Genomic DNA, 255,429 nt, shown 5'->3' with positions numbered 1-255,429 from the left:
AAGTAGCGCGTATTAGATAATGAAAATAATGCATTGTTGCCCTGGTGCTGAATTTATCTATGTGTTTAACTTCCTTTGCAGTTGTTGAAACAAATCAATATATATGCAAGCAATAGTGAAAGAATAAAATGCTTTTTTTTTGCAATTTTATGTTATTGTAAAACCAACCTTTTTTTTTTTAACACCTAGTTTATTGCAAACTGTTATGGGGCTATAAAAAAGAATAGTTTGTACTGAATGTCCATTTAACATAAAATTCAAACAAAAATGAAGAGGGAATTTGGACAGAAGACCCAAATCTCAGCATCCCTGTGGATTCCAGGGCACTTGTATTTATAAATAAAATATTCATGTATCACATTTTGGGCCAGATAACGAGTGACGCGTTAACAGTTACGCGCAAACAAAAAGGGGTTTATTGTGAGTGTTTGCGCGTTGGGTTAACCGCTTGTATTACAAGTTGAAAGTAAACGCAATCACTTGAGCGCAGCAGAACGTTAAATACTGCTCTTTTTGTGCTCTGTCCTAAAGTAAAATATGTTTTCATGTTAAACTATTTACCTTCTTTAAATATTGAATGTTTTTACTTAACAGCAGGTTTGTTAAACCATTAATTAGTTTGTCTTGTTATTTCCTGTTCTAACCAACAGGACATCTTGCAGTTCATCTTGAACCAGAAGGAAGGAGTGAAAAGCCAAGTGTGAAAGATACAGGACCCAGAATGTGATGTTTCATGAAAAAACTGCCAGCAACGGACTCGTCAGAAGCAAAGATTGTGCGATGAAAAGCAAAAGGATAAAAACCTTCTTTTTAAGTGTTAATCACCAACCCATTTGGGGCAACCTGACACTTCAGTATAATAATAGAGCATGCTCTTACTAAAATGTTGTGTAAAGCACAAGCATATAACATTTGATATAAAATCATTACATCCAGGGAACATTCTGTACAGTCATTAACCCCCCTTGGCTGCCAAAGGGCACAGCAACTGGTTAGGCAAGTACTGCAATAGTAGCGCAACTACTCCAGAGATCAAACTAAAAGTTTCCTCTATTAAAACCGAAATACAGAAGCACAAACTAAATTCAGAGGAAATGCCTCCGAGGTAAATACCTTGCAAAGAACTCACTGGCTTTATTAAAAAATATGCACTCAATTCAGCCGTTTTTTTTTTACAGCAGCTTTGTTTGTTTTTAAAAGAAAAATATATGAAAGGAGCAAAGAACCACGATAGAGCTTTACTTTTAAAGTGGATTTATTTTGACTGTTGTCTCCCACGTGTGGGTATTTAGTAAATGGATGCAGAGTGAACGGAGCAGATATTATATTGTAAGTTGCATGGGACAAATAAAGTGGGTTTTATATCATTTTTTGTTTTTGTGTAACCTGGTTACGTTGCAAATCCTTTAGTCCGGTGTGCTGTATAATTTTCAGACCGCGTTACGTTATTCCTACCTACAGTAACAAGTACGGCCACACCTACATGTAAATCCCGCAGACGCAGAGGAAATAGAGCGGTTTCATATCCGCCATTTTTTGTTTCAAACGGAGGCTGATATTAAAATCATGATTGGATGGTTATATTTGTCTGTTTAGAGTGCAGATCTCACTGAAACATAAAAAATGAAAACATAAACACAAAATATTAGGTATGGTATTAGCTTGTGATGATAGCGTTAATTTTATAAATGTATTTTTCAGGCTATGTAAGAACAAATAGTTGAAACATATCTCTAGCCTGAAAAATAAATTTATAAAATTAATGCTATCATCACAACTAATAACATACATAGTATTTTGTGTTTATCTTTTAATGTTTTATATCAATATTTTAACATCAGCCTCCGTTTCAAACAAATATGGCGGATATGAAAGTGCTCTATCCAGATGTAGGCTTGGCCGTACTCGTTACGTAGGTAGGAAAACGTAACAAGGTAGGCACTATTACAGAACACCGGATTTCCTAAATGACCAATAAGAGTGGCAAAAAACTAAAGAGGACGACACAAGGAACCATCTTGTTTAGTTTCTCTTCTCGCTACGTTTTTCTATCTCTCTTCTCCATGTTCGTTTCAATTGTTCCTTCTTCTCCATCTCCCAATTTTATATTATTCTTTCTTTGTCCTCTTTACTTTTCCCTTGCACACCTAATAGCAGGTGCCCCCCCCTCTTCTTACTCCAATATCCACCTCTTGTTTTTCACTTGCTCTTCTTCCAAATTCTGTACTCCATTACCACTCTCTGATTATTTCCTTACATCTCTCATTACTCCTTCTACACTTAGAATACTCTTTTGTCGCGCTCATTACTAACTTGTCCCCTCGCACTTTACTATCCGTTGTCATTACTGCCCGTGGTATTATCTAGCTCTCTTTTGTCCCTTTCTCTTTGTTTGTTTGACGTTCTGTTCTTGCTTTCCCTTTTGTTGCTTGTTTCCTTCTTATTTACCATTCTCATTGCTCCCCGTTCCCAATGTCATAACCCCCATTACAGATCTCACTTCTCCCCCTTCGTCATCGCCAACGTCCCCAAACTTTATCTGTCTGTCTTGCCCTGTTTTCTCATTCATTCTCATCCCTCTACCTCTCCCTTCCTATTTGTACTTTATATTACTCTCTTACTACTCCATATTATATCCACTGCGTCTATCGCATTTTCCTCGCCCCTTCTTTATCCTCACTGCCCAACTGTCGCAGTCTCGCTCCGCTCTTTCCATAGTACTCGAATGCCGTGAAGCGTTTTATAACCGACAGCAGAAATAATTATTTTGGCCGGACATGACATTCATGCACATGGTAATGCATAACATTCCTACTCATCTGTCTGCAATATTGAGCTGCATTATAAATAAATCATGTGCCAACTTGCCAAGTGTGCCTACTTCATGCCTGGCCCTTCACCCTTTGTATTGTTGCATCATGATGTTAAATACTGTGATACCTTGCTAGAGCTAGTAAGTACTCAGCATGTGCAGTTAGCTGCAGACTCTGTAAATATGTGGTGACTGTGTAACACTTTACCAACTGTTTAAAATTGGCCCTCAATCCGGTCCAATCCGAAATAAAATTTATTTTTGAATTCACTTTTCCATTTCTAATAATATCTATAAAAATAAAAAAAGTCATGTGATTCAGCAAGAACTGTGAAATACAAGTGTGGTTTGTATACAATGACAGCTAATTAACTATTTTATTTTTAAAGAGCTGTAGGACATATAAAACTACTAAAAAATTAGCATAAATTAGCAAACTAACTAAATCTGTAAGGACTGATTTTTATATGATATATTATTTCAAATTAGATTATTGCATGCTTAGAACCCCATTTACTACAACAGGACCTTTATTTTTATATTTATTCTTTATTATTTAGACTAATCTGAACTTTAAAGGGATATGCCATAATAAAACTTTCATGGGTTTAAAAAGAGCATGTCATTTCAAGACACTTTGCAATATAATTCTAAATACAGGTGGTCAATTTGCACCGAATAACAACCTTTTTTTCAGTCATGTGACTGCTATTGAAAAGCATTGAGAAGCAGTGCATTAATTAAAATAGCCAGTAGGTGGAGCTGTCCGCTTGTGTTGCAGTAAAGATATGCAAGCAAGCTGAAATTAATCAGTTTAACCAGACCTGAGCTATTGAGCAGATTTCAAAGGAACAAGATCTTCCTGTCTATAAATCAGTCCAGATTGGAATGCATAGAAAGAACTGTTTGCAGAAAAATGAAAGTAAAGTCTGTGTTGTGTGATTATTTTATTAGGTTTATAATGCTGTTTATCAAATGTTTTTGTTCATTTAACTTAGTTTAATTATATATTCTGTATTTTGTGATTATTTTATTAGGTTTATAATGCTGTTCAGCATTTAAAGTCTTCATTTCAAAGCTTTAAAAATAATGTATTAGGTGTTACTTATGACAATTTTGAGAGGGGCCTGGAACCTATCTCCCTCACTTCCCATTGACTTACATTATAAACTGGGTTTCAATTTACAACAGTTTTGATTTACAACCATTCCTTCTGGAACCTAACCCCGGGCGTAAACTGAGGGCTACCTGTATTATATTTATTTTGTTTCATTGGTATCCTTTGTAGAAAAGCACATCTAAGTAGGCTCAGAAGCAGCAATGCACGACTGGCTGATGATTGGTGGCTGCACACATTTGTCTCTTGTCATTGGCTCACCAGATGTGTTCAGCTAGCTCCCAGTTGTGCATTGCTGATCTGTGTGTTTAACTCATTTGGAGTGGTTAAACTCATAGCTATAAACAAGCAATAGTGAAGTAATAAATGTTCTAACACATTAGAGCATTTTCTCTTTGCACTTTTATGTCCCTTTAAAACTAACTAGTCAAGCAGTTAAATGCCAGGGAGGTGACAACCCTAGGGATCCCAAACATATGACAAGATTCTAATCAATTTATAGAAGCTTGTGATATAGCAGCTGTCAATCAGTTTCTTGGGGTCATGTGACCATTCCTGACTAGCTCACCGATCATGCCCTGCTCAAGAGCCACAACTTACCTATTTTTTTTTAATTATAAACCAGCTTCATATTGGAGGGGCTGTATCTGGTTTGTGGGCAGGGCCAAGTTGGGAGGGGCTGGGTCAAGTGGTATAGGGGGGCGTGGTCATGGGCGTGTCTGGGCAGTTTGTGGGCAGAGCTATGGGAAATTCTGCAAATCAGGACATATGGCTTTCTCAGAGGGAAAGCGTAAGAGAACTCAGAATTAGCTCAAATAGGAACAATCGGGAGGTCTGCTATGTAATTCAAAAACAAATACATGAGTAAAATATGTGCACCAAAAATTGGATATGTGTTCCAGAGATCTTCTGTGAAAGTGTTACAGACAAGATCTATGACTCTTAAAGGGATAGGAAAGTCAAAATTAAACTTGCATGATTCAGATACAGCAGGACATTTTAAAACCCTTTTAAATTCACTTCTATTTTCAAATGTGCTTCATTCTCTTAGTATCCCTTGTTAAAAAATGAATACGCACATATTATACACTAGTGGGAGCTGCTGCTAATTGGTGCCTGCACACATTTGTCTCTTGTGATTGGCTAAATAGATATTTTCAGATTCCTGTCAGTAGTGCAATGCTGTCCCTTCAGCAATGGATAATAAGAGAATAAAGAAAATTTGATAATAGAATTAAATTGGAAAGTTGTTTAAAATTGTATGTTATATCTGAATCATAAAATAACATTTTGGAGTTTACTATCCCTTTAATTTAATTTAAAAACCCATGAATATATCTTTGACCAGGGAATAAAAAACATAATTTATGCTTACCTGATAAATTCCTTTCTTCTGTTGTGTGATCAGTCCACGGGTCATCATTACTTCTGGGATATTAGCTGCTCCCCTACAGGAAGTGCAAGAGGATTCACCCAGCAGAGTTGCTATATAGCTCCTCCCCTCTACGTCACCTCCAGTCATTCGACCAAAGACCAACGAGAAAGGAGAAACCAAGGGTGTAGTGGTGACTGAATTATAATTTAAAAAATATGCACCTGCCTTAAAAACAGGGCGGGCCGTGGACTGATCACACAACAGAAGAAAGGAATTTATCAGGTAAGCATAAATTATGTTTTCTTCTGTTATGTGTGATCAGTCCACGGGTCATCATTACTTCTGGGATACCAATACCAAAGCAAAAGTACACGGATGACGGGAGGGATAGGCAGGCTCATTATACAGAAGGAACCACTGCCTGAAGAACCTTTCTCCCAAAAATAGCCTCCGAAGAAGCAAAAGTGTCAAATTTGTAAAATTTGGAAAAAGTATGAAGCGAAGACCAAGTTGCAGCCTTGCAAATCTGTTCAACAGAGGCCTCATTCTTAAAGGCCCAAGTGGAAGCCACAGCTCTAGTGGAATGAGCTGTAATTCTTTCAGGAGGCTGCTGTCCAGCAGTCTCATAGGCTAAACGTATTAAGCTACGAAGCCAAAAAGAGAGAGAGGTAGCCGAAGCTTTTTGACCTCTCCTCTGTCCAGAATAAACGACAAACAGGGAAGAAGTTTGGCGAAAATCTTTAGTTGCCTGCAAGTAGAACTTGAGGGCACGAACTACATCCAGATTGTGTAGAAGACGTTCCTTCTTTGAAGAAGGATTTGGACACAAGGATGGAACAACAATCTCTTGATTGATATTCCTGTTAGTGACTACCTTAGGTAAAAACCCAGGTTTAGTACGCAGAACTACCTTGTCTGAGTGAAAGATCAGATAAGGAGAATCACAATGTAGGGCTGATAACTCAGAGACTCTTCGAGCCGAGGAAATAGCCATTAAAAATAGAACTTTCCAAGATAACAATTTTATATCAATGGAATGAAGGGGTTCAAACGGAACACCCTGTAAAACGTTAAGAACTAAGTTTAAACTCCATGGCGGAGCAACAGTTTTAAACACAGGCTTGATCCTAGTTAAAGCCTGACAAAAGGCTTGGATGTCTGAATTTTCTGACAGACGCCTGTGAAACAAGATGGACAGAGCTGAAATCTGTCCCTTTAATGAGCTAGCCGATAAACCCTTTTCTAAACCTTCTTGTAGAAAAGACAATATCCTTGGAATCCTAACCTTACTCCAGGAGTAATCTTTGGATTCACACCAGTATAGGTATTTACGCCATATTTTATGGTAAATCTTTCTGGTAACAGGCTTCCTAGCCTGTATCAGGGTATCAATAACCGACTCAGAAAAACCACGTTTTGATAAAATCAAGCGTTCAATTTCCAAGCATTCAGCTTCAGAGAAGTTAGACTTTGATGTTTGAATGGACCCTGAATCAGAAGGTCCTGTCTTAGAGGTAGAGACCAAGGCGGACAGGATGACATGTCCACTAGATCTGCATACCAAGTCCTGCGCGGCCATGCAGGCGCTATTAGAATCACTGATGCTTTCTCCTGTTTGATTTTGGCAATCAATCGAGGAAGCAGCGGGAAGGGTGGAAACACATAAGCCATCCTGAAGTTCCAAGGTGCTGTCAAAGCATCTATCAGAACCGCTCCCGGATCCCTGGATCTGGATCCGTAGCGAGGAAGTTTGGCGTTCTGGCGAGACGCCATGAGATCTATCTCTGGTTTGCCCCAACGTTGAAGTATTTGGGCAAAGACCTCCGGATGAAGTTCCCACTCCCCCGGATGAAGAGTCTGGCGACTCAAGAAATCCGCCTCCCAGTTCTCCACTCCCGGGATGTGGATTGCTGACAGATGGCAAGAGTGAGACTCTGCCCAGCGAATTATCTTTGATACTTCTATCATTGCTAGGGAGCTTCTTGTCCCTCCTTGATGGTTGATGTAAGCTACAGTCGTGATGTTGTCCGACTGAAACCTGATGAACCCCCGAGTCTTTAACTGGGGCCAAGCTAGAAGGGCATTGAGAACTGCTCTCAATTCCAGAATGTTTATTGGCAGGAGACTTTCCTCCTGACTCCATTGTCCCTGAGCCTTCAGAGAATTCCAGACAGCGCCCCAACCTAGAAGGCTGGCGTCTGTTGTTACAATTGTCCAGTCCGGCCTGCTGAACGGCATCCCCCTGGACAGATGTGGCCGAGAAAGCCACCATAGAAGAGAGTTTCTGGTCTCTTGATCCAGATTCAGAGTGGGGGACAAATCTGAGTAATCCCCATTCCACTGACTCAGCATGCACAATTGCAGCGGTCTGAGATGTAGGCGTGCAAAGGGAACTATGTCCATTGCAGCTACCATTAAGCCGATCACCTCCATGCATTGAGCTACTGACGGGAGTTGAATGGAATGAAGGACACGGCATGCATTTAGAAGCTTTGTTAATCTGTCTTCTGTCAGATAAATCTTCATTTCTACAGAATCTATAAGAGTCCCCAAGAATGGAACTCTTGTGAGAGGAAAGAGAGAACTCTTCTTTTCGTTCACTTTCCATCCGTGCGACCTTAGAAATGCCAGAACTAACTCTGTATGAGACTTGGCAGTTTGAAAGCTTGAAGCTTGTATCAGAATGTCGTCTAGGTACGGAGCTACCGAAATTCCTCGCGGTCTTAGTACCGCCAGAAGGGCACCCAGAACCTTTGTAAAGATTCTTGGAGCCGTAGCCAATCCGAATGGAAGGGCTACAAACTGGTAATGCCTGTTTAAGAAGGCAAACCTTAGATACCGGTAATGATCTTTGTGAATCGGTATGTGGAGGTAAGCATCCTTTAAATCCACTGTGGTCATGTACTGACCCTCTTGGATCATGGGTAAGATTGTCCGAATAGTTTCCATTTTGAACGATGGAACTCTTAGGAATTTGTTTAGGATCTTTAAATCCAAGATTGGCCTGAAAGTTCCCTCTTTTTTGGGAACCACAAACAGGTTTGAGTAAAACCCTTGTCCTTGTTCCGACCGCGGAACCGGATGGATCACTCCCATTAATAATAGATCTTGTACACAGCGTAGAAACGCGTCTTTCTTTATTTGGTTTGTTGACAACCTTGACAGATGAAATCTCCCTCTTGGGGGAGAGGATTTGAAGTCTAGAAGGTATCCCTGAGATATGATCTCTAGCGCCCAGGGATCCTGGACATCTCTTGCCCAAGCCTGGGCGAAGAGAGAGAGTCTGCCCCCCACTAGATCCGGTCCCGGATCGGGGGCCCTCGGTTCATGCTGTCTTTGGGACAGCAGCAGGTTTACTGGCCTGCTTGCCCTTGTTCCAGGACTGATTAGGCTTCCAGCCTTGTCTGTAACGAGCAACAGCTCCTCCCTGTTTTGGTGCAGTGGAAGTTGGCGCTGCTCCTGCTTTGAAATTCCGAAAGGGACGAAAATTAGACTGTCTAGCCTTAGCTTTGGCTTTGTCTTGAGGTAGGGCGTGGCCCTTACCTCCTGTAATGTCAGCAATAATTTCTTTCAAACCGGGCCCAAATAAAGTTTGCCCCTTGAAAGGTATACTAAGTAATTTGGACTTAGAAGTTACATCAGCCGACCAGGATTTTAGCCACAGCGCTCTGCGTGCCTGAATGGCGAATCCTGAATTCTTAGCCGTAAGTTTGGTTAAATGTACTACGGCCTCCGAAATGAATGAATTAGCTAGTTTAAGGACTCTAAGCCTGTCCGTATGTCGTCCAGCGTAGCTGAACTAAGGTTCTCTTCCAGAGACTCAATCCAAAATGCTGCCGCAGCCGTGATCGGCGCGATGCATGCAAGGGGTTGTAATATAAAACCTTGTTGAATAAACATTTTCTTAAGGTAACCCTCTAATTTTTTATCCATAGGATCTGAAAAAGCACAGCTATCCTCCACCGGGATAGTGGTACGCTTAGCTAAAGTAGAAACTGCTCCCTCCACCTTAGGGACCGTTTGCCATAAGTCCCGTGTGGTGGCGTCTATTGGAAACATCTTTCTAAATATTGGAGGGGGTGAGAACGGCACACCGGGTCTATCCCACTCCTTAGTAACAATTTCAGTTAATCTCTTAGGTATAGGAAAAACGTCAGTACTCGCCGGTACCGCAAAGTATTTATCCAACCTACACATTTTCTCTGGTATTGCAACAGCGTTACAATCGTTGAGAGCTGCTAAAACCTCCCCTAGTAATACACGGAGGTTTTCCAATTTAAATTTAAAATTTGAAATATCTGAATCCAATCTGTTTGGATCAGAACCGTCACCTACAGAATGAAGCTCTCCGTCCTCATGCTCTGCAAGCTGTGACGCAGTATCAGACATGGCCCTAGAATTATCAGCGCACTCTGTTCTCACCCCAGAGTGATCACGCTTGCCTCTTAGTTCTGGTAATTTAGCCAAAACTTCAGTCATAACAGTAGCCATATCTTGTAATGTTATCTGTAATGGCTGCCCAGATGTACTAGGCGCCATAATATCACGCACCTCCCGGGCGGGAGATGCAGGTACTGACACGTGAGGCGAGTTAGTCGGCATAACTCTCCCCTCGCTGTTTGGTGAAATTTGTTCAATTTGTACAGATTGGCTTTTATTTAAGGTAGCATCAATACAGTTAGTACATAAATTTCTATTGGGCTCCACCTTGGCATTGGAACAAATGACACAGGTATCTTCCTCTGAATCAGACATGTTTAACACACTAGCAATAAACATGCAACTCGGTTACAATTTTATTTAATAAAAACGTACTGTGCCTCAAGAAGCACTAAACGATTAAATGACAGTTGAAATAATGAACTGAAAAACAGTTATAGCATCACTCTTAACAAACAACACAACTTTTTAAAATCACAGTCACTATATAAGTCTCACAGCTCTGCTGAGAGAATCTACCTCCCTTCAAAGAAGTTTGAAGACCCCTGAGTTCTGTTAGAGATGAACCGGATCATGCAGAAAAACTGACTGGAAATTTTTGATGCGTAGCAAAGAGCGCCAAAAACGGCCCCTCCCTCTCACACACAGCAGTGAGAGAGAAACGAAACTGTCATAATTAACACAAGCAAACTGCCAAGTGGAAAATAATGCCCAAATACTTATTCACTCAGTACCTCATTAATGCAAACGATTCTACATTCCAGCAAAAACGTTTAACATGAAAAATACCTAATAAAAGGTTTAATGTACTTTTACAGAGTAATTCCGGTGAAATACCATCCCCAGAATACTAAAGTGTAGAGTATACATACATGTTCATTATAACGGTATGGCAGGATTTTTTCATCAATTCCATTCAGAAAATAACAACTGCGACATACCTCAATGCAGATTCAACTGCCCGCTGTCCCCTGATCTGAAGCTTTTACCTCCCTCAGATGGCCGAGAAACAGCAATATGATCTTAACTACTCCGGTTAAAATTATAAGAAAAACTCTGGTAGATTCTTCTTCAAACTCTGCCAGAGAGGTAATAACACGCTCCGGTGCTATTGTAAAATAACAAACTTTTGATTGAAGTTCTAAAAACTAAGTATAATCACCATAGTCCTCTCACACCTCCTATCTAGTCTTTGGGTGCAAGAGAATGACTGGAGGTGACGTAGAGGGGAGGAGCTATATAGCAACTCTGCTGGGTGAATCCTCTTGCACTTCCTGTAGGGGAGCAGCTAATATCCCAGAAGTAATGATGACCCGTGGACTGATCACACATAACAGAAGAAAGACTGATATGTTTTCCTGGCTTGATAAAACCAAATATTTATTAAAAGTAACTTGGGTATAAACAGCCTGCAAAGATGAACAGACCACGCTAAAATCAGCTAAAAGCGCTTAACACGCAGGCGCTAGCCAAAAGCAAACATGTGTTCAATAGAGTCCCAACCCTCCCAGTGACATCAGAGACTAATCGTCCAATAGATCCGACGTACGTTTCACCGGACAACCTCCGGCTTTTTCAAGGATGGACATATCCTATTTTTAGGTGCACATATTTTACACATGTATTTGTTTGTTTAATTTATTTATTTTTGTGTATTATTACAGATATATCACTTCCTTTCACTCTGCTATATAATACAATCTTTTTTTTTTTAATTAAGTGATAATTAAGTTATTTATTTAATTAACACATTTTATTTGTATAAAATAGAATGGAAAAACATTGCTTTTTTGTTATCCAATTGATTACCAAAGTAATATAGTTATATGATGCAGCATAATGCCACACACATCCATACTCCTACAATATAATGTAAACTGAATTAAAATGTTTTCAATACTGAAAATACATTTTCAATGCAGCTTAATAGTTACAGTAGTGTAAAATGTATTCAAATGATTATGTTTTTATATATAAAGGTCACATAATATAGCTTATTATTGATTTTTAAACGTCTCTTGAGTATATTTATCTTAGTTCCTGTGCTGTGGTCTGTTAGGGACAAATATAAGTGAGCTCCAGCACTGATTAACCAATCGCTGTATCATGTTACAGGGTAATTAATTGCAGAAAAAGTACTAAGGTAAATAAAAAAATGGGATCAGTCACTTTTCAAAACAATCACAATCTTATATAGAGAGTCAAACACAGCCAACCTTAATAGCTCCCATAGTATTTGATCTCCTTGCAACGGCACCTTAGCAACTGATAATGCCTGTCGATCACCAAAATAAATTGCAAAAAAAATACAACTACTCTCCAGGCTGCCCAGCCGCTCTCACCAACCGACTCATCCTCGTTCTTCTGGTCCAGCATTCTCTCCTCTCCTGACAATCTCCTCTCTCTCTCTCTGCATGTCCCAACTGTCGATATCATGTAGACAGGGTTTTTATTCCGGGTTTTTACATTTAATCAACAGTGATGTGTTCAGTATAATTTTTTATTTAGCGTGATTCAATCATCATGAAAAAGGGTCATCAGTGCTGTTGGCATGAGTAGAGCGTTATTTATCCATTGTGTGTAATTGGTTGATCTGTGGGTGTTGGGTAAGTTGATGCTGTCCCTGCATTCCTATGAGTGAATTTTCGGATATCCTATCCATTATTTTTCTTAGTTCCACCCCTGGATGTTGAGAAAGAGGCGTATTGTAAGCTGGAAAAACACGATCAACTAGATTGGAATCTACCCCAATGTTTGTAACAATGTTTTACATATAGTGCTCAAGACACGTGCACGCTCCTGAGCCTACCTGAAAAGGAGCTAACATTCAACAAAGGAGACCAAGAGACAGGTATATTTGAACTTTTTTTTAACCCCCTTGGGACCAGCAACGTACCGCTGCTTGCGGCTTGACATGCACAATTATTAGCAAGGAAACCCGTAATGACTGGCGACGTAAGGGGTTAAAGCACACACAGCTTTATGCAACAGGTACCTTGTTTCTTTCTTGGCCCAAAATTCTTGGACTTTTTTCTTAATAACTTTGGGCATCCGTAAATCTTTTTGCCACTGGCGTAATTCTTGGACTTCAGGATCACAGCGTACCTACAAAAAAAAAAACAAGAGGGAATGTGTTATTGCAAAGCAGCTCTTGTTTTGTAAAGGATTGTCTAAAACTGTACAGCATGTGCAGCAGATTAAGTACTAGAATAGTTAAAGGCACATAAATGACAACGCGCCACTTGTAATCTAGCCCTCAATGTACTTTTTGCATTATGGAGATCATGTATTCTTAATTGAAAGTTTTGAAATTTACTTCTAATAAAGGACTACAGTTTAGGGAACTAACATAAATGAAATACAATTGCATACAAATACAAAGATTTCATTATTGTCCTCTTTGTGTATCCCATGGCACAGTAATATCCATGACTTCGGTAGCATTACAAGGGATATATATAGGCAGAAAAGACAGAAATGAACCAATGTAGAGGAATTGTATTTGGTTAGGGATGTGGGGGCTACACACTGAAAAGACTGGAGAGCTGTATTCAATCATAACCTTAAAGGGACATTATTTAGCATAAAATATTTATGTATGCATAATTTAAAAAAAATTGCAATACACTTTTTATTATTTTTTATTTTCTTGTAATTTAAAGGGACAGTACACTGTAAAATTGTTTTTATATGAAAGTATTTTCAATAACTTGTTATACCAGCTGCAGAGTATAACATTTATGAGAAATTGCATTTTCGGTTTATTTGTGTATATGAAGTAGCTGGTTTTATGCTTTGAAACCACAGCCTATTACAATGGGTTGAGCTTCAGGTAATATCAGATCTCATTATGTTATCACTTTCATGTACACAGACTTGCTTCCTTATCTTATATTTGTCTGGAACACCAAAACTTAATACATAGAGAGAACAATGGAAAATTATCATTTTATTACTTAACTATCATGCCCCCCACTGAGAGTGTAATCTCTTATGCTGGCTGTGTATACTTAGGCTATTCAATATAAATACTCCAGTATAGAAACTTTCAGTATGGGTTGGGAAACCACAGGCTAAATCAGCTATTTCTGATGCAAAATTATGGGTAAAGGAGCTTCTTGTAAACAATTTAAAACACTCCAGCAGGTAAAATGAATCATTAAGAACAATTTAAAGGGGGGAAACATTTTGGGTGAACTGTCCCTTTAATGCTGAATCTTGTAGCATTTTCACTCCCCCTCCCCCCTTATTCCATGGAATACAGTACCCGGATATTTCTATATGCTGAACAGCGATTGGCTGACATGTGCAAGAGCTTGTTTATATCAGTCCCTAATTCACTACAGTGAAGAAAGTAAGATAAACAACATTCAAGAGGTTTGTCAAGAGGCCTGCAAAACAATGCACATTTTACTAATAAAATTACCATTTTAAATGGTTTTAAGACATTTATTTTTTGCAGATCCTTTGAAGTTGAGTGAATCTTTTTCTGATGCATAAGTAAAAAATGCAATGTTCCTTTAATAGGATATGAAACCCAAATTTTTCTTTCATGATTCAGGCAGAGCATGCCATTTTAAACAACTTTCCACTTTACTTCTATTATCAAGTTTGCTTCATTCTCTTGGTATCTTTTATTGAAGTTGCAGCAATGCATTACTGGGAGGTAGCTGAACACATCTGTAAGCCAATCACAAGAGGCATACAGGTGCAGCTAGCTCCCAGCTCCTGGGCCTATCTAGATACACTTTTCAACAAAGGATGCCTGGAAAATGAAGCCAATTAGATAAGAGAAGTAAAGTGGAATTTTGTTTAATTTTGTATGCTGTATCTGAATCCAGGGTTATGTCCCTTTAAGTTTACCTACATCTGGCACTGATATAACATTCTTGGACCCAGACATCATGGGTGGTGAGATCTCTGCCCACAACATCTTGGCTGCGAGACTGTGGTCATCAATCTTGCAGCTGAAATATTATGAACGGATACCCTCTAAAACAGGAACGTGTTTAATTATTTAGGGAACAACAAACATTGATTGTCTCATGCCCCAGATAAATCACAACAAACAATCATCTCTTCAGAACAAAAGGTTAGCTTGGTTAAATGTTCCAAAAATGGTAGCACCTCTAGCTAGCATACAAGGCGTTTTGCACAGATAAACCACACTTCATCAGGGATGATCATTTAGGGGGCAAAATATCTTTTGGGAGAGTGGAAAATCTATTTGGATATAAAGAGAATATTCTTAGTAGCAGACAAAACACAATTCCTCTGATAATTCAGTCTTAGTGCATTGCTATGTATTGCACTGACAAAGTGGAAACAAGGCTTTCGGAGCTGTTATATAATGCTCGCTGTCATAAATTACTCAGTGACCTGACAAAATTTCATTATCTATGCTCTACTAGACAAACTACGCAACGTACCCTGAACACTGCAGAACCCAATGTAATCTCCCTAAGAGGAAATACATTTACATGTTGCAACTGCTAATTATATAACACATTTCTGACCTCGTTTTAACGTTCTCAAAAGCTCTTTGTAAATAATTCATCACAGAGTTGTATTTCCTTGAAAATAGAATATTATAAATTGTGTATCTCAACTGTTCACTACAAAAACAGTGTAATCTAAAGATAATGTAACTGATCAGTCTTAGTTACAAAAACTTACCCTGTGGCGGAAATACAAATTCAGGTGCTTATGATATAAACCTGTGAGATACTGTATATACATAAATATATATATATAGAAATGAGCTTCACTTAGCAGCAAATCAAACCTATCTTCTGCTAATAAGCTCAAAACAGCTGTCCAGAAGTGGTTTTGTTTTTCCTGCACCTATTCCGCAAGGGGATCTCTGCCGTCAAACACTGCACTTGGAGCAAAAAGCATGAGATATTGTATAGCTAATTTGCATATCTTACCCAGAATCCACTGGTGCTTTGGTAACAATATATACAGAGAACTTCTGGGGAAAAGCAAGTGTTGATACTTGCCTAGATGTGCTAATTACCTATGCAAAAATTCTATAGGGTAGATTTATCAATTGTCGGGCAGACATGATCCGCTGTAGTGGATAATGTCCGCCGCACATCGATAAATGCCGACAGCATACGCTGTTGGCATTTATCATTGCACAAGCATTTCTTGTGAAATGCTTGTGCAATGCTGCCTCGTGCACATTTGCGGCCAATTGGCCGCTAGCAGGGGGTGAAAATCATCCAGATCGTATCCGATCGGGATAATTGCTGTCCGCCACCTCAGAGGTTGCGGATGAGTTAAGGAGCAGCTGCTTCTTAACTTATGTTTCCGGCAAGCCTGAAGGCTCGCGCGGAAGCAGCCGCATACGCTGCTTCATAAATCTACCCCTATGTCATTCATATATATATATATATATATATATATATCAATATTTATACTAATTTATTTATTTATACATATTTGGACTTAGCATGCATAAATGCACGTTCCCTATACAAAACAGAGACAAAGGTGCAATCTTGTTTCAACATCTTCTATGCAGAAACAATGTTAAGATGGAGCAGGTTCACGCTTTACAGGTTCAGTACTGTTAAAATTTAGTATAAGAAAATATCATAAGTCCATCTAATAGAAACCCGTAGTCGTCTTCTTCTTGTTGTCAGTTCATGCAACACCAGAAACAGTGCTTTAACAATCGATAAATGTAAAAAAAATTGACAACATATTGATTAGGCAATAATGCTTAGTGTGTCCATCATGCCAACATACAAATGGTATTCAAAGGATTTAGTAGTGGTGAGGATGGAATCGGATTGCAACAGTTTCCATCTCACAATTGTGTGACCCTGTTATAAAGGCCGGGGATGAAGATGCCAGTACTAATAGTGACAATCAGGACAGTGCAAGTGTGACTTTGAAACAAACATTAACAGAAAGGGAATGCTCCACACCAATTTTAGCTGTTGGGGTCATGATCTCACTTTTCCTGCAGATCCCCTTAGCAGTACAGGATACCACGTACTCAACACATATACATAAGTAAATAATCACATACAAATGTAAATGTGAGCCCTGGCCACTGCAGACAGACTATATAAATAGGGAAGAATAAAGATTTAATGAATCAATACCATGTATGCTAATACACCTCTAAATGTCTCCTGTGGCCATTTCAGAGTGTATTGCACATGTGCAACATAATCAGATGATTCCAAATAGTTTTGGAATACTTGTAAAGTTGTGCAAAATGCTGCTTCTGGGCTTTATCAGGCGCCTTGAGGTGTAGAATTCGAAAAGTCAAAAGTGGTCTTTAAAAGGTGTTTAAAAATCTCTTATAATGGATTATTTTTCCAAAAGGAGAAAGCACTAAGAAAGTGCAGACCACAAAAGAGGCTAACCAAGCCTGTCAATGTGAAGAATTCAAAAACCTCTAGCTGCTTAAAATGTTAAAAAGGAACTCTATTTCATAATTTCCACAGGGTCCAAAAATATACAAGTAACATTTCGGGCTCAAAACTACCATGACTTAGGGCTAGTAAAGAGCCCAAAACATTGTATATTGTTGGACCCAGTGGAAATAATGAAATAAAGGCCTTTTTTAAACTTTTAAGCAGTTGGAGGTTTTTTCAATTCTTAAAATAGATTGTTTTTACTTTTTGGCCCATAGTAAAAATAGAGCTTTTTTTAAGTGTGCCGAAAATGTAATCATGGGTGCGGGAAATAGAAACGCTACGGTGATCATGTTCGAAAAAGAGCCAAAAAGCCCAATAGATGTGATTGACCCCCTCAGTCTCTTATTATAAAAGCTGTGAAATCAATGGAAAAAAAAACCTTAGCTAATATGATATTTTTGTTTACAAATTCAAACTGATTAGAAAAGAGACATTATTTAGTAGATGTACAAACATGTCTTACTTTGTTTGTTTGAAAAAGGAATAACAAAGCTGTAATTTTTATCCCATATTCAGCCAACTGAACAAATTAAGTTAAACATAACTTTCACTTTAAAATACACAGAAAAGAAGGCACCTTCTTTTCTGTGTATTTTTAGGTGAACCATCATAGTGAGTAGACATCTCACTTTTGAAAAGCTGCCTGAATATCTGTTTTCATATCCTTCGGATTTTCCAGCCATTTATTGCCTAATCAAAAAGGACTATAAGGGACTTAATGGATTTATTTACCGTCTAATCTACTCCCAGAGACATTCCTTTTTTACTTGTACAATATTTATATTTTAACTGATTTTGTGTTTTTTTATAGTTTTTATTTTTTATTATTTAGGTCACTACCTATTATTATTATTATTATTTGTATTACTATTGCAGTATAACAACTGTTTGCACTTGTTATACAATTTCTGACCTGCAAACCTTTTACTGAATATTTGGCGCACCTATTTATTCACACAGTCTAGAGATAGTGTTGTTTTTGCATTTATAACTTTCACTTTGTTTCACTTTAAAAAATGTATATTCATTCATTCAGTTTTCTGTCGTAAATGACCAAATGCAAACAGCAGCTTCATTAATCGTTTTTCAAATAGCGAAACAACACATTTTAAGACTGGCTCCCATCTTGTGGAACTCTCTGCCTCGCTCCACGAGACTCTCCCCTAGTTTTAAAAGCTTCAAGCACTCCCTAAAGACTCTACTGTTCAGGGATGCATACAACCTATGCTAACCTTACTTTATACCAGTTCCTCTCCTCCATTGCTATCCCCTGAACCCCCTTAGCATGCAAGCCTAAGAGTCCAGCTGTTTGTAGATCACCTTCTTAAGAGTGGACTACAACAGTGCAACTTTTGGCAGGGCCCTCTACCCATTTGATCCCTTTAATTGTTTTGTTGTACTCCGTCTTTGTTTATAGCGCTGCGGAATCTGTTGGCGCTCTACAAATAACCGATAATAATAATAATAATTAAGACAATGCGGCCTATTTATGAAATGTCTGTCTGACCTGATACGACATTGCGGATCAGGTCTGACAGACATCGCTGAATGCGGAGAGCAATACGCTCTCCGTATTCAGCATTGCACCAGCAGCTCTTGTGAGCTGCTGGTGCAACGCCCCCCCTGCAGACTCGCGGCCAATCGCCCACCAGCAGGGGGGTGTCAATCAACCCGATCGAGTACGATCGGGTTGAATTCCGGCGATTCTTGTCCTTCTCATCAGAGCAGGTGGACAGGGTTATGGAGCCGCGGTTATGGAGCCGCCAGAAACACGGGCCCTCAAGCTCCATTCGGAAGTTGATAAATGGGCCTCAGAGCAATAACACTCTAAATTTCAAACAAGTGTAGATTTTTATTATGACCACCCCCCCCACATTTGCCAAACACCTGTATCATGTGACAGACATCAGCCAATCACAGACTAGTATATACGTATACACTGTGAACTTGTGCACATGATCAGTAGGAGCTGGAACCTCAGAAACTGTGCATATAAAAAGACTGGGCAAAATTTGATAATGGAATTAAATTGAAAGTCTTTTAAAATTGCTGCTCTTTCTGAATCATTAAAGGGATAGGAAAGTCAAAATTAAACTTGCATGATTCAGATAGAGCAGGTCATTTTAAGACACTTTTAAATTCACTTCTATTTTCAAATGTGCTTCGTTCTCTTAGTATCCCTTGTTTAAAAAAAAGAACACGCACATATCATACACTAGTGGGAGCTGCTGCTGATTGGTGCCTGCACACATTTGTCTCTTGTGATTGGCTAAATAGATATGTTCAGCTTCCTGTCAGTAGTGCAATGCTGTCCCTTCAGCAATGGATAACAAGAGAATGAAGAAAATTTGATAATAGAATTAAATTGGAAAGTTATTTAAAATTGTATGTTCTATCTGATTTATAAAAGAAAATTTTGGGTTTACTATCCCTTTAAAGTTTAGTTTTCACTTTAGTGGCCCTTTAAATGTTGTGTCGCTATCATATTCCAAAATGTTTGTTTATCAACCTGTCTCCTCGTGTCATTGGCTTGTTTTTATCAAGTTAAACAAAACAAAACCCATTGTTCATCGCATGCAAGTCACAATGCTTAAACCACGCAAACAAGATCTGGCTTTTTATAACACATCATCCTAGCTTCACAATGTTGAAAAATGTGTTGTATAATGAGAACAGATAGCTAACACTGGACAAAAACTTCTGACTTGACACTTCTACAAATTGTGTCGCAGCATATTTAGGACGTGAATAAAAATGTTAACATGACGACATCTGAGTGTTTTTCTGTGCAAATGATTATGTTGAACCTTTGTGTATAATTTTTTTTTTTTGCTTCTAAATATTTTTACATCATTCAAAGCAGGGGTGTCCAACCTCTACAAAAAAGGGCCACACTCATTTTTTACAAACGCACTTTACAGATTATTGGCCAGATTACAAGTGGAGTGCTAAATATCGATTTTGCTAAAGCGATATTTAGCACTCCGCTTTGTAATATCAGTGTATGCAAATGTGCACTGGTATTACAAGTTAGGTGCAATGCAAACGCGACCTCGGTCACGAGAGTGCGCTACCCTAGGCTCCAATGGGAGCCTCATTCTCATGCCATGCGACCCGACATGAGAACCTGGTGCAGCAAAGGGGGTAAGCGTGCAGCACTGGGCAATTATATATATATAATTATGTACATATATATTTATGTGTTAATATGTGTATATATAGAAGCATATAGATATATATTTATGTGTTAATATGTGTATATATAGAAGCATATAGATATATATTTATGTGTTAATATGTGTATATATAGAAGCATATAGATATATATTTATGTGTTAATATGTGTATATATAGAAGCATATAGATATATATTTACAGGGAACATAAAGTTACCCATACACCGCGATGTAAAGACAGTTTTCAGCCCACACACCCCAACTTTAACCCCTCATAACTGCTTCTTGCAGTTATTTTATTAACCCTTAGTGAAACATTGTAGAATGTATCTCTGATATCTAATATACAAGTTTACCTACCTATAGTGGGTGAAATATTTTACAATTGTACTTGTGTCTGAGGATTGGTTTGGCGTGTTGTTTCTTGTCTGTTTAGGAGATATTTATATACCTTATGGTTCTGTTTGGGGCTATTGAGGGATATCACTCAATGCCCTGAAGTCATATCAGTAAGAGAGTTAACTGGTCCCATACCAAGTGCCCATAACACTCTGCTTAATACATCCCCCGTCCATTTCCTGCCCATGCACAAAGGCTCCTCTTAAAGCAGTAGACGGGCATATGGTTCAGGTCAGAGGAAAACATTAATTAGCAGCTCCCAGGTGATCTGGCCCACATGGCTCAAATTAGCTTCCCTCCATCACCCCAGACATTGCCAAGAGCTTTTAAAGGGGCATCCCACTACAAATGATCCCGGGTCTCTATAGCTTCAGTAAAGTTTGCAACACAACTGTGAAATATACACTTTTTAACAAAAAGGCTAATTTGCCTTTTTTTAAACAACCACTGTGCTAATGTCAGGAATACACAGCCTCTGATTGGTGCATACACTCTAATTGACATGAGACACTAACATACAATTCATAATGAATGCCTCTGCCAGGCTCATCTTCCTTACACGTCGCTCTTCATCTGCTGCACCTCTCTGCCAATCCCTTCACTGGCTTCCTCTTGCCTCCAGGATTAAACACAAAATTCTCCCTCTGACATACAAAGCCCTCAACTGCACTGCTCCCCCCCATATCTCAGACTTTTCCTCCAGATACTCTCCCTCCCGTCCTCTTCACTGCGCTCATGATCTCCTCCTCTCCTCCTCTCTTATTACCTCCTCATACTCCCGCTTACAGGACTTCTCCAGACTGGCTTCCATATTGTGGAACTCTCAGCCTTGCTCCACAAGACTCTCTTTTAGCAAATTGTAAGCTTCAAGCGCTCCCTAAAGTCTCTACTGTTCAGGGATGCATACAACCTACACTAACCTTCCTAACTGCACTGCTCCCCCCTATATCTCAGACTTTGCCTCCAGATACTCTCCCTCCCATCCTCTTCACTTCGCTCATGATCTCCTCCTCTCTTGTTACCTCCTCACACTCCCGCTTACAGGACTTTTCCAGACTGGCTCCCATCTTGTGGAACTCTCTGCCTCGCTCCACAAGACTCTCCCCTAGTTTTGAAAGCTTCAAGCGCTCCCTAAAGACTCTTCTGTTCAGGGATGCATACAACCTATACTAACCTTCCTAACTCCACTGCTATCCCCTTGAACCCCTTAGCATGAGCCCAGCTGTTTGTAGATCACCCGCATAAGAGCCGATTACAACAGTGCAACTCTCGGCAGGGCCCTCTTCCCATATACTTTGATTTAATTATTGCTCGTTAGTCCAGGGGGATTCGTTTTTAGGAGAACGATATTCATACCAAATATATAGCAGCAGCGCTTCAGAGCCGCTTCCAGTCATCAATAATACAGAAGTGAGAAATTCTTCTGATCCTTTGAAGCCGCTATACTACTGACAGTGACGTTGCATGCCCAACTAATGCATGTGCATCGGTAAGTCCTCAGTGCGAGGCTATAACCCAGGTATACCCCCATGATAGGACCCACAAGGGGGTTTGAAAAAACTATAGCATTTATTATAAAATTATGAGATGATAGAGATTTGTAAAATTATGGTATTTGATAAAAAGTAGAGTTTGCATAGATCTTTACATTTAAAGGGACATTCCAGTCAAAATTAAAATGCAGATAGATGGAAAACATCTTGGAATAGAAACATATTTGCAATATAACTGTATTGGCAAAAATGCTTCTAGTGAAACTTATCACTGTTTTGGTGTTAACATTTTTCTCTGCACGTGCATGTGACGCATAGCTAGATACTCTAAGTGCACCAGCATTTTACATACGGCAGCTGCTCAGAGCACCAGTGGGGCTTGTATCTTATCAGCAATTAACAAATTGAGTAATTACCAGATGGTATAAGCCCCTTAGGCTCTCTGATCAAGTGCTGTGTTTATAATGCTGGTGCACGGGGCATACTTAAATACACTTTTGAAACAGCTATAGCCTTTATTAGAAGCATTTTTGCTAATACATTTATATTACAAAAATGCTTCTATTCAAAACTTAAATGCATCCATGTGAATTCAGTTTTGGCTGGAATGTCCCTTTAAAGCACTTTAATTTTTGATTTTCATATACCTTTAAATGCAAAGATGGGAAATCTTACTTCAATTTATATGGTTATGTTTGAAAATATCAATTAAATGGCTGTCAATCTAACTGTATCCGTTGTATTCAAACTGCTCATCCAATATGTTCTGTTGCAAGTGCAAGAAATTATAAAAGCTTCCTATTCCTGTCGGAAATTCCTCTGGGCAAAACCTAAAAGTCACTTCAGAGTTTTGGCAGCAGGAAGAAAATATTTACGCTGCCTTGTGTTGTTCAGCGCAAACTTACCTTACTGCCTTTGACGTTGATTAGCTTTGTAGTTTCCCCTAACACAGATGCCTGCAGTGGTATCGTCACTACTAATTACTGTCAACATTGGAGACTATGTGTACAAAGAGCACATGTAAAACAGATAATGTTGCGTCCAATGCTTTTAACCCTTTCGTGTCTTCTGGGTTAACGTGTCTACATCGGAACAACTAATCTGAAATCTCGCGATCGTGCACGTGATCACGAGATTTCAATGATGGGATCGCGTCAGGGGGGTGTCCCTATGATGCTAAGCAAGCCCTCCAGACCGCGATCCCATCAGGGAAGCACCAGTTGCTTCAGGAAAGCCAAGCGGTTAGGACGTTGTATTCCGTCCTTCGGCACTAAAGCCCAGCAAAATTCAGACGGAATACAATGTCCTAACGGTGTTAAAAGGTTAATTAGATGTCAATTCATATTTTACCATTAAAGTAAACAATGCAATGATCAGGGCTATAAAAATGATTTAAAGGGACAGTCTACACCTTAGTCATCTTAAAGTCTTACCTTAGATTAAGCAGCAAATAGCCTCATGCACCCTTTCTATATCATGCAGCAGTAACAGTAAAAACGTTATTTTAAAAAGACTATTGTTTCTCGCCACATTGAAATGGCTGACAAGCTCCACCCACTAATGACATCATGATCTGAGCTGCATCTACGCACTCTACTGAATAGCATTGACAGTCTGTTAAATCCAACTAGTGAGCCTTTTGTGATTGGACGCCATATGCATCCCAGATCGTTATTTATTCAGTAGGTGGAGCTTGGCAGCCATTTTAAAGTGTCCAGAAACACTATTAATTTTAAAATACCTTTTTTACTGTTCCTGCAGCATGATATAGAAAGGGTGCAGGATACTATTTGCAGCTTAATGTAAGGTAAGACTTTAAGAGACTTTTAATTTACTTCTGTTATCAAATAAATTTTGTTCTCTGTTAAAAAAAGAAGCATGCATAGGTAGGCTAAGGGGCAGCAATGCATTACTGGGAGCTAGCTGGTGATTGGTGGCTGCACACATATGCCTCTTGTCATTGGCAGATGTGATGTGTTCAGCTAGTTCCCAGTAGTGCATTTCTTCCCTGAATCTGAATTTAACTATGTGTTTAACCCCATTGCAGGGTTAAACACATATAGCATTGTATTGTTGCTTGCATATAACACATTAGAGGATTTTCTTTTTGCAGTTTTATGTCCCTTTAAAAAACAATAGTGCTTTGGGGATTATTGAAAGGGGCAGACATGCATTTAATTTTTTTTTTTTTTTTAATCCCAATGGAAATGCAAATTTGCTTTGTTCTCATTGTATCCTTTGTTGAAGAGTAAACCTAGGTAGGCTAATAAGAGCTGAGGAGCGTGCACGTCTTTAGTACTCTAGTAGTAGTGTTTCACAATGTTTGTAGCAAGGTTATACAATGTTCAAAACACTGCTGCCATAGGCCTAGGTTCCATTGCTGTTGTAAACTGGGTAAAGTGGTGGTAACTGCATTGACTTTAATTTTGAAAACTTAAATTGACATTCATTTTTATGCAAAAAATCTGCATAACACATTTAAGTTTATAACTCTCACTTTGTTAGCAAAAGGTGTATTGTTTTGCAGTCCAAAGACACACCCTTATAAAAGCCTCTTGAGTAAGTGTATCTTATCTCATTTGCTGTGGCCAGTTAGAAATAGATATAAATATCACACATTTTAGAGTTAAATTACAAAAAAGCAGTACTTTTTAAACAACGCAACGATTGGAGGGAGCCGCATTAGTCATCCATATGCTAAATACAGCAGGAGATGCAGTTATGTTTACCATAACGCAAAGGTAAATATTAAAAAAAAAGAAGTGTCTTTGTAAACGATACTGGGCTTTAATTCATTAAAGTTTACAATCACTTTAACGCTGATAATTGTTCGTTTTTTAAATTCCACCGAGTTCTAAGTAATGGGCGCCACCATGTTTTAACTTAAGTTGGCCTTTATCTGTTTCCTCTGCTAAAGACAATTAGGGACAGATATAAAACAGGCAATAAAAGAGAATGTCCAAACAAGGCTGTGTGGAGCATAGGCTAATCTAAAAGGGATTCCACACAGCTTTGTTTGCGCAGAGATAAACATAAAACTAGTTCATACATGAGGGTTCTGGTGAACTGCTTGTGCAATGCCACCCCCTGCAGATTTGCGGCCAATCGACAGGGGGTGTCAATCAACCCGATCGTATCCAATCAAGCTGATTGCTGTCCGCTGCCTCAGAGCAGGCGAACAAGTTAAGGAGCAACGGGAATCAGAGGCATTGGGGCCAATGCGGGGGTTGGAAAATCGGCCCCATGGCATCTCCCATTACTTTATAGAAACAAAAGTACATTATAGAAACTAAACCTTTACACTTTTAACCGTTTTACATCTATTAAAGGAGAACTAAACACAATAGAATACCATAATCAGTAAATGAATAATACAAATAAAATACAAAAGCATTTCAAATGAGCAGTAGATTTCTTTCTTAATTTTTTTTAAAGTAAGTTCTATTTCCCCCCCACTGCATCATGTGACAGCCAACAGCCAATCACAAAATGCATATATGTATGGTCTGTGAGTTCTTGCACATGCTCAGTAGGAGCTGGTCCCTCAGCAAGTGTGCGTATTTAGATAATAGAAGTGAATTGGAAAGTTGTTAAAAAATTTATACATTTTGGTAATAGCGTTCCTGGCGAAACAAGTAGGTTAGGGTGAAATGGGCAGCTGGGGAAATATTGGTGATAGGAGGAGACGCAGGATTATTGATGAACCCTGAAAGCAGTTGGTTAAAATTGTATTTATTTTATAGAGTAACCCATGATTATGGTTTACAGTTAAAATGTGCCCCTTTAAGAAAATAAAAATATATTTCATAAACAGCTGCAGATATTCAGACCTGTGTAATGTACGGATCATCATATTCTGGTTAGCTACTAAGAAAATGGTTAATGCTAAAAACCATCTCCCTGCCTGGCAATGTCACCTCATCAGATTTATTGCATGTGAATAGGATCCTTACCCGATATCCTCTCCAGAATGACTGTATAATTACGGCTGCTTCCTCATCAGACAGCAGTAATGACAGAGGGACAGGTGGCCTCGGGCTGAAAAATAATACCTCTATTAGAGATCTGTAAGCAAGAAACAAAGGGTGACATCCTAATAGACAATCTGCTATTTTCATTACTATAAATCAAACAATGAATAAATGAAAAGTCAGTAAGAATTTTACATTTAGAGTTTCGTCTAAAATCTCAGGGCAGATAGATATCTCCTATTGTGCACATTTAAAAATAGCTGCTACCTTCCCAGAACAATAACTTCACAATGTAATCTATATATTATGATCCCTTTTCTTCATCTCTGCTAAAATAATCACAGGATAGAGGAATACAGGTCCCATAATCACTTAGGGAAAGGTTTCTAAATCTTCTCCATGCACTAAACATACTGTAATATGTTTAGTGTCATAACGTGTGTGCATGTCTATATTTAATATGACTGGTACTTGGCTCCCTTATATACTTTGTTTTGCGTTAGAGACCTGCTGTTCGGACAAAATAGCGAACCCGTCAAATCAGCGAAACACGTCACAGGCATCAGCTGTTTGAAAAGTTCTTACCTTAATGTGCATGTGTGCCACGTCATAGCATTCCTGGTCGCACATGTCAGTGCTTCAGTTTCGCACACAGAGGTGTAGTTTGTATGTGTAAGGCATGATGGGTAATGTAGTTTAATTTCAAAGAACTACGGTACCTTTATTTATATTGCTGTAATATACAGTTATAACAAGTCACATTAATATTATTTTTGAGAAATTAATAAACTGAACCTTAAACAATTAGATGCCGATATTTTTAAAACAACTTTATTGAGAAAGATAAATACAAAACAGTACTTTTAAATATATAATGGAGTCTAATACAAATCAGTTGGCAGTATAATAAGAAATGCTGTTTTTGCCCTCAGTTAAACAAATTTCAGGATGAGCAAAAAGTGGTTTATCGCGGCTCTTTGTGCACATATAACGAGTTCAAAGTAAACACTCTCGCTTGAGTGCAATTTAATTTAACGCACATTGGGATAGAGCAAATTCAGAGCTCTGGTTAACTGTTACAATTGACTAAAAAGTTGCACATTTGAAAGTATTTTTGTTTATCATGTTTGCTGCTTTTAACGTTTAAAAAAAAGACTGTTTTTACGGATCCTTGCGTCAGCTTAAAATTTCAACTTGTAATATGCACGCTACCCGACACGCACAAAAAGCCTCCATCTAGCGAAGTTACTGTGCGAGCGAGAGCGCAAACTACCACTCTACACATAATCTAGCCCTCAATAAAAAGGAAATGGTGCTGTTGAAAAGTATCAAGAAAATGGATTGTGATTGCCTAGAAAATAACTGTCCCAAGTTAAAAATAGGGCCTTTTTTGATGAGTGCATTTTTGTATCAGACAAACAATAGCAAGTCCATGATTGTGATCGTCTCAAACTGAAAACTAATCAGCCGCCAAAAAGAAAAGTTACAAAAAAGGATACAAACAAAACAGCAATACAGTTACAAATCTCCAAATCCGGAATTCTAAAATCTAAACATATTCTGAAAGCCAAACTTTTTAATTAATATTTTTTTAAAATAAAATGATCAAAGATTACTATTTTTCCTGCCTATAAGTCACAATCTTCTCTGCCCGTGTCTTTGATTTGTATTTTGTGTTATAAAATGCAAATAATAAACTATATTTCAAACAACAAATATCACCTTTCTGATTACAGTACGGTACTATCTTTCTGAAGGTACTATGTGTACACAAGTATTATAAACTATATAAAACTGCCTGTAGGTTGCATGTATAATCTGTATTAGGCATATAAATATTGTCTATATGATACAAGATATCCCCTCTCCATAATGACCAATTTCACAGATGCATATATTCAAAAATCCAAAACTTTTTCGGTCCCAAGCAGTTTGGATAAAGGGTCTTCTACCTGTAACAGTATCATATACTCCAATCGAACATACACACACGTCACACATAAGATCTAAAACTATGTAAGTACCAGAGTGTACCTATATAAAAAAAAAAACTATATTATTATTTTAATTTGATTTTGTCAGTTTGTTTGAGCTTAAGTTGTTACATGAGAAGAGATTTACAGTTATTACAGTTATTTGTGTGATTTCACTGTTCCAAAATGTGATCTGGAGAGAAGACCTCAAATAGTGTGTCACACTGTCCCATAGTAGCATTATTATAAGAAAAAAAAGGAAATATGTATTTATATTTAAAAAAAAAAAAAACTCAGGCTCTGTGGGATGCAGTATATTTTAAGCTGACCATAATTGCAGAATAATAAGGGTCACATAGATGGATAAATGATACAAAGCTGAGAAGAATATAACCGCAGGCTACACGTTACTCTGATAAAGAAGAGGTTATTGTATAGAGTGAACTGTCACCGGGATATATCAGTCGCTTTCCTATGGCTGCTTTAAGGATCAGAACTTAATTCACCCCAGCTTGGTTTCTTTCTAATGCAAAATATGCAACCAGCTGCAGGTCAAATAAAAATAGAACGGTATGTGCGAAACGCCACTCATCAGAGAGAGGGGAATCTGTCAGTTAAAGCAAAAGGCAGCTGTCACAGCGACACATAGAATACCACGTCTAGTTATGCTAATATATCTTGTAACACAAAAACATGTATCAGCAGGCTGTGTATTTTTAAAGTCAGTTTTTTCTTGCCATGTTATTTTATTCTGCAGTGTTTTGTTTTTTGTTTGTTTTTTTTGGAAATCAGAAGTGTCTGTGCTGAAAAAAATAAATGATTTTATTTTGCCTGTGGGGTGTGTCACTCTTTACCAATATAACTGTGAGAGTTGTCCTTATCAACCAGTAGGTCATCTGCATTTCAAAATAAACAATATTAATGTAACCTTTTTCATTGGAAAATATATATTATATTGATACATTATTTAGCACCATAGCGCAGAAGTGTTTGCACACATTGTTACAAATATTGTTAAAAACACTGCTGCCATTTAGCACTCAAGAAACATGCGCATTCCTGCGCCTACCTTGGCATGCTTTTCAATAAAGGATACCAAAAGAAATAAGGGCCAGATTACGAGTGGCGCAAAAACAATTGCGAGCAGGTTTATCGCAACTGTTTGCATGCGTCGGAAGTAGCTTGCATATTACAAGTTGAAAGAAAACGCGTCAGGTTAGCACGACCTCAGAGCTCTGGTAAACTATTACGATCAAATAAAAAGTTGCACAAAAAACATTAAAAATACATTTAAAAGTACAGTTACACTCATAACAACACTAATACAATTATTTATTTTTTTAAAGGAAATAAAAAGTTGTAAGGGTTCAAAGATATGAGGTCTCAGGTGTTAGAAAAAAAGGCAGGCAAAGGGCTTTAACATTGAGATACATAAATATACATGTCTAAATATGTGTGTGTATATATATATATATATATATATATATATATATTTATTTATATGTGTGTACATGTGTATTTATGTATTTATATGTGTATATATGTATTTACAGACATATATATATATACATATATATATAAGTGCATTGGAGCCCTCTGCAGTTTTGTAGCTGATCACATGTAAAATCATTTTTAAGCAATATTCATATTTAATAAAGTGTGTAACTGTACTGTAAATATTTCACATTCTAATGCTCTTCATATAGACGAATATGTTCTAATTATTTTAAAATAGATATTACTTTATATATCTGTATGTATCTATACCTATATATATGTATATATATATATATATATTTAATCATATATATATATATATATATATATATATATATTAGACATGTGCGATTCGGTTCGGATCGATTCGGAAATTCGGCCGAATTCGTAAAATTCTGGATTCGGATCGATTCGAATTTCCGAATTAAATTAGTGCCGAATCTAACGAATAAATCCGAATTAGTTCGGATTTATTCGGTAGATTTGGATGGCCATGGATTACACTAGTATTGTACAGTATATTAGGTTATATCACTCTGCTATGGGTTACACCTAATATACAGTACATAATACTAGTATAATACACAGCACATCCCACCTAACACTTACCGAAATTCCGAATTTTCGAACCGAATCCGGCCGAATTTATTCGAATCCGAATAAATCCGAAACGAATTGATTCAAATTTTTCCGAATTCGAATCGATTCGAACCTAAATTAAAAAAAAATCCGAATCGACCTGAACGAACCAAATTTTTTCGCCATGCACATATCTAATATATATATATATATATATATATATATATATATATATATATATATATATATATATATATATACATCTCTCTCTCTCTATCTATATATATATATAAATATATATCTATATATAGATATATATTTTACCAAATAAACATCATATATATATAGAAATATGTATTTATGAATAGGTAGAACATATTCTGTTATGTGAAGAACATTGAAATGGGAAATATTAATATTTAATGTTGAGAAAATGTGATCAGGTTTGCGCGACTTGGCTTTTTTCCAACTTTTCACGCTCCATTGAACTCAACGGAAGAATACTTTAACGCGGTCGCGATTATGTAACTTTGGCTTTTTGTGCTCGTCGGGTTAGTGCGTGAGTGAAAACTTTTTACTTTTAACTTGTAATACATGCGGTATCCGACTTGCGCAAGCTGAAGTTGAGTGCAGTTTGTGCGCGAGAGGGAGCAATAAATAGCGATCCACTCGTATACTAGTCCTAAATTTGATAACAGAAGTCAATTAGAAATTGGAAAGTTGTTTTTAACTGCATCTTATGTCTGAATCACGAAACAATATTTTTGACTTTCATGTCACTTTAAGCACTTCATTGCAAAATATCTGCAAACAAAACATATTTATTAAAGAGCCATAATAATATAAAAAAAATACATGCTCTAATTCGGGTTAGTGCGCAAGTAGTTTTTTCCCCCACTTTTTTTGCTCCATTGGGGGATATTTATCAAAGGTCTGGCGGACCTGATTTGATAGTGCGGATCAGGTCCGCCAGACCTCGCTGAATGCAGAGAGCAATACTTGTGAGCTGCTGGTGCAACGCCACCCCCTGCAGATTCGCGGCCAATCGGCCGCCAGCAGGGAGGTGTCAATCAACCCGATCTTACTCGATCAGGTTGATTTTCGGCGATGTCCGTCCGCCTCTAAGCAGGCGGACAGGTTATGGAGCAGCAGTCTTTAGGCCGCTGCTTCATAACTGCTGTTTCTGGCGAGTCTGAAGGCTCGCCAGAAACACGGCCCTTCAAGCTCCATCCGGAGCTTGATAAATGGGCCCCATTCACTTCTATGGGGGAATAGGTTATCCCACGTGCGATATTGTAAATTCGGCTTTTTGCGAGTGTCGGGTTAACCAAAGAGCGATAACTTTTACTTTCAACTCATAATACGAGCGCAACCAGACGCATGCAAAAAGTTTACTTCTAGCACAATTAGCGCTCTAGCGAAAGTGCTAAATAGCGCTTCACTTGTAATCTGGCCCACTATGTGAGTTTAATATGCTTTTAATTCAGCTTTATGTAAAATAGGTTTTATGCATTCTTATAAAAAACATTTCATTACATTATTAAATATTCATTGAATAAATCATTGTATCCAACACAATTTTGTAACCTATTCCCTTCTGCCATGGTTCATCTACCAGTTTAATTTTAAATTTATTTTCTCATTACTGGGCTTCTTAGTATTCCAAATATTTTGGTCTAATTTAACCAGGGTCCCTACAAACTATTTAGAGATAATTGTCTAGACGTTTGTCTAACAAGGGTGTATTGTGCTTTATCTTACAACAACCAACATTGTGTTACCTGGATGCGCTACATCAATCAAAATTTAAATACGAGTTTAAGGTCTAGAATATTAAATTCATTTTCAGTCTCTGTATTTTACTGAAACTTGCATGACTACATGTGTATAAGTAATAGCACAGCCCGTCAGATATCTATACTGATACCTTGTTTGATCATGTGATTAAAGTGATATCATAATATTATTTTTAAACATAGGGCTTTATTTATAATATGGCACAGCATATTTTTCAAGTGTTTTCTCTTTTATCCAAGTTCTATTTTCACTAATTTTCAAAATGTAATGCAGGCATCTTGTTATATGAGCGAATGAGAGCGCTCGATAAAAAACAAGCAGTGTTACCAAGCGGGGTTTAAAAAAAACAAAATTTGGGGTGTATACTTTTAAGAGGTTTTCATATATTTTAAAGAGATGGAAAGGTCAGAATTGAAATGTGTGTGGGTGCATTTCAGTTTTACATAGAAACATTTTTGCAATATACTTCCACTAGTAAAATTATTATGGTTTTTAGAGGCATACACACATATGCTGTGAGGGGCTGTCCAGCAGTATTCAAACACCACAACCTCTCAGAGTCAGCAGTGGTTTGTATGGCACAAATGGAGTAATCACAGACACAGTACACACCAACGCCAGCTCTCTAAGCTTCAATACTAGTGCATGGACCCTCACAGCATATGTGAGTATGCCCTTGAAAAACAGTAATAATTTTTACCAGAAGCACTTTTGCTAATGGAAATATATTGCAAAAATTCTTCTTTATAAAACTAAAACACACCCATGCACATTTTAATGTATCCCTTTAAACTGTTTTTTAGTGTGCACTTGCTAATAAAAGATCTCTTTCATTATGGGAGCAGGGATCAAATCAAACAGACCTAAGTTACCAGTTCTGCCATGGGAGACGATTGCAATGAACTTTACATTAGATATTATTTATCTATTATTGTAGATTAGAAAATGATTTTCAGTGCAGACTGAATTCATTCAATATAAACCACTGGTTTTCAAACCTGCCCCCAGGCCTCCTTAACAGGCCAGGAGTGTGAGCAAGCGCAGGATTATGTTCACTTATTTTGTTAATGAGTTTTTAATTGCAAAAAATGACAGGATGATTATCATCTTGATAGATCAGCTCTCTTTTTAGATTGAAATATTTTTATTGAACAATCTACGCAATACAACATTAGTTTCTCTTCGAAGACAGTGTAACATATGGATAACAAATATTTACTTCAGTCATTTCCATGTGTACAATTTCCAAAATCTAATAACAATGTGTATCCTAGGTGAGTGCACCCATAGGTGCACGAGTCTCTCTTAAGATGTTCCTATTTTCATGTAAAACAAACATGTAGAACAGAAAAAACAAACAGAAAAAAAAAAAACAAAAAACAACAACAAATCATATCAATCAACAAATAAAGCAACTGTAACCAATTTGCCACCGCACCGCACGCCTCCATCTACTAATGTATCTTTAGACCTCACTTAGTATTTTACCTTGTTTTAGTGTTCTGCTGAGTTCATCTATATATCTTATCTAGTTGTGTCTTCCCTTGTCTTGCATTCCTTACAAATCCTATAAACACTTTTCGTTTAGTATCCAATAAAACCAAGTATCATTGAAAGATTCCACCGTACCCTGAATGTAGGCAGCCGTCTCACACATGCAGAACACATTCCTTATTTTTCCCAGAACCTCCCTCCATTCTGGTGCTCCCACTTTCCAATATTTAGCTATGGATATTCGGGTCACCATACATACTGTTCAAATGAATTTATTTACATGTCTGTTAAATCTCGGGTCTCTCTCATTCAATAATGCCTGCATGGGTGTTAATACTACTTGTTCATCAAGGATCACTGATATCATTTCAGAAAGGTTGAGCCACACCTTTTGCACCCTTGGGCACTCCCACCACATATGGAAATAAGTGCCCAGTTGTGTACAACCTCTATAGCATAGTCTGGTACCCCCTTTAACCATATGTGCCGTCTTCAGAGGTGTTAAATACCACCTAAACAGTGTCTTAATGCTGTTTTCCCTTAGATCTGCCCCCAATAAGCCCTTATTAGATTCTAGGAACAGGCGGTTCCAGGTGCGCATATCTAACGTTGTACCTGCATCTTTTTCCCATTGGAGCATGACAGCAGATTTTGTTATGGTACGTGTGTCCTCAATATGTATGTATAGTTGTGAGATAGCCTGTGTTTGTCTATGTGTTGCACTATACAGTTTTTCAAAAATAGTTTTTGTCGTGGGCTCGGTACCCTTCCTAATGTTAATGGCCGAGGCTATCTGTAGATATAAGAACCAAGGCAGGTGGATAGGGTCAATCTTTCTTTGTAGCTGGTTGTAGGTCAGAATCCTCTTATGTTCTAAGAAGTCAGCTATTCGATAAAGGTCCTTGCGTGCCCATTTATCTATCATTCGACTTAATTCCCCTGACAAGATATATTTTAGAGGTTTTATTAACGAGTTATCAGGTGGAGTCAAACCTCTTTTATCCGCAACTCCTAAATGTTTGATTGCCGTCTCTGTAATCGGATTCCTATATCCTATCTTAAGTTTATATCTATCTCTATTCCATAGTATATCATCTGGATCTCTATAGCCTTCTATCTCAGCCTCTAAATGAGGCCATAATACATTGTCTTGTTTCCTCCCCAGCAGGGAGTTTTGCGCCAGTCTAGCTGCTAAATAGTAGTCTTCCAGATTGGGGAGACCCACTCCTCCAAGTTGTCTATGATTGGTCAGGATATTTTGAGGGATCCGTGCATGTCTAGAACCTCTAAGGTATCTATGCAGATCTGTCTGGAGAGCCCTCAAGTCCGCTTTGTCTATTCTAACAGGTAGGGTCCGGAACAGATACAAAAGTCTCGGTAGTATGTTCATCTTGATAGACGACAACCTGCCATACCAGGAGAAATTATGTTTCTTCCATCTTTGCAGATCAGATCGTATCAATTTGAACATGGGTATATAATTAGCTTTGTATAGTTGGGTAGATTGTTTCGTCAATTTCACTCCTAAGTATTTTATATCGTCTTTCACCCATCTAAAGTCAAAATCTGCGTCTATTATCTTAATGGTTTGTTTTGGTATGCCTAATGAAAGTGCCTCGCATTTGTCCGTGTTTACCTTGTATCCTGATATAGCTGAGAATTGTTGTAAAATCTGATATATATTGGGGAGTGAGATAAGTGGTTTCGTAACTATCAATAGGACATCGTCTGCAAATAAAGCTATTTTGTGGTGAGTCTGCTGTAGTTGTAGGCCAGTCACATTTGATGAGTTTCTAATACTCGCCGCTAGCGGTTCAATGCAGATTGTGAAAAGCAAGGGCGACAATGGGCAGCCTTGTCTGGTACCATTACATATATTAAAGACTGCTGATTGGTGGCCCACTGCTCTGATGTGTGCTGTGGGATTTGAGTACAAACACCCTATTGCTTTCATAAATGGTCCATCAAACCCCACCCTAGTCAAGACTGTATGCATATATGTCCAGTCAACCCTGTCGAACGCCTTCTCCGCATCCAGGGAAAGGATCAGAGAAGGCGTCCGCTTGTGGTGCAAATAGTCCAGAACCGTAATCATTCTCCTAATATTGTCTGGAGCCTCCCTATTTTTAATAAAGCCCACCTGGTCGGGGTGAATAATAGAGGGCAGTATTTGCTTCAAACGATTGGCGAGAATTTTGGTCACAATCTTCAGGTCTTGGTTTATTAAGGATATGGGTCTGTAACTAGAACATAATGTTGCATTTCTGCCCTTTTTTGGAATGACTATAATCTTAGCCTGCAGGAGGTCCAATGGTATGGTATGGCCCTCCAATATATGATTTGCGAATTTAACTATGTGGGGAACTAATACCTGTCTAAACAATCTATAATATTCCCCCGGGAATCCATCGGGTCCCGGGGCCTTCCCTGGTTTAAGTTCTTTTATGGCTGTTACTACTTCAGTCTGTGTAATAGCTGCATTCAATTGTTCTTGTTGTTCTACATTTAAATGAGGCATATTCGCTAAATCTAGGAAGCTGTCAAGAGCTGTTTGCGTCTGGTCGTTTACTTTGACTTTATTCCCGTCATACAATTCTCTATAATATTCTGCAAAAGTATCCACAATTTCTTGTGGGTGAGAGGTTATGTGGCCTGATCTAGTTTGTATGCCTGGTATAGACGTTGATTGATATTCGTCTCTTATCTTTTTAGCTAAGTATTTATCAGGTTTGTTCGCGTATATAAAGTAATGTGCTTTTAGTCTTTGGGCTGCTCTAATGGAGGTATCATTCAAAATAGTGAGTAATTCTGACTTTTTCTGTGTTAGCGTTTGCAATGTAAGATGTGAATTATTGCTTTTATGCTCCTTTTCCAACAAGGAGATTTCCTGTTTCAGTTTCATGTGTTGGGCTTCTACTCTCTTCTTATAATATGTTTTTTCCTTAATTAACAGTCCACAAGCCACTAATTTATGTGCCGCCCATTCCGAAATTGGGTTTTCAGTCGAGTCTACATTTATGTTCCAATATTCACTCATGTCTCTCAGTAATCTAACCCTAATATCAGGATGTTTCATAAGCGTGGGGTCAAAGGTCCATGTTTTGGTTCTCCCCGGCTCCATAACAGAGCCCATTATGAGCTGTGTGATTGAGTGATCCGACCACACACATGGATGTATGTGTGCTTTATGTAATATGGGTTGCAAGACTTGACTAACATAGACGTAGTCGATTTCTGTGTAGCATTTATGTGCTGAAGAGTAATACGTCGTGTCTGTGGTGTCCCCATATAGCGTGACCCATGCGTCATGAATGCCGTGTGGTTCAATAATTTCTGTAATTTTTTGTGCTACCCTCTGTTGTCTCTGTCTTTTCTTAGTCTTGGCTTCTGTCCCTGCTCTCCCCATAGCCGCTAAGTCTATGTTAAAATCTCCCGCTAAAATTATCCGAGTCCTGGACCAGTTTGTTAGTAGGTCAGAGATATTTCTGAAAAAGTGCTCCTGTTGCTCATTTGGAGCGTATATATTACAAAAAAGGATTTCTGTTCCCTGTATGTTTCCCCTCACCAATATATATCGGCCCTCCTTATCTTTTATAGTGTCTGTATGTACAAAGTTCAAAGACGCGTGAATCAGTATAGATACTCCCTTAGTCTTATTCTCTGCAGTTGCATGAAAACTCTGAGAATATTCCCTGGCCCAATATTTGGGTATTTGAGTATTTAAAAAATGAGTTTCCTGCATGAATATAACATTTGCTTTGAGTCTCTTATAATGTGTGAGTGCCGTTCTCCTTTTTACGTCAGAGTTGAGGCCCCTCACATTGTGTGATACTAAATTAATTCCAGGAAAATTCATAAACTGAGCCATTTTATAACATCATGATGGTGGTGCGATAGAAAACTTGTCCTAATCCCTTCTGCCCTATCCTTCCGGCTCAATTGGTTATTGTCCTGACTATCATATAACCTCCAACCCCTCCTCTCATAGCTATGAAACTTAATGATCTGTTCAGCAGAGTTTTTAGGTGGCGTGCAGTGCAAATGGCACAGAGCAAAACAAGTAAAAAACAACCTTACACGAGAATTATCATGCATGAAAAAACAAAGAAAACAAAAAAAAATATATAACATATAACACAAACTTTGCATTACTATATATCGTAGAAGTTGATATTAGGTATCTCAATATTTTTCCTCAATTTACATAGATGGCAATGTCTAGCACAAATATATCGGGTAACAAATCTACTTTCAGACTAACAGTATTGTTAACAGTCCCTTATATTCAGCAAACATTTTTCGTGTATAAAGTCTGTGATCTCCAAAACATGGAATATTCCACGTTCAAGAGAGTATCTTACCAGTCCCTCATCTGCGAGTGGGTTTCCAGCTTGTTTCCGGTTAAGCTTAAGATCCTGGTCTGGATCTCTTGTTGTTTACCTTAGTCCAGTTAGATTTTTTGTAATTTTGTGAAGTAAGATGTGTCCCTGGTGTCTCTTCCTTGTCCAGCTCTGAGGGTATCTCTGGTAACGCCAGTCCAAAAAGCTTGCAGATTGCAGGTATTTCCGCCGTGGTCTTGATTGAAGTTGTCCTCCTGTCCTTAAGTATGTTGAGGGCAAAGGGGAATCCCCAGCGATAGGGTATCTGGTGCTTTCTGAGCAACAATATTAAAGGTCTGAGTCTGCCTCTTCGTTGTAATGTTCTCAGACATAAATCCTGGAAAAACTGCAGCACAGTTCCTTGAAATTTAAATGTAGGATTCTTCCTTGCCGCAGTTAAGATTTTTTCTTTGTCAGTAAATTTGAGAAATTTGATAATCACATCCCTTGGCGGCATATCTCTTTGGGGTCTAGCACGAAGTGCTCTGTGGGCTCTCTCGATCTGGTACTCAGTGCTCTCTGCATCCGCTGTTATTGCTTTAAAAAGATTCTGCAAATATGGGTGCAGGTCAGGGGCTGTGATGGATTCTGGGATACCCTTTATGCGAAGGTTCGACCTCCTGTCACGATTTTCCATATCCTCCATTTTATCTTGGAGGTCTACTAGTAGTTGTTGTTGTTGGGAAACAGTCTGCGACATGACACACACATTTTCTTCTAGATCTCCTCTGTCATGTTCTAACGCATCCACTCTGTTTCCTATTTCAAGCAGATCACTCTTAATTTCGGAGAGACTATTGGTGATTGTGGTATGAAGATTATCAATCTTGTCCCATAGTTTCTCAAAATTAGTGGCAATATCTTGCTTTGACACTAATAGATGAAGGTCTGCTTTAGTTGCAGGTGTCTGCGCATCTAAAAAGTCAGCTTGACCAGACTCCAAATCAGATTGCCCCTCAGCCTCCATTGTTGTAATCTCTGGTGGTTTCTGGGCTGTATTAGATCTGAGATTGGTATCCATAGGAGTCAGTTTAATAGCTTTATCAGGTTTCTGGACTCTTCTGGTAGACATCCTATTATTGTCTATGTTTACCATACAAGTAAGCTGTTTTACTAGCAATCATATAGCGTCTGGAGAGATATCTGAATAAAAGCTCAAAAAGCCTTCTTTTTCTTTGTTTTGGCAGTCTTTATTGTCTCAGAAATATCTTATGTGAGTGCTTCTCTTCTCAGAATAAAAGTGTGGTAGGCAACAGCTATTACATTAAGAGAGTGGATCTTGTCAGCCGTTGACAATCCCCAATTTATGTATATTAATATAGGCTCTGTAGTGGGGTGCTAGTGTGTTTTCCCCATATATTGTCCCAAGTGTACTTTTGTGGACTTTAGTTTTGAGTGTGTATGAGTTCCTGCGGCTCAGAGTTAATCCTGCTTACATAGGTGGAAGTGCTGGGAAAAGTTCATGCCTTAGGGCTTCAATACCGCAGTAAAAATTAGCCATGTGCTTTATAGAAGAAATGAGCTTCACTATCAACTCACCGCTACTATTATGCCTCTCCGGTAGTATTCTCCTTTATACCTCGAGAGTACACTCGGTATCTTCAGTAGTTGTCGGTGTTATGGCCATCCATACCGCTGTGTCCCCAATGCTCAGAAGCTGTTATATGCCACTCGGAAGAGAGACAACTTTGTCCGGCAGTTACCCTGTCTGTTATGTAGCTGCGTGATATAATTAAGATGGCGCTGGTTGCGGCTATCCCATCCTCAGAATGTTTCGTTTTTCTTTTGCGGTACCACCGGAACCTTCTTTCTCTGCTAATAAAGTTGCTGGGACTGTGCTTTGTCTCTAAGCTGGATTACTTCTGCCACTTATTGTGCTTTTACGAGGCTTTAGCCACCTTTTTGCTGTATCAACCTCCGGAGCTCCGGTCTCACACAGCCATCTCGGTGTGCTGCTAGGCTCCGCCCCATCAGCTCTCTTTTTAAAGGGACATTGTACACTATATGTTTCTTTGCATAAACGTTTTGTAGATGACCCATTTATAAAGCCCACCTGGGAGTGTTTTTGTAAAAATGTATAGTTTTGCTTATTTTTAAATAACATTGTGCTGATTTTCAGACTCCTTACCAAGCCCCAAAGTTTTAGATGTATACTGATGTATACAGATTCCTATTTTCTCCTGTTTGTATAATTGGTCTATTCATATGTAGGGGAGGGGGGGTCTGCTCTCAGCCCATTTCAGTGGGTGTCCCAGCCTAACCCTGCAACAGTGCTAAATTGGGAGCTTCTATGTAAGTTTTTAAAATGTTTTATACTGGATTTTTATATCAGTATCTGTGCATATTCTTCTATATAGTAGTTTCTATTACATGCAGTTAAGTTAAAATTGGTGCGCACTGTCATTTTAAAGCATAAGGAAAAGAATCACCACTGCTATAGGACCTGAATAGGGAACACAATAGTAGACAATTATCCAAATCTAAAAATACACCAGAGAGCAGCTTATAGAATCCATCACGTTTTGAGAATTTTAATGTTCATGTTATTATGTCAAATAAAAAAAAGTGATGTAGACTAAACACTGCTGGGCCAGAAAATAAGCAAAACAGTTTGGATGAACCTTTTGCAGGGGGTAACCAAGCTGGTCGCAATCTCACAGCCAAAATGCCAGGGATGGAGATGTTAATCACGATCTCGCTGGCTATTAAAACAAGGTATGAAAATGTTGATGGTTGAGGTATTGGCAGCCTGGGGTTAGGGTCGGCACTAGGGTTAGGACTAGGTTTAGGGCTCACTCATTGGATGTCAGAGACGGCAATGAGTTGCAGCTCTATTCAGTATCTAGGGGTCAATGGGAGTTTGCTCCTGAATACAATTCCACCTTTAATATTGCAGCAGCCACATTGTGACCATGATGACACCGTGGCTGTGATAATATGGTTGCTGGGAAATCACAGACAAAAACCACCAGTATTAGATGGCACACTCTTTTTTGTCATTAAAGGGACAGTCAAGTCAAAATTAAACTTTCATGATTCAGATAGAGAATATAAATCTAAATAACATTCCAATTTACTTTTAGCAAGTAAATAGGAAAGACAAATAGGTGGGGGGGGGGGAAATGAGCAGGAAAGACAAAGGGTAAACAGGAAAGAGAAATGATAAACAGGAAAGACAAATAGATGGCAAAAAAGTCAAACAGCTAGTGGGAAAGACATTTGGTAAACAGGAAAGATAAACAGTTAGTGGAAAAGAAACGGTAAACAGGAAAGATAAACAGATGGTGAAAAAGACAACCGGTAAACAGGAAAGATAAACAGACGATGAAAAAGACAACCGGTAAACAGGAAAGATAAACAGATGGTGAAAAAGACAACCAGTAAACAGGAAAGATAAACAAATGGTGAAAAAGACAAACGGTAAACAGGAAAGAGACACAGTTAGTGGACAAGAAACGGTAAACAGGAAAGATAAACAGACAGTGAAAAAGACAACCGGTAAACAGGAAAGAGAAACAGTGGAAAAGAAATGGTAGACAGGAAAGATAAACAGATGGTGAAAAAGACATTCGGTAAACAAAATAGCTAAACAGATGGTGAAAAAGACATTCGGTAAACAGGAAAGATAAACAGATGGTGAAAAAGACAAACAGTATACAGGAAAGATAAACAGATGGTGAAAAAGACATTCGGTAAACAAAAAAGCTAAACAGATGGTGAAAAAGACATTCGGTAAACAAAAAAGCTAAACAGATGGTGAAAAAAAAAATTCGGTAAACAGGAAAGATAAACAGATGGTGAAAAAAGACAAACAGTATACAGGAAAGATAAACAGATGGTGAAACAAACGGTAAACAGAAAAGATAAACACATGGTGAAAAAGACATTCGGTAAACAGGAAAGATAAACAGATGGTGAAAAAGACAAACAGTATACAGGAAAGATAAACAGATGGTGAAACAAACGGTAAACAGAAAAGATAAACACATGGTGAAAAAGACATTCGGTAAACAGGAAAGATAAATAGATGGTGAAAAAGACAAACGTTAAACAGGAAAGATAAACAAATGATTAATAAGACAAACAGTAAATAGGGAACATAAACAGATGGTAAAAAGGAAAAACGATAAACAGAAAAGATAAACAGATGGTAAAAAAGATAACCGGTAAACAGAAAAGATAAACAGATGGTGAAAAAGACAACTGGTAAAATGGAAAGATAAACAGATGGTGAAAAAGACAACCGGAAAACAGGAAAGATAAACAGATGGTGAAAAAGACAAATGGTAAACAGGAAAGATAAACAGATGGTGAAAAAGACAAACAGGAAAGATAAACAAATGGTTAATAAGACAAACAGTAAATAGGGAACATAAACGGATGGTAAAAAAGACAAACGGTAAACAGGAAAGATAAACAGATGGTGAAAAAGACAACCGGTAAACAGGAAAGATAAACAGTTAGTGGAAAAGACAACCGGTAAACAGGAAAGATAAACAGATGGTGAAAAAGACAACCGGTAAACAGGAAAGATAAACAAATGGTGAAAAAGACAAACAGTAAACAGGAAAGAGACACAGTTAGTGGACAAGAAACGGTAAACAGGAAAGATAAACAGACGGTGAAAAAGACAACCGGTAAACAGGAAAGATAAACAGACGATGAAAAAGACAACCGGTAAACAGGAAAGATAAACAAATGGTGAAAAAGACAAACAGTAAACAGGAAAGAGACACAGTTAGTGGACAAGAAACGGTAAACAGGAAAGATAAACAAATGGTGAAAAAGACAAACAGTAAACAGGAAAGAGAAACAGTTAGTGGAAAAGAAACAGGAAACAGGAAAGATAAACAGACGGTGAAAAAGACAACCGGTAAACAGGAAAGAGAAACAGTGGAAAATAAATGGTAGACAGGAAAGATAAACAGATGGTGAAAAAGACATTCAGTAAACAAAAAAGATAAACAGATGGTGAAAAAGACATTCGGTAAACAGGAAAGATAAACTGATGGTGAAAAAGACAAACAGTATACAGGAAAGATAAACAGATGGTGAAAAAGACAACCGGTAAACAGAAAAGACAAACAGATGGTGAAAAAGACAACCGGTAAACAGAAAAGACAAACAGATGGTGAAAAAGACAAACAGGAAAGATAAACAAAATGGTTAATAAGACAAATAGTAAATAGGGAACATAAACGGATGGTAAAAAGGATAAACAGGAAAGACAAACAGATGGTGAAAAAGACAAACGGTTTTCAGGGAAGACAAACAGTAAATGTGTGACAGAGAAATGACAAGTAGAGAAACAGAAGGTAGAAGACACTGTTCTGTAAGAAGTCTATCTAAGGGTGAATAAAAATATCTTAGAAATATCCTGTAGCATTACTGCTGCTGATGGTTGCACAGCCCTGTACATACTGTAGTCTTACAGTGTAGACAATTCCAATAAAAAATATTGCATACAGGTGCACTTAGCCCTGAACAAATCGTTTAAGTAAATGTGCATTATTTATTAAGGTGGACAAACAGAGCCTGGGTTCCCACAGGGCAGAAATGCCAGACACGCCACTTTGTATTTCTAAAAGCTTTTAATCAGAGAAATATAATCTGCACAAATCTAAGTAAGTGAATTATGCTGAATACAATAGAATAGTGAATATTTACAGAACGGCTCTGAGGCCTCTGCCAGTTCATTTAATTGAGCTTTATTGCATTAAAAGAGATGCTATGACTGGGCATTACATAATCACAAATGTTAATAGCGTCTCACACAAGGAAAACCATTATTTGCCTTCACTAACACTTTATAATATGTAAAAATATAATAGGTAAATGAATTGCAGACGGAGTTCAGCAGGTGAAATAACAAGAAGCATATATGTGCAGCCACCAATCAGCAGCTAGCTCCAAGCATTGCCTATCTAAGTATGCTTTTCAACAAAGGATGCCACCACGCAACTTTATACTTAACAATGTTAAGTATAGGAGCAGGGGGCATGCTGCTTAGAAGCCTGTATCTCAGGCATCTAAGCAGTTACAGACTCCCAAGACCCACTGCTGGAAAGGTAATCACCTAACCTTTCCAACAGTGTAAGTTTTGAGGGTCTGAAAAAAATAAAAAAATAAAAAAAAAAAGGTTAAAAAATGTTTTTCCAAAAAAATTAAAAAAAAACTTTAAAAATCTTAGCACTCAAAGGGTTAAAAAAAAAAACCTAATATAAAAAAAAAACCTAATATAAAAAAAAAACACCCCCCCAAAAAAAACTAACCCCCGATGATCCCCTTACAGTTTCTGAAGCCCGGACATCCAGGCGAAGAGGTCTTCATCCATCCAGGTGGCGTCTTTTATCTTCATCCCGGCGGAGTGGGTTCATCCTTGAAGAGATCTGCCGTACACTGAATCTCCAATACAAGGGAGCTTTTTCAAAATGGTGTCCCTTGCATTCCTATTGGCTGATTTGATTTTTGAAATTCAAATCAGCCAATAGGATGAGAGCTACTGAAATCCTATTGGCTGTTCAAATCAGGCAATAGGATGAGAGCTACTGAAATTCTATTGGCTATTCAAATCAGGTTTTTTAATTTGGGGGGTTGGTTGGGTGGTGGGTTTTACTGTTGGGGGGGTCTTTGCATTTTTTTTACAGGTAAAAGAGATAATTTCTTTAGGGCCATGCCCTACAAAAGGCCCTTTTAAGGGCTATTGGTAGTTTATTGTAGACTATGTTTTTTTTTTTTTTTTTTTTTTTTTTTTTTATAGGGCTATTAGATTAGGTGTAATTGTTTTTATTTTTGATCATTTTGTTTGTTATTTTTCATAATTTAGGGTTTGTTATTTTTTGTTTTTTGTAATTTTAGACTTAAATTTTTTTAGTAGTGTTAGTTTTTTTTTAATGTGTAATTAAGTTTATTTAATTGGTCATTTTAATTTTAGTATAATAGTTATGTTAGGTTAATTGTTAATTTAACCCTTTGAGTGCTAAGCACTTTCCCACCTGGGTGCTAAGGTTTTTAAAAAGGGTTTTTTATTTTATATTTTTAAAAATATTTTTTTTAAACTTTTTTTTATTTATATCAGATCCCCAACTTACACTGTTGGAAAGGTTAGGCGATTACCTTTCCAACGGTGGGTCTTGGGGGTCTGTAGCTGCTTAGATGCCTGAGATACAGGTTTCTAAGCAGCATGCCCCCTGCTCCTATATTTAACATTGTTAATGTTAAATAAAGTTGCACGGTAACGTCATCACGTCATTGCGCGTGATGTCACAGCGCAAAACATGAAACCCCGGCGATGCCTGTCACTATGCAGGCCCGATCGCCGGGGTAGGAGTCGGTGGGAACCCCCAGATCTCCCTTAAAGTGGGAAAGTGCTAGTGACGGCTCTGAGCCGTCATTAGCACATGACTGAGACAACTCAAGGGGTTAAAGGGGTTAAAGTTTTTATTTATTTTAAGATAGGGATATTGTAATTTTAATTTAAAGTTAGGGGGTTGTTAGGTTTAGGGGTTAATAGTTTAATTTCATTTTTTGCGATGTGGGGGGGCTGGCAGTTTAGGGGTTAATAGGTTTATTTAGTGGCGGTGATGTGGGAGGCCAGAGGTTTAGGGGTTAATAACTTTATTTAGTGGCAGCAATGTTGGGGAGCATCAGAATAGGGGTTAATAGCTTTATTATAGTGTTGGCGATGTTGGGGTGTGGGGGAATAGGGGTTAATAACTTTATTATAGTGGCGGCGATTTCAGGGAGCGGCGGAATAGGGGTCAATAACTTTTATTAGTGGCGGTGATGTTGGGGGCTGCAGCTTAGGGGTGTTTAGAGGTGGGGTTTATGTCAGGGTGTTAGGTTTAAACATAACTTTTTTCCCCCACAGACATCAACAGGGTTGCGTTACGGCGATCGCCATTCCGCACTACAGGTGTTAGTTTTTTTTCTAACACGCTCTCGCCATTGATGTCTATAGGGAAAGTGTGCACAAGCACGTATTCTCAGCCCTTGGATTTTGTGCGGTATGGAGCTTATCGCCACCATATCGCACGCACAAGGCGGCTTTTTAGAAACTTGTAATGGCAGCGCTATGGAGGGTGAAATAACGTAACTTTTGTGGCGTTCGTTTCGTACCCTCTATAGCGCAAAACTTGTAATCTAGGCGAATGTGAATTATGCTGAATACAATAGAATAGTGAATACTTACAGAACGGCTCTGAGGCCTCTGCCAGTTCATTTAACTGAGCTTTATTGCATTAAAAGAGCTGCTATGACTGGGCATTACATAATCACAAATGTTAATAGCGTCTCACACAAGGAAAACCATTATTTGCCTTCACTAACACTTTATAATATGTAAAAATTTAAAAGGTAAATGGAGTTTAGCAGGTGAAATAACAAGAAGCATATATGTGCAGCCACCAATCAGCAGCTAGCTCCAAGCAGTGCCTATCTAAGTATGCTTTTAAACAAAGGATGCCAAAAGAATAAAGCAATTTTGATAATAGAAGTTATTTGGAAAGTTATTTAAAATTGCATGCTCTATCTGAATCATGAAAATTTAATTTTGACTTTGCTGTCTCTTTAAATTCTTAAAAAGAAAAAATGTGAAAGACACATCATTCCTTCTGAAATGCCCAGAAAGTTGCATAGATATTTATTTGTTTACTCAGCTTCCAACTGTTGTGACAAAATAAAGGTAAAGGAGATATTTTTAAACAGATGAATGCACTCTAGCAGGTAAAATGGATCATTGTAAACACATTAAAGGGGAGGGAAAAAACATAATTTATGCTTACCTGATAAATTTATTTCTCTTGTAGTGTATCCAGTCCACGGATCATCCATTACTTGTGGGATATTCTCCTTCCCAACAGGAAGTTGCAAGAGGATCACCCACAGCAGAGCTGCTATATAGCTCCTCCCCTAACTGCCATATCCAGTCATTCGACCGAAACAAGCCGAGAAAGGAGAAACCATAGGGTGCAGTGGTGACTGAAGTTTAATTAAAATTTAGACCTGCCTTAAAAGGACAGGGCGGGCCGTGGACTGGATACACTACAAGAGAAATAAATTTATCAGGTAAGCATAAATTATGTTTTCTCTTGTTAAGTGTATCCAGTCCACGGATCATCCATTACTTGTGGGATACCAATACCAAAGCACACGGATGATGGGAGGGACAAGGCAGGAACTTAAACGGAAGGAACCACTGCCTGTAGAACCTTTCTCCCAAAAACAGCCTCCGAAGAAGCAAAAGTATCAAATTTGTAAAATTTTGAAAAGGTATGAAGCAAAGACCAAGTCGCAGCCTTGCAAATCTGTTCAACAGAGGCCCCATTTTTAAAGGCCCAGGTGGAAGCCACAGCTCTAGTAGAATGAGCTGTAATTCTTTCAGGGGGCTGCTGTCCAGCAGTCTCATATGCTAAACGGATTATACTCCGAAGCCAAAAAGAAAGAGAGGTTGCCGAGGCCTTTTGACCTCTCCTCTGTCCAGAGTAAATAACAAACAGGTGAGATGTTTGGCGAAAATCTTTAGTAGCCTGCAAGTAAAACTTCAATGCACGGACTACGTCTAGATTATGCAAAAGACGTTCCTTCTTTGAAGAAGGATTAGGGCATAATGATGGAACAACAATCTCTTGATTGAAACCACCTTAGGTAAAAACCCAGGTTTTGTACGCAGAACTACTTTATCTGAATGAAAGATCAGATAAGGAGAATCACAATGTAAGGCAGATAACTCAGAGACTCTTCGAGCCGAGGAAATAGCCATCAGAAAAATAACTTTCCATGATAGAAGTTTGATATCAATAGAATGAAGGGGTTCAAGCGGAACCCCTTGAAGAACTTTAAGAACCAAGTTTAATCTCCATGGGGGAGCAACAGGTTTAAACACAGGCTTAATTCTAACTAAAGCCTGACAAAATGCCTGAACGTCTGGAACTTCTGCCAGACGCTTGTGTAAAAGAATAGACAGAGCAGAAATCTGTCCCTTTAAAGAACTAGCTGATAGTCCTTTGTCCAAACCCTCTTGGAGGAAGGACAATATCCTAGGAATCCTAACCCTACTCCATGAGTAATTCTTGGATTCACACCAATGAAGATATTTACGCCAAATCTTGTGGTACATTTTGCTGGTGACAGGCTTTCGTGCCTGTATTAAGGTATCAATTACTGACTCGGAGAAGCCACGCTTTGATAGGATCAAGCGTTCAATATCCATGCAGTCAGTCTCAGAGAAAGTACATTCGGATGATTGAAAGGACCTTGTATTAGAAGGTCTTGTCTCAGAGGCAGAGTCCATGGTGGAAAGGATGACATGTCCACTAGGTCTGCATACCAGGTCCTGCGTGGCCACGCAGGCGCTATCAATATCACTGATGCTCTCTCCTGTTTGATTTTGGCAATCAGACGAGGGAGCAGAGGAAACGGTGGAAACACATAGGCCAGGTTGAAGAACCAAGGCGCTGCTAGAGCATCTATCAGTGCCGCTTCTGGGTCCCTGGACCTGGATCCGTAACAAGGAAGCTTGGCGTTCTGGCGAGACGCCATGAGATCCAGTTCTGGTTTGCCCCAACGGAGAACCAATTGAGCAAACACCTCCGGATGGAGTTCCCACTCCCCCGGATGAAAAGTCTGACAACTTAGAAAATCCGCCTCCCAGTTCTCTACCCCTGGGATATGAATCGCTGATAGGTGGCAAGAGTGAGTCTCTGCCCAGCGAATTATCTTGGAGACTTCTGACATCGCTAGGGAACTCCTGGTCCCCCCTTGATGGATGATGTAAGCCACAGTCGTGATGTTGTCCGACTGAAATCTGATGAACCTCAGTGTTGCTAACTGAGGCCAAGCTAGAAGAGCATTGAATATTGCTCTTAACTCCAGAATATTTATTGGGAGGAGTTTCTCCTCCTGAGTCCATGAACCCTGAGCCTTCAGGGAGTTCCAGACTGCACCCCAACCTAGAAGGCTGGCGTCTGTTGTTACAATGGTCCAATCTGGCCTGCGAAAGGTCATACCTTTGGACAGATGGACCCGAGATAACCACCAGAGAAGAGTATCTCTGGTTTCCTGATCCAGATTTAGTAGAGGGGACAAATCTGTGTAATCCCCATTCCACTGACTGAGCATGCATAATTGCAGCGGTCTGAGATGCAGGCGCGCAAATGGCACTATGTCCATCGCCGCTACCATTAAGCCGATTACTTCCATGCACTGAGCCACGTGGGGCGCGGAATGGAGTGAAGAACACGGCAAGCATTTAGAAGTTTTGATAACCTGGACTCCGTCAGGTAAATTTTCATTTCTATAGAATCTATCAGAGTCCCTAGGAAGGAAACCCTTGTGAGAGGAGATAGAGAACTCTTTTCTTCGTTCACTTTCCACCCATGCGACCTCAGAAATGCCAGAACTATCTCTGTATGAGACTTGGCAATTTGAAAGCTTGACGCCTGTATCAGGATGTCGTCTAGGTAAGGAGCCACCGCTATGCCTCGCGGTCTTAGAACCGCCAGAAGTGAGCCCAGAACCTTTGTAAAAATTCTTGGGGCTGTAGCCAACCCGAATGGAAGAGCTACAAACTGGTAATGCCTGTCTAGAAAGGCAAACCTCAGGAACCGATGATGATTCTTGTGGATCGGAATGTGAAGGTAGGCATCCTTTAAGTCCACTGTGGTCATGTACTGACCCTCTTGGATCATGGGTAAAATGGTTTGAATAGTTTCCATCTTGAATGATGGAACTCTGAGGAATTTGTTTAGGATCTTTAGATCCAAAATTGGTCTGAAGGTTCCCTCTTTTTTGGGAACCACAAACAGATTTGAATAAAACCCCTGTCCTTGTTCCGTCCGCGGAACTGGATGGATCACTCCCATTACAAGGAGGTCTTGCACGCAGCTTAGGAATGCCTCTTTCTTTATCTGGTTTACAGATAATCTTGAAAGGTGAAATCTCCCTTGTGGGGGAGAAGCTTTGAAGTCCAGAAGATATCCCTGAGATATGACCTCCAACGCCCAGAGATCCTGAACATCTCTTGCCCACGCCTGGGCGAAGAGAGAGAGTCTGCCCCCTACTAGATCCGTTGTTGGATTGGGGGCCGCTCCTTCATGCTGTCTTGGAGGCAGCAGCAGGCTTTCGGCCTGCTTGCCCTTGTTCCAGGACTGGGTAGGTTTCCAGGCCTGCTTAGATTGAGAAAAAGTTCCCTCTTGTTTTGAAGTAGAGGGAGCTGATCCTGCACCTGCCTTGAAATTTCGAAAGGCACGAAAATTAGACTGTTTGGCCCTTGATTTGGCCCTGTCCTGAGGAAGGGTATGACCCTTACCTCCAGTAATGTCAGCAATAATTTCTTTCAAACCAGGCCAGAATAAGGTCTGCCCCTTGAAAGGAATGTTAAGTAATTTAGACTTTGAAGTCACATCAGCTGACCAGGAATTAAGCCATAGCGCCCTACGCGCCTGGATGGCGAATCCGGAATTCTTAGCCGTTAGTTTAGTCAAATGAACAATGGCATCAGAAACAAATGAGTTAGCTAGCTTAAGTGTTCTAAGCTTGTCAATAATTTCAGTCAATGGAGCTGTATGGATGGCCTCTTCCAGGGCCTCAAACCAGAACGCCGCCGCAGCAGTGACAGGCGCAATGCATGCAAGGGGCTGTAAAATAAAAACCTTGTTGAATAAACATTTTCTTAAGGTAACCCTCTAATTTTTTATCCATTGGATCTGAAAAAGCACAACTGTCCTCAACCGGGATAGTGGTACGCTTTGCTAAAGTAGAAACTGCTCCCTCCACCTTAGGGACTGTCTGCCATAAGTTACGTGTAGTGACATCTATTGGAAACATTTTTCTAAATATAGGAGGTGGGGAAAAGGGCACACCGGGTCTATCCCACTCCTTACTAATAATTTCTGTAAGCCTTTTAGGTATTGGAAAAACATCAGTACTCACCGGCACTGCATAGTATTTATCCAGCCTACACAATTTCTCTGGCACTGCAATTGTGTCACAGTCATTCAGAGCAGCTAATACCTCCCCAAGTAACACACGGAGGTTCTCAAGCTTACATTTAAAATTAGAAATCTCTGAATCAGGTCTCCCCGATTCAGAGACGTCACCCACAGACTGAAGCTCTCCGTTCTCAGGTTCTGCATATTGTGACACAGTATCAGACATGGCTCTTACAGCATCTACGCGCTCTGTATCTCGTCTAACCCCAGAGCTATCGCGCTTGCCTCTCAATTCAGGCAATCTGGCTAATACCTGTGACAGGGTATTATTCATGATTGCAGCCATGTCCTGCAAAGTAATCGCTATGGGCATCCCTGATGTACTTGGCGCCATATTAGCGTGCGTCCCTCGAGCGGGAAGCGAAGGGTCCGACATGTGGGGAGAGTTAGTCGGCATAACTTCCCCCTCGACAGACCCCTCTGGTGACAATTCTTTTATAGATAAAGACTGATTTTTACTGTTTAAGGTGAAATCAATACATTTAGTACACATTCTCCTATGGGGCTCCACCATGGCTTTTAAACATAATGAACAAGTAGTTTCCTCTGTGTCAGACATGTTTGTACAGACTAGCAATGAGACTAGCAAGCTTGGAAAACACTTTAAACAAAGTTAACAAGCAATATAAAAAAAGTTACTGTGCCTTTAAGAGAAACAAATTTTGGCAAAATTTGAAATAACAGTGAAAAAAGGCAGTTACACTAACGAAATTTTTACAGTGTATGTAACAAGTTAGCAGAGCATTGCACCCACTTGCAAATGGATGATTAACCCCTTAATACAAAAAACAGATTAACAAAATGAAAAATATGTTTTTTAAACAGTCATAACAACTGCCACAGCTCCTACTTTTGAAGCCTTTTGAGCCCATCAGAGATGTCCTATAGCATGCAGGGGACTGCTGAGGGAAGCTGAATGTCACAGTTTGTAATTTTAACTGCACCAACTGTAACTTTTATACTATAACAGTGGAAAGCCTCTGTTTCTAGGCAAAAATAAAGCCAGCCATGTGGAAAAAACTAGGCCCCAATAAGTTTTATCACCAAAGCATATATAAAAACGATTAAACATGCCAGCAAACGTTTTATATTACACTTTTATAAGAGTATGTATCTCTGTTAATAAGCCTGATACCAGTCGCTATTAAATCACTGCATTTAGGCTTAACTTACATTAATCCGGTATCAGCAGCATTTTTCTAGCAAGTTCCATCCCTAGAAATATGTTTACTGCACATACCTTATTGCAGGAAAACCTGCACGCCATTCCCTCTCTGAAGTTACCTCACTCCTCAGAATATGTGAGAACGGCAATGGATCTTAGTTACTTCTGCTAAGATCATAGAAATCACAGGCAGATTCTTCTTCTAATGCTGCCTTTGATAAAACAGTACACTCCGGTACCATTTAAAAATAACAAACTTTTGATTGAAGTTAAGAAACTAACTATAATACACCACTCTCCTCTTACTACGTCCATCTTTGTTGAGACTTGCAAGAGAATGACTGGATATGGCAGTTAGGGGAGGAGCTATATAGCAGCTCTGCTGTGGGTGATCCTCTTGCAACTTCCTGTTGGGAAGGAGAATATCCCACAAGTAATGGATGATCCGTGGACTGGATACACTTAACAAGAGAAAACTACAGTGCGCCGTCCCTTTAATTGTTCACTTTACTTTTGTCATTTTGCATTGCCTTCATAAAAGTATATGCTAAAAATATTCGATTCTAGGGCAGTGAAAAGAATACTTACTGAATTCTCATCTGTTCTTGAACAAAGGGAATCTCAAAGAAATCTGTAGAAGGCCGTCCATTCCTTTTTGGATTTAGGCTGAAATAAAAAGTAAAATATTCCAACACCATCACAGTCTATTTCATTGTTGTAATGAAAGAAAAAAACACTAAGTAGTGGCTTATACTTAATATAAGTCATTGCAATTGATGTATTATTCATCATTTTAAATAGCTTAGACCTTTTCTTTCTTTTTTAAACCTCTTTTTTAAACCTCATCTGTGCAGTGTCCATTACTTCCTAATCAAAGTCCTACAATGGGGCTGGGGTCTCTATAGAAAAATGATCTAGCTTGATGCCGTAAAACTTCTAGAGTAACATGAGCTGGCTTACTATTAGGTATATACTAACTAGATAACCAGAGAATCGGATTTGCCCATGCTCAGACCAAGGCAGAATGCAGCCTAAGTTGCCAACATGTCAGCTCTCTTATCATCCTGTTGGCAGCGGCTACACTGACAATTTGTAAGTGCTCATTTTGCAAGAAAAAAAGCAAGATTTTTGCTGTTTTTTACACAATCTGTTTATTTTTTATGTTTACTTTGATTTAACATATTTGTTTTTACCAAAGGAGCACTGTTTTTTCCCTTTTAATAAGGAGTTTATCTTGCAGGATCCAGAGCTCTAACTCTGCAACATTGTACATAGTGATTGCTTGATCTGTACAAGAGTTCATTTTTAGCCGTCCCTAATTGGTCACAGCAAAGCAAAGGAGATAAGATAAACATATAAAAAGGGTACAAAACCTTGCAATTGTTTTAAAACAAAATACTGCTGATAATATATTTTATATGATATATGTTATACATAAATAAAATTACTTTAATGTGCCTTTAATTCTTAAAGGGACACTGAACCCAATATTTTTCTTTCGTGATTCAGATAGAGCATGACATTTTAAGCAACTTTCTAATTTACTCCTATTGTCAATTTTTTTTCGTTCTCTTGCTATCTTTATTTTAAAAGCAGGAATCTAAATCTTAGCAGCCAGCCCATTTTAGGTTCAGCACCATGGATAGCGCTTGCTTATTGGAAGCTTACATTTACCCACCAATAAGCAAGCATAACCCAGGTTCTCAACCAAAAATGGGCCAGCTCCTATGCATCACATTCCTGCTTTTAAAATAAAGATAGCAAGAGAACAAAGAAAATTTGATAATAGGAGTAAATTAGAAAGTTGCTTAAAATTGCATTTTCTATCTGAATCATGAAAGAAACAATTTGGTTTAGTGTCCCTTTAATATCATATTCATTTGTTTGCTGTTTACCTTTGAAGCATTTTATTTAGTTCTTATTAGAGTGAAAACCTGTTAAACAGTTATAGTATAGTTGTATAAGGCTGCACACAAATTTAAACTGCTTCTTTAGAATCTCTGCCACCTCAGAGTTGGTGAGATAAATCACCATGAACAAGCAACTGTCTATAGAAGCAGTTTCGACACTTGCTTGTTCGGGTGATTGACATGCCATGCTGTAACGCAGTTAGTTGCACGAGAGCAGGGGGCAGTATTGCACAAGAGAGCTCTTGTGCAATGTTAAATTTTGCCCTGTGATGCTGCATCATGAGGGGCAAATGCAGACTACTTGAGAACTTGTCCACCTGCAATCTTGATAAATTGTTCCCTGAGTATATATATGTTAGTTCTTTTGCTGTAGGACCAATATAAATCACTTCAGTACTTGTCAAGCACAAGTGTAGCAAACCTGAAAGTGTGTGACGAAATTTGTAATAGTCTTCTAAAGAATTCTTTTGAGTACCGATGGTACATTTAGCTACCAATCAGCAAGCGCTACCCAAGTGCTGAACCAAAAATGGGCCGGCTCCTAAGCTAACATTCCTGGGTTTTTCAAATAAAGATACCAAGAGAAAAAAGAAAAATTGATAATAGGTGTAATTTAGAAAGTTGCCTAGAATTGCTGCCCTATCCGAATCGTGAAAAAAATTTGCTTTTCATATCCCTTTAAATTAAAGACAAATAGGGGAAGTAACAAATGAAATACATAACAAAGTTACAATGTTTATTCACTGAGGAATTAAATTGGGCTTATTGTCCTTTTAAGAAAGTTAAGAACTTGGAATGAAATGATGCTGTATACAGAGGGGTTAAAGGGACTGTAATATAAAAATTCTGTAGTAAAAAAACAACTTTGCAAAATACTCTATTTATTTTAAACCCTTTTCCATTAATTTAACTCAAAATGGTGGTCATTCCCCTAAGTTATAAAGTGATGGGCGCAGCCATATTGTAACTTAGTTATCGCAGATTTAAAGGGACATTCAAGTTAAAATTACATTGCACATAGATTAATTATATCTTTGAATAGAAACATATTTACAATATACATGTACAGTAATGTATTAGCAAAATGATTCTAGTAAAAGTTATCACTGTTTTTGTGTTAGTTGGTGGGCCGTTTCTACAATTTGTTAAATAGGCCCCATTGTTTGTACACTTGAATGACTCTTTATATATGTCCCTAAATGTCCTCAGCAGATAAGATATGGGAAACCTATCAGAAATCCATTTACTTTATAGAAACAAAATCTTATTTCTTCAATAGTTAAACAACTAATATCATTTAAAAACATATAGCTACATACCATTCTGTGACCAATATGTGCTTGAAATATGTTATTATATGTAGCATTTAATTACTTTTTAGCGTCCCTTTAAGAATATCAGATGCATAGCGATGCAGAGAACAAAACAATAAAGATCACGTACAAACTGTACTTACTTGTACAGCCACTGCGTAAGAAAATCAAGCGGAATAAATTTTGTTCTTTTCCTCTGTAAAATAAAAATGTTGATGAATTATATTTCCATTTTATATACCGTAATTGACAATTTTGTGAATGCAGTGTATTATGGGTAAAAGGTTAATTGATTAAAGAGATATTAAAGCATCAAATATTTAATCAAATATCTGGAACGTAGGACAGAACCTCATATAACAGACACTGAAGCGGAGGAACCAGAAGTACTGTGTTCTTTCTGTGATTGGAGCAGGCAATATGTCTTGTGACTGGCTGTACTGTATAGCTCATATCTTAAAGATACTAAAGTCAAAATGCAGACAGCATGTACTTAAAAAAAACTTTCCAATTGACTTAGCAGTAAATTGAAAAGGTTTGTTTTTACATTGCTTGCTGTGCCTGAATCATGAAACTTTAATTAAAGGGACACTGAACCCAAATTTTTTCTTTCATAATTCAGATAGAGCATTCAATTTTAAGCAACGTTCTAATTTACTCCTATTATCAATTTTTCTTCGTTCTCTTGCTATCTTTATTTGAAAAAGAAGACATCTAAGCTAAGGAGCCAGACAATTGTTGGTTCAGACCTTGGACAGCACTTGTTTATTGGTGCTGTCCAATCAGCAAGGAAAACCCAGGTTGTTCACCAAAAATGGGCCGGCATCTAAACTTACATTCTTGCTTTGAAAATAAACATAACAAGATAATGAAGAAAATTTGATAGTAGGAGTAAATTAGAAAGTTGCTTAAAATTGCATGCTCTATCTGAATCACTGAAGAAAAAAATTGGGTTCAGTGTCCCTTTAAGTGTCCCTTTAGGGCTAGATTACAAGGGGTGTGCTAACTGTTGCCTGCGAGCAATAAGGAGTTTATCGTTGCTCTTTGCGTATGCCGGAAGTAGCGCGAATATTACTAGTTGAAAGTAAACGTGTTCACTTGAGCACAGTTTAAAAAGCTCTGGTTAACTGTAACACTTGACTAAAAAGTTGTACAAAACACATCAAAAATAAATTTAAAAGTACAGTTACACGTTTATAATAGCACTGTCTGATAAATTATTTTTTGAAAAATTACATCAAAAAAGTTATAAAGGCTCAAAGATATGAGATCTCAGGTGTTAGGAAAAAAATGCAGGCAAAGGGCTTTAACATAGAGATACATATACGTGTCTAAATATGTATTTGTATGTATATACAGGCAGCCCCCAGGTTACGAACAAGATAGCTTCTGTAGGTTTGTTCTTAAGTTGAATTCGTATGTAAGTTGGAACAGGCACTTTTTTTAGGTGAAACTCTAACCAAACATATTTTTAGTTTTGGAAAGCATAGGATAAAGTTTGTTTTGCTATCTGTGCCCCTGTTCAGGATTTGGAGTATTTTGGGTTATCCTGGAAAGAAGGATTGGCGATAAAGCTCTATTTTCTCCATTTAAGTACGAGTTGTACTTAAAGGGACATTATACACTCATTTTTTCTTTGCATAAATGTTTTGTAGATAATCTATTTATATAGCCCATAAAGTTTTTTTTTTAAATTAATGGATAGTTTTGCTTATTTTTAAATAACATTGCTCTGATTTTCAGACTCCTAACCAAGCCCCAAAGTTTTATGTGAATACGCTCGACTACCTACTCCAGCTTGCTCCTGTTTGTGTAAAGGGTCTTTTCATATGCAAAAGAAGGGGGAGGGGGGAGTGTCTTATTTCCCACTTGCAGTGGGTTTTCCAGCTACCTTTTCAACAGAGCCAAACTGACAGCTTCTAAGTAAGTTTTTAAACAGTTTTATACTGGATTTTTATATCAGTATCTGTGCATATTATTCTTTATAGTAGTGCCTATTACTTGCAGTTATATGAAAATGAGTGTATACTGTCCCTTTAAGTCGTCTGTAACCCGGGGACTGCCTGTATATAAATGTGTGTACATATGTATTTATGCATTTTTATGTGTATATTTGTATTTACAGACATATATACACATAAATACATATGTACACACATATAGACATATATATAAGTGCATTTGAGCCCTTTGCAGTGAAGTAGATGAAAACATGTAAAATCATATGTATGCAATATTCATTTTTAATAAAGTGTTCAACTTTGTATTTACTGTACATATTTCATATTCCAATGTTCTTCACATAGGGTAATATGTTCTAAGTATTTTTAAATAGATATTCCTATATACCGTACATATATATATTACAAACACTCACACATATATATATATATATTACAAACACACACACACATATATATATATATATATATATATATTACAAACACTCACACATATATATATATATATATATATATATATATATATATATATATATATATATATATATATATTACAAACACTCACACATATATATATATATATATATATATATATATTACAAACACTCACACATATATATATATATATATATATATATATATATTACAAACACACACACATATATATATATATATATTACAAACACTCACATATATATATATATATATATATATATATATATATATATATATATATATATATATATATATATATATATATATATATATATTACAAACACACACACACATATATATATATATATATATATATTACAAACACTCACACATATATATATATTACAAACACACACATATATATATATATATATATATATATATATATATATATATATATATTACAAACACACAAACATATATATATATATATATATATATATATATATATATATATATATATATATATATATATATATATATAAATATTTATTTAAGAATAAAAAGAACACATTCTGCTATGTGAAGAACATTAGAATGTGAAATATTCATGTCGGGTTAGCGCACTTGGTTAAACCGTGATTGGGTTTGCGTGCGAGTAAGGGTGTTAATTTTTTACCACTTTCTTTTTTCCCCCAATTTTCACGCTCCATTGAAGTTGAATATGTTAATTTAGTCGTAATTTTCTAAGTAAAAAACCACAAACTTTGCTATATACTTTCATGATTTATTTTGTCTCCTTTTCCTGTAATTTTACTCTAAAAAGTGTGCTACATATCTGTGCCTAATTGGCCACAGCAGCAGTGATAAGATAATGCAAAACAATGCAAGTTGCTTCCTAACTGACAGTGCTAGCCTTGTCTACTCAAGTGACAATTTAGAATTGACAAAAATTCATGTGAGAGAAGAATCGAAAAACTATTTCAGTAAGTTTTCATAATTGGATGGTATGTTAATTTATTACAACAATACAGACAAGCCTTGAAATTACAAGGTGTTAATGTCCCTTTAATGCATTTGTATTTAATAAATGTCACCTGGTTAATGCTCTCGCTACGGATATCTGTAATACTTGTAAAATACTTTCCTGCAGGAATGATAAATATTTCTGCTCTCAAGCGTTCCACCTATACTTTCAAGCACCAATTCTTGAATTTCTTTAAACTCTTGAAAACATTTTTGATAGTGAAATATTCCAAGACTTTTAGAAAAAAAGTCATCAGTTTTTATTTTTTTTATTTTCTGGGTTAACAATTTGTTCAGTTTCCAAACAGATATCTTTAAACTCTTTTTTTCTCAATCTAGATAGATCATTATGATCTACTGACATTATCCATCTGTATCATTGGAACAACCAAAGGAGACAGAGACATACTGGGAACTCTTGTCTCTTTTTGTAAAATAGGTAGCTCAAACAAAAACTTACTAACATGACCCCAAATATTTCTGGAAAGACTAGGGGCGCGATCCGATATAGATCGCAGTTTGCGGCGCAAGCGAGGGAACCGGCGTCGCCCGCAGTTTCAGCTCGCAACTCGAGCTATCCCATATAAGTCGCCGTCAGATGCTAACGTGCCGTAAGTCTCACAAACCAGCGATGTCCAGAAATCTGCGCAAGTACAAATTTCTGGCGTCGCCAGTGACTTGCGGCACGTTAGAATCTGCCGGCGCCTATAAAACCTGACTAAAGTTTAAAACACCCGCACTGTCTAACACGCCTCCCTAACATAGCCCGCACTGTCTAACACGCCTCCCTAACATAGCCCGCACTGTCTAACCCTCTATCCGCTATCCCCCCTCACTAGCCTAACAATAAAAAAGCTATTAACCCCTAAACCGCCGCTCCTTTACCCCGCCGCAACCTAATAAAGTTATTAACCCCTAAACCGCCGCTCCCGTACCCCGCCGCCAGCTATATTATATCTATAACCCCCTAAAGTGAGCCCCTAACACCGCCGCCATCTATATTAAAATTATTAACCCCTAATGTAAGCCCCTTACACCGCCGCCATCTCTATTAAAATGATTAACCCCTAATTTAATCTACCTACCCCGCCGCCAGCTATATTATCTATATTAACCCTAAGTATATTATAGTTAATATAGGTATTACATTATATATATTAACTATATTAACCCTAATTATATTAGGGTTAATATAGTTACTATAGTATTTATATTAACTATATTAACTCTATCTAACCCTAACTAAATTTATATTAAATTAATCTAATTAATTTATAAACTAAAATTTTCCTATTTAAATCTAAATACTTACCTATAAAATAAACCATAAGATAGCTACAATATAATTAATAATTACATTGTAGCTATGTTAGGGTTAATATTTATTTTACAGGTAAATAGTTAATTATTTTAACTAGGTATAATAGATATTAAATAGTTATTAACTATTTAATATCTACCTAGTTAAAATAATTACCCAATTACCTGTAAAATAAATCCTAACCTAAGTTACAAATACACCTACACTATCAATAAATTTAATAAACTACAAACATCTATCTAAAAATACAATTAAATTAACTAAACTAAATTACAAAAAAAAACAAACACTAAATTACAAAAAATAGAAAAAAGATTACAAGATTTTTAAGCTAATTACACCTATTCTAAGCCCCCTAATAAAATAATAAACCCCCAAAATAAAAAAAATTCCCTGCCCTATTCTAAATTAAACAAATTTCAAAGCTCTTTACCTTACCAGCCCTTAAAAGGGCCTTTTGTGGGGCATGCCCCAAAGAATTCAGCTCTTTTGCATTCAACAAATACAATCCCCCCCCCCCCATTACAACCCACCACCCACATACCCCTATTCTAAACCCACCCAAACCCCCCTTAAAAAAGCCTAACACTACCCCCCTGAAGATCTCCCTACCTTGTCTTCACCACACCGGGCCGAACTCCTGATCCGATCCGGGCGATGTCTTCCTCCAAGCGGCAAAGAAGAATTCTTCCTCCGGCGACGTCTTCCTCCAAGCGGCAGCAAAGTCTTCATTCTTCCGGCGGCATCTTCAATCTTCTTTCTTCGCTCCGCCGCCGCGGAGCATCCATCCCGGCCGACTGCTGAACTTGGAATGAGGTACCTTTAAATTACGTCATCCAAGATGGCGTCCGCCGAATTCCGATTGGCTGATAGGATTCTATCAGCCAATCGGAATTAAGTTAAAAAAATCTGATTGGCTGATTGAATCAGCCAATCAGATTCAAGTTCAATCCGATTGGCTGATCCAATCAGCCAATCAGATTGAGCTCGCATTCTATTGGCTGATCGGAACAGCCAATAGAATGCGAGCTCAATCTGATTGGCTGATTGGATCAGCCAATCGGATTGAACTTGAATCTGATTGGCTGATTCAATCAGCCAATCAGATTTTTTTAACTTAATTCCGATTGGCTGATAGAATCCTATCAGCCAATCGGAATTCGGCGGACGCCATCTTGGATGACGTCATTTAAAGGTACCTCATTCCAAGTTCAGCAGTCGGCCGGGATGGATGCTCCGCGGCGGCGGAGCGAAGAAAGAAGATTGAAGATGCCGCCGGAAGAATGAAGACTTTGCTGCCGCTTGGAGGAAGACGTCGCCGGAGGAAGAATTCTTCTTTGCCGCTTGGAGGAAGACATCGCCCGGATCGGATCAGGAGTTCGGCCCGGTGTGGTGAAGACAAGGTAGGGAGATCTTCAGGGGGGTAGTGTTAGGCTTTTTTAAGGGGGGTTTGGGTGGGTTTAGAATAGGGGTATGTGGGTGGTGGGTTGTAATGGGGGGGGGGATTGTATTTGTTGAATGCAAAAGAGCTGAATTCTTTGGGGCATGCCCCACAAAAGGCCCTTTTAAGGGCTGGTAAGGTAAAGAGCTTTGAAATTTGTTTAATTTAGAATAGGGCAGGGAATTTTTTTTATTTTGGGGGTTTATTATTTTATTAGGGGGCTTAGAATAGGTGTAATTAGCTTAAAAATCTTGTAATCTTTTTTTTATTTTTTGTAATTTAGTGTTTGTTTTTTTTTGTAATTTAGTTTAGTTAATTTAATTGTATTTTTAGATAGATGTTTGTAGTTTATTAAATTTATTGATAGTGTAGGTGTATTTGTAACTTAGGTTAGGATTTATTTTACAGGTAATTGGGTAATTATTTTAACTAGGTAGATATTAAATAGTTAATAACTATTTAATATCTATTATACCTAGTTAAAATAATTAACAATTTACCTGTAAAATAAATATTAACCCTAACATAGCTACAATGTAATTATTAATTATATTGTAGCTATCTTAGGGTTTATTTTATAGGCAAGTATTTAGATTTAAATAGGAATATTTTAGTTTATAAATTAATTAGATTAATTTAATATAAATTTAGTTAGGGGTGTTAGGGTTAGATAGAGTTAATATAGTTAATATAAATACTATAGTAACTATATTAACTATATTAACCCTAATATAATTAGGGTTAATATAGTTAATATATATAATGTAATAACTATATTAACTATAATATACTTAGGGTTAATATAGATAACATAGCTGGCGACGGGGTAGGTAGATTAAATTAGGGGTTAATAATTTTTATATAGGTGGCTGCGGTGTAAGGGGTCAGATTAGGGGATAGATAAGGTAGATGACAGCGGTGTAAGGGGTTCTAATTAGGGGATAGATAAGGTAGATGGCGGCGGTTTTAGGGGCTCACAGTAGGGGGTTAGTTTATGTAGATGGCGGCGGGGTCCGGGATCGGCGGTTTAGGGGGTAATAACTTTATTAGGGATTTCGGGGGGGGGGAGTGGATCGCGGTTGACAGGGAGATAGACATTGCGCATGCGTTAGGTGTTAGGTTTATTTTAGAAGATCGCGGTTGACAGGGAGATAGACATTGCGCATGCGTTAGGTGTTAGGTTTATTTTAGCAGCCAGTTTAGGGAGTTACGGGGCTCCAATAGTCAGCGTAAGGCTTCTTACGGCTGCTTTTTGTGGCGAGGTGAAAATGGAGTAAGTTTTCTCCATTTTCGCCACGTAAGTCCTTACGCTGCATATTGGATACCAAACTGCGCTGGTTTGGTATACCTGCCTATGGCCCAAAAAACTACGGGCGACGGCAGAAATATACGTGCGTAACTTCTAGGTTACGCCGTATATAGGATACCAAATCAGCGTAAATATTGGCGTCGCCGGCTTTTGCGGGCGACGCTTTATATCGGATCGACCCCTAGATTGCCAAGTGATATTTGTTTTTTCTTTTATTTTTTTCATGATCATCTTCCTTTTGTCTGAATTTATTGTAGCTCTGGGACAATCTAGAAAACATAATTTATGCTTACCTGATAAATTCCTTTCTTCTGTTGTGTGATCAGTCCACGGGTCATCATTACTTCTGGGATATAACTCCTCCCCAACAGGAAATGCAAGAGGATTCACCCAGCAGAGCTGCATATAGCTCCTCCCCTCTACGTCACTCCCAGTCATTTGACCAAGAATCAACGAGAAAGGAGAAACCAAGGGTGAAGTGGTGACTGGAGTATAATTTAAAAGATATTTACCTGCCTTAAAACAGGGCGGGCCGTGGACTGATCACACAACAGAAGAAAGGAATTTATCAGGTAAGCATAAATTATGTTTTCTTCTGTTATGTGTGATCAGTCCACGGGTCATCATTACTTCTGGGATACCAATACCAAAGCAAAAGTACACGGATGACGGGAGGGATAGGCAGGCTCATTATACAGAAGGAACCACTGCCTGAAGAACCTTTCTCCCAAAAATAGCCTCCGAAGAAGCAAAAGTGTCAAATTTGTAAAATTTGGAAAAAGTATGAAGCGAAGACCAAGTTGCAGCCTTTCAAATCTGTTCAACAGAGGCCTCATTTTTAAAGGCCCAAGTGGAAGCCACAGCTCTAGTAGAATGAGCTGTAATTCTTTCAGGAGGCTGCTGTCCAGCAGTCTCATAGGCTAAACGAATTATGCTACGAAGCCAGAAGGAGAGAGAGGTAGCCGAAGCCTTATGACCTCTCCTCTGACCAGAGTACACGACAAACAGGGAAGACGTTTGTCGAAAATCCTTAGATGCCTGCAAGTAGAACTTGAGGGCACGAACTACATCCAGATTGTGTAGAAGACGTTCCTTCTTTGAAGAAGGATTTGGACACAAGGATGGAACAACAATCTCTTGATTGATATTCCTGTTAGTGACTACCTTAGGTAAGAACCCAGGTTTAGTACGCAGAACTACCTTGTCTGAGTGAAAAATCAGATAAGGAGAATCACAATGTAAGGCTGATAACTCAGAGACTCTTCGAGCCGAGGAAATAGCCATTAAAAACAGAACTTTCCAAGATAACAATTTTATATCAATGGAATGAAGGGGTTCAAACGGAACACCCTGTAAAACGTTAAGAACTAAGTTTAAACTCCATGGCGGAGCAACAGTTTTAAACACAGGCTTGATCCTAGCTAAAGCCTGACAAAAGGCCTGGACGTCTGGATTTTCTGACAGACGCCTGTGTAACAAGATGGACAGAGCTGAGATCTGTCCCTTTAATGAGCTAGCCGATAAACCCTTTTCTAAACCTTCTTGTAGAAAGGACAATATCCTAGGAATCCTAACCTTACTCCAGGAGTAACCTTTGGATTCGCACCAGTATAGGTATTTACGCCATATCTTATGGTAAATCCTTCTGGTAACAGGCTTCCTAGCCTGTATCAGGGTATCAATAACCGACTCAGAAAAACCACGTTTTGATAAAATCAAGCGTTCAATTTCCAAGCAGTCAGCTTCAGAGAAGTTAGATTTTGATGTTTGAATGGACCCTGTATCAGAAGGTCCTGTCTTAGAGGTAGAGACCAAGGCGGACAGGATGACATGTCCACTAGATCTGCATACCAAGTCCTGCGTGGCCATGCAGGTGCTATTAGAATCACTGATGCTCTCTCCTGTTTGATTTTGGCAATCAATCGAGGAAGCAGCGGGAAGGGTGGAAACACATAAGCCATCCCGAAGTTCCAAGGTGCTGTCAAGGCATCTATCAGAACCGCTCCCGGATCCCTGGATCTGGACCCGTAGTGAGGAAGTTTGGCGTTCTGGCGAGACGCCATGAGATCTATCTCTGGTTTGCCCCAACGTCGAAGTATTTGGGCAAAGACCTCCGGATGAAGTTCCCACTCCCCCGGATGAAAAGTCTGGCGACTCAAGAAATCCGCCTCCCAGTTCTCCACTCCCGGGATGTGGATTGCTGACAGGTGGCAAGAGTGAGACTCTGCCCAGCGAATTATCTTTGATACTTCCATCATTGCTAGGGAGCTTCTTGTCCCTCCTTGATGGTTGATGTAAGCTACAGTCGTGATGTTGTCCGACTGAAACCTGATGAACCCCCGAGTTTTTAACTGGGGCCAAGCCAGAAGGGCATGGAGAACTGCTCTTAATTCCAGAATGTTTATTGGCAGGAGACTTTCCTCCTGATTCCATTGTCCCTGAGCCTTCAGAGAATTCCAGACAGCGCCCCAACCTAGTAGGCTGGCGTCTGTTGTTACAATTGTCCAGTCCGGCCTGCTGAATGGCATCCCCCTGGACAGATGTGGCCGAGAAAGCCACCATAGAAGAGAGTTTCTGGTCTCTTGATCCAGATTCAGAGTAGGGGACAAGTCTGAGTAATCCCCATTCCACTGACTCAGCATGCACAATTGCAGCGGTCTGAGATGTAGACGTGCAAAGGGTACTATGTCCATTGCTGCTACCATTAAGCCGATCACCTCCATGCATTGAGCTACTGACGGGAGTTGAATGGAATGAAGGACACGGCATGCATTTAGAAGCTTTGTTAATCTGTCTTCTGTCAGATAAATCTTCATTTCTACAGAATCTATAAGAGTCCCCAAGAATGGAACCCTTGTGAGAGGAAAAAGAGAACTCTTCTTTTCGTTCACTTTCCATCCATGCGACCTTAGAAATGCCAGAACTCCTGTGTGCTTTAGATTCGCATGTATATACCCGCTCATCCGGGTGCTGCTGTCGCCAGATATCATTCAGCTTTAATGTCTTAATGTAATTCCTAAAAAATTTGGCCTCTCTATTATTTGCTTGGCGGCTGCTAATTCTGGACCTGTCCATCTCAGGGAACAACGTGAGATTCATATCTCCCGCTATTATCAAATTCTGTTCTAAGTGTGGTGTTATTTTCTGTTGGATCCTTTGCCAAAAGTTTTTCTCCAGTTTATTTGGAGCATAGATGTTGCAAAAGGTCCAGCAGACGTCCTCTATCCGCATCTGGAGTATCATGTACCTACCCTGATGGTCGCACTCTTGTTTAAGTATTTTATAGTTAACCTTTTTGTTTATGATAATGGCCACCCCACACTTGCGCTTGTTACATGAGGTAGCTATAATATCTGCCACCCAGTTGGCTTTTAATTTTACTATTTCATGATCCTTCAGATGCAGTTCCTGCAAAAAAATAATGTCCGCCTTCTCCCCCTTTAGCATTCTTAAAACATTTTTCCTTTTAATGGGGGAGGTTATGCCCCCCACATTCCATGACACTATCTTTAGCGGTTCTACCATTTTAGTCTAAAATAAGAGCAAAAAGGGAGAGAAAGAGAGAGAGAGAGGGGAAAAAAAAAAAAAAAAAAAAAAAAAGGGGAGCGAAAAAAAAAAAAGAAGAGAGGGGCCGCCCATTCTCCCCCCCCCTCCCCTTCCACAGTCTATTATAAGATTGCATATTTTATAATTCTGGTTCGTACTTCTTGCTTTTAATAACCTTACAACATACAACTTCCTTCTAGACCATTTGGGATTCAAATACATTCTTATTGCTTTATATGACCTTATAGAATGAGAATACCCATTCAGACTTCAATGTTATTCTCTTGACAAAAGTCTTGTGCTTCTTTTACTGAGTCTAACACAGTTCTCCCTTCCATTGTTAACACTGTTATTTTGGCTGGATAAATCAGTGCGGCTTTGAGCCCCGCCCTGATCAACCCTGAGCAGAATGGAGCCATGACCCTCCTCTTTGCGGCTGTCTCGGCCGAGAAGTCCTGAAATAACAGGACTCTTTTCCCTTCAATTGTTAATGTTTGTAATTTCCTATAGTGTTGCATAATACTAATTTTGTCCTGAAAATTCAAGTATCTAATTAAAACCATCCTGGGGCGTGTGTTTCCATCTGGGTGTGTCCTAGCACTTCCTACCCTATGCGCTCGTTCTACCTGGAATGTGTCCCTATCTGCCTGGATCCCTAATAGCGTGGGTAGTGTGGTTGCTGCAAATTTCAGAAGGTCCTGGAACTCTCTACTCTCTGGGAGTCCTACTACCCTGACATTATTCCGGCGGGATCTGTCCTCCAGATCTTCCACCTTTAGCATAAGTACCTTAATTTTGTCTGTATTTTCCTTCATTTTTATATCTTGGATATTTAGTTTATCTTCAGCTTCTGAGACCCTCGACTCTATTTCTACCATTCTAATTGAAAACTGTCTGATCTCTTGTGATAAATCTGCAATATCCTTTTTTACTAGATCAAATTGTGGGAGTAAAAGATCCGCTAGTTGGTTTATAGTCATTTGTGTGTCTTGATTTGCAGCGGGACTTTCCAGGCTAACCTCAATGCCAGCTTCTTGACCTGTCCTCTGTTTCCTGTCTTTCCTTGGTGGCATGGCGGGGGACTTATTTTTTGTATTCGTCATGTATTTGTCCATCAGGACTGATAGGACCTATTCCTAAAGGTGACTTAGAGTATATAAACTTTTATCAGGGATAGAAATAATCTGACTTTGTTCCTCCTTCCCCCTTCCCCTTCACAGCTACTTGGCTCTGTGTCCGTTTTGTACAACACCTCTGTGTTTTAATGCTACTTTACACTTTTCTTTCACCTCTTTGAATGCGTGCCAACCCACATACGCTATTTACGTTTTAACCTGTGTGGGTCCCCAAATTGTTACCTAACAACTACCTTACACGTCATAAAATTCCAATTAATGTGTCTGTGCTTGTCTTCTATACAGTACTAGTGCCTTATAGATTTTTTGAGAAAAACAGGAAAGAGTGAAAAGAGAGAAAAAAAAAAAAAAAAAAAAAAAAAAGAAATGTATCTCGTATCGATCTATTTTTGATAAGTCAGCAAATAGCTAAGCTTGAAGTTGAAACCCAAATAGCAGAGATATTGTTATCCGATCATGCCATTATAAGTATGCGGGTCTGGCCAGACAAGAGGGTTAGAAGACCGGGGAATTCGTTTCATTTTCCTGCCTATATGTGTCATAATATTCAGTTCACTAATTGGTTAAAATTAAAATGGTCAGATTACTGTGATCTGAATAAAGAATTTATTAACAAAACTGAAACCTTTTGGGAGGCAGGGAAAGCGGTCATGCGCGGAGAAATTAAGGGATACATGGTTAAGTTAACACGCAAATTGAAAGCACGAGAGTTACAACTGGCCAACCAGCTTAGGAATGCATACAACAGATACCTCCAATCACCGAATCAAGATAGATGGAGCAGATATATTACCGCTAAAAATGAAAGAGAGGATTTTTTCAGAGAGAAGTGGGCTGGGGAAGATCTTAAGTCGAGGTCCAAATTTCAAGGATACCAGGGGGTTTCAGCTAAACATTTGGTTAAAATAGTCAAGTTTAGACAAAAGAAAAACACCATAGTAACAATAAAAGATGGCAATAAGGTAATAACGCAGCCCGCAGAGATCAGGGACGCATTTTATAAGTATTTTCACAACATATACTCTAGTAGCGGAATAGATGAAAGCGCTAAGGCAAAATTTTGGGAAAAAATCGAACTACCCAAAATAACATCAGTAGATCTAGAACATATTAATACGGCCATAACAGAGCTAGAAATAGATAAAGTAATACAAAGGACAAAAGCAGGAAAAGCAGCAGGCCCTGATGGTCTCCCGATCGAATTCTACAAAACTCTAGCAGCCAATATTGGCACCACTTTAAAGAATTTATATAACGATTATTTCCTATCACAAGCTTTAAAATCCCCATATTTCTCAGACTCAATCGTCACCCTGATATATAAGAAGGGTAAAAACCCAGAGGAGTTATCAGCCTACCGTCCAATCTCCCTGTTAAACCAGGACTATAAAATATTGATGGCAATTATTGCTGATAGATTGAAGAATGTTATAGGTAAACTGATACATACAGACCAGGCAGGTTTCATCCCGCATAGGAACTCGGTTCGGAACATGAGAAGAGTATTGACAGTGGTGGACCATTTTCACCAGATCGGCCAGCAGTGCAATAGGGAGTCTCATAATATTCTTAATAAAGATTTTGCGTTAATTACCATTGATGCTGAAAAAGCCTTTGATTCCATTGAATGGAATCATCTCATAACCTCTCTTGAAAACTTTGGGTTCTCGGGCCGGCTGGTCGATCTGGTGAGAATGGTTTACAGTAAACCAAGGTCACAGCTGCTAGTGAACGGGGAATTAACACAACACATTACTTTAGAGAAAGGAACTCGGCAGGGCTGCCCATTATCTCCTCTTTTATTTGATCTCGCTTTAGAACCCTTGGCAGCATACCTGCGGCAAGCTATACAACCAGTCAAGATTGGCAGGGAGACGTTACTCATTTCTCTATATGCGGACGACATACTTTTATTCCTGCAAGATACAGTTAACTCTATTCCATGTGTCCTGGAAATTATCACAGAGTATAGTACCTTCTCGGGGTATAAAATTAACCCTAAAAAATCAGAGCTATTATGGGTTAACAAAACAAGGCAAAGCTGTAACCATATCTTTAGAGAAGTGAAGGCCATTAACTACCTAGGAATTAAGATTACAAGGAACCCTAGGGAATGGTACCAACTAAATTTCAAGGAATTCTTTGATAATATTCAAATTAACTTTAATAAGTGGAACCTATTCTTTCTGTCTATATCGGCCAGATGTATGATTATCAAAACAATTATTTTCCCTAAAATCCTATTTTTGCTGCAAAACCTACCCCTCCTTGTTACAAGGAAAGATATATCTAGATACAATAAAGCTTGCTCCTCCTTTATTTGGGGGAAAAAGAGACCAAGAATTTCTATGGATAAAATGAGCAACTCCAAAATATATGCAGGGTTCGCCATCCCAAATATCAGACATTACAATTTAATTGCCCTGGCCAAATTTGGATTAGATTGGCTGACGAGATCAGAATATGTTACATACTACAATTTAGATGTGGAGCTGATCAGACCTTTCAGCCCGCTAGCCATGCTACATTGCCCATACAGGAAGCTGCCCCAGAACGTGGACGGAATGTTAACATTAGTTAATATTATTAGAGGGTGGCAGCAATACTGCTCTCTAGTGGGACAGGAATATCGGGTGTCTCCATATTTACCGATCATCGGTTGTGTGGATTTCCCATCAGGTCTCAACCAAAAAGTATTTTTTGATTGGAGGGAGAAAGGCCTAAGCTATTTTGCGCAGTTAAAAAATGATAGGGACGGCCAGACCTGTACCTTTCAGAGCCTCGTAGAACAATATCACCTCCCAAGCAATAATTTTTATGCATACCTACAGGTACGCCATTATATTGAAAGAGCCAACAGAGAAGTGGCAACTGATTGGGGATGGTCTCAAATAGCTCCGGGCCTAAAACTCTACCATGCAGGGAAACGGTCGATTGCCTGGTGGTATCAAAAAGTTCTGACAAATAAGGGTTTGGAACATATCAACCTGGCCAAAGAAAAATTTATTAAATATTTTGAAAGGCTACAAGGAGAAGATATAATAGAAAGTATTAAACTTGCGGCCGAGGCGACTTCAAGTATCAGTTGGAGAGAGTCACAGTGCAAAATCATAAACAATTTTTACTTGACTCCAGCTAGAATAGCAAAATGGACGGAGCCAAAGACAGGGAGCTGTTTTAAATGCACAAAGGCAGGGGCAGACCTTTTACACTGCATCTGGAGTTGCCCAAAAGTAAGGCAATACTGGGCTAAAGCTCAGTACTGGTTAAACTGTCATCTTCAGGGTAAAATAGAGCTACAGGCAGTACATATATTTTTTCTAAAAAAATCGGCCATTACGGGGGACAGACAGTTGGTCAATTTAGTTATACTGATAGCACGTAGTTTACTTTTCAAAAAATGGAGACAAAGAGAAACTCCCTGTTTGAGGGAAGTTACCAACATCATTAAAACACAGATGCTGGTAGAGAGGCAGAACCTCAAGGCTGATTCAGAAAAACAGTTTAAGAATTATTTTAAAAAATGGGGAAGCCTGATCAGCTCATGGTCACCAGAGCAGCAGGGTTATTTTCTAAAGCCTTTTCAGAACGCAGTACCATTTTTAAATCTGACGGTATCCGGCATATTGCCTAGGTCATGGCTAACAGAGAGGGTCTGCTGATTCAGGGTGTGCATTGATCAGAAACTTTTTTTTTTTTTTTTTTTTTTTTTTTCTCCTCTCTCTTTCCCCCCTCTTTCCCTGCCGCCCTTCTCCCCTTCCCCCGCAGCACTGCATTTTCTGGCAGTCGAGGTACATAGATTGATTGTTGGTTTTCTTTTTGTTCTTTTGTTCTTCTTTTTTAATCTATGTCAAAATCAAGTGTACGCAAAGTAGATTTTTTGCCTTTCCCTTTGGAAGGATTATTTCAAGTATGGAAAAGGTGAAGTCAGAAAAACTGTCTTATCTCATGTTTTTGTATATATAGTCACTCCCGGCACGGGAGGAATCTAAGATAATTAGGACATAAGATATGTTTCGTCAATGTACATGTGTGTATAAACAAAGTTATATATTTTCTGAATCAAGTTTATTGTATAATACGATGAATCTCAATAAAAAAAAAATTTAAAAAAAAAAAAAAAAAAAAAAAAAAAAGAAATGCCAGAACTAACTCTGTATGAGACTTGGCAGTTTGAAAGCTTGAAGCTTGTATCAGAATGTCGTCTAGGTACGGAGCTACCGAAATTCCTCGCGGTCTTAGTACCGCCAGAAGGGCACCCAGAACCTTTGTGAAGATTCTTGGAGCCGTAGCCAATCCGAATGGAAGAGCTACAAACTGGTAATGCCTGTCTAAGAAGGCAAACCTTAGATACCGGTAATGATCTTTGTGAATCGGTATGTGAAGGTAAGCATCCTTTAAATCCACTGTGGTCATGTACTGACCCTTTTGGATCATGGGTAAGATTGTCCGAATAGTTTCCATTTTGAACGATGGAACTCTTAGGAATTTGTTTAGGATCTTTAAATCCAAGATTGGCCTGAAAGTTCCCTCTTTTTTGGGAACCACAAACAGGTTTGAGTAAAACCCTTGTCCTTGTTCCGACCGCGGAACCGGATGGATCACTCCCATTAATAACAGATCTTGTACACAGCGTAGAAACGCTTCTTTCTTTATCTGGTTTGTTGACAACCTTGACAGATGAAATCTCCCTCTTGGGGGAGAGAATTTGAAGTCTAGAAGGTATCCCTGAGATATGATCTCTAGCGCCCAGGGATCCTGAACAGCTCTTGCCCAAGCCTGGGCGAAGAGAGAGAGTCTGCCCCCCACTAGATCCGGTCCCGGATCGGGGGCCCTCGGTTCATGCTGTCTTTGGGGCAGCAGCAGGTTTCCTGGCCTGCTTGCCCTTGTTCCAGGACTGGTTAGGTTTCCAGCCTTGTCTGTAACGAGCAACAGCTCCTTCCTGTTTTGGTGCAGTGGAAGTTGATGCTGCTCCTGCTTTGAAATTCCGAAAGGGACGAAAATTAGACTGTCTAGCCTTAGCTTTGGCTTTGTCTTGAGGCAGGGCGTGGCCCTTACCTCCTGTAATGTCAGCGATAATTTCTTTCAAACCGGGCCCAAATAAAGTTTGCCCCTTGAAAGGTATATTAAGTAATTTGGACTTAGAAGTTACATCAGCTGACCAGGATTTTAGCCACAGCGCCCTACGTGCCTGAATGGCGAATCCTGAGTTCTTAGCCGTAAGTTTGGTTAAATGTACTACGGCCTCCGAAATGAATGAATTAGCTAGTTTAAGGACTCTAAGCCTGTCCGTAATGTCGTCCAGCGTAGCTGAACTAAGGTTCTCTTCCAGAGACTCAATCCAAAATGCTGCCGCAGCCGTAATCGGCGCGATGCATGCAAGGGGTTGCAATATAAAACCTTGTTGAACAAACATTTTCTTAAGGTAACCCTCTAATTTTTTATCCATTGGATCTGAAAAAGCACAGCTATCCTCCACCGGGATAGTGTTACGCTTAGCTAAAGTAGAAACTGCTCCCTCCACCTTAGGGACCGTTTGCCATAAGTCCCGTGTGGTGGCGTCTATTGGAAACATCTTTCTAAATATTGGAGGGGGTGAGAACGGCACACCGGGTCTATCCCACTCCTTAGTAACAATTTCAGTTAGTCTCTTAGGTATAGGAAAAACGTCAGTACTCGCCGGTACCGCAAAGTATTTATCCAACCTACACAATTTTTCTGGTATTGCAACAGTGTTACAATCATTAAGAGCCGCTAAAACCTCCCCTAGTAATACACGGAGGTTCTCCAATTTAAATTTAAAATTTGAAATATCTGAATCCAATCTGTTTGGATCAGAACCATCACCCACAGAATGAAGCTCTCCGTCCCATGTTCTGCAAGCTGTGACGCAGTATCAGACATGGCCCTAGTATTATCAGCGCACTCTGTTCTCACCCCAGAGTGATCACGCTTGCCTCTTAGTTCTGGTAATTTAGCCAAAACTTCAGTCATAACAGTAGCCATATCTTGTAATGTTATCTGTAATGGCCGCCCAGATGTACTAGGCGCCATAATATCACGCACCTCCCGGGCGGGAGATGCAGGTACTGACACGTGAGGCGAGTTAGTCGGCATAACTCTCCCCTCGCTGTTTGGTGAAATTTGTTCAATTTGTACAGATTGGCTTTTATTTAAAGTAGCATCAATACAGTTAGTACATAAATTTCTATTGGGCTCCACCTTGGCATTGGAACAAATGACACAGATATCTTCCTCTGAATCAGACATGTTTAACACACTAGCAATAAACTTGCAACTTGGTTACAATCTTATTTAACAAAAACGTACTGTGCCTCAAAGAGCACTAAACGATTAAATGACAGTTGAAATAATGAACTGAAAGACAGTTATAGCATCAATCCTTAAAAACAACACAACTTTTAGCAAAGGTTTGTTCCCATTAGTAAAGTAACAATAATTAAATTTGAAACATAAAAATTACAGAGCAACGTTTTTAATCACAGTCAATATATAAGTCTCACAGCTCTGCTGAGAGAATCTACCTCCCTCCAAAGAAGTTTGAAGACCCCTGAGATCTGTTAGAGATGAACCGGATCATGCAGGAAATACAAGAGTAACTGACTGGAATTTTTTGATGCGTAGTAAAGAGCGCCAAAAACGGCCCCTCCCCCTCACACACAGCAGTGAGAGAGAAACGAAACTGTCACAATTAAAACAAGCAACTGCCAAGTGGAAAAATAATGCCCAAATATTTATTCACTCAGTACCTCAGAAAATGCAAACGATTCTACATTCCAGTAAAAACGTTTAACATAATAAATACCTATTAAAAGGTTTAATGTACTTTTAACAGAGTAATTCCGGTGAAATACCATCCCCAGAATACTGAAGTGTAGAGTATACATACATGTCATTATAACGGTATGGCAGGATTTTCTCATCAATTCCATTCAGAAAATAAAAACTGCTACATACCTCAATGCAGATTCATCTGCCCGCTGTCCCCTGATCTGAAGCTTTTACCTCCCTCAGATGGCCGAGAAACAGCAATATGATCTTAACTACTCCGGTTAAAATCATAGTAAAAACTCTGGTAGATTCTTCTTCAAACTCTGCCAGAGAGGCAATAACACGCTCCGGTGCTATTGTAAAATAACAAACTTTTGATTGAAGTTATAAAAACTAAGTATAATCACCATAGTCCTCTCACACATCCTATCTAGTTGCTGGGTGCAAGAGAATGACTGGGAGTGACGTAGAGGGGAGGAGCTATATGCAGCTCTGCTGGGTGAATCCTCTTGCATTTCCTGTTGGGGAGGAGTTATATCCCAGAAGTAATGATGACCCGTGGACTGATCACACATAACAGAAGAAATATAATTTACACATTGTGGGCTAGATTACAAGTGGAGCGCTAAAATATTGAACGCCAATAACCAGCCATTACAAGCTACCTATCTAGATATCGCTTCAACAAAGAATAACAAGAGAAAAAAGCAAATCTGATAATAGAAGTAAATTGGAAACTATTCCAACGATTCTATTTGAATCATGAAAGAAACATTTTGGTTTTCATGTCCCTTTAAATACAGTAGAATTGCATAATCAGGAAGTGTTATAGTGCAGTAGCACTTGGTGTAGATATTTTTCTGACAAATTTCAAATTTCAATTTGATGTCCCCCTGTATGATGTGACAGATGTCAGCCAGACACAGAATCTCTATATATATATATATATATACACACACACTATATGTATATACTGTGAATCTTTGCACATGCTCAGTAGCAGCTGGTGAATATAAAAAGACAATTTGATAATGTAAGTTAATTAGAAAGTCTCTTAAAACTGCTGCTCTGTCTGAATCATTAAAGTTTAATAATTTTGACATCGGTGTCCCTAACTTATATCAAACTAAAATGTTGTTCATAACATAATCTGTAAAATGTTGTGTGCAGCTATAGAATTGCTTTCAAATCTCATGGCCCTTAATGCAATATTTACAATGTCAGAATAGAGACCTGAAAACTTATATGGTTTCCAAAGTGGCAGCATTTAGAGTTAACGGGGTTAACCCATTGGCTGCCAGAAAGGGCTAAAACACATTAAAGGGATACTAAACCCAATTGTTTTCTTTCATGATTCAGATAAAGCAGCAATGTTAAGCAACTTTCTAATTTACTCCTATTATAATTTTTTCTTTGTTCTTTGCTATCTTTATTTGAAAAAACAAAATGTATTCTTTCTTTCCGGACATGGAGAGTCCACGACGTCATTCCAATTACTAGTGGGATATTCAACACCTGGCCAGCAGGATGAGGCAAAGAGTACCCCAGCAAGGCTGTTAAAGGGACAGTCTACACAAGAATTTTTATTGTTTTAAAAGATAGATAATCCCTTTATTACGCATTCCCCAGTTTTGCATAACCAACACAGTTATATTAATATACTTTTAACCTCTGTGATTATCTTGTATCTAAGCCTCTGCAAACTGTCCCTTTATTTCAGTTCTTTTGACAGACTTGCAGTTTAGCCAATCAGTGCCTGCTCCCAGATAACTTCACGTGCACGAGCACAGTGTTATCTATACGAAACACGTGAACTAACACCCTCTAGTGGTGAAAAACTGTTAAAATGCATTCTGAAAAGAGGTGGCCTTCAAGGTCTAAGAAATTAGCATATGAACCTCCTAGGTTAAGCTTTCAACTAAGAATACCAAGAGAAAAAAGCAAAATTGGTGATAAAAGAAAATAGGAAAATTGTTTAAAATGACATGCCCTATCTGAGTCATGAAAGATTATTTTGGCCTAAACTGTCTCTTTAAGTGTAACTTCCCTTACCCATAATCCCCAGTCATTCAGTAGAAGGAAAATGGAAAAAGAAGGAACACAAGGGTAAAAATGTGCCGGAGGTTTACTCAAAATAACTGCCGAATTATAATTAAAAAAGAGGGCGGGGTCGTGGACTCTCCATGTCCGGAAAGAAAGAAATGTATCAGGTAAACATACATTTTGAGTTCTTTCCTAAGACATGGAGAGTCCACAATGTCATTCCAATTACTAGTGGGAAACAATACCCAAGCTAGAGGACACGGACTGAACAGGGAGGGAGAAAAAAGGCAGGAGGGCCTAAACAGAAGGCACCACTGCTTGAAGAACCTTTCTCCCAAAAGAAGCCTCAGCCGGGAGAAAAGTCAAATTTGTAGAATTTGGAAAAAGGATACAAACAGGACCATGTTGCCGCCTTGCAAATATGATCCACAGAAGCTTCATTTTTGAAAGCCCAAGAAGAGGAGACAGCCCTACTGGAATGAGCCGTAAATCTCTCAGGAAGCTGCTGTCCAGCAGTCTCATAAGCCAAATGAATCAAACTTCTCAAACAGAGAGACAGAGTAGTAGAAGTGGCCTCTCTGACCCTTTTTTCCAGAGAAAACAACAAACAGGGCAGAAGATAGCCAAAAATCTTTAGTAGCTTGTAAGTAACATTTTAGAGCTCGCGCAACATCCAAGTTATGCAAAAGACGTTCCTTATGAGAAGAAGGATTAGGACAAAAAGAAGGAACAACAATTTCCTGATTAATGTTTCGATCCGACACCACCTTAGGGAGAAAACCGAATTTAGTACGAAGGACCGCCTTATCAGCAAGAAAAATAAAGTACGGGGAAATCATACTTCAGAGCTGAAAGCTCAGACACTCTGCGAGCAGAAGAAATAGCAAGAAGAAACAAAACCTTCCATCAACAACATGCATCGGCTCAAACGGAGCCTTCTGCAACACTTTAAGAACTAGATTAAGGCTTCACGGGGGAGCAACAGGTTTAAACACAGGCCTGATTCTAACCAGGGCCTGAACATAAGCTTGAACATCTGGTAAGTCAGCCAGACGTGCAAAAGGATAGTGCAGAAATCTGACCCTTTAGACTACTGACTGATAAACCCTTCTCCAGGTCATCCTGAAGAAAAGACAAAATCCGGGGAAGCCTCACCCGGCTCCAGGAGAACCCCTTAGATTTGCACTAATAAAGATATTTACGTCATACCTTATGGTAACATTTTGCGAGCAACAGGTTTGCAAGCCTGGAGCATAGTTTCAATGACCACTTCAGAAAAACCATATCTAGACAAAACTAGGGGTTCAATCTCCAAGCAGTCAGTTTCAAAGAATCTAGGTTTGGATGGAGGAAAACACCATGAATTAGAAGGTCCCTCCTCAGAGGTAACCACCAAGGAGGTAGAGATGACACCCACACCAAATCCGCAAACCAGATCCGGCGAAGCCAAGCTATTAGAATCAAAGACGCTCTCTCCTGTTTGATACGAGCAATGACTTGTGGAAGAAGAGCAAACGGAGGAAATAGGTATGCTAGACCGAAATTCCAAGGAACCGCCAGAGCATCTATCAGAGCGGCCTAAGAATCTCTTGTTCTTGATCTGTACTTTGGAAGCTTGGCATTTTGATGAGACGCCAACAGATTCAACTCCGGAAACCCCCACCTGAGGGTTATCCTTGAGAACACTTCTGGATGGAGAGCCCACTCCCCAGGATGAAAGGTCTGTCGGCTCAGAAAATCCGCCTCCCAATTGTCCACTCCTGGAATGTGGATGGCAGATAGCAGACAATCGTGAGCTTCCGCCCACTGCAGAATGTGAGTCACCGCCTTCATGGCCAAGGAACTCAGAGTGCCTCCCTGGCGGTTGATGTAATCCACTAAGGTGATATTGTCCGAGTGGAATCTGATAAACCGGACTAAAGATAATTGAGGCCAAGCTGCCAAGGCATTGAAGATTGCTCTCAATTCCAGGGTGTTTATGGGAAGAGAGTGACAAACAAGAAAAAAGAGAAGCACTTAACAAGCCCCTAAATGCTCTATTAAAAGACCTGCTTGCACTCACAGATCGAGGAGGTGCTAAAGAAAATGAAAATAAAAATAGAGCACAATTTATAAGTGTTATAAAGAGAATAAGATCCACCCTATAAATTGATTTAAAAAATAGTGATGATACAAAGTCTTATATTTGACAGGTCAAAAATTTAATTTAAAAGACAAGAGGTTTTTGTTCCAAGGTGGGAACGTGTATGTTTAAAACAGTCAGTAGACCCAAATTCATTTTTTTATTTGTATTTGCATTTGTAGCAAACAATCAAATTGGCCCTCTAAAGCTTTCAGCTGATTTCAGCTGTGCGGTGTTCGCACCTTAACCATTAAAAAATTAATTTGGGTCTACTGAAAAAGACTGTTTTAAACATACACGTTCCCACCTAGGAACAAAAACTCTTGTCTTTTAAATTAAATTTTTGACTGGTCAAATATAAGACTTTTTATCAACATTATTTTTTAAATCAATTTTTAGGGTGGATCTTATTCACTTTATAACACTTATAAATTGTTATGTTACCATATGATGGAATAACTGTTTATTTATGAACGTATGTGTTTATTTATGAACTTGTCTATTTATTAACTTTTATGAACTTATTTGTTAAATTTATTTTCTGAACGTAAAATATTTGATTTTAAATTTGTGCTTTTTAATTTAAAGACTAAGATATCACTAAACCTCAATTTGGGGTTTTATCCGTTTGTCCCCCTAGCCCAGAGCACTCTATTTTTATTTTCCTTTTCTTTATGGGAAGAGAGGACTCTTCCAGAGACCACAGGCACTGAGCCTTCAGAGAACCCCACACAGCTCCCCAGCCTGACAGGCTGGCGTCCGTAGTCACAATCACCCAGGACGGTCTCAGGAAACAAGTTCCCCGAGATAGATTTTCCTGGGAAATCCACCACGAAAGAGAGTCTCTTGATAGGGGGTCCAGATTTATCCTCTGTGATAAATCTGAATGATCTCCGTTCCATTGACGGAGCATGCAAAGTTTCAGTGGTCTCAAATGGAACCGAGCAAAAGGAATGATGTCCTTAGAAGCCACCATCAGACCAATCACCTCCATGCATTGAGCCACTGATGGACGAAAGGCAGACTGGAGGGAAAGGCAAGCAGCCAGAAGTTTGAATTTTCTGACGTCCGTCAGGAAAATCTTCATGGACAGAGAATCTATGGATTGCCCCTAGGAAAATCACTCTTGTAGATGGAACTAGAGAACTCTTTTCCAGATTCATTTCCACCCGTGGGAACCTAGTTGCAAAGATGACGCCTGAACCAAGATCTCATTTAGTTAAGGCGCCACCGCAATTCCCTCAGATCTGATCACTGCCAATAGAGCTCACATATAAACCAAAACTGTTTTTGTTCCAAATAAAGTATCCTTAATTTATAAGGAAATGTATGTCCCATGGCCATAATCTGTCCTAAGAATCCTTCTTATTAAGGATATATGTCCTAAATTGGATCATAATGAGTATTAACCTTAAATATCTTCAGACACCAACTTCACACATCCTTCATTGACTGAGGCAAAGAGAATGACTGGGGATTATGGGTAAGGGAAGTTACACTCAACAGCTTTGCTGGGATGCTCTTTGCCTCCTCCTGCTGGCCAGGAGTTGAATATTCCACTAGCAATTGGAATGACGTTGTGGACTTTCCATGTCTTAGGAAAGAAACAGGAATCTAAGCTTAGGAACAGGCCCAGTTTTGATTAGTAGCAAAATGTAGCAAGCTGCTTTTTCAAATAAAGATATCAAGAGAATGAAGAAAAATTGATAATAGGAGTAAATTAGAAAGTTGCTTAAAATTGCTTGCTGTATCTGAATCATGAAATTAAAAAAATTGAGTTTAGTATCCCTTTAAAGCCCTCTTGATTGTCAATATGCTTAAAGCCAAACTAGGGTCAAATAATTGCTGTGGGTGTGTTCTAGATGAACAAGGGGTTAAATCAAGGCTGTGTGAGTGGTTTGCTGTTGTGATTTAACCCCTTGATTGCCCTGTATCTTCTAAGTTAGACATCTTAGCACACTAAGAATTACTGTAGTTTGTCTGCATTTGATGTTTAACAAAATGCTTACTTTGAAAATAGTATTTATACTCACCATTACCAATGCTACATCTCAGAGATGCTTCATTGCTGGGAGTGAAATTGTAAAGGTCAGCTTTGCCTGAACCATTTCAGCAATAAACTATCTAAACAAAATTAATGGCAAATGGGTCACCACTCTCAGTTTACCAAATATAAAAAAAAGTTTTTACAGTATACCCTGTAATAAAGCTAATCTTCAATAAAGTGTATCTACTGAATCTTCTATTGCATAAAAGAGGTGAAAAAGGTTTATATATATATTATTAAACGGACACTGAACCCAAATTTTTTCTTTTATGATTCAGATAGATCATGCAATTTTAAGCAATTTTCTAATTTACTCCTATTATCAAATGCTCTTCATTCTCTTGGTATCTTTATTTGAAAAGCAAGAATGTAAGTTTAGATGCCGGCCCACTTTTGATGAACAAGCTGGGTTGTTCTAGCTGATTGGTGGATAAACTCACCCACCAATAAACAAGTGCTGTCCAGAGTTCTTAACCAAAAATTGTCTGGCTCCTTAGCTTAGATGCCTTCTTTTCAAATAAAGATAGCAAGAGAAAGAAGAAAAATTGATAATACGAGTACATTAGAAAGTTGCTTAAAATTGCATGCTCTATCTGAATCACGAAAGAAAAAATTTGGGTTCAGAGACCCTTTAACTGGTTTGGAAAACAAAGATCTTGTGTTTTTATGTAGAGCATTAGAAAAATACATTTATTTTGAAGTATTGATAATGAACTGAATATTTGTAAATAGTCACAAGCATGGTCAAATCATGTCTGTTATACAAAATTGTATAGGGGGACAGGAATGAGTGTGAGATTTGTATGTATACAAGGTCATTAGTTTATAGCCCAGGGAGACAACCTCATACGTAGGAACGCTGTATGTTGTTAGGAAAATCTGACACATAAATTGACCTACATTCATGTCCTTCTGGTACGGCCAGTATCCAGTTGTGAAATCAGCTCAACACAGGAAACTTTCACAATGTGAATTGTTTGATTTGAGATAAACTATATAAACGTCTAATGTGTATCCTTGCCTTGAACTCAAAAGTGCCAGAAAAAGCAATTATTGTACTTTCTGCAGATTTTCCCAAGTGTGACATCTGGCAAAACATTTTTCTTTGATACTGTAAACTGTTTCTACAAGGCTTAAACTCCGAACAACATTTATAATGTATAGAAAAAAAGTAAAACTACATCATCAACACATTCATAATAAAAAGACAATGCAACAACACATTCAAATTTAATTTCAAATCAGTAGCAGATTTTTTTCTGACAAATTTCAAAGTTGCCTCCATTTTTCCTTCCCCCCTGTATCATGTGACAGCCATCAACCAATCACAAATTCACATACATAGCTGGAACCTCACAAAGTGTGCACATTTTAATAATGGAAGAAAATTGAAATGTTGCTTAAAATGTCATGCTCTATCTGAAGCATTAAAGTGTAAATTTAACTTTAGGGTCCCTTTTACTTGATACTGACATTAAAAAGAAATGCATGATTGTGTATAAATGATTAAGTGTTTAAGTTCTCAGCGGCTGATAACAACATTTCCCATAGCTATTTTATAGGGACACCCATCCCGTTATGACAGGGACAGCCCTGGAATCCTCCAAATATCCAGGGTTGCTCTCCTCCATCTGCAATGTTTTCCCTCCCTGCCAGCCAACGTTCCGTATAAGGCATGGACGTCTGGAGAAAATAGTGAGTATCTTTATTTGCTGTATTTTAAAAGTGAAGACGTCAGAAAGCTGTGAACGAACTGTTTGATTTACAAGAGGGTTTGGGCTGACCGGTGCATTCTGGTCACACTCCCTCATATGTCTGATATTTGTGGGCTGGAATCAGCTGAATATTGAGTTTAGAGATGAGCACTGAGGGGTTACTGGAGAACCCTCACACTGTTTGTTTTCTGGTTAGTTCAATACTAATCTTTTTGTATATTTGTTTCACTCATTTGCGTTGTAACATTGCAAGCCGTTTCAAATAAACCTTTTTGTTGCAACTCATTCACACCTGTGCTCCTCAATCACTTCCACATTACTGGAGAACTGTTGTGGCTATTGAATATCCCATTTGAAAGGAGCACTAAAGGCTCATTGAAGAACTGCAATTTAAAAGGCCAGTAAAGTCCAAATTAAAGTCTCATGATTCAGAGAAAGGGGTTGATTTATCATCAGTCTGTCCGACATGATCCGCTCAGCGGATTGTGCAATGCAGCCCCCTGCAGATTTGCAGCCAATTGGCCGCTAGCAAGGGGTGTCAATCAGCCTGAACGTATAGGATCGGGCGGATTGATGTCTGCAGCAGCGCAGCCTCAGAGCAGGCGGACCAGTTATGGAGCAGCGCTATTGGACTAAAGGTAGCTCGCTTCCGCTACTAGACCAGAGCGGGAGCTAGCTACATTTAGTGCAATAACGTGTCTGGGCGTGCTGTGACTATCCAGCAAGCCCGCAAAGCACTTTGGATATCCAAGACCCGCTCAGTAGATCCTGGAGCGGAGTCCAACTTTACACTTAAAAATCTGGAATGACTTTTAATTTTTTAAGTTACCGCTAAAATAATGTTATATAATTCTGCACCGTGTGCAGAATTATATAACATTATTCTGAATGTTTACTGTCCCTTTAAGTATTGGTTATAGAAAAGATATGTAAACAAGAATGTTTTAAAGAAATCACACTACCAGAGGGGTTGGGATAGAGAGGTACTAAAATTTTCATTTTCCTGATAATCAAAAATTCACTAGCAAATCACTAGAGAAATCACACAAAACATTTGGGGGATTTTTTTGCGTATTCTTATGTAATGTAGTGGTCTGTCCTTTACAACTAGAGCCCTGCACAGTGAGATAACAACTTTCAAGCTAAAATATTCCTTTCTAAAATTATTTGAGGGACCTTACAGACCTGACCAGACTTCTCAGATAATCTATGAACAGAGAGCTTTAGATCATTGGTAAGCATTTATCACACTTTGTATATTGAGATATTGTAAAGATTTTGTGTATATATAGAGAGATAAGCTAACGAGGTTTGCTCTCCCTGCTCAGATCAATTAATTGGGTTGGGCTGTGGTTTCAGCTAGTAAATAACATAAATTATGCTTACCTGATAATTTCCTTTTCTTCTGATGGAAAGAGTCCACAGCTGCATTCATTACTTTTGGGAAATAAGAACCTGGTCACCAGGAGGAGGCAAAGACAACCCAGCCAAAGGCTTAAATACTCCTCCCACTCCCCTCATCCCCCAGTCATTCTGCCGAGGAACAAGGAAGGCTATAAGGACTGCAAAAATCCTTTCTCGCCTCATGAACCCACAGGTCCTCTCGAATGCTTAGATGAACATAAAAAACAATGATAACTTGAGCACTCAGCGCTACTACCGATCCAGCAGAAACAGCGCCATGTGTCTGAAGAGCCACAAAACCAAACAAACCCGACAGGACCAGCCTGTACTCAGGGTCCTAACTGGAAAGCTGCATAAATTCTCCCACATAGGGGAAAAAAGGTAAACAGACATTATTAAACAGAGGACTAACATGTCCAAACAACTTCCGAAGAAGTAACAAAGAGTATCGATCCCAGATGGTTCCCGAAGGAAGCAAACACAAATAAAAGACATCCCATTGGATACAAAATAAAATATAAGTCAACCCGAAGGTTAACGCCCAAAAGACACAGGCCGGCCCGGAGGACCAGCCAAACGGAGATTTGAGAAAGATCTCAAACAAATGACAAACAGGAGATAACCCCACGTGTCTAATGAGGTGCACCATTAGCATTATCAGATTGAAAGTCCCCATATCTGTTAACGATAGGGTCATTCAATAACTGAAAAAGATGTGTAAGCAACACGCTAAGGCGCAGAATCCTGAAACGAAAGGCACAACACTCCGGGACCTGCAGGGAACTGTAGAGGCCCACCCCAAGGTGGAAGACCCGGGACAATAGGGCACGAGCACAATCTCAAATGAACGTCTGGACCATCGCTAACATTATCTGGAAGCAAAAATGTTCTGCAACTTCCGGGGGGAACACGCCACCCCGCATGGAGGAACCAAAAACTGGGTTACCCGCATGTGTAGAAGTATGAATTGGTAGGGAACTTGCCTCCTGGAGGACGGGGCCTCCAGAAACGGATGGCTCAGCAGTCCCCTGATTCCTCGAGCCCGAGGAACCAGGCGCTCTCATATGGTATACAGAACAAAATTGGTCGACATGTGTCAACGAGGTCAATCCGGAGTCATCACCGGACACAGAATCTGAAATTAAAATATTCTCGGTATCAGAATCCTCCGTAACTGAATCTGAAATGAGCACAGTCTCAACATCAGAATCCTCAATAACTGGATAGAGGAAATATCAATATGGACTAAAGTATTAAAACAAAAACGGGACCTGACACCCACAATGGCTGGGCACTCACCACCTCCTATGACCATACCCCTGCGGACTAGAATATCTCCTTCACCACACAGTCAGGAATGCGGAAATGGGAAACGGAGCGTAACCACGCCCGAACACAAGGTGAACAGTACAGTCCAAAAAAACGCGGCCAACCAAAAGGCTGCGTCACTTCCAAAGGCCTCAAAGTTCCAACCACGAGCCCATAAACATCACACATAAGCAGGTTGAATCACATAACAAACATGATTATAAACCCCCCTGTTCAATAACCCTCAATATTAACCCTCGATTCCAAGATACTAACAGAGAGTCACTGAGACCCTTATGTCATATAGTTAGACCCGCAAAGGTGTGGTAGCCTCTCTGGAAAACATTCACATTACAGTACATTAACGATAAAGTAAAATAAAATGATCTTACCGGAATCTACCCGTAGAACAGGAACACAGCCTTTCAAGTGTGATGAATAGTAGCATTGCCTCCGCCATGGATTTGAGAGAAGAAAGCAGGCAGCGGAGCGAAGTTCGACAACGCCGATTGCTTGAGGAGCTGTTAACATGAGTCGGGATGGTTTCGCAGAAAGACTCTCTCTGCATCTCCGGACTCTAACTTTCATCCCTCACTGAGAGACTGACAGGGCTACTTAAAACTTAAAAGAATTTTTGTTGTTTAAAAAGATAGATAATCCCTTTACTACCCATTCCCCAGTTTTGCATAACCAACACTGTTATATTAATATAGTTTTTAGCTCTGTTATTACTTTGTATCTAAGCCTCTGCAAACCGCCCCATTATTTCGGTTCTTTTTTTTTTATTTAAATTTTTCTTTTTATTAAGGTACTAGAATCATACATCATATGTCCAAAAAGACACAATAATACATACAAGATGATGCAATACAGGTTGACATTCAATACATAACAAACAGTGCACTAATAATAACTTCCCTAAGATGGGCAATATCACCTCTCTGTACTAGTACAGATACACTATTCATTTATTTGAATTTAGGCTCGCATCCGTTCCTTATTTATAACTTAAATTAAAACCTTTAAACATCATGGCTAATTGTTCTTAGCTGCAATAATACAATTGTCAACAAAAACATATATACTAGAGTGATAATCTGCAGTAACATATAGATTGTTGTACTTATCTCCTTATATCTCTTTCAGCGTTTGGTGTTTAGAAGTATAACCCTCTATTGTGATTGTTCTCATCTCACAATATATCTTAATTTATCTGAAGTGCATAAAGCACTTGCACTTGTTGAACTGAGATGAGGCTGGACTCTAAAATCTGTAGATAATCAAAATGTGTCTTAAAATAGCGAACCAAAGCCGCTCTTTATATGGGTATGCAACAACCACCTATTTGAAAGATAATGATTTTGCCAATAAATATATTATTAGGTGTGGATAAAAGAGGGGGGGCGGAGATCAATAAAACTCCCAATGTGGTAAAATGCTGAAGATAAGACCGTTAATGTACTCGCTTCAAGTCATAGAATTACAAGTGGGAAAAAGAAAAACGTAAGATAAAGATAACAGTTATATGTATATAGTATTACCCAAAAGGAGTATGTCTCCAATTCCAATTTGTGGCTTTCAGGGAAGCTATTTTTGGCTATAAACTTATCTGGATAAACAGTATATTAATTTTTTTAAATCACCGTTAACGCACAGATGTTCTTCACCCCACTTTTATTAAAATAAATAGTGCCAAATCCGCTGATCCGGCCACCACCAGCAGGACAGGCTTATGTGTACATACAGAACGGTGGGGGGGGGGGTTTGTCCCCTAGGATTACTGCTGCCTAAAGTAGGTAATTTGCATTTCTGTTATTGCTATATTGGTCCAGGGGGACATAAAGACAGTTGGAATTTGGTGATACCCCCAATAAAGAGCATACCACATAACTATTTGTTACAGTGCTAAATACTCAGTGGAAATATATTACAGATCTTTTATATTAATATAGGTGCTACTGGTAAGAAGCATATTGCATACATTCAAAAATGTCTAGATGAGGAAGGGAGGATATAAAATATAGGGCTATGAGCTTTCCCATACATTGTTAGATTCTAATAGGGGGTGAACTAACTCCTAACTATGGTAAGTTGTTTTTGTATTGAGGAGGTAGATTATCATTTATATTCAGGTTCAGTGACAAATCCATTAACATTTAAATATATAACTACTTAGTGTTGAGTACAGGATATAACGAATTTACCTCAAATCATGAATATAAAACAAGCTGTAAACAAGCTGTCCTGTTCGTCATAAATAAGAAATAAACTGTTTACATTCACAAAGTAAGTGGATCACCAGGATTAAACTTTATTTAGTTAGCGGTTGGTCTCTAGCCAAACAGAAGAAATTGAAATATGGAAGTGAGTCATCAGCAGTACTTATCGCTGAGTGTATAGATCAAGACCAGGAAAAAAATTAGAGAGTTAATGAACCGGGACAGATCAGGGGAACATTGACTCAGCTCCGGATGTAGCTTTGTGGTTTGTGTCTGTCTCATCCGATACCGGCCCGTAGGTACCATTAGTCAGGAAGAATGAGATCATAAGTTGGCTGCATAAGTCCCTGTAGCCTCTGATGTTGTGTGGGGGTTAATAGCCATAAGAGGTTAGAAGTATCCTGCCAGTTAGCCTCTTCTATCAGCCAGGAAAAGGAGTAAGAAGCCCATGGTAGGGTAGGGAGGTGAAAGCGGATCCGTAGCTCTTAGTCCTACAGGTGCTGGGGCAATCTCGCCTAAGTGCCATTCACATGTTCCCGTAATAGGAATCTCCACCTCCCGGCCATCTCCGTTAGACACATAGAGGGTGAAAGGTATCCAGGGAGAAGTAGGTAGGGTGTTACACTGCCGGTTCTCCTCTATCTCTTGTGCTATGGTGTTGTCAGCAGGTCGTACGTCCACATCATGCAGTACCTGAGTAAGATCGGCAAACTGCTGGCTTATTTTCTTTTCTAGGGGTGCAAACATGAGTCTAATAATATCATAGGATAGCTATGCATCCATGTTGGGATATAATGAAGTGCACCAGAGGTGGAAAGTTTGCAGCCTGCAGAACAGTGTCCGCTCTTAGGTTACCCCATTGCCGGGTGGTGGGGAGTATTTGCCCCCTCAGGTCACAACAATACAGTGTCCCTCAGTGCGATTACTCATGCGAGTGTAAGTTTAGGCATCGCATAAGGTAGTTGTCGGGCTTTGATAGCAGGAGAAAATACTAAGATTCAGTGGCTTAGTGAAATCTCTCCTCTCCATTATGCTGTCCGCTATGACGGCCGCCTGCGATCGGCCAATATTATTGTGTGTTTGCGGCCTAGATAAAAATGGCGCCCACTGACGCTTTCCGTTTATGTCTGAATGTGTCTCAAGCCTCCGCAGTGTTCCTCTCTACTCTATGTAGCTTTAGGACTCAAAGGCAATACCTTGTGAGGTTGTGGTCCGGAGTTATAACCTATCTTTTTGCTCAGTTTCACAGAGCTCTAGAGAGATGCAACCATCCTGAAGCCCTGCCAGACTCCGCCTATTTCGGTTCTTTTGACAGAATTGCTTACTCCTAGGTAACTTCACGTGCGTGAGCTCAATGTTATCTATATGGCACACATAAACTAATGCTCTTTAGTGGTGAAAAACTGTCAAAATGCATTCAGATAAGAGACGGCATTCAAGGTCTAAGAAATTAGCATATGAGCCTACCTAGGTTTAGCTTTCATCTAAGAATACCAAGAGAACAAAGCAAAATTGGTGATAAAAATAAATCGGAAAGCTGTTTAAAATTACATGCCCTATCTGAATCATGAAAGTTATTTTGGTCTTGACTGTCCCTTTAAAGGACCAGTCAACAGAGTAGAATTGCATAATCAACAAATGCAAGATAACAAGACAATGCAATAGCAGTTTGTCTGAACTTCAAATGAGAAGTGGATTTTTTTTCTGACAATTTTAAAAGTTAAGTCTTTTTCCACTCCCTCTGTACCATGTGACAGCCATCAGCCTATCACAAATGCATACACGTACCATGTGACAGCAAACAGCCATTCACAAATGCATACACGCTTATTCTTGCACATGCTCAGTAGGAGCTGGTGACTCAAAAAGTTTAAATATAAAAAGACTGTGCACATTTTGTTAATGGAAGTAAATTGGAAAGTTGTTTAAAATGGCATGCTCTATCTAAATAATGAAAGTTTAATTTTGATTGAGTGTCCCTTTAAGCATGTAACTAAAATGCTTTATATACAGAGACAAGTCCTTTCACCTGCTTGTGTACCATGACATGCTCGAGATACATCTGCAAAAAAAATGATGCATTATCTACCTAAACAACGGATGGGATGTAGATTAATAGGGCGCGTGCATTTTACTCCAATTTATCAGTACAAAACTGCCTCCTACTCACATCAGGGCCATGACAGCTCTGCACAGTGTACTGCGAATCTCACATCCAATAGAAATAAATGAGGAGGAAACACTAAAAAGACATTATTAAGTAGGAGGTTTAGAAGTGAGTTGCTTTCACCGTTCTCACTCCCCAGCCCACCTTGTCAGGCTACTTAACATGAAGATGCGTTAGAAGAACAGTAAATTACAACCGGCGGGGATCTGAAACTGTACAGTATCTCATTAATTAAAGTCTGAATAATTACACCATTAGTAATGTATTTACATATTCTTCTCTGGGGTCTTTTACCAAACTGCTCATCAACTGCTGCAAATTGGCAAATGCTACAAATGTTCCAGACACTACATATTTAATAGCATGGCTTGATAAACAGACAATATACACCTTGAGATTGAGATATACAATGTTTAAAGGGACACTCAAGTCAAAATTAAACTTTGATAATTCAGATAGAGCAGTACTTTTAAACAACTTTCCAATTTACTTGCATTAACAAAATGGGCACAGTCTTTTTATATTTACACTTTTTGAATCACCAGCTCCTACTGAGCGTGTGCAAAAATTCACAGAATATACGTATATGCATTTGTGATTGGCTGATGGCTGTCACATGCAGTGACAGCCATCAGTCACATGCAGTGGGAGTGGAAATAGACAGAACTATGAAATTTGTCAGAACAAAATCTACTACTCATTTGAAGCTCAGTCAGTGCTATTGTATTGTTTATATAATGCACTTTATCATACAAATCTACTGTTTTTACTGGTCCTTTAATTATGCCATGTAAACAAATGCAATTTACCTGCAATATTTATTTGTTCCCCATTTTTATTTCTTTAACTATGAAATAGTCCCAGGACTTAAAATGCACACTGCAGACTTCACAAGCCTAGCCCTGCTATAGCTGTCCCTAAATGGTCTCTGCAGAGGTGATAAGATAAGATACTGCAGAACAATGATAGTTTTACTAATGACTGTGCTAACCTTGTTTACTGCAGAAATAAGCCCATATCGGCTCCTTTAAATGGATACTAAGCCCAGATTTTTTTTCTTTAATGATTCAGATAGAGCAGCAATTTTAACCAACTTTCTAATTTACTCCTACTATCAATTTGTCTGCGTTCTCTCGCTATCTTTATTTTTTTTAGTTCAGCGCCTGAGTAGCGCTTGCTTATTGGTGGCTAAATTGCTTTTACAATTACATAGTAGCCCATGACAGTGCTATACAGATTCAGAAATTCGCTGGCGCTGACTTTGTACGACAGAAAATTATTGAAATCAAAGTCCATTTAATTGGATCTCTAACACTAGAAAAAGCTGATTTTCAGTTGCACCCACAAATTTTAAAAACAAGGAACAGCCATGGTTGCGTTACACAGTCATTCTTTAAAGGGACAGTCTACACCTTAGCCATCTTAAAGTCTCACTTTAGATTAAACTTATCACCATTCTAGTCGATAACTTTGTTTTTCACTTTACATATTAGTTTTTATATTAAATTATATATTTGAAAACTTGCCGTTTGCATTCTGACTCCTCCCCTCCATAACTTCCTTATTCAGTAGTAGTGACGTAGCGAGTGGTCCCACACGCTCTCTACGTCTGTTCTTAAAGGGACAGTCTAGTCAAAATTAAACTTTCATTATTCAGATAATCAACTTTCCTTCAAGGCCGCCTCTTATCACATGCTTTTTAAATTCCTTTTCAACACAAAGAGACAGAAAGTACACGTGGGCCATATAGATAACACCGTGTACAGGCACAGGGGGTTATTTAAGATTTAGCACAATACAATGCTAAATTTAAGACAACAGATAATAAACAGTCACAGTCATGTGATCAGGGGGCTGGAAGAAGGTTCCTAGATACAAGGTAATCACAGAGGTAAAACATGTATTATTATAACTGTGTTGGTTATGCAAAACTGGGGAATGGGTAATAAAGGGATTATCTATCTTTTAAAACAATAACAATTCTATTGTACACTGTCCCTTTAAGCACAAGATTAACATTGAAAATGCGCATGCGTATGTCCATCCGAATCGCACATGCGTTACATTTTGTATGCGTTTTGCGCGTCTCATGAACTAGCCTGATGACATATGACGCTGTTGAAGAGGTTACGCATGCGCATCACTTAGTAGTGACGTGGCAAGAAAGGGGCTGAATGCCCCGGGGGAAAAACGGATATTGGAGAATTAGATCTTCAATTGCTGTCAATCAAGGCGGGCAGACGAAAATAGTGTAACGGAGGGTAAATAAAAGGTAAAAAAAGACAGTATGAGTGAAATGTATGCAAAATGATGAATGAACGTCAACATGATTTCTAATAAACAGCATGACAGTGTGAGCGAGTCACCCGGACTTGACCTTCACTTAAGGCTGCAAATATCATCCTGCCGCCCTTTCTATATCATGCAACAGTAACAGTAAAAACGTTACTTTAAAATGACTATTGTTTCTGGTCACTTTGAAATAGATGCCAAGCTCCGCCCACTGATGACATCACGATCTGGGCTACATTAAAGGCTTCACAGAAGGATATTTTTCAGCTTAAAGGGATACTAAACCTAATTTTTCTTTCATGATTCAGATAGAGCATGAGATTTTAAGCACCTTTCTAATTTACTCCTATTATCAATTTTTCTTTGTTCTCATGCTATCTTGATTTGAAAAAGCAGTACTGTAAGCTTTAGAGCCGTCTCATTTTTTGTTCAGCACCTGGGTAGCACTTGCTGATTTGTGGCTAAATGTAGCAAACCAATCAGCAAGCTCTACCAAGGAGCTGAACTAAAAATGGGCCGGCTCCTAACCTTTTATTACTGCTTTTTCAAATCAAGATAACATGAGAACAAAAAAAATTTATAATAGGAGTAAATTAGAAAGTTGCTTAAATTGCTGCTCTATCTGAATCTTGAAATAAAAAAATGTGGGGTTAGTGTCCCTTTAAAGGGATATTCTAGTCCACAAAAACCTTTCACGTTTCAAATAGGGCATGTAATTTTAAAACAACTTTCCAATCTACTTTTAACACCAATTTTGGTTTGTTCTCTAGGTATTCATAGTTAAAAGCTAAACCTAGGAAGGCTCATATGATAATTTCTAAGCCTTTGAAGGCCGCCTCTTATCACATGCTTTTTAATTTGCTTTTCACAGCAGGGGAGAGCTAGTTCATGTGAGCCATATAGATAACGTTGTGATCGCGCCCGTGGCTTGTGGCAGACACTGCACGTATTGGCTAAAATGCAAGTCAATAGATAATAAATAAAATGTCATGTGATCAGGGGGCTGTCAGAAGACGCTTAGATACAAGTTAATCACACAGGTAAAAAGTATATTAATATAACTGTGTTGGCTGTGCAAAACTGGGGAATGGGTAATAAAGGTAATAAAGGGATTATCTATCTTTTTAAACAACAAATATTCTTTTGTTAACTGTCCCTTAAATCTAAAGTATGATTTTAAGATGACTAAGGTGTAGACTGTGCCTTTAAGTATCCTTGAACGCTAACATGTCACATGACTAGTTTAGTTTAAAAAAACAAAAAGTGCAAATAAATGTTTTAAACTATAAATAAAACCAAGAATATTTCTGAGACAAATAACAATCAAGGCTGTTGTAGACATAAGGAACAAACTCCATCTCATATAAAACTCTCCACTCAATCTCTTCCATCTTATACCTATGAGAATGACTTCATGATTTTGTTTCTAAAGCACAATGGAATAAGATATTTTTATACAGCAAAACAAATCTTCCATGTGTGCCTCTGTACTACAAAAACAATCCCCCGCCTAAGATCTCATATCTTTGAGCAATATTTTTTAAATACTTTCTATTAGATGATTTTATTATGACTGTAACTGTACTTTGTAATTTATTTTTTATGTGTTTTGTGACACTTTTTTATTTTGCTAAACAGTTAACCAGAGCTTTGAGGATGCAGTAATCATTCTAGCGTAAATACTGATTGCGCTCAAATGATCGTGTTTACTTGTAATACGAGTGGTAAACCAGGCACGCACAAACCCCCGCGATAAACCCCTTTTCACTTGCACGTAACTGTTTAACGCGCCACTCATAATCTGGCCCTTAGTAAGGTGATCAGAGTAACACCCCGGCCATTTTCAATATTATTTACTAAAATGTAAGCAAAAATATACGGTTTTTGTTTTGTTTTTTACAGTTTTTGCCGCAACTTTCTCACATGCCATGAAATATAAATATAACAACGGTATATTGTGAATCTGCTGGGACTCCTGAAAAAAAAAAACTATATGTAATTTGTGGGGCTCACTCACTGAAATTTGACTTACAATAGGGTTTAAATATAGGTAGCAAAAAAAGCTCAAAATTGGCTCAGCACTGGGGTGTAAAAGAAACAGCAGTGAAAGGGTTAAAACTGTTTGCTCTCTTTGAATCATGACAGAAAATGTTTAGGAATTCCTTTAGAAAGATACAGGTGTCATTTTTGGCTGTAAGTAAGGGGCAAAAGTTGAACAGTAAAATATAAAATATTCTGTGTTTAAAAAGCCAGCAGCACCGTAGGGAGCCAACCTATAATCAGATTACCCTAATTTTCCAGCAAAGAGGATAAACGTATCTGGGGTTGGCTTAGGTTCTAAGCAAACATCCTTTCAACTGTGTTACATCACCGCACTGCCTTTTATGGCTTCACTCACAAAACAAATTGCTCTCCTGGAATTAAAGGGACATTCCGGTCAAAATTTAAATGCACATAGATGAACTACATCTTTGAATAGAAACATACTTGCAATAAGTAAATTTATGCTTACCTGATAAATTGTCTTCTATGGTACGACGAGTCCACGGATTTATCCTTTACTTGTGGGATATTATCCTCCTGCTAACAGGAAGTGGCAAAGAGCACCACAGCAGAGCTGTCTATATAGCTCCTCCCTTAGCTCCACCCCCCAGTCATTCGACCGAAGGTACAGGAAGAAAAAGGAGAAAATAAAAGGTGCAGAGGTGACTGAAGTTTAAAATCAAAAAATATAATCTGTCTGAAAATGACAGGGCGGGCCGTGGACTCGTCGTACCATAGAAGAAATTAATTTATCAGGTAAGCATGAATTTACTTCTCTTCTATAAGGTACGACGAGTCCACGGATTCATCCTTTACTTGTGGGATACAATACCAAAGCTACAGGACACGGATGAACGGGAGGGACAAGACAGATGGTTAAACAGAAGGCACCACTGCTTGAAGAACTTTTCTCCCAAAAATAGCCTCCGAAGAAGCAAAAGTATCAAATTTGTAAAATTTGGAAAAGGTATGAAGTGAAGACCAAGTCGCAGCCTTACAAATCTGTTCAACAGAAGCATTATTTTTAAAAGCCCATGTGGAAGCCACCGCTCTAGTAGAGTGAGCTGTAATCCTTTCAGGAGGCTGCTGTCCAGCAGTCTCGTATGCCAAACGGATGATGCTTTTCAGACAAAAAGAAAGAGAGGTAGCCGTAGCTTTTTGACCTCTACGTTTTCCAGAATAGACAACAAACAAAGAAGACGTTTGACAGAAATCTTTGGTTGCTTGCAAGTAAAACTTCAAAGCACGAACCACGTCCAAGTTGTGCAACAGACGCTCCTTCTTAGAGGAAGGATTAGGACACAGAGAAGGAACAACAATTTCCTGATTGATATTCCTATTAGTAACAAGCTTAGGAAGGAATCCAGGTTTAGTACGCAAAACCACATTATCAGCATGGAAAACAAGATAAGGCGAGTCGCATTGCAATGCAGATAATTCAGAAACTCTTCAAGCCGAAGAGATAGCAACTAAAAACAGAACTTTCCAAGATAGAAGCTTAATATCTATGGAATGCATAGGTTCAAACGGAACCCCTTGAAGAACTTTAAGAACTAAATTCAAACTCCATGGTGGAGCAACAGGTTTAAACACAGGCTTGATTCTAACTAAAGCCTGACAGAACGACTGAACGTCTGGAACATCTGCCAGACGCTTGTGCAGTAGAATTGATAAGGCAAATATCTGTCCATTTAAGGAACTAGCTGATAGCCCCTTCTCCAATCCTTCTTGGAGAAAGGACAAGATCCTAGGAATCCTGATCTTACTCCATGAGTAGCCTTTGGATTCGCACCAATAAAGATATTTACTCCATATCTTATGATAAATTTTCCTAGTGACAGGCTTTCGAGCCTGAATCAAGGTATCTATGACCGACTCAGAGAGAACCCGCTTGGATAAAATCAAGCGTTCAATCTGCAAGCAGTCAGCCGCAGAGAAACTAGATTTGGATGCTAGAACGGACCTTGAATCAGAAGGTCCTGTCTCAGTGGCAGAGTCCATGGTGGAAGAGATGACACGTCCACCAGGTCTGCATACCAAGTCCTGCGTGGCCACGCAGGTGCTATCAAAATCACAGAAGCTCTCTCCTGTTTGAATCTGGCAATCAAACGAGGAAGGAGAAGAAATGGTGGAAACACATAAGCCAGGTTGAACGACCAGGGTACTGCTAGAGCATCTATCAGTACTGCCTGAGGATCCCTTGACCTGAACCCGTAACAAGGAAGTTTGGTGTTCTGACGAGACGCCATCAGATCCAATTCTGGTGTGCCCCATTGCTGAATCAATTGTGCAAACACCTCCGGATGGAGTTCCCACTCCCCCGGATGAAAAGTCTGACGACTTAGAAAGTCCGCTTCCCAGTTCTCCACTCCTGGAATATAGATTACTGATAGAGGGCAAGATTGAGTCTCTGCCCATCAAATTATTTTGCTAACCTCTATCATCGCTAGAGAACTATTTGTTCCCCCCTGCTGATTGATATATGCTACAGTCGTGATATTGTCCGACTGGAATCTTATGAATCTGGCCAAAGCCAGCTGAGGCCACGCCAGAAGCGCGTTGAATATCGCTCTCAGTTCTAGAATATTTATCGGGAGGAGAACCTCCTCCTGAGTCCACAAACCCTGTGCTTTCAGGGAATTCCAGACTGCACCCCAGCCCAATAGGCTGGCGTCCGTCGTCACTATGACCCATGCTGGCCTGCGGAAACACATTCCCTGGGACAGATAATCCTGTGACAACCACCAAAGAAGAGAGTCTCTGGTCTCTTGATCCAGATTTATTTGAGGAGATAAATCTGCATAATCCCCATTCCACAGTTTGAGCATGCATAGTTGCAGTGGTCTGAGATGCAAGCGAGCAAACGGAACTATGTCCCTTGCCGCTAGTCCGATTACCTCCATACACTGAGCCACTGATGACCGAGGAATGGAATGAAGAGCTCGGCAGATGGTTAAAATCTTTGATTTCCTGACCTCCGTCAGAAAATTTTTCATGTCCACCGAATCTATCAGAGTTCCCAGGAATGGAACTCTTGTGAGAGGGATAAGTGAACTCTTTTTTACGTTCACCTTCCACCCGTGAGATCTTAGAAAAGCCAACACGATGTCCATGTGAGACTTGGCTAGTTGGTAAGTCGACGCCTGAATTAAGATATCATCCAGATAAGGCGCCACAGCTATGCCCCGCGGCCTTAGAACCGCCAGAAGGGACCCTAGCACCTTTGTGAAAATTCTGGGAGCTGTGGCCAACCCGAAGGGAAGAGCCACAAACTGGTAATGCTTGTCCAGAAAGGCGAACCTGAGGAACTGGTGATGATCTTTGTGGATAGGGATGTGTAGATACGCATCCTTTAAGTCCACAGTGGTCATATATTGACCCTCCTGGATCATTGGTAAAATAGTCTGAATGGTCTCCATCTTGAAGGATGGGACTCTGAGGAATTTGATTAGGATCTTGAGATCTAAAAATGGTCTGAAGTTTCCCTCTTTTTTGGGAACCACAAACAGATTGGAGTAGAACCCCTGCCCCTGTTCTGTTTTCGGAACTGGGCAGATCACTCCCATGGTATATAGGTCTTCTACACAGCGTAAGAACGCCTCTCTTTTTGTCTGGTTTACAGACAATTGAGAAAGATGGAATCTCCCCCTTGGAGGAGAATCTTTGAAATCTAGAAGATACCCCTGGGTTACGATTTCTAAAGCCCAGGAGTCCTGAACGTCTCTTGCCCAAGCCTGAGCAAAGAGAGAAAGTCTGCCCCCTACTAGATCCGGTCCTGGATCGGGGGCTACCCCTTCATGCTGTCTTGGTGGCAGCAGTGGGCTTCTTGGCCTGTTTACCCTTGTTCCAAGTCTGGTTAGGTCTCCAGACTGACTTGGATTGAGCAAAATTCCCCTCTTGCTTTGTAGCAGGGGAAGAGGTAGAGGGATCACCTTTGAAGTTTCGAAAGGAACGAAAATTATTTTGTTTGGTCCTCATCTTATTTGTCTTATCCTGAGGAAGGGCATGGCTTTTTCCTCCAGTGATGTCTGAAATGATCTCTTTCAGTTCAGGCCTGAATAGGGTCTTACCCTTGAAAGGGATGGCTAAAAGCTTAGATTTTGATGACACATCAGCAGACCAGGACTGAAGCCATAACGCTCTACGCGCTAAAATGGCAAAACCTGAATTCTTTGCCGCTAATTTAGCCAGTTGAAAAGCAGCATCTGTAATGAAAGAATTAGCTAGCTTGAGAGCCCTAATTCTATCCAGAATATCATCTAATGGGGTCTCAACCTGAAGAGCCTCCTCCAGAGCCTCGAACCAAAAAGAAGCTGCAGTAGTTACAGGAACAGTGCACGCTATAGTTTGGAGAAGAAAACCCTGATGAACAAATATTTTCCTTAGGAGACCCTCTAATTTGTTATCCATAGGATCTTTGAAAGCACAACTGTCCTCAATAGGTATAGTTGTACGCTTAGCCAGGGTAGAAATAGCTCCCTCCACCTTAGGGACCGTCTGCCACGAGTCCCTCATGGTGTCTGATATGGGAAACATTTTCTTAAAAGTAGGAGGGGGAGCGAACGGAATACCTGGTCTATCCCACTCCTTAGTAACAATGTCCGAAATCCTCTTAGGGACTGGAAAAACATCAGTGTAGGCAGGAACCTCTAGAAATCTGTCCATTTTACACAATTTCTCTGGAACTACAATAGGGTCACAATCATCCAGAGTCGCTAAAACCTCCCTGAGCAATAAGCGGAGGTGTTCTGTTTTAAATTTAAAAGCTGTCATATCTGAGTCTGTCTGAGGGAACATCTTTCCTGAATCAGAAATCTCTCCCTCAGACAGCAAATCCCTCACCCCCAACTCAGAACAGTGTGAGGGTACATTGGATATGGCTAATAAAGCGTCAGAGGGCTCAGCATTTGTTCTCACACCAGACCTACTGCGCTTCCCTTGCAACCCAGGCAGCTTAGATAAAACCTCTGTGAGGGTAGTATTCATAACTGCGGCCATATCTTGCTGGGTGAAAGAATTAGACGCACTAGAAGTACTTGGCGTTGCTTGTGCGGGCGTTAATGGTTGAATTGGGGAGAATAAGATGGCATAACCTGATTCCCTTCTGACTGAGAATCATCCTGCGACATACTTTTAGTAGCTAAAATATGTTCTTTGCAATTTATTGACCTTTCAGTGCATGAGGGACACATTCTAAGTGGGGGTTTCACAATGGCTTCTAAACATATTGAACAATGACTTTCTTCAATGTCAGACATGTTGAACAGGCTATTAATGGCTACAAACAAGCACGAAAACACTTTATTTAGTGAAAAAAATAACAATCTTAAAAAAACGGTACTGCGCCTTTAAGAGAAAAAAAGCATACACGTTCTGCAAAACTGCTTTAAAATGCACCAAATTTTTCAAATTTTTGCAAGCAGACTCAATATGTGTAGTTAAGTTTGCCCCACAAGGAAATTTAACATTTAACCCTTTAATGTGCAAACCGGATTGAAATTGGGCCTAAATCTGGAAAAAACACCCCCAGCACCTTGCCACAGCCATGCTGTGGCGCCTACCTGCCCTCAGGGATAGTAAATATGGGGTTAAAGCTTCGATTTGGCCCAAAACATCCACAAGGGCCCTCAGGAGTTGGAGCATGCTGAGTGAAAACAACTGCGCATCTGAGGCGCGAAAATAGGCCCCGCCCATCTCACTCAATGTCTCTACAGCCTCAAAGAACCGCACCAGAGCGGGTTCTGAGACCCAAAAAATAAGCCAAGTGTACCCTCAATAAAGTTGCCCAAAAAACGTTATTGCCCACAAAACGTTAATAGCACTCCCAGTTCATAAAACGTTTGCCCACAAACATTCAAAATTCAGTGTCAACCATTTTTGTAATTAGCCCCTTATGCAAGCTTAGTAATGCCTTTCTATAGCTCTTAGGATTACTGCTTACCCTTACCCTCATGGGGATACTGCCAGCCTTTCTGAAATACACAGTCTCTCCAGAAAAAATGACTGAACATACCTCACTGCTATATAGCATTAAAACGTTCCTCACACTGAAGTTTCTTGTACCCCTCAGCCTCTGTGGGAACAGCACTGGATCTTAGTTACAAATGCTAAGATCATCATCCTCCAGGCAGAAGTCTTCATCCATCTGCTGCCTGAGAGTAAATAGTACACACCGGTACCATTTAAAACAAAAACTCTTGCTTGAAGAAATTAAAAACTAATATTTTATCACCTCTTTCACTTTACCCTTCCTAGTACTTAGAGTAGGCAAAGAGAATGACTGGGGGGTGGAGCTAAGGGAGGAGCTATACAGACAGCTCTGCTGTGGTGCTCTTTGCCACTTCCTGTTAGCAGGAGGATAATATCCCACAAGTAAAGGATGAATCCGTGGACTCGTCGTACCTTATAGAAGAAATACATGTATTGGCAAAAATGTTCTAATAAAAGTTATCACTGTTTTAGTGTTTACATTTTTCTCTGCATGTGCATGTGAAGCATAGCTAGATATTCTCAGTGAACTTACATACTGTAACTGCTCAGAACACCAGTGGGGTTTGTATCATGCCAGGAATTAACCAAATGAGTCATTACCACATGGTACAAGCACTTTAGGCTTAGGCAAGACCGCACTATTAGACGCTCCCTCTGTAAGGCTTTCTAAAATACTGCAGTCTCACCACCAGCTATTGAAAGCGTCACCCCCATAGAAAGACCAGCAAAGTCATTAAGGGGTTAAAGAAGAAAGTATGTGCTTACATTTTTCACACATTCATCAGGCGATTGCATGAAATTACAATTTTTACATTTTATTGGCTGCATTTTTGCTTTAAAAAGAGATACTTTTCACAGCATACTATAGCAAGCAACATAGACAAGCTTTTCACTTATACTCAGAGAGACACTGATGTTACATGAGGTGACTGACACTCACTTTTCATGAGCAGGTACCAATAACAAATGCAAGCCCCTTAGTACCATATATCTCAAACCTCCCTGAGTACCAGGGATTCAGGAGGTTGATGGGGGTCGTTAAGTGGAGCTGTGTTGGACGAGGTGGTATCATGAGTGGTTAGTGGGAGGGATTGTGGTTGTGTCAGTGGGTGTGTCTGGGTGGTCAGTGGGTGTGCCCAGCTGGTCAGTGGGTGTGCCTGGGTGGTCAGTGGGTGTGCCCAGCTGGTCAGTGGGTGTGTCTGGGTGGTCAGTGGGTGTGCCCAGCTGGTCAGTGGGTGTGTCTGGGTGGTCAGTGGGTGTGTCCAGCTGGTCAGTGGGTGTGTCTGGCCAGTTTGTCATCATGCCTGGGTGTTCAATGGGTGGGGCTAAGGGACATTCTGTAAATAGGGAAAAATGACTGTCTCAGAGGGATAGTGGGACAGAGCTTAGAATCAGGAGCGGTCCCTCTCAATTAGGGACAGTTGGGAGGTCTATCCCAGTGTTTTTTTATTATCTTATCATAATTTATTTTTATTTTTTTACTTTTATGTTGCTTTTATATTTGATTACAAATTGCTTATATCCCAAGTTGGTTTCTGAATCATGAAAATCTAATTCTGACTTTACTGTATCTTTCAGCCTAGATTTTCTGAATCACGAGGTTACTTTGTGGTTTGACATTTCATAAAAACAGCATCACTTCACTAAATCTTTTAAAGGCTTCTTATGTGCACTGGGAATTTATTGGCTACTGATCAAAGCTATCTAGAGCATCTCCAGATTAAGAAAACTAATATATTAAAATGCTGCCAAAAAGCTCCAGCTATCACTTTGGGTATAGAGCAATGAAGCTATATTCCAGCTACTGGATATACATATGTCCAAGCAACAGAGTGAATACTGGAAATATGTTGTAATACATATACACAATAATCAGCACTACAGAATTACATGTGTGCAAGGATCATATACATTCAGCACTACAGAATAACACGTGTGCAAGGATCATATACATTCAGCACTACAGAATTACATGTGTGCAAGGATCATATACATTCAGCACTACAGAATTACATGTGTGCAAGGATCATATACATTCAGCACTACAGAATTACATGTGTGCAAGGATCATATACATTCAGAACTACAGAATTACATGTGTGCAAGGATCATATACATTCAGCACTACAGAATTACATGTGTGCAAGGATCATATACATTCAGCACTACAGAATTACATGTGTGCAAGGATCATATACATTCAGCACTACATAATTGCATGTGTGCAAGGATCATATACATTCAGCACTACAGAATTACATGTGTGCAAGGATCATATACATTCAGCACTACAGAATTACATGTGTGCAAGGATCATATACATTCAGCACTACAGAATTATATGTGTGCAAGGATCATATACATTCAGCACTACAGAATTACATGTGTGCAAGGATCATATACATTCAGCACTACAGAATTACATGTGTGCAAGGATCATATACATTCAGCACTACAGAATTACATGTGTGCAAGGATCATATACATTCAGCACTACAGAATTACGTGTGCAAGGATCATATACATTCAGCACTACATAATTGCATGTGTGCAAGGATCATATACATTCAGCACTACATAATTGCATGTGTGTAAGGATCATATACATTCAGCACTACATAATTGCATGTGTGCAAGGATCATATACATTCAGCACTACATAATTGCATGTGTGCAAGGATCATATACATTCAGCACTACAGAATTACATGTGTGCAAGGATCATATACATTCAGCACTACATAATTGCATGTGTGCAAGGATCATATACATTCAGCACTACATAATTGCATGTGTGCAAGGATCATATACATTCAGCACTACATAATTGCATGTGTGCAAGGATCATATACATTCAGCACTACATAATTGCATGTGTGCAAGGATCATATACATTCAGCACTACATAATTGCATGTGTGCAAGGATCATATACATTCAGCACTACAGAATTACATGTGTGCAAGGATCATATACATTCAGCACTACAGAATTACATGTGTGCAAGGATCATATACATTCAGCACTACAGAAATACATGTGTGCAAGGATCATATACATTCAGCACTACAGAATTGCATGTGTGCAAGGATCATATACATTCAGCACTACAGAATTACATGTGTGCAAGGATAATATACATTCAGCACTACAGAATTACATGTGTGCAAGGATCATATACATTCAGCACTACAGAATTACATGTGTGCATGGATCACATACATTCAGCACTGCAGAAACACATGTGTGCAAGGATCATATACATTCAGCACTGCAGAATTATATGTGTGCAAGGATCATATACATTCAGCACTGCAGAATTATATGTGTGCAAGGATCATATACATTCAGCACTGCAGAATTACATGTGTGCAAGGATCATATACATTCAGCACTGCAGAATTACATGTGTGCAAGGATCATATACATTCAGCACTGCAGAATTATATGTGTGCAAGGATCATATACATTCAGCACTGCAGAATTATATGTGTGCAAGGATCATATACATTCAGCACTGCAGAATTATATGTGTGCAAGGATCATATACATTCAGCACTGCAGAATTACATGTGTGCAAGGATCATAAACATTCAGCACTACAGAATTAAAGGGATAGTCTAGTAAAAATTAAACTTTTATGATTCAGATAGGGCATGCAATTTTAAACAACTTTACTTTTTACTTTTATCATCAAATTGGCTTTGTTCTATTGGTATTCTTTGTTTAAAGCTAAACCTAGGTAGGTTCATATGTAATTTTTTAAGCCCTTGAAGGCCGCCTCTTATCTCAGTGCATTTTGACAGTTTTTCACAGTTAGACAGTCCTAGTTTGCATGTACCATATAGATAACATTGTGCTCACTCACATGCAGTTATTGGCTAAAATGCAAGTGTGTCAAAAGAACTGAGATAAGGTGCAGTCTGTAGAGGCTTAGATACAAGGTAATTACAGAGATTAAAAGTATATTAATATAACAGTGTTGGTAATGCAAAATTGGGGAATGGGTAATAAAGGGATTATCTATCTTTTTTAAACAATAAAAATTCTGGAGTAGACTGTCCGTTTAATGTTGACTTAACCCTTTAATAACTGGAGTAGTTTGCATGTCAAAGTTCAATTTTTTTTACAAGTTGATATATTTTTACTTATTACAGCCTCTCTGATTGGTTCAATAGCAGGTGTTGCACAAAACGAGGCAGAATACCAACTAGTTTGCTTCAAAAGCCCAGGGCTGTGAGATGTGATGTGCAGGAAGGGGTTCTTAAGATTTGTGAGCTTAGAAGAGCACAGGTTTTTATATAATCTGTACATGTATTTGTGTCAACACAGTCCTTAAAGGCCCATGAAAGTAAAAAATGAAACTTTCATGATTCAGATAGATCATGCATATGCAAATAGCTTTCAAATTACAGTCATACCTTGTTTTATTGCACTTCTCAGATATTGCTCTTTTTACAAATTAAAGGTTTGTGGCAACTCGAGCAAGTCTTTAAATGCCATTTTTCAAACATATATACGCACATAAACACATAAATAAACATGAATACACATATATACACACCATCAGCAATAAGATTATCGCCTAGATTACGAGTTCTGCGTTAGCTTTAAAAAGCAGCGTTAAGGGGTCCTAACGCTGCTTTTTAACGCCCGCTGGTATTACAAGTCAGGCAGGAAAGGGTCTACCGCTCACTTTTCTTCTGCAACTTTTCCATACCGCAAATCCCCTTATGTCAATTGCGTATCCTATCTTTTTAATGGGATTTTGCTAACGCTGGTATTACAAGTCTTGGAAGAAGTGAGCGGTACAGCCTCTACCTCCAAGACTCCTACCGCATATAAAAGTCAGTAGTTAAGAGTTTTATGGCCTAACGCCGGAACATAAAGCTCTTAACTAAAGTGCTACAAAGTACACTAACACCCATAAACTACATATTAACCCCTAAACCGAGCCCCCCCCACATCGCAAACACTATAATACAATTATTTAACCCCTAATCTGCCGACCGGACATCGCTGCCACCTACATTATACCTATGAACCCCTAATCTGCTGCCCCTAACATCGCCGACACCTACATTATATTTATTAACCCCTAATCTGCCCCCTCAATGTTGCCGCCACCTACCTACACTTATTAACCCCTAATCTGCCAACCGGACATAGCCGCCACTATAATAAATGTATTAACCCCTAAACCGCCGCACTCCCGCCTCGCAAACACTATAATAAATTTTATTAACCCCTAATCTGCCCCCCCACAACGTCGCCGCCACCTACAATTATTAACCCCTAATCTCCTGCCCCCAACATCGCCGCTACTATAATAAAGTTATTAACCCCTAAACCTAAGTCTAACCCTAACACCCCCCTAAGTTAAATATAATTTAAATAAATCTAAATAAAATTACTATAATTAAATAAATTAATCCTATTTAAAACTAAATACTTACCTATAAAACAAACCCTAATAGAGCTACAATATAACTAATAGTTACATTGTAGCTATTTTAGGATTTATATTTATTTTACAGGCAACTTTGTATTTATTTTAACGAGGTACAATAGCTATTAAATAGTTAATAACTATTTAATAGCTACCTAGTTAAAATAATTATAAAATTACCTGTAAAATAAATCCTAACCTAAGTTACAAATACACCTAACACTACACTATCAATAAATTAATTAAATAAATTAACTACAATTATCTAAAATAAAATACAATTAAATAAACTAAACTATATTACAAAAACAAACAAACACTAAATTACAAAAAATAAAAAAAAATTACAAGAAGTTTAATCTAATTACACCTAATCTAAGCCCCCTAATAAAATAAAAAAGCCCCCCAAAATAATAAAATTCCCTATCCTAAACTAAATTACAAAGTAATCAGCTCTTTTACCAGCCCTTAAAAGGGCTTTTTGTGGGGCATTGCCCCAAAGTAATCAGCTCTTTTACCTGTAAAAAAAAACAAATACAATACCCCCCCCCAACATTACAACCCACCACCCACACACCCCTTAAAAAAACCTAACACTACCCCATTGAAGATCACCCTACCTTGAGCCGTGTTCACCCAGCCGGGCACTGATGGAGCAGAAGAGGACATCCGGACCGGCAGAAGTCTTCATCCGATCGGGGCAGAAGAGGTCCTCCATCTTCATCCAAGCGGCATCTTCTATCTTCATCCATCCGGCGCGGAGCGGGTCCATCTTCAAGACATCCGAAGCGGAGCATCCTCTTCTTTCCGACGACTAACGATGAATGAAGGTTCCTTTAAATGACGTCATCCAAGATGGTGTCCCTCGAATTCCGGTAGGTTGATTTAATCAGCCAATCGGATTGAAGTTCAATCCGATTGGCTGATTGGATCAGCCAATAGAATGCAAGGTCAATTCTATTGGCTGATCCAATCAGCCAATCGGATTGAACTTAAGCAAAGCCAGCTCAGCCCCATTGTTTCTTATGGGGAAATCGTGCACAAGCACATTTTCCCAGCTTACCGCTACCGTAAGCAACGCTGGTATTACAGGTAGAAGTGGCGCTAAATTTGCTTAACGCTCACTTTTCTGAGGCTAACGCAGCCATTCGGAAAACTTGTAATACCAGCGTTGTTTAAAGTAAGCGCTGGAGAAAAAAGGAGCGTTAGCCCCGCAAGTTTTTACAGACAAAACTTGTAATCTAGCCGTTAGACTCCCTAAAGGTTTAGGTGATTTTTAACATTTTTTTAGCAATAAGGTATTTTTTTAATTAAGGTATGCACATTTTTTTTAGACATAATTCTATTGCACACTTAAAGGGATAGTAAAGTCCAAAATAAACTTTCACAATTCAGATAGGGCATGGAATTTTTTTAAACTTTCTAATTTACTTTTATCATCAAATTTTCTTAGTTCTCTTGTTATTCTTAGTTGAAAGCTAAACCTAGGTAGGCTCATATGTTAATTTCTAAGTGCTTGAAGGCCGCCTCTTATCTGAATGCATTTGGCAGTTTTTCACAGCTAGAGGGCAATAGTTCATGTGTTTAATGTTTATAACATTGCGCTCATACATGTGAAGTTATTTAAGAGTCAGCACTAATTGCCTGAAATGCAAGTCTGTCAAAACATCTGAGATAAAGAGGCAGTCTGCAGAGGTTTAGATACAAGTTAATTACAGAAGTAAAAAGTATATTAATATAACCGTGTTGATTATGCAAAACTGGGGAATGGTAAATAAAGGGATTATTTATCTTTTTAAACAATAACATTTTTGGTGTTTACTATATCATTAATAGACTCACTATATTGCTATATTTTATTTATTGTGGTGGTCTGGAACCGGACCCGCAATATCTCAGAGGTACGCCTCTACATCTATGATCAGATACACCTAATTTTTTTGCATACTTTATTTAGACGTATCTGATTTCCAATAGAACATATCTAGGTAGGCTCCGGATTGTCTCTTGGGCACTATTTGGCAAGTGTATTACTTGCAATGGAACAAAGAAGCCACTTTCCCTTTGTGAGACTAGAGATGGGAGTAGAAATGCTTGAAGAATACTACATACTGTAAGAATTGATGGTTTACAGCTACCAATTTCTAGGCCAATAAACTTCTGTAATATGTGTTTAAATGCAATTAAAAATATGAGCAGGCCATACAATAACACTAGGAAGTTGTACCATTAAATACAGTAGATTTATATAATCAACAAAAGGCAATGCATTAGCACGTACTCTGAATTTTAAACAAGTAGTAGATTTGATTTTTCTTCTCAAAATTTTTTAAAACTTTCTTCAATTTTGATGCCCCCAGTATCATGTGACAGTCATCAGCGAATCAAAGACTCATATGTATACACTGTGAACTCTTCCATATGTTCTGTTTGAGCTGGTGATTTAGAAAGTGTACATAAAAAATAGACTGTACACAACTTGATAAAAGAAGAAAATTGGAAGTGGTAACAAAGTCATGAAAGTTTCATTTTGACAGAATTTTAGCCAGTGATATTGCAATATCTTAAAATACAAAGTCATATGCAACTCACACATTAATCTCCATGTGTCTTGGCAGCCAAGAAACCATGAAGGAATAAGGAAATTATTGCAGCTACGGTTTCCTAAAATTTAAATAGTCACAAAAGTAATTAACACCCTGTAGTTAGGTTAATGCCAAACAAGATATCGAGCTGCAGGAAACTAGAAGGACTTACCTCAGTGAAAGGAGAAACATCAGCCGTGAGAGTTTCCCATAATATCTATGATTAAGTCTTTCAGGATACAAATGATCCGTTCCATAATGACACGGAGTGGGGAATAATGGTCCAGCTGCATCAGTCATCCTCGAAATTATGAAATGTGGCTTCTATCCAAATTTGTGAAAACATGTTTCTTGAATAAACATATGGGACCTGCTCATAATGAGATCAAGAATCGTCGCAGTGAACCATCACATTGTGAGAATGATAAGATTCCTTTCATTTACATGCTGATCTATTCAAATGAAATGCAAACCCAATACAAATCTAATCTGCACCCTCAACAAACAGATTAAACTGTGAGACGGCGCTGAAGTCGGATTTAATAGGGTCTCTGACAAGTTCTGCTATATCAGGTCTGAGGTTCCAGTGGATAAAGTGGTGAAACACCATAGCCAAATAACAAAAGAAAAAAAAAAGAAAATATTGCTCTTATCAACATCGGCAGAAAATAAATGGTTCTATAGTGAAATTGATACAATGGTGGTATATATATAATTGTTGTACAACTGTAAAGCCATAGATTAAGTTTACTTTGGCATTATATGTTAAATCTAGTTTTTAGAATTAGGTTGTCTATACAAAAGCTAAAATATGGTACAAACTGGTTCAGTTATTTTTGAGTTGTTAAGATGTTAAAAAAAAAAATGTTTTCTTAAAACAAATTAAGCTTTTTAAACAATGCTACAGCTCAAATAACTGTATCAATCATCAAGGAATGTTGTACACAGATATCTCATGAGGTACAGTATTGATAGAGTTTAACTAATCAGTTGTAATGAAGTTGCACTATAACTTACTTTTTAATATAGATATAAAATTCAAATGTTGTCCAACCAGTGCTGTCCCCATATGACACTTTTGATGTAGCTAGAGCGCTGATTGGAAAACAATTCAAACCATTAGCTCAAAGAAAAATTGACCTTTTTAAGTGGGCGGTGGAATGCAGGGAATTTGAATTTTATATCTATATTAAAAAGTAAGTTATAGTGCAACTTCATTACAACTGATGAATTAAATTCCATCCAAAATACCAACCAACATTCTGGATCTGTTTTTAAAAAGGGGAGAGTTTACCATCACTTTAAGAGAGATAAAACGACAGAGATATTAATTACAGGTTTCAATACTCACTCAATAGACAATGAAAATGTTCTTTATACTACTGAGTAAAAATAAAAACACAAAAGCTTTTGTTGTTAAACAAAGAGTTTCTGGGTATAGTGGTTCCGCATTTTCCCTAGCTGCACCTGCATACAACATCTTGGAGGGGTGCCGAGTTTAAAGGGACACTCAAGTCAAAAATTAAACCTTCATTATCCAGATAGAGCAGCAATTTTAAACAACTTTCCAATTTACTTCCATTAAAAAAAGTGCACAGTCGTTTTAAATTTGAACTTTTTGAGTCACCAGCTCCTAATAAGCATGTGCAAGAATTCACAGAATAAGCGTATATGCATTTGTGATTGGCTGATTGCTGTCACATGGTACGTGTATGCATTTGTGATTGGCTGATGGCTGTCACATGGTACAGGGGGAGTGAAAAAAGACATAACTTTTAAAATTGTCAGAAAAAAATCTACTATTCATTTGAAGTTCAGACTAAATGCTATTGCATTGTCTTGTTATCTTGCATTTGTTGATTATGCAAATCTACTGCGTTGACTGGTCTGAATTTCTATTAAAGGGATGTTTACGTAAAAATTCAATTTTCATGATTCACATGCAATTTTAAAAAAAGTTTCCATTTTACTTCCATTCTTAAATTTAAAACCTCAACATTCTTTCATGATTCAGATACAACATACAATTTTAAACAATTTTCCAAAGTACATATGCTGTATGTTTTCCAAGTGTTAGAAAGTGCATATCTGTGTACAACTGGTCCATCAGGACCGGATTCTCACTGGTTAATAATAACTTATTGCTTTATTGGTGGAGCCACGTGTCACTCAGGCCTAAAAGCAACTATTTATTTTCTCCGTAAAGTAACAAAAAACAAAAATGTAAAATATTTTAAAATCATTTATTAGATGCAACAAAAATAGTTTAAAGGGACATTAAAGTCATTTTTATTTATGCATCACAAATTATTCACTACATTGCAAAATATCTACATGCTAAATAAATGCTTTAAAACATTTACACTTCTAATTTGTTAGAAAAATATGCATTGTTTTTCAGGCTCATTGAAAAGCCGCTTGAACGTTTTTTATTTTACGACCTTTGCTCCAGCCAGTTAGGGACAGATATAATCAAGCTCATCCAATCACTATGCAGCATATGTAGGTATGTGTCGTCGTTCTGCATTCCTCTCTTGTAGGAATGAAATCACTGCACTTTTTATAGTTAATTTACAATAAAAACAGGCAAAATGAATAATGAAATTGCATTTCATAGTGTTTAAATTTTGGATAATTAAACATTTTGGACTAGATTACAAGTGGAGCACAAAAATATTATGCGTTAACATTGTTTGAGTTAAATCAATAGTGCTTCTATTTTTTGCATTAATATTACAAGTTTATAGTAATATTTTATCACTTGAGTGATAGCCTAAGTGCGAGCTAACATCAACTTGTCGGACATCTTGGGTGAGCTATATCCTTCACATAATAGACTTCTATGGGAGTGCGCTGAAAAACTCATATCGAATATTGCTGAAGTTACAAACCAATGGTGCACTGTACCTTCACCGAACACACACAAACATGTACACATACAAATACACATATATACATATACAAAGCTGAATCTTTCTTAACCCCACACCTTGTTATATACCATATCTCTAAATTTTAAAACCTTTTTTTTTTTTTTTTAAAGGAAAACTAAAGTCAAAAATACACACAGACAAACACACACACAGACACACGGTTTTAATAATAGTAATTATTACCCAATGTTAATAGCACTTAAAGGGACAAGTTACTCAAAAATGTTCTCCCCTTTAATTTTTTTCCAGTGATCAACTTTACCTGCTGGAGTCTATTAAGTTGTTTACAAGTGTTTCCTTTACCCTTATATTGGCATTTGAAATAGTTGATTTAGCCTGTGATATCCTCACCCATTCTGAAATCATGAAATTAACATTTTGGGTTTCATATCCCTTTAAATAATATAATCAATAATAGCGCTCCCTGTGTTGTCCATTTAAAGTATAGGGAACGCTAAAAAATTGTCGACCACATTAAAATTCTCTGGCTAACCCTCTTTACCATCCATGTATAGAAGCAGATTGTGTATTATTCTTGGCCCAGGAAAAAGATAACACACCCAGTGCTATCGATTGCGCTCCACTTGTAATCTATCCCTTTATAGGGAATTCTCTTTCAGTAAAACAGCACCTACAACCACAGTAATGAAGCAATGGCTTTTTATCTATTCGTGTCTCGATCGGTCTGATTCTATTGTTGTCTCCGCTGCGGTGTTTGTATAAATCACTGAATAGATCCTGCTCCTATTGTTTATGTGATTGGCTTTGTTTTGGGCTGAGCGCAGGAACGTCTGTCCGAGCATCTGCTCTCTGCTTGATTAGCTGTCTCTTGTTATGTAACTCTCACGTGCGCGTCCTCTAGGCTAAATCTGACGGTCACAAGATACGCTGTTTTTTTTTTACCCTACTTGCATTTATTTTCAGTCTCTTGAAATGTGAGAAACTGAATGTAAACTGCATACCGCACATTTCTTGTGGTAAAGTGCTGCTTGTTATATAAAGGGAGACTTACATGTCTGTATATTACCTCATAAATGTAGTGTAAACTCTTGCTGACCAATTGCAAGATGCTGATATTTATTTGTTTGTTGTTTATTTAGTGACATTGTTATTGTCTGTCTCCCCAAAGGGTGCACCGGAAATAATGTTATTTCAGTCATTTTATTATTGTATTCATTATGTTGCTTTGCTGCCCAAAGAGACTCAAAGTGATTTAGTGCACAGAATTAGTCAGCTGATGAGTGATAGTAATTATTACCCTTACACTTAAAGGGACAATTTACTCAAAAATGTTCTCCCCTTTAAATTTTTCCAGTGATCCACTTTACCTGCTGGAGTCTATTAAGTTGTTTACAAGTATTTCCTTTACCCTTATATTGGCCTTTGAAATAGTTGATTTAGCCTGTGGTATCCCCACCCATTCTGAACGTTTCTGGCCTTAGGTCCAAGCTATAGATAAGCTGTGTAAACACAGCCAGCAGAAAAAATTACACTCCCAGTCGGGTATAGAAGAGATAAGGTAATACAATGTTAATCTTCCACTGTTCTCTCCAAGTATTGGTCTTTGGTTTACAGAGATATATAAGATAAAGAAGCATGTATATGTACACAATGTGATAAAGTAATGAGATCTGATTATACCAACTACCATTTTATTAGGTTGTGGCCTCAAAACACAAAATCAGCTAATTCATATACACAAATCTAATATAATATGCAAGCAAAACTCATGCACTTTATACTCTGCAGCAGGTAAAAAAAGGAATTGGAAACACATTAAGGGGAAAACAATTGTACAGTATACTGTCCCTTTAAGAGAGGATTAGAGTGATTTTTATATATGCATAGTATATATATCAAGAATTTAGTGCTGTGCTCCAAAAGGTTTGCATACAAAATAAATGCATTAAAAGCATTTATATCTATCATTATATTTAGCATATTTGCATTTTGCATAACCCTTTCAAGCCTCTTCAATTTGTTTATTTAGATTCTAATCTCTTTGCTGTGGCAAGATATAAATGTGTTCCTACACTAATCAAGCAATCACTCTGTAGAATGTTGCAGGGTTAGGGTTTTGTATCTTGCAGGATGCTCTGTATCCTCTCAGAGGGAGCAGAAAAAAAAATGATATAAGAAGCAGCACTGTTTAAAAAAATATTGTTATTTTAAAGCCTTCTGTGAGTGTGTGGTTCACTATACCCAAAAATAGGCCATATTATAAGTTTAGCACAAAAATGCAAGTGGTTTTTCAACCATTTTTCTTGCATGATTCAGATAGAACAATTTTAAACAATTTTCCAATTTACTTCTATTCTCTAATTTGCTTTGTGCTCTTGGTATCCTTTGTTGAAAAGCATACCTAGGTAGGCACAGGAGCAGCAATGCACTTCTGGGAGCTAGCTTCTGGTTGGTGGCTGCACGTATATGCCTCTTGTAATTGGTTCAACTGATATGTTCAACTAGGTACCAGTAGTGCATTGATGCTTCTTCAACAAAAGATACAAAGAGAATGAAGCAAATTTGGTAATATAAGTAAATTGGAAAAAAGTTGTTTAAAATTGTATGTTCTATGTGAATCATAAAAGAACAAATTTGTGTTTCATGTCCATTTAAAGGAACAGTCGAGTCAAAATTAAATTTCATGAATCAGATAGAGCAGCAATTGTAAACAACTTTGCAATTTACTTCCATTAACAAAATGTGCACCGTCTTTTTATATTTACACTTTTTGAGTCACCAGCTCCTACTGAGCATGTGCAAGAATTCCCAGAATAAACATATGCGTTTGTCATTGGCTAATGGCTGTCACATGATACAGGGAGAGTGGAAATAGACATAACTGAAACTTGTCAGAACAAATCTACTACTGATATGCAGTTCAGACTAAGTGCTATTGCATTGTCTGTTTAGCATGCATTTGTCGATGATGCAAATCTACTGTATTAACTGGTCATTTAACCGACAACTTGTAATACTAGCGCAATAATTAAGCTACTTCTTCCCACTGAAAGTATAGGGCACACTATGTATCAGGTGCATTAAAAATAACTTCTACCAAATCACGTTTTATTGATTACGTAAGGCTAAGCACAAAATAACGTACCATGTGTTATCTATTGAGCTCCACTTGTAATGTAGACAAATATGTACTGTGACTGTTTAATGTACCTTTTTGCAGTTATTTATGTTAATACATAGTGAAGCTTCTTGTACCTTAAAGGAACAGCCTACTCCAGATTTTTTTATTATTTAAAAAGATAGATAATCCCTTTATTACCCATTCCCCAGTTTTGCATAACCAGCACTGTTATATTAATATACTTTTTACGTCTGTGATTACCTTGTATCTAAGCCTCTGCAGAACGTTCCCTCTTATTTCAGTTCTTTTGACAGACTTGTATTTTAGCCAATCAGATTTGATTCTCTGACAATGACAATGTTATCTATATGACACACATGAATCAGCAATGTCTAGCTGTCAAAATGCACTAAGAGGCGGCCTTCAGGAGCTTAGAAATTAGCATATGAGCCAACCTAGATTTAGCTTACAACAAAGAATACAAATAGAACAAAGCAAATTTGATGGAAGGTTGTTTAAAATTGCATGCCCTATCTGAATCATGATAGTTTAATTTTGACTAGACTGTCCCTTTTAGCTAAAGATTTTAAAGTCTTAGTGAATCTACACTGAAGCTTTCTTGGTGCAAAAATCTATATGTCACATAAATCATAAAAACCTGAATTACGAACAAAGAAAAAACTCACTTGAAAGCACCTCTCCTTTTTCGCTTCAGTCAGCATTGCTTCTATTCCAGGCAGTAAAACTGGATATATGTAGCTCTGCGAATACTGCAGCGCAGAACCTAAACATTAAATATCGGATATCAGTGACAAAATTTTACAAACATAAAAACTTTTAAAGGGGCAATAAATTATTGTTTTATCTATTTATAGCATATATTAGCAATTTAGCACCACATTGCAAAAATCTACTTACTAAATATGTTTTAAAGCATTTAAAACAATTGTTTTGTATCGTTTTGCAGTCTGGTGACATAACCCCTCATACATATTTATCTTATCTGCTTTGCTGTGATCAGTTAGAAACAAATATTAATGAGCTCTGGCACTGACTAATCAATCACTGTGTACAGTGTTGCAGAGTCAAGAATCTGAACACGGCAGGATGAATTCCAGCCTCTCTGAGGAAAGTGGAAACCTAGAATTTACACAGGTAAATTACAGGAAAAGCAGGTTAAATAATAATGAAAGTGCAATGCATATTTTTTTCTGCATATAATTAAACACGTGCACAAGTAAAAATGCTTCTAGTAAAAGTATTCTTTCTTTTTCTGAGCCCATTTACTACTTTTACAAGCTTATATCTGTCCATAATTGTCCTAAGCAGAGGAGATAGATAAGAGGAAACCTAAGTATTAACATGGCAGCGCCCGTTACTTTAAAGAAATAAGTACTATGTAGAAACTATACTTTTACACTTATATTTTAAATACTTAAACAACTAATATGATTTTTTAAAAATACATCTAGATACTATTCTCAAAATAATCTGTGATCAGAATACATAATTGTGTCTAGTTTATTTTTATTGATAAGCATCCTTTTAAATGCATTTTAGCCTTTTATGTCCCTTTAACATTAAATGGACTAGTACATTTTTTCCCTTAACTAATAAATATTGTGATTTTTTTCCACCACTATTCATATTAAAGAGAAAAAAGTCATCTCAAAATGATCTGTGTGTTTTTTTCTGTGAGAAAGCAGAACATAAATGTAAATAATCTAAATATAATAAATACTTTAGGCCTTAAACCTAGTAAGGATTCTAAAACACATACATGTCTTGGGATCAGGCAGCTCAGTAGCCGAATAATCAGTTATAAATGGATCAGCCGCTAAACAATCTCCTGCAATGAAACACTGATTATCCTTGACCTGTAAATGTACAAACAAATGCATTAGAAACCATACAAAGCAAGCGTTTGTTACAAAGATACTCCAGAGTTTCCCGTCTAGTCAACATCAAATAACAAACTCATGTATTATTAATAAAGTCAGGTGATAAATGTGGAGGTTTACATGCTAATTTCTTAGACCTTGAAGGCCGCCTCTTTTCTAAATGCATTTTGACAGTTTTTCACCACTGTGTGGTGTTAGTTCATGTGTGTCATATAGGTAACACTGTGGTCACGCACGTGGAGTTACCTAGGAGCCAGCACTGATTGGCTAAAATGCAAGTCTGTCAAAAGAACTGAAATAAGGGGGCAGTTTGCAGAGGCTTAGATACAAGGTAATTGCAGACGTAAAAAGTGTATTAATATAACTGTGTTGGTTATGCAAAACTAAGGAATGGTTAATAAAGGGATTATCTATCTTTTAAAACAATAAAAATTCTGGTGTAGACTGTCCCTTTAAATCCTGGAGAATGCCTTCTCATTAGTTTTAAGTGTACCCAGGGTATAGTGAGTGCTTTACCCAAAGGAGAATATACATATACTAGTCCTAAAGCCCGTTCACACGGGTCATGTTGTGCAGTCAGATTTCTTTTTTCTTTCTTTCTTTCTTTGTTGTTTGTTTGTATTTTTTTTTTTTTCTCTCTCTCTCTCTCTCTGCTGTGAGGTGCGCGTGCGAGGTCGGGTGGGTGCGCGTGCGATCAGCTGTGCGCTTTCTAAGGCCAAGTGTTTGTCTCTACTGCGCATGACGGCTTCAGACAAACACTTGGCCTTTTAGAATATAGGATTATACATATACAGTAGGTCAATGTCCTGTATTTGTCTTCTTCATCCATTTAGAGAAGAAAAACAAATAAATAAAACTTAAGAGGACAAATTCACCACTGTTCAAGAGTTAATTTTCAAAAATCAAAGCTGGTTTTTTTTCTACAAACACATTAAATAGGCGCATAGAGTCCCTGACTGGAGGGTGAATCACTTGGAATTACTGCTTACAACAAGCCGTGTTTGATCTACTATATAAATCAGCTGGTTTTGTACTTACAGAAATTATTGATTTTTCTTGTGATTTAAGACCTGCCAGCACGGAACGCAACTTCCTTTCATCATATTCTAAATACAAAAAACAACATCAGTATTACAAACAATGTAGAAAGATATGTTCTGCCGGAACAATCATTTTTCTTATGATACTGTTGATAGAAATGAATTCTGTGAGGTTGCATTAGAACCGTACAATATATACTTTTAAGAGTAACGCTGTAGTATACATTTTAAAACATAATCTTCACTTAAAGGCACATAATTTGCTTTGTTCTCTTGGTAACCATTGTTGAAAAGCATATCTAGGTAGGTTCAGGATCAGCAATTCACTACTGGAAGCTAGCTGCTGGTTGGTTTCTGCATATAAATATGCCTCTTATTATTGGCTCACTAGATGTGTTCAGCTAGCTCCCAAGTAGTGCATTGCTGTTCCTGCAAAAAAGGATACCATGAGAATGAAGCACATTTGATAATAGAAGTAAAATGGAAATTGGTTTAAAATGGCATGCTCTATCTGAATAATGAAAGAAAAATATTGGGTTTCGTGTCCCTTTAACTAAGTAAAAAAAAAAAAGCGGGTACGTCACAAGCGGTCTCTCATTTGTGTGCTGAGGTGCATTTTTATAAAATAGCCATTAAACTCAAATATTGTATTACAAGACCAGAGACCAGTAATAAATATATATATACTATATATATACTTACACACACATACATACATAAATATATATACAGGGAATGCAGAATTATTAGGCAAGTTGTATTTTTGAGGATTAATTTTATTATTGAACAACAACCATGTTCTCAATGAACCCAAAAAACTCATTAATATCAAAGCTGAATATTTTTGGAAGTAGTTTTTAGTTTTAGCTATTTTAGGGGGATATCTGTGTGTGCAGGTGACTATTACTGTGCATAATTATTAGGCAACTTAACAAAAAACAAATATATACCCATTTCAATTATTTATTTTTACCAGTGAAACCAATATAACATCTCAACATTCACAAATATACATTTCTGACATTCAAAAACAAAACAAAAACAAGTCAGTGACCAATATAGCCACCTTTCTTTGCAAGGACACTCAAAAGCCTGCCATCCATGGATTCTGTCAGTGTTTTGATCTGTTCACCATCAACATTGCGTGCAGCAGCAACCACAGCCTCCCAGACACTGTTCAGAGAGGTGTACTGTTTTCCCTCCTTGTAAATCTCACATTTGATGATGGACCACAGGTTCTCAATGGGGTTCAGATCAGGTGAACAAGGAGGCCATGTCATTAGATTTTCTTCTTTTATACCCTTTCTTGCCAGCCACGCTGTGGAGTACTTGGACGCGTGTGATGGAGCATTGTCCTGCATGAAAATCATGTTTTTCTTGAAGGATGCAGACTTCTTCCTGTACCACTGCTTGAAGAAGGTGTCTTCCAGAAACTGTCAGTAGGACTGGGAGTTGAGCTTGACTCCATCCTCAACCCGAAAAGGCCCCACAAGCTCATCTTTGATGATACCAGCCCAAACCAGTACTCCACCTCCACCTTGCTGGCGTCTGAGTCGGACTGGAGATCTCTGCCCTTTACCAATCCAGCCACGGGCCCATCCATCTGGCTCATCAAGACTCACTCTCATTTCATCAGTCCATAAAACCTTAGAAAAATCAGTCTTGAGATATTTCTTGGCCCAGTCTTGACGTTTCAGCTTGTGTGTCTTGTTCAGTGGTGGTCGTCTTTCAGCCTTTCTTACCTTGGCCATGTCTCTGAGTATTGCACACCTTGTGCTTTTGGGCACTCCAGTGATGTTGCAGCTCTGAAATATGGCCAAACTGGTGGCAAGTGGCATCTTGGCAGCTGCACGCTTGACTTTTCTCAGTTCATGGGCAGTTATTTTACGCCTTGGTTTTTCCACACGCTTCTTGCGACCCTGTTGACTATTTTGAATGAAACGCTTGATTGTTCGATGATCACGCTTCAGAAGCTTTGCAATTTTAAGAGTGCTGCATCCCTCTGCAAGATATCTCACTATTTTTGACTTTTCTGAGCCTGTCAAGTCCTTCTTTTGACCCATTTTGCCAAAGGAAAGGAAGTTGCCTAATAATTATGCACACCTGATATAGGGTGTTGATGTCATTAGACCACACCCCTTCTCATTACAGAGATGCACATCACCTAATATGCTTAATTGGTAGTAGGCTTTCGAGCCTATACAGCTTGGAGTAAGACAACATGCATAAAGAGGATGATGTGGTCAAAATACTCATTTGCCTAATAATTCTGCACTCCCTGTATATATATATATATATATATATATATATATATATATATATATACAGTATATACTTACACACACACACATACATAAATATATATATACAGTATATACTTACACACACACATAAATATATAAATCTGACCATTTAACAAACAGAAAAACAGAGAAAGTGGCTGCTAAAAAGGAATCACTTGTTTCACCAATTAGGAGATCTTCCGCCAATGTTAGCCTATATTATTCAGACAATGATCATTTTAAGCTTACATTCCTTAAAGGGATATAAACCCATTTTTTTTCTTTCATGATTCAGATACAGCATGCAACTTTCTAATTTATTCCTAATATCAATTTTTTTTGTTCTCTTGGTATCTTCTATTTGAAAAAGCTGGAATGTAAGCTTAGGAGCCGGTCCGTTTTTGGTTCAGCACCTGGGGAGCGCTTGCTGATTGGTGGCTACATTTACCAAAATGGGCCGGCTCCTAAGCTTTCATTCTTGCTTTATCAAATAAGAATACCAAGAAAACAAAGAAAATTTGATATAAGGAGTAAATTAGAAAGTTGCTTAAAATGACCTGGTCTACCTGAATCATGAAGGATTCCTTTTGACTAGAATATCCCTTTAAGCACCCAAGCTGTACGCCTGCAGCACATATCAGGCACATGACTCTGATTCAGTTTATTTGAATAAAGATGCTAATCTCTTATCATCCTCCCATTGATAACCCTGATTCAAGCTTACCTAAAAAGCCAGATTTTCTGATTATTCTAAAGATAATTCTGATAGCTGAATTTCAGATGATTTCACTTACAAAGTCAAAAAAAATCCCCCAACCCCCCCCATATTCTATGATTCTTGCGGCAAACCCCTATTCAGACCAAATTACATTTATGATTTTAAGTCTTTTGTCTGGTTACGTGCCCCTAATATTGCAGAATATGTCAATTGTTATATAAGAGACCCTCTCCCCAAAGAGGTCAGGGCTATCTTAAAGCTGAATGCCCAAGACCATCACTCGCCAATAATTGCCAAATCACTCCGGATATAGATCCTCATCTCATTAAATGTATTAATTCTCCTGGAACTAGTATTAAAAGAGGTACTGACAGATACCTTAAGGAAAGCCAGTAAAAATGACTTGATGCCACTGGCCCCAAGATCAAGCAGTCAGTGACCAATCCCCTTTAGACCCATCTGATATATGCAAATGGGTACAAAGAGCAATATGCTTTCTGGGAAATGCCTAGACTCTAAAGTTGCAGACTATGCATCTATAGAACTTGGTTCAGATGCACATGGCCTTCTTTTTAGTGAAAACTACATTAAAAATGAATTCCTACGTGAACACATTCACCGCTCTATCTAAAGCCAAATCTTCAATTAAAAAAAAATCTCTCTATTAAGATTAACGTCTTTTCCAAAGGGCCGGAAAAGACAGGGGACACCCTTACGGACGTCATCCCTCCACAAGTCGTTCCCATTTCCAAAACATACAACCTCAGACGAACAACCAAAATGTTTCCCCTCACGAGGGAGATATAGAAACACCAGAATCTCCAGAACAAGATTTCTCAGAAGATCCTATGCAAGTAAGCAACATTTTTTCTCCCCTTCACTATTCCCCCCAAAAAGTGGGTGGCAGACTACAGTTATTTTATCACAAGTGAACACTTAGAACATCAGGTGTCTTAATAGATTTTATAACCAACCAAATTCAATACTCTCTTCCTCACCCTATCCCTTTCAGTGCTCAAGATCAGGCTACAATAAACTCTGAAATGATTTCCAAACAAGCAGTAGAGAAAGTTCAAAACTCAAATTCCATCTTTATCAGCAAAGTTATTTCTAGTAAACAAAGAAAAATGGTTCATTCTGCCCTGTAATAAACTTAAGAACACTAAACGCCTTGTGACTTAAAAATAGAAGGGATTCTGCTCTTCAGTGATGTCTCCAAGACAAAGACTTTTTAGTTTGTTTAGACCATGGGATGTATCACTGAGCGCCTACAATATAAAAGACCCTTAGCTCTAATATATTGACCTCTAGCGGTCAGAAGTGTATGGAGAATCAGAAGAAATAATATCAAAGCGCCAAACAGCACTGGCAGGGTCTGGGTGGTATACTTTGAGTGTTAATCAAGTAAAGGTTTTAGAACAATGTGACGTTTAAGACACTTTATTGCAATAAACAATTTAAAACAGTATAAAAATATAAAACAATGTTGGTTTAAAACAATGTTACATTAAAAACAAATAATCAAGGATCCAAGATTTTACAAGGGATGACAAAATTACAATACAAAAATTATATAGAAAGAAAAGTCGATTGTGTCAGCCTATGGGCGTGATACAGCAGTGTAATATATAACTGATGTCTGTGGATGAAAGGTGTTTACCTAGTATTAAAAAGGTGTTTTCCTAGTATTAAGAAGCATATACAATAGATAAGCAGGTTGGTAGAAAATATGTGTCAAACTCAAATTCGTGATTTACAAAAGACAAAATATATAAACTTTAACAAATAAAACAATATTTGAAAATGTGAAAAAACTGCTCAAAAAAAAAAAAAAAAAAAAAAAAAAAGGATAAGCAGAGAACAGTGTAAACAAAAATTATATTCAAAATGTTTCCCAAAAGGAAGTCCAAACTGTGTTCGTGAAAATGTCAATAAAAAGTGGATCAACAGTTTCCACAAATGGTGAAAATATATCCGGTGGGGTGCAAAAAAATGATAAAAAATGATAAAACATGTATCCGGTGAAAAACGATTATAAAACCAAAAAGCAAGTGGTAAAAAAGAAGGAAGTCTGTTCAAATTGGTGTTGGTTAGTCACACAATCCAAACGAATGTTAAATGTGGGTGTGGGAGTTTTCCTCCAAAGTTGAGGGAACTAGTGTGTCTTCAAAAATAGATACAACTTGTTGCAGATGAAAGTCCTTCTGCCAAAAAGAAAAATAACAATAGTGTAGATGGTTTTTTTAAAATTAATAATATCAGAATGTCACTCACCAGTCGACGCGTTTCGGTCATCCACTGACCTTTATCAAGACCTTAAGGACACTTACTTTAGAGTTCCAATTCACCCAGACCACGACTTTCCTCAACTTTGGCAATTTACAGGCCTTCCTTTCAGCCTTTTCCCAGCCCCATGGATTTTTACCAAACAATACTGAAACCAGTTGTAGCCTGGTTACGTTTAAGAAGAATTTGTTGAATGATTTATCTAGACAATATTCTCTTAATATATGATAAGATTCAACTGTTCTTTTCCTTCGTCTATCTACAACCATTTCTCTCCTCCAGTGTTCACTTCTACCCATTCTCTTACCTTCCTAGGATTTTAACCCGCACAAATGGGTTAATAGATACCATGATATCTACACTCAGTCTTCCTTCAGACAAAATAAAAAAACATCAAGAAAGAGATTTCATATGTCTTAAAGAAAACTTCTAATCCCCTTCGCTCTCCAGCCCAGATTGTAGGGTTATTTTCATCCTCAATCCAAGCTATTTTTCCAGCCCCCCTCCATTATCGCGCCCTTCAATGCTACAAAATTTATTTTTGTTGTGTTTTTTCATATGCTCACAATATTACGCTGTCGAAAAAAGTTCAAAAACAACTCTCCTGGTGGCTTTGTCATATGGAAGCCTGGAAAGGGAGAGCTATTTTTGGGAAATCACCAGATATAATTTTCGAATCCGACGCTAGCAATTCAGGCAAGTAGTTGGATAAATATACTTATGTGATGTCCCAGAAGTGACAATGATGCAAGTAATCCTTTTACAATTGATATCTCAAAAATAAAAATAGGGATAAAGAAAAAATATAAAAATAATAGTGAATCCAAAGTTTAAATCCGATGGTATACCTAAAAGGAAAGAAGAAAAAAATAGTGCAATACAGTTGGTTATAGTGACCAATGCCATGTGCTCAGTGAATAAGGTTTACCAGACCCCCTGGAAGTGGACATCATAGGAAACCTAAGCCGCAAATAAAGTTTCAAACGCGTTTCAGCCTTAAACAAGGCCTTTATCAAGAACCATCACAAAACCATTTTACACATATTATTTCTGAATTTGGAATACAAACTCTTTATCATGCCAAAAACTGAATCTGAATTGATGAGTTGATGCGTTTGCTAAGATAAGCGAGCAGAACAGTACAATATCTCACGTGTATTGTGCAATAGCAGCCAGGTTTATCTTGGATTCAGGATAGACTAACACTAGGACCAGGAACAAAATATTGAAATGAATACTTCAGTGCTCAGATGCAGTGCCTAAAATTTTCATTGCCACAGCGTTGCAGAGGGTAAAATATTGTGACCTCCACAATCAGTACCATGGATGAAGGTCTTTTAGCCTCAGATAATTATATTAACCCCTGTGATGCCTGAAACAGCTGTAACCCACTGGATTGGCATCCAATTGATTAACTGTATAGTTTTTATATAAATAAATAGCACAGCCAATGTCCACCGTAGACCCAAACTTTTTCATATGGTAGATGATAAGCAGTGGGATTAGGCAGACAAAATAACAATGTTTTACAGCTATGGGCTCAAGCTAAGTGCTCCATCTCATTTGTTTTATATTTTATAGGGGTCGACAAATCTGTTTAAAATTTAGGAGCCAGACAGTGATATTTGTATAAAGATATATGGAGAATAACCCAAAAAGTTACAAGGGGTAAAATTCTAGGAGTCAGTGGCTCCCTGGCTCCTGGGTTTCTCAAGCCCTGTTTTATAAGTATTTGAAACTATCCTTTTGTTAGCAAAAATTGCTTTGCTGTATCAGACAAGTCCAAGGCAGGACACTCCCCTTGTTAAATTTATCTAATCCCATTTGCTGTGGGCATTTAGGGACAGATCAAGCAATCACTGAGTAGATTGTTGCAGGGTCAGTATTCTCAAGTATGCAGGGTACACATCAGCTACTTTAGAGGGAGTAAAAAATTTAAAAAAATACAATTTTTAATTTGTTAGAGCATGTGATTTTATCACTTGTGACATTGCAAAGCTATATGGGTTAAACACAAAGTTAAAGTACTGATGATCCAATCAGTAGGCTGGTGCAACTAGCACTGTTGGCAGTTTCCACTTTGGAGCAGCAGTGTTCAGCGGGTCCTGAGTGGTACTTTAAGTATGAATTTAACCCTTTTTATGGGGGTTAAACACATAGTTTTGCAGTGTCACTAGTGATAAAATTACATGCTCTAACGAATTAGAGAACTTCATTTTATCGCTATAACAGCCCTTTAATAAACCTTTTAAGATCATGTACAACTTTTATAACCTTCCTTTTGGCCTGTTTTTAGTCTACTAAAGTCCTCCCCAGACCTTTATACAAGAGCCTAGCAAGGTTACTGACCTTACCCAGAACACAGAGAAGTCATCTTTATCTCTGTGGCATCTAACAAAGTGTATTGCATCTCTCTTCACCAATATTACTGTTTTGCCTACCAGTCAATTATCATATATACTGCAGTATTCCTGATGTACAAGCATGTACTGTATGCTGCAGTATCCCTGATGTACAAGCATGTACTGTATGCTGCAGTATCCCTGATGTACAAGCATGTACTGTATGCTGCAGTATCCCTGATGTACAAGCATGTACTGTATACTGCAGTATTCCTGATGTACAAGCATGTACTGTATACTGCAGTATCCCTGATGTACAAGCATGTACTGTATGCTGCAGTATCCCTGATGTACAAGCATGTACTGTATACTGCAGTATTCCTGATGTACAAGCATGTACTGTATACTGCAGTATCCCTGATGTACAAGCATGTACTGTATACTGCAGTATCCCTGATGTACAAGCATGTACTGTATGCTGAAGTATCCCTGATGTGCAAGCATGTACTGTATACTGTAGTATCCCTGATGTGCAAGCATGTACTGTATACTGCAGTCTCCCTGATGTACAAGCATGTACTGTATACTGCAGTCTCCCTGATGTACAAGCATGTACTGTATGCTGCAGTCTCCCTGATGTACAAGCATGTACTGTATACTGCAGTATCCCTGATGTACAAGCGTGTACTGTATATTGTAGTATCCCTGATGTACAAGCGTGTACTGTATATTGTAGTATCCCTGATGTACAAGCGTGTACTGTATACTGTAGTATCCCTGATTTACAAGCGTGTACTGTATACTGCAGTATCCCTGATGTACAAGCATGTACTACTGTATGCTGAAGTATCCCTGATGTACAAGCATGTACTGTATACTGCAGTATCCCTGATGTACAAGCGTGTACTGTATACTGCAGTATCCCTGATGTACAAGCGTGTACTGTATACTGTAGTATCCCTGATGTACAAGCGTGTACTGTATACTGCAGTATCCCTGATGTACAAGCGTGTACTGTATACTGTAGTATCCCTGATGTACAAGCGTGTACTGTATACTGCAGTATCCCTGATGTACAAGCGTGTACTGTATACTGCAGTATCCCTGATGTACAAGCGTGTACTGTATACTGTAGTATCCCTGATGTACAAGCGTGTACTGTATACTGCAGTATCCCTGATGTACAAGCGTGTACTGTATACTGTAGTATCCCTGATGTACAAGCGTGTACTGTATATTGTAGTATCCCTGATGTACAAGCGTGTACTGTATATTGTAGTATCCCTGATGTACAAGCGTGTACTGTATACTGTAGTATCCCTGATGTACAAGCGTGTACTGTATACTGTAGTATCCCTGATATACAAGCGTGTACTGTATACTGTAGTATCCCTGATGTACAAGCGTGCACTGTATACTGTAGTATCCCTGATGTACAAGCATATACTGTAGTATCCCTGATGTACAAGCATATACTGTAGTATCCCTGATGTACAAGCATGTATACTGCAGTATCACAGGTACAAACATGATTTTAATTTTCGCTAGATATACACCAGGATGTTGAACCCTCAGTCTATATTATATATAATACAATAGCTATATCATCCCACGAGCACACAATCAGTCTATAAATCGTACAACCATTGTATTGTATTAAACCAAGTTATAAGACTGTGACATTAAATTGTATTAATAACAGTAGTCCCGATGTCTCACTGCACATTATTTAATATTATTATTATACCACACACCGTGTATAACTCTCTCTCCATCAGCGGCCATAGCAGCAGCTCTGAACTTCATTTGAAGCTCCTGTGGTTGCTATGACAACGTGTACACAGTGGCCGCTTACCCAGAGTTCAGTGTGGCCGACACGCGGAAGTTGACTTCCGGGCCAGGAGTAGGAAGCAGCACGTGAGAAATAGGTAGGCTTGCAAGATGGGCTAATGGCCCTAATACTGTGTCACTTAGGTTACTTGTCACACACTAGGCTCGTGCAAAGTCTAAAAGAGCTTGTCCTAAAGCCAGGTACTAGAGAGAGTGCTGTGTGTGTCGTAAAATAGGGGGAACTGCACACAGCTGCTGTGTAAATATAGCTAGATGTTGCTGTAAAGAGGGTGAAAGCAAGTTATAGGGCTGTTATGGAAGCGGCAGATCACTCTTCTACTCCCTGCACCAATTATGTTTAAAATGAATATCAAATAAAAGACCTATTTTATTTTTACTGATAAAATCCTGCTGCCTTTATCACACACACACATATATATATATAGATAGATAGATAGAGAGAGCGAGAGCTATATATGTGTGTGTGATTCTATATATATATATACACACATACAGTACACACATACACATACAGTACACACATACAGTACACACACACACACTGGATATAAAAAGTCTACACACCCCTGTTAAAAAGTCAGGTTTCTGTGATGTAAAAAAATGAGACAAAGAAATCATTTCAGAACTTTTTCCACCTTTAATGTGACCTATAAACTGTACAATTCAATTGAAAAACAAACTGAAATCTTTTAGGTAAAGGGAAATAAATAAAAAATAAGATATGGTTGCATAAGTGTGAACACCCTTAAACTAATACTTTATTGAAGCAACTTTTGATTTTATTACAGCACTCAGTCTTTTTGGGTATGAGTTTTTCAGCATGGCACATCTTCACTTGGCAAGATTTGCCCACTCTTCTTTGCAAAAACACTCCAAATCTGTCAGATTACGAGGGCATCTCCTGTGCACAGCCCTCTTCAGATCACCCCACAGATTTTGAATTGGATTCAGGTCTGGGCCATCCCAAAACTTTAATCTTCTTCTGGTGAAGCCATTCCTTTGTTGATTTGGATGTATGCTTTGGGTCGTTGTCATGCTGAAAGATGAAGTTCCTCTTCATGTTCAGCTTTCTAGCAGAAGCCTGAAGGTTTTGTGCCAATATTATCTGGTATTTGGAACTGTTCATAATTCCCTCTACCTTGACTAAGGCCCCAGTTCCAGCTGAAGAAAAACAGCCCCAAAGCATGATGCTGACACCACCATGCTTCACTGTGGGTATGGTGTTCTTTTTGGTGATGTGCAGTGTTGTTTTTGCGCCAAACATATCTTTTGGAATTATGGCCAAAAAGTTCAACTTGGGTTTCATCAGACCAGAACACCTTTTGCAACATGCTTTTAGGAAACTTCAGATGTGTTTTTGCAAAATTTAGCCGGGCTTGGATGTTTTTTTTTTTTGTGTAAGAAAAGGCTTCCGTCTTGCCACTCTACCCCATAGCCCAGACGAATACGGGTGATTGTTGTCACATGTACCACACAGCCAGTACTTGCCAGATATTCCTGCAGCTCCTTTAATAGTGCTGTAGGCCTCTTGGCAGCCTCCCAGACCAGTTTTCTTTCTTTTCATCAATTTTGGAGGGACATCCAGTTCTTGGTAATGTCACTGTTGCACCATATTTTCTTCACTGTGTTCCATGGTATATCTAATGCCTTGGAAATTCTTTTGTACCCTTCTCCTGACTGATACCTTTTAACAATGAGATCCCTCTGATGCTTTAGAAGCTCTCTGCGGACCATGGGTTTTGCTGTAGGATGCGACTAACAAAATGTCAGGAAAGACCTACTAGAACAGCTGAACTTTATTTGGGGTTAATCAGAGGCCCTTTAAATGATGACAGGTGTGTACTTACTCCTATTTAACAAGATTTTGAATGTGATTGCTTAATTCTGAACACAACTACATCCCCAGTTATAAAATGGTGTTCACACTTATGCAACCATATTATTTTAGTTGTATTTTTCAGTTTGTTTTTCAATTGAGTTGTACGGTTTATAGGTCACATTAAAGGTGGAAAAAGTTCTGAAATGATTTATCTTTGTCTCATTTTTTTACATCACAGAAATCTGACATTTTAACAGGGGGTGTGTAGACTTTTTATATCCACTGTATGTGTGTGTAAAGCTTTATTAAAAAAAAAAAAAAAAAAATATATATATATATATATATATATATATATATATATATATATATATATATATATATAACTAAATATATATGCAGGGGCTTGTGGTTAAACAGTCAGTGACAGACTGCATCTCCCAAACCACTCTGTCTGCACACTTCTTTTGGTTTTGTTACCTACTTGTTAATAGTGTTGCCCAGCTGCTTGCTAGCAAATTGCTTTTCATTCTTACCTTATATCTCCCATATATATCTCAAATAATCTTGTAAACATATTAGATAGCAATTTATGACCAAACCATTCCCATACTGCATTGGATTACCCTGCAACTATACCCTTATGCTTAGTCTTAGTGTACAATATGCCAATACTGTGACATATTCTATAGTAATCTCTATTGGAATGTAACTATATATGTGCAGTAGAGTTTTAGTAATAATGAAGTTCTGACACACAATGGATGTTCTATAGAATTAATAAAATCGTGACAGACATCTGATATATTACTTCTTTTACTTACCTTGGTAAAGAACATAGTTGTAATAACACAGAATCATGCAAAGTAAGAGGTTTTTACTTTAAAAAATGTTCAGAACTACATTTCACATGATGCTTAGAACTCTGAAGTCTTGAGGAGCATCATTGGAAATGTAGTTCTGAACATCTGGAATGCCAAAGTTTGCCATTACTGCTCTAGTCTAGGGGTCTGCAACCGTGGCTCTCCAGTTGTGTTAGCACTACATTTTCCATGATGCTTAAAGGGCCACTGTAAGTAAATATTTTCTATGCCTGTTACTAACTACCCCAAATACACTTTTTATCAATAGCATTTCATTAACATATCTCTACCGTATGTCAGAAATCTTGTCTGCAAATTGAATTGTTTTCCAAACCCACCCCGTGGGTATCCTTTGCTCTGTACCAATCCGTTTACAATAACTAGGTTTCAAAATGGCGCTTTAAACACAAAGTTATTGGTTTAAGTATTTTGAACATGCAGTGCTGAAAATAGTGGGCAGGATAACGTGACATCATCGGCGAATAAAAGATATAACTTTTAGAACGTTATGAAACTTCGTTTTGGAGAAAATATAGGTCAGTAGGTTTTAATTAATGTTTATTAACTTTAATATGTTAGTTGTTTAGCTTAAAAATTATAACAGAAAGTAATCCTTTAAGTGTCTTTAAGCTGCCTAAGCATCATGGGAAATTCTCTCCATGATGCTTAAAGGGCCATTATACACCAAATTTTTCTTTGCATAAATGTTTTGTAGATGATCCATTTATATAGCCCAACTGGAAGTGTTTTTGTAACAATGTATAGTTTTGATATTTTTTAATAGTATTGTGCAGATTGTCAGACTCCTAACCAAGCTGGCTTCTGTTTGTATAATCTGTCTTTTCATATGCAGGGGGTGGGGGGTCTGCAATTTAGCCACTTTCCCTGGGTGTTCCTGCTTATCTAATCAACAGTGCTAAACTTGGAGCTTCTAAGTAAGTTTTTAAAATTTTAGATCAGTATCTGTGCATATTATTCTTTAAAGTAGTGTCTATTACATGCAGTTAAATGAAAATTGGTGGATACTGTCCCTTTAAGTGGTTTTAAGCTGCCTAAGCATTATGGGAACTGTAGTTCTAAAACATTTGGAGAGCCAAGGTTGCTGACCCCTGCTCTAGACTATCTCTAAAATGATTAAATTGAATATCAAAAAGGCCATATGTGCTAATTTTTAACATTTCATGATTTGTTACTCAGTCTGTATCAGAGCCTGTCTATAATACTACGAAAATCCAGTGTTCTATTATAAACACATGGAATAGATGATTGTGACTTCCAAAATCATTATAAAACTTAGATTTACTTCCTTAGTTCACTCTCACAGAAGCATTGAAGTTGCTTTGCTAGATTGCTGTAACTTCAGTTTCCTAAATTATTTTAAAAGATAAACAGAATTCGTTTTCTCAATCAATGTTAATTCCATATTGCCATAGGATTTATTTTAACGGGGCATAAAAGTAAAAAAAAAAAAAACTTTTTATGATTCAGATTCTTGTTTAGTTGACTTTAATTATCAAATTTACTTTGTTCTCTTGGCATTTTAAACAACTTTCCAATTTACTTCTATGATCAAAAGTTTATAGCAGTGTTATACATAGTTGCAAACATTGCTCCAGTAAAATGCTAAAGATACATGCACACTCCTGAGCTCCTATCAGCCTACCTAGGTTTACTCTTTAACAAAGGATACCAAGAGAACAAAGCACATTTTATAATAATAGTAAATTGGAAAGTTGTTTAAAATTGCACGCTCTATCTGAATCATGAAAGAAACAAAATTGAGTTTAATGTCCCTTTATCCCCTTAAGGACCACAGCACTTTTCCATTTTCTGTCCGTTTGGGACCAGGGCTATTTTTACATTTCTGCGGTGTTTGTGTTTAGCTGTAATTTTCCTCTTACTCATTTACTGTACCCACACATATTATATACCGTTTTTCTTGCCACTAAATGCACTTTCAAAAGATACCATTATTTTCATCATGTCTTATAATTTTTTATAAAAAATGTTTTATAAAATATGAGGAAAAATTGGAAAAAAACACACTTTTTCTAACTTTGACCCCCAAAATCTGTTACACATCTAATACCACCAAAAAACACCCATTCTGAATAGTTTCTTAATTTTGTCCTGAGTTTAGAAATACCCAATGTTTACATGTTCTTTGCTTTTTTGCAAGTTATAGGGCAATAAGTGCAAGTAGCACTTTGCTATTTCCAAACCACTTTTTTTCAAAATTAGCGCTAGTTACATTGGAACACTGATATCTCTCAGGATACCTGAATATCCCTTGACATGTATATATATTTTTTTTTTAGAAGACAACCCAAAGTATTGATCTAGGCCCATTTTGGTATATTTCATGCCACCATTTCACCGCCAAATGCGATCAAATTAAAAAAAACGTTACATTTTTCACAATTTTAGGTTTCTCACTGAAATTATTTACAAACAGCTTGTGCAATTATTGTACAAATGGTTGTAAATGCTTCTCTGGGATACCCTTTGTTCAGAAATAGCAGACATATATGACTTTGGCGTTGCTTTTTGGTAATTAGAAGGCCGCTAAATGCTGCTGCGCACCACACGTGTATTATGGCTAGCAGTGAAGGGGTTAATTAGGTAGTTTGTAGGGAGCTTGCAGGGTTAATTTTAGCTTTAGTGTAGAGATCAGCCTCCCACCTGACACATCCCACCCCCTGATCCCTCCCAAACAGCTCTCTTCCCTCCCCCACCCCACAATTGTCCCCGCCATCTTAAGTACTGGCAGAAAGTCTGCCAGTACTAAAATAAAAGGGTATCTTTGAATTATTATTTTTTTTTTAGCATATTTACATATGCTGCTGTGTAAGATCCCCCTTTAGCCCCCAACCTCCCTGATCCCCCCAAAACAGCTCTCTAACCCTCCCCCTCTGCCTTATTGGGGGCCATCTTGGGTACTGGCAGCTGTCTGCCAGTACCCAAGATGCTTCCCACAGAGTGGCTCTCTCTGCACCGGATGGCTAAAAAAGGTTATTGCAGGATGCCTCGATATCGAGGCATCACTGCAATAACCGGAAAGCAGCTGGAAGCGAGCAGGATCGCTTCCAGCTGCTTTCCACACCGAGGACGTGCAGGGTACGTCCTTGGACGTTAACTGACTTTTTTTAGAGGACGTACCCTGCACGTCCTTGGTTGTTAAGGGGTTAAATTAAAATTCAACTTAAATAGATTGGATAGAACATAATATTTTAAACCATTTTCAAATTACTTTTAATATCAATTGTGCTTATTTCTCTTGGTATCCTTTGTTAAAGAATATTTAAACTGAGGTTAATGTCTGCAAATGGGTTAAACACATAGTTAAAAGTTAGCTCTAGATAAGCAATGCACTACTGGGAGCAAGTGGAAACTATAGCTACATTATTAACTTACAATTTGTATTTTTTAATTACAACACGTTTACAAAACTTAAGTGTTTTTTATTTCACGTCTTATTTAATGTTTTGCAGAATTAAAATGACTAAAGCTGATAAAAAGGTACTTGGCAAGAATTTGAAAGAGAAAAATAAAAAAAAGCAACTCTGCGTTGTAGATGGAGAATCTCAAGAAAAAACAAAAAGTAAAAGTAAAAAACATAATATTGCACTGGAAGAAAATGTAATTTTACAACCTGAGTCAGGAGATGATCATATTGTTTTCAAGAAAAAGGAAAAAAGGAAAGGAAAGATCCAAGCTGAGACGGAACTGACCATCCCGAACAGTGACAATGTCATAAATCCAGGTGGCGTCAACGTCAAGAAGAAAAAGAAAAAAGTTTCTTTGCCTGATGAAGAAAATGCTCATCAGTTAACCCTGGAGACTTCCAGACTAAACACTATTGATGATACGGTTGTTCCTGATAAACAAGAGAAAAAGAAGCATAGAAAGAAAGACATTGAAGACCCTACTTCTACCGACGAGTCTCTGTCAACCAAAGACATGAAGAAAAGAAAGAAAAAAGATGTCCCTGTGCCTATAAAGGAAGATGACCCTACACCAGCCAGTACAGTTTGTATTGATGATACGTTGGGAAAGAAAAAGAGGCGAAAGGAAGAGATTTCCACTAATGGAAAAAGCGTTTGTCAAACTGAAGATACTAGGACGGATGCTTCGGACAATGTTTGTATTAGTTCTGGTTCCGATAAAGTAAAGAAAAAGAAAAAAAAGGTAAAGTTTCTCAACAATGATGAAGATGAACCTTGTGGTGTCTCAGAGAATAATGTAAACTTTCAAGAAACAGAATCTGTCTGTGATCCAAATAAAACCGACTTTGAACAGGTACAGCAAGATCATCTAGATACAAAGTCCAAGGAGGTTTCGAAAAAAAAGAAAAAGCGACATATGACAAAAGAAGAATCCGATTTACCGATAGCTTATGAGTCTGTACAAGATGACAGCGGCAACAAGGAGAGGAAAGAAAAAACGAAGAAGAAAAAAAAGAACAGAGAATTAGTGGAAGATCTTCAGAATGCAGAAAAGGATCATGCAGATGAGGCCGACGTTCCTAAAAAGAAGAAAAAAAGAAAAAACGAAATAGAAAGTGCAGAAAAAATAAAACCACCCAAAAAGAAAAAAAGAAATGTTTTGGAAAACAACGAAGTTACTGTAAGTATGAAGAATCTTCAATTGGAGTTACTAAAATATAAACGTGACACAAATTATTGTTATACTATGTATTTTGTTAAAGGATACTAGATTGATTCATGGAGTTTACTTTGTAATTGTGTTCTCTTTTATGCATATTCCATGCATTGGCATATTCCTGTAGCTTTCTACTGACCCTCTATTTACACCTGTGTAACTAGAACGGCTGCAATGTATATGTTTCACAATGTTTATTGTGTGAATTGTGTGGAGGGTGCTCAGTGCCAATATAATATTATAAATAAAGAGAGACAAAAGCACTCACTTCAAAAGGGTATATAGGTAGAAAAAGTCACAACTTAGAACTCCATAAAATGTAACTTTTATTAAAGGGACACTGAACCCAATTTTTTTCTTTTGTGATTCAGATAGAGCATGCAGTTTTAAGCAACTTTCTAATTTACTCCTATTATCATTTTTTTCTTTGTTTTCTTGCTATCTTTATTTGAAAAAGAAAGTCCAGAACCCTGGACAGCACTTGTTTATTGGTGGATGAATTTATCCACCGATCAGCCAGAACAACCCAGGTTGTTCATCAAAAATGGGCCGGCATCTAAACTTACATTCTTGCTTTTCAAATAAAAATACCAAGAGAATGAAGAACATTTGATAATAGGAGTAAATTAGAAAGTTGCTTAAAATTGCATGCTCTGTCTGAATCGCAAAAGAAAAAATTTGGGTTCAGTGTCCCTTTAACTAATCATATAAAATAGTCCGTAATACACGGACCTTATATACATGACAAACATATATATTTAAAAGAGAAAAAATGTATATGTTGTCTTGTTGATCACATTATTATCATATCCTGTTTTAAAGGGTTATGTTAGTGCAGTAACAAAATGTACTAATTCATTCTATTATTGAACAAATGCACAGTGCAAACTATGTAAAAAATGTCTAAAAACAAAGTTAAAAGTATACTAAACCCAGTTTTTTTCTTTAATGGTTCAGATACAGCAGCAATTTTAAGCAACTTTCTAATTTAGTCCTATTATCAATTTTTCTTCATTCTCTTGCTATCTTTATTTAAAAAGCAGCAATGTAAAGCAAAGCAGTCAGACAATTTTTGCTTCAGAACCTGGGTCATGCTTGCTTATTATTGGCTAAATGTAGCCCACCAATAAGCATGCGCTATCCATGGTGTTGAATCTAAAATGGTCCAGCTACTAAGCTTTAAATTCCTGCTTTTTTTTTGCTGCTCTATTTGAATCATGAAAGACAAAATTTGAGTTTCGTATCTCTTTAAAGTCCCACAGGAGCCTGTATGCATCTACCAATTGCCACGTGTCACGCTTAGGACCAGCATAGTCGCTTTCCTTCTGCGTGGTTCAGAATATACGGTATAAAATCAACTTTCCAGTTTACTTATCAAAATGTCTTTGTTCTCTTGATATCCTTTATTGAAGAGTAGGCTTAGTAGCAGTAATGCACTGCTGGGAGCTAGCTGGTGACTGGTGGTTACACACACATGCCTGTTGTCATTTGCTCACCAGATGTGTTCATCCTAGTTCCAATACTGCATTACTTCTCCTGACCCTTGGATTATTCTTCAACAAAGCATACCAAGAGAACAAGGCAAATTTGATAATAGAAGTACGCTAAAAAAAAATTAAAATCACATGCTCTATCTAAAGCATCAACAATTATTTTTTACTTTTATGGTCCTTAATAGATTGATAGGCACTTTCTGATGGTTTTATTTCTAATTTTAAAAAAAATCACTAGAAACAAGTTGCCAATTCATGACAAAAGATTTATATCCAGTTTCAGAGTTCGTCAGTTGTTAAGTGCATAGGTTGTTCACGTTTTGGAGAAGTCCAATAGATTCTAATTTTTTCTTTTTATCTCGTTATTGTGGTGTAGGAGGGAAAACAAGATGAAGAGTTTGTACCTGAGAAGAAAGCCGCTTCTGTCAAAATACCTATTGATACGGTAAATATTTTCTTAGGCTGATCTCAGGGACATTTCCCAATCGGTTTATTAATGTGACTAGGGGCCACTACACAAAGCTGCTGTAATGTGAGCTGAACGCGGTTAAAAAGAGAGAGAAACAAGCAAACAACAAGAGATCTGAACACTGAGAGCTGGTGTGTAAAGATTGCTTGTACTGATGGCTTGGTTACAGATTCCTTTATTGTTAAAGGGACAGTCTGCTTGAAAATGTTTATTCTTTAAAAACATAGATAATCCCTTTTTTACCCATTCCCCAGTTTTGCATAACCCACACTGTTATATTAACACTTTTTTTTACCTCTGTGATTGCCTTGTATCTAATCAGACTGCCCTCTTCTCTCAGTTCTTTTGATAGACTTGCATTTTAGCCAATGGGTGATGATTCATAAGTAACTCCACGGGAGTGAGCACAATGCTATCTATATGACACACATGAACTAGTACTGTCTAACTGTGAAAAACTGTCAAAATGCACTGAGAGAGGAGGCAGCCTTCGACGGATTAGAAATCAGTTTATGAGTCTACTTAGGTTTAGCAAAGCAAATTTGAAGATAAAAGTAAATTGGAAAGTTGTTTAATATTGCATGTCCTATCTGAATCAAGAACGTTTAATTTTGACTTGACTGTCCCATTAAGGGTAAAGGTTTTTCAGATTAAGTAGTTTATCTGTACCAGCTAAGGCATGTTATAAGGTATAAATGGTTACATTTTACAGGAATTCTGTATCTATTTTAGATTTTCTGCAAAACATCACAGAAATGGGTTTATACATAGTTCTCTAAAAGTACAGACTTTTTTAAAATGAATGTAAACTTTCATGAATGAGTGCCTGTTTTTTTTTAAAACACTATTAAAAACAGGGGCACATTAATTCATGAAACTTTACATTGCAGCGTTTTATTTTTAAACTAGTCCTAAAGCCCGTTCACACGGGCCATTTTTTGCAGTACAGCGGTCCCACCCCTTGCTCTCTCCCCCTCTCTTTTGCGCTCTCTCCCCCTCTCTTTTGCGCTCTCTCCCCCTCTCTTTTGCGCTCTCTTCCCCTCTCTTTTGCGCTCTCTCTCGCTCCTCCTCTCTTTTGCTCTCTCCCCCCTCTTCTGCACTTCCCCCTCTTTAGCTCTTTCCTATCTCTTTTTGTCTCTCCCCCTCTCTTTCTATTTCTCTCCCTCTCTATCATGCCGACCGCACCCGCCATGCCCAAACACGCCCCCCACCATGCCCGGTCACGCCCATGCTTCCGTATGGCCACGCTCCCGCTCGGCCACACCCACTTTTGCCGCAAACACCAGCATGGATTGTCAGGTAAGGGCAGGTGTGTTTGTCCTCGTGCTGTCTCTACTGTGCATGACAGCTTCGGACAAACACACTTGGCCTTTTATATAATAGGATACCTTTTTATTCAGCCAAGCCGGGCTGGCGATACTCCGACCGCAGATCCTCTGTACTTACGTCAGCAATGACGAAACCGGCTTCCTCTAAACATGGCGTGCACCCCAGAGCAACCATTTCTTGAGGCCACGCTGTGATTGGGAGAAGCCGGTTTCGTCATTGCTGTGTAAGTACAGCATCAGAAGCAGGCAGGGGTTGCTGGTTCGGCTTGGCTGCAGAAAAAGGTATTTGTAAAAATACGCTGCAATGTAAAGTTACATGAATGAAAGTGCCCCTGTTTTTATAGTATTTTTAAAAACCTGGCACTGATTCATGAAAGTTTACATTCACTTTAAGTTTGTTCTTTTTCCAGTGAAAAGTCGTCTTCCATCCTGATATGTTGTGACATTATTTCAGACTCTGACAATAATTCATCTAATCTTTAAATATGCATCTCTCCTTTGAGGCTACATTTAGTTTTGCAGGTTCTTCTGAGTCATCCTTTTGAGCTTTTACACTAAGGTCCTGATTCTCTGGTCTGGTGAGATGGTCTATAAGGTCTTGTCGGTACTGTGAGGTCCCTCAAAGAACTTTAGAAAGTAAATTTTTCTGTTTATCAGCTCTATACAAGTTCTGGATGTGAAGAGAGACCTTTCTCTGTAAACAATTAAGAGACCTTTGCAAAATTATCAGTTTCTCTGGTTTTACTAATTATAGCGATGTGTTTGAGTAGAATAATCATGTGTTTTATTCTATAAACTTCTGACGTTTCTCCAAAATTCCAAATAAAAATATTGTCATTTAGAGGATTTATTTGTAGAAAATGAGAACTGGTCAAAATAACAAAAAAGATGCACTGTTTTCAGACCTCGAATAATGCAAAGAAAAAAAAGATCATATTCATTTTTAGATACCACAATACTCAGAAATCATTTTTTGGTGGAATAGCCCTGATTTTCAATCACATCTTTAATGCATCTTGGCATGTTCTCCACCAGTCTTTCAATTTGTTGTTGGGTGACTTTATGCCACTCCTGGCTCAAATATTCAAGCATCCCAGCTTTGTTTTATGGCTTGTGACCATTCATCTTCCTCTTGATCATATTCCAGAGGTTTTCGATGGGGTTCAGGTTTGGAGATTGGGCTGGCCATAACAGGGTCTTGATCTGGTGGTCCTCTATCCACATCTTGATTAAACTGGCTGTGAGTCATGGATCATTGTCCTGCTGGAAAAAACAATCCTCAGAGTTGGGGATCATTGTCAAAGCACAAGGAAGCAAGTTTTCTTCCAGGATAACCTTGTACGTGGCTTGATTCATGCGTCCTTCACAAAGATAAATCTACCCGATTCCATGTTATCTTCTCTGAGTCCAATTTTCAGCTTTACCCAACACCTAGATGTTTAATGGTTAGACAGAGACCTGGAGAGGCCTACAAGCCAAAGTGTCTCACACCCACTGTGAAATTTGGTGGAGGATCTGTGATGATCTGGGGGTGCTTCAGCAAGGCTGTAATCGGGCAGATTTATGTTTGTGAAGGACGCATGAATTAAGCCACGTACAAGGTTTTCCTGAAAGAATACTTGCTTGGTTAGCCAATAACGAGACGTGCAGCCACCAATCAGTAGCCCCTGAGCCTACCTATGTATCCTTTTTAACAAAATCACAGAATCATGAGAGAAATTGTGTTTCATGTCCCTTTAACTGACAATATTATTTTGTCATTTTTTTTTAGGTCAAGAGACAAGCTCTGCAAGACGACATTGATAGAGAGTCAGGAAAAATCAAGGTAGTGTTGGAGCTGCCGTTCATATTGAATGGCAGTGCAGTGTTTTCAGAATTAAGCTGCATGTATTTTTTTGTTCATGCTGTTCATGTCAGCAGGTTGCTGGTGCAGCCGGGATGTGATTGCGGCAGTGCTGCGGAACGGATAGAGTGTTCTCCCAGAGGGGTTTCTCAGATGAGCATTTGCATTGGCTATTCTGTCCTGCAACAATAGCTACATAGCTCAGATACAAAGACATATTAGGTATATTTAAAATGCAGATGTTAGGAAAAGTCACTAATAGAAAAGCTCTCTAATCACCATTCAGGCATCTAAAACATTTTAATTAGGAATAATTACATGTTACGGAGTTAGAATATATTAACAGATATATGATTAAAAAAAACATATGCTGCTATGTAAAGGGGCATTAAAGGGATTTTATATATATATATATATGAATAGTATATATCAGTAATTGTTTACTGCATTGCAAAAGGTCTAGAAAATAAATGAATGCTTTAAACTAGGGACAGTAAACCTAAAAAATAATGTTATATAATTCTGCACATAGTGCAGAATTATATAACATTATTTAGGTGCTATAGCTATAAAACCCTTTTTTCCCTTTTTAATATTTAAAAAACATACCGCTTTTACAGACCCACTCTCTGCTGAGCGGGTCTGTTTTTATTAGTCAGCGCATCGGGCCAGCTGTATAGTCACAGCCCGGCCCGACCGCACCATAGCACTAAGTGCAGCTCGCTCCTGCTCTGTCAGACAGCAGGAGCGAGCTGCACTTAGTCTTATGGCGCGGTTCGGGCCGGGCTGTGACTATACAGCTGGCCCGATGCGCTGACTAATAAAAACAGACCCGCTCAGCAGAGAGTGGGTCTGTAAAAGCGGTATGTTTTTTAAATATTAAAAAGGGAAAAAAGGGTTTTATAGCTATAGCACCTAAATAATGTTATATAATTCTGCACTATGTGCAGAATTATATAACATTATTTTTTAGGTTTACTGTCCCTTTAAACAACTTTTTAAATTCCAATTTTGTTTGCAAACTTTGCATAAACAAACAAACAAAAATAGTTTTCCACCAGCAGAGGAACAGTTTGTTTTTTTAAAATAAATTAATAAAGTAATGTGTTTTAAAATTATTTAGATACAAAAAAAAGAACTTTAAAGGGACATTAAACATTATAAAAAGCAGTGAGCAGTTCATCCAATTCAAAGCTGACTTCTCCCCCCAATACATTTTCTGTTGAACATTCACAGATGTACAGCTGCTATGCATGTGCTTTCCAGTTTACTTCTATTATTGTTTCCTTCTCTTGGTATCCTTTGTTGAAGGAGCAGCAATGCACTAATGGGAGCTAGCTGAACACATCTAGTCAACCAATGAAAAGAGGCATTTATACGTGTAGCCACCAATATGCAGGTAGTTTCCAGTAGTGTGTTGCTGACCCTGAGCCTTTCCTAACTATGCTTTTCAACAAAGGATACCAAGAGAATTAAGCAAATAAGATATTAGAAGTAAATTGGAAAATTGTATAAAATTGCACCAGGAAAGTTTAATGTCCCTTTAAATAAAAGCTGTGGCTGAGGACATCCGCTGCAGAGCACTTTCGGAGGTAAATTATAAATAAAATACTACAGATTTTAATGCTATTTCAATAGGTATTATAGATTACTGGCCCTACATTCAAGCAAGTTTTCACATAACATTGATTGTCTCTTTAACCCCTTCAAGAGGATTAAACACATAGTGAAAGTCAGTTTCAGAGCAGCAATGCATTACTGGGATCTATGACACCTGCTGAGTCAATGACAAGAGGCATATGTATGTAGCCACCATTCACCAGCTAGCTCCCAGCAGCGCATTGCTGCTCCTGAGCCTACCTTGGTATGCTTTTCAACAAAGGATTCCAAAGGAATGAAGTCAATTTGAGATTAGAAGTACATTGAAACATCTTTCAAAAGTGTATGCTCGATCTAAATCATGAACGTTTTTAACGCCCATGTGACAACAATTAGGAACAATTAGGAACCAAAGCTTAAAGTATACTGTAAAATAGTTTTTCCCTTAAAGGGATAGTCTACAACAGAATTTTTATTGCTTTATAAGATAGATAATCTCCTTGTTACCCATTCCCCAGTTCTGCATAACCAACACAGCTATATTAATACACTTTTTACCTCTGTGATTACCTTGTATCTAAGCCTCTTCTGACAGCCCCCTGATCACATGACATTTTATTTATTATCTATTGACTTGCAATTAGTGCAGTGTCTGCGACGAGCCACGGGCATGATCAGTGTTATTTATATGGCTCACATGAACTAGCTCTCCCCTGTTGTGAAAAGCAAATAAAAAAAAGTATGTGATTAGAGGCAGCTTTCAAGGGCTTAGAAATTAGCATATAAGCCTACCTAGGTTTAGCTTTCAACTAAGAATACCAAGAGAACAAAGCACATTTGATGATGAAAGTAAATTGGAAAGTTGTTTAAAATGACATGTAGGTATAATCAGATCTTATAGTCATTATTTTATCACATTGTGTACATATACATGCTTCTTTATCTTATATCTGTAGGTATAATCAGATCTCATTACTTTATCACATTGTGTACATATACCTGCGTCTTTATCTGATATCTGTAGGTATAATCAGATCTCATTACATTATCACACTGTGTACATATACGTGTGTCTTTATCTTATATCTGTAGGTATAATCAGATCTCATTACTTTATCACATTGTGTACATATACATGTGTCTTTATCTTATATCTGTAGGTATAATCAGATCTCATTACATTATCACACTGTGTACATATACATGTGTCTTTATCTTATATCTGTAGGTGTAATCAGATCTCATTACTGTATCACATTGTGTACATATACATGCTTCTTTATCTTATATATGTAGGTATAATCAGATCTCATTACTGTATCACATTGTGTACATATACATGTGTCTTTATCTTATATCTGTAGGTATAATCAGATCTCATTACTGTATCACATTGTGTACATATACATGTGTCTTTATCTTATATCTGTAGGTATAATCAGATCTCATTACTTTATCACATTGTGTACATATACATGTGTCTGTATCTTATATCTGTAGGTATAATCAGATCTCATTACTTTATCACATTGTGTACATATACATGTGTCTTTATCTTATATCTGTAGGTATAATCAGATCTCATTACTTTATCACATTGTGTACATATACATGTGTCTTTATCTTATATCTGTAGGTATAATCAGATCTCATTACATTATCACACTGTGTACATATACATGTGTCTTTATCTTATATCTGTAGGTGTAATCAGATCTCATTACTGTATCACATTGTGTACATATACATGTGTCTTTATCTTATATCTGTAGGTATAATCAGATCTCATTACTGTATCACATTGTGTACATATACCTGCTTCTTTATCTTATATCTGTAGGTATAATCAGATCTCATTACTGTATCACATTGTGTACATATACATGTGTCTTTATCTTATATCTGTAGGTATAATCAGATCTCATTACTTTATCACATTGTGTACATATACATGTGTCTTTATCTTATATCTGTAGGTATAATCAGATATCATTACTTTATCACATTGTGTACATATACATGTGTCTTTATCTTATATCTGTAGGTATAATCAGATCTCATTACTGTATCACATTGTGTACATATACCTGCTTCTTTATCTTATATCTGTAGGTATAATCAGATCTCATTACTGTATCACATTGTGTACATATACATGTGTCTTTATCTTATATCTGTAGGTATAATCAGATCTCATTACTTTATCACATTGTGTACATATACATGTGTCTTTATCTTATATCTGTAGGTATAATCAGATCTCATTACTTTATCACATTGTGTACATATACATGTGTCTTTATCTTATATCTGTAGGTATAATCAGATCTCATTACTTTATCACATTGTGTACATATACATGTCTGTATCTTATATCTGTAGGTATAATCAGATCTCATTACTGTATCACATTGTGTACATATACCTGCTTCTTTATCTTATATCTGTAGGTATAATCAGATCTCATTACTTTATCACATTGTGTACATATAGCTGCTTCTTTATCTGATATCTGTAGGTATAATCAGATTGCATTACTTTATCACATTGTGTACATATACATGTGTCTTTATCTTATATCTGTAAGTATAATCAGATCGTATTACTTTATCACATTGTGTACATATACATGCTTCTTTATCTTATATCTGTAGGTATAATCAGATCTCAGTCATTATTTTATCACATTGTGTACATATACATGCTTCTTTATCTTATATCTGTAGGTATAATCAGATCTCATTACTTTATCACACTGTGTACATATACCTGCTTCTTTATCTTATGTCTGTAGGTATAATCAGATCTCATTACTTTATCACACTGTGTACATATACCTGCTTCTTTATCTTATATCTGTAGGTATAATCAGATCTCATTACTTTATCACACTGTGTACATATACATGTGTCTTTATCTTATATCTGTAGGTATAATCAGATCTCATTACTTTATCACATTGTGTACATATACATGCTTCTTTATCTGATATCTGTAGGTATAATCAGATTGTATTATTTTATCACATTGTGTACATATACATGCTTCTTTATCTTATATCTGTAGGTATAATCAGATCTCATTACTTTATCACACTGTGTACATATACATGTCTTTATCTTATATCTGTAGGTATAATCAGATCTCATTACTTTATCACACTGTGTACATATACATGTGTCTTTATCTTATATCTGTAGGTATAATCAGATCTCATTACTTTATCACACTGTGTACATATACATGTGTCTTTATCTTATATCTGTAGGTATAATCAGATCTCATTACTTTATCACACTGTGTACATATACATGTGTCTTTATCTTATATCTGTAGGTATAATCAGATCTCATTACTTTATCACACTGTGTACATATACATGTGTCTTTGTCTTATATCTGTAGGTATAATCAGATCTCATTACTTTATCACACTGTGTACATATACCTGCTTCTTTATCTTATATCTGTAGGTATAATCAGATCTCATTACTTTATCACATTGTGTACATATACATGTGTCTTTATCTTATATCTGTAGGTATAATCAGATCTCATTACTGTATCACATTGTGTACATATACCTGCTTCTTTATCTTATATCTGTAGGTATAATCAGATCTCATTACTGTATCACATTGTGTACATATACATGTATCTTTATCTTATATCTGTAGGTATAATCAGATCTCATTACTTTATCACATTGTGTACATATACATGCGTCTTTATCTTATATCTGTAGGTATAATCAGATCTCATTACTTTATCACATTGTGTACATATACATGTCTGTATCTTATATCTGTAGGTATAATCAGATCTCATTACTGTATCACATTGTGTACATATACCTGCTTCTTTATCTTATATCTGTAGGTATAATCAGATCTCATTACTTTATCACATTGTGTACGTATACATGTGTCTTTATCTTATATCTGTAGGTATAATCAGATCTCATTACTTTATCACACTGTGTACATATACATGTGTCTTTATCTTATATCTGTAGGTATAATCAGATCTCATTACTTTATCACATTGTGTACATATACATGTGTCTTTATCTTATATCTGTAGGTATAATCAGATCTCATTACTTTATCACATTGTGTACATATACATGTCTGTATCTTATATCTGTAGGTATAATCAGATCTCATTACTGTATCACATTGTGTACATATACATGTGTCTTTATCTTATATCTGTAGGTATAATCAGATCTCATTACTTTATCACATTGTGTACATATACCTGCTTCTTTATCTTATATATGCAGGTATAATCAGATCTCATTACTTTATCACATTGTGTACATATAGCTGCTTCTTTATCTGATATCTGTAGGTATAATCAGATTGCATTACTTTATCACATTGTGTACATATACATGTGTCTTTATCTTATATCTGTAAGTATAATCAGATCGTATTACTTTATCACATTGTGTACATATACATGCTTCTTTATCTTATATCTGTAGGTATAATCAGATCTCATAGTCATTATTTTATCACATTGTGTACATATACATGCTTCTTTATCTTATATCTGTAGGTATAATCAGATCTCATTACTTTATCACACTGTGTACATATACCTGCTTCTTTATCTTATATCTGTAGGTATAATCAGATCTCATTACTTTATCACACTGTGTACATATACCTGCTTCTTTATCTTATATCTGTAGGTATAATCAGATCTCATTACTTTATCACACTGTGTACATATACATGTGTCTTTATCTTATATCTGTAGGTATAATCAGATCTCATTACTTTATCACATTGTGTACATATACATGCTTCTTTATCTGATATCTGTAGGTATAATCAGATTGTATTATTTTATCACATTGTGTACATATACATGCTTCTTTATCTTATATCTGTAGGTATAATCAGATCTCATTACTTTATCACACTGTGTACATATACATGTCTTTATCTTATATCTGTAGGTATAATCAGATCTCATTACTTTATCACACTGTGTACATATACATGTGTCTTTATCTTATATCTGTAGGTATAATCAGATCTCATTACTTTATCACACTGTGTACATATACATGTGTCTTTATCTTATATCTGTAGGTATAATCAGATCTCATTACTTTATCACACTGTGTACATATACATGTGTCTTTATCTTATATCTGTAGGTATAATCAGATCTCATTACTTTATCACACGGTGTACATATACATGTGTCTTTATCTTATATCTGTAGGTATAATCAGATCTCATTACTGTATCACATTGTGTACATATACATGTGTCTTTATCTTATATCTGTAGGTATAATCAGATCTCATTACTGTATCACATTGTGTATATATACATGTGTCTGTAGCTTATATCTGTAGGTATAATCAGATCTCATTACTTTATCACATTGTGTACATATACATGTATCTTTATCTTATATCTGTAGGTATAATCAGATCTCATTACTTTATCACACTGTGTACATATACATGTGTCTTTATCTTATATCTGTAGGTATAATCAGATCTCATTACTGTATCACATTGTGTATATATACATGTGTCTTTATCTTATATCTGTAGGTATAATCAGATCTCATTACTTTATCACACTGTGTACATATACATGTGTCTTTGTCTTATATCTGTAGGTATAATCAGATCTCATTACTTTATCATACTGTGTACATATACATGTGTCTTTATCTTATATCTGTAGGTATAATCAGATCTCATTACTTTATCACACTGTGTACATATACATGTGTCTTTATCTTATATCTGTAGGTATAATCAGATCTCATTACATTATCACACTGTGTACATATACATGTGTCTTTATCTTATATCTGTAGGTATAATCAGATCTCATTACTTTATCACATTGTGTACATATAGCTGCTTCTTTATCTTATATCTGTAGGTATAATCAGATCTCATTACTTTATCACACTGTGTACATATACCTGCTTCTTTATCTTATATCTGTAGGTATAATCAGATCTCATTACATTATCACACTGTGTACATATACATGTGTCTTTATCTTATATCTGTAGGTATAATCAGATCTCATTACTGTATCACATTGTGTACATATACATGTGTCTTTATCTTATATCTGTAGGTATAATTAGATCTCATTACTTTATCACATTGTGTACATATACCTGCTTCTTTATCTTATATCTGTAGGTATAATCAGGTCTCATTACATTATCACACTGTGTACATATACATGTGTCTTTATCTTATATCTGTAGGTATAATTCCGATTATCCTAATATTATGACGGAATAATCTAGATTTTATTAAAGAGACAGAGACGAATATTTTGCTTATAACTTTTCTTTACTGCTTAACAGCTTTTCAAAGTATAACATATAAACTGCCATCATTTAAAAGAAAAAACATAAATAACATCCAATGAGAATAGAATAACATAGGACAGTATTTAAATGTCCAGTAAACAGTAATAGGTATAAATAGTCCAAGTAGACAGTTAAACATCCTCTTTTCTGTTTGATGTGATGAAGAAGTAAATTATTGGAAGAAGGAAGAAACAAAATTCTGAAAAAATGCAACACATGCTGAAAAAATACAACAATGACAAGGCCAAACGAATCCCTCGTGGAATGAACGGGTTAGTCAAACTTGATCTTGAAGACAACTTTGGAATTGGTGAATTCAGAAAATCCGAAGAGAAATTTATAGAGTCTTCTCTTTTAAATTCCTGGAGTTGAAGAAGGTGGAGCTGAAAATATATATAAAAATGATTAAATAATAAATATAAAATATATAGGGAGGGAATAATAATAAACAATGAAAGAGGTGGGAAAATATTCGTCTCTGTCTCTTTAATAAAATCTAGATTATTCCGTCATAATATTAGGATAATCGGAATTTTATTACAAGGACAGAGACTTCATATTTTGCTAGTTTAAAGCAAACAAAAAATTAAGATACCAGGTGGTGTGGAATAGAAGAAATAGGTTTAAAATAGAATTGACGAAAAACAGAATCAGAGGACCAATCTGCTGCATTCAAAATATCTTGTAAAGAAGCAGATTTAGAGAAAGCTTTAGAAGCTGAGGCTCCTCTAACTGAATGAGAAGTAAAAAATGTATCCACACCAGCTTGCATCATAATCCATTTAACCCACCTACTAATAGTAGTAGAAGAAACAGGAGAGTGAGGAAGAGAAAAAGAAATCAAAAGTTGACTAGAAGAAGAATTTCGAAGAGAAAAAGTTTTAGATTCATAGATTTTTAAACAAGATACAACACAAAGTTTAGGCTGTTCATAGAAATAAGGGTAAAATATAGAAGAGGATAGAGTTTTAGTACGTCTAGACAAGGAGAAAATGACACCATGAGGAGAAAACATTTTTGCATCATAATCTATAGCTCTAACATCTGAAATTCTTTTACATGATAAAAGACATAATAATGTAGCTAATTTACATGTAAGTTGTTTTAATGATAAATCAGAGTTATCAGGCCAAGATTTAAAAAGGTTTATAACTAAGTCTACATCCCAAAAATATTTGTATCTTGGTACTGGAGGTTTTTTAACTCTAATAGCCTTCAGAAGTTTACATATAGTAACATGTTGACCTATAGGAGTATTATGAAGAAGTTCATGTCCGGCTGAAATAGCAGAACGTGCAACATTAATTGATCTGTAAGCCAAACCAGCCTCAAATAAAGAAGTGAGATAATTAATGACTTCATTTAAAGGGGCTGAAAAGGGATCCAGACTCCTGATATTGCACCAGCTAGACCATTTAGACCAGGAGGAAAGATAACATTTTTTGGTTCCTGGTGCCCAAGACTCTTGAAGGAGGAGTTTAGCTCCTGACGAAAGACCATCGGAGGACCAGGATCCCCTGAAATGCTCCAAGCAATAAGTTGAAGGGAACCTAGAAGAATTTGTTCGTGAAACTCTCCTATGGGATTTGTGAGGAGGTCTTGTTGAAGAGGAATTAATATTGGAGGAAGGAAAGACATCTCCAGAAGAGAAGGGAACCAAGATTGGGTTGGCCACCAAGGAGTTATTAGAAGGAGAGATAATAGATTCCTTTTCACAAATGAGATTGTTCGAGGAATCATCGAAAAAGGTGGAAATGCATAAGCTCCTTTGACTGGCCATTGTTGCAGGAAGGCGTCCGTCGCTAATGCTTTGGGATCTGGTCTCCAACTGAAAAAGGGAAGAATTTGAAAATTCAGACGAGAAGCAAAAAGATCTATAGAAAAAGGACCTCTCAGAGATTGTAAAATAAGAAAAATATTTCTGTTCAATTTCCAGTCGCTGGCATCCGATAAATATCGAGAACCCCAATCTGCAGCTTAATTGTTGAGACCTGGTAAATATTCTGCTTGCAGAAAAATATTTTGAGAAAGACATAGATGAATAAAATCCTTGGTAAGATTGGATAAAATCTTTGAAGTTGTACCTCCTAAACGATTGACATATCTGACTGCTGAAATATTGTCCATCCGAAGGAGAATTGAAATTGGTTGATTGTTTTTTACAAAACTTTGAACTGCAAAAGAGCCTGCTAAAAGTTCTAGACAATTGATATGAAGATTCTTCTCTGGCCAAGACCATTTTCCTCCTGTAATATGAGGGCCACATCTTGCATCCCAACCTGATTTGCTTGCATCCGATTCCAGAATAATGTCTGGAGATTTCCCGAAAATTGCTTTGCCATTCCATGCTTCTATGTTTGCAAGCCACCATTGTAATTCTATTCTGGCTTCCTCTGACAAAGAGATTTTGTGGAAATAGGAGAAACCTTGACGAAGATATTGAATCTTCAATCTTTGAAGAGCTCTGTAATGAAGAGGAGCTGGGAAAATAGCTTGAATTGAAGCCGACAAAAGTCCTATAATTCGAGCAAGAAAGCGAATGGGAAAAAGATCTCTTTTGAGAAGATACATAATTTCTTTCTTTATTTTCTTTATTTTCTCTAAAGGAAGACTCAATGTAGCAGATTGAGTATTGATATGAAAACCTAAGAAAATAAGATTCTGGGAAGGAATAAGAACAGATTTTTTGAAATTTATGATAAAACCTAAGTTCTGAAGGAGAGAAATAGTGAGGTGTAAATGATCTAGAAGTTGTGAATAATCTTGGTGGAGTAAAAGGATATTGTCTAAATAAATAATTAGACGAACACCCCTTGTTCTCAACCAAGCTACAACTGGTTTTAAAACTTTCGTAAAAGCCCAAGGAGCTGAAGAAAGACCAAAAGGGAGACAAGAAAATTGCCAAACACAATCTTTCCAAAGGAAGCGAAGATAATTTCTGAAGTCTGGATGAATAGGAATGGTTAGATAAGCATCTTTTAAATCTAGGCGAACCAACCAATCGAAATCTAGAAGACAATCTCTGAGAAGATGAATACCCTCCATTTTGAAGTGATTGTATTCTAGAAAACAATTTAAATCTCTTAAATTTATTACAGGTCGAAAAGATCCTTCTTTCTTCTTCACCAGAAACATATTGCTGATGAAGGAGTTTGAAGGGAAAGGAACTTTTTCTATTGCTTCCTTTTCTAATAGGTCTTGTAGTTCTAGATTCAAAAGGGACAAATCTAATTGGGAAAATTTTATTGGATTTGGAAGAAATGTTTGAATCGGAGGGGAAGTGAAATTTAAATGAATACCTGTAATTGTCTGAAGAACCCAAGGGTCTGAAGTAATAAGGTGCCAATTTTGAATAAAAAGGGCTAATCTTCCTCCTATTCTTTTTTGGGAAAAAGGAGTGAGTAGAGAGATGTGAGAACTTACCTGAGAAAGGTCTGCGGGATGATCTGTTTCTGAAGTTCCGATTTGCCCATTGTCTGTTCCTTGATGGGAAGAAATATGAATGGGAAGTTGCTGGAGAGGGCATGTTTTGAAAATAGGACCGGGAGATTGCTGGGGTACGGCTGGGAAAGCGGCCCCTGCCTTTCCCAGCCCTGTCAAAAATTCTGTTTTGCTGAGGATAAAATATTTTTCTAGTACTCATTTTAATTTTGTTAAGAGAATTAAAACTATTAACATAATGACCCAGTTCTTTCAGTCCTGCGTCACCAAAAAGTAACCCATTAGCTTTAGGGCCCATCTCAGTTAAGGCGAAGTCAGAAATTTTAGGATCAATACGTCTTAAAACAATGCGTCTACGTTGGGAAGCTAAAGACGTGTTAGCGTCACCTAATAAATAAACAACTCTCTGAATCCATTCTCTTAAAATGTAAGGATCAACTTGTGAGTCTACAGAAATAGCCTCTTCAGAGATTTCAAACAATTTTGTTACAGGTCCTAGAACATCAAGTAGTTTATCTTGGCATGCTTTTAAATAACGGTCAGGACCTTTTCTCAAATTAAAATCTTTAGAACCAATAAATTTTAATAAATTTACATCAATTTCAGGTGTTAAATGAGTATTATGAGGAAGGTCAGGCCTAGGGCATTCTGCCTTCAGAGTAGATTTTGTTTTCTTAGATAATGGTTTCCTGATATAATAATCTAGAAACTTTGCAACACGTTTAGATGGTCTCCATTGGGAGGATCTAGGGTGTTGGAGTTCATCAGGATCAGTAAATAAATCTCCTTTATTATCAATAAGTTTAGGTTTAGGAGAATTAGAAATTTTTCTCTTTTTCTTTTTAGATTCTTCCTCAGAAGAAGAATCAATAATATCTGTAAAATTATTATCATCATTATTATCATCTTTATTATCATTCTTAAATTCTTCATCAGAAAAATCATAGGAGTCATTTGACTCAGTTGTAGAAACTAAGTCTACATGTTTTCTGTAATCAATTATTTTCTGAAATTGAGAAGCAGATTCAGAATCAGATTCTGAGTTAGAAATATCATCACGTTTTTGTAATGTAGAATCTTTATTGTCTGAACCAGGCAGACGTAAAACAGACTTTAATTGTCTTTTAGATTTTTTAGGTAAAGGTTTATGTATAATATGTTTTGTTTTCTTAGATGTCTTTTTGTGAACAGCAGACTGAGAACTATTAACTGTAGCAATAACACTTTGCATCTGTTCAGACATTTGCTGTTTAAATTTCTCCATAGATAAAATAATATTACTTAAATTTGTTTCATTTAAAGATTGAGATGTATCTTGAGACATTTTAAACTAAGTATAGAATAAATAATTGTAAAATAAACTCAAAGATATTATTTATAATTATATAAAGGACACAACCAAAGATATTTAAAACTAAATAAATCAGTCAAAAAGATCCTTTAAAATCACTAAACGATTGAACTATATATAAAACCGTTGAAAGAACAAATAAAGAAACAATTGTTTCCAAACTAAATAACTTGTTCAGCAGAAAAAACTGTCAGGATCTTGTCAGGGCGTAACCGAGTGAGGTAATGAAGGAGGCGGGAGATTGCGAGTGAAAGAGAACATAGAAGGAGGCGGGAAAATGAGTCCCGTGACGTAGGAGAGAAAGAAAGCAAAGGAAATGGCGGCCGGAGCTCGAGACAGACACAGGGAGAAACGACAGAGTAAGCAGGGGAAACAATTGTAGAAGGGAATAGTAAAAAACGGGTATAGAGAATATGCTATACAAAATAAAAAGCGAAGGAAAAGCGCTTAAACATGAAAGTAATAACGGATCAATTGAAAAATAAGAATTAATCTAAAAAATAAAAAACGGGTATAGAGAGTATGTTATACGAAATAAAAAGCGAAGGAAAAAACGCTTAAACATGAAAGTAATAACGGATTAATTGAAAAATAAGTATTAATCTAAAAATAAAAAACGGCAGTAATATAGCAAACAATAACATGAAATACACACCTTAAAATACAGATATATATGTATAAAAGTATATAATATGCAAAGAAAAACGAAAGAAACAACGTTTTTAATAACAATATATGAGAACAAAAATAATAATACTTATCTTGTAGAGCAGCAAAAGAAAAGAGGATGTTTAACTGTCTACTTGGACTATTTATACCTATTACTGTTTACTGGACATTTAAATACTGTCCTATGTTATCCTATTCTCATTGGATGTTATTTATGTTTTTTCTTTTAAATGATGGCAGTTTATATGTTATACTTTGAAAAGCTGTTAAGCAGTAAAGAAAAGTTATAAGCAAAATATGAAGTCTCTGTCCTTGTAATAAAATCAGATCTCATTACTTTATCACATTGTGTACATATACATTTGTCTGTATCTTATATCTGTAGGTATAATCAGATCTCAGTACTTTATCACATTGTGTACATATACATGTGTCTATCTTATATCTGTAGGTATAATCAGATCTCATTACTTTATCACATTGTGTACATATACATGTGTCTGTATCTTATATCTGTAGGTATAATCAGATCTCAGTACTTTATCACATTGTGTACATATAGATGTGTCTGTATCTTATATCTGTAGGTATAATCAGATCTCATTACTTTATCACACTGTGTACATATACATGTGTCTGTATCTTAAATCTGTAGGTATAATCAGATCTCATTACTTTATCACATTGTGTACATATACATGTGTCTGTATCTTATATCTGTAGGTATAATCAGATCTCAGTACTTTATCACATTGTGTACATATAGATGTGTCTGTATCTTATATCTGTAGGTATAATCAGATCTCATTACTGTATCACACTGTGTACATATACATGTGTCTGTATCTTAAATCTGTAGGTATAATCAGATATCATTACTGTATCACATTGTGTACATATACATGTGTCTGTATCTTATATCTGTAGGTATAATCAGATTGCATTACTTTATCACATTGTGTACATATACATGCTTCTTTATCTTATATCTGTAGTTATAATCAGATCGTATTACTTTATCACATTGTGTACATATACATGCTTCTTTATCTTATATCTGTCCGTAAACCAAAGAACAATGGAAAATTAAAATTGTATTACCTTATCTCTTCTATACTCCACTGGAAGTGTAATTTCTTCTGCTGGCTGTGTTTACACACTATAGCTTGGTGCCAAGGCCAGAAACTTTCAGGATAGGTGGGGATACCACAGGATAAATCAACTATGTAATATAAGGGTAAAGTAAATACTTGTAAACAATTTAATACACCCCAGCAGGTAAAGTGCATCATTGGGAACAAAAAAAAAGAGGACATTTTTTTTACATAAACTGTCCCTTTAAAGGGACAGTAAAGTCAGTGTGAAACTTTCATGATTCAGATAGAGCCTGCAATTTTAAGAGATGCTTCAATATACTTCTATTATAACATATACTTCATTATCTTAGTATCTTTTGTTGAAAAGCATACCTAGGTAGACTTGGGAGCATCAATGCTCTAGGAGCTATCTGTTATTTGGTGACTGTACATATATTGTACGCTTCTTGTCATTGGGTAATCTGATGTATTCAGGTAGCTCCTAGTAGTGCATTGCTGCTCCTTCAACAAAGGATAGCAAGAGAATGAAGCTAATTTGATGATGATAATAATAAATATCAAATTTGATAATAAGTAAATTGGAAGGTTCTTTAGAATTTATGCTCTATCTGAATCATGAAAGGCAAAATGTGGGTTTCTTGTTCCTATATTGTGGGGTAACACACAGACTTTATCATTGTTTTTATACGTATTGTTAGAACTGGCAGAGACAACTGCACACCCCTTTCATCAGCTCCCAAATACTAAATATAATCTAATTGCTCTGTGCAGCAGACTATCTTTCCCGTAGCAGCAGACTGCACTTAAAACAATTTGAGTGCAAATTGAAAAGAAACCAATTCTAATGTAAATGAAATGCTGAATTGAACTTGGCTCTAAGCTTGAACCACCAGTGAAAATGTAAATGTTCGCATTGGCTTTGTGTGCATTTAAACTTGACAAGTTACTGAAGAATTGTAGCAATTTAAGCATGATTTGGAACTGATGATTAGCCAATTGAAGATGAAAGCTCGGCAGCATAATTGTTTAGGCTTTTGGAAGAACCAGAAGGAATTGGCTGCATGTGCTATAAAAATAATTGCTTGGCGTAGTCTTAGAAAAGCTGACACTGTAAAGTGGTAATTACAAAGGATAGGTAGATAAAACGTTAATACACAGAGGTTGTCCCACTAGGACCGTGGTGCAAAAACCACAATGATTAATAGGAGACATGACATAGCTTCTGAGATTGTTGTAATTACAGTTAAAAGACTTTAAATTGTCTGGTCTTATGACGTTCTTACTACCAGAAAGGAGGTTAGATCTGTTACTGCAGAATATTTGCTTTGCTTTACAAAACAATAAATACTTAGCTAACTTTTAAAGGGATATTAAACAGTGCTCCTTTAGTAAAGACAAATTTGTTAAAGTAAGCATAAAAAGAAACAGATTGTGTTAGAAACAGTAAACAACTTACTTGTTTTCTAGTTAAATGTACAGTTAGAAATTCTCAGCGTAGCCACTGCCTGCAGCTTGATAAGCAGATATAGCAGAACTTAAAGGGACAGTCAAGCCAAATTAAACTTTCATGATTCAGATAGGGCATGCCATTTTAAACAACTTTCCAAATTACTTTTATCAGCAAATTTGCTTTGTTCTTTAAGTAGCTTTTGTTGAAAGCTAAAACTAGGTAGGCTCAAACTGATTTCAAACCATTGAAAAGCTTGGCTTATCTCAGTGTATTTTGACAATTTTTCACAGTTAGAACGTGCTAGTTCATGTGCGTCATATAGATAACATTGTGCTCACTCCTGTGGAGTTATTTACGAGTCAGCATTAGCATTGATCGGCTAAATACAAGTCTGTCAAAAGAACTGAGATAAGGGGGCAGTCTGCAGAGGCTTAGATACAAGGTAAAAAGTATATTAATATAACTGTGTTGGTTATGTAAAACTGGGTAATGGGTAATAAAGGGATTATCTATCTTTTTAAATAAGAAAAATGTTGGTGTAGACCGTCCCTTTAAGTAGAACCCACTGCTCAGTAGTTTTGTATTGTGTAACACAAAAAGCACTAAGCAGTAGGGATATGCATATACTTATTATTATTTTATTCCCTTTCCCTGTAATTTAAATGAACACTAAAGTTTAAATGAAATATGGTTCAGATAGAGCATGCAATTAAAAAAAACTGTACATTATCAAATTGTGCTCAGTCTTTTTATATGCCCACTTTCTCAGGTACTATCTCCTACTTAGCATGTGCAAGAGTTCACAGTGTATATGTAAGAGTCAGTGATTTGCTGATGGCTGTCTCATGACACAGGGGTCAGGGAAATTGAATATATTTTGAAATGTGTCCAAAAAAAATAAAATCTATGAAGACTGACAGTTTCAGAAAGTGGGAGGGACAGGGCAGAACAGGGGAGTTCACAGGGTATGTCTGAAGCTCTATCACAAGTGTTGTGAAATTTTGTAAGCATTTGAAACCAACTGATCTCACTGATTTACCCTGCCAGCTGTATGCAGGTGACATTTTCTCAAAATTCATCATACACTTATTTTAACAGAAAAGTAATATATTCTAAAATATAGACAAATGCAAGTTAAATTGTGAATTTCAGTTTAATTTGTAATTTAAGCAAACTGAGCCTTTATATCAACCCCATGTGTTCTCTGGTTACCTTCTCTCTCCCATGTGATTTTTTTTTATCCCAGAGAGCTTTCAATGGAAGGCATCTCTCATCTCTATGGACTTCCAGGTTCAACCCTTGTTCTTAGAAATTTCAGTTCAGTCTCTGTGAAGCGTGCACCATAATTTCTCTCCAAACTAGAGAATGTTTGATTAGCTGGCCCATATGAATTAATGAAGCACTCTGGGAAACTGAAGCTGACAGTTTTTCAGTTTTATTTTAAATAGAAGAAATGTAAAGTGCAATGTAATTTGTAAAAGATACACATAAAATATACAAGGTATGATTCTAATTTGTTAAAGTTACAGAGAAACTGTGAAAACATAAATAGAAATTGTAAAATCACAATCCTAAATACACTGCTGTATACACAATAAAATACAAAATAGAAAGTGCAAAGTTTAAATTTAATAAAATGTAATCTAAAGTGTAAAGTAATATAGAATACAAAGCACAAAGATTAAAGGTAGCAGAACTCTCATATCATGCAGTGCTATATTGCACTGGGCTTGTCTCTCCTTTACATACAGAAATGCAGAGAAAAAAAGCAAAATCTGCCTTTTAAGAATTTCACTAGGGATCTCACAGTGCTGGAGGATCATCTCACCTGAGCGGAGAGCTTTTGATCATCGGGCCCCAAGTGAACAGTACAGCAAATCAGAAGCTGTAGTATAGCAGTGCACGCTCATGCATTTCCGCTATTGTCTACATTATGCAAAATCAGCTTCTCTGGCTCTGCACAGTAAACTGTAACACAAAAGCCGTACAAGCTCATTCTACATATTGGATGCGGCTGTGCAGCGTTAGCAGATACGTGTGAGCGTGCTTGGTGCTTCTACATTACAGCAGGCGATAGCTTCTTTAATGGGGCAGTAAACACCTTGACATATGTATGTAAAATGTTTAGATGTGTTTAATGAAACAATATATTTTTATTATTTATTTTGCCTTATTTTCATGTAATTTAGCTCAGAAAAGGAGCAATTTCTAATTCTCAAAACTTGAAATGCACTTGATAACTTATCAAGGATAACTCTGCTACATATCTGTCCCTAATTGTCATTAGCAGATAACAAATGCAAAATAATGCATTTTATATAACTGACTTTTTCTAGCCTTGTTGTCTGCAGCTTAAATGGATAGGAAAGTCAAAATGAAACCTGCAGGATTCAGATAGAGCAGGTCATTTTAAGACACTTTTAAATTTACTTCTATTTTCAAATGTGCTTTGTTCTCTTTGTATCCCTTGTTAAAAAACTGAACATGCACATATCATACACTAGTGGGAGCTGCTGCTAATTGGTGCCTGCACACATTTGTCTCTTGTGATTGGCTAAATAGATATTTACAGCTTCCTGTCAGTAGTGCAATGCTGTCCCTTCAGCAATGGATAATAAGAGAATGAAGAAAATGTGATAATAGAATTAAATTTGAAAGTTGTTTAAAATTGTATGTTCTATCTGATTCATAAAAGAAAATTTTGGGGTTTACTATCCCCTTAAAGCCCAGATTGGCTCCACCAAATAAGGCAAATGTTAGGCTGAGTTTAGCTATTGAATAATAATTGCAGTAAAAAGGATTTAAATTTTAAAAATGTTAAGACTTAGCCGATATGTTATTCTATAGCAACACTATAAAAAGTATTGTAATTACAGGGTGTTTAGTGTTTACTTATAAAAAAAAAATGTATTAAAGGTACATGTTACTTAACATAAATTCTCATCTCTTCTTGGTACAACCTTGAGAAAAAAGGTTTCAATCGGCATCACCCGTTCACGCTTTGGTTTACTGTCATCTCATGGGATCTTGGCATAATCATGTGAGGTTTCTCCATGATCTTTTGAGATTTCATAGTAAACTTCCTTGAAATGAGGGGGGAAAGAGAGTGGCTGTGCCTGCACATGCAAGATGCACATTCCCTTGCTAGTCCTGTGACAAGCGTCTGGATTGGATACTTAAAGTTCCTCTAAGGGACTGAAGAAAACTTAGGTTACAGGATTATTATTTTTTTGTAGAGTGTGAAACGAGCACAGTTTTTATACAAACACACGAGGTTTTTAATGCATCCTTAAACTGTATTTGTTACACTATAGAGAACCTTTTCTGTGGTTATGTTGACCATTTTTTATCTTTAACAGGATGCAAGGTTTGGTCAGTGGGACACAGCTTCGTTTCAGTGCTCTGAACAAAAAGACAAGTTTCTTAGACTTTTGGGTGGATTCAAAAAGGGAAACCAAGCCGCCTTCACAAAGTCACCAAGCCAACAAAAAGCAAATATGGCTCTGGGCAAGACTGAAGAGACGGCCCTAAATAGGAACCTGCAGGAAGAGTTTGACAAGGCCCTCAACTGGAAACAGAGCAGAGGATCTGGCCTGGGCTTCCAGCCTCCTGCCCCAAAGAAGACATTCTTCATTGACAAAACTGCATCTAAATCCATAAAGTTTGATGACTAATCTGAAAACAACAGCCACCCAAGCAGTGTTGGTCTATTCTGCATCTTGACCCTTTTTACTGCCAAACAAGGACCTCTTTGGGAACCAAGGGTTAAACATTTTATATTCAGATGTTGTTATTATTAGACATTTTTCATGCATAGAAGTGAATACCATTTGTAGTGTTATCCAGTTGTAAAAAATAATATTCTGGATATCAAAAAAAAAGGTTTAAACATTTTGTACGTTTTATATTCCAGTATACCAGTTTGATATGTATGAAACTATAAATAATAATTAGAATGTGCTTTAGTTTCTTTATTATAAGTCATGAATAATATAAATCTCAAAATGTGGTTAAGAGTTTGGCACTTGCCCTTCTTCAGAGATGATCTATGTACAGATGACATTAAAACACAGTTCTGGATATTTTTGTCCATTATTGGAAATGTATTTCAAATACCAAAAAAGGTAGTGGTTCATAAGAAGTATCATAAAAGTTTTCAAAAGTACAAAAAACGTAAACAGTTTTAAAGGGATATGAAACCCATCAGGGAGGTGTCATGTGGGAGGGTAAACTCTATACTACAATACTGTTACCCTTACCAGCTAATTAATTAACCCCTTCACTGGTGGGAATTTCAGAATTGTGGTGCACAGCTGCAATTAGCAGCCTTCTAATTACCAAAAAGCAATGGCAAAGCCATACATGTCTGCTATTTCTGAACAAAAAGGACCCCAGATAAGCTTTTGCAACTATTTGTGTTATGACTGCACAAGTGGTATGTAAATAATTTCACGAGAAACCCAAAGCTTGTGAAAATCTTAATCATTTTTATATAATGACATTTGAAGGCAAAATGGTGGCACCAAAATGGGCTAGATCACTGGTTTTCAAACCTGTCCTCAGGCTTCTCTAACAGGCCATATTTAGATGATATCTGTACTAGAGCACAGGTAAAATAATAAGCTAAGTAAACATTTTTATTTTACCTGCTCTTACCCAAGGTAATCCTGAAAATCTGGCCTGTTCGGGAGGCACGAGGGCAGGTTTGAAAACCAGTGTCTTAGAGCAATACCTTGGGTTGTCTACTTTAAAAAATATATATATAATTTTGATAGCTAAATAAAAAATGGAGTGATTCTCTAAAAATTTGGGCATTTTTTTTCTGAAATTCCCGGTACCAAAGCTGTTAAAGGGACAGTATACACCAGAATTTTTATTGTTTTAAAAGATAGATAATCCCTGTATTACCCATTCCCCAGTGTTGCATAACCAACACAGTTATATTTATATACTTTTAAAGGGCCACTGTAAGTAAATATTTTCTATGCCTGTTACTAACTAACTACCCCAAATACGTTTTTTATCAATAGCATTTCATTAACATATCTCTACCGTATGTCAGAAATCTTGTCTGCAAGTTTAATTGTTTTCCAAACCCACTCCGTGGGTATCCTTTGCTCTGTACCAATCCGTTTACAATACCTAGGTTTCAAAATGGCGCTTTAAACACAACGTTATTGGTTTAAGTATTTAGAATATGCAGTGCTGAAAATAGTGGGCAGGATAACGTGACATTATCGGCGAATAAAAGATATAACTTTTAGAACGTTATGAAACTTCGTTTTGGAGAAAATATAGGTCAGTAGTTTTAATTAATGTTTATTAACTTTAATATGTTAGTTGTTTAGCTTAAAAATTATAACAGAAAGTAATCCTTTAACCACTGTGATTACCTTGTATCTAAGCCTCTGCAAACTGCCCCTTTATTTCAGTTCTTTTGACAGACTTGCAGTTTAGCCAATCAGTGCCTGCTCCCAGATAACTTCACGTGCACGAGCACAGTGTTATGTATATGAAACACATGAACTAACAACCTCTAGTGTTGACAAACTGTTAAAATGCATTCTGAAAAGAGGTTAGCATATGAACCTCCTAGGTTAAGCTTTCAACTAAGAATACCAAGAGAACAAAGCAAAATTGGTGATAAAAGTAAATTGGAAAATTGTTTAAAATTACATGCTCTATCTGAATCATGAAAGTTTATTTTGGCCTAGAATGTCCCTTTAAGGGAACATATTAAAACAAATCTTTCATGATTCAGTTACAAATTTAAAAAATCTAATTTAAAATGTACCTTTTTCTCTTGGTATCCTTTGTTGAAACAACTACTTCCCATGAAGTAGTATATACACACACACACACAGTGACCACTAGGTATTTACCCCTCTGAATACACACACAGTGACCACTAGATCATTTTAAGCAACTTTCAAATTTACTCCTATTATCAATTTTTCTTCATTCTCTTGCTATCTTTATTTAAAAAAACTTACGTAAAGCATAGGAGCTGGGCCATTTTTGATTGAGAACCTGGGTTATGCTTGCAGATTGGTGGCTAAATGTATGTATTGGGTACCTGTGAGGGTCTCAAGGCGCTTCTCATTTTATCAACCTCAGCAGGATGAAAGGCTGAGTGGACCTCGCCGGGGATCGAACCTGCAACCCTTGAGTTGCTACAGAGCTCAGCCACAGCGCCTTAGCATGCTGAGCTATCTGTCCAATAAGCAAGTGCTATTCATAGTGCTGAACCTAAAATGGTCCGGCTCCTCAGCTTGACATTCATGCTTTTTAAATAAAGATAGCAAGAGAACAAAGAAAAATTGATAATCGGAGTAAATTAGAAAGTTGCTTAAAATTGCTGCTCTATCTGAATCATTAAAGAAAAATTTGGGTTTAGTGTCCCTTTAAGGGGTTAAGCTGTATTTTTACAGCGCTACAGTGTACTCTCTCTGTTTTATTACTGCATTTCTATGTTAGACTTAGAGAAAAGGAAACAAATTTATTCAAGAGACATTTTACAATTGATTTGTTTGTCTGCAGCTAATTTGCAATCCAATATTCAACTGCTGCAATATATTATAAAACTTAAATTGCTTTATTCTCCAGTTAACCAACACTGGTGCTTTAGTGTAAATGCTTTATTTCAAATGTAATTATATTTAAAAATAACCTGCAGAATTTTTTTTCTCTTGGTATCATTTGTTGAAGGAGCAGCAAAGCACTACTTGTTTCTAACTAAACACATAGGTGAGCCAATGACAATCGGTATATATATGCAGCGACCAATCAGCAGCTAGAGCCTAGATTATCTGCTGCTCCTGAGCTTTCATAGATAAACCTTTTAGCAAAGAATAACAAGAGAATGAAGCAAATTAAATAATAGAAATAAATTGGAAAGTTGTTTAAAATCGTATTCTCTATCTGAATTATGAAATAAAAATTTTGGGTTTCATGTCCCTTTAAAGGGACATAAAACCCACAATTTTTCTTTCATGATTCAGATGGAGAAGACAATTATAAACAGTTTTCCAGTTTACTTCTATTATATAATTCACTTCATTCTCTTGATATGCTTTGTTGAAGAAGCAACAATGCACTACTGGGAGATAGCTGAACTCACTGGATAAGCCAATAAGAGGAGGCATACATGCGCAGCCACCAATCAGCAGCTACTGAGTCTACCTAGGTATCCTCTTCAACAAAAAATATCAAGAGAGCAAAAAAAGTTAAAACACATGCTCTATCTGAATCATGAAAGAAAACAAAATTTATGCTTACCTGCTAAATTTATTTATTTCCGGACATGGAGAATCCACAAAACATTCTAATTGCTAGTGGGATATTCACTCCTGGCCAGCATGAGGAGGCAAAGAGCACCCCAGCAGAGCTGTTTAAGTGTCACTTCCCTTACCCATAACTCCCAGTCATTTGGCCGAAGGAAAATGGAAAAAGAAGATAACACAAAGGTATAGAGGTGCCTGAGGTTTATAAAGAAAAACTAACGTCTAATGCAAAAAAGGTGCGGGTCGTGGACTCTCCATGCCCGGAAATAAATACATTTATCAGGTAAGCATACATTTTGTTTTCTTTTTTATGGCATGGAGAGTCCACGAAACATTCTAATTACTAGTGGGAACCAATACCCAAGCTAGAGGACATGGATAAATAGGGAGGGACAAGACAGGCAGTCCCAAACAGAAGGCACCACCACTTGAAGAACTTTCTCCCAGAAGAAGCCTCAGCAAAAGTATCAAATTTGTAGAATTTGGAAAAAGTATTAATGGAGGGCCGCCTTGCAAATTTGCTCCACAAAGCTTAATTTTTGAAAGCCCAGGAAGAAGAAACAGCTCTAGTGGAATGAGCCGTAATTCTCTCAGGAGGCTGCTGTCCAGCTGTCTCATAAGCTAACCGGATAACAACCAGAGAGAAAGGGTAGTAGAAGTGGCTTTCTGACCCCTACGCTTACCAGAGAAAACAACAAAAAGAGCAGAAGTCTGCCAAAAATCTTTAGTTGCTTGAAGGTTAACAAGGTTAAGGCTCCAAGGAGGAGCAACAGGTTTAAGCACGGGCCTGATTCTGACCAAGGTCTGAACAAAACACTGAACATCTGGCAGAACTGCCAGACGTTTATGCAAAAGAACAGACAGTGCAGAATACTGACCTTCCAAAGTACTGACCAACCTTTCTCCAGGCCCTCCTGAGGAAAAGCCAAACTTCATGCAACCCTTACTTTGCTCCAAGAAAGACCCTTTGAATCACACCAATGAAGGTATTTACACCATACCATATGGTAAATTCTGTGAGTAACCGGTTTACAAGCCTGAAGCATAGTATCTATGACTTTCTCAGAGAAGCCATATCTGGCCAAACCTAGACGTTCAATCTCCAACCAATCAGCTTCAGAGAAATCAGATTTGGATGAAGAAAAGGACCCTGAAGTAGAAGGTCCTTCCTCAAAGGTAACCTCCAAGGCAGAAGAGATGACATCATCACCAGATCCAGATCTTGCGAGGCCATGCAGGAGCTATTAGAATCACAGAACCTCTCTCCTGCTTGATGCGAACAATTACTCGTGGAAGGAGAGCAAACTGAGGAAACAGGTATGCTAGACTGACGTTCCAAGGAACCTCCAGAGCATCTATCAGAACGGCTTGAAGATCTCTTGACCTTGAACCGTACTTTGGAAGCTTGGCGTTTTGACAAGACGCCATCAGATCCAACTCCGGAACCCCCCACCTGAGGGATATATTTGAGAATACCCCGGATGGAGAGCCAACTCCCTGGGATGAAAGGTCTGTCTGCTCAAAAAATACGTCTTACAGTTGTCCACCCCTGGATTGAGGGTGGCAGAGAAATGGCAATCATGAGACTCACTGGAGAATCCGAGACACCTTCATTGCCAAGGAACTCTGAATTCCTCCCTGGTGATTGATGTAAGCCACAAGGAGATGTTGTCCAACTGGAATCTGATAAACCGGGGCAAAGCTAGTTGAGGCCAAGCTAACAAAGCATGAAAGATTGCTCTCAATTCCAAGATGTTTATTGGAAGAGATGACTCCTCCGGAGTCCACAAACCCTGTGCCTTTAAGGAATCCCAAACTGCCCCCCAGCCCAACAGGCTGGCGTCTGTGGTCACAATCAGCCAGGAAGGCCTCAGGAAGCATGTGCCCCGAGACAGATAATCCTGTGAAATCCACCACGAGACAGAGACTCTTGTTGGAGAGTCCAGATTTATCCTCTGCAACAGATCTGAGTGGTCCCCGTTCCATTGACTGAGCATGCATAGTTGCAGGGGTCTCAGATGGAACCGAGCAAAAGGAATGATGTCCATGGAGGCAACCATCAGACCAATAACCTCCATGCATTGAGCCACAGATGGACGAAAAGCAGACTGGAGGGAAAGACAAGAAGCATGAAGTTTGGATTTTCTGACGTCCATCAGAAAAATCTTCATAGACAGGGAATCTATAATTGTTCCTAAGAAACACACCCTTGTATTTGGAACAAGGGAACTCTTTCCCAGATTTACTTTCCAACTGTGGGAACGTAGAATAGACAACAACATCTCTGTATGAGATTTTACAAGATGAAAAGATGGCGCCTGAACTAAAATGTCGTCCAGATAAGGCGCCACAGCAATGCACTGGGACCTGACCACTGCCAGAAGAGCCCCCAGAACGTTTGTGAAAATTCTGGGAGCTGTAGCAAGGCCAAGAGCAACAAACTGAAAATGTTTGTTCAGAAAGGCAAACCTCAGATACTGGTAATGATCCCTGTGAATCGGAACATTAAGATACGCGTCCTTCAGATCTATGGTCATCATGAACTGACCCTCCTGTACTAAAGGAAGAATGGAACGGATGGTCTCCATTTTGAAGGGCGGAACTCTGAGGAATTGGTTTAGAGACTTTAGGTACAGTATGGGACGGAAAGTGCCCTCCTTTTCTGAACTACAAAAAGATTTAAATAGAATCATAGATCCTGTTCCTCTAGAGGAACTGGAACAATTACTCCCAGGGAGGATAGTTCTTTACGCAGTTTAAGAAGGCCTCTCTCTTTATTTGGTTCACAGATAACCTTGACAGGAGGAATCTGCTTCTGGGAGGACAAGATTTGAATCCTATTCTGTAACCGTGGGAAACAATATCTATGGCCCAAAGATCCGTAACATCATGTATCCAAGCCTGCCAGAAAAAAGAAAGCCTGCCCCCCACTTGATCCAACACAGGATCGAGGGTGGGTCCTTCATGCTGATTTAAAATCAGCGGAAGGCTTCTTGGCTTGTTTTCCTTTATTCCAAGGCTGACTGGACCTTTAAAATGACTTGGATTGTTCCGAATTGGAAGAGGAGGATAAAGACTTTTGTCCCTTAAAGTTACAAAAGGAACGAAAATTTGAATATCGGCGAGCCTTAGGCCTATTCTTTTTATCCTGAGGTAGAAAAGAACCCTTTCCACCTGTGATTTCTGAAATTATTTCAGCCAGACCTGGACCAAACAAGGTTTTACCCTTGTAAGGCAAAGATAAAAGCTTAGACTTGGATGAGACATCTGCAGACCAAGATTTTAACCACAGAGCCCTGCAAGCTAAAACAGTGAAACCAGAAATATTAACACCCAACCTAAGAACTTGCATATTGGCAAGCTTAAGAGCTTTGATCCTGTTTTGGATCTACTCTAAAGTGGTTTCTCCTAAGATAAGATTAGATAAATCATCACACCAATAAGATGCTGCCCCTGCAACTGTAGCAATACTAGCAACACGCTGCCACTGTAATCCCTGATGAATGTACATTTTCTTAAAAAAAGCCTCAAGCTTCTTATCCATGGGATCCTTGAAAGAATAACTATCCTCAATAGGAATAGTAGTCCTCTTGGCAAGAGTAGAGATAACTCCCTCTACCTTAGGTACTGTGCGCCACGAGTCACGAATAGAGTCAGCAACAGGAAACATCTTTTTAAAAACAGGGGACGGGGAAAAAGGAATTTTTCCCATTCCTGAGTAATGATATCTGCCATACGGTCTGGAACTGGAAACGCTTCCACAGACGAGGGTTCATCATAAACCCTATTATGTTTACTAGATTGCTTAGAATTCTCCATGACAGATGAATCAGATTCTTCCAAAGTAGCAAGAACCTCCTTTAAAAGAACACGGAGGTGTTCTAACTTAAATCTGAAATTAATCTCTTCTGAATCTATAGAATTGGTTACTACAGAATCAGAATCTGACAATTCTTCCTCAGAAGCCACTAAGGAATCATCCTCATCAGATAGCTGAGACAAACTGACTAACGCAGCTTTAGCGGAGTCAGAACCCTTAACATCAACATGTTTAGATTTCCTCTTGCGTTTACCAGCAATCTTTGGAAAAGCTGACAAAGCTGCTGAAACAGCAGAAGTAATCTGCACAGCAAAATCCCCAGGTAAATAAACACCCCCAGGAGGTTGATGAGAGGAACCACAGCGCACTGCATGTGAAACTTGTGACGTTTGGGGACCCTCCTGCACCAAGGAAGGCTGAGGCATAGCTGGGACAGCACTATCCTGAGAGACAGAAGGCTCAGAAAGAGCTATTTTATCTTTATATAATAAAGTATTATTTAAACAAGTGGAACATAATTGCACAGGAGTAAAAACTTTCACCTCTAAGCAAAGCAAACATTTCTCAAAATATCCATCCTTATCATTAGAGTCTATAACAGCATTATAATCCATAACTGACAGGTAATTGAAAGCCACAAGAAAAAAAACTGTCACCTGACCGTACTAAGAAATAAAAAATGCACCAATACTAAAAACGGTGTGAAATTCAAAAGACAAAAATTACTGGCTTGCAAATTAAACAAAAAGCACTAAATATCGAAAAAATAAAGTAAAAGGTACCCCAAATAATGTCTGATAAAACGCAAACAGCCTTATAATCCCGAATATATGCAGTGCTCCAGCAATGTAACACAACTACCTAAAAACGATCTTAGGATCTGTGTAATCAAAGCTAACCCTGAAAATAAAAAATCCACAGAAAGATTAACCCTTGGAGTGCCGGTACCTTCTAACCTAGAAGGGAAAGCACTTACTTGTGGATGCTGCAGATAGGCAGACATTTTTTTTCTAAGGTGTGACAAATATCTCCACAGCTGTCAGGGACCTGTAGAAAAAGAAACAACAGAGTAACTAACCCTGTCGTTCTACAAAGGGGTAGCATTATTGTTAGAAGTTTTAAGCAAAGACCACCTCACCGTACTACTAACTTACTAAAGAGATTGCCATGGACACAGCATAACCCCCCTTGCTTGCAGGGAAAAGTACCCATAAAAGAATTAAATATCTTCCAACACCATCTTCACACATCCTCTCTTGACAGTGGCAATGAGAATGACTGGGGGTTATGGGTAAGGGAAGTGACACTTAACAGCTTTGATGGGGTGCTCTTTGCCTCCTCCTGCTGGCCAGAAGTGAATATCCAACTAATAATTAGAATGTTTTGTGGACTCTCCATGCCATAGGAAATAAATTCAAATACTGAGACTTTATAATGTCCTTCATAGCCAGACATAGATGGATAGTCAGCTTAGAAAATTCATGTTATTCTCAGGCACATTTGAATGTTTTTGTGGGCAGAAGTCTGGATTTTATTGAATATGATGGTCCAAAATGTCAGCCTAATGTAGCTGGTATAATCCTAAAATAGCCCAGTGTTTCAGTGGCACCACAGTATAAAACTTGAATCCCCATTTGAAAGGGACACAAATGAAATGTTGGTAACAAAGTGAATGTAAAGTTTAATGAATAAGTGCCCGGTATCTAAAAATACTCTTAAAAACTGGGGCACTTTCATTCATTAAACTACATTGAAGCTCCTATACATACCTATGCTTTATGGAAAACAGACTGGTGATCCTTCGCCCGCAGCTCCAGCTGTAGTTAGCAGATAGATGACGAATCCGGCTTCCTCCAATCATTGTGTTGCCCCATGAGCTGGATGCCAAATGGGGCACGCAATGATTGGAGGAAGCTGGATTCATCATTGATCTGAAAAGGGCTCCAAAATATACTCATGCGAGCAGTAAGCCCGATAAGCACAAACACTTGCGAAAAAAACCTTATTGCTCAGGTGCAAACGTCTGCGCTCCGCTCATAATCTAGTCCTAAATATTTAACTTTAATCAGGTAATTAAAGACTTCATAGTCTTTAAAAAAGAGACACAAAAAACAATGAACGCATTTCAGTGAAAAAAACATTTATAGACCTTGTCCCTAATCTATGCAGATAAAAACAAATTATGCTTACCAGATAATTTAATTTCCTTCTGTATAAGGAGAGTCCACGGCATCATTCCTTACTGTTGGGAAATACTGAACCTGGCCACCAGGAGGAGGCAATGACACTCAGCCAAAGACTTAAATACCTCTCCCACTTCCCCCATCCCCCAATCATTCTGCCGAGGGAACAAGGAACAGTAGGAGAAATATCAGGGTATAAATGGTGCCAGAAGAAAAATCTAATTTAGACCATCGGAGAACATGAATTTTTTTTTTTTATGCTTTCCTTCTTAATATAAGGAGAGTCCACTGCATCATTCCTTACTGTTGGGAAACCTATACCCAAGCTCTAGAGGACACTGAATGATAACGGGAGGGACAAAAAGAGAGGCGAACCATAATCTGAGGGCACTACAGCCTGCAAAACCTCTCCAGAAAGCTGCTTCAAAAACATCAAACTTGTAAAATTTAGAAAAAGTGTTTAAGGAGGACCAGGTAGCCGCCTTACAAATCTGATCCATAAAGGCCTCATTCTTAAAGGCCCAAGAGGAAGCCACTGCTCTAGTAGAATGAGCCGTAATCCTCTGAGGAGGTTTATGTCCCTCTGTCTCATAAGCAAGGCGGATAACACTCCTTAACCAAAAAGATAAGGAAGTCGAAGAGACCTTCTGTCCCTTACGCTTCCCTGAATAGACAACAAAGAGGAAGTTTGTCTAAAATCCTTAGTAGCATGAAGGCAGAACTTCAAGGCGCGAGCCACGTCCAGATTATGAAGCAAACGTTCCTTCGCAGAAGAAGGATTTGGACACAAGGAAGGAACCACAATCTCTTGATGTTGCTGTCTGACATGACTTTAGGAAGAAAACCTAACTTAGTACGTAGGACAGCCTTTTCAAAGTGGAACACCATATAAGGAGGCTCACATTGCAAGGCAGTAGAAAAACAACCTTCCAGGACAACAATTTAACGTCAATCTCATGCATAGGCTCAAACGGAGCCCGTTGCAACACCTTAAGAACAAGATTTAGACTCCAAGGAGGAGCCTTAGATCTAAACACAGGTCTGATCCTAATCAGAAACAAATATGCAATAGGGGAGCGATAAGGTAATCCCTTGGAGGGGATAATAAGCTGAAGGTGGAATCAAATGGTATATCAAAAGAAATATAAGGTATTAAATTGTATACATGTTTAATCAAATTTCATAAAGTACATATAACATAGACGTCATCAGAAAAGACAATATTAAAAAAATGTATTAAAAAATAATGGTCACAATGAATAAAACATTTATAAATTTCTTTATAAAATCTTTCTAAAATCGAGATGAGATTTATAAATTGCTTTATAAAATCTTACTGTAATCAAAATAAGTGACGATAATAAAAATTGGAAGCTATATCATGGAGGATACCCAGGAATAGCAATATCAGAATATAGGTTAAGGAAAACAATATAGTGATATAACACACCAAATCTTATGAGCAATATAATAAGCAATATAAATCTTAAGAGCAATGTAAATCCAAGATTGGTCCGAAAGGATGGTGAAAATGTCCAATAGTTTATATGCCCAAAGGTATATATGTCCCAAACTTGTATCCAATTGAGTGTCCAAATATCATGCAGTCTTCAATATATAGGGCAGACATTGAGGAAACTTAGAGACAGGATACGAGAACACCTGCTCCAGATTAAAAGGAAAAAAGAGGATTTCCCCCTATACAAGCACTTTAAAGAAATCCACAATAGCAGTAGTAAAAGTCTCAAATACATGGGCATATGCAAACTTATAAAGAATTGGAGAGGGGAGAATTTGTAAAACAGCTCTTAAAGATAGAATCCAAATGGATTTTTAATTTAGACTGCACATTCCCAAAAGGTTTTAATAGCAGCACAGAGATATTCCATCTGTTATGAGTATCCTTTAGAAATGGTCTTCCCTGCCCTCTCTCCTATAACTCTTATAATAGAAATTATGGAGGCACCCTTTAAAAGGACACCACATAATTCGATAGAAGTTGGTTCTCTCTGAGCTGGACTTGATCTATTACCTGTATCTCCATTATTAATAGTGTTTGATCTCAGTATATAAATATACACTATACAATTTTATATATATATTTGATCATATGGACACTCCATAATATTTAACATTATAACAGATCATATATAATGCTTTTATATATTGTTTTTAAAATGGAGTCTTTAATGTTGAGCGTGTTATTGCAGAATTATAGAATGCAAAGCTCTGTTAAAGGGCCACTGTAAGTAAATATTTTCTATGCCTGTTACTAACTAACTACCCCAAATACGCTTTTTATCAATAGCATTTCATTAACATATCTCTACCGTATATCAGAAATCTTGTCTGCAAATTTAATTGTTTTCCAAACCCACTCTGCGGGTATCCTTTGCTCTGTACCAATCCGTTTACAATACCTAGGTTTCAAAATGGCGCTTTAAACACAATTTCATTGGTTTAAGTATTTTGAACATGCAGTGCTGAAAATAGTGGGCAGGATAACGTGACATCATCGGCAAATAAAAGATATAACTTTTAGAACGTTATGAAACTTCGTTTTGGAGAAAATATAGGTCAGTAGGTTTTAATTAATGTTTATTAACTTTAATATGTTAGTTGTTTGGCTTAAAAAATATAACAGAAAGTAATCCTTTAAGAATGCTGTAGAAAACAGAATTTATGCTTACCTGATAAATTACTTTCTCCAACGGTGTGTCCGGTCCACGGCGTCATCCTTACTTGTGGGATATCTCTTCCCCAACAGGAAATGGCAAAGAGTCCCAGCAAAGCTGGCCACATAGTCCCTCCTAGGCTCCGCCCACCCCAGTCATTCGACCGACGGACAGGAGGAAATATATATAGGAGAAACCATATGGTACCGTGGTGACTGTAGTTAGAGAAAATAATTAATCAGACCTGATTAAAAAACCAGGGCGGGCCGTGGACCGGACACACCGTTGGAGAAAGTAATTTATCAGGTAAGCATAAATTCTGTTTTCTCCAACATTGGTGTGTCCGGTCCACGGCGTCATCCTTACTTGTGGGAACCAATACCAAAGCTTTAGGACACGGATGAAGGGAGGGAGCAAATCAGGTTACCTAAACGGAAGGCACCTCAGCTTGCAAAACCTTTCTCCCAAAAATAGCCTCCGAAGAAGCAAAAGTATCAAATTTGTAAAATTTGGCAAAAGTGTGCAGTGAAGACCAAGTCGCTGCCTTACATATCTGGTCAACAGAAGCCTCGTTCTTGAAGGCTCATGTGGAAGCCACAGCCCTAGTGGAGTGAGCTGTGATTCTTTCAGGAGGCTGCCGTCCGGCAGTCTCATAAGCCAATCGGATGATGCTTTTAAGCCAAAAGGAAAGAGAGGTAGAAGTCGCTTTTTGACCTCTCATTTTACCATGCAACCAAAAACAAAACTTTCCAAGATAGTAACTTAATATCTATGGAATGTAAAGGTTCAAACGGAACCCCTTGAAGAACTGAAAGAACTAGATTTAGACTCCAGGGAGGAGTCAAAGGTCTGTAAACAGGCTTGATCCTAACCAGAGCCTGAACAAATGCTTGAACATCTGGCACAGCTGCCAGTCTTTTGTGTAGTAAGACAGATAAAGCAGAGATCTGTCCCTTTAGAGAACTTGCAGATAATCCTTTCTCCAAACCTTCTTGTAGAAAGGAGAGAATCTTAGGAATTTTTATCTTATTCCATGGGAATCCTTTGGATTCACACCAACAGATATATCTTTTCCATATTTTATGGTAAATCTTTCTAGTTACCGGTTTTCTGGTCTGAACCAGAGTATCTATCACAGAATCTGAAAACCCACGCTTCGATAGAATCAAGCGTTCAATCTCCAAGCCGTCAGCTGGAGGGAGACCAGATTTGGATGTTCGAATGGACCCTGAACAAGAAGGTCCTGTCTCAAAGGTAGCTTCCATGGTGGAACCGATGACATATTCACCAGGTCTGCATACCAAGTCCTGCGTGGCCACGCAGGAGCTATCAAGATCACAGAGGCCCTCTCCTGATTGATCCTGGCTACCAGCCTGGGAATGAGAGGAAACGGTGGAAATACATAAGCTAGGTTGAAGGTCCAAGGTGCTACTAGTGCATCTACTAGAGTCGCCTTGGGATCCCTGGATCTGGACCCGTAGCAAGGAACCTTGAAGTTCTGATGAGACGCCATCAGATCCATGTCTGGAATGCCCCATAATTGGGTTATTTGGGCAAAGATCTCCGGGTGGAGTTCCCACTCCCCCGGATGGAATGTCTGACGACTCAGAAAATCCGCCTCCCAGTTTTCCACACCTGGGATGTGGATCGCAGACAGGTGGCAGGAGTGATCCTCCGCCCATTGAATTATTTTGGTCACTTCTTTCATCGCCAGGGAACTCCTTGTTCCCCCCTGATGATTGATATACGCAACGGTCGTCATGTTGTCTGATTGGAACCTTATGAATTTGGCCTTTGCTAGTTGAGGCCAAGCCCTGAGAGCATTGAATATCGCTCTCAGTTCCAGAATGTTTATCGGAAGAAGAGACTCTTCCCGAGACCATAGACCCTGAGCTTTCAGGGATTCCCAGACCGCGCCCCAGCCCACTAGATTGGCGTCGGTCGTGACAATGACCCACTCTGGTCTGCGGAAGCTCATTCCCTGGGACAGATGGTCCAGGGTCAGCCACCAACGGAGTGAATCTCTGGTCTTCTGATCTACTTGAATCATTGGAGACAAGTCTGTATAGTCCCCATTCCACTGTTTGAGCATGCACAGTTGTAATGGTCTTAGATGAATTTGTGCAAAAGGAACTATGTCCATTGCTGCAACCATCAACCCTACTACTTCCATGCACTGCGCTATGGAAGGACGAGGAACAGAATGAAGAACTTGACAAGAGCTTAGAAGTTTTGATTTTCTGACCTCTGTCAGAAAAATCCTCATTTCTAAGGAATCTATTATTGTTCCCAAGAAGGGAACTCTTGTCGACGGAGACAGAGAACTTTTTTCTATGTTCACCTTCCATCCGTGTGATCTGAGAAAGGCCAGAACGATGTCTGTATGAGCCTTTGCTTTTGACAGGGACGACGCTTGTATTAGAATGTCGTCCAAGTAAGGTACTACTGCAATGCCCCTCGGTCTTAGAACCGCTAGAAGGGACCCTAGCACCTTTGTGAAAATCCTTGGAGCAGTGGCTAACCCGAATGGGAGGGCCACAAACTGGTAATGCTTGTCCAGAAAAGCGAACCTTAGGAACTGATGATGTTCTTTGTGGATAGGAATATGTAGGTACGCATCCTTTAGATCCACGGTAGTCATAAATTGACTTTCCTGGATAGTGGGTAGAATCGTTCGAATGGTTTCCATCTTGAACGATGGTACCCTGAGAAATTTGTTTAGGATCTTCAAATCCAAAATTGGTCTGAAAGTTCCCTCTTTTTTGGGAACTACGAACAGATTGGAATAAAATCCCATTCCTTGTTCCTTTATTGGAACTGGGTGTATCACTCCCATCTTTAACAGGTCTTCTACACAATGTAAGAATGCCTGTCTCTTTATTTGGTTTGAGGATAAGTGAGACATGTGGAACCTTCCCCTTGGGGGTAGTTCCTTGAATTCCAGGAGATAACCTTGAGAAACTATTTCTAGCGCCCAGGGATACTGAACATCTCTTGCCCAAGCCTGAGCAAAGAGAGAGAGTTTGCCCCCCACTAGATCCGGTCCCGGATCGGGGGCTACTCCTTCATGCTGTTTTGTTAGCAGCGGCAGGCTTCTTGGCCTGCTTACCCTTGTTCCAGCCTTGCATCAGTGTCCAGCCTGGTTTGGGATGTGAGGCATTACCCTCTTGCTTAGAGGATGCAGAATTAGAGGCCGGTCCATTCCTGAAATTGCGAAAGGAACGAAAATTAGACTTATTTTTGGCCTTGAAAGTGCTATCTTGTGGAAGGGCGTGGCCCTTTCCCCCAGTGATATCTGAAATAATCTCTTTCAATTCTGGTCCAAATAGAGTTTTACCTTTGAAAGGGATGTTAAGCAATTTTGTCTTGGATGACACATCCGCTGACCAAGACTTTAGCCAAAGCGCTCTGCGCGCCACGATAGCAAACCCTGAATTTTTTGCCGCTAATCTAGCTAATTGCAAAGCAGCATCTAAAATAAAAGTTAGCCAATTTAAGTGCGTGAACTCTGTCCATAACCTCCTCATATGGAGTCTCTCTACTGAGCGACTTTTCTAGTTCCTCGAACCAGAACCACGCTGCTGTAGTGACAGGAACAATGCACGAAATGGGTTGTAGAAGGTAACCTTGCTGTACAAAAATCTTTTTAAGCAAACCTTCCAATTTTTTATCCATAGGATCTTTGAAAGCACAACTATCTTCGATAGGAATAGTAGTGCGTTTGTTTAGAGTAGAAACTGCCCCCTCGACCTTAGGGACTGTCTGCCATAAGTCCTTTCTGGGGTCGACCATAGGAAATAATTTCTTAAATATAGGGGGGGGAACAAAAGGTATGCCGGGCTTTTCCCACTCCTTATTTACTATGTCCGCCACCCGCTTGGTTATAGGAAAAGCGTCGGGGTGCACCGGAACCTCTAGGAACTTGTCCATCTTGCATAATTTCTCTGGAATGACCAAGTTGTCACAATCATCCAGAGTAGATAACACCTCCTTAAGCAGTGCGCGGAGATGTTCTAATTTAAATTTAAATGTCACAACATCAGGTTCAGCTTGTTGAGAAATTTTTCCTGAATCTGAAATTTCTCCATCTGACAAAACCTCCCTCATGGCCCCTTCAGATTGGTGTGAGGGTATGACAGAACAATTATCATCAGCGCCCTCCTGCTCTTCAGTGTTTAAAACAGAGCAATCACGCTTTCTCTGATAAGTAGGCATTTTGGATAAAATATTTGCTATGGAGTTATCCATTACAGCCGTCAATTGTTGCATGGTAATAAGCATTGGCGCACTAGATGTACTAGGGGCCTCCTGCGTGGGCAAAACTGGTGTAGACACAGTAGGAGATGATGTAGTATCATGTTTACTCCCCTCATCTGAGGAATCATCTTGGGCAATTTCATTATCTGTGGCAGTACTGTCCTTACTTTGTTTGGACGCTATGGCACAATTATCACATACATTTAAATGGGGAGACACATTGGCTTTCATACATATAGAACATAGCTTATCTGAAGGTACAGACATGTTAAACAGGCTTAAACTTGTCAACAAAGCACAAAAAACGTTTTAAAACAAAACCGTTACTGTCTCTTTAAATTTTAAACAGAAAACACTTTATTACTGAATATGTGAAAAAGTATGAAGGAATTGTTCAAAAATTACCAAAATTTCACCACAGTGTCTTAAAGCATTAATAGTATTGCACACCAAATTTCAGAGCTTTAACCCTTAAAATAACGGAACCGGAGCCGTTTACAAATTTAACCCCTATACAGTCCCAGCTATAGCCTTTGCTGAGATCCAACCAAGCCCAGAGGGGAATACGATACCAATTGACGCCTTCTAGAAGCTTTTCCAGCAAATTTCAGATCCTCACACATGCATCTGCATGCCCTGCTCTCAAAAAACAACTGTGCAGTAATGGCGCGAAAATGAGGCTCAGTCTACAACTAGGAAGGCCCCCTGACTGGAAAAGATGTCTAACATAGTGCCTGCCGTTTAATAAACGTTCCCCAAGTTTATAAATGCAAATTGTCAGCATAAATATGAATAAAATGCCCAAATAAAGCAATCGATTTAGCCCATAAAAATGTCTACCAGTTTTTTAGCCCATATTAAGCCCTTTATTCTGTTTGTTTGACTAAGAAAATGGCTTACCGGTCCCCATGAGGGGAAATGACAGCCTTCCACCATTACATCGTCTTGTTAGAAATATGGCTAGTCATACCGTAAGCAGAAAAGTCTTCCCCCAACTGAAGTTACTTCATCTCAACAGTCCTATGTGGAAACAGCAATCGATTTTAGTTACTGTCTGCTAAAATCATCTTCCTCTCACAAACAGAAATCTTCATCCTTTTCTGTTTCAGAGTAAATAGTACATACCAGCACTATTTTAAAATAACAAACACTTGATAGAAGAATAAAAACTACATTTAAACACCAAAAAACTCTTAACCATCTCCGTGGAGATGTTGCCTGTGCAACGGCAAAGAGAATGACTGGGGTGGGCGGAGCCTAGGAGGGACTATGTGGCCAGCTTTGCTGGGACTCTTTGCCATTTCCTGTTGGGGAAGAGATATCCCACAAGTAAGGATGACGCCGTGGACCGGACACACCAATGTTGGAGAAATCTTTTTAATTTTTTAAATTCTTAGCCATTTAGCTATTTAGTATTGTATTTGCTATTGGAAGGAAACACTCACCATTACGGAACCTGAGTTTTGTGATTAATTAATATAATAATTCATCCATTTGCATCTCTGTGTCCCCTCCCTCCCCTATTAAGATTTTTAGAAATCCAACATGGCTCCCTAGTATGATGTAAGATGCCCAACCGGATACCATTACACAAAAGTGACAGCGATAACTTGGGATATGACGTTATTTCCGGTGATGTAGCACTTCCGGTATAACGTCAATCAAACTACTTCCGGTATATCGTAAGTTTGGTATTCGGACATTAGAGGCGGAAGCACGTAGAGACTGAATATCTTATCCGGGGTATGCACAAAACAATTGGCGCCATTAACAAGTGTTTGGCGCGATTTTTAAGAATCAGTAATTGGCTGGGGATCTTTATTTAAAGGGACACTGAACCCAAAATGTTTCTTTCGTGATACAGATAGAGCATGCAATTTTAAGCAACTTTCTAATTTACTCCTATTATCAATTTTTCTTCGTTCTCTTGCTATCTTTATATGAAAAAGAAGGCATCTAAGCTTTTTTTTCTTGGTTCAGAACTCTGGACAGCAGTTTTTGATTGGTGGATGAATTTATCCACCAATCAGCAGGGACAACCTAGGTTGTTCACCAAAAATGGGCCAGCATCTAAACTTACATTCTTGCATTTAAAATAAAAGATACCAAGAGCATAAAGAACATTTAATAATAGGAGTAAATTAGAAAGTTGCTTAAAATGTTCTATCTGAATCACAAAAGAAAAAATTTGGGTTCAATATCCCTTTAAGTGATGTTTTTTAAGCCGGTATCAGTCTTGAGAAAGGTCCAGGTTTAGGACCAAAACGCGTAGAATTACTGATATCACGGCTCAGGTTTCACTGGTAAGCATAATACTTATTCCATTCTTCAATAGTAGCAATATTGCACTATGTTTTTTATTTCATTTTAGGATATCGGAAGCTATTACACAATCAGGAGTATTCATCTGACAGAAAGTATATTATTATTAACACCTAAAGAGAAACACCTATCAGATCATAGTAGACTATTTGATTTTAGGACACCGTATTATTTGAGGTTCACTTAAAGGGACACTAAACCCAAAAAATGTCTCTCATGATTCAGGTAGAGAATACAATTTTAAATAACTTTCCAAATTACTTCTATTATCTAATTTTGCTTCATTCTTTAGATAATCTTTGTTGAAGAAATAGCAATGTACATGGGTGAGCCAATCACACAAGGCGTCTATGTGCTTCTACCAATCAGCAGCTATTGAGCATATCTAGATATGCTACTCAGCAAAGAATATCAAGATAATGAAGCAAATTAGATAATAGAAGTAAATTAGAAAGTTGTTTAAAATTGCATGCTCTCACTAAATCATGAAAGAAAAAATGTGGGTTTCATGTCCCTTTAAGGATTTTTTTTTTACACTATAAGAACAGTCACAAAAATCAAGATGTTTTTATTGATGCATATGTATTTTTACTGACACTGATATCACAATTTTAGATGTACACCGATTTTTTTCTTTTTTTTTCTTTTTTCTATATATATATATATATTTTTTTTCATACCCCCTATATATTTTTACAGACCCTATTTTTTATTTTTTCACTCTTTACTTTTATTTTTAAACATATACATATATTTTTGCATCTTATTTTTGCATTTAGTATTTATTCACTTTTTTGCATTTCCACGGATTTTCTCTACACATAATATTTGGACACTTAATTGGATAGAAGTTTGGGACATATAAACTATTGGACATTTTCACCATCCTTTCGGACCAATCTTGGATTTACATTGCTCTTAAGATTTATATTGCTTATTATATTGCTCATAAGATTTAGTGTGTTATATTTTGTTTAGATAAGGCTATTAATTTTTTATCACTATATTGTTTTCCTTAACCTATATTCTGATATTGCTATTCTTGGGTATCCTCCATGATATAGCTTCCAATTTTTATTATCGTCGCTTATTTTGATTATAGTAAGATTTTATAAAGCAATTTATAAAACTCATCTCGATTTTAGAAAGATTTTATAAATCTTTTATTCATTGTGACCATTGTTTTTTTTTTTTTTTGTTTTTTTTTAAACTTTATTTATAATCCAGATCCATCACAACATGGAAGTCATAGTATGTAATACATCAGAATTTACATTTTAAGATACAGAAAGGGAATTCGACGACCCTCCTCCCCCACAGTCCGGGGGAAGAGTCTTCCCAAAATAAGATATCTCCATACTGAGATGTTAATCTGGTTTTTTCCATTTTTTTTTATAAAGCATCAAGTAACTAATACAAACCATAAACAGTAAACAATCCTATCAAATCAAATCGAATCAGGTCCTTCCACTCCGGGGGGGGGTAGGGATAGATTTTGGGGAGGGGGGGGGGACTGAGCTCCCTGGCACTTATGTCAAAGAGAATTTAAGGGCTACTACAAAGCTATGCGTATGTGGTCAGGTTGGCTGAGGGGGGGGGGGGGAGGGGGGCGACAGAGAAAGACACCACTTCCCTCTCAGATTTTCCTCCATGATAAATGTTGAATTGCGAAAAGGATAAAGTATTCTATGTCTTACTTGTGGAGAGATGTACAGTAAATAAGGTTCCCATTTATATATATAAGATTTTATTCTTTTATCAAGATCTCCCTGTACGTCCGCCTGCTCCACCAAAACCTGAGTGTGTATTGCCCCCAACAGTTTCTTGAAGGGTGGGGCCTTATCCCTTACCCAATACTGCATGATTAGTCGCCTAGAGAGCAGAATCACAGAGTTCAGAAATTTCCGATGTTGGGATGTAATCCCCTGGTCTGTCAGAAAAATGATGGTGGAGGGAGTTAAAGCTATCTCTTGCTGGAGTACCCTCTGGAGCCAAAACTGAACTTTACCCCACAGTCTTTTTATTTTGGGGCAGTCCCATATTAAGTGTGTGAGATCAGGTGATGCAAAGGAGCACTTGTTACACTTATCTACTGCCTGAGGGGCCCACCTTAGTCTTAGTTTAGGGAGGATATATGCCTGATGTATTAGTTTGGTGTGTGCCTCTCTAGAATAAGCTGAAAGGGTAGCTGCTCTTACTCTCTGAAAGCTATCTTCGATCTCTTGTGCCGTAATCTGTATGTCTCTTGTCCCTTGCCATTTGTTGTGTATTGTTTGAAGGACAGGTTGTTCTAAGTGACTTGTGATTTCGTTATATATACGGGTTATGGAATATGATCCTTGTTTCGTCATGCGGACTAGTCTGTCCACGCCAGAACTTACTTTAGTAAGCCGATTGTCTAAGATGAGAGCCCTGACAAAGTGCCTACACTGAAAATATGCGAACATGGTATCAGCGGGGATAGCAAAGGTTTCTCTCAGTTCCTGGAAAGGGAGAACCTGAAGCGTGTTAGGATTGATAAATTGTGCAATAGAGGTCAGGCCAGAGGCCCTCCATTTCTGAAAGGCCCTGGTGGTGAAACCAGGTATGAACGTAGGGTTTCCCTGTATGGGCAGATATTTGGTCACTTTGTGATCACTACCCCAGAATCGGCATAGCCTGTGCCATGCTCTCAGCGGGTCTCTGAACAGTATGTTCTGAGAAATGTGATGGGGTAAGGCAGACAAGGTAGAGTGTGGGAGGTAGGCCAAGTTCAGCGGTGACGCACAGTCCGCCTCTACAGCATGGCTGAAGTATTCAGATCCGGCCAACCAGCCAAGCACCAGCTTAGTTAGTGTTGCCCAATTGTACCACTGAATGTTCGGAAACCTAAGTCCCCCCACCCCCAGTGGCATAGAGAGTCTGGTGGTGTTGATCCTATGCTTTTTTTGGTTCCACACAAAGGAGGCAAAAGTAGAAGAGATTACCTGTATGTCCTTGTTGTGGAGCAGAAGAGGGAGCATTTGCAAGGGATACAAGATTTTTGGTAGTATTACCATTTTCAATAAATGAATTCTACCGTGAAGGGAGAGGGGAAGACCCCTCCAACCTCGGATGGTGTTCTGTGAACTAAGTATAACTTTTGGGATATTAAGTTGATAAATCTTTGTGGGGTCTACATGTAAGTGAATCCCCAGATACTTAAAAGACCCGTCCGTGACCTTAAGACTCGTGTTCTGAAGGGAGCTGCCTCCCTGGTTTTGAAGCCAAGTGACTTCAGATTTGTCTTCGTTTATTTTGTATCCAGTAAAGGTACCAAATTTTGTCATTACTTGTAATATTTGAGGAACGTTAAGATCAGGGTTGCTAATATACAACAAGAGGTCATCAGCAAACAGTGAGATATGTAGACACTGTGCGTGTAGTTTAAGGCCAGCACAGTGTTGTCGGATATAGCAAGCCAGCGGCTCAATGGCAAGATCGAATAGGAGCGGGGACAATGGGCAACCTTGCCTTGTGCCCCTTTCTAGCTTAAAGGAAGGGGAGAGACCACCATTGATAATGATGGATGCCGAGGGTGAATTATACAGTCTACGTACAGCATCCAAGAAGTGGCCTGTGATACCAAAGTTAATAAGCGTAGTGTATAAGTGATCCCACTCCACCCTGTCGAACGCCTTCTCGGCGTCGACAGAGAGGAAGCAGGCATCCTGTAGTGAGGCATCTGACCGGTTATGTCGGGCTTGATGGTATTGTGCTATGACTGCCAGTGCTTTGCGTAAATTGATAACTGATGATCTGTGTTTGACAAAACCCGTCTGGTCTGGGTGGACCAGCAGTGGCAGAACATCTGCCAGCCGATTAGCGAGGATTTTGGTCATTAACTTATAGTCCCCATTTAATAAAGAAATCGGCCTATAAGAAGACGGCAGAGTTGAATCTCTATCCGGTTTGGGAATGACGCATATGTTAGCATCGGTAAATCTAGAGTCCGGTACAGACTTCCCTGCTAAGTAGTCTGAAAAAAGCTTTGCCAAAGTGGGCGCTATCGCCGGGCATAAGATTTTATAATATTCTGCGGGAAGACCGTCAGGTCCCGCCGCCTTCCCTAGTTTAATGCTTCGTATGGTATTCACAACTTCTTGTATTTGAATAGGGGCATTAAGCGTAGCCAATTGTTCCTGGGTCATGGTGGGGACGGTGACATTGCGCCAGAATGACTGTTTATTATGTTCTGATATGTCCTGCTTAGTGTATAGTTTAGTGTAGTATGACACAAACTCTTTCATAATCGTAGGGGTGTCATTACAAAGGCCCTTATCTGTAATGATTGCTGGAATGTTAGATCTAGGGGTGACCACTTTGACCATGTTTGCCATTATTTTCCCTGCCTTGTTCCCGTACCTGTAGAATCGTCCCTGCCTGTGCAATGTGTGTATGTTATCTACCATTTGGATATGGGTGTCTCTTTCTTGCTTCAAGTTGTAATAGTGTTGCCTCGATTGGCTGGTCGGGTGTTGCAGATATGTATTATATGCATCTGTGAGATTTCTTAGCATTTGATCAGTGAGCCTCTTAGTCTGTTTCTTATGATGTGAAGTGTATGCTGTGATTCTCCCCCTTAGCACAGCCTTTGAGGCATGCCAAAAGAGATCCGTGTTGTCGTGGTGTTGGGCGTTATCTGCATCATAGTCTATCCAGTGTGCAAGTAAGTTTTGGCGGAAATCTACATTGTTGTAAAGATGAGAGGGAAACCTCCATGTTTTATGTAAATTATCGGCGGGGGTAAAGTCCAGCACCAGTGTGATAGGGGCGTGATCTGATATGGTGATGGGTTGTATTTTAGTATAGGGTATGAAAGGGGTGAGAGCAGGAGACGTGAGGAAGTAGTCAATCCTGGACAATGTGTGGTGTGATTTAGACATACAGGTGTAGTCCCTAACCTCTGGATTACGCAATCTCCATAAATCAACCAATCCCAAGCCCTCCTTAAGCCTTAAAGTAATTTTAGATTAAATTTTCTGTCGCTGAGAGCCCTGTTTTATGCCAGAGGGTTGTGAGGGGTTTATAAATCTATCGAGAGGGGATAGTTGGGCCATGTTGAAGTCCCCTCCCATGAGGATTTGAGAGCTATTACGTTTAGTTAGGAGTGATTGAATCTGGGACCAAAAGTGGGGAGAGAGACTATTCGGCCCATAGACACTGCAAAGTGTATAGGTTTTGGAAGATACATGCAAGCTAGTGATGATATACCTTCCCTGCACGTCGATATGTGTATCTGTAAGCACTATTGGTAACCCTTTCCTGACCAGTATCGCTACCCCCCTTTTTTCTGCCTGTCGTTGGCGTGTTTATAACTTGACCTACCCATCTAACCTTCAGCTTAGCGTGCTCTTCCTGTGTCAAGTGGGTTTCTTGCAACAGTGCAATATCTGCGTGGATTGAGTTGAGGTAGTGGAGTATCTTGCTTCTTTTAGCTGGAGAGGTGATACCTCCAACATTCCAAGATACTACATTATAGCGCTGCGCCATTATCTAATGAAAGTATGGAATGTTCCTGCAGCTCTGCTATTCTGAGGTGCGGTCTGTGGAGCAGGCGGATCAACAGGATAAAACATGGGTACCCTAAGGTATGTGGAAAAATGTGGTATGGGGAGGGCATGATATCAATTTGTGCCAGGGAGTTGTACTCACGAATCAGCCAGATGGGAGAGAGTCGGGAAGCCAAACCAGAAGGTTTCCATGTGTCAAGGATTGCATGGTGTGGGGACCCCCCAGAGTGGAGGAGCATCTGTTGCTGGAGGCAGAGACACAAAAGCATTAGTGCATCACATAACATTGACACTGTAGGCAAAACACATAAACATAACAAACAAATTCCACCCAGAAACCAGCAGACTTCATCAGCCTGAGAAAGCGGTTGGAGACCCTGCTTTAACAAAAGAGTATCCTGGTAGCAGGCCTGGCACCTAGCAAAGAGCATGTCAATCTCAGCATAAACATAAACATCCCTAAGGACACATGTAATAGTACCAAAAAGAGAGAAAGAAATGGTTAGGCAAACATGGGCTAGGAGCCTGAAATATCTCTCCGTTACGGTTAAGGGGGAGTGGGGTTCTACTTGGCTGGGAGTACTGTAATTAGAATTAAAGCCACTTTGGGCCTTTTCCCAGGCTGTTTGAATATTGGGTATAGAAGGTTTAAAGCAAGGGCAGGGAAGCTTGCCAGCCCTGTTAGAGGATAGGGACGCCATGCATGGCTTAGTTTTAAAACCTGGGAGGAGAAAAAATGCTATCCCTCTACCTTTATGTGGGGAGGGGGTTAGTGTCAGACCTGGGAGACAAAAAGCATAAATTACTGTCTTCGAAAATGCATGCAGAACATAACTTGTAACACAAAACAAGATAACATTGGGGAACCAAACCAGTATCTCCCCAAAATGTATAAGTTTGGTCTTCATGAACCAAGAAGTGAGATAATGTATATGCCCCCATAGCCTAGTTCCTGGGAGTTTCTGCAGTTCCCACATGAGCCTTTCATGCAGTTCAGTATGCCTGAGATTAGTCCCAGTTACTCTTTCTGCCACTGGGCATGTTGCAGCACTCCATCCCTCCATTATGTAACGGAGAGCTTGGAGAAAATTGAGGCTGAAAAGAAATTCTTCTATGTTCAGTGTACATCTCGTTGGTCATCTTTATCTCTATCAAGGTATGCTTGCAGATCTTTGGGGGAACTGAAAAACTTGGGACCAGCTGGTGTTTGCAGTCTTAATTTAGCAGGATATAGCAGTGAAGCCTGTCTCCCCTCCTTGTGAAGTCGAGAGCACAGTGGAGCGAATTCTTTCCGGAGTTTGGTAACCTCTGCAGAAAAGTCCTGAAAAATCAATATTTTCTTTCCTTCAAAAATCAAATCTCCTGTATGAGCCCTATAAGCTCGCAATAGTGCGAGTTTTTCCTGGTAGTTGAGGCACTTATAAATCACTTGGCGTGGACGAGAGTTTAAAGTCTCAAGGCCTCTATCCGGGCCTATGCGATGGGCTCGCTCTATGTCAAGGGGTAAGTGATCTGGATTCATTTTCAGCAGTTTAGGGATGGTTAAAGCGGTAAACTCAAGCAAATCTTTGTTTTTCACTGTTTCAGGTACACCCACCATTCGGAGATTGTTCCTCCGACTCCGATTTTCGAGGTCGTCTACCTTTTCTTGCAAGATTTGGTTTTGGCGTTGTAGCTGCCTTACTGAGGTAGAGGTTGATTCTTGTCTGTCTTCTACATCTGACACACGCTGCTCCACGTGGGACATTCTGGTAGAGAATTGGCGTATTTCGCTGGTCAATGTATCTACCCCAGCCTGAAGGGATTCCATCTTCGGTAGAAAGAAGGACTTAAGTTCCTGGAGGAGAGCAGAGGAGTCAGATGTGATCACATGTGAGGATTTGGGAGAGGGTGGGGATTCAGTATGTAATTCTGGTGCAGGCCTCTTCTTATCTGCTTGCTTATGCCTGGATGTCATTTTGTCAGCCAGTGTGTTTGATACAGGCTTAAAGTAATGATCTAGCTTCATGCAAACCCTGCACCAATTTGCTTACAATATAGACAAAGTTCTCTTGGTAAGAGTGTGAGAGTCCTCTAAGTGGCAGCATCAGCCCACGTATCAGCAAGCCAAAAGGAACAAACTCCCCTTCGATGATCTTAATACAAGTGTTTCATGAGACAACCATTTTTTTTTTATTCTGTTGTTAGTAAACGTTCAGCATAATATGTCATATGTTTCACAATAAATGCTTTGAAACAATGTCCCTTTGATTGTATGATACTTCTTTTATTGTGAGCTGTATAGTCCAGACAGAAGAAGTGTTCCCAACCTCCCACAAATGCAAGTCTTTAGGGGTGTACCTCTGATAAAAAACTTCTGAATGTGCGTGAATGTGCTTGTATCAGGTTTTACACGGTCTCCTGCATGAATCAATACCTCCGTTCTTGCACTTGTTATGTTTATGCACTGCTTGTGGGGCTAAGATGCATGCAATAGGGCTTGTACTCACTCCCTCCGGTAACATACAGCGGCTAAGAATGTCCCCTGGTAGCCGGGTAGCAGCCGGTTCCAATGCGATGCTAGCGTGGGCCGCACTCCAAGATGGCGCCCGCGGTTTGCGCTTCGTTGCGCACTTTCGTTCCTTCCAGGGACTAGGGCGATATTCGGCCCTTCACACTTTCTAGTCCGTTGGGGCTAGGGTCCAGATAATACCCCAACAAGGATGGCGTGTGTGGGTAGCAGAGACCGGCAGTTTTTTGGCTTAAACGCAGCACAATCTGAGGAGCTCTTTCACTATGCTGCCGGTCTGTAGCTCCGCCCACCGGAAGTCCCCGACCATTGTTTTTTAATACATTTTTTAATATTGTTTTTTCTGATGACGTCTATGTTATATGTACTTTATGTAATTTGATTAAACATGTATACAATTTAATACCTTATATTTCTTTTGATATACCATTTGATTATACCATTTGATTCCACCTTCAGCTTATTATCCCCTCCAAGGGATTACCTTAGCACTCCCCTATTGCATATTTGTTTCCTTTCTTTTGAGATCTGGTTGGGACTGGGAGATCTTGCTTTTTGGGAGGAGTTTGTGTGGTAGCTTTTAGGCGCTGAAAATATCTATACATATATCTCTGATCCTAATCAGAGCCTTAACAAAGGACTGTACATCGGGAAGCTCTGAGAGCCTCTTGTGCAGTAAAACAGATAGGGCCGAAATCTGTCCCCTCAGGGAACTGGCAGAAAGGCCCTTCTCCAGTCCATCCTGGAGAAACGATAGGATCCTGGCCACCTTAACCTTATGCCAGGGAAATCCACGCTCTTTACACCAGAATAAGTAGGTTCTCCACACCTTATGACAGATGCGACGAGTCACCGGCTTACGAGCTTAAATGAGAGTATCAATCACTCTCTCAGAAAATCCTCTCTTGGCTAGGACTAAGCGTTCAATCTTCACGCAGTCAGCCTCAGTGAATCTAGATTTTGATGAACAAAAGGACCTTGTTCCAGCAGATCCCTGCGACAAGGTAACTTCCACGGAGGAGATGATGGCATCTTCACCAGATCCGCGAACCACATCCTTTGTGTCCACGATGGAGCAATCAGTGTCACTGATGCCTGCTCCTGCTTGAGGCGGGCCACTACACGAGGAAGAAGTGGTAACGGCGGGAAAAGGTCAATTAGACTGAACCTCCAAGGCACTGCTAATGCATCTATTAGCTCCGCCTGAGGATCCTTGGACCTCCACTCATATCTGGGTAGCTTGGTATTGAGACGAGACGCCATGAGATCCATCTCCGGCGTCCCCCACTTGTTGTATATCTCTGCAAACACTTCAGGATGGAGAGACCATTCCCCCAGATTAAAAGATTGTCTGCTGAGAAAATCCGCTTCCCAGTTGTCCATACCCGGAATGTGGATCGCTGACAGCGAACAGCTGTGGGCCTCCGTCCACTCCAGAATTTGAGATACCTCCCTCATTGCTAGGGAGCTTCTCGCTCCCCCCAATGGTTGATGTAAGCCACCGAGGTTATATTGTCTGATTGGAATCTGATAAACCTGAACGAACTCAGAAGGGGCCAAGCCTTCAGAGCATTGAAGATTGCTCGAAGTTCCAGAATGTTGATCGGGAGGGAGCGTTCCTCCTGAGACCACAGGCCCTGTTCCTTCTTGACACCCCAAACAGCTCCCCATCCAGATAGACTTGCATCCTTAGTCACAATCTCCCAGGATGGTCTTAAGAAGGATGTCCCTCGGGATAGATGATCTGGACAGAGCCACCAAGAGAGCGATTCTCTCGACTGGTTGTCCAGATAAATGTGTTGAGACAGATCCGAATGATCGCTGTTCCACTGTCTCAGCATGCACAGTTGCAGTGGTCTGAGACGGAACCTGGCAATGGGAATGGATGTCCATGCTGGACACCATGAGACCAATTACCTACATACACTGAGCCACAGAGGGCTTTAAGGAGGTCCGGAAGGCAAGACATGCCGAAGCAAGCTTGCAATGTCTCTGGTCTGTTAGAAATATCCTCATGCATATGGAGTCTATTATACTACCCAGGAATTCTACCCTGGTGCTTAGAATAAGAGAACTCTTTTCTAGATTTATCTTCCATCCATGAGATCGAAGAAGAGAGAGAAGAGATTCCGAATGGTCCTCCGCCAGACTAAAAGATGGTACTTGTACCAGAATATTGTCCAAGTAGGGAGCTACTGCTAAACCCTGGGTTCTGGCAATGGCTAGAAGAGCCCTAGAACCTTCGTAAAAAATATTGAGGCAGTAGCTAGACCAAATGGAAGTGCAATGAACTGGAAGTGCTGCTCCAGGAATATAGCTACTGCTAAACCCCGGGTTCTGGCAATGGCTAGAAGAGCCCCTAGAACCTTTGTAAAAAATATTGAGGCAGTAGCTAGACCAAATGGAAGTGCAATGAACTGGAAGTGCTGGTCCAGGAATGCAAACCTTAGGAACTGGAAGTGATCCTTGTCGATTGGAACGTAAAGGTAAGCATCCTTTAGATCTACAGATCTACAGTGGTCATGAACTGTCCTTCCTGAACTAAGGGAAGGATTGAACGTATTGTCTCCATCTTGACCGAGGGGACGTTTAGAAATTTGTTTAAGCACTTTAGGTCCAGAATCGGGGGAAAAGTACCCTCCTTCTTTGGGACCACAAAAAGGCTTGAATAGTATCCCAAACCTCTCTCTGCGTTAGGTACAGGGACAGTGACCCCTAAGGAGGACAGATCCTGCATGTACCCCAGAAAGGCTTCCCTCTTTTCTGGTCTGAAAGACAGGCTTGAGAGGAGAAATCTGCCCTTTGGTGCATGAGACTTGAAACCTATCTTTTATCCCTGAGCTATGACCTCCAGGACCCAAGGATCCTGCACGTCCCTGAACCAAGCTTCTGAAAAGAGCGACAGTCTGCCCCCTACATGATCCAGCGCCGGATCAGGGCCCACGCCTTCATGCCGATTTAGTCTCAGCGGGCTTCTTGCTATGCTTGGATTTATTCCAGGACTGAGCCGGCTTCCAATTACTCTTGGTTTGCTCGGGATTAGCGGAGGGCTGCTGTCGTTGGGATTTATCAGAACGAAAGGAACAAAAATTAGAACTTTGTCCCTTAGACTTGTTCTTTTTATACTGCGGTAGGAAGGCACCCTTGCCCCCTGTAACCGTGAAGAGATAATGGAGTCCAGGCCTGGACCAAATAAAATCTTTACCTTAAAAGGAAGGGAGAGAAGTCTAGACTTAGAAGTCATGTCCGCAGATCAGGACTTCAGCCAGAGCGCCCGACGGGTCTGAACAGAAAAAACAGACACCTTAGCATTTAGGCGAATAATCTGCATGTTTGCATCACAGATAAAAGAATTAGCAATTCTTAATGCTTTAATTCTTTCCTTGATAACGTTGAGGGGACCCTCCACCTCGATCAATTCCGATAAGCAAGTTGCTCCAGCAACCGAGGCAACAGCCGCTGCTGGTTAAAACAAGTATCCGTATGTTGAAACATCTTTCTTAGAAGAGTTTCCATCTTCTTATCCTCTAGCGGGATAGTAGTACGATTGGCAAGCGTGGAGCTAGCACCATTCACCTTAGGGACCAAACCCCACAGCTTCAATTGAAAGGCCGGGACTGAGAATATTTTTTTAAAGTAATACGAAGGGGAAAAGGAAGATCCAATTTTGTCCCATTCGTTCTTAATAATGTTCGCTATCTTTACAGGCACAGGAAAAGTTAACGGCACTACCCTGTCCTTGTACACTTGTCTAATTTAGGAATCAAAGGTTCATCAGGCAACTTGGCCTCTGGAACCTCTAATGTAGACAGGACCTCTTTTAGAAGAAAACGTAAGTGTTCAATTTTAAATCTAAAGGCTTATTCCTCTGCAGTAGGAGGCTTAGAGGCAGCAAACTCTGACCCAGAAAGTTCACCCTCTGAAGCCTAAGAGCGTGACTCATCCTCGGATAGCTGAGTTAGAACAGATAAATCCAATAAATCACATGATGACCCCTGGGCAGGAGAGCTATGTTGAACCTTTCGCTTGTGTTTAGCGGGGCGAGGTAAAGCACTGAGGGCCTCAGACACCACCGTTTTTAACTGCGCTGTAAAGTCTGATGGTAAAAGGCTCCCTGCAGCTGGAAGATCAGGTCTGCTACGGGAAGCTGCGTGTGTAGGAGGAGATGACTGATGGGTATGTACCTCATGGGATGGCGAGTCCTCAGAGGTGGACGGCTCAGTGGTACTAAAGGGGTTAACCTTTTTAGACCTAATGACGTGTTCAAGGCATGTGGAACATAGTTGAGAGGGCAGGCATACCAAAGCCTCTTCACAATATAAACAGGTATTAGTATTTGCAATAGAGGGAGTACCCTCTAATATCTCAGAATCCTCCATAGCTTAAGCTAATGACAGTAGGACACAGAAAATAAAACATTTTTTTTTTTTTTTTTTTAAACAACACCTTTATACGTCCAATGGCTGCAGCACTCACCACCTCCTAGACCCAGACAATACAGAGAAAAAGCGCCTTCTCTGGCAGCCAGCTCGTTAAGGAAAGAGGAAATGAAAGCAAGACCACTCCCAGTCACATGATGCGCAAGACAGGTCCGCCCCTGCTATGAGAAAAAGCTTGCCAAGCTACAAGCTGCGCAGCGTTCAAAGTGAAAGTAAAAACCTGTGTGTTCCAGCCACATAACAAACAGTCTATGAGCCCAATAAATCTCACACATAAAGCAGCATCAATCAAAGCATCACATTTGATTAATCTTCACAGTTCAATAATCTCCCTCAGGAGATATTAACCCATGATTCTATTAAGATAAAAGGAGCCACACTGTGACCCTGTCTTCTAGAGTTTTCAACATATGTAAAAATTGAAACAATCTTACCAGAATCATACTGTGGAACAGAAACACAGCCTCTCAAGTGTGACAGTGTTGTATCATTGCTCCTGACATGGACTTGAGTGAGAAAACAAGCAGGCAGTGAAACTCATCAACACTGATTGCTTAGGAGCCGTTAGCAGGCAGTCTGGATGGGTTTGCAGAAAGACTCTCCCTGCATCTCCAGACTCTAACTTTCATCAATGCTCTCACTGAGAGGCTGACAAGATTTATTAAAACTCCAGTCCCATATCGAAGGGCAGATACCCTTCCTAAGGAACTACTCCAAATCTTCTGATACTTCTCTGCCATCCTCCTGTGACGAGGAATGACTGGGGGATGGGGGAAGTGGCAAAAAATGGATGTACACAGCACTTTACTTCCTCTTAACTCACTTTATTTTCTCTTAAGGTACAGACATAAAAATAGCGATGTTTCGAGTGTATTCACTCTTAATTATGCTAGCATGCTAGCATGAAATACTGGTTACTTACAAACCTAGATGGAATATATGTATATTGATAGAAATTTAGTGAAATAAATCAAAGTTTGTTCTATAATTTAACTTCCACGTTATTGTTGAAAAAAGTCTACCACGTGAATCAGTAATTTGGTAAAAAGAGGGTACAAAGAAACAAAAACAAATACAATTTTCTCTATGTTTATTGACTAGTTACATGAACATTTCAATGTGTATATACCAATAGAAATAGGTTCAATAAAAGTATAAGGAGTAACATATTCCTTTGTTTTTAACCATTATAAATAATTTGATATCTGAGGAATGTTATGAAAAGTGATGTTAGCTTACATTTAAATACCCCCTGCCCTATCATTCTGATCTCCATGATTTAAGGGGTCAGATTACCTCTGTATGGCGCTTCCATAAGCAGACCTGGAAGAGATGCGCAACACCTCTGTATCTATAGACCTATATCTATAATAGTAATGGCAAACTGCTGTACAAGCAAAAAGAGAATCCAATGGCTGCTGGCGCAGTCTACGTAACGTGAGTAATGGACCATTTCATTAAAGTCACAGTGACAGACTCACTACTGCTGTGACTAATTTGTGCTGATACTGACACATAGAAGCTTTCATTAAAGGCACAGTATACTGTAAAATTGTTTTCCCCTTAATGTATTTCCAATGACTTGTTATACCAGCTGCAAAGTATAAAATCTATGAGAAATTGCATTTTCAGGTTTATTTGTGTATATGAAATAGCTGGTTTTGTGCTTTGAAACCACAACCTATTACAATGGGTTGAGCTTGCAGGTAAAGTGAGATCTCATGTTATCACTTTGTGTACACACACTTACTTCCTTGTCTTATATTTGTTTGCAAACCAAAGCCAATACTTAGAGAACAATGGAAAATTATAATTTCCTTATCTCTTCTACACCCTACTAAGAGTGCAATTTTTCTGCTGGCTGTGTTTACATAGCTTGTCAATAGCCTGGACTTAAAGGGACACTAAACCCAATTTTTTTCTGTCATGATAGCGAATACAATTTTAAACAACATTCCAATTTACTTCTATTAGCTAATTTGCTTTATTTTTTAGATATCCTTTGTTGAAGAAAGAGCAATGCACATGGGTTAGTCAATCACACATCTGCAGCAACCAATCCGCAGCTACTGAGCCTATCTAGATATGCTTTTCAGAAAAGAATATCAAGACAATGAAGCAAATTAGATAATAGAAGTAAATTAGAAAGTTGTTTAAAATGTCATCATCTTTCTAAATTATAAAAGAAAAAAATGTGGGTTTCATGTCCCTTTAAGTATAGAACATTTCAGTATAGGTGGGGATACCACAGACTAAAACAGCTATTTCAAATGACGAAATAAGGGTAAAGGAGCTACTTGTAAACAATTTAATACACCTCCAGCAGGTAAAATGGATCATTGGGATCAAATTAAAGGGGAGACATGTTTGGGTAAACTGTCCCTTTAATACAAACACTGCAGAATGATAATCTGAATGTACAGTTTAAGCGAACATGATGCACTTACCTCTGTCATTTAAGAAAAAAGTTCATTCAAAAAGTCCAAACTGATCTGCTGTGCTCAGCAGGGGTGGAGGAGAAATCTGACAGCAGCCGACACAAGTAGAACATTAGAGCTAACTAACATTAGGTTTTATGTTTAGCTGTGGTTGTACCACTTTATTCTAGCAACAGTAACGCAGAGCGCATAAGGCAGTACAAAAACATAACCCTTTCAATGCCACATTATATATATATATATACTGTATATGTAACGTTCGTTCAAAGGCACAGAAATCCACTGCAGAGAGCTTGTCGGCAGTTCATAGATACAAGATGATTGATAAAGGTAAATGATCACTTTTTTTTATCTATTGTACATTTAATTACTAGATATGGTAATGTCATGATGTTAAGTTCTAGACTGCAGTGGTAGTCTGGCTGCCAGATCACTGAAATGACCCGAGTTTGGCTGTTTGCTTCTTCTTTTGATATAATCCAATGTTTTCACCTTTACGAAAGAAGAAACATAGATTAGTGACTATATAATCCACACACAGAGTACTTTACATATGCACACTTACCTAGATAGGGTCAGGCTATGAGTGACATGCTAACAGTTAAGGGTTTTATTGCGGGCGTTTGAGGGCACCAAGGTTTAGCGTTCGTGTTACAGTTGAAAGTGAATGCATGAGCGCAATCGTGATTTATGCTCGAACACTGGTTTTCAAACCTGTCGTCAGGCCTCCCCAACAGGCCAGTTTTTCTGGATTACCACTGGATGAGAGCAGGTGAAATAACCATGGTTACTAATCAGTTGATTAATTCACCTGTGCTCCTGTATAGATAGCCTCAAAATGTGGCCTGTTAGGGAGACCTGAAAACCAGTGAGCTAGAATGATTACTGTGTCCTCAGAGCTCTGGTTAAGTTTTTTAAAACAAAGAAGTGTCACAAAACACATCAAAAAATACATTACAACATTAATAAAAAATAATAATTGCACAATAAAGTTATAAGGGCTCGAATAAATGAGGTCTCAGGTGTTAGAGAAAAAAAAAGGCAGACAAATGGCTTTAACATTGAGATACATATACGTGTCTAAAGATTTATATATCTATAGATCTTGTCCTTAACATATGTTTATATGTATGTGCATATGTATTTATATGTGTATATATGTATTTACAGACATATATACACATATCAACACATAAATACATATGTATACTGCACACACACACATATATATATATGTGCACATTGGAGGCCTTTGCAGTTAAGTAGATGAAAACATGTAAAAGCATATTTATGCAATATTCATATTTAATAAAGTGTTATACTGTGTATTTACTGTAAATATTTCACATTCCAATGTTCTTTGTATTTATAAATAGATATTCCAATATATATCTGTATACATCAATATCTATATATAATCATCTAGATATATATTTTACCAAAATACCTTCAGATATTTGTAGAAATATTTATTTATAAATAAATAAAACATTAGAATGTGAAATATTCAAATTTTCATGTCGGGTTAGCACAAATGAGAATATTTTCATGTCAGGTTAGAATATGTGATCCGGTTTGCGTGCAAGTAGGGTCTTAGGTTTTTTCCACACTTTTTTGCTCCATTTACGTCTATGGGTGAATACTTTGAAGTTCATCTTTTTCCACAAGGGGGAGCGTTAAATACTGCTCCACTTGTAAGTTGGCCCATAATGTCCAAGTCTAAAAATTATCATACATTTATAAACAACATTTTGCAAATATTCTTCTAAACAGAAATAATATAATTCATGCTTACCTGATAAATTAATTTATTTTCTTTCATTGGTGAGAGTTTACGATCCATTTCTCCTGGGAATTACAGGAGGAAAAGATTCCCAGAACTCCAAGACCCCTTAAAACCCCTCCCACCCTACTGCTAACTAGTATGCTAAAAGGAAGGTGGTAAGAGAAAAAATAAGAGCAAGACAAAAAAAAAAAGTAGTTAAAAAAGGGGGTGCATACTTGAACTGCCGGCAGAAAAAAAAATCAAAATATTGAAAATAATGGGAGGAATCTCATGGGCTCTCACCACCATTAGGTTTTATGTTTAATGAGAGTCCACGATCCATTACTCCTGGGAAACTAATACCCAACCTGTGGAGTCCACTAGTAATAAGGGCAGGACAAAATGTAGAACAGATATTTATGGGTAGTTTGTTTTTTCTCACAAAGACAAAATATATACGCAATAATATCTAATGCCCCAAAATAACTGCCTTAAGGACTTAACTACCAAAAGCTGCTTCAGAATAAGCAAACACATCAAAATGGTAGAATTTAGTAAAGGTATGCAAAGAAGATCAAGTAGCTGCCTTACAAATTTAATGAACAGAAGCTTAATTTTCTTAAAGGCCCATGAACTAACAACTGATCTGGTAGAATGGGCATTAAGACTGTCTTGCCAAGTTAGCCTTATGAATTAAATCTTCCACCAAGAGGCTGAAATTAAATGACAGTCTTCTGAACCTTTCTGAAACCAGAACAATGAACCAACAAGCCAGAGGACTGTCTAAAATCCTTAGTAGCCTGTGAATAGAACTTCAAAGCTCTGACTATAACCAAATTATGGAGAATTCTTTGGATTAGAACAAAAAGAACAACCTCAGGACTGATGTTTTCAGAAGAAACCACTTTAGGCAAAAAGTCAAATTTTGTTCTTAAAACTGCGTTATCATGATGAAAAACAAGATAAGGAAGCTCACATCAAAGAGCATATAATTCAGAAATTCTTCTAGCAGAAGAAATGGCCAAAGGATACAAACCCAATGAAGACAAAAATGAATATCCAAATTATGCATAGGTTCAAAAGGAAAAACCTACAAAACTCTTCAAACCAGATAAAGATTCCATGGAGGAAAAATAGGTTTAAATACTGGCTTAATCCTGACTAAAACTTAGACAAAACTGAACATCTGGAAATTTAGCAATCTTCTTGTGAAACAAGACAGAAAGAGCTGAAATTTGGCCATTTAATAAACTGGCAGATAAACCCTTAACAAAACCACCCTAAACAAATTGAAGAGTTCTAGGAATTCTAAAAGAATGCCAAATAAATCCATGTTCTTCACCCCATGAAATAAAAGCATTACAAGCCTTGTGATAGATTTTCCTTGTCACAGGTTTACGGGGTTGAACCAAAGTTTTAATGACAGAATCAGAAAAACATCTTTGTCTTAAAACTAAGCGTTCAATCTCCAAGCCATCAAGTTTAGAGATTTTAGATCCTGATAAAAAAAAATGGACATTGAGACAGAATGTTGTGACGCAGAGGAAGAGGCCATGGAGGACAGACAACTTGACATCTGCACCAGATCCACAAACCAAGTTCTGCGAGGCTGAACTGGAGCAATCAGGATTACTGATGGAACCTCCTGCTTGATCCAGGGCAATTACTCTTGAAAACAGAACGAGAGAAGAAAAATGCAGGCCAGACAAAACAACAAAGGAGCAATGAGAGCATCCACAAACTTCCGTACAAGATTTACAAAGCTGAGTGAGGGAAATTATATCAACCAACTTGCAAAAAATACACTTAATATTAGTAGGAAAGTTTTCAGAAGATCCAGCTTCTGAGGGTCTAGTATTTATAGAACAGGGGACAGGATCTGTTTGCTCCATTATACAAAATAGTTTAACAGGCAGATAATGAATAAATTAAACAAATAATGATTTAAGCATCACAATAGTAATAAAGGCAAGATAAGCAAAGTGACCTTACACCCACAAAAAAACAGCTCTTGGAATTAAAGAAAATCTTACCCCCCACCAGGGACTAAGCAAGCTAAGGAGCGTTAAATATCCATATAGTAGCGGAAGAAAAATGATGACCACTAACCCAACATCAGGAACTGAAGGACGCGCACAAAATGAGCGCAGGAAAACCAATGCAAGATAAAAAAAACCAAGTATATGTAAAACAACGCACATAACTAAAACACTGTCATGATTCTGACCTCTTCAAGAGGATGAAGCCTAATAGCAGGGAACTGGGCAGATAGCGTAGCAATAGACTGGAGATTCAAATATATACAACAGTCCTGTTTATTAGGAGAAAGTTACACAGGCAAATAGCAAGTAATGTCCTGAAGTAGTTTATACTGGGAAACAGGTATAAGCAATAGTATAGCTGATGTTCAAGTGCAAGTTTAGACAGGCAAGAGCCAAGTACTGAAAAACCCACTTCAGGGCCAAGGACTGTAGTACATACTTCTGGGCTAAACAAAGGAAATGATGCTCCTGGGCAAAGCAAAGGGAATGGCAGCTTCTGGAGTAAGCAAAGGAAATACAATGTGCTGAATACAAGCTGCAGCAAATTCAGCGCTGGAGACGGGTTAAAAAAAAAGCCAAAGCAGGCAATAAGGTACTGGAGTTGGAAGACTGCAATAGGGAAAGTCCAAGCAGTAGTACTAACTGTGCCAAATGCAAAGGACAGTCCAAGGTAAGCAGCAAGTATCCAAACTTAGGCAATGAAGGAAGTACAGCAACAAACTGGAACCAGGAACAGGATAGGCTTCAATGCTAAAGCAAGGGGTAAAGGAATAGGTAACTCAATATGTAGTGAGAGCACCTCCCTGATTGGCTAGCATCCAGAGTGGGTGGTGCTGAGAGACACACATACTGATGAAAATATTCCTCCATAAACCCCTGCAAGTAATCATCATCCAATGGCACAGGCAGAGCAAGCTGGGCTCTGAACCTTGAGTCCCTGGTTCAATCCTAACCAGTGCTCAAACAAGGGAGTCAGCAGCGGCGTCCCCGCCATGCAGTTTGCATTTTAATGTGAACAGAGCTTATGGGAACCTTACAAACACGCGCATAGATGATTAAAACTGATGAAAAAAAGCTGACGTCCACTAAACAGATACACGGTAACAAAGGTGCAAAAATAAGCCAACACTTGTTGACTATTAAAATGTGCTGATGTGCGCATAAGCCTCAGAGTAAAAAAATACATAGGGTGAAAATAAGGTACCTGCATACCCATGCCACATAAAATGCCTGACATAATAGTACCCAGGCTATGACATACCCATACAAGAGTACCTACTAATAGCCTACAGACTAAGAAGGGGCCAAATAACAACCCCCACACTTACATGATAGGCACCCACACTACTGTACTTACCATAAGCAGAGAAAAACTGCTTCCAGTAGATAGCCAATCTAGTGATGTACGAGTGACAGAAGAGGATTTAAATATGTGCAATATAATGTTGAACCAACAGGAAGAGGCTAAGGACCGGTCCTTGTGACACCTGTGGCAGGCCTGTGACTTACTCCCATAGGGTAAACTTGTGCAATTACCCATACTCCAAAGGTTTCCCTCTATACAACAGTAGCTCTCTGATGGAAAACTGGACCCTAGTTCGGTCTGAGGACCCCTCTCGCAAAATAAAATCTGGAGCACCTCCATTCATCACCTTCCTTCTGCAGAGGCAAAAATAAGATTAGTTTCCAGTAATGTGTGTGTGTGTGTGGGGGGGGGGGGTTAGGGCTCTTGGAGTTTTGTGAATCTTTACAGCAGTGTAATTTCCAGGAGTAATGGATCGTGGACTCTCAGCACCTTTATGAAATAAATAATACTGTAATTCTCCAGTTTCACAGATTTACAGACTGAAGTTCTGCACTAATGTGATGCTATCTGCTAATATATTGCATCACAGGTTTATCCAGCTGTTTCCCCATTGCTGAATATAGAGAAGACATTCTCAGATAACAGACAAAAGCGCTCATGTCTCCTTACCATGGTTTTGGTGTCCGCAAAGCCATGTTTTTGAGCAAGATTCCATAGATTTACAGCGAGCTGGTTAAGTTTGTTGTTTCTCAGATCGCCATGAGCAAGAATGCTATTAAATAACTGCAAGGCCAGGAAGCTCTGACGCTTTAGAGTCTAAAAAAAAACAAAAAAAACTTTGTAATGTTTTTGGATAAACCAAATGGTAAAGACACGTTCTCACATCAGTAAGCCAAACATTTTATTGTGCATTTAACATTATTCTGAAGAGTCAGTAGGCCTCAGCAGACTGCCAAAATGGTGGGTTTTCTAAAGCTATGAGTACCGCCATGTTTGAATTTAAGTTTTCCCACTAATCTCACTCTCCCGCTGAAAACAATTAAAGTGAAAGTCAACCCTAGAGTTTCTGAAATGCCAGGATTGACTATTGAAACTATTGCTAAGGCAGCCCAGGGCAGATTGCTGTTTTGCTAGAGAGACAACGTTTTCACCTCTTTAGCCAATAGCCGTGCGGTAAATCCGGCTTGGCGCCAATGGGAGCCAGATTTCATGCACGCTATTTGCTAAGAGGTGGAAACGTCACCTTTTAGCAAAACAGCGTTCTGCTGTGGGCTGCCTTAGCAGCTCAGAGCGGCGATCGCTTGAAACAAATAAATGAGATTTCTGCATGAAGTATGCTATACGAATGAAAGTCCCCTTTATTTGTTTTAATGGTCAATCCTAGCATTTCACAAACGCTAGGGTTGACTTTCACTTTAAGAACAGAAATAAAACAGGCAATAGGAGAGACTGTAACAAGCTTGTGTAGAATGTAGGATTATCCAACAGGGTTTGTACACCGCATTGTTTGCACATAGTCTTTTTTTATTGTCCGATTTATATCTGACCCTAATTATTCTAAGCAGAAGAGAGAGAAACAGAAAACTAGTTCAAACGTGGTGGCTCCTGTTACTTTATAAATTAGAAACTAAGCCTTTACACTTATATCTTCAATATTTAGACAACTAATATAATTGTAAAAAACAAATCTACAAGCGATTCTCAGGCTAATCTTTGCTTTGAATACATAATTATTTCTAGCTCATATTTACTGTTTAATATTTCTCTAAGTTATTGTAATAAAGAAATGTGTTCACAAACATATTGTAAAAGTTATCTTTATATGTGACTTTGTTCTATTAGGTCAGTTAGGTGCACTTGAGATTTTTAAATAAAATGTTTAATGAAACTACTTTGCACCTTCCTTTTACCTTTTAAATTTAGCTCTGAATATTGAGCAATTTCTAATTCTCAGAACTTGAAATGCACCTGCTGATTTATCAATGCCAACCCTGCTACATATGTGTCCCTAATTGACTTTATCAGAGAATAACTGTAAAAATGCACTTTATACTAACATAATGCCAGTAGCTAGCCTTGTTGTCTGCAGACTAAAGCCCAGATTGGCCCCTTCAAATAAGGTGAATGGTGGATGCAGTTTGGATACTGAAAACAATTGCAGCAAACAAGATGGTAATTATTTTTTACAATGTTTAGACTTGGCTGATAAATTATTCTATAGTATAGTAACCCCCCCCCCATTTTAAAAGGGCAGTAAACCTACAAAATAATGTTATATAATTCTGCACAAAGTGCACAATTATATAACATTAGCTGAGCGCCAACTTTATACAACAAAGTATTACAGAGATATAGTTTTGGAGAATGCCGCTCCTGGCTCTACTGAGCGGTTCTGTTTTTTTCTAAGTGCATCACAGGCACGCTGTCTGGTCACAGCGCGCCCGATCGCGACATTAAACTGAATGTAACTCGCTCCCGCTTTGGGTCTGGTAGCGGGAGCGAGCTTCATTCAGTTTAATGGCCTGATTAAACTGATTGTTTAAAATTGGGTTCAATGTCCCTTTAACTCAGGTAGAGACAGAATTACTTTAAATTAAATTTGTCAGCGCTCTACAAGTGCATAGACATATGATTCTGTAAAACTGTATATTGACAGTATAGAAATGATAATGTTTAACTGTACAAAATAACAATAAATGTTAGAATGTTGGTGTTGAACTGTGTAATAGAGGTATAACTATATAATGTTATAGTTCTCACAATAATGCTGTAAAATTATATAATGCAGTAGACTGACTGTATAAAAATAATAAAACAGTGATATGGAGCTATATAATAATCCTATAGACTTATGCATAAATGATAAAGCCTCGTAGCTCATATAAACTTTATAACATTGTAAAAATGTTGAAAACAAAAAAAATAGGAGGCACAGTTTTACATTTCTTTTGCAGAAGTTGCTGAAGTCTTACTGGAATTGCACCAATTAATTGGCCGTTGAGTGTTTGTTCCATGATGGCCCTAACATTATAACTAGTGGACTTTCATTGTCCAATAAATAATAATAAATATAGCCTTGATTTATGTAAGTAGCCGACATCGCACAAGCTACGTAAAAATTCTATTCAAACCAGCTCTATCTGTCATTTTCTCAACTGACAGCTCTTTCTAAGTTGACACCCATAATTTGCTAAAAGCTTGTGGCTATAGTCAGAAAAGACACACATCATATTTTTATATTAAAGCGTATTTGATTTAATTCACGCCAGATTTTTAGGCATATTCAAGAAGATATGCAGGGAAAATACGCAGCCAGATTTATGTGGTGCTCACCAGCAAGTGAGTGGCGAAGATTTACAGTGAGAATAAAAGCGTGTTTGTATTCTTGCTTGCTTTTGGAATGGCATTCTGAGGCAATATGGGTACCCGAAGCGTGAAAAATATTACAAGCATGTACTGTATATTTTCCTGCAACATCTCATGCACTGGATGATGAACCGCGTATATCAGGCTGGAACTCTTGATTCTGATTTTTTCAGGCAGATTTTGCACGCCAGAGTGATATAAACCATGTAGAGGAAGTGATTTCATTTGTAAAACCTATGAAAATATTGTCTTTGAAATGATTCTACCTCTGTTACTATATATATTTATACCTGGGTATGTCAGATTCAGCCAATCTCATACTGTCTGCAAAAGGCATTTACTCCAGCAAATATTTTAGAAATAAATACCCAACAAAGCTTGCAAATCGGTTGTTCCTTAAAGGGACATAATACTCATATGCTAAATCACTTGAAACTGATGCAGTATAACTGTAAAAAGCTGACAGGAAAATATCACCTGAGCATCTCTATGTAAAAAAGAAGATATTTTACCTCACAATTTCCTCAGCTCAGCAGAGTAAGTTCTGTGTAAAAAGTTATACTCAGCTGCTCCCAGCTGCAGGTAAAAAAAAAGAAAAAGAAATGAACAGAAGCCAATCAGCATCAGCAGTGCTGAGGTCATGAACTCTTTTACTGTGATCTCATGATATTTCACTTAACTCTCATGAGATTTCATTGTAAACTTCCTTAAACTGAATAGGGAAATAAGATGTGTGCACGAAAGCTCACTCCCTTAGCTGTCCCGGGACAGACATACTGATTTGCTGCTTAGAAGTCCTTTACAATGGGATGTGGCTACTGAGAAACTTTTGAGGTAAAATATCTTTCTTTTTTACATAGAGATGTTCAGGTGATATTTTCTAGTCAGCTTTTTACAGTTATACTGCATCAGTTTCAAGTGTTTAAGCATTTGAGTATCATGGCCCTTTAAAGGACAACTCAATGCAGTAGAATTGCATAATTAACAAGTGCATAATAAAAAGGCAATGATTTAACACCTACTCAAAACTTCAAATAAATAGTGGATTTTGTTCCAGCCCCCTGCATCATGTGACAGACATCAGCCAATCACAGACTAGTATATGTATACCCTGTGAGCTTGTGCACATGCTCAGTAGGATCTTTTTCCCCAGAAAGTGTGTATACAAAAAAAAATTGATAATGAAAGTAAATTGTAAACGGTCTTAAAACTGCTGCTCTATCTGAATCATAAAAGTTTATTTTCCTTTCATGGACTTACACATATTTTAACCCTTTGAGTGGTAATGACGGCTCTGAGCCGTCACAGAGTTTCTCACTCTGGTGCTAATGACGGCTCAGAGCCGTCATGAGCACTCTCCCACCTTGAGGGAGATCTGGGGGCTCCTTACTGCTCCTACCCCGGCGATCGTGCCTGTAGAGTGACAGGCATCACCGGGGCTTCACGTGATGCGCAGTGACGTCACGCGCAATTACGTGATGACGTCACCGCGCAACTTTACTTATACTTAATGTTAAGTATAGGAGGAGGGGGCATGCTGCTTAGAAGCCTGTATCTCAGGCATCTAAGCAGCTACAGACCCCCAAGACCTATCGCCTAACCTTTCCAACAGTGTAAGTCTTGGGGGTCTGTAAAAAAAAAAAAAAAAAAAGTTAAAAAAAAAATGTTTTAAATAATTTCAAAAATAATAATAAAAAAAAAATATTAGCACCCAGGTGGGAAATGGCTTAGCAGCCAAAGGGTTAAAGGCTGCTTTTTGTTTGCAGAGTTTAAACAGGCTTTCAATAATAGGTTGATATGATAAGATGCTTTTTTAAATGCCCCTTTTAACTGCATTGTTACCCTAAATTCTGAATGTAATGTATAGGGTGATACAGTGATTCCCAGATCATCAGATAATAAAAACATTATTTCATTAAACACGTTTTATAAACTGCATGTGTTGAGTGTTTTGTCTGATGCATTTTGATCCTGCTGCTTTATAGCCACATAGAATACTTATAGTCATTAATATGTTTCACCGAGCCATTACTCAGCTCTCTCGATTGAAAGATGACCAACAAAGTGCTGGAGTAATGAAATCAGAGTTATAAGGTTTGGAACTGAATACGCAGCTCAGTACATTAATTACTGAATTTCATACTCCGCTTGATCTCTGCATAAGCCGCTATACATCAGCAGTGTGCAGGCACTGTATACAGGCAATAGCTGGCAACGTCAGCATCTCGAGAATGGATGAATGCAACCGAGAGGGGCTATTTAACAGGCTGTTGAATTCATTTCTGCCATTCTCTATCCCTTGGCATGTGGTGGCCATCCATCTTGAAATAATGGCTCATTGCCATGGCAGCCTGTGCTGACACTATGCCAGTGGACAAATTTATACCTATAGTGGCTATTCCGGACAAATACAAAGCAAACAGTGGATAAAAGGTTAGGCTGGAGGAGGCGTGCGGGAGACTGAAGTGTTAGTGCAAGAAAAAAACAGGTTAAAAAACACAAAATGGGCGAATAACGTTTTTGTTTTGTTTTATACCTATCCCTGTCAGAGGAGCCTAGAATATACGGTCATGCTGTTTAAAGTGATGGTAAATGCTGCCCTTTGTATAAACAGATGCGGAATGTTAGCAATAGAGTACGGTATAGATGAATTAAACTCCACCTAAAATATTGCTAACATTCCGGATCTGTTTATACAAAGGGGAACGTTTACCATCACTTTAATTTAAAGGGACACTAAACCCAATTTTTTTCTTTCATGATTCAGATAGAGCAGCAATTTTAAGCAACTTTCTAATTTACTCCTATTATTAATTTTTCTTTGTTCTCTTGCTATCTTTATTTGAAAAAGCGGGAATGTAAGCTTAGGAGCCAGAAAAAAATGGGGTTTACGGTCTCTTTCAGTTTCACACTATACTGTGCAGGTGACAAGTGATGGGCCACTACCTTGCTGGCAGATGTTGCGCCACTGGCGAGTAATGTAAGTCCAACACAATGATAAAGGTATACAAGGAGAACTAGAGATGTGTATAAGTCATTTAAAGGGACACTGAACCCAATTTTTTTATTTCGTGATTCAGATAGAGCATGCAACTTTCTAATTTACTCCTATTATCAATTTTTTTTCATTCTCTTGGTATCTTTATTTGAAATGCAAGAATGTAAGTTTAGATGCCGGCCCATTTTTGGTGAACACACTGTGTTGTTCTTGCTGATTGGTGGATAAATTCACCCACCAATAAACAAGTACTTTCCATGGTCTGAACCAAAAAATTAGCTTAGATGCCTTCTTTTTCAAATAAAGAAAGCAAGAGAACGAAGAACAATTGATAATAGGAGTAAATTAAAAAGTTGCTTAAATTTGCATGCTCTATCTGAATCATGAAAGAAAAAATGTGGGTTCAGTGTCCCTTTAAAGGACCACTACAGTAGAATTGCATAATTAACACGTGCATAATAAAAAGACAATGCAATAACATATACTATGAATGTCACAAAAGCCGCCATATTGAACTCTTTCACTACATTCCGGTGCTCATGAGTTGGCACATGGGCAATAACTCTCCTTCAGATACCTGCAGTGTAACCTAGGTTACAAAATAGCAGCAGCCTTGATTATAAGGAGGTGCATGAAGGGTATTTTGTGTCCCTTTTAACATACAGTTTATTAAAAGGACATGAAATCAGAGAGATCATGTGATTTTAAACAACTTTCCAATTTACTTTGATTATTTAATTTGCTTCCTTCTCTTGGTATCCTTTGCTGAAGGGTTTATCTAGGAAAGCTCAGGAGCAGCAAAGAACCTAGGTCCTAGCTGCTGATTGGTGGCTGCATATATACTGATTGTTATTGGCTCATCCATGTATGTGTTGAGTGCATTGCTGCTCCTTCAACAAATGATACCAAAAGAATGAAACAAATTTGATAATAGAAGTAAACTGGACAGTTGTTTAAATCATGATGTGTTATGGCACTGTTGCTGGCAGATAACTGTTTGTTTAACCCCTGCAAAGTCAGCTCTAGAGCAGCAATGCACTACTGGGAGCTAGCTGAACACACCAGGTGAGCCAGTGACGAGATGTATGTGTGCAGCCACCAATCAGCAGCTAGCTCCCGGTAGTTCATTGCTTCTCCTTAGCCTACCTAGATATGCTTTTCAACAAAGGATACAAAAAGAACAAAGTAGTTTAGCTAATAGAAGTAAATAGGAAATTTGTGTAAAAACATAATTTATGTAAGAATTTACCTGATAAATTCATTTAGAGTCCATGAGCAAGTGACGTATGGGATATACAATCCTACCAGGAGGGGGAAAGTTTCCCAAACCTCAAAATGCCTATAAATACACCCCTCACCACACCCACAATTCAGTTTAACGAATAGCCAAGAAGTGGGGTGATAAAGAAAGGAATAAAAAGCATCAACAAAGGAATTTGGAAATAATTGTGCTTTATACAAAAAAATCATAACACCATAAAAAAGGGTGGGCCTCATGGACTCTTGCCAATATGAAATAAATGAATTTATCAGGTAAGTTCTTACATAAATTATGTTTTCTTTCATGTAATTGGCAAGAGTCCATGAGCTAGTGATGTATGGGATAGCAATACCCAAGATGTGGAACTGCACGCAAGAGTCACTAGAGAGGGAGGGACAAAATAAAAACAGCCATTTTGCTGAAAAAAATAAATCCACCACCCAAATATAAGTTTATTCTCAAAAAATAAAAATAAAAACTTAAATCATAAGCAGAAGAATCAAACTGAAACAGCTGCCTGAAGAACTTTCCTACCAAAAACTGCTTCCAAAGAAGCAAACACATCAAAATGGTAGAATTTAGTAAATGTATGCAAAGAAGACCAAGTTGCTGCTTTGCAAATCTGATCAACTGAAGCTTCATTCTTAAAAGCCCAAGAAGTGGAAACTGATCTAGTAGAATGAGCTGTAATTCTCTGAGGCGGGGCTTTACCCGACTCCAAATAAGCTTGATGAATCAAAAGCTTTAACCACGATGCCAAAGAAATGGCAGAAGCCTTCTGACCTTTCCTGGAACCAGAAAAGATAACAAATAGACTAGAAGTCTTCCTGAAAATTTTAGTGGCTTCAACATAATATTTCAGAGCTCTCATCACAGATTGTAAAGATCTCTCCAAAGAATTCTTAGGATTAGGACACAAAGAAGGGACAGCAATTTCTCTATTAATGTTGTTAGAATTCACAACCTTAGGTAAGAATTTAAATGAAGTCTGCAAAACTGCCTTATCCTGATGAAAAATCAGAAAAGGAGATTCACAAGAGAGAGCGGATAATTCAGAAACTCTTCTAGCAGAAGAGATGGCCAAAAGGAACAACACTTTCCAGGAAAGTAGTTTAATATCCAAAGAATGCATAGGCTCAAATGGAGGGGCCTGTAAAATCTTTAAAACCAAATTAAGACTCCAAAGAGGAGAGATTGATTTAATGACAGGCTTGATACGAACCAAAGCCTGTACAAAACAATGAATATGAGGAAGTTTAGCAATTTTCCTGTGGAATAAAACAGAAAGAGCAGAGATTTGTCCTTTCAAGGAACTTGCAGACAAACCTTTATCTAAACCATCCTGAAGAAAGTGTAAAATTCTAGGAATTCTAAAAGAATGCCAAGAGAATTTATGAGAAGAACACCATGAAATGTAAGTCTTCCAAACTCGATAATAAATCTTTCTAGAAACAGATTTACGAGCCTGCAACATAGTATTAATCACTGAGTCAGAGAAACCTCTATGACTAAGCACTAAGCGTTCAATTTCCATACCTTCAAATTTAATGATTTGAGATCCTGATGGAAAAACGGACCTTGAGATAGAAGGTCTGGCCTTAATGGAAGTGGCCAAGGTTAGCAACTGGACATCCGAACAAGATTCGCATACCAAAACCTGTGAAGCCATGCTGGAGCCATCAGCAGCACAAACAATTGCTCCATGATAATTTTGGAGATCACTCTTGCAAGAAGAACTAGAGGCGGAAAAATATAAGCCGGTTGATAACACCAAGGAAGTGTCAACGCATCCACTGCTTCCACCTGAGGATCCCTGGACATCCCTGTTTAAATGAGAAGGCATCAGATCTATTTCTGGAATCCCCCACATCTGAACAATTTGAGAAGAAACATCTGGATGGAGAGACCATTCTCCCGGATGTAAAGTCTGACGACTGAGATAATCCGCTTCCCAATTGTCTATACCTGGGATATGAACTGCAGAAATTAGACAGGAGCTGCATCCAAGATACTTCTTACATAGCTTGAGGACTGTGAGTCCCACCCTGATGATTGACATATGCCACAGTTGTGATATTGTCTGTCTGAAAACAAATGAACGGTTCTCTCTTCAACAGAGGCCAAAACTGAAGAGCCCTGAGAATTGCACGGAGTTCCAAAATATTGATTGGTAATCTCACCTCTTGAGATTTCCAAACCCCTTGTGCTGTCAGAGATCCCCAAACAGCTCCCCAACCTGAAAGACTTGCATCTGTTGTGATCACAGTCAGGTTGGACGAACGAAAGAGGCCCCTAAAATTATACGATGGTGATCTAACCACCAAGTCAGAGAAAGGCAACATTGGGATTTAAGGATATTAATTGTGATATCCTTGTATAATCCCTGCACCATTGGTTCATCATACAAAGCTGGAGAGGTCTCATATGAAAATGAGCAAAGGGGATCGCGTCCGATGCTGCAGTCATGAGACCTAAAACTTCCATGCACATAGCTACTGAAGGGAATGACTGAGACTGAAGGTTCCGATAGGCTGCAACCAATTTCAAACGTCTCTTGTCTGTTAGAGACAAAGTCATGGACACTGAATCTATCTGGAAACCTAAAAAGGTTACCTTTGTCTGAGGAATCAAAGAACTTTTTTGGTAAATTGATCCTCCAACCATGTCTTTGAAGAAACAACACTAGTTGATTCACGTGAGATTCTGCAGAACGTAAAGACTGAGCGAGTACCAAGATATCGTCCAAATAAGGAAACACTGCAATACCCCACTCTCTGATTACAGAGAGTAGGGCACCGAGAACCTTTGAAAAGATTCTTGGAGCTGTTGCTAGGCCAAAAGGAAGAGCAACAAATTGGTAATGCTTGTCTAGAAAAGAGAATCTCAGGAAATGATAGTGATCTGGATGAATCGGAATATGAAGATATGCATCCTTTAAGTCTATTGTGGACATATAATGCCCTTGCTGAACAAAAGGCAGAATAGTCCTTATAGTCACCATCTTGAAAGTACCCTTACATATCGATTCAAAATCTTTAGATCCAAATCTGGTCTGAATTAATTTTCTTTCTTTGGGACAATGAATAGATTGGAATAAAACCCCAGGCCCTGAAAATCTTCTCACAGGTGGTCTTACTCTGAATCCTATTCTGTACCCCTGAGAGACAATACTCTGAATCCAATGATTTTGGACCGAATTGATCCAAACATCTTTGAAGAATTTTATTCTGCCCCCTACCAGCTGAGCTGGAATGAGGGCCGCACCTTCATGCGGACTTGGGGGCTGGCTTTGATCTCTTAAATGGCTTGGATTTATTCCAATTTGAGGAAACTTCCAATTGGAAACATATTCCTTTGGGGAAGGATTAGATTTCTGTTCCTTATTATGTCGAAAGGAACGAAAACGGTTAGAAGCTTTAGATTTACCTTTAGGTTTTCTATCCTTTGGCAAAAAAACTCCCTCCCCCCAGTGACAGTTGAAATTATTGAATCCAACTGAGAACTAAATAATTTATTACCTTGGAAAGAAAGTGACAGCAATCTGGACTTAGAAGTCATATCAGCATTCCAAGATTTGAGCCACAAAGCTCTTCTAGCTAAAATATCTAAAGACATATATCTAACATCAATTTTGATGATATCAAAAATGGCATCACAAATGAAATTAATAGCATGTTGAATCAACTTAACAATGCTAAACAAATCATGATCTGATACTTGTTGCGCTAAAGTTTCCAACCAAAAAGTTGAAGCAGCTGCAACATCAGCCAAATAAATTGCAGGCCTAAGAAGTTTCCTATCTAAAGGATCTTTAAAAGAAGTACTATCTTCCGTAGGAATAGTAGTACGTTTAGCAAGAGTAGAGATAGCCCCATCAACTTTGGGGATCTTTTCCCAAAACTCCAATCTAACTGCTTGCAAAGGATACCATTTTTTAAACCTTGAAGAAGGAATAAAAGTACCACCAGGCCTATTCCATTCTTTAGAAATCTTATCAGAAATAGCATTAGGAACTGGAAAAACCTCTGGAATAACCACAGGAGGTATATAAACAGAATTTAAACATTTACTAGTTTTAATATCAAGAGGACTAGTTTCCTCTATATCCAACGTATTCAACACTTCTTTTAATAAAGAACGAATATACTCCATTTTAAATAAGAGGATTTGCCAGTGTCAATATCTGAGGCAGGATCTTCTGAATCAGATAGATCCTCATCAGAGAAGGAAAAATCAGTATGTTGTCGGTCATTTGAAATTTCATCAACTCTATGAGAAGTTTTAAAAGACCTTTTACGTTTATTAGAAGGCGGGATGGCAGACAAAGCCTTCTGAATAGAATCAGAAATAAATTATTTTACATTTACAGGTATATATTGTGCATTAGATGTTGAGGGAACAGCAACAGGTAATGAACTACAACTGATGGATACATTTTCTGCATGTAAAAGTTTATCATGACAACTATTACAAACCACAGCTGGAGGTATAATCTCCACAAGTTTACAACAAATGCACTTAGCTTTGGTAGAACTGTTATCAGGCAGCTGGGATCCAACAGTGAATTCTGAGACAGGATCAGATTGAGACATCTTGCAAATGTAAGAGAAAAAAACAACATATAAACCAAAATTATCAATTTCCTTATATGGCAGTTTTAGGAATGGGAAAAAATGCAAACAGCATAGCCCTCTGACATAGAAAAAGGCAAGAGGCAAATAGAAATGGGGTCTAAAATAATGAAAATATTTGGCGCCAAGTATGACGCACAACAAACAGAAAAATATTTTTTTGGCGCCAAAAACGTCCGAAAACGACGCACTCGCGTCATAAATGACGCAACCTTGTAAAGGACTCGGCATCAACTAAGACGCCGGAAATGACGAATTTGCGTCAACGAATGTAACTTTGAACCAAAAAATCTCGCGCCAAGAATGACAGAATAAACTTACGCATTTTGCGCCCTTGCGAGCCTAATTCTGCCCGCAAATTTAAAAGACAGTCAATTTGAAAAAGAGACTATACCCCAGGTAAAAAATAAACTTTCATAAAAAAGCATTTCCCAGATATGAAACTGACAGTCTGCAAAAAGGAAATATACTGAAAACCTGAATCATGGCAAATATAAGTACAATACATATATTTAGAACTTTATATAAATACATAAAGTGCTAACTCGCATACTTACCAAAAGACACCCATCCACATATAGCAGATAGCCAAACCAGTACTGAAACGGTTATCAGTAGAGGTAATGGAATATGAGAGTATATCGTCAATCTGAAAAGGGAGGTAGGAGATGAATCTCTACGACCGATAACAGAGAACCTATGAAATAGATCCCCCGTGAGGAAAACCATTGCATTCAATAGGTGATATTCCCTTCACGTCCCTCTGACATTCACTGTACTCTGAGAGGAATCGGGCTTCAAAAATGCTAAGAAGCGCATATCAACGTAGAAATCTTAGCACAAACTTACTTCACCACCTCCATAGGAGGCAAAGTTTGTAAAACTGAGTTGTGGGTGTGGTGAGGGGTGTATTTATAGGCATTTTGAGGTTTGGGAAACTTTGCCCCTCCTGGTAGGATTGTATATCCCATACGTCACTAGCTCATGGACTCTTGCCAATTACATGAAAGAAATTGCATGCTCTGAATCATGGACGTTTAATTTTGACTTTTCTGTCCCGTTAAAGTTAAGCTGACAACATATTTTGCATTTTAGTCCCCCGACATCTCTGCTCACAACAATACATCATGTGCTCAGAATATGGGATCAATACAATTTATTCTGCGCCCGCATCTACATAAAATCTCCATACGAAATGTCGCAGCCCTTGATGGGCCACCTATATCAGGTCACAACTTGATCATCCTTTTTATGAGAACAAGGGAGACTAACTGGCGATAATGTTTATTGCTGGCTTTGCGTTCTCTCTTGCTTAAGGCATCATGGGACAATCTGTTGCTTATTATCTGATTAGGTCATCAGCAGAGAAACACAGCTGCACTTCCATTGCCGTTTTCTCAGTTTAGTTTGCAGTATCAGAAAATAAACGATCAACAGATGTAGATAACAAGCCTGCAAGTGACAGCGTCAGACGTTTAATGTCACCAGATGTGGCTATCAGACTTCTGAATCAGATTTATGAATTTATATCTACATTACACAAACACTTAAACTCGGTGATGAAGAATTAACATAATAAATTTGACCTTGATGGCTATTTCGTAGGAAATGTATTGAAAGTTGTTCCCTGGAGTCCGTGTTCATTTCTGTGATCGCCATTTGGTCATAAACTTATTGCTTACAAAAACAGAATTTATGTTTACCTGATAAATTACTTTCTCCAACGGTGTGTCCGGTCCACGGCGTCATCCTTACTTGTGGGATATTCTCTTCCCCAACAGGAAATGGCAAAGAGCCCAGCAAAGCTGGTCATATGATCCCTCCTAGGCTCCGCCTTCCCCAGTCATTCGACCGACGTAAAGGAGGAATATTTGCATAGGAGAAATCATATGATACCGTGGTGACTGTAGTTAAAGAAAATAAATTATCAGACCTGATTAAAAAACCAGGGCGGGCCGTGGACCGGACACACCGTTGGAGAAAGTAATTTATCAGGTAAACATAAATTCTGTTTTCTCCAACATAGGTGTGTCCGGTCCATCCTTACTTGTGGGAACCAATACCAAAGCTTTAGGACACGGATGATGGGAGGGAGCAAATCAGGTCACCTAGATGGAAGGCACCACGGCTTGCAAAACCTTTCTCCCAAAAATAGCCTCAGAAGAAGCAAAAGTATCAAATTTGTAAAATTTAGTAAAAGTGTGCAGTGAAGACCAAGTCGCTGCCTTACATATCTGATCAACAGAAGCCTCGTTCTTGAAGGCCCATGTGGAAGCCACGGCCCTAGTGGAATGAGCTGTGATTCTTTCAGGAGGCTGCCGTCCGGCAGTCTCATAAGCCAATCTGATGATGCTTTTAATCCAAAAAGAGAGAGAGGTAGAAGTTGCTTTTTGACCTCTCCTTTTACCAGAATAAACAACAAACAAGGAAGATGTTTGTCTGAAATCCTTTGTAGCATCTAAATAGAATTTTAGAGCACGAACTGCATCCAAATTGTGCAACAAACGTTCCTTCTTTGAAACTGGATTCGGACACAAAGAAGGCACGACTATCTCCTGGTTAATGTTTTTGTTAGAAACAACTTTCGGAAGAAAACCAGGTTTAGTACGCAAAACCACCTTATCTGCATGGAACACCAGATAAGGAGGAGAACACTGCAGAGCAGATAACTCTGAAACTCTTCTAGCAGAAGAAATTGCAACCAAAAACAAAACTTTCCAAGATAATAACTTAATATCTACGGAATGTAAGGGTTCAAACGGAACCCCCTGAAGAACTGAAAGAACTAAATTGAGACTCCAAGGAGGAGTCAAAGGTTTGTAAACAGGCTTGATTCTAACCAGAGCCTGAACAAAAGCTTGAACATCTGGCACAGCCGCCAGCTTTTTGTGAAGTAAAACAGATAAAGCAGAAATCTGTCCCTTCAAAGAACTTGCAGATAATCCTTTCTCCAAACCTTCTTGAAGAAAGGATAGAATCTTAGGAATTTTTATCTTGTTCCATGGGAATCCTTTAGATTCACACCAACAGATATATTTTTTCCATATTTTATGGTAGATTTTTCTAGTTACAGGCTTTCTGGCCTGAACAAGAGTATCAATGACAGAATCTGAGAACCCTCGCTTTGATAAAATCAAGCGTTCAATCTCCAAGCAGTCAGTTGGAGTGAGGCCAGATTCGGATGTTCGAACGGACCTTGAACAAGAAGGTCCTGTCTCAAAGGTAGCTTCCATGGTGGAGCCGATGACATATTCACCAGGTCTGCATACCAAGTCCTGCGTGGCCACGCAGGAGCTATCAAGATCACCGATGCCCTCTCCTGATTGATCCTGGCTACCAGCCTGGGGATGAGAGGAAACGGTGGGAATACATAAGCTAGGTTGAAGGTCCAAGGTGCTACTAGTGCATCTACTAGAGTCGCCTTGGGATCCCTGGATCTGGACCCGTAGCAAGGAACCTTGAAGTTCTGACGAGAGGCCATCAGATCCATGTCTGGAATGCCCCACAATTGAGTAATTTGGGCAAAGATTTCCGGATGGAGTTCCCACTCCCCCGGATGAAATGTCTGACGACTCAGAAAATCCGCTTCCCAATTTTCCACTCCTGGGATGTGGATTGCAGACAAGTGGCAGGAGTGAGTCTCCGCCCATTGAATGATTTTGGTCACTTCTTCCATCGCCAGGGAACTCCTTGTTCCCCCCTGATGGTTGATATACGCAACAGTCGTCATGTTGTCTGATTGAAACTGTATGAATTTGGCCTTTGCTAGCTGAGGCCAAGCCTTGAGAGCATTGAATATCGCTCTCAGTTCCAGAATATTTATCGGGAGAAGAGATTCTTCCCGAGACCAAAGACCCTGAGCTTTCAGGAGTTCCCAGACCGCGCCCCAGCCCACCAGACTGGCGTCGGTCGTGACAATGACCCACTCTGGTCTGCGGAAGCTCATCCCCTGTGACAGGTTGTCCAGGGTCAGCCACCAACGGAGTGAATCTCTGGTCCTCTGATCTACTTGTATCGTCGGAGACAAGTCTGTATAATCCCCATTCCACTGACTGAGCATGCACAGTTGTAATGGTCTCAGATGAATTCGCGCAAAAGGAACTATGTCCATTGCCGCGACCATCAAACCTATTACTTCCATGCACTGCGCTATGGAAGGAAGAGGAACAGAATGAAGTACTTGACAAGAGCTTAGAAGTTTTGATTTTCTGGCCTCTGTCAGAAAAATCCTCATTTCTAAGGAGTCTATTATTGTTCCCAAGAAGGGAACTCTTGTTGACGGAGATAGAGAACTTTTTTCTACGTTCACTTTCCACCCGTGAGATCTGAGAAAGGCCAGGACAATGTCCGTATGCTTGTGGTAGGGACGACGCTTGAATTAGTATGTCGTCCAAGTAAGGTACTACTGCAATGCCCCTTGGTCGTAGCACCGCTAGAAGGGACCCTAGTACCTTTGTGAAAATTCTTGGAGCAGTGGCTAATCCGAATGGAAGTGCCACAAACTGGTAATGCTTGTCCAGAAAGGCGAACCTTAGGAACCGATGATGTTCCTTGTGGATAGGAATATGTAGATACGCATCCTTTAAATCCACCGTGGTCATGAATTGACCTTCCTGGATGGAAGGAAGAATCGTCCGAATGGTTTCCATTTTGAACGATGGAACCTTGAGAAACTTGTTTAGGATCTTGAGATCTAAGATTGGTCTGAATGTTCCCTCTTTTTTGGGAACTATGAACAGATTGGAGTAGAATCCCATCCCTTGTTCTCCTAATGGAACAGGATGAATCACTCCCATTTTTAACAGGTCTTCTACACAATGTAAGAATGCCTGTCTTTTTATGTGGTCTGAAGACAATTGAGACCTGTGGAACCTCCCCCTTGGGGGAAGCTCCTTGAATTCCAGAAGATAACCTTGGGAGACTATTTCTAGCGCCCAAGGATCCAGAACATCTCTTGCCCAAGCCTGAGCGAAGAGAGAAAGTCTGCCCCCCACCAGATCCAGTCCCGGATCGGGGGCCAACATCTCATGCTGTCTTGGTAGCAGTGGCAGGTTTCTTGGCCTGCTTACCTTTGTTCCAGCCTTGCATTGGCCTCCAGGCTGGCTTGGTTTGAGAAGTATTACCCTCTTGCTTAGAGGATGTAGCACTTGGGGCTGGTCCGTTTCTGCGAAAAGGACGAAAATTTGGTTTATTTTTAGCCTTGAAAGACCTATCCTGAGGAAGGGCGTGGCCCTTACCCCCAGTGATATCAGAAATAATCTCTTTCAAGTCAGGGCCAAACAGCGTTTTCCCCTTGAAAGGTATGTTAAGCAATTTGTTCTTGGAAGACGCATCCGCTGACCAAGATTTTAGCCAAAGCGCTCTGCGCGCCACAATAGCAAACCCTGAATTTTTCGCCGCTAATCTAGCCAATTGCAAAGTGGCGTCTAAAGTAAAAGAGTTAGCTAATTTGAGAGCATGAATTCTGTCCATAATCTCCTCATAAGAAGAATCTTTATTGAGCGACTTTTCTAGTTCATCGAACCAGAAACACGCTGCTGTAGTGACAGGAACCATGCATGAAATTGGTTGTAGAAGGTAACCTTGCTGAACAAACATCTTTTTAAGCAAACCCTCTAATTTTTTATCCATAGGATCTTTGAAAGCACAACTATCTTCTATAGGGATAGTAGTGCGTTTGTTTAGAGTAGAAACCGCCCCCTCGACCTTGGGGACTGTCTGCCATAAGTCCTTTCTGGGGTCGACCATAGGAAACAATTTCTTAAATATAGGGGGAGGGACAAAAGGTATGCCGGGCCTTTCCCATTCTTTGTTTACAATGTCCGCCACCCGCTTGGGTATAGGAAAAGCTTCGGGGGGCCCCGGGACCTCTAGGAACTTGTCCATCTTACATAATTTCTCTGGAATGACCAAATTCTCACAATCATCCAGAGTAGATAACACCTCCTTAAGCAGAGCGCGGAGATGTTCCAATTTAAATTTGAATGTAATCACATCAGGTTCAGCTTGTTGAGAAATTTTCCCTGAATCTGAAATTTCTCCCTCAGACAAAACCTCCCTGGCCCCCTCAGACTGGTGTAGGGGCACTTCAGAACCAATATCATCAGCGTCCTCATGCTCTTCAGTATTTTCTAAAACAGAGCAGTCGCGCTTTCGCTGATAAGTGGGCATTTTGGCTAAAATGTTTTTGATAGAATTATCCATTACAGCCGTTAATTGTTGCATAGTAAGGAGTATTGGCGCACTAGATGTACTAGGGGCCTCCTGTGTGGGCAAGACTGGCGTAGACGAAGGAGGGGATGATGCAGTACCATGCTTACTCCCCTCACTTGAGGAATCATCTTGGGCATCATTTTCTCTAAATTTTGTGTCACATAAATCACATCTATTTAAATGAGAAGGAACCTTGGCTTCCCCACATACAGAACATAGTCTATCTGATAGTTCAGACATGTTAAACAGGCATAAACTTGATAACAAAGTACAAAAAACTTTTAAAATAAAACCGTTACTGTCACTTTAAATTTTAAACTGAACACACTTTATTACTGAAAATGTGAAAAAGTATGAAGGAATTGTTCAAAATTCACCAAAATTTCACCACAGTGTCTTAAAGCCTTAAAAGTATTGCACACCAAATTTGAAAGCTTTAACTCTTAAAATAACGGAACCGGAGCCGTTTTTATATTTAACCCCTATACAGTCCCTGGTATCTGCTTTGCTGAGACCCAACCAAGCCCAAAGGGGAATACGATACCAAATGACGCCTTCAGTAAGCTTTTTCTATGTATCTGAGCTCCTCACACATGCATCTGCATGTCTTGCTTCCCAAAAACAACTGCGCAATAGAGGCGCGAAAATGAGGCTCTGCCTATGATTAGGGAAGGCCCCCAGTGAAAAAGGTGTCCAATACAGTGCCTGCCGGTTTTTTTACAAAATTCCCAAGAATAAAATAACTCCTCAAAACTATGAAGTATTAAAAATGCTTATATATCAATCGTTTTAGCCCAGAAACATGTCTACCAGTCTTTAAAGCCCTTGTGAAGCCCTTTATTCTTATTTAATAAAAATGGCTTACCGGATCCCATAGGGAAAATGACAGCTTCCAGCATTACCAAGTCTTGTTAGAAATGTGTCATACCTCAAGCAGCAAAAGTCTGCTCACTGTTTCCCCCAACTGAAGTTAATTCCTCTCAACAGTCCTGTGTGGAAACAGCCATCGATTTTAGTAACGGTTGCTAAAATCATTTTCCTCTTACAAACAGAAATCTTCATCTCTTTTCTGTTTCAGAGTAAATAGTACATACCAGCACTATTTTAAAATAACAAACTCTTGATTGAAGAATAAAAACTACATTTAAACACCAAAAAACTCTAAGCCATCTCCGTGGAGATGTTGCCTGTACAACGGCAAAGAGAATGACTGGGGAAGGCGGAGCCTAGGAGGGATCATGTGACCAGCTTTGCTGGGCTCTTTGCCATTTCCTGTTGGGGAAGAGAATATCCCACAAGTAAGGATGACGCCGTGGACCGGACACACCTATGTTGGAGAAAATTCTTGTAGGCAAAAATCATGTGGACTAGACTTATCTGTAGCAACATCATCTCCGACTTACTGACCATTATTAGTAGGGGGGCTTAGGGACTGGAGAAAGGCAAAACTTTATTGTGCTCTACATTAGAGGTAAGATTAAAGTGAAGGTAAAGTTACCTTAGTCTCTATCCAGTATTCCGTTTATGGAGTCAAATAAATATAGGTTTCATTCAACATTTTTTTCAGCTCTGCGTATAAACCAAGTTATTAACTGTTTCAAGGCAATTTATTAAACATTTTTAGTCAACCTGAAAATATATATTTTTTTTTACCTATTGATCACGTTTTTTTATTGTTCTATTGAAACGTAGGCCGTTAGGCGACCGTCACTAGACGTCATCCGCCCACTTATTCAAGAGCACATGCGCAATACATTTTTCTGTGGATTCCACACTGCGTGCGCTCCCGTTTTGCGCGTGCGTTCTAGATTTAGGTAGGAATCCCTTAATACGTGGTAGGCAGCATTGGAGAGTAGCGCATGCGCAGTTTAATTCCGAATCATGAACGCGCTGTTGAGAGCGGGTGGGACCGCTCAAGACGTCACAGCTTGCAGAACAGGGAAGTTGGGCTTGGGAGGAGTCGGCAGCCAAACGGTGAGGGAATGTGAAATATATTTTTACGGATAAATATACCAGTAATAAAAAAAAAAAAAAAATGTGGCGAATACATTAAGGTACTATTGAGAAATGGTTGGTTAGCTGAAATAACGGATAACTTTACCTTCACTTTAACCCCTTGGATGTCTGAGAAACAATGAGCTGCTGCATGCATTATTTTACTTTCAAGTTTTTTTAAAGGGCCATGAAACCAACATTTTTTATTTTATGATTCAGACAGAACACATACTTTTTAAAAAGTTTCCAATTTACTTCTATTAACAAATTTGCTCAGTTCTCATATTATTCTTTGTTGAAGAAATATACAGATGGGTAGCGTGAACATGTCTGCAGCACTACTTCACAGGAAACAGTGCTGTCATCTAGTGCTCTTGTTAATGTATAACATTGATATAAAACTGCTGCCATCTAGTGCTCTTGCTAATGTAATAACATTGTTATAAAACTGCTGCCATCTAGTGCTCTTGCTAATGTATAACATTATTATAAAACTGCTGCCATCTAGTGCTCTTGCTAATGTATAACATTGTTATAAAACTGCTGCCATCTAGTGCTCTTGCTAATGTAATAAGACTGTTATAAAACTGCTGCCATCTAGTGCTCTTGTTAATGTATAATATTGCTATAAAACTGCTGCCATCTAGTGCTCTTGCTTATGTAATAACATTGTTATAAAACTGCTGCCATCTAGTGCTCTTGCTAATGTATAATATTGCTATAAAACTGCTGCCATCTAGTGTTCTTGCTAATGTATAACATTGTTATAAAACTGCTGCCATCTAGTGCTCTTGCTAATGTATAACATTGTTATAACACTGCTGCCATCTAGTGCTCTTGCTAATGTATAACATTGTTATAAAACTGCTGCCATCTAGTGCTCTTGCTAATGTATAACATTGTTATAAAACTGCTGCCATCTAGTGCTCTTGCTAATGTATAACATTGTTATAAAACTGCTGCCATCTAGTGCTCGTGCTAATGTATAACATTGTTATAAAACTGCTGCCATCTAGTGCTCGTGCTAATGTATAACATTGTTATAAAACTGCTGCCATCTAGTGCTCTTGCTCATGTATAACATTGTTATAAAACTGCTGCCATCTAGTGCTCTTGCTCATGTATAACATTGTTATAAAACTGCTGCCATCTAGTGCTCTTGCTCATGTATAACATTGTTATAAAACTGCTGCCATCTAGTGCTCTTGCTCATGTATAACATTGTTATAAAACTGCTGCCATCTAGTGATCTTACTAATGTATAACATTGATACAAAACTGCTGCCATATAGTACTGCAGACATGTGCACACTCCTGAACTTACCTTCCTGCTTTTCAATAAAGGATAAAAAGAAAATGAAGGAAATTTGTTGAGAAGTAAATTGGAAAGTTATTTAAAATTGTATGCTCTATCTGAATCATGAACGAAACAAAATTGGGTTCAATGCCTCTTTAAGGGGCTTAGTAAAGCTGAGGCTATTTAACTTTTTAAATTGATACTGTACTGTAAAAAAAATGTTTTTGTGTCGACCAATGGAGTGTTGTCCTTATCAGCCAATGAACAATCGTCTCTTGGCATTGGTTCTACACAAATATGCATGTCCTGTTAGCTTCAATTTGATATTTTGCATATGAAAATTATTTTGACAGATTTAAAAAAATAGAGTTTAAGGTTATTTTAGGTTTTAACATTTCCAATACAGCAAATCTTCACAATTATTTGTATAAAACTAGACGTCATATTTACCTTTTCTTTGCCGAGAGCCTTGAGATGCTCCAAAATCTGTCCTATTAATGTATCGCACAGTTTATTTATTTCTGAGAGAAATTTTGTGTCTCCGCCGTACAGATTATCATTAGAATCAACTGGGGAGGGAGAGGGGGAGAGAGAGAGAGAGAGAGAGAGAGAGAGAGTCATAAGCACAGAAATATCACAGAACCAGAAGTTTCTACTAAATCGTTCTTTTCTCACCTAGTTAAAAATATTCAACATTTCCTTACTCTTGTCTTATCATTAAACGGACACTGAATCCAAATTTTTTCTTTCGTCATTCAGATAGAGCATGAAATTTTAAGCAACTTTCTAATTTTCTCCTATTATCAAATTTTCTTCATTCTCTTGGGATCTTTATTTGAAATGCAAGGATGTAAGTTAAATTCATCCACCAATAAAAAACTGCTGTCTAGAGTGCTGAACCAAAAAAAAGCCTAGATGCCTTCTTTTTCAAATAAAGATAGCAAGAGAACGAAGAAAATTGATAATAGGAGTAAATTAGAAAGTTGCTTAAAATTGCATGCTCTATCTGAATCACGAAAGAACAAATTTGGGTTCAGTGTCCCTTTAAGGATTCATTCTATTTCTGTATTTGAACTTAGGAATGGGCAGTACTATCAAATTAACATTTCTAATGATCTATCTCTAAGCATTGCAGACTCCGGTGTAAGGAGTTAAAAAGATGTGCTAAAATAAAGCATGTTTAGTTAATCTGTACTGAAATAAATTCATTACAAATAAACACTGATTAAAAGGGACATGAAGTCTAATTTTTATTTCATGAAAACAAAAATAAAATAAATGTGCTAAATATCAAAATAACTTCCCTTTAAAAGATGCTGCCTGCTTGTCAGAAGTGTGCATTGTCTGAAAGGGCCCTGCAAGTCTACGAGATAAACCCCCGCAAAGGCATTAAACATAAAGTTAAAGTACTGCACAGGGAGCCGCAGAGAACTGGCATTTCCACTTGAGGCCTGCAGTTTTCTGCAGCTTCGGAGCAGTACTTTAACTGTGTGTTTAACAACTTTGCTGAGGTCTATCACATAGACTTGCAGCATCACTAGTCTGTTTTTTCTCCACTATAATGCCCCTTTAAAGGGACCTGAAACCCAAAATGTTTGTTTTGTTATTCAAACAGTGCAAATTTTCAATTTGCTTATATTTTTCAATTTGCTTATATTTTTCAATTTGCTTTGCTTTCATGGTATCTTTTGTTAAAAGAGATACCTAGGTAGCTGCCTGGAACACCACATGACAGGCAGACTGTGGGCATCTAGTGCTATTGCAAGTGTATAGCATTTTTGCAAAACTGTTGCCATTATGGTGATGTAGATATGTGCACGTTCCTGAACCAACCTACCTGCTTTTCAAAAAAAAATACCAAGAGAATGAAGTAAATTGGAAATTTGTTTAAAATTGCAGCTCTATCTGAATCATGAAAGAAAAGAAAGTGTGTTTCATGTTCACTTAAAGGGACAGTCTACTCCAGATTTGTATTGTTTCTCCCCGGTTTTGCATAACCAACACAGTTATAATAATACACATTTTACCTCTGTAATTACCTTGTATCTAAGCCTCTGCAGACTGTTCCCTTATTTCAGTTCTTTTGACAAACTTGCATTTTAGCCAATCAATGCTGACTCATAAATAACTCCACAGGATTGAGCTGTGAAAAACTGTCAAAATGCACTGAGATGAGAGGTGGCCTTCAAGGGCTTATATGTTAGCATATGAGGCTACCTATGTTTAGCTTTCAACAAAGAATAACAAACGGAAAAAAAAAATTTGATTATAAAAGTAAATTGGAAAGTTGATTAAAATGACATCCTATCTGGATGATGAAAGATTCATTTTGACTAGACTGTCCCTTTAAGCACTAGATGGCAGTATTTGCTATACCCTATTGAGAACTAGACAGGAGCAGTATTTATACAATTTAGAAAATTTGCTAAAGCATTTTTGCAAATCTGTCATGTAGCGTCACAGACACATACGTGCATGCTCGTGAGACTACATAGGTATGCTCTTCAGCAAAGGATACAAATAGAGCAAATTTGTTAAAAACATTAACTGGGAACGTTTTTAAAAATGATATACTCTGATTTCTGAAACTAACATTTAGGGCTAGATTTATTAAAGCTGAGGCAGAAAGGGGCGCGTATACCCGCCCCTGTACGCCTCAGCTCGCCTGTGGCGGGGCGAAATTACCCGCAGGTCTTCGCCATTGCACACGAGCGCAATTTTGCGCTTGCGTGCAATCCCGCCCCCTGCCCGCGCACAGCCAATCAAGCGCGGGCAGGAGCTGTCAATCTCCTTGGTCTGATTAGACCGAGGAGATTGAATTTTGCCACCTTAGAGGTGGCGAAGAGGTTAGGGAAGCGGCGGTCTGGTGACCGCTGCTTGATAAATTACGGCAACCAAATTCTTATGAGAACTTGCAGCCGTAGGGCTTTAATAAATCTAGCCCTTAGGGTTTCATGTCCCTTTAAGCTCCCAAGACACCAATAAGGGTCACATAATTGTTCTTATGCTGCAGATTATGCGGATGGCTAATAAATCCTCTTTGTTGTAGACACATAAATAAATAACATGTTTGCTGACGTAGATTTCAGTTTGCAAACAAGGTGGTTAGCACAGGTTTTCTATTGTATTATGCTTCCGTAGATAATCTGCCAATTGTTTAAAGTTTTCAGCGTTCGGTTCACAAATGAACCTGATGTCAGGATTAGCAATGTCCACCAGGGCCGTATAATGTGATAGCATACCTAGGTAACTTCAAAGGGTTTTTATTTTAGGTCTCTTACAACTTGTATGAAGAGTATGTGAGACAAACTCCAACTGCAGGCAACAACTGTTTAAACTTCCTGCCAAATGCAATCGCTTGTAAGGAAACCTCCCAGTAACTTGCACTGGCTAGGTGCACTAAAACCTAATGTCACATTGTGTCACATAGTAAACAGGACACTTCTGTAACTTGCACTGGTTAGGTGCACTAAAACCTAATGTCACATTGTGTCACATAGTAAACAGGACACTTCTGTAACTTGCACTGGTTAGGTGCACTAAAACCTAATGTCACATTGTGTCACATAGTAAACAGGACACTTCTGTAACTTGCACTGGTTAGGTGCACTAAAACCTAATGTCACATTGTGTCACATAGTAAACAGGACACTTCTGTAACTTGCACTGGTTAGGTGCACTAAAACCTAATGTCACATTGTGTCACATAGTAAACAGGACACTTCTGTAACTTGCACTGGTTAGGTGCACTAAAACCTAATGTCACATTGTGTCACATAGTAAACAGGACACTTCTGTAACTTGCACTGGTTAGGTGCACTAAAACCTAATGTCACATTGTGTCACATAGTAAACAGGACACTTCTGTAACGTGCACAATGAGCAGATGACACTGCTATAATGAGTATTTCAGTAATTCTTTATGTTAGAGTTTCACAAGGCAGCGATGATGTAAATAAAGGGTCAGTTTATTTAAAAAGACCCCCAATAGAAAATCTCACAAAAGGATCTGCTATACATTTGTCTCTGCAAGGAAATGGTTTAAAGGGGCGTAAAGGTTATTTTTTTTCTTTGTGTTGCAGCTAACGTTAACATTTATTGAACTTTTTTGGTAAAATGGGTGTGTGTGGCTGAGTGAAAAAAACAGTGTTTGGCCTAGTGAGGAATGTCATTGTCTACCAATAAAATAATCAGGAAGGTAAAATTATCCCTTTATTCATATTACATGGGGATCCACAGAAAAGCACAACATTTCGGGGGAGACTCCTTAATCATGTGATAATGATATCCTAACCTCTGCTGCTATGTATGGCTCATTTAACTCTTTCCATTCCACATATTAAATAGATAGATGGAAAACTCATGCACTCTAGTGGTAAATATATATATATATATATATATTATATATGCACATATATACGCACAGGCTAAATATTACCACACTGTACAGACATAAATTCAACACCTTATAAATCCATAAATAAAAAAATAGACCAATTGATCCCTTTAGTCGTGCCTCTTGGTTCTAATGTGTCCAATCTAAAAATCCAATAGACTTTGCATTGTTTCAAAAGCAATTCCCTAATACCCCCAACATCTTGGTACTTCCACTTGTTTAATAATTCAAAATTTTAATTGGTTGACCTGATGTCCAGCTGCCACAAAATGTGATGTAACTAGTGCAGCCAAAACTCTACAACCAATATTACTCTTAAGTTCATTGATACGATAACGGACACGTCTAGTGTTTTCACCCACAAAGTCATGCCCACAGGGGCACTTAATTAAATAAATAACAAAGCTAGTCTCACATGTATAGTAGCCTCAAATTACATGTTTTTGACCAATGTGGAAATACATGAAATATAGACTCAAATTACAGTTGGGAAACTACCCAAGTTCTGTTTGGTGATAAATGATTGACTTCTAATTTTCGAATAACCAATATCAGCTTTGATCAAGCTATCATGTAATCTACAGCTTCGGTTATAGGCCGGCATAGGGAACTGTTGAAATTCCTTAACATGTGGATAACAAATGCCTAAAAGATGCCAATGCTTACATATTACTTTAAGCACTAGATGACTCAGTTTAGAAACTTCTGACACAAAAGTCAACCTGTCAATTTTATTCTTCTTCCAAGGACCGCAAGGTTGCAATAATTCATCTCTACATTGGAATATCATCAACCATCTTCTCTAGTAACTCAATAGGATAACCCCTATCCAAAAATCTCTGACTCATCTCTTTAAGTCTTACAGGAACAAAATGTTCATCAGAAACAATCGTTTTGACCCTTAGCATTTGACTACAAGGCAGAGAGATTTACTAAGGGATGGTAGAGGTGCACTTTTGTATTGTAGAAGACTATTACGGTCTGTATCTTTCCTATATGTTTCAATTTTAAAAGTAATACCTTCTTTGATGACCATTACGTCTAAAAAATCCAAACTAACGTCACTCCATATCAACTTGAACTAAATATAGGTAGTTGAGAAATTAAGATCAAACCAGGAAATGTACTCAGAGTAGTATCAACAAAGTGAAGATATCATGAAATCCTCACATACCTCAGTATCAAAAAATGTCCAGCAGAGTTTTGGTGAAAAATATAGTAGCAGGAATTGAGGAATACATGAGATATGCACAAAGCTATCCTAAGGTTTAACTAAACCTACACTCCCATAGCAATATGAGCCTACACTCCCATAGCAATATGAGCCTACACTCCCCATAACAATATGAGCCTACACTCCCCATAGCAATATGAGTCTACACTCCCATAGCAATATGAGCCTACGCTCCCCATAGCAATATGAGCCTACACTCCCCATAGCAATATGGCAGCTATCCTAAGGTTTAACTAAACCTACACTCCCATAGCTATATGAGCCTACACTCCCATAGCAATATGAGCCTACACTCCCCATAGCAATATGGCAGCTATCCTAAGGTTTAACTAAACCTACACTCCCATAGCAATATGAGCCTACACTCCCATAGCAATTTGAGCCTACACTCCCCATAGCAATATGAGCCTACACTCCCCATAGCAATATGAGTCTAACCTCCCATAGCAATATGAGCCTACGCTCCCCAAAGCAATATGAGCCTACGCTCCCCATAGCAATATGAGCCTACGCTCCCCATAGCAATATGAGCCTACGCTCCCCATAGCAATATGAGCCTACGCTCCCCATAGCAATATGAGCCTACGCTCCCCATAGCAATATGAGCCTACACTCCCCATAGCAATATGAGCCTACACTCCCCATAGCAATATGAGCCTACACTCCCCATAGCAATATGAGCCTACACTCCCCATAGCAATATGTGCCTACACTCCCATAGCAATATGAGCCTACACTCCCCATAGCAATATGAGCCTACACTCCCCATAGCAATATGAGCCTACACTCCCCATAGCAATATGAGCCTACACTCCCCATAGCAATATGAGCCTACACTCCCCATAGCAATATGACCCTACACTCCCCATAGCAATATGACCCTACACTCCCCATAGCAATATCAGCCTACACTCCCCATAGCAATATCAGCCTACACTCCCCATAGCAATATCAGCCTACACTCCCCATAGCAATATCAGCCTACACTCCCCATAGCAATATCAGCCTACACTCCCCATAGCAATATGACCCTACACTCCCCATAGCAATATGACCCTACACTCCCCATAGCAATATGAGCCTACACTCCCCATAGCAATATCAGCCTACACTCCCCATAGCAATATGAGCCTACACTCCCATAGCAATATGAGCCTACACTCCCCATAGCAATATGAGCCTACACTCCCCATAGCAATATGAGCCTACACTCCCCATAGCAATATGAGCCTACACTCCCCATAGCAATATGAGCCTACACTCCCCATAGCAATATGAGCCTACACTCCCCATAGCAATATCAGCCTACACTCCCCATAGCAATATCAGCCTACACTCCCCATAGCAATATCAGCCTACACTCCCCATAGCAATATCAGCCTACACTCCCCATAGCAATATGAGTCTACACTCCCCATAGCAATATGAGTCTACACTCCCCATAGCAATATGAGTCTACACTCCCCATAGCAATATGAGTCTACACTCCCATAGCAATATGAGCCTACACTCCCCATAGCAATATGAGTCTACACTCCCATAGCAATATGAGCCTACACTCCCATAGCAATATGAGCCTACACTCCCCATAGCAATATGAGCCTACACTCCCCATAGCAATATGAGCCTACACTCCCATAGCAATATGAGCCTACACTCGCCATAGCAATATGAGCCTACACTCCCCATAGCAATATGAGCCTACACTCCCCATAGCAATATGAGCCGACATTCCCATAGCAATATGAGCCTACACTCCCATAGCAATATGAGCCTACACTCAGCATAGCAATATGAGCCTACACTCCCCATAGCAATATGAGCCTACACTCCCATAGCAATATGAGCCTACAATCCCATAGCAATATGAGCCTACACTCCCCATAGCAATATGAGTCTACACTCCCATAGCAATATGAGCCTACACTCATACATATATACACACAGGCTAAATATTACCACACTGTACAGACATAAATTCAACACCTTATAAATCCATAAATAAAAAATAGACCAATTGATCCCTTTAGTCGTGCCTCTTGGTTCTAATGTGTCCAATCTAAAAATCCAATAGACTTTGCATTGTTTCAAAAGCAATTCCCTAATACCCCCAACATCTTGGTACTTCCACTTGTTTAATAATTCAAAATTTTAATTGGTTGACCTGATGTCCAGCTGCCACAAAATGTGATGTAACTAGTGCAGCCAAAACTCTACAACCAATATTACTCTTAAGTTCATTGATACGATAACGGACACGTCTAGTGTTTTCACCCACAAAGTCATGCCCACAGGGGCACTTAATTAAATAAATAACAAAGCTAGTCTCACATGTATAGTAGCCTCAAATTACATGTTTTTGACCAATGTGGAAATACATGAAATATAGACTCAAATTACAGTTGGGAAACTACCCAAGTTCTGTTTGGTGATAAATGATTGACTTCTAATTTTCGAATAACCAATATCAGCTTTGATCAAGCTATCATGTAATCTACAGCTTCGGTTATAGGCCGGCATAGGGAACTGTTGAAATTCCTTAACATGTGGATAACAAATGCCTAAAAGATGCCAATGTTTACATATTACTTTAAGCACTAGATGACTCAGTTTAGAAACTTCTGACACAAAAGTCAACCTGTCAATTTTATTCTTCTTCCAAGGACCGCAAGGTTGCAATAATTCATCTCTACATTGGAATATCATCAACCATCTTCTCTAGTAACTCAATAGGATAACCCCTATCCAAAAATCTCTGACTCATCTCTTTAAGTCTTACAGGAACAAAATGTTCATCAGAAACAATCGTTTTGACCCTTAGCATTTGACTACAAGGCAGAGAGATTTACTAAGGGATGGTAGAGGTGCACTTTTGTATTGTAGAAGACTATTACGGTCTGTATCTTTCCTATATGTTTCAATTTTAAAAGTAATACCTTCTTTGATGACCATTACGTCTAAAAAATCCAAACTAACGTCACTCCATATCAACTTGAACTAAATATAGGTAGTTGAGAAATTAAGATCAAACCAGGAAATGTACTCAGAGTAGTATCAACAAAGTGAAGATATCATGAAATCCTCACATACCTCAGTATCAAAAAATGTCCAGCAGAGTTTTGGTGAAAAATATAGTAGCAGGAATTGAGGAATACATGAGATATGCACAAAGCTATCCTAAGGTTTAACTAAACCTACACTCCCATAGCAATATGAGCCTACACTCCCATAGCAATATGAGCCTACACTCCCCATAGCAATATCAGCCTACACTCCCCATAGCAATATCAGCCTACACTCCCCATAGCAATATGAGTCTACACTCCCCATAGCAATATGAGTCTACACTCCCCATAGCAATATGAGTCTACACTCCCCATAGCAATATGAGTCTACACTCCCATAGCAATATGAGCCTACACTCCCCATAGCAATATGAGTCTACACTCCCATAGCAATATGAGCCTACACTCCCCATAGCAATATGAGCCTACACTCCCCATAGCAATATGAGCCTACACTCCCCATAGCAATATGAGCCTACACTCGCCATAGCAATATGAGCCTACACTCGCCATAGCAATATGAGCCTACACTCCCCATAGCAATATGAGCCTACACTCCCCATAGCAATATGAGCCGACATTCCCATAGCAATATGAGCCTACACTCCCATAGCAATATGAGCCTACACTCAGCATAGCAATATGAGCCTACACTCCCCATAGCAATATGAGCCTACACTCCCATAGCAATATGAGCCTACAATCCCATAGCAATATGAGCCTACACTCCCCATAGCAATATGAGTCTACACTCCCATAGCAATATGAGCCTACACTCATACATATATACACACAGGCTAAATATTACCACACTGTACAGACATAAATTCAACACCTTATAAATCCATAAATAAAAAATAGACCAATTGATCCCTTTAGTCGTGCCTCTTGGTTCTAATGTGTCCAATCTAAAAATCCAATAGACTTTGCATTGTTTCAAAAGCAATTCCCTAATACCCCCAACATCTTGGTACTTCCACTTGTTTAATAATTCAAAATTTTAATTGGTTGACCTGATGTCCAGCTGCCACAAAATGTGATGTAACTAGTGCAGCCAAAACTCTACAACCAATATTACTCTTAAGTTCATTGATACGATAACGGACACGTCTAGTGTTTTCACCCACAAAGTCATGCCCACAGGGGCACTTAATTAAATAAATAACAAAGCTAGTCTCACATGTATAGTAGCCTCAAATTACATGTTTTTGACCAATGTGGAAATACATGAAATATAGACTCAAATTACAGTTGGGAAACTACCCAAGTTCTGTTTGGTGATAAATGATTGACTTCTAATTTTCGAATAACCAATATCAGCTTTGATCAAGCTATCATGTAATCTACAGCTTCGGTTATAGGCCGGCATAGGGAACTGTTGAAATTCCTTAACATGTGGATAACAAATGCCTAAAAGATGCCAATGTTTACATATTACTTTAAGCACTAGATGACTCAGTTTAGAAACTTCTGACACAAAAGTCAACCTGTCAATTTTATTCTTCTTCCAAGGACCGCAAGGTTGCAATAATTCATCTCTACATTGGAATATCATCAACCATCTTCTCTAGTAACTCAATAGGATAACCCCCATCCAAAAATCTCTGACTCATCTCTTTAAGTCTTACAGGAACAAAATGTTCATCAGAAACAATCGTTTTGACCCTTAGCATTTGACTACAAGGCAGAGAGATTTACTAAGGGATGGTAGAGGTGCACTTTTGTATTGTAGAAGACTATTACGGTCTGTATCTTTCCTATATGTTTCAATTTTAAAAGTAATACCTTCTTTGATGACCATTACGTCTAAAAAATCCAAACTAACGTCACTCCATATCAACTTGAACTAAATATAGGTAGTTGAGAAATTAAGATCAAACCAGGAAATGTACTCAGAGTAGTATCAACAAAGTGAAGATATCATGAAATCCTCACATACCTCAGTATCAAAAAATGTCCAGCAGAGTTTTGGTGAAAAATATAGTAGCAGGAATTGAGGAATACATGAGATATGCACAAAGCTATCCTAAGGTTTAACTAAACCTACACTCCCATAGCAATATGAGCCTACACTCCCATAGCAATATGAGCCTACACTCCCCATAACAATATGAGCCTACACTCCCCATAGCAATATGAGTCTACACTCCCATAGCAATATGAGCCTACGCTCCCCATAGCAATATGAGCCTACACTCCCCATAGCAATATGGCAGCTATCCTAAGGTTTAACTAAACCTACACTCCCATAGCTATATGAGCCTACACTCCCATAGCAATATGAGCCTACACTCCCCATAGCAATATGGCAGCTATCCTAAGGTTTAACTAAACCTACACTCCCATAGCAATATGAGCCTACACTCCCATAACAATTTGAGCCTACACTCCCCATAGCAATATGAGCCTACACTCCCCATAGCAATATGAGCCTACACTCCCCATAGCAATATGAGCCTACGCTCCCCATAGCAATATGAGCCTACGCTCCCCATAGCAATATGAGCCTACGCTCCCCATAGCAATATGAGCCTACGCTCCCCATAGCAATATGAGCCTACGCTCCCCATAGCAATATGAGCCTACGCTCCCCATAGCAATATGAGCCTACGCTCCCCATAGCAATATGAGCCTACGCTCCCCATAGCAATATGAGCCTACGCTCCCCATAGCAATATGAGCCTACGCTCCCCATAGCAATATGAGCCTATGCTCCCCATAGCAATATGAGCCTACGCTCCCCATAGCAATATGAGCCTACGCTCCCCATAGCAATATGAGCCTACGCTCCCCATAGCAATATGAGCCTACGCTCCCCATAGCAATATGAGCCTACACTCCCCATAGCAATATGACCCTACACTCCCCATAGCAATATGAGCCTACACTCCCCATAGCAATATGAGCCTACACTCCCCATAGCAATATGAGCCTACACTCCCCATAGCAATATGTGCCTACACTCCCATAGCAATATGAGCCTACACTCCCCATAGCAATATGACCCTACACTCCCCATAGCAATATGACCCTACACTCCCCATAGCAATATGACCCTACACTCCCCATAGCAATATCAGCCTACACTCCCCATAGCAATATCAGCCTACACTCCCCATAGCAATATCAGCCTACACTCCCCATAGCAATATCAGCCTACACTCCCCATAGCAATATCAGCCTACACTCCCCATAGCAATATCAGCCTACACTCCCCATAGCAATATCAGCCTACACTCCCCATAGTAATATGACCCTACACTCCCCATAGCAATATGAGCCTACACTCCCCATAGCAATATGAGCCTACACTCCCCATAGCAATATCAGCCTACACTCCCATAGCAATATGAGCCTACACTCCCCATAGCAATATGAGCCTACACTCCCCATAGCAATATTAGCCTACACTCCCCATAGCAATATGAGCCTACACTCCCCATAGCAACATGACCCTACACTCCCCATAGCAATATCAGCCTACACTCCCCATAGCAATATCAGCCTACACTCCCCATAGCAATATGAGTCTACACTCCCCATAGCAATATGAGTCTACACTCCCCATAGCAATATGAGTCTACACTCCCCATAGCAATATGAGTCTACACTCCCATAGCAATATGAGCCTACACTCCCCATAGCAATATGAGTCTACACTCCCATAGCAATATGAGCCTACACTCCCATAGCAATTTGAGCCTACACTCGCCATAGCAATATGAGCCTACACTCCCCATAGCAATATGAGCCTACACTCCCCATAGCAAGATGAGCCTACACTCCCCATAGCAACATGACCCTACACTCCCCATAGCAATATCAGCCTACACTCCCCATAGCAATATCAGCCTACACTCCCCATAGCAATATCAGCCTACACTCCCCATAGCAATATCAGCCTACACTCCCCATAGCAATATCAGCCTACACTCCCCATAGCAATATCAGCCTACACTCCCCATAGCAATATGAGTCTACACTCCCCATAGCAATATGAGTCTACACTCCCCATAGCAATATGAGTCTACACTCCCCATAGCAATATGAGCCTACACTCCCCATAGCAATATGAGCCTACACTCCCCATAGCAATATGAGCCTACACTCCCATAGCAATATGAGCCTACACTCGCCATAGCAATATGAGCCTACACTCCCCATAGCAATATGAGCCTACACTCCCCATAGCAATATGAGCCGACATTCCCATAGCAATATGAGCCTACACTCCCATAGCAATATGAGCCTACACTCCCATAGCAATATGAGCCTACACTCCCATAGCAATATGAGCCTACACTCCCCATAGCAATATGAGCCTACACTCCCCATAGCAATATGAGCCTACACTCCCCATAGCAAGATGAGCCTACACTCCCCATAGCAAGATGAGCCTACACTCCCCATAACAAGATGAGCCTACACTCCCCATAGCAATATCAGCCTACACTCCCCATAGCAATATCAGCCTACACTCCCCATAGCAATATCAGCCTACACTCCCCATAGCAATATGAGTCTACACTCCCCATAGCAATATGAGTCTACACTCCCCATAGCAATATGAGTCTACACTCCCCATAGCAATATGAGTCTACACTCCCATAGCAATATGAGCCTACACTCCCCATAGCAATATGAGTCTACACTCCCATAGCAATATGAGCCTACACTCCCATAGCAATATGAGCCTACACTCCCCATAGCAATATGAGCCTACACTCCCCATAGCAATATGAGCCTACACTCCCATAGCAATATGAGCCTACACTCGCCATAGCAATATGAGCCTACACTCCCCATAGCAATATGAGCCTACACTCCCCATAGCAAGATGAGCCTACACTCCCCATAGCAACATGACCCTACACTCCCCATAGCAATATCAGCCTACACTCCCCATAGCAATATCAGCCTACACTCCCCATAGCAATATCAGCCTACACTCCCCATAGCAATATCAGCCTACACTCCCCATAGCAATATCAGCCTACACTCCCCATAGCAATATCAGCCTACACTCCCCATAGCAATATGAGTCTACACTCCCCATAGCAATATGAGTCTACACTCCCCATAGCAATATGAGTCTACACTCCCCATAGCAATATGAGCCTACACTCCCCATAGCAATATGAGCCTACACTCCCCATAGCAATATGAGCCTACACTCCCATAGCAATATGAGCCTACACTCGCCATAGCAATATGAGCCTACACTCCCCATAGCAATATGAGCCTACACTCCCCATAGCAATATGAGCCTACACTCCCCATAGCAATATGAGCCTACACTCCCATAGCAATTTGAGCCTATACTCGCCATAGCAATATGAGCCTACACTCCCCATAGCAATATGAGCCTACACTCCCCATAGCAAGATGAGCCTACACTCCCCATAACAAGATGAGCCTACACTCCCCATAGCAAGATGAGCCTACACTCCCCATAGCAATATGAGCCTACACTCCCCATAGCAATATGAGCCTACACTCCCCATAGCAAGATGAGCCTACACTCCTAGCAGGGCATAGTTGTGGAGCCTATCAGTAGTGGCATACGCTCGTAGGTTCCAATCACCAGTCTTGTTGCTCCCTGGAGTGCAAGATTTTAAGAATGTGTTAAAGGGACAGTCTACTCTAGAATAGTTATTGTTTAAAAAGATAAACCCTTTATTACCCATTCCCCAGTTTTGCACAACCAACACAGTTATATTAATATACTTTTTACGTCTGTGATTGCCTTGTATCTAAGCCTCTGCAGAATGCCCCCTTATCTCAGTTCTTTTGACAGACTTGCATTTTAGCCAATCCGGGAACTCTCATAAGTAACTACACGGGCATAAACACAATGTCATCTACATGGCACACATGAAATAATGCCCTCTAGCTGTGAAAAACTGTCAAATTCATTCAGATAAGAGGCAGCCTTCAAGGGCTTAGAAATTAGCATATGAGCCTACCTAGGTTTAGCTTTCAACTAAGAAATACCAACAGAACAAAGCAAATTTGATGATAAAAGTAAATTGGAAAATTGTTTAAAATTGCATGCCCTATCTGAATCATGAAAGTTTAATTCTGACTAGACTGTCCCTTTAAATGCATAGCAGGATTTTGTCGAATAATTAAGGTATATAGCATTAGTGCATTTGAATATTACACTTTGATATCCTTTTTCTAATGGGAAACCGTGTACCTCCCACAGACGTCTAAATCTTTATATCACTACATTACCTTTGTCCACATGATAAAGATAGCTTTCTTGGCTCAAGGCTGCAAGCAGGTGTAAAACAGTAGAGTAAATTCGCACTTTATCGTCACTATTATCTTCCCAGGTGAAATCTTCAATAACATTTAGCAGTCCGCGGACCAGGAATAAAACTCCTTGCTCTGGGTGGTCCTGCAATAAAAAGGTGTCAATCAATTTAAAATGCTCACCCGATAAAATAATTTGCGCCATAAAACAATATCCCAATGGTAAATTAAATAATCTAATTAAAGGAATGTGGAGTCCTTAGAAAACCAGTTATTTTTTTAAAAGAGCATTAAAACAATATGGCCGCAGGTAACCCTGTCAGTACAGTAGTAACGCATAGCAGAACGTATTAAAGGGACATTAAACACTAAATAAATCTTTCCTTGAATGATGTATTCAGAGGAACGATGAGCCTAAGAATAATTTGTACATATATGTTTAAAAATTATATTACTTGTTTAAATTTTGAAAAAAAGCAAGGGTAAAGTTAATGTCTATAAAGCAGTGGGCGTCGCCATATTGTAACTTGGGTTACCTTTTTTGTTGTGGCCAATTAGGAATGGTTATAAATGGCTTACTAGAGTCTGCAACCAATGACTGTGTAGGATATAGCTGTGTCTGCACTTTCAGGTTTAACATTAATTGGAAAGCCCACAATATTCAGCATTAAAGGGACACTAAACCCAATTTATTTCTTTAATGATTCAGATAGAACATGAAATTTTAAGAAACTTTCTAATTTACTCCTATTATCAATTTTTCTTCGTTCTCTTGCTATCTTTATTTAAAAAGCTGTAATGTAAAGCTTAAGAGCCGGCCCATTTTTGGTTGAGAATCTGGGTTATGCTTGCTTATTTGTTTGCTAACTGTATCCACCAATAAGCGCGCGCTATCCATGGTGCTGAACCTATAATGGGCCGGCTACTAAGCTTTAAATTCCTACTTTTTAAATAAAGATAGCAAGAGAATGAATAAAAATCGATAGTAAGAGTAAATTAGAAAGTTCCTTAAAAATTGCATGCTTTATCCGAATCATTAAAGAAAAAAATTGGGTTTAGCGTCCCTTTAAATTACATGAAAGGAAAACAAAATAAATAATGAAAGTATAATGTAAAGTAGTTTTACTACATGCAATTCAACAATTTATTTAGTATACTGTAAAATTGTTTTTCCCTTAATGTGTTTCCCATTACTTTTTTTTTTTACCAGCTGCAGAGTATAAAATGTATAAGGTTTATTTGTGTATATGAATTAGCTGGTTTTGTGTTTTGAAGTCCCAACCTAATAAAATGGGCTTAGCTTGTAGGTATAATCAGATACTGTATCACATTGTGTACATATACGATTATTTATCTTATATCTGTTCATAAACCAATCACCAATACTTGGAGAGAACAACGGAAAATTAACATTGTATTATCTTATCTCTTCTATACCCCACTGGGAGTGTAATTTCTTCAACTGACTGTGTTTACTCAGCTTATTTGTAGTTTGAACCTTAGGCCAGAAACTTTCAGAATAGGTGGGGATACCACAGGCTAAATCAACTATTTCAAATGCCAATATAAGGGTAAAGGAAATACTTGTAAATCATTTAATACACCCCAGCAGGTAAAGTGGATCATTGGGAACAAACTAAAGGGGAGAACATTTTTGAGTAAACTGTCCCTTTAATATTTTGATGTGTTTAAGTGATAAGTTGAAAGCTCTGGAGGCAGTGGAACTTTAGACACTTTCTGAAGAAACGTAAAAGATATTTTCAAGGTGGGGTAAGTGTTTTTACACTTAAACTGTAAATTCATTGACATTAACATATTGAATAGGGATTTCTGCCCCTTTAATCTCTTGCACAGCTGGCTGGGTTTGTTTATGAGAGATTCTAACCTGATAGTAGCTCAGAGGTCAACTTAATACAAAAATAGCAGTCAACCTGAAAATAGAATACAGAGACGGGCTGGTATTCACACTCACCAACACAAGCCTAACAAACTGGGTAGTATAGGACACGTTGTAGTGCTCTTTACAATTAAAGGGTCATGAAACACAGATTTGTTTTCTTTTATGATTCACACAAAACATACATTAAAAAAAAACAAGTTTCCAATAGAGATATCTAGGTAGGTAGAGTGCACGTGTCTAAAGAACTACATGTCAGGAAAAAGTGCATGTTATATCTGAACCATGAAAGAAAATATTTGGGTCATTTTTAGATGTTTGTTTAATTATAATGTGTGACCATAGAGGAGGTGAATGATAATAAAGCTAAGTGATAAAATGTTTTTATGAAATCAGTGGCTGTTTAGTTATAGGGACAAGAGGTAGTAGATGGTGAAAGGAGTGCAGAAGTAATTCTATCTGGTGTGAAATATAGTCAGATCCAGAGCAGCAATGCACTACTGGGAGCTAGCTGAGCCCATCTTGTGAGCCAATGACAAGAGACATATGTGTAGCCACCAATCAGTAGCTAGTTTCCAGTAGTGCATTGTTGAGCCTACCTAGGTGTTTTTTTTAAACAAATAATATAAAAAGAACAAAGTAAATTGAATAGAATACCATACTTACCTTAGGATCTTTTTCTGTGCCTTTGAAATGTACTTGTGTCATCCTTGGGTGAAATGTGTTTTGATTTACTTCTAGTAACTTGGTTATTAGAAGTAAAAAGAAACTTGGTGGAATATTTTAAAGGGATTTTAGAGGGACATTCAAGGAAAAATAAACTTTTATGATTCAGATAGAGCAGCAGTTTCCAATTTACTTGCATTATAAAATTTTGCACAGTCTTTTTATATTCACACTTTCTGAGGAACAGGATCCTACTGAGCATGTGCACAAGCTCACAGGGTATACATATACTAGTCTGTGATTGGCTGATGTCTGTCACATGATACAGGGGGCCGGAAAATGGGTGAAAAAATAAATTTGCCAGAACAAAAATCTACTGCTTATTTGAAATTCAGAGTAAGTGCTATTGCATTGTCTTTTTATGATGTACTTGTTTATTATGTAGTTCTACTGCATTGAGTGCTCCTTTAATGCATGTGATACTGTATAAAGTAGTTATATTTACTATAATTGTTTACAGAATGTTTTTTTTCTTCCTTTTTTCCCCCAATTAAGTTATGTTCCCTAAAACTTTCCATAAAAATAAACTTAGAAAAACAGAATTTATGTTTACCTGATAAATTACTTTCTCCAACGGTGTGTCCGGTCCACGGCGTCATCCTTACTTGTGGGATATTCTCTTCCCCAACAGGAAATGGCAAAGAGCCCAGCAAAGCTGGTCACATGATCCCTCCTAGGCTCCGCCTTCCCCAGTCATTCGACCGACGTAAAGGAGGAATATTTGCATAGGAGAAATCATATGATACCGTGGTGACTGTAGTTAAAGAAAATAAATCATCAGACCTGATTAAAAAACCAGGGCGGGCCGTGGACCGGACACACCGTTGGAGAAAGTAATTTATCAGGTAAACATAAATTCTGTTTTCTCCAACATAGGTGTGTCCGGTCCACGGCGTCATCCTTACTTGTGGGAACCAATACCAAAGCTTTAGGACACGGATGATGGGAGGGAGCAAATCAGGTCACCTAGATGGAAGGCACCACGGTTTGCAAAACCTTTCTCCCAAAAATAGCCTCAGAAGAAGCAAAAGTATCAAATTTGTAAAAGTTGGTAAAAGTGTGCAGTGAAGACCAAGTCGCTGCCTTACATTGGAAACAACCTTCGGAAGAAAACCAGGCTCGGTACGTAAAACCACCTTATCTGCATGGACCAGATAGGGCGGAGAACACTGCAGAGCAGATAACTCAGAAACTCTTCAAGATAATAACTTAATATCTACTGAATGTAAGGGTTCAAACGGAACCCCTTGAAGAACTGAAAGAACTAGATTAAGACTCCAGGGAAGAGTCAAAGGTCTGTAAACAGGCTTGATTCTAACCAGAGCCTGAACAAACGCTTAAACGTCTGGCACAGCTGCCAGCCTTTTGTGAAGTAAAACAGATAAAGCAGAGATCTGTCCCTTCAGAGAACTCGCAGAAAATCCTTTCTCCAAACCTTCTTGTAGAAAGGAAAGAATCTTAGGAATTTTTATCTTGTTCCATGGGAATCCTTTGGATTCACACCAACAGATATATTTTTTCCATATATTATGGTAAATTTTTCTAGTTACAGGCTTTCTAGCCTGAATAAGAGTATCTATTACAGAATCTGAAAACCCACGCTTTGATAAAATCAAGCGTTCAAACTCCAAGCAGTCAGTTGGAGGAAAACCAGATTCGGATGTTCGAATGGACCCTGAATAAGAAGGTCCTGTCTCAAAGGTAGCTTCCATGGTGGAGCCGATGACACATTCACCAGGTCTGCATACCAAGTCCTGCGTGGCCACACAGGAACTATCAAGGTCACCGAAGCCCTCTCCAGATTGATCCTGGCTACCAGCCTGGGAATGAGAGGACACGGTGGGAATACATAAGCTAGGTTGAAGATCCAAGGTGCTACTATTGTATCCAATAGAGTCGCCTTAGGATCCCTGGATTTGGACCCGTAACAAGGGACCATGAAGTTCTGACGAGAGGCCATCAGAACCATGTCTGGAATGCCCCATAATTGAGTTATTTGGGCAAAGATTTCCAGATGGAGTTCCCACTCCCCCGGATGCTCCTCCATCGCCAGGGAACTCCTTGTTACCCCCTGATGGTTGATATATGTAACAGTCGTCATGATGTCTGATTGAAACCTTATGAATTTGGCCTTTGCTAGTCGAGGCCAAGCCTTGAGAGCATTGAATATCGCTCTCAGTTCCATTATGTTTATCGGGAGAAGAGAGTCTTCCCGAAACCATAGACCCTGAGTTTTCAGGGGTTCCCAGACCGCGCCCCAGCCCACCAGACTGGCGTCGGTCGTGACAATGACCTACTCTGGTCTGCGGAAGCTCATTCCCTGTGACAGGTTGTCCAGGGTCAGCCACCAACGGAGTGAATCTCTGGTTATTTGATCTACTTGTATCGTCGGAGACAAGTCTGTATAATCCCCATTCCACTGTCTGAGCATGCACAGGTGCAATGGTCTTAGATGAATTCGTGCAAAAGGAACTATGTCCATTGCCGCAACCATCAAACCTATTACTTCCATGGACTGCGCTATGGAAGGAAGAAGAACAGAATAAAGTACCTGACAAGAGCTTAGAAGTTTTGATTTTCTGGCCTCTGTCAGAAAAACCTTCATTTCTAAGGAAACTATTATTGTTCCCAAGAAGGGAACTCTTGTTGACGGGGACAGAGAACTTTTTTCTATGTTCACTTTCCACCTGTGAGATCTGAGAAAGGCTAGGACAATGTCCGCATGAGCCCTTGCTTTTGACAGAGACGACACTTGAATCAGGATGTCGTCCAAGTAAGGTACTACTGCAATGCCCCTTGGTCTTAGCACCGCTAGAAGGGACCCTAGCACCCTTGTGAAAATCCTTGGAGCAGTGGCTAATCCGAATGGAAGTGCCACAGGTAATGCTTGTCCAGAAAGGCGAACCTTAGGAACCGAAAATGTTCCTTGTGGATAGGAATACGTAGGTACGCATCCTTTAAGTCCACCGTGGTCATGAATTGACCTTCCTGGATGGTAGGAAGTATCGTTCGAATGGTTTCCATTTTGAATGATGAAACCCTTAGAAACTTGTTTAGAATCTTGAGATCTAAAATAGGTCTGAATGTTCCCTCTTTTTTGGGAATTATGAACAGGTTGGAGTAAAAACCCATCCCTTGTTCTCCTAATGGAACAGGATGAATCACTCCCATGCTTAACAGGTCTTCTACACAGTGTAAGAATGTCTGTTCGAAGATAATTGAGACCCGTGGAACCTTCCCCTTGGGGGTAGTTCCCTGAATTCCAGGAGATAACCTTGAGAAACTATTTCTAGCGCCCAAGGATCCTGAACATCTCTTGCCCCAGCCTGAGCAAAGAGAGAAAGTCAGCCCCCCACCAGATCCTTCCCAGATCGGGGGCCAACACTTCATGCTGTTTTGGTAGCAGTGGCAGGTGACTTGGCCTGCTTACCCTTGTTCCAGCCTTGCATCGGCCTCCAGGCTGGCTTGGTTTGAGAAGTATTACCCTCTTGCTTAGAGGGTGTAGAATTTGAGGCTGGTCCGTTTCTGCGAAAGGGACGAAAATTTTTGCTTCTTTTTAGCCTTAAAAGACCTATCCAGAGGAAGGGCGTGGCCCTTTCCCCCAGTGATCTGAAATAATCTCTTTCAAGTCAGGGCCAAACAGTGGTTTACCCTTGAAAGGGATGTTAAGCAAAAGCGCTCTGCGCGCCACAATAGCAAACCCTGAATTATTCGCCGCTAATCTAGCTAATTGCAAAGCGGCATCTAAAATAAAAAAGAGTTAGCCAATTTAAGAGCTTGAACTCTGTCCAAAACCTCCTCGAACGAAGATTCTTTATTGAGCGACTTTTCTAGTTCTTCGAACCAGAAACACGCAGCTGTAGTGACAGGAACAATGCATGAAATTGGTTGTAGAAGGTAACCTTGCTGAACAAACATCTTTTTAAGCAAACCCTCTAACCTTTAATCCATAGGATCTTGAAAGCACAACTATCTTCTATAGGAATAGAAGTGCGTTTGTTTAGAGTAGAAACCGCCCCCTCGACCTTGGGGACTGTATGCTATAAGTCCTTTCTGGGGTCGACTATAGGAACTAATTTCTTAAATATAGGGGGAGGACAAAAGGTATGCCGGGCCTTTCCAACTCCTTATTTACTATGTCCGCCACCCGCTTGGGTATAGGAAAAACATCGGGGGGCACCGGAACCTCTAGGAACTTGTCCATCTTACCTAATTACTCTGGAATGACCAAATTGTCACAATCATCCAGAGTAGATAATACCTCCTTAAGTAGTGCGTGGAGATGTTGAAATTTAAATTTAAAAGTTACAATATCAGGTTCTGCTTGTTGAGAAATTTTCCCTGAATCTGAAATTTCTCCCTCAGACAAAACCTCCCTCCTGGCCCCTTCAGATAGGTGTGAGGGTATGTCAGAACAGATATCATCAGCGTCCTCTTGCTCTTCAGTGTTTAAAACAGAGCAATCACGCTTTCTCTGATAAGTAGGCATTTTGGAAAAAATGCATGCAATAGAATTGTTGTATGGTAATAAGTATTGGCGCACTAGATGTACTAGGGGCCTCTTGTGTGGGCAAAACTGGTGTAGACACAGAAGGGGATGATGCAGTACCATGCTTACTCCCCTCATTAGAGGAATCATCTTGGGCAATATCATATCTATGGCATTATTATCCCTACTTTGTTTGGACATTATGACACAAATATATCACATATATTTAAATGGGGAGACACATTGACTTTCATACATATAGAACATCGTTATCTGATGGTTCAGACATGTTAAACAGGCTTAAACTTGTCAACAAAGCACAAAAAACGTTTTACAATAAAACCGTTACTGTCCCTTTAAATTTCAAACTGAACACACTTTATTACTGAATATGTGAAAAAGTATGAAGGAATTGTTCAAATTGCACCAAAATTTCACCACAGTAACTTAAAGCCTTAAAAGTATTGCACACCAAATTTGAAAGCTTTAACCCTTAAAATAACGGAACCAGAGCCGTTTTTACATTTAACCCCTATACAGTCCCAGGTATCTGCTTTGCTGAGACCCAACCAAGCCCAGAGGGGAATACGATACCAAATGTTGCCTTCTATAAGCTTTTTCAGTGGTTCTTAGCTCCTCACACATGCATCTGCATGCCATGCTTTCCAAAAACAACTGCGCATTAGAGGCGCGAAAATGAGGCTCTGTCTATGACTAGAAAAGGCCCCCAGTGAAAAAGGTGTCCAATACAGTGCCTGCCGTTTTTATTAAAACCATCCCCAAGATTTAACAACTATTAAAAGTAATAATCTGCCAAATATACTTAGTAAAGTAATCGTTTTAGCCCAGAAAAATGTCTACCAGTTTTTTAAGCCCTAATGAAGCCCTTTATTCTTTTACTTAAACTTAAGAAAATGGCTTACCGGTTCCCATAGGGAAAATGACAGCTTCCAGCATTACCGAGTCTTGTTAGAAATGTGTCATACCTCAAGCAGCAAAAGTCTGCTCACTGTTTCCCCCAACTGAAGTTAATTCCTCTCAACAGTCCTGTGTGGAAACAGCCATCGATTTTAGTAACGGTTGCTAAAATCATTTTCCTCTTACAAACAGAAATCTTCATCTCTTTCCTGTTTCAGAGTAAATAGTACATACCAGCACTATTTTAAAATAACAAACTCTTGATTGAAGAATAAAAACTACATTTAAACACCAAAAAACTCTAAGCCATCTCTGTGGAGATGTTGCCTGTACAACGGCAAAGAGAATGACTGGGGAAGGTGAAGCCTAGGAGGGATCATGTGACCAGCTTTGCTGGGCTCTTTGCCATTTCCTGTTGGGGAAGAGAATATCCCACAAGTAAGGATGACGCCGTGGACCGGACACTCCTATGTTGGAGAAAAGGAAGTCAATGGAAAAGACTTTAAAACTGTGCGCTCTATCTGAAACACTGCAGTTTCATTTTGATTGGTGTGTCCCTTTAACAGTAAATGGAGATAACTGTATAACTATATATACATTAAAAGATGTAGTTTCCGTTTTTTTTTTTAACCTGATGCATTTTTGATGTAGGAAAATCATTACATTAAAATTACACAAAACTGCAATAACAAAATACTCTGTGTTACAGCATTTTTATCACACTATTGCTTGCCTAATGTGTTTAACCCTTGCAAAAGCTGCCACTGATTGGCAGCTATCCACATTTGCCTCTTGTGCTGCCAATCACAGCTAATCGCCAGCTTAGAAGCGGGAGTGTATACAGAGGCAGACTGAGACCAACTAGGGCCCCCTTTGCAACAACCTGCTTCCTATGCCCCTTCTTCACCCACTGTCTGCCTGCCTCACCCCGACCAGGGTTCCCAACATCAAGGACCAGAAACCCCATACTCTAGGGCACCCACAGCCATAGACCCTCCCCCAGCACCCCCCCCCCCCCACACACACACACACACACTACAAAGGCCCCCAGAGCAACAGACCTCCTCTATTCAGGCTAAGGGCCCCCACTCCAGGGACAGGGCACCCACTATACCCACCTTTAACTGCTTAGTTCCTGCTAGCACAGCTGTCAGCACTGCACTAGCTCCTGATCATCTACTCCCCACCCAAGCTCGCAACCACTAGCACAGCCGTCCCATTCTAAAACTTCCCTACCTGCTGTTTCTCGCTCCCTCACAGTCACAAACGCTAGAGCGGCTCAACTATCATCTCCGCACTAGAACATTTAACAAACGGTGACTGTGAGCATAAGCAGCACACCAGGAGCCCCCCCCCCCCCTTGGGTTGGGCCCTCGGTCAAGGTCCTATTGCCCATCTTCTCATTCTGCCCCTGAGTGTATCACTGCCATGACTACCACTTTGACTTTGAAAAATATTTCTCCATCTTCTTGTCTGTGTTTTGTTTGACTTCTTACGTCTGGGAGCTTTGTTCTACTGTTGCCGATTCAGCTTGTACCTTTGTATCTTCTGCTTGAATTACCTGGATTGAAGAGTGCTTTTGACCACTGGCCTGAACTAGGATACAGTTTCTGCTTTGCCCTTCTGTTCTACCTGAATTGAACTCTGCTTTTGATGTCTCACCTGTACCTGGTTTTCATTTTATACTTTATCCATCTGAGTTGCCCGAACTGATCTGTGAACCTGACCTCTGGGTAGTCACTGGACCATTCTTCAGAACCTGTTCGGCCATTGTTCCTGCTCCTTTGATTTCTGTTCCTAAAGATCTTTTGTCTCATCATAATTTCAGATGCTTCCAGCTCATCACCAAAGGTACCTTTGTATTACGGAAATTATCCAAAGACCTAGGTTGATTCTCTCTCCTGTACCTCAGCCTCTGGGTCCTTTCTGGTAGTACTTCTATCCGTGTGTTTGTGACAACTGCCGCTTTAGTGCTAACTAAATGTTTTACTTCTTTTTGGGGATTAAACACAAAGGTATAGGCAAGAAACAGAGCAATAAAAAAGCTGTAATTCAAAGGGTATCTTTAAATATGTTATATATACCGTGCTTGGATAATCCTTATAATCATAATAATAATAATAATAATAAAAGTCTTGTGTTCTACAGATGCCTAGATAAATCACTAGATATTAGCTTGACACATAAAATCGCCCAGCTTGGTCTCTCTGCTCAATAATATTTTGTATTATACTCAACATGGAACCATTATTAATCAGATATGAACCTCAGATACTTACAGGCACCACCAATAATGTAGAGAAAAAGTTGCTAAGAAATTCCAAGAGAAACGCTTCAGAGGATCTCATCTTTCCGTCTATGCTGAGAGTCTTTGGTACCTCTGGAACGAGGCTTACGGCAGCTTTAAAGAAGGCATCCGCTGCACAAAGAAAATGTTATTAATTATTGGAGGTATTTATTAAAATATAATTACCAACTTAAAGAGTCATAAGTTAAAAAAATACATCTTCTAATTCCTTTGAGTATGTAGTTTTAAGACTATCAACCTTAAAATACTGTGCGTTTAACCTCCACAAAGGGATTAAACACACAGTAACAATTACTGCTTGGGACCCACTGAGCACTGCTGGCCCTGGGAGGAACCCATAGCTGATCCGACCAGCATCACTAGTTGCACAACTCAGATGTGCAACACTGTTTGTGCTCGGGACCAGCAGTGCTCTGTGGGTTATGAAGAGTACTTCTACTGAGTGTTTACTGTTAATTTTTTACCTACAGTAAAGGATCACCTGCAGGCTTATAATTACCATTAGCTCGCTGGGGGACCCGCACTTATCCCTACCTTTCTTCACAGAGCCCAGCCAATGCATATATGTTGCATACATAAATCTATATATTCTGAAGTGTGGTTGCACTTTTTATGACAACCTTTACACATATGTTTATTGTCTTTGATATAGTATAAAAAGAAGATAAAGAAACATTATATGGCACACTTACAACTATGTGTGAGGTGGTCACTGGCTAGTGTAGCAAAGGGTAGGGTTAGAAAAGGACTGTAAAACTTTTATAACATTTATTACATTTAATTAAAAATGGACTTATTGTCCCATATTAAAAGGGTGATATTATAGTAAATTAAGGTAACCGCTGCCTCCTGTATGTCCTCACCAATTACACAAAATAGGTGAAAAGACCGCTAATCAACAATAAGATAAGGGGGAATGTATTGCCTGAAGCGCATCCGCCAGACTACCGTGTGGTAAGAGGAATCCCTAGTCTCTTAGGAAAAAGAACAGTTTAACTAAACGTAACACAATAGTCTCAGCTTTTTGCTGATAACGTGGGAGTTACCGCGCTAGAACCCCCACAACTGAAAACAATTAGAGCGATCTTAAAAACTTGCCATATTAAGGCCAACAATTTTACAATAAGATAGGGACAAACAGGAGGGCAGTGTGAACACCTGGAGTGCGTTTCGCCACTGCTTCGTCAAAGACAAAGAAGTATGATATCCATGCAGTATGGTTGGGACTTATTAATTCGCCCCCCCCCCCCCCGAAACATTCCTCCAGACACCTTTAACTATATGTTGTAGCCGTATGATGCAACCTTCACTACCAGAGAGTTAAAATGCTTATTTAATGTGTTTATGCTTGTGGGATGTATTAGTATGAGAGATGTCATGATTAGCTAGGGAGCTATTGGTGTTTAGGGATGACTTGTGGCCCTATTCATTTGTGCATTTTACCAAAACAACAATAGATATAGCTACAGCCATAAAAGGAATTGTGTGGGGGAGTTAGAGCTGTACAATTCAGAAACTTAAAAGAAAGGGTTAATCGTGAGGCATTGCAGTATAAATTTGCAGATAAAGTATTTAATGTACATATTATATTTTGTCTGTATCTCAACTTGTTTTATGTTCCTTTAAGGGCTTGCAAAATCAGATAATTCTGATGTTTTTAAAACTCTAGTGCTTAGTAGACAAAGTCTGTGTATCTGGAAGAAATAACGAACTAAAAGTTCTTTACATAGAGGCAGAGTTCATGGTTTGTCCAGTTATTCACACTCACTAGAAAATAAACTATGAAATAGCAAAAGAGCAGAATCACAAATGTATTTGCTCTGTTTTTGTAAACGTAAAGCCTTGAAGCAAATAGAGGGAACACGTAAGCCAGCATTTTATAATGCGAGCACCTACTGTGTATCTATACGTTTGGGAGGGGAAAGCGACTGACAAGCTTAAAGGGATACTAAACACAATTTTTTTTCTTTAATGATAAAGCATGCGATTTTAAACAACTTTCTTATTTACTCCTATTATCAATTTTCTTTGTTCTCTTGGTATCTTTATTTGAAAAAGCAGGAATGAAAGCTTTGGAGCCGGCCTATTTTTGGTTCAGCACCCTGTATAGAGCTTGCTGATTGGTAGCTACATTTAGCCATCCAAATATTCAAGCGCAACCCAGGTACTAAACCTAAAATGGGCCAGCTCCAAAGCTTTCGTTCCTGCTTTTCAAATAAAGATACTAAGAGAATGAAGAAGAAAAAATTAATAGTAGTAAATTAGAAAGTTGCTTAAAATTGCTGCTCTATCTGAATCAAGAAAGAAGAAAAAATTAGGTTCAGTATCCCTTTAAAGGGACATGAAACCCACATTTTTTCTTTCATGATTTAGAAAGAAAATGCATTTTTAAACATCTTTCTAATTTACTTCTATTATCTAATTTGTTTTATTCTCTTGATATTCTTTGCTGAAAGGCATATCTAGATATGCTCAGTAGCTGCTGATTGGTTGCTGCACATAGAAGCCTCGTGTGATTGGCTCACCCATGTGCATTGCTTTTTCTTCAAATAAGGATATCTAAAAAATGAAGCAAAATAAATAATAGAAGTAAATTGTAATGTTTTTTAAATTTGTATTCTCTATCTGAATCATGAAAGAAAGATTGTGGGTTTAGTGGCCCTTTAAGGTCTATCACTGGAATCCCTCAACATGGAGTTAAATGATGAAAGATTGATATGTGAGATTACAGTCTCCAAAAGAAATTTGCTGCTTGCTGAGATAATCTGTATAGAATTCTTTGGTTCCTGGCAGATAGACCAAAATAATGTCCAGAATATGTGTTTCTGACTGGCTTACTGTACCTGTAAGGTTCCTCTCAAGAAACGTATGCAACGTTCTCAGATATAACTCTTACTGCTGTGAGCCAGATTAATTACTCTGACTTCCAGTACATTAGCAAAGATTACTCGTCTACTAACCAAGGGCCTTAATTTAATTGATTCGGAACATTGCTCCCCAACCTAGAATATCTGAAATCTTTGATCAAGCGTATCCACCAGGGATCCATTAGGATCCTGCTCCTTTGCAGGAATGACCAAGTCTTCCACCAGAACAGAGTGTATATTATTTTGAAGGGTCATTAGCTATTAAATTACATAAATCCTCCAGAGACCAGAAATGTCAAACTAAATGAATCAGATATAAAATTCTACTCCCAAAAAAGATAACTGTCTGGCTGTAAAGTAGGTGATTTTCCTTAGAGGTGAACATCCAATTGGGCTTGGTCATAAAAGACAGAAAATAGTCTTAGCAATGAGAAGGAAATCCAAGTGCAAGGAAAATACAATAAGGATGTCATCTAACTAGTGGAGCACATGTATACATTTTTTAAATGCATGCCGCTAGCACCTTTATTAGCATTCTTGTTGAACAGCAAGAAGGGCCGGCAAACAAAATAATTACGGTTGTTCCCCTTAATGAACCTGAGAAAATACCAATAAACAATGGCAAGTCATCTCAAACTAATGTCAGTAAACACTCCACTGTAATTGCAAGCTAGGCAAGCCATCTTTCTCTTGGTCCTGCTGAGCAACATTCTGCAACTTTAGAGGCCATAGCTAATAGTAGGCAATTAATTGCACTTTGAAATAAAAACTTTATTTTTATAAAATGGTCTCCATATTTCTATCCATGGGGTCTCTAAATGCAAAGAAAATAAAAAGATATATTATTACAACAGATATAATAACAGCATTAGCTTTTGGAGGATGATCCATACAGTCAAAAAGCATACAAAGGTATAGAATATAATTGTGTAAATGTATCACAGACAAATGTGTTTCAGCCTTTTCCTTTGAGCTTGGTATCAACTTTAATAACTATGGGGAAACAGGAAATAACATTTTTGTTCAGATGCCAAAGCATACCAATTCTTATTAGTAGAGATAGCAGGAACTGGTTTACGAAAGTGGAGAGTATCTCTCACAACCTGAATAATATGTGTAAACATGGATAAATCATATGCAAGAGGCTCTGGGGTAGTTGGGATACTAGACAAATATCCACCACCTATATCTGAAGCTGCATGAGGAATGTTATACTTCTCGCATTCAGTTAATACATAATTCTCAGGCTCTAAACATTGCTTTTTATAGGTAAGCTCTGATTCTCAAATACATTTTCCATTTTTAATATAGATTGTATACACCAGGCTCTCTCATGTGTAACAAACTACATACACACATGTGTAATTGTGTGTCTGCATGAGTATGCATGTGTGTGTGTATACATATGTGTTTATGCAAATCCAGTAAATAAGGTTAATTACAATAATTAGTTATGTTGCATTATTCCACATCTAGACAAGACAAAATTTCAATTGAGACTCCCAAGTTAATGTTTTGTTTATCATAACTATGTCCTGTATTTTACTTGCTCTTTGCTCTAATACAAAAGTTAAAAGGGACAGTCTACACCAACATTATTATTGTTTAAAAAGATAGCTAACACATTTACTACACGTTACTCAGCTTTACACAACCACCATTATTATATTAATGCTTTTGTATTTGCTTTTCACAACAAGAGACTGCTAATTCATGTGAGCCATATAGATAACATTGTGCTCTGTGCCGTGGAGTTGTGGCTGACACTGCACTAATTGGTTAAAATGCAAGTGAATAGATAATAAATAAATAGCCATGTGATAGGGGGGCCGTCAATAGAGGCTTAGATACAAGGTAATTACAGAGGTAAAAAGTATATTAATATAACCATGTTGGCTGTGCAAAACTGGGGAACGGCTAATAAAGGGATTATCTATGTTCATTAAACAATAACATTTTTGGAGTAGACTGTCCCTTTAAGGGATTTTAATATTTAATTCCTTTTGCATGACATTTTCAGGCTTTATAAGGAACTAGTGTTGTGTGTAAACTGTAAACGTATGTTTGATATCCACACAACACCTGACTGTGTGTTTCTTTTGTTTCCACACAATAATATGTTTTGCTGTAAATCCTCCAGCCCCGGCTGATTATGGCCTTGTGTTGAACACAAAAAAATACAAAATCAGATATCCCAAAATCCAAGCTCAGCGCCCTGAGTCAGCTCATTCTCAGCAGCTGCTGGATCTTTCTGGCTTACTGAGCTACAGGACATATAGAGAACCAGGGGCACCACTCAAAGGGCACGGAGCAAGGTCAGACAGGCATGAGGGCATTACACAGAGATGCGTCTGGATCTTGTTAAAGGAACATTATAACAAGCAGTCACCTTGACACACACAAAATGTCTCAGCTGGTAATGCCCTAGCACCTTACAAACTACAAAATAAATTATTTACAAGCATTTGAAAACTCAACAATGACTGTATTGTTTTGCAGTCCAGTGACACACCCCTTGTCTGAGACTATTTATCTTATATTATTTGTTGTGACCAGTTAGGGAAAGATTTAAATTAAATATTAAAGGGACAGTAAACCTTAAAAATAATGTTATATAATTCTGCACATAGTGCAGAATTATATAACATTATATTAGCCAAACATTATAAAACATAATTGTATCCTATTATTTTATTTTTTTTTAAAAACGCTGTTTTACAGACCCGCTCTCTGCTCTCTGCTGAGCGGGTCTGTTATATTTACTCAGCGCATCGGGCCAGCTGTATAGTCACAGCCCGGCCTGAACGCGCCATAGCACTAAGTGCAGCTCGCTCCTGCTCTGTCTGACAGCATGAGTGAGCTGCACTTAGTCTTATGGCGCGGTCGGGCCGGGCTGTGACTATACAGCTGGCCCGATGTGCTGAGTAAATATAACAGACCCGCTCAGCAGAGAGCGGGTCTGCGAAACAGCGTTTTTAAAAAAAAATAGGGTACAATTATGTTTTATAATGTTTGGCTAATATAATGTTATATAATTCTGCACTATGTGCAGAATTATATAACATTATTTTTAAAGTTTACTGACACTTTAAGTATTATTTCACAGTTACTTTTATGTTGTTTTAGGGGTGTGCTAATAAAATGTTACAACAATATATTTGCACACCTCCACAATAATCTTGCTTTCGTAAGATGTTGAGAGTCCACAAGCCATCACGAGTGGTATTAAAGGGATAGTCTAGTCAAAATTAAACTTAAGCAACTTTCTAATGTACTCCTATTATCAATTAGTCTTCATTCTCTTGGTATCTTTATTTGAATGTAAGCTTAGGAGCTGGCCCATTTTTGGTTCTACCCTGGTGCTCAACCAAAAAGGGGCCAGCTCTTTAGCTTACATTATTGCTTTTTCAAACAAAGATAACAAGATAAGTAAGAAAAAACATAAAATTATGCTTACCTGATAATTTCCTTTCCATCTGTATGAGGAGAGTCCACGGCTTTATTCCTTACTTGTGGGAATACAGAACCTGGCCACCAGGAGGAGGCAAAAACACCCCAGCCAAAGGCTTAAAGGGACAGTCTACCATAGAATTGTTATTGTTTTAAAAGTTAGATAATCCCTTTATTACCCCTTCCCCAGTTTTGCATAATCAACACTGTTATATTAATATACTTTTTACCTCTGTGATTACCTTGTATCTAGGAACCTTCTTCCAGCCCCCTGATCACATGACTGTGACTGTTTACTATCTATTGTCTTAAATTTAGCATTGTTTTGTACTAAATCTTAAATAACCCCCTGTGCCTGAACACAGTGTTATCTATATGGCCCACGTGTACTTTCTGTCTCTTTGTGTTGAAAAGAGATTTAAAAAGCATGCGATAAGAGGCAGCCCTCAAAGGCTTAGAAATTAGCATATGAGCCTACCTATGTTTAGTTTAAACTAAGAATACCAAGAGAAAAAAGCAAATTTGATGATAAAAGTAAATTGGAAAGTTGATTAAAATTAAAAGTCCTATCTGAATAATGAAAGTTTAATTTATACTAGACTGTCCCTTTAAATACCTCCCCCACTCCCCCATCCCTCAGTCATTCTCCAGAGGGAACGAGGAACAGTAGGAGAAATATCAGGGTATAAATGGTGCCAGAAGAACAAACAAAACATTTTGGTTCGCCCAACAGAGAAAATGTGCGAGGACCGTGGACTCTCCTCATACAGATGGAAAGGAAATTATCAGGTAAGCATAATTTATGTTTTCCATCTTAATATGAAGAGAGTCAACGGCTTCATTCCTTACTGGTGGGAAACATATACCCAAGCTCTAGAGGACACTGAATGAAAACGGGAGGGTAAAAGAGAGGCGGACCCTATTCTTAGGGCACCACAGCCTGCAAAACCTTTCTCCCAAAAGCTGCTTCAGCCGAAGCAAAAACATCAAATTTGTAAAACTTTGAAAAAGTACGTAAGGAAGACCAGGTAGCCGCCCTACAAATCTGCTCCATAGAGGCCTCATTCTTGAAGGCCCAAGATGAAGCCACAGCTGAATGAGCCGTAATCCTCTGAGGAGGCTTATGTCTTGCTGTTTCATATGCTAAGCGAATAATGCTCCTCAACCAAAAAGATAGGGAAGTGGAAGAAGCCTTCTGCTCTCTGCGCTTCCCAGAATAGACAACAAACAATGCTGAAGTCTGTGTAAAATTATTCGTGGCCTGAAGATAGAATTTCAAAGCCCGAACCACATCCAGATTATGAAGTAATTGTTCCTTCGAAGGAGGAGGATTAGGACACAAGGAAGGAACCACAATCTCCTGATTGATGTTGCGATCAGACACAACCTTAGGGAGAAAACCCAACCCAGTGCGAAGGACAGCCTTGAAGTTGTCAGCATGAAAAACTAGGTAAGGAGGCTCCCATTGCAAGGCCACCATCTCAGAGACTCTGCGTGCCGAAGCAATAGCCAGTAGAAAAAGAACCTTCCAAGACAGTAACTTAATGTCAATTGAATGCATGGGCTCAAACGGAGCTCCAAGGAGAAGCGGAATGTCTAAACACAGGCCTGATTCTAGACAGAGCCTGAACAAAAGACTGTATATCAGGAAGCTCAGCGAACCTCTTGTGTAATAACACAGATAGTGCCGAAATCTGTCCCTTCAAGGAACTAGCGGCAAGTCCCTTCTCCAAACCATCTTGGAGAAAGGAAAGAATCCTGGACACCCTGACCTTATGCCAGGGGAATCCACGCTCTTTACACCAGAATAAGTAGGTCTTCCACACCTTATGATAGATGCGACTAGTGACAGGCTTTCTAGCTTGAATGAGAGTATCAATCACTCTCTCAGAAAAACCTCTCTTGGCTAGGACTAAGCGTTCAATCTCCACGCAGATTCTGATGAACAAAAGGGCCCTGTTCCAGCAGATCTCTGCGACAAGGTAACCTCCATGGAGGAGATGAGGACTTCCCCACTAGGCCCGCAAACCACATCCTTCGAGGCCACGATGGAGCAATTAGAATTGCTGAAGCTTGCTCCTGTTTGATGCGGGCCACTACCTGAGGTAGAAGTGGTAACGGAGGAAAAATGTAAACTAGTTTGAACCTCCAAGGCACTGCAAATGCATCTATCAGATCCGCCTGTGGATCCCTGGACGGCGACCCGTATCTGGGTGGCTTGGAATTCGGGTCGGGACGCTATGAGATCTATCTCCGTGGTCCCCCATCTGTTGCAAATATCTCCGCAAACACCTTGGGATGGAGAGACCATTCTCCCGGATGAAAGGACTGTCTGCTGAGGAAATCCGCTTCTCAGTTGTTCACTCCCGGAATGTGGATCGCTGACAGCGGGCAGTTGTGGGCCTCCGCCCATTCCAGAATCCGAGATACTTCCCTCCTTGCTAGGGAGCTCCTCGTTCCCCTTGATGTAAGCCACGGAAGTAATGTTGTCCGATTGGAATCTGATAAAACTGGGACGAACCCAGAAGAGGCCAAGCCTTCAGAGCGTTGAAGATCGCTCAAAGTTCCAAAATGTTGATCGGGAGAAGAGATTCCTCATGGATATGGAATCTATTATGATGCCCTTGAATTCTACCCTGGTACTGGGCACCAGAGAACTCATTCCTAAGTTTATCTTCCATCCATGAGATTGAAGAAGAGCAGCTCTGGAATGGTCTTCTGCCAGCCGGCAGGACGGAGCTTGGACCAGGATGTCGTCCAAGTATGGCGCTACTGCAATACCTCTGGACCTCGCCACTGCGAGCAGAGCACCCAAAACCTTTGTAAAGACTCTTGGAGCAGTAGCCAGACCAAAAGGAAGAGCCACAAACTGGAAATGCTGATACAGAAAGGCGAATCTTAAGAACTTGAAGTGATCCTTGTGTATTGGCACATGTAGGTAAGCATCCTTCAAGTCTATCATAATAATGAACTGTCCCTCTTGAACTAAGGGCAGAATATATCTTATCGTCTCCATCTTGAACGATGGGACTGACAGAAACTTGTTTAGACACTTTAGGTCTAGAATCGGGCGAAAAGTACCCTCCTTCTTTGGGACCACAAAAAGGTTTGAGTAGTACCCTAGACCTCTCTCTGATAGAGGTAACGGCACAATTACTCCTAGGGAGGAGAGATCCCTCACGCACCCTAGAAAAGCTTTTAGTTTTTCTGGTCTTGAAGACAGGTTTGATAAGAGGAATCTGCCCCTGGGTGGATGAGATTTTAAACCTATCCTGTAACCCTGAGCGATGACCTCTAGAACCCAAGGGTCTTGCACGTCCCCCAACCAAGCCTCCACAAAGAGAGATAGTCTGTTCCCAACACGATCAAACACTGGATCGGGGGCCGCCCCTTCATGCCGACTTTGTTTCGGCGGGCTTCTTGTTCTGCTTGGATTTATTCCAAGATTGAGATGGTTTCCAAGTACCCTTGGACTGATCAGGCTTCGCGGAGGGCTGCTGGCGTTGGGATTTATCTGAACGAAAGGGACAAAAATTAGGACCTTGTCCTTTAGGTTTATTCTTCTTATCTTGCAGTAGAAAGGCACCCTTGCCCCCAGTGACAGTGGATATGATAGAGCTCAGGCCTGGACCGAAAAGTATCTTCCCCTTAAATGGAAGGGAAAGCAATCTAGATTTTGAAGTCATGTCTGCAGACCAAGACTTCAGCTAGAGAGCCTTACAGGCTAGAACAGAAAAACCTGATGTTTTTGCATTCAGGCGAATAATCTGCATATTTGCATCACAGATTAAAGAATTAGCTACCCTCAAGGCCTTAATTATTTCCTGGATCTCGTCGAGGGGAGTTTCCACCTCGATCATTTCCGATAGTGAGTCGTACCAATAGGTAGCAGCTCCAGCTACCGCAGCAACCGATGTTGCAGGCTGAAACAAGTACCCCATGTTCTGAAACATTTTCCTTAATAGAGTTTCTAGCTTCTTGTCCATGGGCTCCTTAAACAACGATCTATCCTCAAGCAGGATAATGACGCGTTTAGTAAGCGTGGAGATAGCTCCATCCACCTTAGTTACAAACCCCCACAACTCTATTTGAGAGTCTGGAACGAGGAACATTTTTTTTTTAAACGAAGAAGGGGAAAAAGAAGATCCTAGTCTCTCCCATTTATTCTTAATAATATTTGCCATCTTTACAGGAACCAGGAAAGTCTGTGGCACCACCCTGTCCTGTTCTTTGGGTAACTTAAGTTCCGGAACCTCTAACGTAGCCAACACTTCTTTTAATAGAAAGCGAAAGTGCTCGATCCTAAATCTAAAATCTGGTTCCTCCGCAGCCAGAGGTTTAGAGGCAACAGATTCCGACCCAGAAAGAGCCTCCTTTGAAGTATCAGAGGAGTCTTCATCAGCGGATAATCTAGTATCAGATAAATCCAACAAATTGGTAGATGAACCCTGGGAAGGATAGCAATATTTAACCTTTCGCTTGCGCTTAGCAGGGCGAGGTAAAGCACTGAAGGCCGCAGACACTGACGTTTGTAACTGTTCAGAAAAGTCTGGCGGTAAAAGCCCCCCCCCCCCCCGAAAGAGGATTAGCAGTGCAATGGGAGGCTGAATGTGTAGTAGGAGATGATTGCAGGGAACGCACCTCACGGGACGGAGATCCCTCAGAGGTGGACAGCTCAGTGGTACTAAACATCTTTGTCTTGTTAGATATCACTACCTTATCGAGGCATGTGTAACATAATTGGGCAGGCGGGTATACAGTAGCCTCCTCACAATAAAAGCGGGTATTAGCTTTAGGAAAAGAGGGAGTACCCTCTAACGCATCAGAGTCCTCCATAGCTTGCACTTTTAAGATGGACACTAGAACAAGATAAATGGCACCTTTATAACCCCAATGGCAGGGGCACTCAACACCTCCTATGACCCAGGCCCCACAGA

The 255,429-nt window shown here is 38.7% G+C and overlaps 4 protein-coding genes across 5 annotated transcripts in view; 2 read left to right on the top strand and 2 right to left on the bottom strand.

The window, feature by feature from the left end:
• Positions 1-3,082, top strand: part of GPRC5B (G protein-coupled receptor class C group 5 member B) — a 110,601-nt gene extending 107,519 nt beyond the window's left edge. The window contains exon 4 of the mRNA XM_053695212.1: positions 651-3,082. Within this exon, the coding sequence (XP_053551187.1) occupies positions 651-704 (54 nt within the window). The 3' untranslated portion in view covers positions 705-3,082. The remainder of the gene's footprint in view (positions 1-650) is intronic.
• A 9,148-nt stretch (positions 3,083-12,230) lies between these two features.
• Positions 12,231-126,059, bottom strand: IQCK (IQ motif containing K). The gene is made up of 9 exons (XM_053695214.1): positions 126,008-126,059; positions 116,624-116,691; positions 115,465-115,561; positions 114,371-114,468; positions 55,462-55,514; positions 52,684-52,761; positions 26,205-26,289; positions 12,740-12,849; positions 12,231-12,426 (listed from the first exon to the last, which is right to left on the bottom strand). Exons 1-9 carry the CDS (start codon positions 126,057-126,059, stop codon positions 12,399-12,401), a joined length of 669 nt encoding a protein of 222 aa, XP_053551189.1. The 3' UTR covers positions 12,231-12,398.
• Positions 126,060-126,113: 54 nt separating this feature from the next.
• KNOP1 (lysine rich nucleolar protein 1) lies at positions 126,114-158,635 on the top strand. Its single transcript, XM_053695210.1, has 5 exons — positions 126,114-126,181; positions 132,275-133,409; positions 135,315-135,383; positions 138,507-138,560; positions 157,913-158,635. Exons 2-5 carry the CDS (start codon positions 132,282-132,284, stop codon positions 158,225-158,227), a joined length of 1,566 nt encoding a protein of 521 aa, XP_053551185.1. The 5' UTR covers positions 126,114-126,181; positions 132,275-132,281; the 3' UTR covers positions 158,228-158,635.
• Positions 158,636-190,645: 32,010 nt separating this feature from the next.
• VPS35L (VPS35 endosomal protein sorting factor like) overlaps positions 190,646-255,429 on the bottom strand; it is a 156,765-nt gene continuing 91,981 nt past the window's right edge. For both annotated transcript variants that reach the window (XM_053695001.1, XM_053695002.1), the window contains exons 27-31: positions 244,147-244,286; positions 233,817-233,982; positions 219,335-219,453; positions 197,793-197,939; positions 190,646-192,502 (exon numbers count right to left, since the gene is read on the bottom strand). In XM_053695001.1, the coding sequence (XP_053550976.1) occupies positions 192,404-192,502; positions 197,793-197,939; positions 219,335-219,453; positions 233,817-233,982; positions 244,147-244,286 (671 nt within the window). In that variant the 3' untranslated portion in view covers positions 190,646-192,403. The remainder of the gene's footprint in view (positions 192,503-197,792; positions 197,940-219,334; positions 219,454-233,816; positions 233,983-244,146; positions 244,287-255,429) is intronic.

This window comes from Bombina bombina, chromosome 11 (assembly GCF_027579735.1).
Source record: "Bombina bombina isolate aBomBom1 chromosome 11, aBomBom1.pri, whole genome shotgun sequence".
In the NCBI taxonomy this organism is placed as follows: Eukaryota; Metazoa; Chordata; class Amphibia; order Anura; family Bombinatoridae; genus Bombina; species Bombina bombina.
This window is presented reverse-complemented; position numbering and strand designations above follow the sequence as displayed.

Excerpts from the sequence above, each read along its gene's own strand:
- IQCK (XM_053695214.1), bottom strand. The coding sequence starts at position 126,059 with ATGAAGTTCAGAGCTGCTGCTATGGCCGCTGATGGAGAGAGAGTTATA. Across the intron at positions 114,469-115,464 it reads GCTGCCTGATCCCAAGACAT|GTTCTGCGCTGCAGTATTCG; the intron begins GTATGTGTTTTA and ends TTTAATGTTTAG. Across the intron at positions 26,290-52,683 it reads CAAGAACAGATGAGAATTCA|CCCGAGGCCACCTGTCCCTC; the intron begins GTAAGTATTCTT and ends ATTATTTTTCAG.
- KNOP1 (XM_053695210.1), top strand. The coding sequence starts at position 132,282 with ATGACTAAAGCTGATAAAAAGGTACTTGGCAAGAATTTGAAAGAGAAA. Across the intron at positions 133,410-135,314 it reads TGGAAAACAACGAAGTTACT|GAGGGAAAACAAGATGAAGA; the intron begins GTAAGTATGAAG and ends ATTGTGGTGTAG. Across the intron at positions 135,384-138,506 it reads TCAAAATACCTATTGATACG|GTCAAGAGACAAGCTCTGCA; the intron begins GTAAATATTTTC and ends ATTTTTTTTTAG.